Source organism: Hermetia illucens, chromosome 1, assembly GCF_905115235.1.
Source record: "Hermetia illucens chromosome 1, iHerIll2.2.curated.20191125, whole genome shotgun sequence".
NCBI classification, from domain to species: domain Eukaryota; kingdom Metazoa; phylum Arthropoda; class Insecta; order Diptera; family Stratiomyidae; genus Hermetia; species Hermetia illucens.
This window is the reverse complement of record NC_051849.1, coordinates 204,174,295-204,418,293: the sequence shown is the minus strand read 5'-3', so window position 1 is coordinate 204,418,293 and position 243,999 is coordinate 204,174,295. Positions and strand designations below refer to the sequence as shown.

Here is a 243,999-nt window from a genome sequence, read left to right as displayed (position 1 = left end):
ATTCATATTGGGCAGGCATAACTAAATTTATGTGATTAACTTGTCAACCACATTGCCTACGCGACAAAATCACTTCCTCCAAAAAAAATCCCATTATACTTCGCTCAGGCAAAATGGTGGATGTGCTTTAAAGCAACAATTCCTGCTTTCTAACTTTACCACATGCGGAATTGTTGCTAGGTGTACACTCGTCCTGGGCCGACACGAGGGTCTACTAAGCCGGGAAAGTAATTAATCGAATATATCATAAAGTTAGCAGCCTTCAGCTGTGGGGCTTTTATGCCACTTTCATTTCCACGAATTCATAAGGGATAATCTCGACAGAGTTGATTTTCGTCGATTATCCCTTTAGTCCTTGTAGGTCTGTTGTAGCATTTTCATTTTATTGAGGTTGTGATTTCGACAGTGGATTTGGAATAAAAGCTTGTAATGTGAAAGCTAATAAATTGCTTGTGATATGTGAGGTTTCAGTAGTCATCATTGATAAATTCGCTCGTGATGACGGTTGTGCGTCCTGATTCGGAGATATGAAATTTCGACGGTCGAGGGTGCGGAAGATGCTTCCCAGCAACGGAATTTAGCTTCATAGGATGTTTTCTGAAATGTGCTTTCAATGGGGCTCTTGTGACTACATATGCATCCCTACTACATTGCGATTCATTAAATAGAAAGGGAAGAGGACTTTTTTCTAGAAAAAAGGACGCAGAGAGCTGAAATGATGATTCTTTTTTCCATTTTTACACACAAGGTCCCATAAATTAGTATTCCCCGCCTTGACCCTGCAACAAATCGGAAACCGAAAACGGAATGTTCCCTAAGTTCGAATAACATTATTAACTCATTTAAAACTTCGAAAGAGTTTTTGAAATCAGCGTATCAGGAAAAACTTTCAATTAGTCGAAAAAAAGTGTAACGAGAAAGTGAAAAGTCTGGTCCATCTATCCTTCCTCACCACATATCTCACTATGGCTTCATTCTAATTGCAAAAGTAGCTCAGAGAGAAAACTCATTAAAAGTTCTTTTGCTTGCTTTGGGGAAAATGAGGGAAAACGCTCTCGGATATGGCACGAATTAGGTTGTTATTTACTATTGCTTTCAGGACTCCTTCGGTTGTTTGCAAATCGCTCGCAATCGCTTCCCTTGCAGATGGGGTATATTGTTCGTATAGAGTAGCTAGGAAGGACTATAAGTGTTGGGGCTTGTTCTCTTTTTACTTTCAGTTAACCACTTCCCTGCACTTGATAGTGCAACGTTGCATGAATTCCTCGGCCCAGTTTTCTTTCAAGTAAACACTGTTTTCAGCTCCAATGAACTGGGCACGAAGGCAGGATATAATATAAATCCAATGAAAAGACAAATGCGGGAGAGAGCTTTGAAATCCTGATAGGCATACATCCCTTCATGGTTTCTTCGAAGTTCAGTAAAGTCAACTTGAGATATATTAAATTGAAGTTGCACTGCATCGTAAAAGAACTATTGTGCCACCTTGATGATTATAGTGACTAGAGCATATCCGTCAATCCGATAACCGACAGCAATGGTTGGGAAGTTTCCTACTTCGAAGTGCCTTGCACCTGGTATTAAATATTCTCTCAGATGCATGCACCTATTTTGTCCATTGTCCCGGAATGTGTAGGGAAGTTTCATCGTTTGCGAGCGTTGGGGTTCGTTTCCTTCCATTACCACCCTGGACCGTTCCATTCCTAATAAGTTCATTTCAGTAAGTTCGCCCAGGCCATGACCATAAACCCAATTCCATAGTGGCCTACCTCATAGCCTCATAACTCAAATGGTACGGAACCCAGAGTTTCCAGACGCTACCATGCGGGTCAAAGTTATTCAATTTATTAAGGCATTCCCAAATCACTAGAGAGTTCACCTGGTTTTACCAAGCTGCCTTAATAGCCTGATTATCGTTCAGAATCATTGCTTTCAAGACTAAAGCAGGCATACCCACTTGTGGCCTACATTTCTGCTTGAAAAGTACTTGACTGCTTACTCATTCTTTTGAACTAGATTTTCCTCAGTTTAATATCTATCCCACCTGTATCGCCTGCTGGCTTCAACCCGTCAGTGTACTAGATAATCAGTTACTGATTAATCGAGGGGAGGGGCATTTTTTGGGAGTAGGGTAGGTAAATGGGTTTATCAACAACTACCAATTAAACGCCGGTCGAGTTCAATCTTCATCACAATAACATAATGCGCAATACGACTCCAGTTGCCAGCGCTCCTCAGCATCTTGTCTGGAGGGAGCTCTGCATAAATCTGCTAACTAAAACCGTCCCAACTTTCACAGAGTGTTCAGCGCCATTCGCCACTCAATTACAGAATACACAATCAGGAGGTCGCGCCTTCGCAATTATGTGCAGGTAAAACTGAAACTCCATGTCCGCTTAAAAGTTGAGTCAGGAATTAACCAATCTCACCATGCGTAAGGTTCACCCACAGATCTAAATTGTCAATAGGCCGCGCAGTCCATCTGCCTCTTGGCTCATTTTGCCAAGAGAGTAGCCACTCGTTAAGGGTGCATTAGCGTTCTTCATGGCCAATCACCTCTCTTAAGTGTTCGCCCTTATGGCGGCAGATAGCTTCACAACGAGGGATCACTCCTGCGATCAGCATCACGGCCGGCTCTAAGACAGAGCAATAAGCGGACGTCACTCGCAAAGGTCTCCATCTTTGCACTTAAGCAAGGCGTTTACGATGCACCTCCTTATCAAGGACATAAGCCCAAAGCTCTGCGCCAAAACTAGACCGACTACGTTTCTCCCTTAAGCAGACATCTCCAAGTAAATACAGGGCCCCCAACATTCACCGTTAGCTGACTCAACGCCGAGACTCCAGCTGCAGCCCTGTCCGCTGCTGCTTTGATTTGCTCATCTTCGAGTCGAGTATTAAACCAAGGTATTTAATATCTGGTTTTTACTCTATAGTCAACTCGCCAATAGATATGGAACGCAAGGCCGGGAATCTCTTTCTGGTCACTTCGGTTTTTTTCCAGCGCAAGGCAGAAACTATGAGCAGTCATCCAACCGTTTACCCGTCCCATCAATGATGCCACTGATTTAGCGCTAAATGTCAGGCAATGTCACTCTGTGTGCTACTCGCTTAAATTTTCACCTTCTCCCCTCCTACTCACTAAACGGGCATTGCTTATAATATCAGAACTCCGATCAAGCCCTCACATTCGGCAATAAGCTCCGCCTCGACACTCACTGTCTTGAAGTCACAAATCGAGCAACAAAATGTTTGTGATTTATATCTCGTTCCTCCTCTGATTTTGTCTCCATCCAACCCTCCTTAATTCTCTTCAAAAAACTCGTGAGAAAATCCTCGTGCATTTCTCCGTGATCTGATCACCTCCCTCCCCTAATTATGATTATCTTGCAGTTGAAAAGGTGCAACGTAAACTCACTCGTTCCCCTTTCCTGCTCCGCTTTCTGAACCTCCTCTTTACACAACAGCCTAGAACCTATATGGATTTGTGTACATTTTCCAAACGTTCCATGGGTCTAATAGACTGCTCCGGCTTCAAGCACATCACTTGCCCTCCTGCGTCTTAAAATACTAGCAGCGCAAGTATTTCCAACGTACCCTCCGAAGAACTCGAAATCTATTTCCATTCTCCGATTTCTAGACTTTGTCACATTCCGTCATAGTGAAAAGTCTGCTTTGCACCTGTTCAACAGTGCGTCTAGCAACAAGTGCCGAAACTTCGTCTGCATAACTGACCGAGGCGCGATTCTTCGGGCATATCGATTCTCGGCAGACTATCATAGGAAGCGTTCCAGAGGTTCGGCCCTGGGATGGATCCCTGTGCTGTTCCCGATGCGATTTCCATCCTCCTCTAGCCCTCTATCGTCTCATAGAGCAGGGGGCGGTTCTTCTGATAATCCCTCAATATCCTTAAGAAATAGTTTGACACGTGGAATGAGTTTTCTAATGTGCCTAGCATATATGTCCATCTTGCAGAATTGAAGGAATCTCTTTCATCGATCGTTATGGGGAGCACTATCCGTCGAAATCGGTGGTCTTATGCCTCGGCTCGATGAACCGGATCTACGACCTCGATAACAGCATCCCCGTGGATCTCCCTGTTCTGAACCCAAACTTCCTTGTAGATTAGTCCCCGGTAGCGCAAATCACTTCTACGAATCTACCCCTGATGAGCTTTTTAAGCACTTTCCAGGCCGCGTTAAGCATACATAGCGGTCGGTATGCAGATACCAGTTCCCGGTATCCTTTTCCCTTGCTGATCAGCGCGAGTCTTGGTATCTTTCATCAGTTTGTACACTTCCGCCGGGATACCATCAAGATTTGGCGCCACCGAATGTAGAATGCTTTTCATGGTGAGAATCGCTTCTTCAGCTCTCTCATTGTAAAAAGCGGGTAACCCTCGAAGCTTTCCAAGCTATCGACATCAACCCATACGAAATGTCTGGTGAATAATGCCCGTACAAAGCGGTCCATCTGGTCGGTATTTAGTATGCAGACCTTCCTCAGAGTCCCAATTTTCGGCGGGACAAGCTTATAGCCAAATTCCCACGGGTACTCATTCATCTCGTTGACCAGGCTCTGCTAGCTCCGAGCTTTACTTTTATTTGTCGCACTGCGAGTCTCCTTTTTGCCGATGTATACTGTGCCTTTATAGTGCATTACTCGTCGGCGTGTAAACGTTGTGCAAAACGACGGAGCTAATGATATTTTCTCCGTAGATCGACAATTTCCGCTGTCTACCAGTAAATAGAAGGCTTGTTACGGCTGAGAACCCCCCGGGGCATGGGAACCTAACACGCTATCGTTATCAGATGCATCACTGAGTTTACGATAATTGCAGTTGCAACCCCACTACCCAACGAAGCGCCCCCTGTCTGTTCCAAGAACTTCGACGAACTTCCCGATGTCCAGCCTCGCGACATTCCATAAGCAGTGGGACGGCCGGGTTGTTGCACGCTATCAATTAGCGTCAGCCACTTTGAATGCGATGTACTGGTGACCACTTGCCGAGAAGTTTTTCAGGATACGCCACGCGTCCACCGATGATGTCAGAGATTCTGACGCAAAAGCCATGTCATGGGTGCTTCCTTCGCCGCGTTGACTCTGAAACATTGGCATAGATCCGGTGTTTAAAACTGTGAGCCTGGTTCTTGCTGGCATTTCCAGAATCCGTTTCCCTCTGGAGTGTAGCTTAGCCCCATTCAAAGGCCCTGACATTAAAATCACCGCCTGTCAGAATTTGCTCCTCCGTGACCAGAAACGGCGTCCTCCAGAGCTTCAAGCCGACGCCACCGTCTCATTCGGCATCAGGTAAACGCTAAACGCTGATATCCCTAAACACCGAATCCAAACAAATCCATTCTCTCGGCCCTGGACAAGAACCCGAAGTCGAACGTCGCAGATGACGGTGCCCGATAAGTCGAGATGTTCCGGTATTGTTAGTTGATTAGCACTAGATCAGTTTTTACCTTCGCGGCGAACTGTACTAGCAGGTAGTGAGCGATTGCAGTCCGGTGCATGTTAATTTGAAGAATGCGGATCATGCCATTCGCGCCCTAGACCTTTATAGTTCGGCCCATTTACAGAGGTGTTACCTATCTGAGCATTGCTTACCTCTGGGCATTCACATTTTATGGCCTCCTCTACTTCGGTATTTTCTGTGAGGATCTCTAGAAAGCACATTGGCTCTAAGCTAGAGGCAAGAGCCTTCTCCCCCAATAACCCCTTGACCGCTTCGCAGAACGTACTCTGCTCCGTTGTCTTCGGGTTTCATCCTGTAGCAGATTTCACTAAGGATTTCCGTAAATGTCTTGCCTATCGTCGGCTTAATGAGCAGACCCGACTGTCTAATCCTTCTTTGTTTCCTGTTTGTAGCCTACTTGTCTTTGCACAGAGAGGTTTCTGGGAGCATAGTCAGTTGTTTCCTTTTATACTTATTTGCCTTCGTTTTTCGGGCCTTGGAAGCTACTTCGATAAACTTTCCTTCAGACAAGTCATCCTTTTCCGCTTTTCCTCCAAGTCGCTTTGCATTGGGCCATCTGTGGTCCGTTTGGCGCAAGCAGTGTTCCCAGTGGGAAGTGCCGCCGTTTGTGCTTTCCAAGCATCTTCGGCTACTCTCTCCGTTCGCCTGTAGAAGGAGATGTAGTTCAGTAGTTTTCCAATTGCATTAGCCCGTTTATGCCTGTGAGGGCGTTCCTCTGGAGGAACGTTGCCGACCGCATACGCTTCATCACTGCCGCGCATTTCCTGATGAGCCTTTCCTCTTCGGTTCTAGCTACGACGGTCAACTATACTTCTACTCCATCCGTGTCCGAATCCACCTGCAAAGAACTAGCGATTCTGATTGGTTTTTTTTCGGAACAGGGGCACCACTGGGTATTTGAGTTGCCGTCCCCGCACCGTCAATCGCGCCACTTGGAAAGGCTTCCGCTTTATTTGGGTGTTCCGGTGTTACATCGGCTACTTCAGCCCTCGCTGCCTCTTTCATTAATCGTTGCGGTGAACGCATTTTTGTGCTGTGCCCAAACGCAGTCAGCTCTCTATTCTTCTTTGCAATTTCGTTTATTTTTTTAGTTTGTTTGATTATATTTATTCTCCATTGAATGTTCACCAGCGCATCGTATGCAAGGGAGCGGGCCACAATAGTCAGGAACGGGTGTACCGTGAGGGACATAGCCCCTACCCCAGTTCCTTGAGTCCTGACCTACGCTTAGCTGATCCCGGAACTCACTGACGAATCAGCGCTCGCACTGAGCAACGCGGTCTACTAACACCGGCTCAATGCACACTATCTGACCAGGATTCCGAAAGGGCTGGCTCCTGATACACGCAGCGAGAGGCAGGAATCAAAATGGTAGATACAGATACGCTAAAATTCATCGGATATACCGTAGCTCTCTGGAAGCCCTATTCATTTCATACTGAACAGACGATTCTGGCTGATGCCAATTACATGGAATAGCCAACAATTGTCTACTTTTTACCATGAAAAAGCTGGAAAGGGGAGTTCGCTCTATGACAGCGCCGGAATTGGATTGTATCCCGCAACAGGATACCTTCAATTTCGTAAATAGATAGATATTCCTTGCAAACTAGAAAACTCATTCTACATGTTGGCGTATGGATTTTGAGTGTTTATCTGCAAGACCGCGAATGCTCTATTGGACGCTAGAGAGGTATGGAAGGATGGAGATCACGTCGTGAGTAGCACAGCACAGGGTCGCATCTCTAAAACAATTTCCACGATATTCGCACTTGGTCGGCTGCGTAGACGATGCTGTGGCCCTTGATGAATAGGCGTTATTAAGACTTGCTTTATCGATGCAACGTGTAAGCGGACCGTGATATTGACTAAAAAGAGAATCCTGACGCTCGATCCTGCGGCGATCAGTCTTACCTGCACAAGATTGCGAAGGAGTGGAAAATGACACTGATCACATATTTTTATCTTATGGTGTTTGGAATGGGATTTATTACTAACTTCATGCAGACATAGAGAAACTCTTTCTGGAGAACATTGTCAGAGAACTGCTTGAGATCATTAACAAATGGAGCCATGTTGTTGTGCATATTACGCTCAGGTTTTTCTTGTCGCAAGAAAAGATTTTGGATCGGTGAAAAGACCGGATGGCACATGGTCCTTGAGCTGCAAATTCCCAAATATTTCACCTCTGTTTCCCGTTCAACTTCCATGCCATCTAGTCTAATGACTCTTAGGTGATCAAGCTTGTGCTTCCCAGCGAATGGCACTACGGTGGCCTTAGTTGGATTGATGTGCAGCCTGAATCCAATCCTTCATATTTGCCCCTACAAATTAAAACAATGTCGTCAGCGTAACCCAGAACTTTAATTCCGGTCTTTGTTACCTTTCCGAGGACTTCACCAATTACTTTACTCCATGTTAGCGGCGGTAGCACCCTACTCGGTGGACAACCTTGAGCAGCGTCCATGCAAATAGGATTTGGACCTGCCAGCAATTCTACTTGCCTGGTCTCCCCTACCTTGACGTTGCTCACATCTGGATAATCCCTTTCTATCGTTTACTCCACCTCTACGGTTTTCATGAAGCAATCGAGATTGCTTATTTCAATGATTGGGCCGCATTGGGGGAATGGGAAACCATTGTTTTCGTACCTAGAATGGCTAGGAGTGTCTCACAGAACGTACTCTTCTTATCCGTTTTCATCCCAAGTTCGATAAGTGTACCGCCGGTTCGAGTCCGTCGAATAAATTTAAAGTCTACCCCTGCGTCTTTTGGTTTGACATTGTAAGAGACTCCCCGAAGAACTTTGACAAAAATCTTCCTCCGTTCGGCTTGTTAAAAATGGGTTCTGACCATGGTTCTGTTTTCTTTGCGCTGCAGTATAGTCATTGTCATCGCTATCCAACCTAAGTTGTTGTTGCTGGATTTCCCACTTTTCCAACGCTGTTTGGTTACCACCTTGCGGAACTTCTTTTTTTAGTATCCATGGAGATGTTTCGCGGGACAATGTCTACATTTTCCCTAAGATGGGATCTACTTTCTCTCTCACTGGGTCATGGACCTTGATCAAGCGGCTTTGGTTTTGAAAAGAGAGGCAAGTAAAGTTGGACTGAAGATAAACACCAACCAAATCAAGGTCCTCAGTCTGACGGGCCAACTCACTCTCGCTCTAATGCAGAGAGCGAGAGCCCACCACTCCCACGTATTGTGATCGGAAGATGGAAGTGGCAGTGTGTAGGTCACATTTTCAGGAAAAGCGAGAATTGCATTGCGGGCTATGCCATGCAGCGGAATCCAGTCTCCCAAGATGGTGGGCAAGTGGGTCGCCCCACGAGTACTTGGCGTCTCTGTGAACTACTCCATAACTATTATGGCCAATGGCAAACGTAGTCCAGTCCACTCAACTGGGTAGTATGAACTAAACCACAATGGGTTTCATTGGTCTATCCTAAAGTACGTTTTCGAAATGCGAAGGTCAAATGAAAGCAAATTCTTGAATCCTCTCATTTTAGAATACTCTTTCCTTGCAAAGTAATTATCGGTTGCTAACTATTAGAGGGGGTCCTGCTAAAGTTTCCACCAGCCCTACAATAAACGCAAGTGCCAATCCCGGTGGCATTCCTGTACAATACCAACATTTGCTCCTTCAGCTGATGTGTTATGTTTGAGATTCAATTTTAAGAAACCACATGGTATGCGGCATCCCTGAAAATTGAACTTAATGTTTCCCTTACCTCCCCATTAGTACGACAGAGAACTATTATCAATTCATGAGTACAAATCGCTGCCTCCACAACCGTAAACACACAAATGATGAAGCTTATTAAAATCTGCACAAAACATACCAGATATGCTCAGTTAATAACTACACACTCCACAGCACTAGAAAACATGAAGACTGCATTTGAGCATCCACTAAGCAGGTGATGCTGAAGTGGGAGCACCACCTACCCCCACCCTCAAGAGAGTGAGCGACACTTGAATGCATCCCCAGAACAACAATGAAAATGCCTGCATTCATGTACAGCAAAATGCAATTATGACTTACAAACAAGTTGTCGAGAAACTAAAGGGACTTCCCTGATCCTCAAACACCCGGCTGATGTGCAGAACAAGCTAGTTTTTCTCAGGGCATGGCAAAGGATGGGGGGCTGAAGTCAGCTCCCGCCAAGCGCTCTACAGAAACACTTACCCGGGTAACAAATATCACTTGAAGCTTCGAGGATTATTGTTTGCTCCTTTAAAGAGAGACACTGTGCTTTTATTATTCATCCAGGTAAGGCAAAATAAGGAGTGAATGGTTTTCAACACAACCACCCTCTTAGTCTCCATTGTCTCGAAAGTCATTCTTAACTTTTCAGGAAACAACTGAACAATTAAACAGTTTATTCCATTTCGTTGTTTCAAGTGATTCTTCGTCTAATGGGAATGTTTTAATTGGATGACATTTGGGACGAATTGAAATTGTGAAGGCATTATAATCCTTTCACCTCAGAATAAAGGATATTTTGTTGGAAAAGCGGAAGGAAGAAATTTGTATTTCGATTAATTGAATGAACTGTTTTTAATTGAATACAATTTAGAAGGGAAGATTCTGACTGAAGCCGCGCCCTTAATTTGTATGTTCTAAGGTCATCGAAAACATGCAGTATCATTCGGGCAGCGGAGGGAGGAGTTGGGGGGTGGTTAGGTAGGTATAAATTGCCAGTTCACCGGTAAAAAATACAAGTACAACATCGTAAACCCAAGCACACCGCTAGTCTTTTACTCTGCCTTTAGGAAAACCCACAATAAAATTCCCCTTAAACCTCGGTTTCCTTGTGGCGTAGTCCGTTGGGAATGACCTCCTCCTTCGAGATACCTCCTTCAGGATATTACCAAGGCCGTAGGGCCTGATAGTGTTTGTTGTGGAACGGCCGCATAACCGTCCTCGTTACCTCATAAAGGGCGGTCTCTCTCGAGTTGACTTTGGGGTAGTGTAAGATTTGAAGGAGAGTGACCTGGATATCCAGTACGCGCTCTAAGGTCTTTATTATGAAAGAGATGCCAATGATTAGTTGAAAGTCCTTCGCGGGTTCATAATCGCGCCTGCCCATTTTCGATATGAAGACCACGTTTAAACTAATTGAAGCATGCGGAAAATGTTTGACCTAAATACAGTCCCAAAAAATCGCAACAAGCAGGGGGAATCCATTCTCTACCTTATATGAAGCATGACTGATATCACTCCGTCTGAGCCCGGACAATCATGTGCGAACAAGCTGTTTATAGTTCACCTGATTTTATCTCTAGTGACTACCGATTGAATATTATGAAACGACTTTGGTATTATAACTTCCAAGCGGGTTTCAAACTCACAGTCCTCCTCGCTGCCAAGGAAGTGCATCCATCCTAGCCATTCTAGGGTCTCTGTAGAAGATTTCATTCAAGAGCTAGCCGACTTTTTAAAAAAAGAGCTTCGCAGAATCGAGGATACTTCCGATGTCCTAACAATATTCCAGTCAGGACCATTCCCTCATAGTCATAATGGCCGAATTGTACTTCTTCAACCAGCACTTGCATACCTCCCATTATTTACACCTGTAACAGATGATGAAGACGTCCCTGGTCAAAGAAAGAGAGATTAAACTAGCCTTCTTTCCCCCACGGTGGTCATGTGTCATGCCCTTTTAGTGTATTTTGCCGGGCATTAAACACTGAAAGTAATCTTAAATCCTTCCCCTGTCGTACGATATTTACATCGAGACCAACGGCAAGTTTGTTTCTGACAACCTGATCACACTTCCTGCAGTCGGTCATCCTGTTAAACTGTTGAAATAATAGAAAACGTATAAAGAAAAATTCAGACACACATTCTCTAAACTGGAAGTCCCATTGTCAGTTCATCATCATTAACGGCGAAAAAACCACTGTCCGGTCTGTGCCTAACTTAATAAGCAAATTGAGATACCCTGGTTTTTCGCCGAGGTCCACCAATTCGATATCTCTAAAGGCTGTCTGGCGTCCTGACCTACGCCATCCATCTGAGGCAGGTTCTGCCTCGTCTTCTTTTTATACCATAGATTTTGCCCTTATAGACTTTTCGGGCTGAATCGTCCTCATCCATACAGATTAAGTGACACGTCGACCGTAACCTGTTGAGCCGAATTTTATCCACAACCAGACGGTCGTGGTATCACTCATAGATTCCCCATTGTCAGTTAGTGGGGTGATATCAAAGACCCACCCATCACAGTTTCCTGAGTTAAAGAAGTGGAAGGCTGGTGTAGTGCCCCTGTTTAACAGCGATAGGTTTGTGTTAATAATAATGTCGAACAGTGATTAACCTCTTTTGTTGTTTTCCGAACTGCCCCAAAGTGTGTGCCTCACATTACCATTGCAACCTATCTACAGATGGGCTTTCCTAAATGTGATTGGAAATGCGAGATATTATGTTCCCTCCAGCAATGCTGGTCGATAGTGACCCAGATAGGCCATTCTCCGCTCTCGTCTATTTTGCTTTGGAGTCCGTTGACGATTCAGCTTCATCTGATCCAACTCTCCCATACTAGGGCAATTAGGACAATGTCTTCCGCCTAAAAGAAGATCAACCAAAGCACATTCCGATTGCTGCAGCTTTATCTGTGCTACTGGCATCATAATCTGATTGCGAACGGTGATCAACAGTCCCCGTCACATAACTTGTCGGCGGGGTTGACTGGTTCCAAGCCATCGAGAAAAGGCTGACCGTTTGTCTAGTGCTTTTCCTTCTAAATTATCGTCTAGTCTAACATGGGGTCGTGATGGTTTGAAGGCGCCGGAATAAGACGAACTTGTCTTTATCCACGTGGATCTGTACTAATCAGATGCGGACAACAATTTCTTCGAATCTCTTCGTATGGGATAATATTAAGGTTCACGTCATCCTTCAGGCGACGCATCAACTATGGAAATTCTTGGAGAACTAGTGGTGACATGCTATTATATGATACCCATAAATTACCTACCAGAAGAAATGTAGCCCTCCTGTTTGACATTGCATTCCAGGAAAAGGTCGATGACCAGCTAGGACAGACTGGCTTCAACGCCTGCACGACTTAGCCGCGTCGGCCAAAACGAGTCTTGACTGCCAGCTGCAAAGTTCTGTTAGGGATACCATCCAAACCTGGGGTCTTGTTGCCACCGATCCTACCACATATTTCTCGCAGCTCCTCCCCAGTTGCTAGAGGTATCACGCACTCGTTAAGCTAAACTACCGTTTGCCTTCAGCTGTTTTCGTGGTGTACAAAAACAAAGTAAAAAAATCTTTTCCAGAAGGAACGGGCAGGACACTTGAGGATTTCTTCGCAGCAGGTCCTAGGGTTTATATCGGCACTGTCAGGTAACTGCTTGTAGCAGTTCCTTTTACTCCTTCCAATAGTTTTTTTCAAGCAGCCATGCAGTTGTCGGAATGTTTTCTTCTTACCGTCGCTACGGGAATTTTCGCTTAGCATCTGGTAAAGCCTCCTTACCCGAAAATCTGCGGTTTGCAAGCTTGCAATTTCGTCATTCCACCAGTATTTAGGTTCCCCATTGGGGAACAGTCGTCTTCTAAGCATAGTAGCATCACATCCTTCCATCACTCATTGGGTCATCTGGATGACTTTTCCCTCACCGTCTAGGGACATGTCAAGCTTGGGTATCGCGGAAAACATGTCTCCCTCAAAACTCTAACCGTCCTCCCGGCAAAATCATGCGCCATTCTGCGACAGCCCTTTTTCGAGCTTGATTTGTCCTTGATTTCCACGAAAATTGCTTGGTGGTCATTGTCAGTATAGTCCACACTCACTTGTCAAACAACATTTCTGGCTAAAGCGGCGCTCACGAATGCCAGGTCTACTATAAACACTAGACTTCATATGAGAACCACGTGTATCTCTGCGAATTCTTAAAGCAGAACACTTCTTAACATATTCGTTGTCCAGCAATCCCACTCAAAATTCCACGCATTAATGTCCCTGATATGACTTTCGCCAACATTCTCTCGCGTCCAGAACTAGAGCGCTCAATATCTGCACATACTCGGCTAGTGTAGGACTGGATAGACCAAGACAGCTATATATATGTATTCCTTTCACTTTTGTTATAACGAATCCTTCCTTTGGATGCACCAGTATTTCTTGCAAGGCTTGTTTTTTCGCTTGACCCGTTTGGTCTTTGACCCAAATTCCACCACTTTGATTTCGATATGGGTCATTAATTATAGTCACATCGATGTTTTTCTCGCAAATGGTTTACGAGAGTAGGTCCTGCGTCAGCTAGCAGTAGTTAACGTTGATTTGTATTAAATCCAACTGCGATTTGCGTTGATGGAGCCCCAGTATTCCGGGCTCCTGCTACTGACTACAAATTGTCGAAGGACCACAATCTCCTTTTCTTTGTACAGTAAGCAATTTGGGTCAGTTTCACAGTCCTTGCTGATATGGTCTTTCACTCCGCATGTCTTACACTGCTTCTACTTGTCAGTTGAATTGGTATATGCCTCACAATGTGATTTTTGAGGCATCTAAAGTATCGCTTGAGTACCACCTGCTCGCTAAGAGGACAGATAACTCAACTCAACCTCCCTGCTGCCACCAATTTGGGTGCTGCCTCCACTGGTAAGCAGATGATGGCGGTTTCTGCTTTACTGAAAGATTTCCTCAGCGTTTCCTCAGACTCGTGTGTGTTTAATAAGGTCGAATTGCTTTTCCGAGACCTCTTCCATCGTGGCAATATAACCTACATCCTTGCAAACTGTAGTGCAGACTGTGATGTAGTGCTTGCCCTTATGCCTTAACGACTTGACGATTTGGCTCATGAATTTGTGCACAGTTACACCCTTGTATTTTTTGAACTGCAATATAAAGTTTTCCTTCTGGGACGGTCTATTATTATTAATCTGTTAAAGGAAAGTCACACCACGCCTTAAAGAACTGTTGTGCCCGTTTTACTGGTTATAGTGTACCTATAGATCATAGTATCTCAAGCAAGCCTAAAACCGTCAGGAACTTTAGTATGTTCCCTACTTCCAGATCTTTCGACTTTGTATCTGGTATTAAGTATTTTCCCAGATGCCTCGATTTACTTTGCACAAGTGCCGGACACTGTCCCAGGACGTGTATAGAGGTTTCGTCCTCCTCCTCACAAAACCTGCAGGCAGTGTCCGTAGATATTCCTAGCTTCTCTAGGTGATAGGTCAGCCGACAATGACCAGTGAGAATTCCCACTATGATTCAGAGGTTTTTTTTGGTGAGGTTTAAGCCATCCTTTGTGCGCATCGGTTCGTATCCCCCAATAAGCACCCTGGACTGCTCCATTCCTGGTAGGTCATCCCAGTACAGTTCCCTCAACCGTTCCTCTTCATTCCTTAATATTATAGCCATGCAACCGTTTCCGATTCCACAGAAGCGTTCTGGCCCGGGTAAAGGCGTCCTTTTCCCTTCTTGGCTAGTTTGTCCGCTGCCTTCCAACGCAGCATGGCCTGGAACCCAGAGTACCCGGATCTTGCTGGACGAGCCAGTTATTCAGTCTCTCAAGGCATTCCCATACCAGTTTAGAGTTCACCTGGTTGGACCTAAGTGCCTTGATCGCTGATTGGCTATCGGTGAGAATAGCAATGTTCTGTCCCCTGTAGTTCCTTTGGAGATTAAAGGAGGCACATCTGTCTATGGCATATATTTCCGCCTGAAATATGCTAGTGTATCTGCCCACTGGCTCTAAGTACATTTTCCTGGTGACTAATGACACCGGCACCCACTCCCTCTGCTGTCAGGGATCCGTGAGTGTACATTTAGTAGTAGTATTCGGTGGTAGTTTAGGCCTTATGTCCCAGCCACGCTCTCCCAGTTTGCCCTGTTACTCCAACGTGTTTGAAATTTATTATCGAAGTCAAACCTCCTTGTCAGGTTATCCCTTGGTATCAGTAATTCGGGATACCGTCTAGAAACAATATCATTCTTCCGTCGCCATCCTGAATATTGCCCTCCTTGCCTGCAGCTGTATGTGCAGATGGATAGGGGTTAATCCCAGAAGGACCTCCAGGGATGCCGTTGGGCATGTCCTCATTGCCCCATTGATACTCACGCAAGCCAGCCTTTGGAGCTTATGTAATTCCCTGGCTTGTGTGCTAAGTTCGGTTCTTTCTGCCCAGATTACTGCTCCATAGGTAATAATTGGCCTTACTATTGTAGTATATATTCAAAGTAGTATCTTCGGACTGCAACCCCATTTTTTTCCTGCTATGGATCTATAAGTCATCAGAGCCCTCGTGGCTTTCCCACAAGTGTTTTCGACATGTGTTTTCCAGAGTAATTATTGGTCTAGAGTAATTCCCAAATATTTGACTTTGTTTTTTCGTTTTACCTCCATATCAAGTTACCTTATGGCTCCCAGGTGATCAAGCTTACGCCTCCTAGTGAATGGTACTATGGTGGTTTTGGCTGGGTTGATCCGCAGTCCCACCTTCCTCCACCAGGCATTAGTAACCCTTAGTTCGGTTTGGATTCTATCACATAGGATATCTTCATATTTGCCCCTACAGATTAAAACAATGTCTTCCGCGTAACCCTAGACTTGTATTCCAGTATTTGTTAGCACTTCCAGGAGTTCGTCCACTACCATACTCCATATAAGCGGCGATAGTGCCCCGCCCTGTGGACAACCTTGAGTACTGTTCGTGACAATAGAATTTGTACTTGTCGGTACTTCTATTTGCCTGCTTTCTAGCATTTTGCCCATCCAGAATGCCGGGGGGTTTCCCACTTCCTTGCGGCTCAGGGATCTTGTATCTTTAGGTAACTCTGTAAAACGCGCACAGTGCAATTTCTTTTGTTTCTATGGCATCCCGTAATACCTCTGTCAGCTGATACAGAGCAGTTTCAGTGGGACGGTCTAACTGAATGGGTGAGTTCAGATTCTGCCTCCACTCTCCTGAGAATAGAAGAATCTGTCACACTGCTCCGCGATTCGACATCCTCCTTGTAAGGTCTTGTCAAAATTCCGGCTACGTTAGTTCTGCTGGCAAACTTTGGCTGTCTCCTCATCTACTTCACTTTCTTGAGAGTTGAGAACTTGTTTCTGTTGGGGGTTTGTTGGTTTGTGCACTTCTTTGCCCAACATGTTCACTTCTCTTTCATCCCGGACTTTGCCGTACGCCAAATACGGCCTCTTATCATGCCTCTTATGTTTTGATGTATATTCCGGTGTTCCTTGATAAAATCGAAGACTTCCATGGTTTGTTACCCAGTACGGTAAAGACAACTCCAAATTGGTCGCTGCATCTTAAGTAATCCGGAAAGTTAAGCATCATAACTTCCTCCTGTTTGTAATCTCTATACTGTTGCACTCTCACCACTAGGGGTAGAACTTCCAATCAGGTGGGGATCTACGAAGGTGGTTCGACGGAACCACTTCTACTCCCCTCGTGTGTAGCATTTGACGGCACCATGGTTTCCACAACTGAAGCACTGCGGTCGCTGGATATTATTATCAACGATACTGAGTTTTCGAAGCCCTCCACCGTAACTTTGTTTCTCCTCTTCTTTCTGGATATCCTTTCCATAGCTATATCCCGACTGTTCATACGTAAGTATGCCCATAGACCCACAGAAAGGACCGGGAAGGGTATCATTAACAAACTTCCGCATGATAGCACATCAGATTGATGATTCCAGGTTTTTTTAAAGGAAAGATCCCAATCCTTTTGATTGAAGAAATAAATATTTCAAAAGCTCCCCCTTCTCCTCTCTTCACAGGGTAAACTAATTTTTTTCCAACTCTTCCTAAACGTAATGTTTTCATCTCAATTTCTAAAGAATCCATTGCTCAGACAAATCACTCAAAATGTACCACAACCCAAAGTCCTTCAATCTTCCTTTCCCGGAAAAATAATTTGTAAAAGGTAAAATCTCCATTAAATACGACAAGTCAACACAACAGGTGGACACATGGGGAATAAATCAGTGACGAGCGAAAAACAGGAAACCAACCAAAAACCTCACCAACATCTGTCCACGTTCTAAAAAGGTTAGTCCTTCCGCGTGAATCGAAGGCAATCCAAATTAATTTCGACACGTACAATTTACTTAAGCAATTCAGCACCGCCACCAATTAAATCTGAAGCGGGTCGTCCTGCAAAGAGAAAGGCAAACCTCTAGAAAATGGCATACTTAATAAGCAGAAATATATGTATAGCCTCCTATAGGAAAAGTTCACACCGGGAAGACATCATTTCATTTGATCCTGCGAAACCTTGTAGCTATGCCTTGCACGATTTCCCTGGAAATCTAATGGCTTTAGTTTAAGGTAAATGTACTTGAAAATTGATGGAAAAATGAACGCAAGAAGTTCCGTAGTTGAAGTGCTAATGAACTTTCAAGGGAAAGTTTAGGAGATGGTATCCTTGGGCTGATGCTCTCTTTTCTCCTGAAGTAAAAGGAACTATGAATATGTGATACTGTGGCCCCAGTTTGTGCTCGCGTATACATAAGTACCCACACGCACGTGTACAGTGATGAAAAATGTTGAGATCCGATAGACAGCCGTAAAGGTGAGTTTTCCAGGAACTTTTCCGAGTGATATGAATACTAAGTAAGGGAAAATTTATATATGCAACAAATTATAAAAGAAAATCGCACGTGTTTGTTTCCTGTTTCCAAACAGGATATACAATTTTCCGGCTTATGTTTCTTTTTCTACTTTTGAAGGAAGGAAAAGGGCTCTCTTTCGTGCCCCTGCACAGTGTTGAGTATACTCCTTCTAAGGGCCCGGATTTGCTTGGTATTAAACTTTAAAACGAAGCAGATCCTAATAGGAGTATCACTTTCGCTGACAGCTTTATTTTTCAGCAAATTTCTTTTCCCCCAGTTACAATTTCACTTTCCAATCATGGGGTGATATCGACACTAACTTGGATGAAGTTTCTAAAGTTTGCAGAAATACATCCCTCGATAAAGCCATTTAAAAAAAGGATATTACAAGAAAGTGAGAAGTAACTGAAGATTTGAAAGTTTGTCGTTCCTGAAATCGTTACTTAAATGTAACTGTTCGAATTTAAACAAGTTGGATACTTGGCACTTCAGGTAAGAAAGGTTCTGTTGATTTTTTATGTAAGAATATTTGGATACACGATAGTGTTTCGGGGCCTAAATTCTATGTGGGTGGACAACTATAACTTTTCTTCAGATTTTTTGGTTGGCTGATTTCAAACCTCTTTCGGACCCCTACATGCCTCCCCTTTGCAATTAGTGTCAAAGCTAATACTGCTTTGAAAACTACTGATCAAGGCCTTCCATTTGATATCCCACATGGGTATATTTGGTGAAACAAATTTTGCACCCCTCTTTTAGAGGGTGCTCTGGGTCCGCCGAGATATCGTGACAATTGGGGCAGTCAGATGTGCTATATAGTTCAAACCTATGAAGACGATCATTAGTTTAGTTTAGTTTACTGCTCCAAGCACTCAACCGATTGTTAGGCCCATTGTACTATCCCCGCAGGCTTTACCGAATCTGAGAACATTCTACAGACGCAAATAGTACAGATTCTTCATTGAAGGAAACCAAGGTGTCTCTGTCTACGATTTAAGGAGGCCGGGCGGCTGCATAAAAATGCAGGGCCGTCTCCTTCTCCTCCTTACATTGGCTGCACATAGCCGAAACCAGTGTCCCGTTAAAAGCCCTACTAGGGTTTTCACGTCCCACTTTTTAAGGGACAACAAAAAGTCTGCTCTGGTGACCCCAGGATTTTCGCCTGCCGGCAAGAGTTCAAATTTCTACACTCGGCTGCGTAAATCTTTGCAATTTCACCATTCAAAGTAGATTTGACAGTGGATGGCCGGATTCCAAAAGCTGGTTCTGACCTCACCATTGTGGATTCAGAGCCTCGGCGAGGCAATCTGTTAGCCTCCGTATTACCAACGATTTTTGAGTGCCCCGGCATCCACATCACGCCGATAGGAAGAAAAGTTCGCAATCTATCGGCTGTCCCTCCCGTTTTGCTGCCTAGCAGCATCCAGATGGAGGTGTTGAGGTTATTCTGGCCACTAAAGCTGTTTGCTGTTCGCCTCAGCAGGTGGCCCCAATAATAGCCTGGGGTTAGGAATGCTGACGGGACGGGCCTGCTTCGGCTCGTCCATTGAGGACTGGGTCTCAATTAGATTGTTCCCACCTAAGCAAGTGGAGAATTTGAGTCTAGACTCAGGTTCTCTATCGATGAGCTTAGGATTGCCCCTTCACTCGGGGTTGGATAATCACAATCCAGATTTTAATTGTAGTTAGTGCGATCATAATTTATTTGATCATGGGTTCTTTGCGTCAGGAATCAATCTGTAGGTCTATTGACCCTTTACCACTTGTTGTTACTGTTGTTGCAACTTGTGTAACAATTGTTCACTTTTGGCGTTTTTCACGTGCCGATCAGAGGAAGAACCGAATCCGTCATAGGTGCGCATCATCTCGTCGGTGAAAATGTCAATCTTCCTTCTTTCCGTCTTTGGTTACAGCCTTGCAAAGCCTGGTTGCTCTGTAATCTGTTCGATCTCTTCACAAAATTCCCTGAAGCTGTTCCATTTTGCGGGGGATATCTAGCGAAGTAAGACCTTGCCAATGACAATGCCAAAGGGTTGAAGACAACAAAGCCCTGGCAAGGAGCAACTACCCTTCATGCAGTTTGGAGTAAAAATAGTTGAGGTGTCCGGCTTTAGGAAGGATATACACAACTCTAATAAGTCGCAGGAGAGGAAAAAAGCACCCAAACAAAAGCTGAAACCAGCCGTCCAAACAGTATCAAAGGCGACCCAGGTCGTAGTGACTAAAAAGATTGGTGGTGGCGAAAAAATCCTGAGTGGCCGAAGACGACTAACTAGGGTGAGCTATCCCGGTCTGCCAGCAAATGAATCTCCATTCAAACACCGAAAGGGCACGTGAACTTGACACGTGAGGGATTGAAGTGCTCAAGGGACTCTGAAACATTCCCGAGCGTGGCTAGCACAAAGGCAAGTATGGGCGGAGCGCTTCGATAGAGCTTCCATTTTTAGGTTTTTGGGATAGCTTTCCCCTCTTGGTCGCCTCCGCCAGTAAGAATGGTCTTTTGGAAACCATCAATCTTTTTAGTCATTATAAATTAACTCCGCAGCGGGAAACTGAACCCCGGTTTCCCGCATGACAAACGAGGATACTGATCAGTATGGTACCGTAGATAGGATAGGAAACTCTCCTCTACAAGGTAGGAAGAAAAATTGGGGCTTCGGAGCACTTGCTTCTGAGGAAAAAGGCATGAGTGAAATTTGGTTGATCCTCTCGCCAAAAGCTTCTGCTGCACCCACTCCCGGCAAGTGACGCTTTGAACCCGAAAATTTAACCATATGACGCACGGTCAGGTAGTCTTCCTGGTTCTCAAATTTTTGAACTAACTCACGAATTGTAGATATGTGAATGTGAAAATTGCCCGCACAATTTCCGGTCTCAAACTGCATCGCAGGGTCTCAACCAGTGCAGCCTCCCTGGGGGTTGCTGAAGTCTCGACAGGAGACGTTGAATATCTCGATAAAAATCCCGTTTATTTTGGATCCGGCTTCGTATCCGCTTCCAGAGATCGATCCGGAAATTGATGCCCGGGAACGTCCGGCAAATACACCGAGCGTCTGGGTTGGTTTGTCAGTACTCCCAGTACAGGTCCGCCGCCTTGCCTGCCAGGAGTATGTACGTGTACTTTAGGATTAATGAAAAGTTCCCTTGTAGTGTCGAATGGGTCAATAATACGACTCTAAAAAGGAACTTGTCTATTGGCAAGGACCCCTCTGACCCTTCATACCATAAACCTCAGAAGTTTAAAATATTTTACATTTTATTAGAGGACAGAGTCAACATGCCACGAGCACAAACCGTCGAACTGGCTGGGAGTATCAAGGGGGGCAACGTTGACGAAAGTGACACAGGAGCTGGGAATCGATCCATCATCAAGGGGAAAACCCCTAAAGCAGATAAGCACTATTCCTCGTCCGACACCTCTTTGAGGAACAAGGTTAACCTAGATATCAATTTGGCTTTCAGAGACGACCCCTAACGTGGGTTGCCGTGTTTAAAGACCATCGTTGGGTGTCCTTTGTCGGAGCATAAAAGTAAAAGGGAGCGGAAGGAAGATGGTAAATCGGCAGGGCCCAGCGTGGAAAAAGGTGTACTAGTAGTTTCGAAAAACCGCTAAAAGTACGACGTGAAAAAAGTTTGAGCCTTTAGTGCGATCATGACCGTCAACTAAAGTGAAACCTAAGAGAAGCGAAAATGGTGAATGGACCAAGGTCGTTTATAAGGTCTCCAGCAAGGGCAATCTGTCATACGCGGAGATGCTAAAAAAGAGTCAGGGTCTCATGTTTGTGTTAAAAAAATGCAGCAAGGCAAAACTGGTCGCTTTCGTAACCAAATTAAGAACTCACTTGGGGAGAATGTCACAATATCGGCCCAAAAAATTAAAATCTACATACAGTGCAAGGACCTCAACGAAATAACATCCAGAGGAGAAATTTTCACTGCCTTGAAAGAACAGTTTAAGGTAGAGAAACTGAACTTATTGGAAAATTCTTTGTGAGTCGGAAGAAAGACCCGCTCAAACAGTCACAATGCGATTCTACAAGTGGCGGTAGCGCAAAAGCCATCAGTGGCAGGAATAATTCGAATCTGATGGGTTGTCCGCCGTCTAAGGGAGCAGATTTAAAAAGGTGCTTTAATAAATGCCTTATGTTTCATTACTCCGCTAAAGCCCTGAGGCAAGCGCCATGAGTTAATCGGCCAGTGATTGTGTGTGGGCAAAAATAACCAAGAGAACGAGTACAACTGCTACGCCTCACCTAGTCTCGCATTGTCTGAGTTCAAGGCATATTGGACAACCCCTTTCGCGACAGAAAGGAACGAAGTCCGAAGGTGAATGCCGGTGACTTTAATACGTGGATCCTGGGATGGGGAAGCAAAAAGAATAACGTAAAGGGCCGAAATGTATTAGAGCCTTTTGTGCAGTTAGATATTGTTTTGGCCAACGAAAGCAATGTAAGTACCTTTCGGAAAGGAGAATCTTGTTGGCCCTGCACTGAAGCATTGTATGTCCCGGCACGGCAGGTAACGCGAACTGTGTGAGCAACCACACGACGCGGAAACTGCATACCCGAAGCCAACAAGGACATCAGGCTGGCCTACAAAACACAGCCTGGGCAAACCTTTATGGAAGTGAGGCTATACCAACCAACTACGGCCGGCGTCCGCAAGGAAGAAACTCTCCATGTGAAACAAAGCATCGCCAAGGCATGTGACGCGTCCATGCCTAAGAGACGCTCATTCTCCATTCAAAGACCCAATCGGACCCAACCCCGTTGGTTGTGGTCGTGACGAATTTCGAAAATGCTGAGTTGAACTCATACAAAGCAGTCAGTGCTATTAAGGCCTGGTTAAAGACCGCTGGATTAACATGGACTAAGAATCATTTAGGACCGTCTCAATGATGCGGCGTTCGTCATCTCATGTTGCAATTGATATCTTGGTAGACGAGATGGCGAGCATATATAAGGTCAATTTCTCCTCTGTTGAAAAAAGCCGGAAGGGACGGTTCTGTAAGTTGGTGATGACAATGATGGGATCAATCAAAAAGGGTCGCTTTCATCGCGGAGTGGCTAGAAAGAAACCATAGGCGGATTAATTATAATTTTACTCATTTTCTCACCGACCATGGAAGATATTGTCAGCATTGGACACCTCACTTGATTGTCCGTGCTGAGATGGAATTCCGTAGGATTCAGACCATATATTCTCCCAATGTCGGAGGTTCGTTTTATTTTATATGATAAAGTATAGGAGCTTATTCCTTTTACCGAAGCTGCTATTCAAGGTGTTATGCTAATTGTGCCCTTATACCTTCATTCATGGCATCCTTTTCTACTTTTACATATAACCAATCGCCCATCAGGCATGGTATCTATTCATTCTTTCGAAACCGTGCTCACATCACTGGAACTGTACTCCAATGTTCAACGCAAGTTCCTCCCATAAATATTTCTCCAGTCAATTCGGTAAAACATCCCCGCAGAGACAGAAAGGTTAATCGAAACTTTCATACCGAAACGCAATTTTCCCTTATGAAGTATGTCCTGTTCGTTGTTGTGAAAAGTTTATGACAAAAAGGACGAAAAAATCTGAAATATACACAACAAAGCTTAGAAAAAAAGGACCATTTATCGGAGTGTATGTAATCTTTACGGTATGTGAATATAAATCAATCATATGATTAGGAAATAAATTTTTTTGGTGGCTTGTTGGCCTACAACTAGCTTGGCAGGAAAAAGGACCAAGAAAGGCAAACAGCTTTGTAATGGACATTTATGTGTTTGCGATTTATTGGAGCTTGTTATCAAAATGGCTCCGTCGATGGGTCATATGTTACGAAAGTGAAATATTGCGAGACACATCCGCAAACATGATTGATTTTAGATGGGGAATTCCGGAGAATGTGCTCCACAGTGTAGTTTTTTATATGATACATGAATAAACTAGCTGGAAACCATCAGCTGGGATCTTAGATATAAAGGACATTGTAATTCTCTTGTGTATCAGAGGAACGAATACTTTTTATGTCCCAAACATGTCATTCCCTGTGGCTTCACTAAGGTTTCTTTTACGAGTGTTCCATATATACTTAACTTGCACGTATATATATACGAGCACCACCAAACAAATTATCTTTCCTTCAGCCTTTAGCTCCGTATATAGAAACGGTCGATACAATCTTTGTGGAGGTTTTGTAAAAAAAAGCCTTATTTAAGTCAGTTTATCATCTGTCAAGCTTGCTATATCAAAAAGTGCAAATCTTCGAAAGATATGAGCACATACGTTCCTCCTTTTATCTACCTTTTCTCCCACCTATTGACTGTATATGGAACCGCTCCTTTTTAGCCTCTTTTCGGTCCTTCAACCTACACTGAATCCGCACTATCAATCATGCACTCTAAAACTTCCATGACGTCGTGGTTTATAATCAATGGTGTCATTGGACTGGTAGCGAGTTCAGGAAGACGACAAGCCACTTCTCAATGTGCACCAGCCCGGCGCTCCCGCTGTGCGTGGAATGTCGCTAGGGCAAACATCGGAAGAAGCCAACCTGGAGGACACTTCGGGGGTAGTGGCACCATAGCTAAAACTGTCGTAAATTCAGTTATGAACCGGAAGGACAGCTTGCGGATCCTTCACGCTCAAGAGGGCACACAGCCACGACCAATCTCCAATGTGTTGGTGGACGGCGGAAATTTCAGAGCTGAGGAGGAAGAGTCATAGGCTCCACCGTTGGCACAATATTTAAACGACCAAGTAGAGATATACGCTACGATGACTGAAAACAGATCAGCTAAAAGTCAACACCATAGCCTGATAGACAAAAGGAAAGCTCACGGTAAGCAGGACCTAGTCGTCAAGATTAATCCATGAAGGCTGGATTATAAATTGGTCACTCGAAAAATCGGCGCTATGCGGAAACCATTTTCAAATAGATGCACCGTATTATGTCCTAAACATCCCTCACAAGAGAGTGACGACAGTCAGGAAGACCCAGAGAATTGTCGACTTTTCTCCATGAAAGTATTCTGAGAGGCGGTCCTCTCTATGAAAAACAAAAAGGTGCCTTGACCAGGTGATATTCGAGCATCGGTATAAAAGCTGCTCCAGCATCCCATCGACTCGATCTACTATTCGACGCATGCAACGACTGCCAAGAGAGGGCCATCTTTCTTGCCCGCAAAAAAGCGACGATGTTTATGCTGATTAGCAAAAGGAAGCTGCCATCTAGATGTTGACCATTTTGTATGCTTGACACCGCCGGGAGAGTGCTCAGAAAGCTCATAAGAAATATCCTTGATGCCGGGGACTTATCTCCATGAGATTCTTATTTTAGAGCAAAGAGAACCATTGTGGATGCTCTCATGAAGATCATGGATTCGCTTCACCAAGCTGAGGCATATAGCCGCCCATCTCGACAAGTAGTGCTTTTCACAACGCTTGATACATCAAGACATACTGAAAGAAATGGATGGAAAGACATGCTGAGTACACTAAGACAAGGAATCCGACACTGCCTCCCATATCGATCGGCGAGTTAATTACAAAGTTAAAACCAATGGCTAAAATACCTTAGATTCACGCTCAACTCAACGATGACCATTTTCGACCAAAGCAAACCAGCAGCAGACAACCCTATACCCGGAATTTCCTTCCTCCTTCCTTGCTAAGAAACGTGAAATTATCTGGAAGCGCTAGGAGGACCCTGAAGGAGAATTGAGACAAGAGGCAGATGGGCTGCGCAGCTCAACAGCAGCTTGGATCCGTGGCGGAATCAAAAGCGTGATGTGATTGATTATTCTTTAACACAGCTTGGTTTTCAAGCTTACCAGCACTGTGTATCCTGCAATGGGGATGTGGGCGACGACAATCACATTTTTTTTTTCTTGTCTTAAGCTGGAAGTCGCCTCCAACTTTATGTAAACCTAGAAGAACTCTCTCCAAGCAACACTCTCAGAGAGATGCGGAAAAACGCAGGCAGATGGAATTCTGTTGCGCAATACTTTCGGGTTCTTCTTGTTCCGAAGCAGACGAGCTTAATATAAGTTGATCGGTGTGGGGACCAGCTGACAGGGGGTTCCTGAAACTAACGATCGCCTTCCCCTCTCCTCTGAGAAACTTTGATTTCAGCGAAATAACATGTCAAAAAGTCCTAGACTAATTCTCTGAAGATAGCAAGATTTTTAGCTGGTAGCCCAAAGATGTACCGTTGCGGGATATCAACCCTCTGTGCATAAATACACTCACTTACACCACTCACAAGAAATCCCGGAAACACTCCCTGGGTCCACCATCATTCCGTGCAAAGGCGATCTTCCTATTTGATGGTTTTCAACAAATGCATCCTAATAACTGGTTATACCAATCGTCGCCAGATCTCCTTATTAGGTTCCACTTGGCCCAGTTGAATGTGTTTTCACATCAAGGGTAATCAGAACGCAATACTTAGTAGTACTACCCTTTCCATGCAGTGTATTACTAAGCCAGCAACCCGTTTGGGTTTGGCTGTACAGAAATCAAGATCTATGTCTGATAAGCCTTCCACACTCTCTTACAGATTATTTGCACCCACATTTTCCCCATAGTGTCTAATTGACATATAAGTCTGCACGAGGTGCATCCGGTACAATGCTAACCAACTCTAGGCAACAACACCAGCCCTTGGCGTTTCCATATCTTAGGCAAGATCAGTCTATTAAGCATTTCTCAAGCTGCTTCACAACTAGATTTGGCCTTGACTTAGCTACTAGCACCCCTTATATGCCGGCAACGCTCCGTTCTTTATTATCTACCAGGCAACTGCAAATCTTCAGCACTTCTATCGTTGCTACTCCAGGTATTCCTTCCACATTTAAATCTCTCCGGAAACGGCTACTGGACTACAATGTGGAAGACATAAATCTTGAATAATTCATAGGACGGGAAAGAAACATATAATTAGCGGAACTTTGCAGCTCTTCTCGTTGGATTTATATCCACCGTTTGAAGCAATCTTTTCACTCAGCTCTATAACTAACTCGAGGCTTCTTCGAGCTTCCATGGAAATATGCTTCTTCGTCTTCTAATCAGCCCTATCCACTGCTGTTTAGTCCGCTCGTCTGGTTAGATAATACAGCGACCGAAGATCTGCCAGCCCTTCTGCTGGGAAAGAATCACGTCTCGGCATTGATGTCCTCAAGATACTCTTTGTGACATGGAAAGCTTATTGTAAAGGTTCCTTCGTCAATCACTCCTCCACAAATGTTTGCTCACCATTCGCTTTTACAGACAGACAGATGGCGTGTTCATCTTTCTCTTACGCGCATGCTCCCAATCACTTGGTACATTCTGGGTGAAAGATGATTATTTGGTGATTACTGTGAGAGTAGTATTCACTAGCTTATCTCCAGCAAATGAAGGACTAGCGAAAGTCGGATCCGAACCCATCCGGACCCCCCTTGTACTATTTGTTAATCTTGTAATCGTTAGCCCTATGAAATTAGATAGATCTGATCACCGTTAGTCTCTTGAATTCATCGGTCAGATTCCCCATTCTGTGTCCGACAATTAAAGTTACCAGCATTGGCTTTGATCTTCGCCTTTTCACATTTGAATCCTGCCTATCAAACAGTCCGGGGATTCCGGCAATGTGAGGCTTGGAAAAGCATTGCAACTACTTGCTACTTGCATGTAATTAAACATTTGTGAAATGCGTGGACACCGCATGTACACAAAGCCGCCCTCCCTTTCAGGCTGACTATCCAAACATTATTACCAGGGCTTCTAGGGACTCGTCCATTCTGACCACTTGCACTGTGAATCGCAGGTGGTCTGCGAGGACAGCTCTGAAGCAGTCCTTCGCTTCAATAAACCTTCGAATTAAAGCAGAAAATCGTTCAACCCTTCAAACTCAAAGCCTATTTCTGTCTAGGGATTGAGGAGTTCTAAGTCCGCATCCACTTGATGTCCGACCGGACCAAATGGAGAGTAACTTACTCCCACTCTTTATGGTGCACGGACTCCTCTCTTTGAGTTTAGCACCCAAAGTTCAAAAATCAAAAGAGGGACGAAGACGGCTACAATTTCGTACCAGGGCAGAAGCAACTCATCAGACGCTGCCTTACTTCTGCCATAAGAGCTGGGTGACCAAAGCGGCTGGCAGGTACTATAATTATAACTGTGAAGCTCCGGGGAAAAGTAAGGCGAGGTACAAGATCTGGTTATTAGCGACTTGGGGACGGGTCAGCCCCTTATAACACACGTCAACCAAAGTGCATGTACAATCGCCGGCTTCTGGATTCAAAGCCAAGGTAAAATTGAAAACAAATACGTTGAGAAAAATGGAGCGGTCATTTGACAAGTAATTTCTCCAATAGTCCATAATGTGAGATCCTAATCAGACTCGGCCACCTGTATCTTTCGTGGGATACACCCTCAAAACCTGGTGCTGGACCACAGCCTCTTTAAAGGGAGCTTCTAGATCAAGGGAGAACGTATTTAACTGACAATCCCTTACGTTGGGAAATTACCAAACCAGCGGAAGACTGGACTTATATATGCAGATTCCCCAAGTTGACTGGTGAGTATTACTGCGCGTTGACTTATGCGCAGGACCAGATCAGGCCAACTCTCTCTTGAATATCCTGAAAATTCAAAGCGCTGTATAAGAGCTGTTTTGAAAACAGTCGGCCTGGTTGAAAAAAACATGTTAACCCATTTCTGAAGGTCGGAATTGGCATGACCCGGATCGGACCGGGCTTATCTACAATTTAAGCAAGAACATGCAAACATATTAGGTAAATGTCACCTAGAAGATTTTTTTGTTTAGGATGCTGGGAGTCCTGAGTCGGAATCCACTTGGAAAGCAACTTACTTCCTCTCTTGTGTTCCACAGTCTCCTCCTTTTGGGTTAAACACCCAAGTTCAAAAAGAAAAGAAAAAGTCTTGACTGACAGTTTCGTCTAGAGCAAAGGCAGCTCATCAGACGCTGCCTCACCTCTGCCCTGGGAGCAGCGTAATCGAAAGTGGCAACAGGTGGCAAACGCTCTATGTATATATAATCGCAAACAAGACATAAGTGGGAATTATATTGAAGTGAAATCCATCCTAGGTTCAAACTTGCACCAAGCCGAAGTGATTTTTTTTTTGTTTAGGATGCTGGAAGTCCTGAGCCCGCATTCAATTGACGACGGACCGGACCATTTGGAAAACAACTTTCTTTTTTTCTTGTGGTCCACGGACTCCTCGTTTTGAGTTAAACACCCAACTGAGTAGAATTACAACCACGTCACATGCACAATAAGTTATTTGGGAAAATTCACAATTCACATGACTCAAGAAAGGATTATTTGACGTCACAACTCTTCTGGAGCTAGCCATTCTGGAGAGCCGAAATCAACCCAAAACGCTATATCGGGCGCTAGCATTGTGTCTTCATATGAGGACTTCTACACGGCAATCTGCGCTTCAAAAGTCATACTAAATATTTGGCCCTTATATCCGGTAGTCGTTAATTGTGACTTCTTCATTTTCTTTAAGCTTTGTCCTATTCACAAGCTGGGTCGGCTTGCTGTGATCGGTTGTCTCCATCTGGATGTAGTCAGGAGGCCTTCAAATCACCATCTAAAGTATCAAGTCATCGTTGTTTCGACCAGCCTTTTGGTCGCTTACCGTCGATTTCGATGTCCAGACCAATTTTGACTGGTGAAGTCTCTTTAGCGCCAAGTGCATGACCATACCACGATTACCAAGTTTTAACACCCGCTCATCTCACCATCCACATATCAACTATCCATATAGTCCAGAGGTAATTTCGGTATAAGTTTATCAGAAGAGTAAGGGAAATTGCAGGTAAGGGAATTCGACCTATAGTGTACCATCTCCAGGAAAGTAAATCTGACGGCGGACTCGAATCTTGTTCGGGAAGACGAGGAGATGTTCTTAATGATCTGCTATTGATGAGCCCAGAATGAGCAAATTAGCCAAATTAAACATTTGGCGTGGCTGATCCTGTCAGCGGTTTGCACGAGAGGAGCTCTTACTGACCTGAGTTACCGAGGCGCGGTTTGGGGAAAGAACTAAAAGCCATGAAGCATCAACAAGACAAAATAGAATTTATTGCTTTTTTCATCACATCATTTGCAGTCAGAGCGATCAACCGCAATTTTTCATGTTCTCGTCAGATATGAGTACAAAGACCCTTGAAGCACATCCTTCAGGAGGTTTGCTTTCAAAGGTGGTAGGCCACGCATCCAACATGGACTTTCCTAAAGTCGAAGAGCCTATGTGCTGCCTATGTTGATAGTCACAATCACCGTCTGTGTGCTTGCACACGCTTTCCTGAGGCTGACAATAATTGTAAATCCTGCACTATTATAGAAGTAATCTTGCCTAATTCATGGTGCTGGATAGATAGATTGATACTCTTGCACCCGCACACAAATTAATTTTGTACTTGGCTGAGAAAATCTTTCCTCTTTCCAGTTCAAGCATCAGACCCCTTTTAAAGTTCCTCTGAATCCTGCTGACATTTGGCTGAGGACTTCTTCAGTTTTACTCTTTCCACTGAAAGCATGAGATCCCCTTTATGGTTCGTCTGAATCCTGCTGACATTTTTTCCCTAAGTGTTCAAGTTCGGAGTCAACCTTCACCTTTCGTAGTTTACCTTTTTATACCCGTACCAGAATTATTAATTGAATTCGGTTGGATCACTATTTTGGCATTTTTTTCAAGGCCTTTTTCGCTTAACCTTAATCCAGTCGTCTCAATCTTTTCAATTGGACATTGGCTCCCTTCTAGCGCTAGCATTTTGAAGATTGTTTCTTTTAAGTTAATGAGATTTTAGTTTCATCGCTCCAGTTGCCAAAAGACTTTTTGTTTTTTGGGCACCTGTTGGTTGCGTGGGTATTCCCTTTACCAATTGTCTTACCGCCCTAGATATTGCAGAAAATCTTATAATCGCTGAGCCTCTCATTTGACTCCTATATTTGAGCACGATTAGTGTCATTCTCGCTTGTGACGACTATTGTTCTTCGCGATTTTATTATGACTATTCGACGGAGCGACGTACTAGACTTAAACACCTCGTTTTCTGAGCCCCTTGCAACATTAGATGTCACAGTAACCAAACTGTCCACCACCGAAAGTGATGTCTGTGCTTCCACCTAACTATGACATTCATCTTTTTCGGAAATTGAGTGGATTTCCACGCATACAAAAAATAGTGTCGTTTTAGGTTCAGTTTAAGGGAGACCCCCGTGCACACAAACAGGGGTACATAACTTTCTTCAAAGAATATAGCCATATGGGGTGTCAGATGAAAGGTCTCGATTAGTAGTTCTCCAAAGAGGACTTAATTCTGAAATATATTTAACTAACTCAATCCTTTTTTCTTCTTTTTAGATACCCGCCGATGATAACTAGCCATGGTAAAGGTTGTACCGAGGCTGTGGTTTTGGTACAATTCCATAGCCTGGATAAGGACATCACATTGCAGACTTTTACTGATCACCATCTTAGCGATCAGCTTCGGAGTTCAGGATGTCTACGGAATCGCATGGTCGACGAAGAACTATGTCAAACTTTCAGACGGGAATTTGGTTCCAAAGGTATTTTTGTTGTTCTTGAACTACATAGTTATAAGATCTAGCGCATAGGTTTAAAGTTGTATTCCTAAATGTAGGTTAGCTAATTAGTAATAGTAATTTCCCCAATATAACAAAAAAAATAGATGAAATTGAAGTTTTAAATTGGCAGTTATACTAATGTGCATATAGCATCTCCGTTACTCTCACTTTTGTGCTTTATTCAGATTAACTCCTTTCTTATGGAAAAGTCGTCATTTTACAATTTTCACTTAGTTTAAACTATTTTCAGCGGTACCCTCGCTCTCATAAAATTAAAGATTTACCATTTAATACTGACATAAAGTTATATCATCAAAGTGTTGCTGTTTAATTGCGGTTGAATATTGGAGAGAACATCCTAACCTAAGCCCGAGGTTTATGGAAATCATGCTTAACTCTCCTGTGTTTACCCATATTTGAACTTCGCCGTGAATATTCCAATCTGTTTACTTCATTTGTATCCACTCTCGTGCTCTAATTAAATTTTAATTTGGCTGTAGGCCCAACTGAAATTTATACAATACATAAAAAATTTATGAAAATTGCTGTGGGAGATATCGCAAATATAATACAAATCAATCTCTTTACTTGCTGCCAATATAAATTTTTTAATTTTTTTTCTACTGATTGGAAAAAAAATATATTTTGGAAGTCTTCGGGTCAATCCATTCAAAATGGATTAGGATAATTACAAAAGGCGCCGAAATGTAAAGGAAACAATAAAAGGGTGAAGGAAAGTAGCTGATGCTTTGGTGCCAGGAAGAATCTCTGGACTGGAAAAAGCTACTCAACCGCTGCAAATCAATGGTCAATTTAAACTTGAAGAATTAACCTTCCAATTGATTGAAAGCTTGTTTAATTAAAAATTAGCAGAAATAGCGCGTGTGGACTTTTAGAATTAATTCCATGAAAAACAAAATTGGAAGTGCAAATGAATAGTAATTACTTTCTTACGGCAAGCTGCTCTGTTAGTATCTACCATCGTTTATCTCACACCAAAGTGAATCCAAAACATTAATGACTTTGAAACTTGGAAAATTCATTCATTTTAATTAAATTAAATATTATACGATTCCGTAGCCTACACAATGACGAAATCTATGAGCGGTACCATGACCGTCCGGTTGTGGATAAAATCCGGCTCAATAGGTTACGGTGGGCGGGTCACTTAATTCGTATGGATGAAGATGATCCCACCCGGAAAGTCTATAAGGGCAATATCTATGGTAGGAAAAGAAGACGAGGCAGACCCTGCCTAAGATGGAGCGATGGCGTGGGCCAGGACGCCAGACAGCTTTTAGGGATATCGAATTGGTGGACCTCGGCGCAAAACCGGGATGTCTGGAGTTCCTTATTAAGGCAGGCCTAGACCGGATACCGGTTGTTGCGCCGTTGATGATGATGATGAAATATTATACAGTAACTAGCTGAATCAGGGAGACCTTGATCTGCCCTAGTATATTTGTAAAAACAGCCGATTTTCTTCAGGTAATGGAGGAAGTAAACCAATCTGAAGATACACTTGCCTTTTGACTTTGAATGTGGATGTTAAATGACCAGATGTTATTTTACAACATGCATTGTACCTCCCAATATGCTGTCAAAACGCTCAGTCTGTGGTGATTTTGCCAGTGGAATAACACAGACCAGCCATTTCTTAATGAATCTTGAAAGCACTACAAGATGAGCACAATATAGCCACTAGATCAGTGAGGAAATTTCGATGCATTTTCAAATCGTAGTCTTCATTGTAATTGAATGCTATTTTATTGGGATCGATTCTCAATCTGGCCTTACTCTTCAGCAGCAGCTCTGAAAGTAGACGCTTACGAACGTATGTGTAATTCGTACACCTTTTTTGAAATGTTTCGGCACCTCTTAAAGTCGAACCTCAAGCTCGCAAGTTAGTAAATCGTGCATCCCGCTTTTCTGTTAAGCAGAAGCTCTGATCTCATAATTTATCCGGGATGGGTCTTATTCTTCTCATGTTTCAGAAGCTCCTGAAGTAGAGGCTCTGATTCGTTCTGTTTCCAGTCCCGAGTCTCATTCTTTCAGCAGTAGTTCTACTGGCTGCTTAATCAATCATCATGACAACCACAGTCACTGTTTCTCATGACGACCGGTTAAAATATATATAAGTTATTCCATTAGAAACAGATAGACAATGGGCCACCTACAAGGGGGCGGTACCATCAGGAGCGAACTCAAACTAGAAACGGTGGTGGAAAACCTCAACACAGTCGTCATTGTCCCATATTAGGCCAGCTGTCTGGCTAAGACAGTTAAGTCATCAAAGGATGTACCACGGTGGAACAGGAACCTGCCCAGAAGGAGAACAGAGGTACGAATACTTTTCAACCGGACAAAACAAACCGGGGACTGATAGAGATACAAAAATGCACTGACTGCGTATAGCAACGCGATGAAGGAAGCAAAACGGAACAGCTTCAGGGAATTTTGTGAAGGGATCGAACAGATCACAGGAGCAACCAAACTTTGCAAGGCTATAGCCAAAGGCGGGGCAATATAGAGGATATTATTTCCCGTATTGCCAGTATTCCCGATGCGTACTTTTAAGCGGAGGCTCCACCAAAAGATGAGCGTGTCGCCGGCAAAATGTAATAGTTCTGTGCCACTCTCTGGGATTGGAGCGTCACCTGTGAGAATGTTAGAAACTGTAGGTCCTCAAATGGATGCCTGCGGTACTCCAGAACTGACCGAAAGAGATTGAAAATGTATTAAATTTATTAAAAGTCTGATCACCAGGAGAGGGAATTCAAGGTTAATTAATAGTTCCGTTAACCCACATGAAATCAAAGGCCTTTCCAAGATCTAACGCACACACTACTGCGGGTTATTTGTTGACGTTAAGTCTGCGGCTGCGTGAAGGCAGCTTAGAGCATGTTAAGTCTCATGCTTGGCTCGGAACCCAAACTGGTGGTTCGGTATAATGCTTTTCTAATCGTAGTGTTGGACTAACGCCACTGTCCATGCTTTCTCAAAAAGGTTGCCCAAGTTGGAAAGGAGAGAGACGGGCCTGAAGTTTTGTTGTTCGTGAGAGCCGCCTTTTTTCTTAATAGCAATTATCTTCGCTACTTTCCAAGTCGTAATTCTGTTTCCATTTTTATGGAAGCTGCGTTTGAGATATCTACGCCAAATCTGCCTGACTTTCAGATGTGTTAATATTTGGTATGGCAGTTTATTAAACTGAATATCATCGACTTTGAGGAACTTTGTGTTTCTTCGTGTAGCAGAGTTGATGGCATCACTAGCCAAGATAATGGCTTCATCCGCCCCTTTTGTCCGTTAGATTATGCGAGACTGTTATTTTTTTAGGTTTAGCTGTGGTGCTAATTCTGCCCTGAGCTTATCCCAGAGCGTGTGGGCGAAGGTTCTTGTTCTTCTTCGTTGGGTACTCGCTTCTGCAGTTGAGATGAGAAGGAAAGTTTAAGCTCAACTGCAAAGTGATCGGACATTCCTGGTAAAATTTTGCACGTTAACACCTGTAATGTGAGTGTTGCTTCTGCGGACATTATGAAATAGTCAAGTATGAATTGACTTTCAGGTCTTGTAGGTGTGTCGAGTAAGATCTTCTCAAGCTGGTTTAATGGGTTTTGGTTGTGGATCCATTTTTCGATGGTAACCCCATTTCGACTTTTTGCCAAATCGCCCCAGGAAGTGTGCCTCGGGTTGAAGTCGCCACCAAAAATTAGGTAACCCCATTTCGACTTTTTGCCAAATTGCCCCAGGAAGTGTGCCTCGGGTTGAAGTTGCCACCAAAAATTAGGTACTTTAATTCTGACTGGAAATCGCTTCTGGCAACCATGCCCTTGTATGCCAGGCATTCGCGGTAGTTGGCGGGATGTCTGGTTTGGTCGCAATTGCAGCAATTTTGTGTGGCTGCCGCGGGTCTTGGGCATTCCCCTCACACATGGCCTTTTGTGCACCTTACGCACCTGTGCACGATGGAGCAATTGACGACGATGTGCCCGAAGTTTTGGCGGTTGTAGCACTGCACTGCCTGAATAGGATTGATTTTCTCAAACGAAATTTTTTGGTGCTGTATATACTTCACCTTAAATGGGCTCTTGAGAAAGCTCGAAGGTAGCCATGAACAGCCCCGATTGTGGATGCATTAGGTTGTGGTTATGGAGAAGCTTGTCGGAACGCGTGATAAGGTTGGATACGGTTTTGGCGTTCAAGTGCAGATACTTTTCATTGTGGTCTCGGATTATGTCAACCGGGTCTGTCTGTCAGTGGAGACCGCAGGTTATCAAGGACTGGTGGGGTGCTTATTGTGACATGTAGCCCCTTTTCTTTAATAAGATTGAAAATCGTCGCATGATCTTCGTTGCTCTGCTGAAAGATGAGGGTCCTATCGGCCCTTGTATTCTTTAGGGTTGTTTTCAACCCTTTTTCTTTCAAAATTCGCAAGAACTGGGGTACATTGATTTTGCACCCAGTGCTGGGCGGAATTTCATCTTTTTGGGCGAGTAGTTGGGGAGGGGGTACCTGTGGATTTGCCGGAGGGGCACTTACTCTACTAACACTGAACTTATCTTTTATTATTCTCTTCTTCCGCTCACGAAGTTGAATTCGTCGCCTTCTTTTTCTTCGATGAGCACTTCGAGAGATACCAAGCGCCAGCCTGCTGGCAATCCAGTTGCCGTATCTGGTGGTGCACGCAAATCTGAAATTGTAAAGGAAATTGTTTCTTTAATTGCTCCTTTTTTTAGTTACTTTGTTGGACGTATCCAACTATTATTGGCGGCACTGTACAGGAAAAATACTTCCTTGGAGAAGCTGATCCTGATGTGTGTCCATTCATACTGCAAGCGGGCAGGCGTGGTGATGAGTCCGCGAAAAGCTTTCGATAAATCAACCTCAAGTGTTTCGTGTTAGAGACCCTAGAGTGTCTCCTTGATATCCACTTAAAAACAACTATGGACAGGTCGCCCCTTTTCAAACCCCAGTACGCTAACATTAAAAGTAAATCCACATGCGCTTTTCTAAACAAAGAATTTAGCACTAGTGGAGTGATCGCCACACTATAAGCGGCCTTATTAGATACAGATTGAGCATTCAACAACATCAGTACAATTAAGAAAGCTCTTACTAGAAGATAAGTGGATTCGTGTCTTTTGCAGTGGATAGTATCTACTCTAAAAACCAGTATAAACCACTCCGATCTGGGAGAGCAGAGCTGTAAATAAAGTGGCGCCATCTCCCCGGGGCTGTGGTGGTAGAGATGGATAAAATTTTACAGGTACTAGTAGTGAGAGAGAGTAGTGAGGCCGCCAGTGATGTGCCCTGGGTTAACAGCGCGATTGTAGAGGCGCATAGTAGGTAGGTATGCTTTTAAGTTGCAAAGGAACCAATGCTATTTATCACCAGGTAAAGGTCTTCTAATCTACTTTCTAATCATCAACACAAATATCATCGCAACTCTCTCCGAATAGTAAATCCTTTCCAGCTTGTTAACTTCCTAGTCTTACTCATCTCAACCTTTTTCATTTTCGACAGGAGAACAACTTCCACTATTGAACTTATTTCATCCCAGAGAAAAAAATTATTTCATCCTTTTCGGTAGAACTTGATGATACTCCGATACTTGATATATGCGACACCTTCCTTAACCACATTTCAAATTGTCCATTCCCAGTAACAACTCCATTCGGGCTTCATTCTTCACAGATTCTCCGGCATAAAACGAAACCCTAGTTAATCGACTGATCGCCCGAAAGTCACTATCCTTCCTTCAAACAGCCACTCGAGCACACGTGAAACTCGAATTGTGCAGTTTTCGGACTCACCGCCGGCCGAGCTGGCATTTTGTTTTTTATTTAACTTCACATGCACTTTTCGGTAAATTCACGTCATGTTCCTCCAGCCTAGCGCATCATGTATGATATACGTGATGACTTGTACATAACATGAAGGGACCGAGACGTCCAAAGTGAAACCCCTTCCCTATATTCTCTAGTTTAGCAGACCCAGAGACATGCGAGTGCGTATCAACTGCTGTTATCCAGGCTATCCTCTACATATGTGCTCATTGCATTCTACATTGCCTGTGCCAACCCGCTTAAGCAAAAGCCATGTAATTGAACACTTGCGTCAAAATGCACATAGCACTGCCATTCATAAATATTACTCGGAGTTACATAAAGTTTTAGGATTATGCAGGCCAGTACGGCCATTATTATTAAAGGAATTAATTATTTCTAAAATATCGGGGAACTTTCAGATCTTAAAAAGAAATTTTCATCTTCAAACAATTGCCAGGCTCCAAATCCTTGACAAGAGTCGAATACTTTAGAAAAAGTTTAGTCTTTTTCTCGGTAGAAGGCACTAACTCAGTGGGGTGGTCAATGAATTAAAATTTATATTGTTAATTGTAAAGTACACTTGAATTCTACCCCCACCTACCCTTGACTGTTTTTCGACCCTTCTTTTGTGAATTTTGCTCAAAAATATTTATTAGGGTATCCATTCTGCGTTCAACTGGAAAAAGGCAATCCTATCACCTTCCTGCAAACAAAAGAAAACACTTAGAAACTTCTTAAGGACATTACAAACGCTACAAATGCCTGGAGGGCTAAGATTACACAAATATATTGCTAAGCGAACCGAAATATGCATTATAGTGGGGTGAAATTTGTGATAATGCGGAACTTTTCAAACCCGAACCATATAGCAATCAAACGAACTTAATTTTTCACAATTAGCTCACATAAAATTAGGACACAATTGAAACAGATAAAAGGACCCAGGAGGTTTGATGAGTATACCATATTTAACGACGCATTATGAAACTCTAAAGGAGAGATGTAGACTTTTCATAAACCTTTGGGAACATGTGTGTCACATCACTAGATCGATAGTGGCCACGCATAGCATTCACCATGTCACTATGCACCTTCCAGGTGTAATTTGATGAAACAAAATTGCCCAGAGGAAAAGCGTTAAATTTTCAACACAAAACTATTTTTAAAGCACATTTTTTACTCACAAACAATTCCATAAACACGAGTCGGACAAATTGAATCGTCTCATCACACCACGAGTATCTACATACGTTAGAGTATCGAAATCCAGCTCCAATTTCAACAGACATCCCTGCCTGTGTAATTGCATCCATTATTTAGTGCTGGAAAATTTCACCCTCTAATGGAATAAAACTTGAATGATTCTACCCTTTCATGTAATACTCGCACCCCCACAAACGTTTAGACGAGACATGAGAGTTACCTCACTTTCTGCTACATGAAGGGGCCGAAAAGATATTTTTAGCCCACCTGTAGCATGCGATGGGATCTACTTGGCAGGGAGAGTATATTGCACATAATACTACACATATAGTGAACGTGACGTGATTTGTGAACCCCCTTTAGAATTTGAATAGAAGCGGGGTTTTTGCAAGTACCATGTTAATTCTTGAGGGTTTATAACTTGAAAATAAATATCATGGCATAAGCGAAGTTAAGAGAGTGTTGTGTAACCCTCATTTTCGAGCACTTGCCAAGGGACTATTAGACGGATCAAAAGTGAATTTCTTCCATTAAGTCGCAGGTATTAGCACTTATGTAAGTTTTTCCTTTCAGAAAGGTAAAATGAGATGGTATTTCACCCTCTCCTTTCAAAAGGCTTTAAAGTTTTGAGGATGGTATTTGGTATCCTTAGCTTTCTGTAGTTGTTGCCCGAACTCCATTGCATTTGTGTTTTATCTGTTGAGTTGAATTCCCTTCTCAGTTATCTGTTAAGTGAATCCAGTGAAAATTTCATTGTTTTTCGTATATATTTTTTTCTTTTTATAGCAACTTTTCTTTTCTCCAACCAATTCTAATTTCACCATGAAAATAACGCAGAGCCCTAAAAGCAAATAATCCGGGCCCGAGGTGAAAACTTCTTATAAAAACTAGGCCTAGGATGAAAATTCTGCGGGGTGACTATTATGTTCTTTTTGTCGACTTTCTTGGAGGAGACTTCAAACCCCTGAGAAGAATCCAGGTCCGGGTTGATTTCCCTCTTTCTACCTCCTCTCGCCAAGCCTGTGATAAGGCAAACCAAACCAAACGAAATGTTGATTATTTTAAACCTTTTCCAATAATAAGAGTGGCAATTTGAGTCGACAAAGCCAAGTCAACTTATTAATCTCTGGTTTGGATAAATCCTTTATATTTTTGCTTCTCCCCGCAATATAATTTCCAGGCTGGACCATGGAGTACTCATTTTCTGCCCAACTACAGAGTGCTCAGAAGCAAATTTCTTCTCTTCCCCCTTTGGTTACTTTGTAGTTAGTACAAACCAATTTTGAAATTCAAATCTACGCACAGAATGTAAGACTCCCGCAACAGTACGGACCACCAACTAAACACCTTCTTGTCATCAGAGAACTAGCCTGGAATTATTTGACACATTACTTCGGGCTAGCCTCCCACTCTCCTGGCTTTGGGATCGTTCCAGTCAGGGAATGCTTTTCACCAACGGGAGAGGAGGGGAGGAAGGCGGTTGCTAGTTTAGGGAACCCCTTCCCCAGCCGGTTGAGTTCAATCTTCTTCAGAATTAGGAGAGCCCGAACATAATGCGCAACACGACTCCAGCTGCCAGAGCTCTTGAGCAGGTTTGTTTAGCTTCATCCGGCACTCCATTGCAGAACACACTATCAGGAGATAGCGCCTTCCCAACCCTGTGCAGGTAATACTGAAAACCTCCACGCCCGCTTAGAAGATGGATAAGGAAGTAATCAATCTTACCATGCGCTCGGTTCAGTCACGGGTCTAAATTGTCGATGAGCTGCGCAGTCCATCTGCCCCTTGGCTCATTTTGCCAAGAGAGTTTCCGCTCGGTAAATATGCGTTGACTTACTCCACAGGCAACCACCTCTCTTCACTTTTCGCCCTTACAGCAGTAGTTAGTTTTATGCTACTTGGCAAGGAGCGCAACGGGGATCACTTCCGCGATTACCATCACCACCGGTTCTGAGACGGTGTGATGAGCAGACGCCACTCGCAAAGGTCCCCGTCTCTGCACTTGCGCAAGGCACTTACGACGCACCTCCTTGTCAAGGTCACCAGCCCGTACCTCCGCGGCATAGACCAGAACCGGCTGCGTTGCTCCCATAAGAAGACGTCTTCTAGTAGATAGAGGGCCCCCAACATTCGCCATAAGCCGACTCAATGCCGAGGCTCCAGCTGCACCCCTCCGCTGCTGCTTTGACTTGCTCGAAGAAGCTCATCTTTGAATTGAGCATTGAACCAAGATTTTTAACCGCTGGTTTTGGCTCTATAGTCAACTCACCAATCGATATGGAACGTAGGGTCGGGATTGTCTTTCTGATCAAGATGACTACTTCCGTTTTTCCACCGTAAAGCTGAAACCATAACATGGTTCATCCATCCATCCATCTTACGGAATTGAAGGCATTTCTGTCATCAAGCATTATGACAAGCACTATCCGTCGAGATCGGCGGCTGTATGTCTCAGCTCGATGAACCGCATCTACGAGCACCATAATAGTATCTACTGTAGATCTCCCTGTTCTAGACCCAAACTGCTTTGGGGATGAGTCCTCAGAAACGCGGACCGCTTCAGTGAGTCTACTGCTGATGAGCTTCTAGAGCACTTTTCCGGCGTGTCAAGCATACACACCGATCGGTATGCAGACGGGAGCTCCGGGTCTCCTTTACCATTACTGATCAGCACGAGTCTGGCTACCTTTCAGCGACAAGGAAAAATGCCCTCCTGGCGCTTGGCGGAACACGAGTTTGTAAACTTCCGCCGGGATGCCATCAGGACCTGGCGCCTCCTTGTTTTTAATAGTGAGAACTGATTCTTCGAGCGCTCTCATTGTGAAAAGAGGACAATCTTCGACGCTTTCCGGGCTATTGACATCAACCCGTACAGGAAATCTGGGGAAAAATGTCAGTGCAATGCCGTCCATCTGGTCGATATTTAGTATGCAGGGCTTCCGCAAAGCTCCGACTTCGCAAGTAACAAGCATATAGCCAAGTCCCCACGGGTCCTCATGCACCTTGTTGGCCAGGTTCTGCCAGCCGCGAGCTTTACTTTTATTTATCGCGCTGCGGATTCTTCTTTTTGCTGATCTATAATGTGCCTTTATGGCGCATGTCTCCTTGTTAGTGTGTAAACGTTGTGGCAAACGGCGGAGCTTATGGCACTCCCTCCGTAGGTCGGCAATTTCTGCCGTCCACCAGTACATAAAAGGCTTGTCGCGGCTGGGCATGGAAGCCTCAGATGCCGTCATTATCAGGTTCATCAATGAATTTACGATGGTGTCAGCTGCGACGCTATCACCCTCCAGAGCACCCTCGGCTGTGCCTGCTCCAAGAGCTTCCACTAACTTGCCGATGTTTACCCTCGCTATATTCCATAGGCAGGGGGAGCTTCGCGTCGGTGCTCGCCGACAACCACTTCCAAAGCGGTCACTTGCCGTCCACTGATGATCCCAGAGATTCCGACGCAAAAGTGATGTCAGGAATGCTTCCTTCACAGCCTGAACCCCTAAACGATGGTGTGGATCCGGTGTTTAAAACTACGAGCCCGGTTCTCGCCGCCATTTCCAAAACCCGTCTTCTCTGGAGACCGGCCGAAAAGCCGCCAAAAGTCCATCATCGTCTCATTCAACGTCAGGTAAACGCTAAAAAACTTTATCCGTAAACAGCGAATGCAGACAAACCCATTCCCTCAGCATTGGCCAAAAAAAAAAACCACATCCCCAACCAAGATGACAGCTGCGCCCGATGAGTCGACATGCCATGAAGCCAGGTCCCTGTTTCGGTATTGGGTGCTGATTAGCACTAGATCAGCATATACCTCCACAGCGAACTGTCCTAACAACTGGACTCCGATGGATATTAATTTGTAAAATAAGGATCATGCCGTTCGCGCCATAGCCCTTTTCAGTTCTGCCCTAAAAATTGGACACCGTTCCGAGCCTGCAGTGTGTGCGATGCTCTCACTAAATGCGCCACGATCCCTGTAGAGAACGCAACTTTCGCTTTCCTTGCAGGTCTTCGCTTGGTGACCTATCTGCCTGCTTCTCCGGCATGTTGTCCTGCTTTCCAATTTCTTGCAAGTTGTTGACGTGTGTTCATAGTTCAGACACCTGTAGCATCCAATTTTGATTTTCCCGCAGCTAAGGAGTTTTCCATATGGAAGACACCTCTGCTCCGTTATCTTCGTGTTTCATCCTGTAGCAGATTTCACTAAGGACTTCTGCAAATGTCTTGCCTTTCATCGGTTTATTGAGCAGAGCCGACGGTCTAGCCGTTCTCCGTTTTCTCGTCTTTTCTAGCTTTTGGACAGACGGGTCTCTGGATGCGTGGTCAATTTTTCCGTCTATCCTTCTTTGCACTTTTTTTTGTGCCCTGCAAACTACTTTTGATGGTCTCTTTCAGGCACGTTGTCCTCTTTCCGCTTTTTCCCCAGCTTGCTTTGCAGTGAGCTATCTGTGATCCGTTTGGCGGAAACAGCGTTCTCAGCGAGGAGTGCGACTGTTTCGGATTTCCAATCGTCTTCCGCTGCTCTCTACATTTGCTTGTAGAAGGAGATGCGATCCAATAGTTCCTCCAGTTCCATAAATCCGTTTTTGACGTTCCTCTGGAGAAAAGTTGCCGATCACATACGCTTCACCACTGCCGCGTATTTTCTAATGAGCCTTTCCTCTTTGGCTCTAGCTAGAACGGTCGACTACATTTCCATTCAGTTCCTTTCAGAATCCACCTGCTCAGGACTAGGGGTTCTGGCTGGGCTTTTTTCAGAACAAGGGCACTACATGGTATTGGAGTTGCCATCCCCGCAGCGTCAGTCGCGCCACTTGGTAAGACTCCCTCTTTATTCGCTCGTCCCGGTGTCACATCGGGTATGTCAGCTCTCGCTGCCTCTTTCGCTTCTTTCAATAGGAGGTACAGGTTATTTATACTGATTTCCATAAAGCCTTTGATACCGTTGACCATAATATTCTCCTCTCCAAAATCTCATTACTCGACTTCCCTCCCTCAATCATCTCCTGGCTTTTCTCTTATCTCTCATACCGTTCCTGCAAAGTTCATTTTCATGGATACTCATCTCGTTCCTTCTCTCCTTCCTCTGACGTTCCGCAAGGCTATATTTGGCCCCCTACTCTTCCTGTTTTTTATCAATGACCTTACCTTCATCCTCATCTGCCCGTGTTTGCTTTATTTGCCTCTGTTTCGTCACCGCTGGACTGTGTTCTCTTGATCCCTTGATAATTTAGTCCGTTTGTGTTCGGCCAGCGAGCTAGCACTGAATGTCAGCAAATGCCGCTGGATGTGCTATTCGCTCAAACCCTCCCCAACATCCTTTTCCTATTCTCTTAGTGGACATCCCCTTTCACTACTGACCTCCTTCCAAGACCTGGGTGTAATATTCGACGGTAAGTTTCGTTTCAGTTTCCACTTCGCTGACATCATCAATAGGGCTTCCAAAATGTCTGGTTTTGTCTTATGTTCCTCCTCGGACTTTACCTCAATTCAGTCCTCTTTAACACTATTCAATTCCCTTGTCAGAAACATCCTTGAATATTGCTATGTAGTGTGGTCACCTTTCCGCATCGTGACTACCGCGAAGTTGTGCAACCCAAATGCACCCGGACCCTATAAATATATTATAAAAAGAACCTTCCAGGGGTTGACTATCGGTCACGACTCCGCACTCTCAATCTCCCCTCCCTGCAGCAACGCCGTATCTTCCTTGATATGTGTATCCTTTTCAAACTCTGCAATTGCTTGATGAACTGTTCTGCCAACTCGGATATCACTTTCCGCACTCTTTGTTGCAATAAGGTATGTCAAATGTTGCTGTTCTTCTGGCGTTGTTGAGCCATGGAAGTCGAGCAAATATACACGTTCTCCGCTCTCGCTTGCCCCAGTTTGACTACGACTAGGTCTTTGGAACTCAGATCCAGTACAGACTTATTCTGGCAAGGCAGGAGACTCTAGACCCCTCCCGATCACCGTCTCTTGTGCTATGGCCTTTTGATGTGACAGTCACCCACGATCCCGGGCTACTATATTAGTACTACATCGACGTCTTCCTCCAGGAAAAAGACCACCAGATTAGCAGAGGTGCACTTAGAGTGCTCCAGATTTATCTGCGCTACCCTTAGCATGATTTTCTTGCATAGGAGATTCATCAATCCCCGTCAGACCGTCGTTCATCATCGCCCTGAATAGCTCGTTGTCGGCCGCGGCTCCATCAAGGCTGTCGTCACATTTTTACATTTGCATTCCTGCCTCCAAACCGTACTTTGTCATCTGCCTTTTCCAATACTTCAAAGCACTGGGGTTCCTCTTATTTGATAAGCACCCAGTTGTCAATGAAAATTCTGGGATTTTGAAAGCGCAGGTATTGGACGAGCTTGTCTTTATCCATGAAAACTTTTGGTTACCAGATGCGAGCGACCGGTCTCTTAGGGCTGTCGTCGTATGAGATGACTTTGAGCTTTACGCTCTCCCAGGTGTCAGTGATTTTACTTGAGCAGACTACGTTCGAATCTGACATGAAAATCGCCATCATAAGCGAACCGTATAAACACCATTACGGTGGCATATGGGTCACAGATTCGACTGGTGGAGCGGCGAAAAGGGCTCGCGGTCGACAGGCCATACAATGTTCTGCAAGTCAGGCAGCCAGTGGCTTTGTGTGGGCGAAAATAAGTGGTGTATATGTATACAGCTGCTACGCCCCACCAAGTTTGACACTGTCTGAATTCGAGCAAATGCTTGATAATCTTGTTCTCGACGCGAGGGGACGAAGTCCAAAGGTGATTGCTGGCGATTTCAATGCTTGGGCCCAAGAGTGGGGTAGTAGGCAATCAAATGCTAGAGGACGCAGTTTATTAGAAGCTTTTGCGCAGATGAACGTAGTTTTGCCTAACGAAGGTTCTGTAAACACCTCAGGCACGGTTATAGACCTGACCTTTGTCAGCCCTGCGCTGACGCGAGGTATGTCCTGATGCGTCTGTGTACGATACACCCACAGCGATCACCAGGCAATCTTCTTTGAGACATGTGTCGAGCGTCAGGCCAAAGAGCTATCATGTCCAAAACCAAAAAAGATTTCAGGCTGTTCTGCAAAATATTTGGATGAGCAGACCTTCATAGAGGTGTGGTTAGATCAACCTGATGAACAAGGCACCTCTACGGAAAGAGCCGTCCATCTGGCTCAATGCATCGCCAAAGCATGTGACACGTCCATGCCTAGAAGGTGTTCATTCCCCAGTAGAAGACCAAACTACTGGTGGAATGATGAACTGACCGCCCTTCGATCAGCCTGACACCGAGCCAGAAGAGCGGCTCAGAGGGCGGTAGGTAGAGTCGATCAGGCGCAAAAAGAGCGCGCCTATAAGGCAGCCCGCAAAAACCTCAAGCTCGCCATCCAACGAAGCAAGAGCGAGTGCTTTAAGGAGCTCTGCTCAGAAGCGGACATAAACCCGTGGGGGGGGGCGTTGGTGCCTACAGAATCGTGATGGGACGATACATCTCCGTGGATCACGTGTCCCACCTTCTTGCTAAAAATCATCCAGGGGTTATTCCCCCAGCAAGAGGAGAGCACCGACACATTCCAACCACCTCTGATTATGACGGCAATTCCGCCAGTCACCAGAGAGGAGCTGTTGGATATCTGCGGTATAATAGGAGACAATAAAATGCCGGCCTGGACGGAGTACCGACTAAGGCCCTTAAGCTTGCCGTGAAATCCAGACCGGACATGTTCGCTGAGTTGTTCGAAGCGTGCATGTCCGAGGGGATATTTCCAGCGGCATGGAAGCGGCAGAAGTTGGTACTTCTGCCTAAGCCTGGTAAAACTCCAGGTAAACCATCCTCATACCGACCCATATGTCTCCTGGACACGGTGGGGAAAATGTTAGAGCGGGTAATCTATAATAGATTACTCCCGGTTATTGGTAGCCAAGGCGGCCTTTCAGATCGACAGTATGGGTTCCGTAAAGCCAGATCAACCATTGATGCCATCAAATTGTTTACTGGCTTGGCCGAAGATGCAATTCACGGAAAGGGTAGTACCAGCAAATATTGCATGGTAGTAACCCTGGATGTGAAAAATGCATTCAATTCGGCCAACTGGAATCTAATACGCAAATCTTTAGCGAAGGTTGGTATTCCCGCCTATCTCGCTGCTATCGTCGATAGTTATTTAACTGAAAGGAGGCTCTGGCATGATACTGATGACGGACCCCAGGAGTACGTTGTTTCCGCGGGTGTCCCGCAGGGCTCCGTATTGGGCCCACTGCTGTGGAACATCATGTACAACGATGTACTTAATCTTCCCCTTACGGGGGAAGCCACAGTGGTGGGTTACGCTGACGACATAGCGCTGGTTGTTGTCGCAAAGCATCTCGAAGATGCTGAGTTATACTCAAGTCAGGCAATCGGTGCTGTTAAAAGTTGGCTAAAGGGCTTTGGGCTGACACTTGCGGATGAAAAAACGGCGGCGGTCCTCATCACTAAGCGTCGGAAGAGAAATTATGCCTGTATTAGGATCGGGAATCATATCATCACTTCCAAGTCGACCATCAAATACTTGGGGGTGGTGATAGACAGGAAGCTTAGCTTAGCACCACACATGTGGTGTATGTTTGCGACAAATCATCAACTGCAAGTATGGCCCTGGCAAGGATGCTGCCGAACGTGGGAGGGCCACGACATACCTCTAGGTTGCTTATAGCCAGGGTGGTGGCCCCGATCATGCTCTATGCAACCCCAGTTTGGAGGGAGGCGTTGCGGATGTCAGGGAACGCTACCAAACTAATTTCAGTCTACAGGAGGACAGCCCTGAGGGTATGCTCTGCCTTCAAGACTGTCTCAGATAATGCAGCATTCTCACCTCTGGAATGATGCCGATTGACATCTTGGCAGATGAGATGCCGAACATATACAATGCAAAGCCAACCTCTTCCTCATCGCGGACGAAGAAAACTGAAAGGGGGAGATCCATAAATAGATGGTAAGAACGATGGAAATGCTCGGCAAAGGGTCGGTGGACTCAGAGGCTCATTCCTGCCATCAAGCAGTGGTTGGAGAGACGACACAGTGAGATTAATTATAATCTCACCCAGTTTCTCACGGGACATGGAGGATATCTCCACTACCTTCACAAGTTTAAATTGGAGACCTCACCTGACTGTCCAAACTGTGATGGAGTCCCAGAGGACCCAGAGCATGTATTCTTCCACTGTCCGAGATTTGTGGAAGAAAGGAGGAACCTAGAGGAGACTCTAGGAGAGGGGCTGGTACCAGAAAATCTGGTGCCGAAAATGCAGCCAACTGCATGATCGCATCTATCCAAAATAAACTGCAAAAAGCAGAGGAAAGGAGAAAAAACGCGGTCACGTGCGCCGCGTATAGAAGATAGGTGACAAAACTAGAGTGAGCTGACTCCGCCCCGAGATGTAATACCTTATGGTGGTTCCGCGGGGCAGGGAGGGAGTCGGGGGTGGTTTTAGTAGGTAAAAATCCCACACGCTGGTATGTCCAGACCAGTGTCTTTTGAAGATTTCCACCTCCTCAAAAAAAAAAAAGGTGTCAGTGATTTTAACTTCTTGCGAACCGAGAAAGTCCGTGGAGAATTGATCCTCGCACAGTGAAACCTGGAAAACACGGATCACCTGGGAGGAGTCAAAACAGAAGATGAAGCAATTTGCTGTACATATATATATATATAGAGTTATATAGAGTCAGGGGAATTGCCAAGAAACGTATCAGAAAAGTCAACGATCGATTTCTTTAATAACTGCCTTAAAAATGTTTCGATAACCAAATCATCTAATGAGGAACTGTACAAGATACGAACTTGTGTTTCGAAAGGTATCTTTCCTAAGACCGAACTCCTTTTTCCATACCGTACCTAAATATTCCAGAGTAAGTGGTGGTAAGACATCTGGTTTATAACTTCAAACTTTTACTAGCAACAGTCGTGGCAGAGCTTTCCAATATTTCACCTATCTCATCCTTTCTATAAACTTGGGCTTCTTAGTTTGAATATTGAATAGGGTTCAATTGTAATTAATGTCATATTTCAGGTTCAACAATTTCTGAGTGTCATTTCACTGATATATTGTCTTCTGACATATTGTGATCCTGGCTTACATTACTTTCAAACTTCATCAAATTTATTCTGCACTCCAATCTATTAATATAAACTAATTAATTTCCTTGAAACCATACCGACATCATCTCATAGAATTCCTGAAATGGTAAAGTCGATGTAAATTCAAGTCCCATCATCCTGAAAAACCCAATCTTCCTCTGGAGAAAATTCAAAACAAGGATACGGCGACAGAGACAACAAAAATTTCATTTCGTCATTAAAATTTGAAGACTTCAGAAACTTACTCTGTCAATTTTGAGGATATCCTCTTGAAAACTTTGTCCGTGAACTTAGTCAAGATATTGTGACGTCTATCGTCGTCGTGGAGTCCTTTTTCTGCATATAAGAAACGAAGGAATGGTTTAAGTGTGATTCCCTTTTACTGCGTTGTTTTGATTTGATTACTCATCAGCTTAAAGATGTATTTTCATCACTTCAGTGACATTCTACGTAATTTTGTTTTATTCTACTATTCTGTTGACACGTCTTTAAGGAATTGTTCGGGATAGACTTAAGCTGCTGTCTACTTTGTCATTGCAAGGATTCCATCGTTAAAAGTGCCTGTCTCACTAACAAAAGTCCAAGGAATGAGATTCCACGTCAACTGCAAGAGATGAATAGTTGGAATTGTAAAAGATACTTTCGCATCATTTCAAAAAGGGTTTTCGAGGATTCACAGAATATATTGCTCTGTTTACTTGGCAAATGCTCAAGATCTTTACAGATTCTAAGGAACCATCTTCAACTTCAGTACTCTCAACATTTGCGTATCTTAACTTACGTTTGTCTACATAAATACGTGTGCAATATAGAAAGGATGCTGATTTAAAATCATTTAGTTCGCTGAAGAATTGTTTCAACCCTCAGGGGTCCTTGCAATTTGCATTGTTAGAGAAAGTGTTGACGAGGACGAAAGATCTAGAAAAAGTTTGGTAGCTCATCCTCGTTTTAGACTCTTCCCAAACCCCCCCCCCCCCTTTTTGCCAATCTATATAGTAAGCACCAGAAATAAAACTTGACAATTTTAAATCCAGAAACCTGGGGCCCATTTTCATGTTGTTACTTCACCTTGCCCAGTCTTCGCTTCCATTTTTCCACCCTCTACCGAACCTACCCTCCAACTAACAAAGAGCAAACACCCCTCTCGCTCATTTATTGCTTTTTTCACGACTCCTAGGTGGAATGCAATGAAACCAAAACAAAATGAAAGAAAATGTCTGTTGGCAAATGAAAAATCGATAGCAGATGAGCAAGGTAATGTCTGTCTGGAGATACAGAGGATTGAGAGAAATGTAGAAATATTTTCGGGACATTAACTTCTAGTAAGGAAAATAAATATCCTTTGGACAACATTAGAATTGGAATACTTTTCTCAGAACTTTCTCTGAATTAAATCATGCACGGTCTTATCGGTATATTTAGTTTTTATTGACCAAACAGAAAACCCAAGAAAACAGGCTCATATTCTGTCTGCATCCATGGACTTTGTCTTTCAGCTTTGATATGCACACATTATTCTAATAAAAGAAAATAAATAAATCATCGTAATAACGAAAAGACTAAATGACGTCTGGCTCGACTGAATACTTAGCGTTGTCTGGTCTAGAGGGTGACTTGCCAATTTTTATGTTCCTCAGTTGCCTTTTACTGCAAGCAAAAAACACCGTAGATAAATTCTTCATTTCTAGCTGACGAAGATAAGATAAATATTTCATCCTATTCTCTAAGAACTAAACAAAACAAAGCAAGCGAGCTACATAGATTATTAAGACAAAGGGGCCACAGAGGTCAATCGGGGGACTTTTATTGGCAAACTTTTTATATGATAACCTCAACCTCCCTAGGATGGCAAATAGAGTAAAATATGCGAATGAGATAGCAGCTATCGTTTTCGGGAAATATAGGGAAGATGCAGAGTAAACATTTAGAGAAGCTGTTCTACAGTAGTTAGAAGCAGGAACGTAAGTTGCCACTAGTGGACTATAAAACACAGGGCCGTAATCTCCATCACTGGTGAAAGGAAAAGGATATGATCAACAAATGTACCCCTCTCATAATACGTCGTCAGACTACCAACTAAACACCTCCCAATCGTCAGAAAGCTACCCTGGAACCGTTTGTCACATTACTTCGAGCTAACTCCCGAAATCTCCTGCTTTGCAGAGCCTTCAAATCAGGAAATTCCTTTCACCAACGAGAGAGAAGGAAGAAAATTGTTAGTTCAAGGAACTCGCTGCCATTCGGCGATCTCGATTTTCTTTGCAATGAGAAGAACCCGAACATAATTGGCAACACAGCTTCACCAGTCAGCGCTCCTCAGCATCTCCTCGACAATGTTGTCTGGAGAGAGATCTCCTATTTTTAAATAGAGCTGTTGAAGAATCCCATTCCACCTTCCACCAAAGAAAGGTGCAATGAGCATCGTCCACAACTTGCAACCACATAATCCGGAGATTTTGTTATTCCAATCCTCCTCCAATTCAGGTAAGACTGGAAACCTCCATGTCCACTTTGGAACTGGGTGAGGAAATAGTGAGTGTCAGCCATGATTCAGCCACGCACCTAAGTTGTTAATGAGCCGCGCAGTCCATCTCAGTATAGTTTGATTTTGCCAAGAGCAACTCATCTAGGATGTGTTCCTGTTCTTCCCGAGCAACCAGCTTCCTTGGCTTCTCTCTCTTGCACTTGTATATAGCTGTACATTCCTTAGCAAGAAGGGCAACGGGGATCACTCCGAGATTACCTTCACGCCAGTTCAGAGACAGAGTGGTATGCAGATGCCACCCGCAAAGCTTCCCATCTCTGTACTTGCGCAGGACGCTTACAGCATGCCTCCTTGCCAAAAGCGCACCATAGAGCAGAACAGATTGTGTTGAAATCATCATTAGACGTCGCCAGTTAGATGTAGGATCTCCAGTATTTGCCATTAGTCTATTTAATGCCGAAACTCCAGCTGCAGTCTTGTTCGCTGCTGCTTTGATTTACTCAAAAAAGCTCATCTTTGAGTCAAGAGTCAGTCCAAAGTAGTTGACCTTTGCTTTTAGTTAGGATGACTACTTCTATTTTCTCCAGTGCAAGGTTGAAACCGTGAGCATCCATTTGTTAACCTTTCGTATCCATATGCCAAGTTTGTTTTGCGCCTGTTCGACAGTGCGTCCTGCAACAAGCGCCGCGACATCACCTTCATAACTTCTGGCATATCGAGTTTAAGTAGACTATCATAGGAAGCGTTCCAGAGGTCTGGCCATAGGATGGATCCCTGCACTTCTCCTGACGTGACCTCCATCCTCCTCCGACCCTCTAGCGTTTCGTAGAGCAGCGGCTCCTCAGATAGTGCTTCAATATCAGTAAAGGATAGTTCGGTACGTGGAAAGTATTGTCTAGTCAGCCGAGACAGTCGATCTAATGGAATTAAAAGGGTTTCTTACGTCAAGCGTTACGAGGAGTACCTCGTCGTGCCTCCCTTCCACGAACGGCATCGACAACTTGCGTAACAGCGTCAATCTCGGATTTCGTTGCTCCAAAACCAGACTGCCATTGGGATAAATCTACGGCAGCTTTTCAAGCACTTTCTCAGCAGTGTCAAGCATACAATGTGGGCGGTATGAAAACATCAACTCTTTCTGTTTCTGTCTCTTCTCTTTCTGTCTTTCCCTTTGCTGATCAACGCCATCCCCGCCACGTTCCAACGAAAAGGAAAATGCCCTTTTTCAGCCAAGCGTTGAAAGTGCCCAGCAGTACTTCTGGACGATGTTGGAACACTAACTTGTATACCTCTGCTGGGATACCATCGAGTCCTAGCGCCATCTTGTTTTTCATAGAGAGGGTTACTTGTTCCAACTTTTTTATAGAGAAAGGCGGGCAGTCCTAGGCGCGAAGAGCTTGCGGGGTGCGCAGAGAATAGTGTCCCTACAATGCGATTTGTCTGCTCGGCCTTAAGTGAACTGGATTTCCGCTGAGCTCTGATTTTTCGGATTACCAGTTTGTAACCGAGCCTCCGCAAGTCCCCATTCACATTGTACCTCCTAGGGGTACTAGCACTGAGGAAGGAGGCACATGGTCTCCGAAACGATCGTATGCGGGAGAAAATAAAAATATTTACAGGATAAGGAAAAAAAACCTAGTTCTCGTTTCTCAACTTATATACCAACTGTAAAAAAAAAAAAACATGGACACTAATTTCAACTGAAAAACTTTACAACTAAACACAGGAGCCAGGGAAAGCCGTCCCCTCGGCCTTGTGCAAGAACCCTAAGGTGGGTGTCAGGGTGCCATGAAATTCGGTCCATGCTTCGGCACTGCTCACTGACGAGCAGCTTTGGTCTCCGCAGGGGCCGGTGACCGGTTGCACTTCAGTGCATATTGGTTTGTAGGATGCGAATCATGTTGACCGCATTCAAGCTTCCAGTTCCAGTTCTGCTCTGAAGACTGAACACCGCGCCATGCCCTCAAGGTGCGCAACATTCTCATCAGACGCGCCACGGTCCCTTCATAAGACGGAATTCTAATTTTCGTTGAAGGTGCTCTCTTTATTGCCTATCTGACCGCAATTGCGGCCCTTCTCTCAAGTCCCCAACATGCTGTCCATAATCCAAACATCTGTAACATTTGGTTGAGTCGGCTGGGATTCGTGACCTACACACACCTAACCAATTCTAATTTTTCCCCTGTTTACCCCTGGTCACCGCCGAACATTCTCATTTGATGGCCTCTTCTGCCTCGTTCCTTTCTGTGGGATAGTCAAGGTCTCGGATATCCTGGGAAAACCTAGGTTCTAGGCTACAAACTAAAGCTTTCTGTTCCAGAAGCCACTTGACTGCTTCCCAGAATGTACCTTTATTTATTGTTCCCGGCCCTAATTCGTCAAGGACTCCCCACCCTTCGTTTTTCGACTGAAAGGCACTTCTGCTCCGCTATGGAAGGTGTGAAAGGGCTTAGTTGACCCAGGGAATGCACTTACTTCCTTTCGAACGTGCTTGCTGGCCTTGCACTTCTGGCATGCAATGCATTGTCTGGCCTAAGAGTCCTTGTTCATGCATGGCCAGAAGTATTTATCAGTGACTACCCAGTTCGTCACCCTGATCGTGTATTGCGCGAAATACTTTCTTGCGAAAATCGGCTGGAATCAATGGCCTGGTTCCCTTATCTGAGGTCTCGCAGTAAATAAGAGGTTGGGCTGAAAACAGTAAACTCCTTGAATTTGTATTTGGAGTTTACCTTCAGGCTCTGAAGCTCTACGTCGTCTTTTTCGACCTCGGCAATTGCCGTATAATCGACCGCGGCGGGGACTGTGACCTCCGAGATTTTACACAAAGCGCCTGCAACAACAATGTCTTTTTTAGACATAGGTTGGATATCAGAAGTAAACTAGCTGATATAACTCAAGTGCCGAAGTTGACGAGGGGACGATTTGTCGGGCTTTTGCCTAAACGCAAAAGGAAGGGTCTTGTGTGAACACGGTAAATGGCCTGCCCTCAAGGGAGAAAACGAAGTATCTTATGACGGGGTATGCGACGAGTAGATCACGATCGTATACGCTGTCGTTGCCTTGAGCTGGGTTGAGCTGTTTTGAAAAGAAGCTTGATTCACCCGTTGATGAACGATGGCGTCTACCGCTGTATCTGAGGCATCGACGAACACAGCTAGGTGTGCATCTGGCTCAGAAAATGCCAGTAGTGTTGCATCAACAAGTTGTTGTTTGACCGACTCAAGCGCATTAACGGCATCAACAAACCACGCAACCTCGCGGGAGTCTTTAGTTTTGGTCCCAGACAAGTAGGCGTTCAGGATCGCTTGGTGATTAGCGGCCTTGGCCAAGAGACGACGATAGAAGTTTAACATACCCAAGAACGTTTGCAGATCCTCAACAGGTTGGATACCGTCAGAGGCTATCAACTGGCCGAGAAATTTTACCTGCCTCTAGAGGAAGCTGCATTTTTCAAAGTTTAGTATAAGTCCGGCATCAAGAAGACGTTGAAAAGTGCACTCGAGATGTTCTAAGTGCTCAGATTCTGAAGAGGCAGCGACCAAAACATTATCCACATTATCATCATCGAACAAAATTTCAGATTTCGTAAGACAGAGCGGATGAACCTCTGGAAAGTGTCCACAGCGTTGCAAAAGCCGAAAGTCATCCTAGTGAACTGGAAGAGTTCCCGAAAGGAGTGCAGATAGCCGTTTCTGGAATGTCTTCGGGAGCGTCAGAGATTTTGTGGTACGCTTTGGCTAGATCCAAAGTCGTAAAAACACGCCAGTTTGTAAGCGATTGAGTAAAATCATGGGTGAGTAGAATGGGATATCGGTCTGGAACTGTCTGAGCATTAAGATGCCTATAATCTCCACATGGCCGCCATTCGCCGATTGGCTTAGGGACCATGTGAAATTGAGAGGACCAACAGCTATTGGAAGACCTGCATATACCTTGTTACATTAAATCATCTGTTTTTTTACAAAGAGCTTCTGGAGTGACAGTAGACGCACTTTTGACAAGATTGGAGAGCCGGTAGTGTTGATGTGGCGCTGAACATCGTGCTTAACCTGCTGGGAGAAACTACTTTCTGAAGAGTGCGCGAATGCAGTGGTCGGAAACGTCCTCGAAAATTGTCTTTTTGGTAGGTAGAAATATTCCCTGACGTCTGTAATGAGGGTCTGCACCTAATATGGAGGTGCTGACATCCGGCAGAATGAAACGGCAGCAAAACGTTCGCGCAGTCCGAGAGTCACGTCCATCTGCCTGTAACCATAGATGCAGATGGGCGAAGAGTTCGCAGCCGCCACTCGTAGATTTTGCGGCATTAGGGTGTTTGGACGGAGTACAGGGAGAACGGACACCTCAGCGCCCGTGTCGACCAGGAAGCAACGTCTCTTAAGGGGTCGAAGATTGTAAGATGACGTGGTAGTGCGCTTCGAGTAGCCATCATCGAGGAAAACAGCAATCTTAGTTTTCTGTTACGTTAAACGTTCATCCTGTGATACATTTAGTCGCTGAAGTTCCGTAATTGCGATGGTACCAGCAAATCGTCGAGGTCGATAAAGGTCCCGGCGTGTGTCAACCCGAAAGCAGACCTCGACCATGGTTGCAATCAAGATCTACCTCCCGAACGCAAAGTACCAACTGTCGCTACGAGCTTTATTACCGCATCGACCAGTACTGTCGCCATCGACTTAAGCTCGTCCACTTCCCGAGGAGTGTCTCGGGAAACTTTCGCGACCACGGGGCGTGCGTACACCTTGTGTACTTTGTCGGCTGTAGCGAAGGGCACTTCCAGCGACCCAGAGTCCGTGCAGGCAAAGATGGCGCGGGTGCCCTCCCGGAGTCGTTGCAGCCAAGATCGACTTTAGCAGCTCAGAGCCGACCTTATCCCCACCCAGTTGCTTCATTTCTCAGAGCAACTAGTTGGGGATACGGTCGCCAAGCGTCAGGACATTCAGCAAGTGATTCAGGTTTACTTTCTCATCTTCTGAAAGGCGCCGAATTAACTGCTCCTTCAGGCGGACGTTTGAGCACTCTTCAAGTACGTCAGTAACAAGCTCAATGGTCTCCTCGTCGAGGACGATGGGGGCGGAGTTGAAACTTGTGGCATCCGCCAAGACGTCCACGTACGCTATTTTTCAAAGTGGCTCTCGCCGCACCTTCGGTCTAGTCGAGCGTGTTTGTCATGTTGACATGGTTCGCCTCAGTCTCCTATCAGGCCGTCAGCTCTTTCCACGGCCATTCAATGCGGCGGCAGAGGCGAATTCGCGTGGACGTTCAGGTTCACGCCTCCAATGTACCGCCGCACTCCCACATGGGAATGAAGATAGGATTTCGAGGTAAGGCTTTGGTGTGCCTTCAGAGGGTCTCCCAGGTTTTGTGATATATCGTGGGTACCAATCCATGTTTTCTCCCTGATTCAAACCCGCGCTTAGTATACATTTTTGACCTTAATTAGTTTTTCTCTGTCAAGTCTCCCAAAGACTCTATTTGCCTCAAATTTAACCTAAACATGAACATGAACAAGAAAGAATTCCTAATTCCTTTTCAAAACTGACAGACAACCATTTGTCAGTGGCTAATTCCAAGAAATGGAAATCAATATATTCAACCCTCATACTCACGAGCCACTCAGATGAGGCATTCACGATCAATGGGTTCTTCATTAAAATTGCTAAAGATGAATGAATAAAATTCCCGATTTACGTATACTCAAAATAACAACCTTCAACCCCATCATTGAAAAGCAGCCCACAGCGAAGTTCCCTAGTTATGCTGCTTGAAAGCTTCCAAGTGGCTACCCCTTTGTTCTTTACAGCGTAGCACATTAAAGTCATTCTTCCGTAATAATTTGCAATATAAATTTTATAGAAATTTTACCACTATTTTTACATTCCACCACTTCCTTTTGAATATATTCCAGGAATCAATCGAACGCTCGTTACTCACCGTACACGACATAGCCACCGAAAATTTAGGAAGTTTATGCGTCTCAAAATCATATCGTCCCCTTGAGATTCCCATAAATCCTGAAAGATATGAAAATGCCAGAGAAAAGGTCGAATTGGCAGCTCTAATTCTCCAAGACGTCGGGGTTAATCGACATGGAGGTAAGTACCGCTATATCTCTTCTTCTATACTAAATACAGGGCTTATAACCCCTTAATATGCTCGTTTGTGCGAAAATTCAAAATAAGGACTAACGTCGTAAATATTTTATGAAAATTACGAGGTTCAAGCGAAGCGATCTAAGGTTCAAGTAAAAATTGTTTGCCTCCTTGTGGTCCTCGAAATGGCAATAAGGCGCCACTGGTGTGATGGAACTAGGGTAGTGGTAATGTGGTGTGGATGTTATGTGGAGGATATCCTTAAAGACAAATTCTTGTACGCCTACGCCTGCGAGCTAATAATCCTTATAGAAAATTTATTGACTTATGGTTTTCGAAGGAGATTGAACGAGAAAGGTCCCAAAGCAATGAATCTAAGGACCTTTTTGGCTCTGCTAGATTATCCTTGAAATATATGAACTATTTCGTTGCCTGGATACTCAGCGCAATGTGTTTTAGAAAAAACTCATGTTGGCACAGATTTTGTTCTTTGATTTAAACATAGGAACGACAACTTCCGTTCCGGGAGCAAAATTTTTATCTTGAAGTTTCCAAGGATATTAATTAAAAAAGTTTGTTACAAAGGAACCAGTATACACCATAGAAAAGAATAGATGAATCAACTTTGCTAGCAAAACGGCGAGTCAACACGGAACGCCCCAAAAACTCCTTGCTAAACAATATCACAAAACATGTCCATACAATCTTCCTTCCATTCTCCTGTTCCGCTGATAGTCCTTAACACATAAAATTCATTCATCAAAATTCTGCTTTCCATGATACCTACGTATATGGATATTTCGGGCTGTCGTCATCATCATCACTCCAAGTACATATTTTCAGGATTTCTTGAGATAACGATGGCCTTTAGGTCGTCCCTAATGTAAAACTTGAGAGGTTCTCGGAATAGGAAATGCTGTAAGGACCAACGGAACGTTGCCTAAAGAATTCACCATTGAATTGAAGGAGACCAGTTTCAAGGGTGACATTGGCAATTCGTTTCAAATGACACGATGGTAGGCAGCGGAATGGAAACGGGAGGTTTTTGGGCTCAGTTGATATTTTGGACTTAAATTTCAGGACATCTTCAGGAAATTAGATTATATGGGAAGGACTGCTACGTGTTCAATACTTTATAAATGGTGTGGGTTGATTAGAATAATTTAGGATAATGTACTTTGTGTTGGCTTTTGGTATAAAATCAATTGGAGCGAATTAAAGAAATAGAATCCGATTATATAGGTATCTTAGGCTTCACCAGATAATTGAATTTAGAAAGCGGCGCGAACCTTTATTGAACGGTAGGCCTGCGATTATATTTATAAGCAATAATTTTCAGCAATCTTAACGTCCCTTTACATATGGAGTTTCCACGTCCCACTTCTTAAGGGACAACAGTGCCGCTCTAGTGACCCGGGTTACTTCACAAAGCCTTTCGCCTGCCGGCAAAAGGTCAAATTTGTCCACTCGACTACGTGAATCCTTGCAATTTCACCTTTCAGAGTAGATTGGCAACGGATGGGCGGATTCCAGAAGCTATTTCTAGCTCCACCATTGTAAATCCAGACTTTCAGCGAGCCAACCTTGCAGGTTTCTCAGTACCAACGATATTTGGGGTCACCTGACACCCTCATCAGGAATTTTTTGTTTAGTCGCCAAATTTCAACAGAAAGTGGTGGCAACTCCTTACTCTACACCCTAAGGCCAATCCGTCTTCCTTGATTAGCTAGCCATCATGTCTATCTGCGTCAGAAATTGCCGCGTTTTCTATTTTGACCGTGAGTTCATGAGTGCCGTCTCCTTGGATTTGCCTTAATGGCATGTTACCTATAGTAAAGTGGCGACTTAATAGTCTATGTACCCCTTATGAACCGAACTGCTAGTCTTTTCAGTCCTTTTAGCAGAAAGGAAATTAGAGCGATCGGTCAGGAACTCTCTGCGTAGGTGCGCTTCCTTGGTTTGAGAATAAACATCACCTTCACATCACGCTGCCTTTTGTGTCGAAAAATTGGAATCGTCCGAGGACCGCTGCTACTTCAGTTTGCCCTTAGCCGCAAGTACCCCGGATGCTCCCTTCTCTTGAACTTTAGGACATCCCGTGGGTTGTGATTTGCCCAGAGACGACTGGCCGAAGGGAGTTTTCCCGAAGATGGTTTGCCCGAAGACGGTTCGCCCGAAGACGGTTTGTTTGAAGTCGGTTTGCAAGGCTGTTTGGTATCCGAGAACAGATGCTTACCCGTGGTCAAGACTCACCCGGTGGCGTCAAATGGAGCCCGAGGTTAGAAGAGCTGACAGATGGGGACTGCTTCGGCTTACCCGTTAAAGACAATTGGATTGGTTCTAACTTGAGAAAGTGGAGAATCTGAAGCTAGTCTCAGGTTCTTCATCGATGAACTCAGGGTCGCCTCGTCACTCGGGGTTGGATTCTAACGATCGAGATTTAGTTTGTTTTTTTTTGTTGATTTTTTATAATTGGCTGCCATGGCCTCAGTTTTACGGGGGAAAGTAAATCGATCCCGGCGGAGCCTCCTTTTGAGGAGACAATTCTAGTTGAAACCGGGGGCCAGGTATCCATCGTTAATGGCTACAACTTAACCTCTGTGACCATTCAGCCATCGGCATAGTAATCACACCTGGGCTGAGGGTTTGAATACCACTTAGCTTCAGGTGTACCTTTGGTTCCCTTGCTGAGCTCACTCACCACGTCTAAGGAGCTAGGCTTAGTTGATGCGCTATGCTCATTCAGAGGTAAAGAGCAACGATACTAAGCCTAGCGTAGTTGAAGCTTGTACTAAGATGGTACTTGAAGATCTTTCCAAACCATACCACCTTCCTACTAGACGCAGAGCCTGTCGCACCAGCTCTGAGTTGGCAATTCGTCCATACAAAGTCCCATAGTGGAAGTGATGTAACTCTCTTCGTGAATTTTCCTGTTTAGGTATAGAGGAGCCTGTGCTTAAGCACAGTTTTGTTTTTGGCAGGTGTTTCTATACTGTGCTTCCTGACGACTGATCCCATTATCCCGAAGGTAGTATTATCGAGGGCCCTGCTATATCCACTGGGCAACGATAGCCAGATATTCAATTTTTGAGCCTAAATACTGGTAAAATCGTTGCTAAGAAAGCCTACTGGTAGACTCTATCTAGACTAGGCCATTTGTACGATTCAGAGAGAGAGAGAGAACTTATTGCATGTCAGACCTTTTTAGGAAGTTTTCAGTTGTCTTTCCTTAGGCTATTATGTAGAACTATTTCATCCAACTGGATCACGCGATACATTCTTGTTCCGGAATTTGAAAAATGAATCTCTCTATGGATTTATTTTAGTGGGTCTTTTCGTTGCCATGAAGGAATCAGTCTTACCTTTAGCTAGAATCCTCTGAAAGCGTATTCCTTGCGGAACTGTCTTCCTTTTCTCACAGAAATTCCTCCACGAATCCCTCTTGACTGTACAAATCCTTCTGTTTTACTTAGTGGTGTTTTGTTATATTTTTCACATATCCCTGCCCTATTAAAAACTAAACGTGTCTTCGGTCTGCAGGGATATGATTCCTCTCTCCTCTCCCCCCCCCCCCCCCCCACTTCCGACTTCAAAATCTTCTGAGACTTTACCTCAGTGCAACAAGTGACATTTTGCACTATCATATGTCGCTCTGATAATATGTTAGCTATTAGTTGCTGCGGAGTGACCCACTCTTGATACATGCCCTGTTCACATTATCGGAAGCTTTTTGGAAATCGATGAAGATTACGTCGAGCGAAGACCTAAATGGTTCTCTCCATAGGATAAAGAGCGGTATCGCGACCCCTAGGGGATTTATCAGAGTAAAAGAGTCCACGCATACGCATTCTATTCTCCACACAGCACTATATTTGCCGAGTTTGCGCAGGTGCAGAGCGCTCTGGTTTTGAATGCGAAAGGACGTGTGCCAAAAATTGTTACAAGTGACGAGTGGGATCCTAAATAGGGCAGCCGAACAAAAAATGTGGGAGGTGCTGCTCTGTTCGAAGCATTTGCGGAGCTAGACGTGATTCTCTCAAATGTTAAGACCCCATACACTTTGAGAAGAAGGTGCCTGACAGACGTAAGCTCTATTTAAGTCAGAAGAGTTGTTTTTCAAGTTCATGATAACTATACTCACGGTGACTACCAAAAATTCTGCATACAAACAGAATGTTGGTTGGATCTTCTAGACGGCAGGCAAGAGCTTTTGACAGAACACGTTTCCCGCGATACTCCAACTAGAAATATTCTATGCATCACCCAGATGACCAACTGGTTAATGAAAATATGCGACGCTACTTTGTCTAAAAGGCAACTCCTTCCCAACAACCGCCCCAAAAACTGGAAAAAGAAATTTCAACCTTGGCAGCCAGATATTTTTGGGCAAAGACGCTTTATCAGACGCTTATAGGAAAACCCTGTAAAGGCGATCGGCAGAGGGCACATAGGTAATTGCCTTTTGAACAAGTAAAAGGACCTCGAAGTTCAACTGCTCCTGGTTCATCGCTTCCAGATAATCGCAACATTCAAAGTTTGTTTAAACATCCCTGTCACCCTGGTATTGATAATAGAATCGAGTATAGTTCTGATTTTAGCGGTATCACTGGAAAAAGGTTTGTACGGAATTTAGACAACCATTTCTTACAACAACAGCTAGCCTAAAAGGGCAATGGAAGGTACCTAAGTTAAAGATTCGTGAACTGAAATACAAGTCAAGCGAGAGGAGCTCGGATGCCCAAATCAGTGCTTCCTATTAACATTTTGTGGTGCGAACTTCCTACGGGAAGGGGGGGGGGGGGTGGAGAGGACTGGATCACGCAGATCCGCTGGGAGGCCTGCTTCGCGAAACTGCCTCATCGCTTGATCTCTGCCTAATCTCTCCCCATTCGACAACGCCTTCTGTGTAAAAACTGCCGTTCCCTTTTACGTGGTTTCGATGTATTCGCATTATAAATTCAACTTAGCTACAGGAGCTGCTTATGGTCAACGAAAACTTGTTATACAAGCGGTTAATTTCTTGCCACGCTAAATCAAAGTGCTTCCACTTTGTATGGTACAGAACTAGGAATCCTTATTCTTCCTTGCCTTCAATAGCGTAACACGAACTTTTACCGCGATTAACCGCACGATATAGCCGTCTCATGATTTTGTGCGACTCTCAATCACCGCAGTATACCCATCCTCGGATACACCGCTGAACTCGACTAATTCGATAGTGTCCACATCCTTGCTACACCCGTTCCTCCTTATTATGCGGATTTGATTGAGATACTGTAAAGCAGAAAATATTTACGTCTGCCCTTCTGTCGACTCCGAAGTCTCATCATCCCAATAGAACCCTACCTGCCACAACCGCTGAATATCCATTCGCAGCTTCATAACAATTGGAAGCATTTATCCGATGGGATCGTACAGGGAATCATCATCAACGGCGCAACAACCTGTATCCGGTCTAGGCCTGCCTTAATAAGAAACTCCAGACATCTCGGTTTTGCGCCTAGGTCCACCAATTCGATATCCCTAAAAGCTGTCTGGCGACCTGACCTACGCCATCGCTCCATCTTAGGCAGGGTCTGCCTCGTCTTCTTTTTCTACCATAGATATTGCCCTTATAGACTTTCCGGGTGGGATCATCCTCATCCATACAGATTAAGTGACCCGCCCACCGTAACCTATTGAGCCGGATTTTATCCACAACCGGACGGTCATGGTATCGCTCATAGATTTCGTCATTGTGTAGACTACGGAATCGTCCATCCTCATGTAGGGGACCAAAAATTCGTCGGAGGATTCTTCTCTCGAACGCGGTCAAGAGTTCTCAATTTTTCTTGCTAAGAACCCAAGTTTCCGAGGAATACATGAGGACTGGCAAGATCATAGTCTTGTACAGTAAGAGCTTTGACCCTATGGTGAGACGTTTTGAGCGGAACAGTCTTTGTAAGCTGAAATAGGCTCTGTTGGCTGACAACAACCGTGCGCGGATTTCATCATCGTAGTTGTTATCGGTTGTGATTTTCGACCCTAGATAGGAGAAATTATCAACGGTCTCGAAGTTGTATTCTCCTATCCTTATTCTTCTTCATGTTTGACCAGTGCGGTTTGATGTTATTGGTTGATTCGTCTTCGGTGCTGACTTTGCCACCATATATTTTGTCTTGCCTTCATTGATGTGCAGTCCAAGATCTCGCGCCGCCTGTTCGATCTGGATGAAGGCAGTTTGTACGTCTCACAGGGTCTCTACAGGGAATCAGCTATACTTAATGCCTTCCTCTTAGTTAGTCCTGTACGACCTTGACCTTATGCTATATTGAAAATAGTCTTTACAAGGATTGTAAGACAACCTGAGAATTTTTAAGCCAATCGCAGCCTTCTACAAATCTACATTTGATGCATAGACATCAACACGCCGTAACTCCAGTATTTCCTTCCGGCTAACGGCCCATTTATTCAAGCGGAATTCTCCCAGCTCCAAAATCGTTGTTACCTTCCTAATTATTGTTTTAGCAGCTCCCAGGGTCGTTGCTCCATACTATAAACTGTCCATTTAGAAAGCGTTCTTGATCACCCATTTAGTCAACTCATCGGGGGCGTTCTCCTCGGCTACCTAATGAAGTGTTTTTATTGCCTGTTAAGGTGCATAATCCATTCCGTAAGTGGCAGTTTTAAGAAAATACTCCGTAATTGCCTCCCCAGGATCTCTTTTCCATAGAATCCTCAGCTTGATTTGATCAAGCAAAACAGACAGACATAATTTCGGCGTGACTATTCTACGATCGATGATGTAAGCATGGTCATGAATCTGGCCAGAGGCCAACTGCTCCTGGATTTTCTGGCACATCATGAGAGCCCGTGTATCACAGGAATCGGTAGTCGAGTGCAAGGAACCTGCACTCGACTATCATGTATAATTGGGTACTTGTGAAAAGGCTTCGATTGAATATTTAGTAATTCTCCTTCAACTTTAAACAAAAACTCATAATTTTGAAGTTCGGGGAGTCCTAAGTCCGCATCCACTTGTTGTCAGACATGCCTGACAAGAAGCAGCGTCTAATGAGTTGCCTCTGCCCTGGTACGAAACCGTAGTCGTCTTCGTCCCTCTTTCAATTTTGAATTTTGGGTGTTAACCCAAAAAGAGGAATCCGTGGACCATAAAGAATGGGAGCAAGTTGCTCTCCATTTGGTCCTGTCCGGCATCAAGTGGATGTCAAAAAAATTGTTGTTGTTGTGTGACCAAGCTTTGGTCCGAACTGCGGGCGGATTCAGGAGTTATAAATGAGAGCGTATAGCATTTGCGAGCCGCTCGATCAGGCTGCTCCCAGGACAGAGGTGAGACAGTGTCTGATGAGTTGCCCTGCCCTGGTACGAAACCCTCTTTAAAAAACTCTTAATTGAACGATCTCTTAGGGTTAAACCCGTAATGATTATAGGGATCAACTATAGAATATAATGAATCATGAGGACACTAGAAAACAAAAAGGTTAAGCATGAAACAAAGAGCACCAATCCGAAAAATTCCTTCGATTTCAATTGGCATTATTGATCCCAAGGAATTGAAAAACCTCATTTGACAACTTTCGCATATATATTTCTTCCTAATCCTTATTTATAACGCCAATAAAAATGCTCATTACGTCTTAACACTTTATCTATAACTTTTCATCTTATTTTGCCAATAAAATCGATTTTATTAATCTGACGCTAGAAGCATTCCCAAGCAGTAAAAGGACTCAAATAGGATCTAAAAAGGAGAAAAGGCGGAGAATTCGACTTTTATTCGCAAAGAAATTAATAATACCGAAAGAAACATTCCAAATAAAAACAAACGATTCAATGGCATAGTCTCGTCCTTGGGGCTTTTCTGATACAATAATACAAAATTGTCATGGGTGACTTCTCTCCTTTCATATCCAAGACAAAATACAATATGTCGTCATCGAACTTGGATATATCTCATAATATCGATCCATGAGTACCAAGAAGAAAAGCAAATAAATCAACATTTATGGAGTAAACATGAACAACGCGTACCCGTTTCCCATATGTTTCCGCAGGATCTTCAAAAGGAAAATGAATAAGTGAATAAGTGATATCCATAGACCGAAAATCCCCCAACTTCGAAAAGTCCTGGTGAATCTCCAAGGGGTATCTTCGGATAGATAGGGGTGCATAGCTCTAATGGTTTTTAAAGTTTAAGGACACTTTCCAGAAAATCGCCATTTGTAAAAAAAGACGTCCTTTCTCTCTGACTTTCCCGTAAAAACTTGAAGAAAGAAAAGATTTCGGCGGGATGCCAAGTTGGACACTTTTTGAAAACAAATAAATCATCAGAAAATCGATATTAAGTATTTCATTAGCACAGATTTGAAAAAGGACCATCGAAACCAGCCGCAATTCTGGAACTAGGACGGTGTCCTAATTTCCCAAAAAGTTAGCAAGGGGTATGCATATCCATCCATACATATTCATACGAAAATTTCACTTTTAGAAGTTGTCAGTCAATCCAAACATTTCCATGTACCAACCCCAAATTTACATATTTCCTGCAAACAGATTAAAATTTATTGATTATGTGTCTGCACGTATCTACATAACTTATGGAAATACGCCTCAGATGCCTACCTCTTCAATCTAACGAATGAGAATTTTCCACGAAAAAAAGGAAAATTTCTCCTGTTCACATATCAAAACATTTCTATTTTGATTTCTTCTCCCAAGTTGGTTATGTCGGATGGAAAATATGGTAAGAACCCCCTTCGGGAGCCTGAGGTTAGATAGATCAACTTTGGAATTCAAATTCGCAGGATATGTAGGAGGAAAAAATTCCAAAAATATATGTGCATAAGATAACCAGTTGTTCTTAGTTCAAGATGAAAGATTGGAGAGTAGAAAACTGATGGTGATGGTCTTTAAAAGGGGCACTGAGCCTTTTCGTAAGAAGTAAGAGTGGAATCCTTCAAGTTTCTCTGAAGCTAAATTTATACGTATCTACATGTACGTATACGTGCAATACGCAGCGTAGGTATAAATAAAGATACATATTCCTAGATAACATACAATTGGTAGGGACGCATAAAGACTCAATACGTATGGCAAATAAGGGGGAGCGACAGAAATTGAAATTTTAGTGTGGTTCATAAAATAAGTTAAAAGGATCGGAAATTAAGTACTTTTTGTGGTGTGGGGTTTCTACCACAAGAAAAGGTAATCCACAAACCCTAAACGATTGGGGGTTGAGGACTATATGACCAAAATAAATCGATATTTGCGGTTCGAATCAAAGAGAAATGAACGGGGTAAGTTTCAGGGGTGAAGATTTGAGTTCTAGGACTGCAACAACTGCTCCTACAGCTCCATTTTCCCATAAATTACACCATAAACCGCCATGTGGGCATCACGTTTCTCTTACGCTGCGATGGCCAGGAACGCCTCGCGCCCAGTCCCCACGTTTGACCTCGACTTCGAGATCCACTCCCTCTTCAACACCTCCACCACCCAACTAGCCTCCCAACTCACCTCATTCCTCCCGACATACAACTCCCTTTCCTCGCCGATGGAGAAGAGACTCGCTCTCCTCTCCTTCCTCTGCCAAGTGTCCCCCAGTAATGTCCACTACAGTGGTATTACTGAACATAAATTCGGTGGTCAGTCGACAAAAACGTCACGATCTAACTAATTTCTTGTCCGTCCACAAACCTAACCTACTCCTCCTCACTGAATCCAAACTGTACCCAAGGCATAAGCTGCACATCCCCAACTATACCACCTTCCGCTCCGACCGTGTTGACCGCCCAGGCGGAGGCACAGCCATACTAGTGGCAAATCCCCTAGACGCTCAACGGGTCTACATCCCAAACACTATTGCCCATCCATGGAGCTAACCGTTGTCTCCATCGCCACACCTTCCTCCATCACATTCCTAGGTAGCCTCTACTGCCCCGACCAAACCCTCAATCCCGCTGACATCTCCAACCTTACACAACACCTCAAAGCCCTCCCAGTCAGCCGAAATAAGCGTTTCTCCCTTGTACTGGGGGGCGACCTAAATGCCAAACATAACACCTGGTATAACACCACTATAAATGCCAATGGCAATAGGTTAGCCAACTGGTACTCACAACACTCCCACCCTCTACAGCTCACCCTCCTCCCCACCAACCAACCCACCTACCACAGGCAAAATACCCACTCCTTCATCGACCTCTTCCTGGTAAGCAACCACCTTCTCGTACACCCCAGCACGCCTACCTCCCCCAAGACCTCCCCACCATCCCCGGCTTGAGCGACCATGACGGAGTGGTTCTCCACTTCAATATCACCGACCGCCTCCCCAAATCCCAGCCGAAATTCCTTCCCAACTACACTGCCACTAACTGGCAACGCCTCAACTACAACCTAGCTCTCGACCATCCGCCTCCCGTCCAATCCGTCTCCTACCGAAATCGATTCAGCCGTGGAAAAGCTCACGGAATCCACACAAAAGGCTTGCAACGAAACCATCCCTCTCAGACCACTAAATTACCAGGGCCTAATCACCCTGCCACCACACATCCTAGACCTCATCAAACAAAAATCAACCCTACGACGCCAACTCCACAGACACAGGTACGCTCCTCAATTTAACTTCCTCAAGTCACAAATCCACTCCCTCACACAACGCATCCAATCCCAGATCCAGACGCTATACGCTGATCACTACGCGGTAAAGCATGCGAACATCTCGCTTAATCAGCAAACATGCAATAAACTCCGGGGTACCTGCCCCCGACTAGCCAAACCCCGCTCAGCCAGCGTCCTCCCACACAACACCTCACCCAAAGCCCACGCCGACCTGATTGCTAACAGCTTTCTAGCCGCTCACCACACCACCCAACATTTGTCCGATCCACCCACAGAAGCACGGTGCGCCAACACATACACAACCTCACTACCACGCCAGCCATCCACACCCAATTCCCGATCCCACCATCCGGACCTACAACACCCTACTGCTTACCAATACAAGCCGTCACACCCCAACCAGTTGAATCCATCATCCTCTCCCGAGATAATAAAAAATCTACCGGACCCGACCACATCCCCATCATCATCCTCAAAAAATGCGCCAAAACCCTAAGCCCCTTTCTCGCCCAACTCTTCAATCAATGCCTCCTCTCTGCACACTTTCCCACCCCATGGAAAAGAGCCCACTTCGTCCCAATCCTAAAACCTCCTCGATATCCAGAAAGCCTTCGACGCGGTCTGGCACGAAGGCCTCACCTACAAACTCTCCCACACTTTCAAATTCCACCCACAATTATGCAAACTCATCCTTAACTACCTGTCTGATCGCCAATCCTTAGTCCGTATCTACGATACCCTGTCCGACCCTTACAGTCCACCCGCAGGCGTCCCCCAAGGCTCAGTTCTGTCAGCAACCCTCTTCTCCCTATACACCGCCGATATCCCACTCCAGCACCCTACCAACTCCCCCCAAGCAGTCAAAACCATCCAATACGCTGACGACTTGATCCTCTACACCTCTTCCCGGAGAATACAATCCGCCCAAAACCGCATCAATACCTCAATCCAAACCCTCAACAAATTTCTCCAATCCTGGAAACTCCTACTCAACCCCTGCAAATGTGAAGCCATCGTCTTCCGCGGTAGAGCCACCTTTACCCGCAAGATGCTGGCCGACACCCGCAACCTCACTATCAAGATCGGACCTTCCACCATTCCCTCCGTCCAATCCACTAAATACCTGGGAATAACCCTCAATACCCGCCTATCACCCATACCCCAGGTAAATTCCATCATTTCAAAGACCCTAACAGGACTAAAAACCCTATGGCCCATCCTTAAGAAAGACTTCGCCATCCTCCCCAAAGTGAAACTCTACTGCTATAAGCAGCTAATCCGTCCCTTAATTACATATGGATTCGTCGCATGGTGTGACGTCTCCTCAGCTCAAATGGAGCACCTTCGGGTACGCGAAAGGAGGTTCTTCCGCCTCTCCCTTTCCCAGTTCAATATCCACTCCAACCAAGCTATCTACGACGAGGTAAAGTGCTCCCGCATAGACCAGATCCTCCTTACCTCACTAACCAAATTCTTCATCAAATGTCAAGACCATGAAAACAACCTCATCCAGTTTTACTCCCACATATGCAGCCATAACACTAACCCCACATACCGCCACCATCCCCTCCCTTCAGACCCCCTAACCCTTTCCTCCCAAAACAGCAGTTATCGCGGCGGGAAGATGATCATATTCAACCGCCCATACAATCGACATCGCCCTGGCCTCGTCTACTCCACCGCCCAATAACACCACCTTCCCCTATATGTATCCTTCCTCCATCCATTCATGCAACACAATTATCCACCGAACAAACAACAATATAAGAGGGGTTTTTCCTGACTTTCCCCTCTATAGCATTAGCCATAAGATAAATTAATACCACCGTAAATTAAGTCTAGTATTAAGCAAAATGTTAATTTCTAGGTAAAGTTAAGCTGTTAGAGATAAGTCTAGTATTAATTTTAGTCATAAACTATCTGTAACAAAATCAAACAAAATAAATTGAATGTGTTAAGAAAAAAAGGCATCACGTCTCAAAGCAATATGTCTCAACCTAGCTCCTCATGATTTTCCGAGTAGTGTGAATTCTTCCTCCATTGTTCTACGCTAGGTACTTCTTGGAAATCCATTCCTTACTATCCTGGGATAGTGGGTTGAAGTCCATGGCGCAACTCTGATAATAGATGTTATCAACGCTTCCGCATTTAGCAATCCCGACCAACGAAATCTTTCTCGAAAACAACAGGAAAGAGGTAAATCGATGACTTGCCTACCATTTATCGAGCAAGCTTTGGGATTCTCCCTTGAGGTGTCTCTGGACGACTTTCGCTATTAACTTTAGTTAATATGAGCGAAATGGCAAATCTGTAGAGATTGTAGGAGTTCTAAAGAACATTTCCGCAGGAATACTATCAAGGTCGTCGACTTTAATAGGTTTGGTCGCATCCATAACAGACAATTTCGTTTCTGTTTGGAGGAACATTTTTATTCACATGTCACCCTGGCCTGTCAAATGTCCTCTACTGTTCTGCGCCAAGTGCCCTTGGGGCGACCCACACGTCGATCATCTTGGGAAGTGGATACCACTGCATGGCATAGGCAACAATATAATTGTCGTCCCTCCTTAATGTGTGACCTATCCACTGTCACTTATGTCTTCCTATTACGTGGCATACAAATGGCAGGCCAGTGCGCCGATCAAGCTCTTCGTTTGTAATAGTGTCAGGACAGGGTACTCCGATGATACGACGCAGAAAGGTGTTCATGAAAGCTTGGAGACTTTAGGTAACAGTGGAGTACACTTTCCATGTGCGACTCGCTTATGAAAACACAGAAGGAGCATTTACACAGAACAGTCTCAACTTTAGGTTGGTATAGAGATAACTGCATTTTCAGGTTTTAGACAGGACAGCGAAACCAGGTCAAGTGCTGTTAATGCGTCGGGCAACATCCATGCTGAATTTCACGGGATTTCGCTCGGCATCGCAGTTCGAGCAGCAGTCAGTAGAGGTTTTAACCCCTTCCGCTCATCGATCCGCTTCCACGATTCACAAACGCAGTCAGCCAAATCTTATGATTGTAGCCGGCGACCTGTGTTGCACCCGAGAAAAGGGCATTCTAGATGGAAGTCCAATGCTCATTGATATTTACAGGCAGGTTGCTCAGCACATCTATTAGCCGACCAGCGAGATAGATGTCCCACTGTTGAACGACAGGTGGGTCATACAAGCGGTCGATGTTGATCTTAGGGGATCGCACCTCCTCCAACCCTGCGAGAAGTGGCGGCGTAGCACGCATGCGGGGCCGACGTCAGTGCCTCTCTTGTAACGCACATCCAGAAAACAACACCTAAATCTACTGCTTATCGCGAAGCAGTCGATCTGATTGTTCGTACGGTGTCGGTCAGTCGAAACCCGACTGATCTGACAGGCTCTGTGCTCGAACAATGTGGTAGCATGAGGAAGTAGCGGAAGTTCCAGAAATTTACGAACATCCCACCACCACATTGGCATTCAGATTACCTATCACGATCACAATGTAAACTTTAGGAAGCCTGCCCTGAACTGCGTTTAAGTGTTCATGGAAGGCATCCTTCTCCACTATATCGGAAGTATCCGTTGGTGCAAAGCATTGTCCAATTGTGATGGTCCTTTACCTGAACCGGAATCTTGTAGTTAGAAGTTTGCTAGAAACTGGACTCGCGGTAGCCATCGGAAGCAAACCGAAACCGGATTCGCGTCTTCTACCACTTGTTTTTCCAGATTCTCCCGACTCCCAACATCTTATTTAACTTAAGTCCATAATGCCCAACTTATATCATTGAAATTCTAATTCGGGTTAGAAAAACGAACATTCTAAAGGCTCCGCTACTATTGTCGAGGAGATAACACATTCCAGAAACCAATCATAGTCCAATGTTGATAGCGAAAGGTTTCAACGTTTACAGGTTGCTAGCCCACAAGTTTCTATCACCTTTAGTTGCTTTTCACGACAAGCAAGGAAGACTTTGAGTATATTCTTAAGCCCCAACTCACGAGGCCCTAAACTCCTTACACATCTCAGCAGTCAGCCAGGATGTAACGTCCTTTTGGAACGTACCCGAAAATTCACCTGCACAGGAAACAAAAGCATTTTTGATGGTCGGCCTGCACTCATGGATACTGGAGGGCAGATTTTTTAGAATTTGTGTCTTCTGCACATTAAGATAGTTTTTCGACCAGCGACCATCAGATTCGGCAGTTAAGGTACCATTGAAAACCAACTTATGGGAGCGTGCATTGGTGTAGATGTCAACAACGGTCCGACACCGGATTCTCGTCTGTTACCACGTCGCAAAGTGCAAAAGCTTAGTAAAGCAAAAAGGAGCTGACTACTCTACAAAGTATCATCATCTTACTTCATTTATTCCCAAAATTTCCACCTTATATCGCCGGAATTCTCACTAAAGTTGAAGCCAATCGTTTGAGGACCCTCAATACCATTGTCGAAGAACGTGCATGAACTCCACAAGCCAACCATGCCCTCTTTTCGATAGTCAAAGATCGTGACCACGAAATCAGTCCCTGCAGGCTGCTAACCTATCAGTTATGATCCAATCAACCATCTTTTTCAGGTTTTCTTCAAAAAACCTTATTAAAATCGGTTCAATGTCTGTCTGGCTGTCAACCCGTCTGTCTTTTTTTCATGGATGGATGTGAAAATCTTAGAAAGCCATTTGTGCAACACATTGCAGCAGGCTGTAGGATTGCCACCCATTTTCTCAACACGCCCCCCCCCCCCTCCATCCACTTTCTCCTTCTTCCTTCCCCGTGGAAGACCGTGTTTTAAGCGACCAAGCCTTCCATTGTTCGTGACCTCCTTATCCACTTCGCTTTTATAAGTTTCAGCTGAATACTTTTAATTGCAATGTTCACCATTTCCCGCCAGTTTCCCTCCGACTTCAGCATTTCCCTGACAATATTCTGCCCGCTTATGCTGATTTTCGTTGAGTCTTCCAGGCTCCTTCTCTCGTGGACAGTATAATACCACCATATTCATGACAAAAGGGAGAAATATTCAACCTGAATTGGTTCAGATGCTTTCTGTAAGCACCATGCCCTCACAGGAATTGGGTCAGGTAGTAGATAATCTCGCCGTGTCATCGTCGAATCTACTCCTCAATATGAGTAATCAAAGTGTGCGTCCAGTAACCCTGCTGCGAGCCATCCCACTGTTGCTGCAACTTTTCCAGCGATTGTCGCCTTACCGCCTTTCGGTATTCTGTATACTTTTCAGTTGGATTCATTCTCCTTTTGCCATACATACAACATGCCTCACCTGCCAAGATATCAATCGGAATCATTCCCGCAATAACACACGCTGCTTCGCCTGAAATTGTTCTGAAGACGCTGCACACCCTTAGCACCACTAAGCGGTAAGTCATTTTTACTCTCCTCTGATTACTCTCATATGTAAGTACTTCCTCCCAAACTGGTGCTACGTTCAATAGTGTAGAGCCAACCACTCCTGGCCACAAGTGATCAGCAACTGTATCTTGGGCCACCAATGTTAGGCATGATCCGCGCCAGCGGTACGCAGGTATTTGCCGCTTTCTTACAGGCATAGTTCAGTTGTCCCTTAAAATTGATTTTGGAATCAATCATCACCCCCAGGTTGATAGCCAGCTTTGAAGTGCTGATGTGGCCACCAACACGCTCTACAAGGTCAAGTTGAACCATTCCCAGCCACGCTTTTATGGCGCTAAAGGTTCGTTAGCATACATTTCAGCGTCTTCGGGTTGTTTCGCGTCGACAACCATGGCTAGATCATCTGCGAAACTGATTATCGTAGCCTTTTTGGCGCAGGGAAGACGTTCCACAGGAAAGGACTTAATACTGAGTACTATGGTACTTTTGTTGTGACGGTGTATTGCTTAAGTCCCTAATCGGTATCGTACCCAAGTGTTCTTTCCCGGAGGTAACTTTCGAGGATCTTAGTCAAATAGCTAGAGAAAACAGTTGTAGTCAATGAGCTTTTCATCAATTCCTAGCAAAACTATTTTTTGCCTCTTCCAACGTGTAAGACTTCTTCAACCATGAATGCTTTGAATACCTTGATAATCCAGTCGGGTCTGGTCTTAACAGCGAGTTTGAGAGCTCTATAGTGAACAGCATCCAGACCGAAAGCTTTATTACCGCCGATTCTCCGGCAAATCCCTGAAAGTTCCTCCTCATTCATCGAGGCATGGTGTACACGTCCAATGCTTGTTTATGCTCCCTCCCCTTTATCCGGCGTGAAGAGCGGCATCACAATATCGAAGAGAAAATGCGAGCAGGTCAGTTGGGTTGCTCGTCATCTCATCTCATCTCACCACCTTATACGCTGTTCCCTAGGGTTTTTGGCCTACCTCTGCGCAAAGTTTCTTGAAGCAGTCTCGCTTGCTTGTCTATATGGCCTGCTTATGCCTACCTGAAAGGTTCGCTTTCTCGCCGTTGCCGTTTCTCGTCGAAGTCTTGTCTTCCTCTTGATCGTTGACAGATTTTTCAAGCTCGAAGACATACAGTTCGCAACTCCACGATCTTTTCATTCCACCAATAGTTTGACTACCTATTTACGAGGACTCGCCACCTCCGCCGGAACGCACATCGCCACATGGTCTATATTCGTCTGGAGGAAAATTGCCTGGTGATCGTTATGAGTATAACGTTCACTGACAAACCATGCCGTTGTTAGATCGACAGATAAGCCCAACCCTGTCCCAAGAAAGGTGGATATGTTTCCCATATTTACAAGCACTAAGTCTTGCTCTGCGAAAGCCTTGAGCAAGATACTGCCCTTGGTGTCCATATTTCGACTGCCCCAATCCCCAATCCACGCATTGAAATCAGCGGGATGATTTTCGAGTTTCGATTTAGCGCATTTCCCCGATGTCTGCTAGCGTCTAACTTGGTGGAGCATAGCAACTCTATTTGTAGATGCCAGCTATTTTTGCCCTGACGAGTACCACTTCTGAAAACTCCATCACTTCTTGCCAGTTACACTAGTAACCCCACCAAAACTCTTATTGTTCCGATAAGGCTCGCAGATTATGGCAGTTTCGGTTCCCTTCTCTTATATGGTCTGTGAGAGCAGGTCTTGAGCTGCCACGAAGTAGTTGCATCCAAGGCTCTCCTAAACCCTGGGCATCTGCTGTTGTCTGCAGCGTGCGCCAGTCAATAACCTTTTCCCCTTTGCAAACTATATATTCAGGGTCAGCCTTGCGTTCCCTGAACATATGACCTGCCCCCGAACATTTTCTGCACCTTTTGGACCTGTCACAGTCACCCGTGCATTTCACCGCTATGTGGCCAAATTTAAGGCATTTAAAGCAGCGCTTGATGGTCATCTACTCCCTGATTCGGCATACGGCATTCTGATACAACTTATTTTTACTTTTCTGGCTTACTTACTGTACTGGTTTTTGGCCCATACTTATGCATCTTTTCCTAAGGACTTCTCCACCTTGAAGAGGAAATTTTCAGCCGTTCTGCCCGGTGACTTCTTAATCCATCAGCTCCGGATCGTATTTGACCTCCCTCAGGATATCGGCATAATACATATCATCTTTTTTTATTTCCTTCTAGCTAACCTTAGTGCTTGCTTCCTTGATTCTTCTTTGGGGCTTTATCTCCCTTGGGGCGATTAGAGGCGGCGACGCTGTCTCCACGATTTTGGTCCCTTTGTTGGCCTGCTCCGGTGTCGGTGAAAGGCCTTTTCGCGCCCTGCGAGGATCCAAAAGAAGCGTTTTCTCCCCCTCTACTCCTCCTGTCAAGCTCATCGCCCTTTGGATTTTGAGGGGGCGTAACTCTAACTGGGTGACGCTTGATTTCTTTGAGGTATTTTTTCCGCCCTTGACCCTATTGTACAGTGTACGAATGGCTCTGGCCACGTTTTTGATGGTCTGGTGCACATTGTGTTTGTCCTTGTCTTTGGTAACTCCGTCCGTATTGTGACACTGCTCCTCTGCTTGGTTTTTCCCACTGTGCACTTCCGTATTATTTATCTTTTGAGGGCTTGCCTGATTTCCTTCCTCCACCAACGTTGACTTCGGGAAGGATTGCAGGATTGTCAAGCTTCTCCTAAATGAAGCAAGCACTACTTCTTGCGATATCTCCCGACCAAGTATAGTCACCCCACTGGGAACTGATGAATGACCATTCTGTGAGGAATCTTTCGGTGTTTTTGGAACGGGAGTTTTCGGGGGTGGGTACTCCTTTTAAATGCCTCTTTCTTCAGGCTATTTGTAGTATTCGATGCAAGCGTTGGTCAAGGCAATCCACTACTGAAGCACTGCAGTCGAGGAATATCAACGAGGGCGAGAAAGCCTACTTGGTCAATCCCCAAAGTCGCCATTTGAGTTCCCAGCCCCTGCATTGTACATTTTTCTCTCGTTTCTTCCTTTTTATTGGTTTCTTGTTCAGGGTGTCCTTCCCAAAGCCATTTTTGTCAACGGGTGAAGATTTTTCTCCCAATTACTCAATCTACGCATAAACATGCCCATGCACGCATGTCTCCAAATACCTACAAGTGTTCATACACATCCGCCGAATATTTCCTTATCGGCCCGAAGGGACGTGTCTGGAGACCTGGCAACTCAGCACTGTCTGTCAGTCTGTCACAGGCACTTTTCCCAGAAACTCTGTACCGATTGACTCGAAATTCGGTGAGAAGGTGGGAACTGGGAACGCCCATACAAACTGGAAGTTACATCTTTCTACGTTGAGTTTAAGGGAGGGCATCATGCACGCACAAGGGGGGGGGGGGGGGGGGGGGGTTGAACAATTTTTGTTCACCAAATATAGTCATGTTGGATATCAAATGAAAGATCTCGATCAATACTTTTCGAAGTCAGTTTTAGTTTTGCCATTTTCTGGAAGGGCGGGGAATGCGGGGGGTCGAAAGTGATGATTTCTTTAATGGAACCATTCTTCTACCCAACCGGAAAATCTGAGAAAGATTGATGAAGTTGGCTCTATACGGTGTCCTGGCCTCAAAATATCGCGAATGTTAGCTTATGTCAAATCAGTTCAGTTTTATCCATCATCACGAATGTCTGTTTGATGGTAAAGCTCATTTTAGTGGGCTGCATAGACTCGCGTAAGGTTTCCGTGGCTTCACGTTTGCCAGTTTTTAAACTAGCCAATTGGCTAACATGTCCTTCCGTTGCTACTACTGAGAACATCTTCCATAGGAAGTGAGTGTGTTGATTCTTCGTTGAAGAAAGCCATGCCAAGCATACCTTCATCTGAAGAGGCCGGGCAACTGCATATGAAGTGCATAGCTGTCTCACCGTTTTCCCCTAATTGGTTACATGTAGCCATAGTCTTGGCGGCATCGGTAGTTACATAAGTAAGCTACCCCTTTTGCTCTGTTTCAAGGGCCAGACCAGGGCACTTCTCTCATTGATTCATTGGTGGTTTAATTTGAAAGACAACAATCATCATGTCATGAGGTCCTAGGGTGCGTTTTCGTTTTCCAGAAGGCTCAACGACCGCATCCCGTATTGCCGCCTTTCCGAACTTGTTCGTTAACTAGGCGGCTCTGTGCACATTTGTATCGGGTTGTATCACTCAAAAAGTTTAGGAGTGGAGTACATTCTTGGGGAGTAGATCCCAGGCTGGTTGGCAATTGTACCCTTAACTACTAACTATAGGAATTTCATTTGATGCTTGCTGCTACCAAAGTCGTTATCGTTATCGCCATCCTTTGTTTAGTCACAAGGGGGACATTTGCCTCCATCAGTTCTTGGAAATATGGACTTTTTAGACAATCAGGGGGAAACTCAGATCTATCGTGGGCACAGCGCAATTTTCGGCCAAGTGTCAAAATCCAGGGGGGCGGGCGAAAAGGTGTTACTTGAAAGATTGGCCAGGACATCGGGAGGTCTAGTCTCAGGAAGTTGTCCCCGATCAACTTGTTAGGAGGAAACTGCTCCACTGGGCTTTCAATTGCTTCTTCCGCTATTAGGGAAACTACTGATTGGAACCTTTCCATTTGCGAAATGACGTGTGAGTATGTCAGTATCAATATTCTATGAATCCGCCCCAGGCTGAAAACAGCCGAAATTAGTTTCAATGTTAGAGCGATCATAACATGTTCAAAAATTTAATTATGTTAATTTTTTGGCACATTTCCACAATTATAGCTAAAAACTGACACTTTCCCATCATGGGAATTAAGCCTTCATCACCGCCGGCTAGAATATCATGTTATTAAAGCAATTACCCTAACAAGCATGAAAATTTAATCAATAGCAACAGCTAATATCTAGTCTCCATACGGTAATAAGCCCCCATTAAACCAGACGAGACATATATGAGATGAGCAGAGGTGTGAGCCCGTGAATACATGTCATTTACGACCCTTTCTCCTGTCATATAGCAATTATCCTGCGATTTTAGGTGATGCTTTGAAGTAACTCCCAAATTTGTTGCAAACCTATCTGGATATATCACATACACTGAAATTAGAATCGTTCAAATATTCAAGCAATTTCGCAGGATATGCCCATTCCATTCCAATCTGGTCTATGAAATTGTATAATTCGCGGCGCGTGTGGAGATAAAAGGGATCAAAATCCATAATTTGGACTTATTGATAGTGCATACGAGTAATTTCATAATTTTCCTCTCTGAATATTATTTTCAATATTTGCTCGGATATTTACACAATCATAATTGAAGGTTTAATCAATTTTATAGGGACCTTTTTATTAAATATCTATAAATAAACCGGAGCATAATGAGTTTAGCGCGATATCATAAAAGGCTCCATATTCCGGTGGTATATGAAAGCGCAGCCATTTTCCTTATTGATTTTCTATTCAATTTCCACATTATAGGCCTCGAACAGGGCAAAGACCATCGAACACGCTCCACACCACCAATTATTATCAGAACCTTTCGACCACAAATTTGTTCAATGACAACAAGTGCCCGAGGTGTCGACATTCAGGTGAACGAGGCTCCAAATTTTCCTCATTCAATTTTCAGGATTTCTGGGTAGAATGAATGAATGGGCGAACGCCGTTTCGGTGTCACGTAAATGGAGGAGGACCTTTGTTGTAGGAATATTTGACGAGCAAGGAAGGCACGGAACTTAGTGAAGGCTTTGTTGCTTGTCAGCCATTAAACCTTTCATTTCGGTGGAATTGAAGCAAGAAAAAGATAAATTTGTACGAAAGCGTGGACTTTACTTTGAAATTTACCATGTGTTTGAAGTTCTAATAATAAATAGGATATAATGAAGGAGTAGCTGTTGATTGATGCCTTAATCGGATATACATATTAAATACTATTCGTGTGTTTTTGATATGTATCGATTCTGATGGCAATTTTATTTATAGTTCAAACTGTAATTACTTCAGTTTTTACTATACGGAAGCAATCAAATGGAATATCAATGATACATCGTAAAATTTTCCCTCATTTTCCATCCTTTTTTGAAGTTTCTCGTTAAATAAAATTGTATTAGCTTTAGCTCACTCTCAGTCTCTGTATCTCCTTTGATGAGTAGAGGCAAAGATATTCGCACCCACTTGAGAACCTCAACCTTCACTGATACGGACACATCCTACAGTCACTATGCGGCATTCAATCTGTGTGTCCATTGAGAGCATCACTCCATAGTTGCAGGCCTTTTGTAACTCCTCCCTCGCCACTCTTCAGCATTCTGTTCCTATCGGGGATGTGTTCATTTCCTTCTTGAATCTTTTTTCTCCGACGGACCTCATTTGCCGAGAAATCCGTCGGGACCATCCGTGGTCCTGAAGATGCTGCAATCCCTTAGCGTCACTCAGAGGAAAACCAAATTCACCTTGCCTTAATTATAATTTATAGTTAGTGTTTTCTTACAGACTTTTTTTGGAGCAGGGTAAGGCGTTTACCCTCAGTGTATTGGACATTCGCAACGGTGCGTCGTCGTCCTCCTCCCCATAATCAGAGCGGCATTACTTCGACCTAGTCCTCTCGCTCTTCCGGCTTAAGAGCACTTCGTGTCGCGGAATTCCTTTCACTAACGGGAGAGTAGAGGAATAAGGAATCTACAAGTTCAAGGAACCCCTTACCATCCAGTTCTTGCATCGGCCGAGCCCAATTTTCTTTTCAACAAGAAGATCCCAGATATAATACGCAATACAAGCTTGCCTGGGTTTGCAGAAAGTTCCCTACGAAACCCATGCCGGGTCACAAAAAAAAAGGTTTGTCCAGCGTCGTCCGCCACTCCATTGTAGAACACACAATCAGGAGATCGCACCTTCTCAATCTTCTACAGGTAAAAGTGAAAAGCTCCTCCTCCTCCACAGATTTAAATTATCGATGAGCCACATAGTCCATCTGCCTCTAGCCTCATTTTCCCAAGAAAATTGCCACTTGGTTAGTATGCATTACCGTTCTCCGCGGGCATTCATCTCTCTACGTTCCTTAGCAAGGACGGCAGCTCACTTACTCACTCTCGCAGCTGCCATCGCATCCGGTTTTGAGACAGTGCGATAAGCAGACGCCACTCGCAAAGCTTCCCTTTTCTGCACTTGGGCAAGGGGCTTACAATACACCTTCTTTCCAAGAGTATCAGCCCATATCTCCTAGCCATAGGTTGGTTTCATAAGAGGACGCCTCAAATTCGCCATTAGCCAAGTCGATGTCAAGACTCCAGCTGCAGCCTTGGCCAATGCTGCTTTGATTTGCCCTAATAAGCTCTCCTTCGAGTCATGCATTAAACTAAGGTATGTAACCGCTACTTTATAGTTAATTCGCCGATTGATATGGGACGCGTGGTCGGGATTCGCATCTCTGCTCCAGATAACTACTTCAGTTTTTCCAGCGTAAGACTGAAACCAGGAAGCCAAGTTCAACAGTGCATTCGCCTGCATAACTGACATTGCGCGACTCTTTTGCCATGCCGAGTCTTAACAAGCTGTGGTAGGAAGCATTCCAGAGATCCGGTCCTAGGATGGATCTCTGTGCTACTCCCGAAGTGATCTCCATCCTCCTCTGACCCTCTAGCATCAAGCAGTATGGCTTGGCACCTGGAATGAATTTTTTTTATGGGCCTAGCATATCTGTCCACACTACGAAATTAAAGGAATTTTTGATATCAAGCGTTATAAGGACCACTATCCATCGAAATCGGCAGCTGTGTTCTTCGACTCGATAAACAGCATAAGCAGCAAAAAATAATTTATAAAATTCAGCCGGGACACCATCAGGGTCTGCTGCCTTCTTATTTTTCATGGTGAGAATTGCCTCTTCTAGCTCTTTCAAAAGAGGGGTCGTCGACCCCTTTGGCGATGTCGCAATCAATCAGTACTGGGTTTCCTCCCAGATTTCCGCATACAAAAGCGGACAAAAATAAGCCGCATCTGTATCTCGGTCTACCAATATAAGACATTATCTGTGCTAGTGATGATTGCTAAGTCTCACGAGCGTAATTCAAATGTCTCATGGGATTTTTCTTAACAAATTAATTAGCAACCGTCTTAGAAAAGATAGTATGACCACTTTCTGCTACTGAGCCTACAATTTTTGCCAAGGTTGCTGGTCAGTTTTTTATCCAACTTGGTTCTGCTCAACTTTCTCAAACCAAACTTTATAGAGATGATAGTTCCGCTTTGACATTTTTAGGTTATTTGCCGTTAACAACCATAAACAAGTCATACACAAAACCGACTACAGTAAATCTCTTTGCACCTAAGAAGACCCATTACTGAACCCTCTGTTACTCCTGCCGTGACAGTTAACTCCTTTCCTTTGCTTTTGCAAAAGTAATTTCCTATTAACTTAGTCAAACGGTTAGAAATATTGGATTTAGCAAAACTCTTTATTCAACCTCAGTCAGCCAAATTGCATACATTTTTGACAACCTGGATTTTCCGAAGGACATCCCGTGTCTAGTTAGCTTCGCGGCGAAAGCCAAATTGTCGCTTCCATACATAGCTTCTATATTCTTTCCACTGTCTTTTTTATGAAGCCGATCGAGATTGTTTATTAGACTTCAGCAGCAAAATCAGCCTCTGCCTCTGTCTCTTCTACTGAGCGGAGGAAGCTTCTTCCGCCACGCAAGCCTCTAACACGCTGATACACCAACATTGCCATCTAATAAAAATCTATTATTTCTATCACTTTTTCCATGGCCATGACTGCGTTTTAGTATTCCAACACTACGAAATCCTAGAACAGTCGGTCAGACTGCACCATCCGCCTTCATCACCATCACCAATGGCGCAACAACCGGTATCCGGTCTTGGTCTGCCTTGATAAGGAACTCCAGATACCCCGGTTTTGCGCAGAGGTCCACCAATTCGATATCCCTAAAATTTGTCTGGCGTCCTGACCTACGCCATCGCTCCATCTCAGGCAGAGTCTGCCTCGTCTTCTTTTTCTACGGTAGGCCCTTATAGACTTTCCGAGCTGGATCATCCTCATCCATACGGGTTAATTAACCCGCCCACCGCAACCAGGATTTTATCCACAACCAGATAGTCATGGTATCACTCAAAGATTACTGACGATTCTTCTCTCGAACGTGGCCAAGAGTTCGCAATTTTTTTTGTTAAGAACCCAGGTCTCCGAGGAATATATAAGGACTTGAAAAATCATAGTCTTGTACAGTAAGAGCTTTGACCCTGTGGTAAGACGTGTCGAGCGAAACAGTTTTTGTAAGCTGAAATAGGCTCTGCTGGCTGCCAATAATCGTGTGCGGATTTCATCGTCATAGCTGTTATCAGTTGTGATTTTCGAGCCTAGATAGGAGAAATTTTCAAAGGTCTAAAGTTGTAGTCTCCTATCTTTATTCTTCCCATTTGACCAGTGCGGTTTGATGTGGTTGGTTGGCTGGTTTTTGGTGCTGACGTTGCCACCATGTACTTCGTCTTGCCTCCATTAATGTTCAGCCCAAGATCTCGCCCCAATCGTTGCCTGCTCGATCTGAATGAAGGTAGACTGTAGGTCTCGGGTTGTTCTTCCCCTGATGTCAGTATCGTCAACGTAGACCAGTAGTTGGGTGGACTTGAACCTGGTGCCTCTCTCATTTACATCTGCATCGCAAATCACTTTCTCGAGGACGCATGAAGGGGCTTCCCTGTTTCTTAGACCGTTGTCGATGGGTATATCGAATTCTCTCACGGCCGTGTATAGTTTTATCCTGACTTTGCTATCGTAGGCGGCTTTAAAGCCGATGAAAGGATGGTGCAACGGATGTCCATATTCCAACAGTTTTTCCATCGCTTCCCGCTGAGAAATAATCTGATATGTTGATGATTTGCCTGGAGTGAAGCGTCTTTGATATAGGCTGATGATATTCTGAGAGTATGGACCTATCCGGCCTAGCAAGATAGAGGAGAATATCTTATAGATGGTACTCAGCAACATATACCTCTATAATTGCTGCACTGCGCGATATCTCTCTTTTTATATATGGGACAGATAATGCCTCTTTGCCAATCGTTATGCATTGATTCACCGTTGTGGCCGTATCAATGATAACGTTCTTCAGGTGATTGTGAAGATCATTTGTTGATGCTTCATTTCCAGGATCTCTGTTGACTGCGGTTTTTGCGGCATCCATTTCCCTCTTATAGGTGTTGCGAAGGGCTGTGTTGTGGATGGCTTCAGTGTTAGCTCTTACCTGATTGTCAGAGGAGAATCTTGGTGGCGTTGTTATTCGAGATCGGAGCACCATGCCGACGAGATGGTGATCCTAGCCTATATTGGCACCCCTATATGTTCTGACATTCATCAAGGCTGAGAGGTGGTGGCGTTCGATCAACACGTAGTCAATTTGGTTGCAAGTGGTCCATCTAGAGAGGCCCACGTTTGTTTGTGGACAACTTTCCGCGCAAAACTAGGTACTTCCAATAACCACTTCTTGCAATACTGCTAACTGAATAATCCGCAGTCTGTTATCATTGATATCCCTATGTAATCTATTGGAGCCAACGTATCGCCTGAATATGGGCCCCGTCCCTACTTGACTGTTGAAATCCTCAAGTATGATTTTGATATCATACTTGGGGTAGGCTCTGAGGTCTCAACTGCCTCGTAGAAAGTACCCTTCTCCGACACTGCAGCCTCCTCTGTAGGGGCGTGAACGTTTATGAGGTTTATATTTCTAAATTTGTCTAGCAAGCGCAGAGTGCATAGCCTTTCGCTTATATTTTCAAAGCCGATAAAAGCAGGTTTCATTTTTTGGCTGACTAAGAAATCTACTCCGAGCACATGGTTTATTGGATGGCCACTATAATCTATGGTGTAGTGGCTCTTCTCCAAGAAAGCGGTCCCTGTCCAGTGCATTTCCTGCAACGCTATTACATCAGCCTTACATTGGGACAGAGTATCGGCTAGCTACTGGCAGTTCCATCTCTCTACAGGGAGCGCACGTTCCATGTGAAAATGCGTAAATTGTTATTCCTTTGTCGTTGCCGGATTCGTCGTTTTAAAATCCATCCTATCCGTGGCTCCTTCCATGGCTTGGTAACTTCAGTTTTCCATGTAGGGTTGTCAGCCATACCCAACTCCCAACCTGGTGGACCAGTTGGTACAATTTGTCCCGTTTTTAAGTGCCGGAGACTCGCCTTCATCCTACTCTGTCTACAGTTTTTCATTAAGAAAGAGCTCCCAGCGGTCACCACGTGGAGCTGGAGATAGGGTTTGGTAGTAGTGCTGTTTGGTTTGGTTCAGCAGGCGTATCCCAGGTTTTATGCTCCATCGTAAGTACCAATTCACGTTTTGCCCTGGGACCTATACTACCCTTTGGCCGTCTCTCTACAATCGCCTAGTATAAATACTAGGCGACTTTTCATCCCTTTCGATTGCTGTACCGACTTTCATATTTTTCGCTTAAAAAATCGAGCGCATTCTGGTATTGGCTCTTGAGAAGGACTCCAGCGAGTCTCTCTCTCTCTTTTCCTGGCAACCACTTCACCCTGGTAAGCCCAGCCACTAGGGCCCTGAAACTGGAGGTACGCAATGCATTCAGAGTCCGCATAAGAGAAACCAAGCCCCTTATTAGCCACGCAGCCTTCGATGTATGTTGTTCCACCTTAGTTTGGGGTCCTATTGGTACTTTTTCCAGTGGAGAAGGAAGATCACCGAGCCCTGCGAAACCTTAACCCGTCCGAAGATATTTCCAGTGCCCAACGTAAGAAGCATGTGTGAGAACCTGTCGAAGTATGCAATCTTAGCCTCAAGCACAGTTGCAACAGGCCCTCAAAATGCTACCAAAATAGACAAACAATGCTCTATGCATCTGACTGTCCCCTTCTTCAAATCCGGGACCATTTTGACAATGGCCTTGAAGGTCGACGGTAAGGCAGGTAATTCTGATAATGATACCAACATATCAGTTAAAAACTCTCCCCTGAAAGCACACTACAAAGAATTACCTGTTTATGACGTGACCGAAAATCCTTGACGTCTTACCACCTGCTAAGAAAACTCTAACTCCAGCTGATAAATTGCCTTTTTACTTTTCCACTTCATCAGTGAAAAGTTCAACAAAATTGCATCCATTTCCTTCGGAAATAACAATAAATTTTCAAAAACTTTTCCCGAATTCAAATTTGCAATAAAACTTCAAGACAAATGGTTTGCTATTTCTAAACGCTTGAAATTTTAGAAGTGTCAGCACCAAGCTGCCATAAATTCTCCTCAAACTGAAATTTCGAAAATATTTATTCAGACCGGTGACGTCCAAATATCCTATATTTGTTGCACAGGTTCCCTTCATTCCGCTGGAATATATACATTACAAGTTTCACCTTTCAAAAATTTATGTGGCGAAATATTGAGGAATGGATGGTGAAACGTTTGGAAGGAAAATTTGTATTGGACTCAAACAGGTCTCAATATGCTCCCAATGTTTTGTATTCTGTTGGGTACGTTTTAGATTCTGTCTGCCCCAATAAGAACATATGTACGTACAATATTCAAATTTCATTCAGGATCGCGAAGGACTTCAGATACCGGAGATGAAAACAATTTTGGAATTTACACGGAATCCCCACAGGACGGTTAGCCACTATTGCTACTGTACACCTTCCACGGTGCTGTATTTGCGAAATCAATTTGAATTGGAGGAAATCCAATTCCTTAAGATTGGGGTAGCTAAGTAATGATATTTTCCAAGGAACTGTCATAGGAGAAAATGTAGGGAACAGTAGGGCTTTCCGAGAGAGTCGAAATCTGCATTAACTTTTGCGGCCCAAAAAATAAAGGACGAACTGAATTTTCCAGCATTTATGGGGCATAAATTTGCATATGTTTTAAAGTAGGAAAGAAACAAATTACGATTTTAACTTTTGATTGGATCTTTTAACTCATTTTAAGTTGAATTAATCGCCAAATCGACCGTATTCAAACTTTTCATTGCGAAAAAAATGGACCCAAACTTTTTCAAGTTCGATTATTACGCATAGTAACATTATATAATCCAAGAGACACTCAATGAAATAGGCTATCTCGATATGCTTTATTATCCTTCTAGTGTTCTTCGCGTACTTCGTTTAAACTCAGAACTCATCCAATATCCATGTGAAAAGTTTTCCACTTCAAGTACGCACAAGTCACCCTCATGAACTCCGAGTTCATGTCGTTTTGATTAAATTACTTATTTCTTTCCGGAATATAAGGACGAATGCCATCATCGCTTTTATGCTTACACGTTGCTTGCCAGCACTTACAGTGCTCATGCTCGTACATCCTTACACCACCATCTAATCCTCATAGAAGCACATATATGCACATATATCCATCCAGGCCATCCATACCATTTGGCTCTGAAAAGATTTTTCTCAACAATAAATGACTTTGGATATTGCTAAAAGTGAAAATTTAAGCATAAAAGATTATGGGCCCTGCGTCTTTAAAATCTTCAGTTGTTTATTGTGATTGCTTTTACGGGCACCCTCTTAAAAGTTTTTAAGACGATGCCAAGGATTACAAGTGAATTTTGAGAAAAAGGCATCCAAGTTTAAATCACAGTTGAAATGTTTATTGTTTGACAGGATGCTTTTAGATGGCTGAAGAAATATCAGGACATTTCGCTTAGAGTGCAGGATAATTGTTGGTTATGTATTTAATAAATTCTGCAAGTGAAATTCCACCGTAAAGACATCCGGACCTCCTTCATTCGGTTCCAGAGAAAGCCTTCAACACTCCGCTAAGGATTTATTAAGTTTGCTGCAAAGGTTTGCATTAGCATATTTCTCCAGAAGGATCTCTTTACAATGTCACAAATATCACAGCTTTTGCCTGTCCTGTGAATCCTACGCATGGAACCATCAGTCGGTGATAGTGAGGGTGCTGATATAATGCTCTTCCAAATCAATTATTTAAGGTACCTAATTGACAAAACTGGATTAACTCAAACGGATCAATCAATCTTCTCCTTCCTTGAATGTCCCTTTTAAGTCCACCTACTCAAGATATCGAAAGAAGAATATAACCCGAAGAGAATTGAGATAATGAAGGTATCGCATATATTACTAATCCTCGTATTGATTGTCAACTGAGATTCTAATGGGCCATTTCAGCCTCTGATGTTAGGTGGGTCTGGGTCTGAAGGAAACTAATTGATATTCAGAAAATCCCTTTGTTAAGAATTTTACTTACCTCTGATAGCAAAGTGTTGATAATTTAGGAGGATTGTAGTCACTATAGAAGGACTAAGCCTGTAAAAGGTCGACAGACCATCCCCTAGAACTACTCTTTATGGGTCCAAAATGATTTTTCACTCCACCATTTAATATCATACAATTTGGTGCGACTGTCATCGCCATTCACTGTAGACCTGGGGTGTTGCCAAGGTTTCGCTACGTCAATACTGCCAAACCAAACGGCAAATTTATATGACAAGCCAGCAAAAGCGGATCCAGCGCTGTTAATGGGTTTGACAACATCCAATTCGAAGCCACCATCGGAGGAAACCACGCTTCCTAGATAACACAAATTCATGAACTCCTTCGATGCTCTGCCCATTGGTGCAAATAGGGAGAGTGCGATAACCAATCAGACTGAGAACCTTGGTTTTGTTGGACTGAATATGAGCAATTTAACTCTATTTGCCTCTCTTTCGAATTCCTGAGCCACTTAATCAAGGTCCATGGCCCGGTGAGAGAGCAAAGAGATGTCATCACCATAGTCGAGGCATTTGAAGAAAGATGTCATAGTCCAATGAACCTCTCCACATCCTCCGCACAAGGAAGCATAAATAATGTCACCGATAACAAGAAAACATAATACAGGTGACAGGATACATCCCTGGCGGACTCCGCTTTAGACCTGAAAATCATCTGAAAGTTTACCTCGGTACAGCAAGTGACAGTATGTGGCTGCATATGTCGCTCTGATAATAACTATTAGTTTTTGCGTAATGCCCTCCTCCAACGTAGACCACGCCAGGTACCCTTCTTGTTCACACCATCGAACATTTTCTCGAAATCGATAAAAAGCAGGTAAAGAGAAAATCTCGACTGCCGGCACTATTCCAAAATGATCCGTAGGGTATTGATGTGGTCAATGCAGGAAGAGCGCAAACCAGCCTGTTCTTCCTCTCGATCAAGCTTCTTTGATGCATTCCAGGAGTATTTTATCTAATATTTTTGCGACGACGAGAAGCTCGCAGATGTTCCTCCAAATTGTCACACTCAAAAACTATGCTCTTCCTTGGAATCTTAAGGATCATCCCCTTCTCCACTCTCTCGGAAAGGACATGGATTCACGAGATTTCAATATGAGTCAAAGCACCAGATCTACAGTACAGGTGCAACAATAAATAACTCTACGGGAAGACCATCTAGCCCAGCGATTTTACTCCGGTGGAGTGCATAAATGGACAAAATAACTTCTCTTCTATTTAGAGGAACAGCGTGTATTCACATTCAACGTTGACCAGCCACTTCATTCACAAGAAGAGGAACCTCATCGGATGCGATACGATTTAAACTCGTAGTGAAGTGTTCTTCCCACCCCTCAAGCTCTTCGTCATCCTGGATGAGTGAGTCGACCGTTGACGTCCTTCACAGGACCATCGGAAGATTTACGACCATATACAAGCTCTTTCGTGATGCGGTATACATTTCTGAAATCATTGCGTTTTGCAGTGTCTTCCGCTCCCCTAACCAGCGAAATATAAAATTCTCTCCAGTCAAGACGATTTCGGAGTTCGGTACCAGTCGAGCGAGTGCAATGCTGACCAAATTGCCTCCTACAAGGTACGGTCATAATTTAAAGTGCCGTAGCTGCCTTGAGTGAAGTGCTCTAACACACTTCAAGGCCCTGATTCAATTGGATTGTTGCAAGAAACTCTCCCGCTGTCGAGCGACAACTGGATCATACAAGCGCTTGAGGTTGAACTTACAGGATCCGCAACCCTGCGAGAATCGGCAGACGCAATACGGAAGCAAACGTAAACGACCATCAGATGATGATCCCTTTCGCAGCTGTGTAAGCGCCTCTCTTGTTCTCCACGTCCAGAAACAACTCCTAAATCTATTGCTAATCGTAAAGTGGTCGATCTGGCTGCTCATACGGTGTCGGTTAGTTGAAACCCAACTGGACTTATGGCAGGCTCTGGACTCGAACAATGTGCTGCGAATGGCGAGACGGTGCAAGTTGCAAAAATTCACCAATCTCAGACAATTGCCGTTGCAGTCGACCCTGTTTTTCCATCACATGCCCAGACAAAGTATTATCAGAATTCATCTTGGCATTCAGATCAAACATCGTAATCACAATGTCACTTTTAGGAGGCCTCCTCTGAACTGCGTGTAGTTGTTCTTTGAAAATATCCTCCTCCATTATATTGGAAGTCCTCGTTGGTGCATGTGACTATAAAATTGTGATCCTCGTTAACCTGGACCGAAATCTTGCAGTCAGAAGACTGTCAGAAATCGGCTTCCAGCTCAAGAAGGCATGTAGTGCCCATCAAAAGCAACCCAACACGGAGTTCACGTCTGCTACTACTTGGCTTTACCGAGAACAAAAACACACATGGCCATACGTGTGAGTGCTCTTCAGAGTCCCACCACCTTACGTCGCTTAGTCCAAGAATGTCCGGCTTATATCGGAATTTCCGCTAGATTTGAAGAAAGCGAGCATTTTGAGGACCCCCTATGCCGAGGGGTCGTACCCACATTCCAGAAACCAACATAGTCCACTTTCGGTAGCCCAAGATCTTCAGCGTGAGGTCATTCCCTATTCGATTTGTTAGTGACTTTTCAGTACCAATTAAATATCAAAAGTTGCTAGCCCGCAAATTTCTATCCCTATCAGTCGCCCCTTACCACAATCAGGGAAGATTTTGAAAGTATTCATAAACCCGAACTCACGGGGCATGGCCCCAACGACAGGGCGTACTTTCAGCTCCCATGACAGGATTCCAGCACTGCAGAGAGTTTGTTTCTCCAGATCCATTGAAACTTTGCTTTCTACGCTTTCTGCTTTCCTTTTCCTTGCCTACTTTATCAGCTCGTTCCGTATTTCTACTATTTCGGGGACAACTGCAAACTAGATATCCTTCCTCGTGAGCTACCCCCAATTATGCTAACGCGAAAAAGTGCTGAATGAACGCTATCAATCGTCAAAGAGAGTGCAGCACTGCCTTCAACTGCTTCAAGATCACGTTACCATTCTGGAGAAAAATAACCAGCTTCGCTATCATGAGAAATCACAAAACGAAGCTAATATCGCATTCCATGCAATCTTTGACTTATGTTTGTTCATGGGTGTCCGATAAGCCGGGAAGGGTCATGATATAAAGCCTATGGCCGACCACCGTGGAATCACATTTGACCCGTGCTATCTGAAAGAGACCTCTCTAATTCAAAGCAAAAGTAGGCCGATATCGCAAAAACCCTAGCCACTCTCCTGCGCACTCATCGTTTGGTGTGAAGCACTGTCTAAATTCACCATCATCAACGGCGCAACAACCGATATCCAGTCTAAACCTGCCCTAATAAGGAATTCCAGACATCCCGGTTCTGCGCCGAGGTAAACCAATCAAACAGTTGCAAGCTTAAATACTGATCAGTATAGTAGCAAATTCTCCCTTGTCATGCTTCACACTACGCTGAACTTTTCGGGATTCCATTCGGTATTCGAGTGGACTCAGCAGTGAATGGGTACCTGAGTCCAATCAGGGTAATAACCACTACGAGTGCAATGGTGGCCACATTGCCTTCTTCAGGGTACTGCAGTCCTGCAATGTACCATAACGACCTTTAATGAAATGCTTTCGAACACACTTCAAGGTCCTGAACCATTTGAGTTATCATACCAACGATTATTATTTTTATTGCCGGAATTCTAGCACCTTACCCCCGCCATCATTCATTGTGGAGTATATAGTCTTCAACTTCTTCCGCTCACCAATCCGCTTCAACGATTCCATAATCAACCAGATCTTATGACGCCCCTTCGGGACGTTCCCAACGACCTATGTAGCACCCAAGGAAAGAGCATTTTTGAAAGCAGCCCAATGCTCATCGATATTCTCGGGTGGGTTACTCAGTAGATCTATCGTCCCATCAGCAAGGTAGTTCTCCCACTGTTGAGAGACATCTGGGTCATACAAGTGGTCGATTTTGAACTTTGAGGCTCGCAGCTTCCCAACCCTGCGAGAAGTGGCAAACGCAACACATAAGCGAACGTTAGCGACTATCAGATGATGATCCCTTTCGAAACCATGTCAACATCGCTCTTGTTACACACATCGAGGAGATTTTTTTCCTTCGATTAGTAATAAGGACCGCGTCCGTATTATCTTCCGTACCGGCAGGTCGTCTGCAAAACCTTGGACACGCGAACGCCGAGCACTCCGTTATTTATTATATTGCACAGCAGGGGCCCCAGTACAGAGTCTTGGAAGGCACCTGCTGCCACAACATATTCCTTCGGCCTAGCGTCCGTCTCCTAACAAAGAAGTGTCTCCGAGAGGTAACTCACATTTATCCGAGCTAAGTAACCAGGCACCCCCAGTTTAGCCAGGGCGTCCTTAATCCAACCCCAGTTGGCCGAATTAAAGGCATTCCTGACATCCAGCATCACCACCGCGGAGAACTTACCAGCGCCACTGCCTCCCGAGCCAGGTCCACGTCCATTGCTATTACATCGACAGTGGCCCCTACTATGCTGAACCCATACCGCCACTTCGATAGACTATTCGCTAGCTTGCCGAAGAGAAGCTGCCTTTCGTATATCACCCTCACCAACGTCTTCCCCATAGTGTCTAAAAGTCAGATAGGGCGATATGGAGAGGGTGCGTCAAGTGGTTTTTGGAGCCTCGGTAGTAGTAGTATTATAGTTCCACTGAGCGGGAAACATTCCTTCCACCATGTACGATTTAAATGTGCTTATGAACCATGCGGGCAAATATTAGCAGTCAACTTCAGGGCTTTGTTTGGAATCCCATCCAATCGCATCTAATCCCGAAGCCTTATTATCCCCAACTCGTAGTTCCTCCTCGATCACCCTGGGGATTATAAAGAAGTCTTGTTGAACCGTTGGCTCTGGTTCACTTTCTTCCTGTTGGGGGAAAAGGATGGCGATTATTTTGAACAAAAGTGACGGGCACGTCACTTGGAGTGATTTTTGTCCAGGAATCTTGTCCATTAGAACCTTGTAAGCAACGCCCCACGGGCTCATATTTGCCTTAAGGCAAAACTGCTTGTAGCAATTCCGCTTACTTTCCCGTATATCCTTTTATGTTCAAGCTTCTCTTGTCCTTTGACAAAGCTTCCGTGCTTCCAGACACGATGCTCTCAACAACGCAATTTCTTGGCTCCGCCAGTAGTTTGATTTCCTACTGTGGTCTAATTTGCGTCGCAGCATTGTAGAGTCGGATGCTTCAGTTACCCACTGACATAGCTGGCTCACTTTTTCCAATGCCGTTCCGTTCGACCAATGACCTCCTTCTAAAGCCGTTAGTAAAGTTTCTTCCACGAAACCTCCAGTGGACCTCCCAGCTATTATGATTTTTGCAATTCCGTTACTCAAACAAATATTGCCTCCTCATCCTCCGATGTCCAGGAAGACGGTGTGATGGTCACTTTAGGTGTAGTGTTCACTCACCCACCAGACCATCCCCTTCGCCAATGAAGCACTGAGGTAAATCAGATCGACAATTGAGCCTAGCCCTCTTCCTCGGAAGGTGCCACGAATCCATCATTAGCTTGTACGGTGTTCACCTCCGCTAAGGTTTCAAGCAAACGCGTGTCCATATCGTCGCGTTTCCCCCCACCACCTGCAACGTGGCTCTTTCTTCGTCCTTGTTTGTTCCCTTAGCGCAACACAAATATCTTCTCGTGATGTGACCTTGTCTTGGTCTTTGCATTCGATTATTATCTGCTGCGTTTGAGCTTTTACTTCAACTTGCTCACGTAGCACCTTTTCCACCTGGGGGCGAAAACTATCTGCTACCTTGTCGCTGGACTTGTTTAGCTCCGGCATCAGATCCCCTTCTCCGTACGTCTGACCTGGCTCACACTGCCGCTCAGGTCTATCAATTCCGGAACGGTTTTGACTTTCCGTGTAAAACATATCTCCTTTCTTGGAAATAATGACTATTTCCGTACAAATCTCTTTTTTCTCCTTGTGCCGCTTTTTGCCGCCCACCTTTGTCCATTGTCAAAGTTAAAACCGTTGTCGAAACACTACCCGGGACTCTCGTCGGCGCAGTCGAAAACGGTGAAGAAACTTTTCTCCTTTTGGCCACATACTGGGCACCAAGGGGTTCACTTATTCCGTCTCTGGTCCATTTGACAGCATTCTCACCCACCTTGTGTTGAGGAAGCGTCACCTGGGTCTTCCGCGTGACTTTGCACATGACACTGCCCCCAGTGAAACAAATGCCGTTTCAATGTTATGCCTTCGATGCTCGTCGTTTACAGGATCGGTAATTATGTCAAACTAGGGAATATTCAAGTTCTTTTCCGAGTCCAACCACAAATCTCGATTGCCTAGGGGCAATGTTGCAATGTTGCAGTGGTGACCTCTCAAGTTTTGAGCTTTTACGAAAAAGATCCGGTGTAGATCTCATTTTCACTTTACTATCATAAAATCTGTTGTACAATTAGATACCAAAATAGCCCAGTAATATCCCACTACTGAGGCACTGCAGACGCTGGATATAGACGGCAGAAAGCCCGCTAGCCCACTCCCAAAAACCGCCGGTACTGGGTTTGTGAAGCCCTGTACCGCAAATGAACTTCCCTTCAAGTCCTCCATGTTTGATTTTATTTCTGGGTGTCCTTTCCATTGCCAATTTTTATCCACGAGTAAGCATTTGCTTTACACCTACCCTACCTCCACCCCCACATTCCCACCTACCCACATCTCCTGATGCGTGCATGTGCATGCCCATTAGGCATCCACCGAACGTTCGCTTATCTGCATGGAGGGACATGCCTGTTAGGGGATTTGACAACTCTACACAGGTCTCTGGGTATCCTGTCATAATTTTAGGTACCACCCCACATTCTGCCGCCTGTCTGGTGGGCAAAATACCTTCGCTGACATAGATGCTAGCCTAGTATAGAATTACGCGCTATTTTAAAGGCCTTATTTAGCATACCGTCCAAAGGTAATCATAATCGAGGGAATAACCTCTGGGCAGAAGACTACGGTATGTTATCTTCCGAAATGAACTGCCTGTTAGTAGTACCATCAGCACTCTGAAGGGACTCATCGAAGGCTTTACACCTAGCTCTGATTAAAGCTTCTGAAAACATTCCCTCTTCATTCTGCTTGTTAGGAATTTAGGGAGTCCTAAGCGCGCCATCCACACAGCGGAGCGGACCAATTGGGGAGCTTCGGCCGGTTTAGACCTGAATTCTATTAGGCGGTTTTTGTGCTGTGTCACCGTGCTTATGAATTTATATAAGGAAGCAAACAACATCTTGTCACTTCGGTCACGATGCTCTCAGGGCAGAGTTAAGGGAGTGTTTGATGAATTCGTATTCCCTCTTATTTTCTTGGATTTCCAGCTAAAAGCTTCTGCAACTTGTCTTATTTACTGTCCTGTGTGCCGCTCACTAGGTTAGCAGATTTTTTGCTGGGGATATGCTTGGTATGATGCACATTATCCTTCTGGGTTTTATGCTTACGGGTCCCCGTGACTGTATTTTCCACCATAGTTCAAAAGCGGTTGTATAGTTGTTAATGTAAAGCCCTCGGAATTGTGCCAGGCCATCGTACATACCAGTATAGCACTGATCAAGGCGATATACATAATTGAATCCGTTTTCGGATGGGTATTGAAATCAGTGGCGTGGCCACCTAAAAAAAATCTTTCGGAGGAGCAAAAAGAACTACTTTAAACAGCTTTTGACCATGCTGACATAAACCCTTTGTTTGAGGCCTACAGGGTGGTAATGAAAAGGCTGCGAGGATCACCCCAAGCGACCTGTCTGCGCCTCCTGAAACAGATTGTTACGACTCTGCTCCCTCACCACGAAAATAAGGAAAATGGTTGTCCAGCTAGGGGCAGAGGACATAATACCTCCAGTAACTGTGGAGGAGCTACGAGAAATATGTGGTAGGATCGTTGAAAACAACGCCCCAGGTTTGAATGATATATCCAACCGAACTTTGAAACTGGCAGTGAAGACTAGAGCCGAGCTTTTCGCTAACACCTTCGAGGCGTGCGTAAAAGAAAGAATATCCCCCTGTCCAGTGGAAAAATCAAAAGTTAACGTTCCTTCGGAAACCGAACAAGCCGCCTGGAAATCCAGCATCGTATCGTCCTATCTGCTTGCTGCACACAATAGGCAAGATGATGGAGAGAGTCATCAACAACAGACTCCTACCTTTCGTCGAAGCCAACAATGATTTGTCGGAACGCCAGTTTGGTTTCCGCCGTGCCCACTTTACGGTGGACCTAATTAACATGGTAGTAAACCTGGCAAAAAGCGCACTGATTTCTGGCGGCTGCTGTGCCGTGTTGCCGCTGGATGTCAAAAACCCATTCAACTCGGCCAACTGGAACAGAATTAAATGAGCGTTGGCTGACATAGGCGTCCCCGGATATTAAGCGAATTGGGTGGAAACTAGCTCTCAGAGAGGACTGTCTGGTATGGGACGGATGAGGGCCCCAAAGAGTACATTGGCACAGCCGAAGTACCACAGGGATCGGTACTTGGTCGCCTGTTGTCGAATATAATGTATAATGGGTGCTTGCTTTTCCCGTCCCAGAGGGAACTACGGTGGCCGGTTTAACTTAGGACCTAGCTGTGGTTATTACAGCATAACACCCAGAAGACGTGGAGGTTTCCGCGACAGAAACAGTAATAGCGGTAAAGTCCTGACTAAAAAGAGTCGGGCAGACCTTGTCGAACGCAAAAACGGAAGCAGTGTTAATACCGAACCGCAGGAAAAGTAACACTGTGAAAGTAGAAGTGGATATATGGTCGTATCAAAGCCGGTTTTTAAATACCTGGAGGTGATAATTGACAGTGCTTCAATGCACTTGCAAACATTTTGTTGAATATTGGTAGAACGAAACACTGTCCGAGGTTGCTTCTAGCCGGAGTGGTGCATTCCATCCTGCTCTATTCGTCACCTGTGTGCTTGCAAACTCTCATAGACAGAAGCAGGTGAACTCCGTTCACTGGCTGATGGCTTTCAATGCTTTTAGAACTACATCAGATGAGATTGTATTTGTGGTGGCAGGTATGATCCCTACCAGCATTCTGGCTAAAGAAATAAGTGTACTGTACCATGCAAGAACTATGGAAGGGCACACAGAGCGCAGAAATTCGGCAAAGTTAGAGTCGCATGATCTCCGGCAACGTAGATGGGACGAGGCTGCCAAGGGTCGGTGAACGCGCAGGCTCATTCCCAAGATTATGGTGCGCCTTAACTACCACATTACCCAGTTCCTCACGGGACATGGTAGTTGCTACAGGTAATATCTGCACCGGAGATGCTGTGGTTAAGGAGAGTTAGCTTACGATTTGCTCCGCAATCGTGAAAGTACAGGAGGAGTTGCTGAAGGAGGGAAGCCGAAAGGAGAAAAAGGACGAGTGCCTAAGGGCAAATCTACCCCGCAAAGTAATACCTAAATGGTGGTCCCGTGGGACTGGAGAGACCGGAAGTGGTTGTTAGAGGGTACGAATCCCACTCACGCTTGTTGCATCGCCAACAAGCAAGTCTATCATTAATTTAATACTAACTCGAACTCCTTAGGATTCTCTCACTACTACTATTGTCTTTCCAGATTCGTAATGGGCCTGCATGAGGAAATCCTAAGCCTAGACTAATTTGGGTTGACTTGAATTCATTTTCTTATGCGTTTCTCAATTCGGGACACTCGGTACTTCTGGACACTCGGAACTTCTGGCAATACGTTTGTTATCCAGTCTACCGTTCCATTCGCACAAGGTGTTTTCGGAGTCCTTCTTGATCTTCTCACCAAAATATCCTTCATTCCCAGACTTTCTGCATCAAACAGAATGAACAATCTCCCTGAATTTTACCTTTAAATCTAACCGGGGCCGTGAGAGATGTCAGGACGGCAAATATATTCTGAATGAGTCGCTCGGACAAACAAGGCGAGTGTTCCAATTGATTCCGTTTGGGCTTAGACACGCCAGAAATCTGCTGCCTACTCCCAAAGCGGGCTAGCACTGTAGTTTTCAGCCCCTGCGCCGGGTGTTCGCGGTGAAGTCGCGGTGAGGAAGGCGAGGCGGAGACCCTATCGGCGGAACCAAAACCAAGTGGCCGAGGAACACCTTCATAGTGATGGCATCGGGAGACGCTGTATCACATTGGTTTGTCGGCCTTGATGCAGTATGCGAATGCTCCAAAGGCCTAATTAGGGCGATCAGACCCGAGTCTGCACGGGGACTCATCCGAAGTGGCACCATGGGAACCGGGATAGCCCCTGAATTTACATAATTCAGGAGAATTCCTGTTGTATATGCGTTCAGCTTTGTAGTTGTGGTTAGTTCCCTAGTGGGAACTTCATGGGGATTGTGGTTACGTTCAAGCGAGCAGAGACCTTCGGACCTCGACGTGGTGTTGCGTTTCAACACATAAGCCATACCCCTTATTTCGGTAGAGATTTAGATAGGTCTTGCATCCCCCAGTGTGAATGCTAAACCATGCACTTGGACTCTGATTGTGGTGATAAAATCAATCCATGTCTTAAGAAGACCATGGGATTAAGTCGCCGAAACAGGTACCCAGGTAAAACCATAGAGACGAGCCCTGCACCGTAACCTTCGTTTCACTTTGCTCCTGGCCTTTGGTTTTTATGTCCTGAGTGCCTTTCTCATGGGAATTTCAGTTCATAAATCGAAGATGCACCTACATCAATTTATCCTGGCTGTTAGAAAGGCACAATCGAGCGTCGTTGAGAGATGCAACCTGAAAGATGGTATTACACGAGGGAGTGATTTCTTCAAATTTTTCCCTCTGGCCTACTTTCCTAAACTCGATGGCACTTCGACAGAAATGCTTATAGGTTGCCGCACTCAATAAATTGATTGAAATAATTGCAGACTTCTTTATTAACGGATTGTCCCTTCATTAACTAAAGGCTGCAACTAGCACTTAATTGCAGGAGCAGTATTATCAAACCCCCTCCTTGGTCAGTAGGTAGAAGGGAGTAGTACATGTCCGTAATTTAAAATTAGAATAGATAAGTAATAGACAAAACCTGAGATGGTTCTTTCCTGTCCAAAAAGGTTGCTCCTAACTTCGAATAGACTTCCCGGAGTATTTGGGGAGACATCATACGTATAATAAGAATGGGATTCAAATATGATTGATGAGCCAATCGAACCCGGGGTCTTCAAGAAACTAATATGCTCAAGAGTGAGCGGAGCGTATAGACGGGAAAGTCCGGAAATATTAATAAAGTTATTCTTGAATATAAATTACCTTACCTAGGCGTCCTTGTCTATTAAATATATCGAGTAGCATATGTTGCCTTGAAATTTTGATCTTGAATAAAGTCGAATTTATAACGTTATCAGCTTATTTAGTCAGGTGGGCAGCTACCTTTCTAGGATTTGCTTCTTGTTCCGAGAGAATTTCTGTTCAGTCCATATGCCAAGGCATGTCCTGGACATACTTCATCGCATATTATTTTAGCTACGCAACCCAACTCTCTCCGAGTCCATATGCCTCTACGAAATTATTCACATCTATTTTAGTAGGACGTTATCCGTTCATCCGCGTAATATCCAGCCGCGTCCTTTCATCCTTCTTTCTAGTATTATTTATAGCGTGCACTCAGAATATACAGAGACATAGCACACGAAAGGACTTTAACTCGAACGGAAGCAATCTGCCTTCATTACCCTTATCATGTATGCATGGATCCGAGCAGAAGGTACAAAAACTCCCCGGAGACTGTTCCGATGTAGCAACAAGCTTAAAAATAGCATGGCAACATCCAATGATTTCACTTTGATCCTTTCTGACAAACCGTTAAGGCACCAGCCAGAGATGGTCGGGAAATGTATTGTACGCAATACGAAATAACCTGAAGTTCTACATCTACCAACCGGGGTTCGACGTCGTCCTTTATATTTTTTTCGTTTTCCAAACGTAAACGCAAATTGACATCTGATGGTGAGGACAAATGTTGAAAGGAAAGTGTTGAAAGATTTAATCCAGATTATAGCAGCTGAACAAATTGGAGCAAATAGCATTTTGGATAAGCTCTCGAGGGTAGTGTCCGTAGCTCTCCTTGATAAAAAATTGAATACTCTGTGGGGAAAGTGAAAATATTTCTGGTACCGGAGACGGCATCGAACAGGAAAAGGAAGTCATATTTATTCTCAAGAAGTGGAAATCTATAACTACGCGTATCTTCCAGGAAGCTGCATTTATTCCCATGATTTACTCAGAAAGTTGGAAAGTTCAGGACATTGGGCCATAGTTTAACTGTACAACTAAACCTATCTTTCATCCAAAACGAGCTCTCATCTCCAAACGGACCTTCAAAGGACCTATTGTGCCGACGATAATTGACTGACTTCAGCTTAATTCAATGATTTAATTCACTTCTAACTCGATTTGGTTCAACAAATCTGTACACTTTGATCCCCCGTGAATAAGGGATATTCTACCCTTACCCAGGATCTGAAACACAGCTGCTGGTTTGGCTATTTTCGGTATTCTAATTTAATTGATAACTGAACAAACAATATAAACAATCATCTGAGTGGGTGATATTTAGGAAGGAAAATCCTGTCTGGATTGCAGCTCAATCGGTTGAATAAATGGTCCGGATAGCTAAATTTCTAAAGCAGGATTTACATTTGATTTGCATAGGACAGGATTCCAGCTATTCATGGGTTATTATCCCGAATCTTCGTGGATAATATTCTTAATGAGGTTTAATTTCGCAAGAAGTGGGAGGGTTGAATATCCTGTGGGAAACAGAAGGGGAAGGAGGAATACTCGGCAGAAAGAAACTTCAGCTACTAAGGAGTGACTACAGGCTAAATCCTACCTGTCGGAAAATACCACGAAAAGGATCCTGATGTGAAGGTTCCCGGTGAATACATGGGAAGGCGTTGTGAAAGAAAGCGACACTCGTTCAGGATTAGCACATGCTCCTTGCTCCATCACCAGGAATAGCAACGTGCAGAGAAACTGGATACAAGGAACCAGAACCTTGGGTGGGGGTGAAAATCTTAAAAACATGCCCGTATCCCCGCGGGACCTCCGTGAAATAGTACTTCGCGAGGAGGGCTCTGGTTCCTTTATCGCACTCCAATTTGCCGCGAACCTCATCATCTCCTCCACGAAAATATAGGGTCCGATAACTGAATTGAGGGCTGCGGAGGAGGAGGAACTGCGTTAGATAGTAATATAATTCTCCATGCTTGCGCTCGACCCATTTCTCAATACACCGGATCAGCGTCTGGGTCCAGCGGCCTTTTTTGGAATTATCCCACCGTTGCTGCCATCTCCTGTATAACTCCTTCCTAGTGGTTTTTAGGAAGCCCGCAGTCAATTCCACCGGATTGACCCTCCTCTCCGATAGAGATAATGTGCCTCATTCGCTAGAAAATCCAAGGATATCACCCCCGCGATGACCCACACTGCCTTACCTGATACCGTCCTATACGCATTGCACACCCTTAGCGCGATTGGCCGGTATGCCGAACTTACCCTTCTCTGGTTCACAATGTTATCTAGTGCTTACGCGCAGACATAAGCCCTACCGTGGCTCGCATAGTCCAGGTGCCCCTTGAAGCTCAACTTGGCATCGATCATTACCCCCAAGTATCCAATGATCGATTTTGAATTGACCTCGTGACTACCAACCCAGATTTTGAGAGTGTAATTTTTCCTGCGATTGGCAATAAGGACCGCCTTCGTCCTATCTTCCGCCAGGTCCAATTTCAGCATTTGGAACCATGTTTTGACAGAATGAATGGTTTTACTTGCATACAGTTCCACGTCCTGGTGGTGTTTCGCAACTACTACCAATGCCAGATTGTTTGCAAAACCAATCAATGCTGCCTCCCTTGACACGCGAAGGCCGAGCACTCCATCATACATGATGTTTCACAGCAGGGACCCCAGAACGGAAGCTTGGGGAATACCTGCTGTCACAATATATTCCTTTGGCCTATGGCCCGTTTCGTACCAAGGAAATCTCTCCGAGGGGTAACTCTCGATTATCCAAGCTAAGTAACCAGGGACACTGAGTTTAGCCAGGGTGCCCTTAATCAAACCACAGTTGGCTGAGTTAAAGGCATTCCTGACATCCAGCCTCCCGGGCCACGTCCACGGCCGCTGGAATGGCACCAACCGTAGCCCGCGCTCTATGAAACTCATACTGCTGCTCCGATAGACCACCAGATAGCTCGACAAAAGGAAGCAACCTGTACATCACTCTCTCCAACATCTTCCCCATAGGGTCTAAAATATAGATAGGGCGATATGAAGAGGGTTCGCCAGGTGGTTTTCGAGGCTTCGGTAGCAAAACCAACCTCTGCGCCTTACACTAAGCGGAAAACACTCCTTCCACCATGCATGATTCAAATGTACTTCAGGGCTTTATTCGGAATCCTATCCAATTCAGGAGCCTAATCGCCCCCTTTCGTCCTCAGATCCCCCGTAATTCCTCTACGGTCACTCTGGGGATTGAGAACACGTCCTGTTGAACCATTGGATGAGGTCCACTTTCTCCTTGTTGTGGGAAAAAGATTGGGATTATTTTGAACAAGAGTCGCCGGCACGTCACTTAGGGTGGCTTTTTCCACGAATCTTGTTTATTGCAACCATGTAAGCAGCGCGACACGGGTTCGTATTTTCCTCAAGCCTCAACTGCTTGTAACAGTTCTGCTTACTTTCCCGTATAGCCTGCTTAAGGTTATTTCAAGATCGCGGTATTCCTTCTCCGAAAGCCGATGTTCTGACTTCCCTCTGGTCCCCGCTGTCAACATGCTCTCAACAGCGCGATTTCTTGGTTCTACCAGTAGTTTGGTTTCCTACTGTGATGGACCTTGCGTCGCTGCATTATAGAGTGGCATGCCTCAGTTATCCGTTGACATAACTGGCTCACTTTTTACAGCGCCGTTCACTTCCTCCTAAAGTCGCCAGGAATTCCTCTTCCTCAAAAGCTCCAGTAGACCACCCAGCTATACTGATTGTTGCCCTGGTGTTGTTCACTCGACTATCGCTCCCCCGATCCTGATGTCGATGTCCTGATGATCACTGTGGGTGTAGTGCTCACTCACCCGCCAGACCATCCCTCTCACTAACGAGATACTGAGTTAAATCAGATTGACGATTGAACCTAGCCCTCTGGCCCGGAGAGTGGGCACGCATCCAGCATTGGCTAGTACGATGTCCAGCTCTGTGAAGTTTCCAAGTAGGATTTGGCTCCTGGTGCTCATCACTCGACTTCCCCAGTCTAAAGCCCACACGTTGAAATCACCGGCAATGATTTTGGGGCTGTAGTCTCTAGCATTCAACATCAAACTGTCTAGCATCCCCTCATGTTGCACAGATATTGACTCCGTTGATTTTCGCCCGTACAAATCCAGCTCCCGGGAATGCCATTGTTTCTTGAATGGCTTCAGGTCCACATCTTTCATCCACATAACAACACATAACATAATTTCGGTTCGCAATGGTTGAGGCTGATTTGAATCAACCTCATTTAGGCTTATGATTCAACTCCCTTCTATATGCCGGGCATCTGCACCCCTGCAACGAGACGGTCGTTTACTCCCTTTTTCCCTTTGCACAACGTGCATCGTGGTTCTCCATAGCGGTCTTTGATAAAGTGGCATCATCACGACCCAACCGATTCTTAACTTGCTTGCCGTAATTAATTTAATGCCTGATTCCACCGGAAAGCTAATAACAGTTGTCTCCGTATGCCTTCTTCATCCTTTTTAATGGCACTTTCTCTCTTCTGTTTCTCTAAGGTTGAATTGTTTCCTTAGCCCAGCACAGATATGCTCTTGTGATGTGATCTCGTCCAGGTCTCTTTTGCTATCTGTTGTTTTCAAGCTTTCAAGTCTTCTTGCTCCCCTAGTACCTTTCCCACCTGACCGCGAAAACTATTCACTGTCTTTTCGCTAGGTTTCTTCAGTTCTAGCATCAGATCTCCGTTTTGCGTACGCCTGATACGGCTTACAGTGACACCTAGGTCTATCAGTTCCCGATCGGGTTTGACTTTCCGAATGAAATCGGCGTAGGATATATCTCCTTTCTTGGAAATAATGGTTATTTCCAGGTGAATTTTTTTTCTGTGCCGCTTTTTGGTGTTCACCTTTGTCCATTCGTCGGGTTTACGAGGTGTGCGCTCTTCCTCTTTGTCATCATTATCGAAGAACTTCCGGGAACTTTCGCCGGCTCAGCTTCCTTTTGCGATGAGGCTTTTTTCTTCTTGGTCACTTGTTATTCACTTATTCCATCCCCACTCCGTTTGCCCGCGTTCTCACCTACCTTATGTTGAGGTGGCGTCTCCCACGCCCCTTTTGCACATGACGCGCTTGGGCGTTTTTCTCTTCCACGGCCTTAATATAGGACAATTTAATGCAACGTATCAGAGCCCTGATATTTTGGTGGGTATTCCCACCTTAATGAACGCACTGAGTTGTGCTTGTATATGCCTTTACGCCCCTTAGGAAAAAAATAACGGGGATCACTTTGGTGATCATCATCACGGCCGGTTTGGAGACAGTGTGGTATGCGGACGCCACCCGTAAAACTCACCGTCTCTGTGGTAGCGCAAGATGCTTACGATACGCTTGCTTGCCAAGACCATTAGCTGCTAGAGCCACGTAGAACAGGGCGGACTGCGTTGTATTCATCAGGAGATGAATACAACGAACCCCACCCCCCCCCCCCGATGTTATTTAACTTAACTTTTCCTTTTTTCGCTTTTTCTATCTTTAGGCACGTCTCACAGCTGTTGACTTTGTTAGGGTTGACAGCCAAACAGGGACCCTATTTTCATCGAATTAGCACACCCTCGTCAATCTGGTCCAACATTAGCTTTCCGCTGATTTAGTGGTGGGCAAATCATCTTTGCGGCCTTTTCATTACCACCCTACAAGTCCTAGCTTAGGGGGCATTGATATCCTGGTACAACTGTTTGCATCAGCTCTTTCTGCCTTTTTGAATGACCTCTTGATGACGGCAGTTGTCTGTGCTTCTCCTCTCGACCATCGCAACCGAATTTCGCCTAAACTTCTGGTAAAACCTCCTCTTTCGGAAATATATGGCTCGCCAAGTTGCTATTTTGTTGTGCCACCAATAGTTGACCTACCTATTGAAGAATAAAAGTTTTTGGGGCATACTAACATTGAATGCTGCCGTCATCCACTGGGCGATTTGACTGACTTTTTCTATAGCCGGACCATTCAGGAACATGTCGAGCATGAACGCCACGCAGTTCGTGTCAGCCTCAAAAACTTTTGTGGCACTGGTTGAAGTTGATTCGTATCAACCAAATTTACGATTTGCATTAGGGGCTCTTCAATATTCTGGGCAGGTAGCTGCCTGCAATGTGCCAATGGTCCACACTCTCCTTTCCTTTATACAGTTCGCAATTGGGGTCAGCTCCATAGTTCTTGCTGCTATGTGCCTCCATACCGCATCCACTGCATTGCCTTGACCTCTTATCCGCACTGATATGTGTATCCTTACGGAAGCCACCGTTTCAGTAACGCCTGTTTCCTAAAACGACCTGGACCTGGACCTTGGCGTAATCTAGCACAAATCATTCATTCATGACCCTTATTTTCTAATGAATATGGCTATCTTCCTTGATAAATCTAAAGGGCTGTTACCCAGTACGATACTCGATTTTATGTCGCTCGCGTAATTAGGCATTTCATGCTTTCCGAAGCCCTCGACTACACTCCCACCACTGAGGGTAGCACTTCTAATATCAAGGACTTTTGCACGTAAAGGCGGCGATCTACGAAGAATAGAACTTCTTTTGAATCGATACTCTATGGAAGCAGTTCTGTTTCTCATCCCCTCGCTGCGTTCGATGCACGGTAGCTTTGTCTCCCCTCTTTTTTTCCATATTCCGTTTCGTAAGTCCCGCCTAACGCCTCACCAGAAATCCTTTTATACATAAACGAAGTTGGGATATTCCTTTTTTTTTTTTGGGAGTAGGGTAGGTGAATGGGTTTACGCGCAGAGTATTGGACTCCCGCAACAGCACGCTAACGGACTACCAACTAAACACCTCCCTGTCATCAGAGAACTAGCCTGGAACCGTTTGACACATTACTTCGAGCTAGCCCTCCCGCTCTCCCGGCTTTGGACGCCTTCAAGTCAGGGAATCCCTTTCACCAACGGGAGGGGAGGGGAGGAAGGGAGTTGTTGTTAGTTCAGGGAACCCCTTACCGGTCGAGTTCAATCTTCTTCGTAGTAAGAAGAGCCCGAACATAATGCGCAATACGATTCCAGTTGCCAGCGCTCTTCAGCATCTCTCTGACAATGTTGTCTGGAAAGAGCTCCCATGTGTCTGCATAAAGCTGCTGGCGGAGGCCGTCCCACCTCTCGCAAGAGAAAAAGGTGTGTTCAGCATCATCCGCCACTCTATTGCAGAACACACAATCAGGAGATCGCGCCTTCTCAACCCTGTGCAGGTAAGACTGAAAACCTCCATGCCCACTTAGAAGTTGGGTAAGGAAATAATCAATCTCACCGTGCTTTCTGTTCAACCATGGGTCTAATTTGTCGATGAGCCGCGCAGTCCACTTGCCCTTTGGCTCATTTTGCCAAGAAAGTTGCCACTCGCTAAGGGTGCGTTGACGTTCCTCACGGGCAACCACTTCTCTTAAGTTTTCGCCTTTTCGGCGATAGATAGCTTTGCGCTCCTTGGCAAAGAGGGCAACGGGGATCATTCCTGCAATCACCATCACAGCCGGTTCGGAGGCGGTGCGAATAGCAGACGCCACTCGCAAAGCTCCCCGCCTCTGCACTTGAGCGAAGCGTTTACGATGCACCTTCTTGTCAAGGGCATCAGCCCATACCTCCGTACCATAGAGAAGGACGGACTGCGTTGCTCCCATGAGGAAACGTCTCCTAATTGATATAGGGCCGCCGACATTCGCCATTAGCCGACTCAAGGCCGCGACTCCTGCTGCAGCCCTGTCCGCATGGATCGCTTCAGCGAGTCTACCCCTGATGAGCTTCTCGAGCACTTTTCCGGCCGTGTCAAGCATACACAGCGGTCGGTATGCAGACGGGCGCTCCAGGTCTCCTTTACCCTTACTGATCAACGCGAGTCTGGCCACTTTCCAGCGACAAGGAAAAATGCCCTCCTTCAAGCACGCGTTGAACACTTCGAGCAGCAATTCAGGCCATTGGCGGAACACCAGTTTGTAAATTTCCGCCGGGATGCCATCAAGACCTGCCGCCTTCCTGTTTTTCATAGTGAGAACCGCTTCTTCGAGTTCTCCCATTGTGACGACGCTTTCCGCGCTATTTACATCAACCCGTACAGGGTATCTGGGGAACAATGCCCACACAATGCGGTCTATCTAGTCGATGCTCAATATGCAGGGCTTCCGCAGAGCCCCGATTTTCCGAGTGACACGCTTATAGCCAAGTCCCCACGGGTCATCATTCACCTCATTAACAAGGTTTTGCCAGCCGCGAGCTTTGCTTTTATTTATAGCGTTTCGGAGTCTCCTTTTTGCTGATATATATTATGCCTTTATGGCACATGCCTCCTCGTTGACGTACAAACGTTGTACCAAACGGCGGAGCTTATGACACTCCTTCCGTAGGTCGGCAATTTCTGCCGTCCACCAGTACATACAAGGCTTGTCGCACCTGGGGCCACTCAGAGGCATGGAAGCCTCACACGCCGTCGTTATCAGATTCATCACTGAATTTACGACGGTGTCAGCTGCGACACCATCACCCCCGGAGTGCCCCCCAGCGCGGCCTTACCTGCTCCAAGAACTTCGACGAACCTTCCAATGTTCACCCTCGCGACATTCCACACGCAGGGGAACGTCGTGTTAGTGCTCGCCGGCAAGTAGCGTCAAACACTTCGAACGCAATGTACTGATGATCACTTGCCGAGAAGTCTTCTAGGACTCGCCACCCGTCCACCGATGATGCCAGAGATTCCGACGCAAAAGTGATGTCAGGAATGCTTCCTTCACAACCTGGGCGCCGAAACGTTGGCGTGGATCCGGTGTTTAAAATTACGAGGCCGGTTCTCGCCGCCATTTCCAGAATCCGTTTCCCTCTGGAGTCTGATTGAAGCATGCCCCATTCAAGAGCCCTGGCATTAAAATCACCGCCAACCAGGATTCGTTCCTCCGTGCTCGAAACGGCGTCCTCCAGAGCATCAAGCCGGCGCTGAAAGTCCGGAATCGACTCATTCGGCGTCAGGTAAACTCTAAAAAACGTTATCCCTAAACACCGGATCCAGACAAATCCGTCCCCCCGACCTTCGGCAAGAACACGAAGTCGAACGTCGTCCCGAACCCAGATGGCAGCGGTGCCTGATAAGTCGAGATATCATGAGGACCGGTCCTTGTTTCGGTATTGCTCGCTAATCAGCACTAGATCAGCATTTACTTCCGCAGCGAACTGTGCTAGCAACTGGTAAGCGGTTGCGCTCCGGTGCATATTAATTTGCAAAATGCGGATCATGGCGTTCGCACCCTAGCCCTCTCCAATTCCGCCCTGAAGATCGGACACCGTCCCGAGCCCGCAGTATGTGCCACGCTTTCGCCAGACGCGCCACGATCCCTGCAGAGAACACAACTCTCGCTTTCCTTGCAAGTCTTCGCTTGATGACCCGCTTGGCCGCATCTCTGGCATGCTGTCCTCCTGTCCGGACCCTTGCAAGCTGCTGACGTGTGTCCATAGTCCAGACACCTGTAGCACTTGGTGGGGACTATCCGCATTCGTACCCTGCATATTACCCATCCGATTTTGATTCTCCCGCTGTTAAGGAGTTTCCTCGCATATTGCTCGGGGACTTCCACCACGGCGAGTTTTTGGCCTCGAGCATTTACAGAAGTAATACCTACCCGGGCATTGGTCACCTCTGGACATTCACGCTTTAGCGCCTCCTCTACTTCGGCCTTTTCTGTGAGGCAGTCAAGATCCCGTATTTCTAGAGAGCACATGGGTTCTAGGCTGGAAACAAGAGCCTTCTCCCCCAATAGCCCCTTGACCGCTTCGCAGAACGTGCTCTTGTTGGTCGTCTTTGGGCCCAGTTCGACGAGAACTCCACCAGTTCTCGTTTTCCGTATCGAGGACACCTCTGCTCCGTTCTCCTCGGGTTTCATCCTGTAGCGGATTTCACTAAGGACTTCCGCAGGGGGCTATCTGCGGTCCGTTTGACGCAAGCAGCATTCTCAGCGGGGAGTGCGACTGTTTCTGCTCTACAATCGTCTTCCACTGCTCTCCACGTTCGTCTATAAAAGGAAATGCGATCCAGTAGTTCCTCCAGTTCCATCAACCCGTTTGACGCCTTTGCTAACGTTCCTCTGAAGGAACGTTGCCAACCACATACGTTTCACGACTGCTGCGCACTTTCTGATGAGCCTTTCCTCTTCGACTCTAGCGAGGACGGTCATTTGCAATTCCACTCGATTTGTGTCCAAATCCATCTGCTCAGGACTAACGTTTCTCACTGAGCTTACTTCCAGAACAGCGACACTGCAAGGTAATGGAGTTGCCATCTCCGCACGGTCAGTCGCGCCACTTGATGAGGCTTCCTCTTTATTTGGGCGCCCCGGTGTCTCATCGGGTATGTCAGCCCTCGTTGCCTCTTTCAATGATCGCTGCGGCGAACCACGCATTTTTGTGCTCAGCCCAAATGCACTGAGCTCTTCCTCCTTGTCGTTTTTTTATAAGTTTTTGAATATTCTCCATGAAAAAGTAGCCAGCGCATCGAGTGCAAGGGAGCGGGCCGCAATAGTCAAGAACGGGTATACCCTCGGGGACACAGCCCCTACCCCAGTTCCCTGGGGCCTGACCTACGCTTAACTGATCCCGGAATTCACGGACGGATCAGCGCTCGGGGCAACGCGGTCTACTAACACCGGTTCAATGCACACTTCCCGACCAGGATCCCGAAGGGGCTGGCTCCTGATACACGTCGCAACTACCACCTTGGCAGAGCTACGCTCACATCACCCCGTCGACGCCGACAGAAAGTTGTCGACGGCTCCGGAGACTCCCAGTGTGTCCCGACGTGTACCGGTCATTCGCGGTTCGCTCTTCACCGAGAAACTTTCTCGAGGCTACTACCTAGGACGCAGGTATGCTACCAGCTAGGGGACAGAACTACTTACTCGGGCACCTTGGGGACGTCACACCCCGTATCGTAAGCGACCCCCCTGAGGGGATATTCCTTTTGGCAAGGACGTGCAGTACAATGGACCAACAACGTCTGGGTATTCAGAAGCTATTCCACTGCCCAAACCATACATACGCATACACGTATTGGAAACAAAAAGAAATTGCTAATACTGCCGACCAGGATTAAAAAAAGTCTATATTGTTAGCTTCCACTATGAAATCTCCAACTTCCATCCCCATGTCGCCCTTGCAAATGACGAATATTATTCATTTATTCAAAAACTCATCCATTAACACCCATCATTCCACTTATCCTTCTTCATTTCGGCACAAATGAATTTTGCAACCCTAAATAAAAAATTAAAAAGAAAGAAAACGGATGGATGCAAGAATTTCCAAGGACATTCTTTCCAAAACAATTTGAAACCATTTTCAAAAAATTTCAAAATATTCTAGGAGGGTCACATGTCGACACAAAAGAGCCAGAGACTCTGAAGGACATTGAAAGTCGTTTCAGCATCATCGCCAATTTTCGATGTCCTTGACGTTGTTATTGCTGCGTCGGCAATTTTCGGCACTAAATGCTTTCTACCAACATAAAAAAATCAACTTAATTTTTCTGCTGGAAATTTATACATATTTACGAAAAATACGCATCACATGAATTTTATTGCGATGATAATTGAATTCTGGATGCCGTTTGTTGTTCTGAATTGAAGGCGGCAGCTTTCTAGACGTCTTAGTTAGTTTACGATGCCATAATGTGAAATATGGCAATTAAAGAGCATTAAATGGAAGAATTTGGAATATATGGGATCGTATTTCAAACAACTGAGTTATAGGGGTCTATTATTTTTGAATATGAAAGGTTTAGGTGAGTTTTTTAGAGGATGGCTAAAAAATGAATATTGGTACGAATTAGGCAACCATTGAAAAGGCTAGAGCTCACAAAGTTCAGTTGCAAGAAAGCTACATACTCGTCGGCCGGCGCATTGCTTGAGTTTGTATGGTAGAAAAAAAGCACTGCACATGTGACGTTCTTCAATCACTTGCACGTGGAAAACTTCACTCCGTTACTCTGCTCATCAGCACACACGCCAGTTAGCTACGTAGTACTTAACCCGCGTATATGCAGCGACATTCCGTTTGGCTTACCCAATTAGCTCCTCCTATACATAGTCCTCTTGCCCAGTTCCTGCGGGCTAATGTGAGCGAAATCGAATTGATAATCAATAAATCGGACATCGGGAAAATTAAGAATAAGGAGCAGCCCTTTCTATTGAAGAATTTCCCCTGATGAAAGTTATCTCACATCCATAGACTCTCAACTTCCATAGACTGTAATATGTAAAGGAATGGTAAGGATTTCATAGGCACACTAGGGCTGAAAATGTACTGAATGAGCGTGCAGTATTTTGGTTCAACTTTCAAGTGAACAAGGTATCAAGGACTCGACCCGCCTTCACGAACTGACTAGCAAAAGAGCTGACAACCGACGCTTGCTTCACTAGAACTCCACTTAGTTTTTTCAGTTTGTCCAGCTAGGAATTATTTCAACTTGCTGGAATTCTGATTGTCTGTGTTTCAGCGGATTGGAAATGGAGGTACATACGGGTTCACTATGCTAACCTTCTGATGCTGTAGTCCCTAAATTCAAAAACTTGCCGGTTTTCCTAGGCATCCTAAGTTGTCTTTTCCTCGGCGAAGTTTGTATTTCCCAGTTGACAGCGCCCTTCCTTTGTAGCCTAAGAATCATCATCACTCTGGTCGTTCGTCTCCAGGGCAGATGATAGCTGCAGTGGCCGCGGTATCCATTTTCCACTTAAAAGTGGACTTCATTGTGGGTTGCTTTAATATTGACCTTCCACTGATCTTCAGAGAGGATGTTACTTATGTTGCTCATGCTCAAAGCATCATACCAACGATATGGTAATCTGTGCCTATATTGCTCCCTCCACCAAGCTGAACAAGTTATTCATCAAGGCTGAGAGATGGGAGCATCCGTGGTCAACTTTTTTGAAGGCCGCCTAATCGGGAACAAGCCGCGTTTGCTTGCGATCACGTTCCACGCAAAGCAGGTACTTCCCTTACTTGACTCTGCGTTTTCTTCTGTAGGGGTTTGGACATTTGTGAGGCTGATGTTTTGAAACTGTCGACTTAGTTTTCTCCCTAGGACCTGCCGTATACTACCTTAAATTAGTTAAAGTAGAAGTATATACAGTGTAGGATTTCCGATCCGATTTTATGGCAAGGAATTTATCCTTGCCATCCAGAGACCAATATTGCAGTGCATCTGAAAAGGTTAGAATTTGAAATTATAGCCCTGTAACCGTAGTACAACTTTGGCAATTAGTGTATTGCTATCAAACTCGGTTTGAATGTCGGTATCAGATTAGTCAGAAGTAAAAAGGACAATGCCCGGGCAAGTATTCTCACCACAACTTAACGAAACTAGGAGTCTTGCAAGGGTAGCGATATCATCGCTTCTAGCAATTTTCGCGAATGGGACTTTGAAATGGCAAAATGGCGTGGAGCCGTAAAACTCCGGACCTGAGTGGCGCGATTGAAAGGGAGGCTCCACGACGGATCAACACCCTCGGTCAATATTTCCCCTGGCTCAGATGAATGATGATGCGCGGCCTTCGAAGTTCCCTCCCTATCTTAGCATCCTCAGACTAGTTTATTGGGAGATGCCCTTATTTGTTTATTGTTCAGGATCCGATGCGGACTCAGGCATCAACATGAATGTACAATTACACCTGAGGGATCGAAATACTGAAGAGACCCCCCATATTCCCGAGACTGGCTAGCACAGAATCGTCCAAGAACGTGTCGATGGAGCTTCAATATTTGCGGGCCGACCTTCACGGTCAATTTTGCCATCTTTTTAGGTTTTTGTGTCCGGATAGCTGAATGATCAGTGCACAAGGCTGTTGTACGGAAGGTCGCGGTTAAAATCCTGGCGATCAGTCAGAACTTGCCGGTCCCATATATGCTACCAGCAGAACCATCAAGTACTGCTTGCGGCTCATATCGGTAAACCGGACATGTTTCCGTGATCATCCCATGCTTGTATGCAAGGTTTTGATGGATAACCTTGCAAACAGCATTATGCCTGGTGATGTATTGCACCGGTGCCATAACAGTACAACCAGAAATGAGATGGTCCAACGTCTCTAACGCCGAACCAGACATGCTGCACTGCTCGTTCTCCACCCGTTCTTTCACGATGAGCTTTTTATATACTCGGGTGGCGACCACCAAAGTCTCACCAAAGAGCTACCCAGCACAAAGCCATCTGTTCGACAAATGGCTGCTAAAGACAATTCACGTGTTTACCGCGCATTACCTTCGACTTCTATTCATCGATCCGCTCTTGGTCCGACTTCACCCCACTCAGAGGATTGAAGGATGGATCCTTCATGTTAATTGAAGTTAGTCCACAGTCTGCCTTGCAAACAGCCGCATGCAAGTGACTCGCCTAATGCATAAGGTAGTGAAGGGATAGCGAATATATTCAATTATTTTGTTCTTCCCCGAGAGATGCGATTTCAATACCAGCTTTACACGTTGCAAGAATGCGGACAGCAGAGCATCCTTCAGATCACCAATTCCAACCATGGGTTCCTTGCAGAATTCCTAGGTACTTGTAGAAGTCTGTTTCGGTCATAGCTTCGATCTGGAGGTCTGGCATGCGGATTGTGATGCGGCTTGGATTCAACACTTGTCTAATCCAAACTCCATCCGAATATCACGGCTGAACATGTCTGCTATTTGCAACAGACTTCTAAGATGGTCGTCAGTACCAGCATACAACTTGATGTCATCTAAGTACATCAAGTGTGTCAGTTCGTACTTAGCACATAGGCCATACTTTATTGCAAAACCATGCCCTCTAGCATTATTCAGTACCAATGAAAGGGGATTCAGTGCCATGCAAAGCCAAAGGAGACTCAGTGAATACTCCTGGAAGATGCCCTCCGTATATGGATAGCATATTAGCACCCCCAGATGTACGCATTGATAAGGTAGTATGCCACCCTTCCATGACTGTTGCCAAAAACTTATTAGTTACGGATCAATGCGATACAAATGTAGGACATCGATTAGCCAAGTATGCGAAACGCTATCGGAATCCACTCAGCATGCTGGGCAGATAACCCCCAAAGTGATCTGAAAAAGCTCCGCTGGTTCCTTGCGTACGTTGCATTGTGGATACATCTGGAATGACTTTCGCAACACCGTCGTAACCGACTGCATACGACAAACAGTTTCTGCTTTAGTGTGTCCAGAATTTCAACTACGGATATTTCTCTGGGGATCGCATATTTCCTGCAAGCTTAGCAATGTCCTTCCTTAGTGAGCCACGCCGTCGTTCCAGATGAATTTGCCAGCATGGATCTCCTCAGCCACTCAAACCAATAACTTAAAAGCGAATCTTCTGATCGTGCAATTTGATAGCCGCAATTCTATCATAATTCACAAGTGATTGTAGTTGCAGCAGCGACATATTAACACACAGCCGAGATGCAATTGATATAGAATTCTCGAAATTGCTGGAGATGCATAGAGCCCGGAATACCTGCTATAAAGGGATCTGAAGGGATCCATTACCGAAAATTTTATACACGCCCTTTGAAATTCATCCCGAACCTCAACGAAAACCTCAGCTGGACGGTGGAGAAGAGTGCTTCGGCGAGTACTAAAACTGTTACCTGCAGAGCGACGAGGTATTGTTGATGACGCCGTCTCTGCCCCATCGACTCTTGGTCACCATTTTCCACGAAGATATCAAGTCGAACACCTTTCCTGATAATGGCGGGGCTGGCGTCGCGGTACTGGTCTGCGGCTCGCTGCACAGTCACTTGAGCGAATTACGGGAAACGCTCGATGAATCTCTGGTGCAACAAGGGGCGGTAAGATGTTTTAACCGCCCCGCCGTTATTTCGTAGTAGGAGCGGATGATGAAGTGGTTCATTTCTTCAGTCCACTTCATCTGCGGCCCACGCGAGTATGTGAAAGTGGTCGCCACAAATTGTGGCGAAACAGCTACAGCAGGGAGAGCAATGCTCCTGGTTGTCGTGGCGCCTAGACGTCCAACCGACCACGACTAGCGGTTTCGATGCTGTGCTATCCATTACGAGAGGCCGACGCTGTCACCAGGTCAAACGACTCCCGCCGGTTATCCGTACCGGATCTTAAAATTTTTCCTCATTTTGGTAGAGCATTTTTTCTCTAAATGCCAGGTGTAGTGGTAGCTTCCTCAATGAGTTATCTGTAAGATTGAAAAGTTCCTGCACTTTCCTCACCTACCCCCTGGGACGCTGCAGTGGTGTACAGCCGTTCAGACTGAAGCTAGCTATCCCTCCTCCTTTTACAACAGGACTTGGGAGCGGCTCCGGCGGAGTTATTTTATTATTTCCTATTTATTCTGCATTAATTTTGGGGAAAACGTCCTGAATAAGATTTTGTGTTCTAGTGTTATCAAGTTTTCGCTACGCGGTTTTACGGTTTAACTGCAGTTGTCGGCAACTCGTGCTGGCCATTTTTGAAAAAAAGTTCTTAACGAAGTTCACTTAGTTTCCCGGTACGAACCGTAAATCATCGTTGACCAAGAACCTTGAGATTCCCAATATAGTATTAAACCAAGAGTGACAGCGAAATTCTTTAGTCAGTCAAAATGATCCGGTTGCATTCAAACGAATTATCCGTCTTTAATTGGTTTCAAACTTGACTGGAACGACCCGCTTAGAAATCCTTCTCTCTGTAACCTGTGCTATAAGATGGATAAGCGATGTTTCCATGCAGTTGGGAAGGAAGGCAAACTGACCAGAAGAACAGATTGCATACGAGGTAACTTACCAAAGAGCTTTAGGAGTGGAAAGTGTACTGACTCAGACAACAAAGAGGGAAACATGCTACAATGATGGAAGCACCTCTTCCTACAGCACGTCATTAAAGTCTCATTAATTCGATGACCAAAGCAAGCGGTATCCGCTAACACAAGTCTTCTATATTTTTTTTTAAAAACTTGGTGCCAGTCTAAAGCGAAGAGTCCGTGGACCGGAAATAGAGAGGAAAAAGTTTCTTCCCAATTGGTCCGGTCCGTCATTAAGTGGATTGTAGACTCAAGATTATATATAAAACAAGTCCGGAAGCCGGAATCTAGTATCCTTACGATCTTACGATGGCCGACAAGTGAATCGCTCCAGACAAACAGGATCGAAAAAAATAGATAGGAGTGTAAGCTTCTCAGAAAGTTCTGAAGGGAACTCAAACACATTTCAGCCAAACGACATGTTTGAAGGTTTGAAATAATAATAAGGAACGATTGAAATAATCATTAAGACCAAAGACCTCCAAATTCCTAGGCTCAGTTTAGGTACAGGGAGAACCTTATTTTTAGAGAGAGAATAATTGTATTTGGTTTCAGAATATGGACTATCACGGGTGAGTAGGTTCCAAGCTTTTGTCACGTGTTGCTTCTTAACAAGAATGGTATGGATTTCACAAGGATGTTGTCAAATTTGTTGGTATAGCAACGGCCGTGTTCTCCTAATCAAGGAGCTTCAACTTCTTTTGCAGTGGCTTCTTTTGGCGTTGATTTAAAGCGTTCGCACGTTTGTACTGTCTAGGCTGCATAGGTCTGTTTCCATATATCAGCAGGTCCCCTCGATTTTAGGAAGATTTTAAGCAGACCGACCAACAGCAGCCGCGTTTCTAGTCTTAGTTTATTTTGGGAGTTACTATACTTACCATTCTAGCAGACTGAAAGAACTACTGAACGCAAAATTTCCATTGAAATGGGAAGTATACCTTCCACAGTATTGTGGTTGGTGAACTTAAATTTAGTGATGTAACCAAAGTCGGCACTTTGGTCCCAATTTGTTTTTAAGTTGGGTGTTGGGGTAGTCTGCGACATTTTACTTCTTCAATAGGGTTTATCCAAAGCTTCCATATTATTGTTTCGGATATTTTTAGTGTAATAGTGTAGGAGGCGGATAATATGGCTTAAGGCGGAAGGTCAACTCCGCCATATTCAACAGAACATAAAAAAATCCAGGAAATGTTCATTCCTTTAACAACTGCAAACCATTCGGGTTACGCTGCTCCTAGAGCAGATATGAGGCGGCGTGCTAGGCCCAAAATGGATGCATAATTATGATCTCTCAGCTATCAACATCATCACGAAGACCGATATCCGGGCTGGGCCTCTCTTTATAGGGAGCTCTAGACATGTCAGTTTTGCGATATTTCCCTAAAAGCTGTGTGACACCCTGGCCCACGTCATCGCTCTATGTGAAGCTACTTTTCGAAGTGGAACATCCTCACCCAAACGTCTACTGCAACCTATTAGGCCGGATTTTATCTACAACCAGGCGGTCGTAGCATCGCGCATAATTTTCATCGTTCTTGAGACTACGGAATTGTCCATCCTTATGTGGGGCCCAAAAATTCTTCTTTCGAATGCGGCGAAACAGGTTTTGTAATTTGAAGTAAGTTTCGTTGACAGCCAACAACTGTGCCCAGATTTTATCATCGTATCTATCATCGTCGGCTATTATTTTCGATCCTGGATAGATGAAAATTTCTCAGCCTTTATACAACCCTGTGATTTGGGGCTGAAGACCCAATTCAGTCTTCCCTGCTTGTCGTAAGAGGCGACTAAAAGGGGGTAAACATTTTTCTGGTAACAATCTGCACATTTTTAAACCATATTGCTATGGAAACGTTTACAACGCCTCGGATTTGGACTCACCTCACGCCGAAGCTCTTTAGCTATCGAAAACGGACTACGATTGGTTTTTGGAATTTGCGCACCCTCCTTGAAAACGGTAGTGAGGATGCTCAGAATGTTTGCTTCCTCCAGCGAGAATTCCAGCGATACAAGCTGGATATTGTGGGTCTGAGCGAAATATGATGGTGGTACTCTGGAGAAAACACTCTTTCTTTTGCCACACTAATGGCAATGTGTTTTTGTACTCCAAACCGGCTTTGGAGCTAGCCAGAAAGGCCTACTACGAAGGGCAATACTGCGCCCTGCTGACTTTCGACATCAAGAACGCGTTCAATTCTGCCAGATGAAACCATATAATCGAAGCGTTCATCGCGGCACAAACGCCAAAATATATATTAAATATAATCTTCGATTGTTCCCGACAGCGGAAGCTACTTTATGATACGGACGAAGGGTCGAAGATGTATGTAATAACCGCAGGAATTCCGCAGGGGTTTGTTCTGGGCCCTTTGCTATGGAACTTAATGTATAATGGCGTTTTGCGGCTTCCAGTAGCTAAGCAAGCTGTTGTCATCGGATTCGCGGATGACGTTGGAGTGGTCATAACATCCAAACGCCTCGAGGAAGTGCAGATATATGCAAACGAGACTATAAAGACGATCAAGTCTTGGTTTAAAGACCACGGGTTGGAGCTTGCCGAACGCAAGAAGGAATTTGTGCTCCTTATAAAGCAGCAGAGACAGAAAACTGTTGAAATTTGCATCTGGGCGCATGTTGTTAGCCCTCAGCCATCGCTCAAATACCTGGGGGTAATACTCGACTCCAAACTGAGCTTTCAACCCCTCTTGAAGGTTACTGGGCAGAAAGCGCTCAACATTGGCAAGGGTGCTTCCAAACGTAGGCGGTCCGAAACACAGTCGACGATTACTCCTATCGCGAGTCGTCAGCTCTGTACTTTTATACGCAGTGCCAGTGTGGGCATCGACATTAAAAATCGTAGAAAATCGCAGACAGCTTCAAGCTGCATATCGAACATGTTGCACCTAGCGAACAACATCTTTTGAGGCGGCATGAGTGATTGCGGGGATGATCCCGATGGATATTCTAACCGATGAGCAAATCGTCTGTACGAGAATCAGGAAGCGAACCTAAACAAGCGAAGTGCGGGTATGCGGTCATGGGCTGCATGGCAAACAACATGGGCCCAGGCGGAGAATGGCAGGCGAACACACAGGCTTATCCTAGACATAAGTATGTGGACTATGCGGAACCACGGTGAGACGAGTTACAATCTGACTGAGTTCTTAACCGGACAAGGTGGATACAGGAATTACCTCTATAGTTTCGGTCTAGATGAATCGCCTGATTGTCCTAGGTATGAAGGTGCAACCAAAAATGCAGAACATGTCTTCTACGCCCGCCCAGGCAAAAGCCTGAAACAGAGCTAAATACCCTTTTAACGGTGGAAAATCTGATAAGATACATCATCATCAACGATATCCCCATTTTGATATCTTACTTGGGACAGGCTTCGAGGGTCCGCTCAACTGCCTCGAAGAAGGTATCCCTCTCCGACTCTGCAGTTTGTCGTGAACGTTTATGAGGCTTATATTTCTAAAAAATTTGCCTCGCAAACGCAGAGTGCATAGCCTTTCGCTTATATTTTCAAAGTCGATAATAGCAGATTACACTTTTTGGCTGACTAAGAAACCTACTAATATATGGTGTAGCGGCTTTTCTCCGGGAAACCGGTCCATCGCATCTCTTGAAACGCTGTTACATCAGCCTTATATTGGGACAGGGTATCGACTAGCTGCTCGGTCTATACAGGGCGCGCACGTTCCATGAGAAAATGCGCAAATCGTTATTCCTTTGTCGTTGCCGGGTTCGTCCTTGTATTATCCGTCCAGTCCCAGGCTCCCATTGTGGCTTCGTAACAAATTGTTTTCCGTGTAGGATTGTCACCTCTACCAATTCCCCAACTTGGTTGGACCAGTTGGTACAATTTGTCCCGTTTTCAGGTGTGGGAGCCTCGCCTTTATCCTTCTCCGTGTGCAGTTTTTCATAAAGAAAGAACTCCCAGCGATCGCCACGTGGAGGTGGAGATAGGGTTTGGTAGTAGAGCTGTTGGTGTTGGTTCGGCAGGCGTTTCCCAGGTTTTATGCTCCATCGTGGGTACCAATCCACGTTTCTCCCTGGGGCCTATACTACCCTTTGACCGCCGGTAAGGTACATGGTGCAATTAAATGCTGCATGGAACGCGGTAGTTGCAATGGTGAAACGGAAAACTAAAAGCCGCGGAAGCGCAGCGGATGCATAGTTGCAAAGCTACTGCAATTAACGCCATGCAAAGCGGTTGCAGCTTGTTTATAATGAACAGCTACGAACCCCCGAAACAATACCTGAACGGTGGTCCCGCGGGGAGATTTTGGAGAAAATATGGGAGGTTGTAGTCTGTAAGAGTCCGGCATCCGTGTTCTAGATTTCAGATGCGTATCCATGATGGATTTCCCTCAACTAAAAAAAGGACAGACGGACAAACAGAGACGCAGACATTGAACCGATTTTAATAAGGTAAAAAAAAATGTGTAAACTTGAAAGGTTTTTCCCGTCCAACATCCTGGAAAAAACCTCAGCCTTAGCTGTGTTGGAATTCTGCCATAAAGTGAATACCTTGACTGCCAAATCAGCATTCCCTCGGAAATATGATTCCTGAAAACATTATTGGGAAGCTCTCTGAGAACAAATAGCAATTTTACTCAAATTGAACCAATATCAATACAAACACCGTTTACCACATTTAAGTCATTGGCAAAACACAAATAACGAGTAAAAGCGGAAAAACAAACATTTAAACACATCAAAAAAGCAGCGAAAAATCAGAATACATAACATAACCACTGGAAACATCATATCCAAATCTATTTAGCCCTCGAGAGTATTTTTCCTTGGTCTGATTTGGCTCCTTTGCCTGACTTTCACTTTTCTCCAGCAAACATGTTCATTCACCCTCCATATTTTCCTCCATGATTCCAAGTTGTGTTTATGACCTCAAGGGATTTTCCTTTTCGCATTGCTCTTTAACTGGAAATGAAAATGTTCTTCGTGTAAGCATCACCACTGGTCGATAAACAGTGAAAATGAGGGAAGCAGTGTTATCTTTTAAGAGTTCCAGGGAAAAAAATAAGAACCATTGGGTGCAATTTCCATTTCATAGTTGTCGGAAAAATACAAGTCAAGAACGCCATATTTCCATGAAAAGAATGGCTGGTCGTCTTTTATTTCTACTGTTTTTATGGGAATTGTTCACTTGAGGCGTTCTAGATCCTTTGCATAAAAGATAAAGTATCTGTGCTCATATAAATTGTAGCAATTGTACCGCTATTGTGTTCGGTAACCTTTTACCTACACTGAAAATCTGCTTCTTGAAGGAAAACTGTTCGTAAGTTGACAACAATAATATTTGCATTACATCAACACTTTATCTTTAAGGTGGAAAATTCTGCTTCAGACAAGTAAGACAATGACGGAAATTTCTAAGAATGCGATGAAACGTTTTCAATATTTCTTTCTCAACGCTCCGAGTTCAACTTTTTCCTTTGAAGCCCTGTTACTCAGCAATTTTCCTAAGCAGAGCCATATCACACAGATCTCGACTGAGGCATTTTTTCTGGAAATGAAAGGAAAAAGTTTATTATAAAGACTTTCTCTTCGCCTGAGACACTGGCAAAGTACCTAAATGTCAGAAAAATTTAAACAAACAAAAAGGGCCAGTAAAAATGACAAAACGAATTATTGTAGAAAATCCTTGTCCCGCCATTTGCCTCTTACCCCCTGAAACAGAACGAAAAGCATTTTCTATCTCCGGAACCCTGAAACGATTTACAATGTCCACATTTAAACTGCGATAGCGTCGGAAAACGTATCTGACCAACACTTAATTTTCCTTTCTGTGGCTCTAAATCAATTCCCCGCTCTTGAGCGTTAAACATCCTTCTCGCAAACTAACGCTAATGTATCGAACAAAAGCTGTGAAAGGTCATGGATCTCATTTTCTTTGTAATTTAAAATTTTTTGTCCTCCTCCTTGGTTCGCGGTTCAAGGATTTTCATTCGCGCGTTTTTCTTCGTGTCCTGTACTGTCCCTTGCTTTCTTTCACGCTGAAAACTTAGTCGAGAGGAAAATTAAATGCTTCCCTGAAAATTGTTCGTGGTATTAAAGTTGCGATTTGATGTGATGTTGTACAACACTCAAGGATTCAATGAGACAAATTGGAATTACTTCCAAGTATTCTGTTGAGTATTCGGGAATATTTGAAAATATCCTGTAGAATTGTACGGAGTTTGTTGAAAAAAAAAATGTTCTACGGATTGTAAAAAGTGAGCATTATATTTAAGGTGAGAACGAAGAAGATTTCAAAGGGTCTGACAGGGATCGGGATAAGATGAGAAGGGATGTAATCACATCAGGGCATTCATACGAAACAAAATATTCCCTCCCTTCGAGTTGTGACAGTGACGTTGCGACAGAGGAAATGTCTTTGCTCAAATACATACTCGTATGTCAATAAACTTACTCATGCCAAAAACACGCACTCCTGTTAAATAAAAGGTAAACTGTTCTGTGCAAAATCCTTACCAACCGTTTAAGGGATGCGGTATTCCAACAGTCCCCCAGGTCGTAATATTTTGGGGTAGGTAGGTATCGGTGGCAATTAGTACTGTAGTGCACCGTTTTGACGCCACATACTCGTAAGACCATGACTGCTATGATAAGACCAAGGAAGCAGAGTTCAGTCGGCTCAGTTTTTCAGAGCCAGCCCCTAGCATTTAGGAAGGAAAGTAGCTCTGTCACCGTGAAGCTAGAGATTTCTCAGAGGTCCTCAAAGAATGTTTCACCTAGTGTCCGCAATCTGGCTCGGGCTAGAGACTGTCAAGAGCCTGTCAGTGCGCTCATTACTCTCAACCTTGAGAGTGCTACCCAGACTGTTCGTCGCGTTTCTGCACGGATGTGACGGCATAATACAAAGCCCTAATGGCCGCTTGGCTGACGATCAGAATGGCTAGGTTACGCCTGGGGCTTGGATCATGCCACAGCCATCGGCAAGCTTCCACTGTCACCAGTACTTCTGCCTGAAATACGCTGGCAAAATCTGAAGGACCGTCCGACTTAGGTATGTTGCAACATGAAAGCAGTTAGGACCTCGTCTCGCCCAGGTGTTATTTGGATGAGAACCGCGCCTATGTCGTCTTTGCTGGCGTCGCAATGAATAGCGAACGGTTTGGTTAAATCTGTGCAACACCGGAAGTAAGCGCCGACTTCAGTTGGTGTAATACTTAGAACCTATCATAGATCCATTTGAATTGACGACCCTTATATAGCATATTGGTCAAAGGAAGTCGCGGATGAACCTACGGTGCCAGTCCCAGGCACCCAATAAACGACGCAATTGTTTCAACGATTTCGGTAGCGGAAATTTCACAAAAGCCTTTATTTTGTCTGGGTCAGTCTGAACTACTACATCTCCGATGATATGCCCTAAGTATTTCACTACCTTCCGTGCGAAATGGCTTTTCCCCACAGTGATAGTCAAACTCGCGCTCTTTAAATGAGCAGCAACCTGTTGAAGGATGAGCATGTTGTTCTCGAACGTCTCGTCTCACTAATTATCCAGATGAACGAACATTTGATTCCTCAGATGGGCGGGAATCACCTTGTCCATTACTCACACAATGTTTGTGGAGCATTGAGAAATCCAAAAGCATTGGTCGGAACTGGTATCCGGGGTCTATTTGAGATGATGAAGGTGACCTTATCACTTAACACCTCATCGTGAGGTATTTGTAAGAAGGCGTCCTAAAGGTCCAATACCGGAAATATACTGAGCCTTAGGCAATCGACTCAAGATCCCACGAGTGAACGGCAAGGAATAAACATTCTTTTCCGTGCAGAGAGTCAGTTTACGGGCATCTGAGGTATCCCCTCACCTTGCCTGGTTTAACGACAACCGCCACTGGAGGAGTTCAAGCGTTTTGTGGCTTATGGACGATACTAGTTTCCAGTAGCCGATCTATCTCCACGTACAAAAGCTTCGCCACAACTGGCGATACCGGACAGTGACGCTATTTGATCTATTTGGCATCTCCAACATCAATGTGATATAATACCAACGATTTACGTCGCAGTCCTTGTTTCGTGAAAGGGGGAAACATGGATATCGCAGCTTGCAGCCGAAGCTCCTGCACGGGCGATAGAACATGCTGCTGGTCACGGGTGTCATCAACAGTCTCCAAAGCTCCCAAACCATCAAACCCTCAAGTCAGGTGCTGAATTAAAAGTGCGAACAAAATCAACTCCGAAATACAGGTTTTAACTTAGGCTGGAGATGATCCATAACTCCCAGTCAGCTATAGATCCTCTAAGTATGGCATGCGTCCGACACTCAAGTTACTCGTTCCGCCACTACACTCTATCCCCAGTTGAAACCAAAGGTTAGTTTCAGCGGGAAACCAGACTCATGGTTCCCTCACCTCGGCTGCCGCAAATGAAAGCGGACGCGTCGTGCGCCCGAAGTCGAGTTAAGAAGGCCTCCTTGGTCCTGCTTCCGATGTTGAGGTTATAATAATGTCTGCCACGTTCGAGGACTTCGAAGGTGCACTCATAAAGTGACTACAGTGGCCTCCGAGGAGTGTCCGCCTTAATTTCGACGTGCGTAAAGGATTCGAGATCCCTGGGCACGTCAGCCACGGTTTTCGCGTGATTGGCGGGGGTGATGCTTCAGTTTTGGCATTGCCTCCTTGAGCAGACAAAACAGACCGGTAGGGTTGAGTCCCAACCGGACGTCGGGAACAGGGTTGCTGGGGAGTCTCCGATTCTCCTCGTATACCAGCTCTGCATAACTTGAACAAAATTTTTCGCGATTAGCTGTTTGGAGGCCAAAAGGAACGAGTTGCAGGACCTGCGACCAAGAAGTCTCGTCTTGGGCCATTATAGCGGCATTTAGCGTCCTGTGCCACATTTCGAGCATCCCATTGGACTGCGGGTCCGATTTCGTTGAAAGCCAAGGAGTTTGTCCAACTCTGAGAAAAGGGGCCGGCACACCAAAACAAGATATCCATTCTCAACTCAACATAGGGTTGCACAGTAATGTCATTCAGAGGTTTTACCTGAAACCATCGCGTGAACCTATAGATGATAGTGAAGAAATACCTGAAACCGTATGAGTCTCGCAAAGGACCAATGTTGACGAGGTGAATTGTACTGAAACGCTTGATGCTCCAAGGGAACGCTCCTAACTCTTTCCTCACATGCTTTATTATTTTGCACTTCTGGCATGCGGTAGACTGTCTGCCCAAGAATTAATGTCTGTGTTTATGGGCGGCCAGAAATACTTTGCGGTAACTAGCCGATTCGTTGTCCGAATGCCTGGGTGTGTTGGATCAGGAACGGCGTGAAATACTTCCATTCGGAAATTGGCCGAAATATATGGTCTTAGTCCCTTGTCTGAGGTTTTGCAGTATATACTGGATGTTGGGCCGAAGGTAGAAAACTCCCTAAATGTGTATTTGGAGTTGATCCTCCAGCTCTGAAGAACTGCGTCGTCCTTCTGCGCCTTGGCGATTACTGGAAAATCCTTCAAGAAAATACTGGAAGTACTTAATTGCAAGAAATGCAGCGAGTAACTGGTGATCATAGGTGCTGTAGTTCCGTTGAGCGGGTTTGGTTTATTTTTTGGAGAAGAAGCTCAACGGCTTCCGGATTTGATTCACATTTTGGTGAAAAGCAGCATCTACGGCAATGTCTGACGCATCGATGAATACGGCTAGCAGTGCATTTTGCTGAGGGAATGCCAGAAGTGTAGCATCCACCAGCTGTTGCTTCGTGGTCTTAAAAGTCTGGACATGCTCCCGGCAATTCCTGCACAGAAGAGCAAGCATTGTAGTCTCCGGCCTCCTTGACTTTCGAAATTGGAAATTCCGAGTCACTCAAGATCTCCATAAAGATGGTTCTGAGAGCTGGACAAGCGGAAGGATGGAGTGAAGGATTCGGTCTTCGGGAAGTTCAAAACCTTCCCCTCCATCCCTCTTCCCTATCCAGGAACTCTAGTTCTCCAGCTGGCAGCCAAAGCTGTGCTACGGTGCTTAGATTCAGGTCGTTCTGAGCAGAGTTGTCCTAAGTGGTGTGCTCATCCCTGTCCACAGCGCTTGTTCGCCGTTGAATATTAGCATGGATAGGCAGTCCTCTAGCTGTAGAGTAGGCTGGACATACTCGTGGAAAAGCTCCATCGGAAGTAGGCTGACCAAACCGCTCTAGCAGTTCGTCACACAGCAGATTCCAGGGTGGAGGACCAGCCCTCTGCTGACAACGCCAATACCATTGTACTGCGGATCCTGCTAACAACAAGTGGAGATGCCGACTCAGTTAGTGAAATTACCCACCCAGGGTACCTTCCCTCAAAAATACCTCCCGATTCAGGGAATAGCCTATCAGCATCCAATCAGGGGCTCGCGGGAACCTCAGGCCAGATCCGGATATTATTTTACTTAGGCGGTCGTCCAGGTAATAGCCTCCTCTGTAGAATCTTTTCAAGTCGATAGTTGGGCTTCCACCCGAACTCACAAATGGCAAATGCGATGCTCCAGCTCAAAGAGTAGAGGAATTACGATACAACTGGGGATCTGGCGAGCCCTCATTTGATACTTTCGTCCAAGAGCGAACCGTTCCAGTGGGAACCTAAGTTCCCGAAGCTCCTCCCGTAGCAGCTCAATCTGCTGAACGAGCGCAGAGGATCGCTCTGTGTATAGGCTACGCCCGGTATTTATTTGCCGAGAGGCGATTTTAAGTCAGCGCTTGATGGTAGATCCGCTGAACTCCAGCGGGTTTCAACTCCACCTCCACATCTTCCTCCAACTCTAAGCCGACAGATTCTTCTTTAAAGGTCATATCGACGTAGTAGAAAGTAGCTAGAGTATACTGCTTGTATTGCAGTGACTGCTCAACCATACCAATAAGCGCATGCAGAGTAGTTTCTGTAGATTTACCTTTTAAGTAGGCGTCCTGAAACTTATGAAAAGGTTTTATCTCCAGAATCATCCTTATGTGGATATCCAGGACGCGCTTTAGGATCTACAGCACGAAAGAGATGAGTCTGATTGGTGGAATACCAAACTTCCTTCAGCTGATCCTCCTGAAAGGCATGGAAAACTTTAGAGATCTGGGCTCACTATGCCACGCATTGTCGTCCAAGCCTATCAACAGGTTGATCTTCCCCCTTCATAACTACCCAGTGGTCCAAAGGAATCCTGGGCTTTTGAAGGTGCAGGGATTGGACGAGCTTGTCTTCATCTATACGGATCTTCGGCAACCAGAAGCAAGCCACCGGTCTTGCTGTAGGAGATGGCTTTGGCCTTTACCCAGGCGTCGCTGATTTTTGCGAAGCACAAACCGAGAAAATCCCTGGAGAATTGGTCCCCGCATGCTGCAATGTGAATCCCACTGCGAGGAATCGAACAGCGGCTGGACCCCGCATGTTCGCCTCTGTCGTCCAAGAGATGGTCGATGACCACCTCCGAGAGCTTGCCCTCAGTATTGGTCAACACCTCAAGCACTAATTTACTACTAGCTGAGTTGCCATCTATGCATGTCCTTCGGGAACTGGCTCCTGACCAGAACTTCAATTCTGACTTCCGGGGTCCGACATTCTTGTCAGCCCTTGCTTTAAATGGGGGCCCCGGTGTCGACCTCTCCACACAGTGGATTCCAGGCTGGAAACCACTAGTCCGTCTGCGGCCTCGCTCCAGAAAGCACCGACCGTACTGCCTTCAACGGCGACTATCTTCTGACAGAATGCCAGCAGCTCGTGCTTCGCTTTTTCTGCAATCATCTGGTTTTTGTGCTTTTATTTGAGTCCTTGTCTTGGTTCCACGAGTATTCCGGGAAGAATGTTCACCCTGGGTAGTCTGGTCGGCAGATAAATGTCTTATTTAAAACTGGAAACTCTAACACATGTCCAGCAGGCAAGCAGATCCTTATCAGTTGGATGAGCTTATTCTAAGCCCGGCTCTACACATTCTTGGGCCGTCCAAAGACGGTTTCCAGCAACAGACTCGAGAAGGTCGTATGAGGAGTTGCGCGAATTATATAACCTTAATTTGGCAAAAGCTGACGAGGTCGCCTCAATCCTGGCCTTAAATAATTTATTCGTGCGTCTAAAGCAGAAGACATACTCATTGGATTTCACTACAAAATGCAAACAATATTACGACGGTTTTCATGGAATACAAGCCTATAGGGGACTATGCCATCAGCTTCGGCATACCCTACAATTCGCATTGCTGTAGCTATAGAGAAGGAGGTGAAATTCTCAGCCACTTCCTTTGCGATTCTTCTGTTAGGGCGGTAGTATTCTCGGATAAATGTAGGCAAGTCGTGCAGTTTTCAGGGATATGTCAGTATATTCCTAGCGGAAGTGCTGCCGTACCATACTACTCCTAATACTAGAAACCTGTTGATGGCTGGGCCATAATTCGAGCCCTAAGTTTAACATTCATTCGTTGAGGACTTGTGTACTGTGGCGGGAAGACAACACAGAGGCGACACGCTCAAAGTTACCTTCCGCTGGGTTGGGTTGGTGAAGGCTCAGCACCAAAATCCAATCAGGAGAGCTTTAGGGCCTAGGATACTCACATATAGGATTATAGTCACTTGTACTGGCCTATAGAGGACCATGCCGCCAAACCTGGCGTAGCTAAGTATTATAGTATTGTCGAAATTGCAAAGAAAAGGGAGGGATCCTCAGGTACTTGCTTTGCGTTTATCCACGATAAGGGGAAAAACTCATTTCCGACCTTAAAGATATCTCTGCTTTATGAGTGATGAACTACTATCTTTCGTGGACGCTGCGGGTGGACTGTTAATGCATTGATTGGCTAAACTTTGACTCCCTTTGTCTTTCCACAGTAGTCACGATCCATCGCGCGGCGCGATAATTGGGCTCATCTAAACGACTTGAGCGCTTTGTGGGGCTTGACGAGGATAACATAATATATGTTTGGCTTGGAGGTACGGATAGAAAACCCTCGCTTATGCAAATTGCCGATAAAAGAAACCATGAATCCCACCATGAAAGCATGTGGTCACAAAACCGATTTCCCAATGAAATGTGAACTTTTTAAATAGGGATAAATAAAGTTAAGGGAGTTTTAATGAATCTGGTCACCTATAATCCCTTATTTCCATTTACAATGAATTACTATACTAAGATAAATGAAATTGAATGCTAATCAACTAAGAATCGTTTTATCACCATAGGCTCCCGTGTTATCCCGCCTTCGTAGCCCAAAAGCTAAACAGTCTCCTTCCTAAAACTCCCACAAAAACCTGGCTTAAATTCCTTCTTTTTCCAGTAAACCTTCCATGAATCGTCTATCATAAATCTTTTCACAGCAATTCTAATGCTAATTATCCTTTAATGCTGAAAAACTCACCACACTTCAGAGGAAAAGTGTGGAAGCGTTTGATGATAAATGTTCTTTTAACTACGCAAACATCATTATACGTAAATTGAACTGGAAATCAGCAACGCCTTGTGTTCCTTGAATCCTTGAAATGCTTTCGGCCGCTTTTCTATGTCCAACAAATGTTCTGTGAAGGCTTACCTTCACAAGGGAAGCGGAAATAATTTTGAGCATTTTCATTCCAACCAAAAGCCGGAACACCAAAAAAAGGAGATTAGTGTCCTTTCACTGAAACCACAATATGGAAATGGAAGGAAAATAAAGGATGTGAGTGGAGGAAAATGACCAAGTGAGCAGCGTAATTTTTTTTTTTTTGGCTTTGTGAAAGTAGAGGAACTCGGTTTACACAAAAAGGAAACATAAAACGGCTTTAAGCATCAAAAATCGATCAAAGAAAGGATGTAGTCAGGAAAATTTATTAACAAAGGAATTTTTGTAATTAGGAAATCCTGTTTGTTTCTGCTTGAGTGGGAGGGTAATTTTTGAGGGGACGTAAACGCTCCTTTATCTGTATTGGATTAGTCCTTTTACATGTTTTTGGGTTGCTGTATTAGTTTAAGGATTTTTGGGCTTAGATATTATTGCAGATGAAACGTGCGTTTGGTATGCTCTGTTAAAGGATATAATATAGAAAAATTCTACAGGCCACCTACCCCTGTAGCACATGGACCACATACTTGTGTTTCGCACAAGGTCAAATACCTAATCCAATTTAAGGACCATGATCAAACTTTTCAAATTTCCCCAAAACCATCAAAGGATGAAGTAACGAAACATTACCAAGCAAAAAACTTGAAATTGGAGCTCAAATCAAAATGAAATCCATACCAAGAATGAAACTAAGTAGGAACAGGAGTAGCAAGACATGAATTTTTATTCGTCCGTAGAAGTGACGCCATTGCTTCTACGGGTCGACCTTGCACATAAAATCGATCGTCCAGGATAGCAGTGGTGTCATCTCAGCATTTTTTCAAATTCAAGCACATAATCGTTTTTCCTGTAAAAACAGTTTTCCAATTTTCTATTGTCACCTTAATGGAAAATTTGTTCGAGAGCGAAAAAAATGGGGATAAAGCCAAAAGGAGTGTGGTGAAGTCTAAATTTTTCATAGTGTTTGAAATTGTTAAAACATTAATGAATTTGCCAAAATTTTGAGAAAAAAAAGATTGGATGATGACAATGGCAGATAACAGATGACATCATTGGATATTGAAAATGATTAGCACCTGAACAAAAAAACGTTTTTTTCGTGCAAGGTCTGCAACGCCATTTTCGTTTCCCAGGAATATCGCGAAGAATTCAATAACATCAACCACTAGCTAGCTTTCTTGGCCCACAAATGCCTGCCACTCCCCGCTTGAAATTCAGAGGGAGTAACAACCTCAATTCCATGCTGATCTCTGATTTACCAGAGCCCTGCCCTGTAAGAACATAAATGAGGATACTTCCTCCCCAAACCTTCCTAGATCATAGTGATCAAAAGATAAGTTGACAACATTCGCAACGTTGTTGCGACTTGTCTCCGATCCCCCACTAACTAGTGTACTGGTGTTCAGACAGAGCTCATTCACAAAACATCCGTCCCAAACAATGATGCCCCCATTTGAAACCGTCCAAGTGAGCTTCCTGAGACGCCGGTCCTAAGTGCCTATACCCTGGCACAAAACTAACCTCTGATGAATTCCTTGCAGTACAATCCTATATTGCCGCCACTGCCCTTAAACCTGGAAAGGTTACCATGGCTTCAATCGAAACTATTCCCGGCTTCATATATTTTGCTTTCCTCTATTTTCCAGACCAACTCTTTGATTCGAAGGACCCATCCATCACCAAATTCTTTTACGTGGACCAACTCCGCCTGGCTAGTAAATCGTGGTCCCTAATTTTAAAGGACGACTTAACGCTTGACACACTTCCTGGTTGGACACCTTTTCTAATAATAACGATCACAAACTACACCGCTGGCTCACCACATACACCGCTGTAATATTTTTAAAATTCCCCCACACCGCCACGCTCTACCTACAATGTGAAAACAGCCGCACATACCTCGACCATTTCCTAATAGCTAACAGCATCAACCTAACTCCGAATATAAAACCTGAAATTTTTCCTGGACAAATCACCCATGGATTCATTCACCCACCGCTTTTCACAGCCCCGGATTTTAGGATCGTCTACTGATGGCCCATAAACCGACCCCTGAAAAATAAATTATCGCAGCTCCAACCTCCACAGAACCAAAAAGCTCCCTTTCCCGGACGATATCCTCAAAAACATCCACTACAAGAAAACAATATGGAAGAAACCGTTTAGAAATATATATTTCCCATATTCCAAAAGAAGAGATGTACTATCTGATTTCGATTCCTGAATTCGAGAAGGATACTGTATACCTACTAGCTACCTTTATAACCACCTCTCTAATATCGCGATCTTCATCAAACTGAGTAAGCGGAGAAAGGCGACCGGCTGTCACAAAATCCTTTCCATAATGCTCCAAGAATGATCAGCACCCATCACTCCTATTTAAACATCGTTTACCCATTTACCTTCAAGCTGTAGGTGTGGTGAGACCACACCCATCCCGAATAAAATCAAAAACCTCCGCCTTCCGGATAGCGCCAGGTCTGCCTCTATTCGTTCAATCTCCGCCAACATTTTCGAGACTACGAACAAGTCAATGATCGATGAGCACTGGGATATGGGTCATTTGGTTGCCAGGCTTTCCTAGTCCTGGAAACCAAAATATGGCAATACGAACTCCCTCACTTTTTACTGCAGATATACCGACTTTCACGCTCGACCCAATCAAAATCCTTTATCAAGGGGCATGAAGCGCAGTTGGGCTCATTTGAATTAATTTTTAGACGAGCTCAACCGAAACTTGGAGGCACTGTAAACTCGCGTCACTAAGGCTCTAAGCCGCAGAAACGGCGCCTTCAAATCACTGCACCTCATAGTCCGGCTTAACCAACCCACTCCACCAAAAGTCAAGATTTTCTGCAATTAATACAATATTTTCAACTTCTGGACCGACAATTCCCCTTGCCGGATTGCGAGGTTTTCCATCAAGGAAAAACAGAGCTGTGCCGACATATTCAAAAATGACGATGGAGCGCGAGTAACTTTGGATTAGGGTCTACACAACTTGGCACCCCCGCACTCAGTACGATCCTTCATCCAAACAAAACAGCTCAACATTCATTAACCACTTACCTCCGTAATCCTTTTCTCACCCTTAAAATAAATAGTCGGACACGTAAAAGGCTTATTTGCTCTTTCCGAGTATTCCCCCTTTTAAAGTCCTCCCCCAAAGTTTTGTAACCATTTATCATGAGGTGGGTTTACTCTTCTTCTTTTTCTTCAGCCGTTGTCCCGTTTACAAGCGGGGTCAGATTGTCGTGTCTGTTGTTTCGGCCGGCCTTTTGGTCGCTTACCATCGACTACGATGTTCAGACCAAACTTGACGAATTAATTCTCGTTGACGCGAATTACATGACCATATCGAATGCGGATATCCTCATTTCGGATGTGATCAAAACGTGTCACGCTACTGGTCAAGCGCAACATTTTCGTCTCTATTACCGCAAGACGCCGTTCATTGTCTATTATAATCGGCCAACACTCAGAACCATAGGGAGCGATAGGACGGACGGCATTACGGCAAATTTTGAGATTTGGGACGTTCGTTGATGCGTCGATCACAAAGAACATCGGTTTTGGAACGCTACTTCATCCAGGTTGCATTAATACGTGGCGCAACTTCATAACGCCCCAATCTGGATGCTGATATCCCTCATGCATTTTACTACAATGTTCGCAGCCAATTAGTCGCTCTGTCTTAAGATTGTTCCTGCATAGTTTACACATTGAAATCATAGGATTTTCCGCTTTCACGCAATACCTCTATAAGACCGTCAAAGGCTACTGTTACTTCCGCAGGGCCTACTGTAACATCAAGAAATTACAGATGTAACTTCAATTAATTCATTTCGGTGTGATTGCCAGTGTTTCCTCAATGGGCATGGCGTGCTAACCACGTTCATGACCCACCATTGATGGTTTGCTGGAATGTGCTTCAGCTCTCTCGAGGACTTCCTGAGAAGCTTGCACTTCTCCTCCACTGTTTTGCACCATGCGCTCCTAAGTCAATTCACTCGTTGGCCATCTTAGAAGAGTAGATTCGTATATGGGTAATTAGTCCATACACCGACATTCTTCATTCGACATTGTATCAAGCGAGTGTCCCGACTGTATAATGTAGACAAATATGAACGAAGACTTGGAGTCTACTCTATGTCGATCAAACTTCCGAAGTGTTACTCCTGAATTATTTTAGTTATTATCTTTGTCACACTAGGAAGCATAGAAATACCGGCCAGTCACCAGCGACTTTTTTAAGAACCTTACCGATCATCGTCTTCTCCACTCACTGGGAACTACCTCAGATTACCAAACTGGAATTAGCAGCTTTACAGAAACTGCTGGAACTGCGATGAGTGCTTCTACAGGGAGACCATTAAGCCAAGCGACGGTACTTCGTTTGACTGCATTGATACCAAGGAAAATTTGTTACGGTGACTAGTCATTCCATCTACAAGCGATGGGACTTCACTGCATGTAATGCTAATTTAAATTGGAGTGAAGTGATGCCTCCACCTCCTCAACTACTTATCATCTTCAGTTTTGTCACTGTAGAAAGACAGCTGGATCACGGTCACGGTCAATCGCTAACTGGCAGCTCTCTCTCGCAGCATACAAGCGAAAGAAAAAGATCATCAGATGATGATCCTTTCCAAACCGTTGCCAGCGCCTCTTTTGTTATGTACATCCAGGAGGCAACTCCTCAAACTCCTGCTAATCGCAAAGTGATCGAAGTGCTCGAGCAATATACCACCAATGATGAGACGAGCAAACTGTCAAATCAACAAACCTCCTAGCCCTCACCACATGTCCGAACAAAATGTTGTTTGTACCCACCTTTGCATTCAGATCAACCATCACCATCACTATCAATTACAATGTCACCTTTAGGAAGCCTTTCTTGGACTGCATTCAACTGTCAAAACCCCCTTCTAATGTGAATCGAAAATCTCGGTTGATGCGTAGTACGGTACGCCGTCGGGCTACCAACTAAGTACCTCCCTGTCATCGAGGAAATAGCGAATATCATTATGTTTTCGATTCAGCCACGGATCAATATTTTCAATGAACCACGCAGACCATCTGCTTTTTGACTCACTTTCTCAAGAGAACTGCCATTCAGTAAGCGCACATTGACGTTCTTCACGGGAAAACCTCCTCTCTGTTAGGTCTTCGCCCTTCCGGCTGTGAATGGCTTTATGTTCCTTAGGAAGGAGGGCAGCGGGGATTACTCCCACGATCATCATCACGGCCGGTTCTGAGATGCGAGATATGCAGACGTCACTCGCAACCCCTCCTGTCTCTGCTCATGGGCAAGTCCCTTAAAATGCTTCTGCCTGTCAAGTTCATCGACTCATACCTCCCCGCCATAGAACAGAACAGACTGCATTGCTTCCATAAGAAGACGTCTCTTGGTAGATGTTGAGCCCCCAACATTCGCCATTCGCCGACTCAACACCGAGACTCCAGCTGCAGCCCTGTCCGCTGCTGCTTTGATTTGCATTAAACCACCGTATTTAACCGCTGGTTTTGACTCTGTAGTTAGCTCGCCGATCGATATAAGACGCAGCGTCCAGATTCTCTTTCTGGTCAAGATAGCTGCTCTGGTTTTTCTCAGCACAACGCTGAAACCATGAGCACTCATCCATCCACTTAGTCGTCGCATCGATATACCAAGACTGCTTTGTGCCTATTCAGCAGGTCGTCAGGCACCAAGTGCCGCAACGTCGTCTGCATAACCTACCTACCTAAACTAGGCGCGACTCTTCTGGTATGTCGAGTGTTAGAAGATTATGGTAGCAAGCGTTCCAGATGTCCGGCCCTAAGATGCATGGGCGAGTTTTCTAATAGAGTTACATAACAGTATAACAGCTCTGAACCCGAACTGCCGTGGGGATAAGTCTCCGGCGGCACGAACTGCTTCAGTGAGTCTAGTTATGATGAGCCTTTCGAGCACTTTCCCGGCCGTGTCAAGCATAAAAGGCGATGGGAATGCAGATTGCTGATTAACGCGAGAAACGCCATCTTCCAAAGACTAGGAAAACTGCCCTCCTTCAAGCAAGTGTTGAACCCCCCGATCAGCAAGTCGGGCCTTTGGCGGAACACCAGTTTGTAAACTTCTGCTGAGATACCATCAGGACCTAACGCCTTCTTGTTTTTCATAGCGAGAACTACTTCTTCGAGCTTTCTCATTGTGAAAAAGGCGCAATCCTGGACGCTTTCCTCGCTATTAACAACAACCCGTACGAGAAGGCTGGGGAATAATGCCTGTACAATACGGCCCATCTGGTCCGGACTTAATATGCAAGCTTTCCGCAGGGCTTCGATTTTCCGGGCGATAAATTCATAGCTGCTACCCCATGAGTCCTCATTTACCTCGTTGAATGCCTGCTGCGAATTTTGCTTTTATTTATCACACAGCGGGGTCTGCTTTCTGCTGTTTTTAGGGCACTTACCTCCTCGCGGGCATGTTAACATTGTATCAAATGGCAGGCTTTCTGCATCCACCAGTATTATGGCTGGGGCCCCTCCGGGACATGTGAGCGTTAGAAGCTCTCGTTATCAGGTTCATTAATGAATTTACGACAGTGTCAACCGTGACGCTACCACCCCTGAAGCGCCCTCCAGCATGATTCTTTCTGTTCTAAAAGTTTTGACGAATTTCGCGACATCCGTCTTTGCGACGTTTCACACACAGGGGAAGTGCTGGTTTGGTGCACACCGGCAAATAGCGTCAACCACTTCGAACGCGGTGTACTGATAGTCACTTGCCGAGAAGTCTCTAGAACTCGCCACCAACCCACCGACGGAGCCAGAGATTGCGACGCAAAAGTTATGGCAATTCATCCTTCGCAGCCAAAGGGCCTGAACCTTGTCTTGGACCTAGTGTTATCCAGTTGTCGCCGCCACTTTCATGATCCGGTTTTCTCTGGATTCTGGGTGAGGTTGACTCAAGGAAGCAGGAGGCGTAAGAAGATGCCTGGGTACTCTGCTGTTGAAACTCCAAGCAAGTAATTTATGACTGTCTGAAGTGCATGGAAGAGAAGAGCATCTATATACTATAGCCCGAGTTGGAAAGATTTTGCTGTTTTTCTAAAAAATCTAACCGTTGCCCTTTAAACACCTTCTTCGCCCGAATCTGTCCAAGCTCTCCCTCTGAACCATTGCAGTATGTGTCAGTAGAAAGATGTGCTCCGTTCAGACTATTGCATGCCTGAAGCATTGAGTACCCATGTAGGCAAAAACATCCGTGTAACCAAACAGTATGGACCATCATGAGTTTGGATTTTCACTCTGAAAACAAAAAAAAAATTAATGGCTTCTGAAAGAAAAGGAAGGAGTCCTTTTTAGCACTTCAGTCCCTCACGTGCCATTATATATAATTTCACTTGTCTTTTAACCGGAGCGTGGGGCTACACCAGAACCTGAACAAACAAACATAGGTATATCGGATGAACCGAATGTAAGCCAACACGCGAAGTAAAATTGAAAAATAAAAAAAATGAATGGCTCCACCTCGAGTACCGCAATTGAGACGAAAGCTCCACGACCGATCATATTCTCAATCAGTGCTTCTACTGCCCAGATATCCATGAGACGTGGCCTTTAAGGTTCCTGCCCTGCCACATAAAAAAGTATCCCCCCATATTATGGCCTGAGAAGATGAGAACCTGAAAGGCCGTGTTTCAGGACATCGAAAGCAAGGGAAACATCTGTTGAGGAAGTAATCCATCGTCGATCTGCCCTCTTGATTGCAACCTTCGGGTCCCACGTTTTTTGTCTCCATTCACGCGGTCGAAGCGCTATTTTCTTTTTTTTTAGGTTATCCAATTTTAGCTCGCCTGTTGTCTTCCATTCGGTTCACACGATATTTCTATGCTTGCTCGTTTTTCAGGTTCCGGTGTGGACCCACCCATCGATTTAATGGCACTTCCAACAATGATACACGAGTGACTGGGGTGTTCCAATAGACCCCGCCTCATTTCCGTGCCTGATTAGCAGAGAGGCGTGTAAGTGAGTGCCGACAGAAAACGTCAGTGGGTGCTTGAGTATTTACGGAAGGACCTTCACAGTGAATTTCGACCACTGTTTGGGGTTTTGGAATAGCTCTCCGTCTAGGTCAACGTCGGCACCTTAGGATGAATAGCATTTTCACCACCGACCAAACCATTGATTTATTAGACTTCTCTTGAACTCTTCGAGTCCTTCCTTCAGGATAGGTCAGATATCTGGAGATACATGCGCACTTCCTCAACCACACCGCAGAAACGGTTGATTGATTGTCTGACTGACGCTCAAAGGAATCCTTTCAGATTGGAAACGGTTGAACTTATCATCATAAAGGGTCATTACACTCAGGCAGTGAACAGCATAATTTAGACCAATTTAAGGACTGCTCTCCATCTATGCGTTTTCTGTCCAATTTGCTTGTTGCATATGTAAACAAAGATGATGAACTCACATAAGAAACCTTCAAAATTTCCCACCCCGGTCCTTCAGCATTCGATGGCTCTATTTTCCGTCATGGCCATTCTCCGCAATTGTGATATAATCAAGGACGTCCGCCTCCAGGCGAAAATTGTAATTCGAGGAAAGATTTACCTATCTTATTTACGTTTGTCTTAACCTTGAGAATGCCAGAACAGAGGAACGTGGGCCATTGTCGAATCTCCCCAATGACAACCCCCATCATTGTCATATTCTCAACTAACTGGACAACTTGAATTCTCAGAAGGGGGACCCTTGGATCTGCGAAATTAAATAGGAATTTTATTCCTACTGATTATAAGAGAGCTATCCTTTCCAACATATCCTAAAGTGGAATACAATCATAGATACTTGTGACAGAAAAAGATACGGATTATTTTCTGCTACACATGTTAAAGCCGAAGAAAACTGATAGTTGTAATTCTTATAGTGAATCCGTTCAAACTGGCAATACAGAACGCATGCACACATATGTCTCAATCCGTACTTACCTACATATTACCACATAGAGAGAGATCCTGATTTTCTCATAATTTTCTTTTTATCCTTACAGGCTTGCTGGACGCTCTGGCCAAAGGGCTTCTGTCGGATGAGCATGTCACTGGCGCACGAATGCTTGCTATGAATGTTACAAGTGGAATCCTTGGGACGACAGTGTGGTGGATGAAAAACGAAAAACCCAACTCGAATATTGGCATCGGTGAGCCGATAAGAATCGAAGAGGAAGGACTACAAGTTGGAAAGAAGCCAAGCATAAATTATCCTTGGTAAATTCAAAATGAACACACATTCAGTGATACTACAATCATACGAATATTTATTTGCTTGTTCGTTTCATTTGTCGAGCATAGGGGTACAATCGATATTACGTAATGGCACTTTCAGTCGGTTAAAGCTGCTCCTAAAGTTGTCCACATCCTGCAATTAAGGGGATGAAAATCCGTTCTGCTGAAATCTAAACAAATTCCATGTGCACGCAACAAGGACGTAGTCCAAAATCAAATGCACACCCTAAAATATATTTCCTTGGATCATGTACAAAAAAAAAGGAAACCACAATTACCACCATAAACACTGTAATCCTTTTTTCATCCAGGATTTTTGGTTTTCTATAATTTCTCCCATTACTTTTTCTAGGATAAATAAATCGATCCAAAGTCTTTACAAGAAATAACGTTACAGACTTAGACAAACGCTCCCTTCTTTTTATTAAAGATACAAAGATACATTCATTTCAGGAGGAGCGTGTTGGAGGCTTACGGAAATAGAAAGAACGCAAAGCTCTTGCTTCCGCTTGCCTACCCAATGACCAGCAGAGTGTGTCTGTGGAGGCTTCGAAGAGCTGATGGAAAAGTAACAAGATAAAAACGTGTCCGGAATTCACAAATGCCATTATCAACAGGACTAAGAATATAATGCTAAAACATCAGGCAAACAGGACAAGTAGCGTAATATCCATTTAAAATGATGTTACGAGAGAAAAAGCTCCGCCGATTCCGTATCATTAACTACTTGTTGCGCGAGGGTTTTTATTGGTGGCTGTGGGAATAAGTGATATGAGATAATTCATTTTAATTGGCTACGAATATTTTGGATAAAGCGCCGTTATTCGTTTAATATTTAAAAATTTGTCAACCATATTTATTTATGAAAGGAACAGTAAAAACGTTTGAAAAGGCAAATCCGCTTAAGCTCGAACGACGGAAACAATTCGCTCCAAATTGCCGCTACTGGTACTGGGGACGAACATTACCTCTCACTGTAACGCTTGCTGGGGTACCACGATCTCTGATGCGATTGACCTGCTGCGTCAACACATTTAGCCGATTTAACAGGCAACTCCGCAACGTTACCATTCAATCTGCTACCACAAACTGCTGTTTATTGGGGCAACAACGAAGTCTCGGCTACTGAGACGCTCCTGTCAGCCCCTGCGTATAGCCTGCCAGTGACTGCGGGTAAAAATGCTGGTGTCATACCTAAGCCACACCGTCAAATCCCCCGCCTTTATCTGCCATGGACTTTTCCAGTGAAATTAAAATAGATCTTAGATGCTCGACAATGCTTCCAAACCAAACTGTCCCTAACAACCGCCTGCCATCCAAGGGACACAATCGCTGCTCGTCATTGGCTGCAACGTCGGCGATCGTGCTGCTGTCACAAGACCGAGTACTTGCTTACTAACCCTCTACAAATTCATAACGTCCATTATTAGTTAATGCGCACCTCGAGACCAACAACATTCTGTCCGAGGAACAGAAGAGCTGCTGAATCGGTCCAAAGGGTTTCAAAGAGCAACTCATTGCCGACATTGGACGCGCTCCCTACAATGCCTCATCCCGCCATGCCCGCCACCACCGAACCACAAGCCACACCTGCCATCATCCCAATCTCATGCCGCTCCAGCCCCCTGCTGAAAGTTGCCTTATCACGGAAACAATTATTATTGTCGAGGCTAACTTACTCCATCACTTCCGACAATATTTTGGCTACATCAAAAGCAGACCAACTCAACTCTGTAACCCCTGCCGTATCTAAAGCAGACGGAGGTTGGCTCTTCCGGCCGAGTTGGCGCTTCTTTCAAAGTTGAATATCCCCACGACTTTGGGGATATCATCCAATCTTTCTTTTGGTCCCAAAGGGCCTTCATCAAGCCTTATCAGAGAGCCGAACTTCAAAAAAATGTTCGGCCCGTCCGCCTATCTCTCCTAAACTTAAACAATTTTCCTAATGTAAGTTTTTTTTACCAAAATGAAAGGAGTCTACGAAAAAAAAAGCTGTCAAATTTCTAGTTATTTGACTTAATATTCCGACATTACGTCATCTGTATTACAAAAACTCAGATGGATGAGAGGTTTTCCGATTTCGAGTTGCTTGAAAGTTGCTCTGCCTTTCTGTCGTTCTACGAGTCATCCCGCCAATCGTATCCTCCTTCATCCTATCCTGCTTGAATTTTGCCTGCCTTCCTCACGTTTCCACTACGATAATTATCAGAAGTCCTAACCATTTTGTTCCACTCTTTAATCTTTCATTATCTGTAGCGATTTTAACCTTTCTATGCTCTCCTGAGCTACTACTCCCCGTTTTCCTTCCCCCTCCAATAACTCGTCCCACCCTTCACTATCGTTATCCACTTTCATGAATACCTGTGCCACCCTCCAATTTAACCTTTCCAGAAATCACTTAAATCACATTCTTGATCGTCTTCTCTCTAACCATCCTTGCTTTTCTCAATCCCCTCATGCCCTCTGTTACGTTGTTCTTAACGCTTATCACCCTGCTTTTAAGTTTGAAGCTCTGATCTGCCCCCACTCCTCTATCGTGCGCAAGCCTGCCTGGTTTAGCTTTCGCAAGGCACGTTACGTTCTCACCTCTTCTAAGTCATTGCGCTCTTACCCAGTCTAATTCAACACTGAAGTCCACGGAAAGTTTAATCTGCAACTCACTGCTAGGAAGAAGTTTCTGTCTTCTAGAACTTATGGTGGGTTTATTCTTTTCAAGACTTTGATCTCCTCGATCAAATCTTTAACACAAATCCAGAAATGAATATCTAGCCAGCTTTAAGGACTCACTGGAACACAAAAACCTCAAAACACTCTGAACCCAAATTCGCAATTCTCGCAGTCCCAGCCATTTATCTACTCATTCCATTAAATTCTCTGGCTGCTCTGCTAACTCCCTCCCATCGATTTTGTGATTTACTTTGAAGCTACTTCTCCTCAGTCCAAGTTTCCTCTCCTCCCTCTTCGTCTCTCCCACCAGTAGATGCAGCCTGTCCCGTATCACGTACCATTCCCTACCCACCATTCCCCTCCTTACCTTACCATTGGCAAGCTTGACGTTAATATTGGCGACGATCTTCCTAACCTCTTTTTCCTTAAAAGTGGTCAGTCCATTTGCCTTTACCTCCCCATTATTTTCAACGAAAGCTACAAAGAGAACCATTTTCTTAGCTTATAGCAGAAGGCTCCCATCATTCCCATTATCGAAAGTAGCGATCGCACCATTGCTGAGAATTACCACCCTATTTCGGTGCTCTCCGCTTGCTCCAAAATCTGAGAAAGGTATGTCAAAGACTGGTTGTGTTGTGAAAGGACAACATGGCTTTGTTAAGCATAGGCATTGACTCCAAACCTGATCGCCGTCACCAACTTCGTGGCCAAATATCTTAATTTACGGAAATAAGTGCATGCTGCACAGACTTTGATAAAGCCTTCGACATTGTAAATCACAAAATATTTTTGTCCGAACTTATCTCCCTCAGCGTTTCCATATTACTTGCATTATGGCTTGCCGATATTGCCGTATCTTTTTGGATGGTTGCACATCCCGTTCGTCCTCACCACAAAAAAATTGTCCGACTTTATACTTAGTTCCTCGTCTAATTTTGACTCCATCCAACTCTTCTTAAGTATGTTCAACTCCCTCGTCCGAAGTATCCTCCAGTACTGCTCCATGATCTGGTCACCCTTCCGTAGGGTAGATAAGCAGGTATCAGTGGCCGCTCCGAGGAGCAGAATTAGCGCTTTGGTGCGCCGTTTTGATGCCACAAACTCCTATTATTATTCTGTTAGGGGAAAGTCGCACCGCGTCCTTGAAGAACTATTGTGCGCCTTTTACTGGTTATAGTGTACCTATTGATCATGGTATCTCAAGCAAGCCTATAACCGTCAGAAACTTTAGCATGTTCCTTGCTTCCAGATCTTTCAACTTTGCATCTGGTATTAAGTGTTCTCCCAGATGCCTCGACCTATTTTAAAACAAGTGCCGGACCCTGTCCCAGGACGTGTATAGAGGTTTCATTCACACTCCGCACAAAACCTGCAGGCAGTGTCCGTTGATATCCTTAGCTTCCCTGGGTGATAATTTAGCCAACAATAACCAGTGAGAATTCCCACTATAATTCAGAGTTTCTTTTTGATGAGCTTCAAGTAATCCTTTGTACGCATGGGTTCGTGTCTCTAAATAAGCATCCTGCACTGCCCCATCCCTGATAAGGCCGCCCAATATAGTTCTCTCAACCGTTCCTCTCCATTTCTTAGTGTCATAGCCATGAAACCGTTTCCGATTCCACAATAGTTTTCTGGCCCGTGTAAAGGCGTCCCTGCACCCTTCTTGACTAGTTCGTCCGCTGCCTCGTGGCCTTCCAACACAGCATGGCCTGGAACCCAGAGTATCCAGACCTTGTTGGACGAGTCGAGTGTTTTCAGTCTCTCAAGGCATTCCCATACGAGTTTAGATTTCACCTGGTTGGACCTAATTGCCTTGATCACTGCCTGGCTATCGGTGAGAATCGCAATGTTCTGCCCCTTGTAGTTCCTTTGGAGATTAAAGGAGGCACATCTGTCTATTGGCTCGAAGTACATGGTCCATGGACCAATCAACCACGGTCCTGCTTCCTTTGCTGTGAGGGATTCGTCAGTGTACCAAGTAATCAGTCGCTGGATTAAGCCGTATGTCGCAGCCACGCTCTCCCAGTTTTCCTTGTTATTCCAATGTGTTTCAAACTTCTTATCAAAGTGAAACCTCGTTGTCATGGTATCCCTTAGTATCATTAATTTGGGATACCGGCAAGAAAGAATATCAATCTTCCTTTGATTTAGGCAGCTCCCCGCCTCACTGATACTCCCGGCCATGGTGAATATTGCCCTCCTTGCCTGCATCTATATGTGCAGATGGAGAGGGGTTAATCCCAGCAGGACCTCCAGGGATGCCGTTGGGCATGTCCTCATTGCCCCACTGATACACACGCAAGCCTGTATTTGGAGCTTATGTAATTCCCTGGCTTGTGTGTTGAGTTCGGTTCTTTCTGCTCCGATTACCGCGCCATAGGTAATCATTGGCCTTACTATTGCAGTATATATCCAAAGTAGTATTTTCGGATTGCAACCCCATTTTTTTCCTGCTATGGATCTGCAAGTCATCAGAGCCCTCGTGGCTTTTCGACAAGTGTTTCCGACATGTGTCTTCCAGAGTAATTTTTGGTCTAGCGTAATTCCCAAATATTTGACCTCAGTTTCTCGTTTCACCTCCATATCATGTAATGTTATGGCTCTCAGGTGATCAAGCTTACGCCTCCTAGTGAATGGTACCATGGTGGTTTTGGCTGGGTTGATCCGCCGTCCCACTTTTCTGCACCAGGCACTAGTAACCCTGAGTCCAGTTTGGATTCTATCACATAGGGTAGCTTCATATTTTCCCCTACAGATTAAAACTATGTTCTGCGTAATACTGGACCTGCATTCCAGTATTTGTTAGCACGTCCAGGAGTTCGTCCACTACCATACTCCCCATCAGCGGCGATAGTACCCCGCCCTGTGAACAGCCATGAGTAGTGAATTTGTACCTGTCCATTTGCCGGCTTTCTAGCATTTTGCCCATCCAGAATGCCAGGGTGTTTCCCACTCCGTTGGGGCTCAGTATCTCTGTGTGCAATGTATCCGATCCCCAAGGGAGTGGAAAACACCCTGGCATTCTCAATGGGCAAATGCTAGAAAGCAGGCAAATATAAGTACACACAGGTACAAATTCTATTGGCATGAACACTCCTTCGATATCCAAAAACGCGCACAGTGCCATTTCTTTTGTTTCCATGGCATCCCATAATACATCTGTCAGTTGATACAGAGTAGTTTCAGTTGACCGTCCTGCCCGGTAAGCGTGTTGACAGTGATGTAGGGGATTACGCTTTAGAGCGTTAGTTCTAATATAGTTGTCTATGACCCTCTCCACCGTTTTGAGTACGAACGATGTTAGGTAAATTGGTCTGAAAGATTTAGGGTGAAAAGGATCCTTTTTACCCGCTTTCGGAATAAAGACCACTTTTGCCCGTCTCCATGCCCTTGGTATATATCCCAGTGCTATGCTCCTCCTTACCAACCTCAGAAGAGACTTTATGATGATTCCTATGCCTCTCTGGATTAGTGCTGGGAAAATGTCATCTACTCCAGGTGATTTCAGTGGATTAAAAGTTACCACTGCCCACCTTACCCTAGCTTCTGAGTATACCTCTTTTGCTAGTTTCCAGTTCTCCTTTCTTCCTATTTTATTCATTGTTGGGGTGTCAAGCAGAATGTTCTCGCCTGCCACCGTGGGGTAGGACCCCGGGAAATGAGTTCTGAGAAGCAGAGGTACCCTGTCCTCCTCATTCTCGGTAAATAACCCATCTTCCTTCTTCAAATAGACAGAGGATATTGCCCCGTCTTTGACTACAGCCTTGTAAAGCCTGGTTGCTTCTGTGATCTGTTCGATCCCTTCACAGAATTCCCTGAAGCTGTTCCGTTTTGCTTCCCTGATCGCGTTGCCATACGCAGTTAGTGCATTTTTGTACCTCTGTCAGTCCCTGGTTTGTTTTACCCGGTTGAAGAGTTTTCGTGCCTCTGTTCTCATTCTGGCCAGGTTCCTGTTCCACCATGGTACATCCCTTGATGACTTAACTGTCTTAGCTGGACAGCTGGCCTCATAAGCGTCAATAATGACTGTGTTGAGGTTTTCCACCACTGTTTCTAGTTCCAGTTCGCTCCTGATGTCACGGTCCACGGTTGTTGCTCAAGTACGTTGCGTAGGATTCCCAATCCGTTCTCCTAGGGATTCCTTATTGTTCTTTTTATTTCAGAGTTACTTTCAATGTCGAATCTGATTATCCTGTGATCAGACATAGAGGGTTTGTCCGACATCCTCCAATTCCTGACCATTCCGTTCATTAGAGTATTTCCTAGAGTTATGTCTAATGCCTCCTGTCTAGTGCTGGTCACAAATATTGGAGTGTTCCCTAAGTTGAATATTTCTAACTTATTGCTAAGAATAAATTTAAGAAGGTACTCACCTCTACGATTGGTGTCGCTGCTTCCCCAGACTTCGTGGTGGGCGTTAGCATCGCAGCCGAGGAAAAGTGGTAACGCCCTCTTCTCAAAATACTCCACCAGTTTTGCGACTTGTTTCGGTGCAGCCCGGATTTCATATCCTGATAAGTATCCCGATGCCACGATTGCCTCTCGAGTGCTCCTCCCGACTTCACAAGAGGAGTCCCAAATTACCTCCATGCTTCCTCTTTGCAGGCCGCGAATCTGCCCCCGGTACACCCAGGGCTCGTGAGCCAGCACTATTCCAATGTTCTCCTTGAAACTTACCCTTGCAATTACCGCAAATGCAACTTTCACATGGTGGAAGCTTATTTGGGCTATCTTAGTGCTAGCCATTGGCTCCGTTATTATTTGGAGCTCTTCTCCAATGGCCGAGTATCGCCCTCCTCCTCCTACATGGCGCTTTCCTGCGCGTCGCTGTCCACCCTGAGCCCTAGGAGTCCTAGGTCTAGGTTGGCCTATGGCTTTCGAGACTTCTTCGGAGACCTCGGTATGTTTTTCACCTGGTGTCTCCTCCGAGGTGTCCCTCCTCGGCTTTTCCCTATACATATGCACGGGTATGTTGCCAAATCGGTAGTTGATATGGCAATTCCGACGTTTGATTGCCTCCAGGGATCGGCCATCGACCCCGATCATGAGGAGCTCACCCTTACCCCCCACCTTGCTTCTGAAGACTATAGTCGGGTATGAAGATCTTCATTCTGGGCGATTAGGAGGCCCATAATGTCTTCCGTTTCTATTGTCGCAGCTTTTGGCAGAAAAACTGCCACCATATGAGCTCCTGGTATATCATTCCCAGCACATGTTGACAGTTCCACCTCTTCCCAGCCTGGCAATCGAGGAACTGTGGTCCTAATCCACTCCGCAGTGTCTTCCGTCGCGCAGTCTACCAGTATTAGGCCCGGTCGAAAACGTATCCCAGTGAACACAAGTTTCGAAGTCCATCCTTTGGACATCTGCCTGACGACAAAGTTGTCAATGGTTTCCTGTTGCTCACGAGTGAGTATTTGCTCGGGAAACATTTTCGGCAGTATGGCCAGTCGAATGCCCTTGACCACACTAGCATAGATTATGGCGGGCTTCCTGGGTGCGGCCTTCACCCCTGACCTGCCCCAGTTTTCTTCCCCCTTGGGTTCAGGTTTGGATTTTTTGGGAGCATTCCCTTCATGCGTGCTGATCAATGCTGCTCCCGGCTTTCGCGACTCCATTGGAGATGGCTTCGGTCTGTCCTGAACCTTCTTAAGGCCCTCTTCTGGTTTCAGGTCTTCCTTCAGTTAGCGCAGGTACCATTTAACACCTACGTCACTGAGACCTGTCTCCTTCCTGACTTCTGGTATATTTATCTCAGACGTGCTTTTGCTACTTCTTGGGCAGTGGCGTTCGTTGGTTGTTGTCCACGTAGTATACCAATGTTAACCTTGGATCCATTCCTTGACGTCCCTTCTCTTCTTGGGTGTAATCACCTGGCTCTCAGTAATTCGGAGATGTGCCTCCGCCTAATTAACCAGTTTGTGTTGTCCGGTACGGGGCCCCGCTTTGTTGATTTTCGTTTTCTTTTCTTTGTTGCTTGTACTCATTTGATTCCCACGAGTATGGGGGTTAGGAGGTCCGCCGTGCCATAGCCCCCGTAGCACGGTAAGGTCTAACTTTCTCACTGAGGCGACCAGGTATCAGTGAGGCTCCGTGCGAATACAGTCAGTTACCCCCGACTGCAAACTATCCAATGGGCACCGTTCGCATAACACCCTGGATTGGGGGTGGTGTTTTTCGACTCCCCAGTCTAGATCCGTAGCGTTACATTAATAGTAGGGTCACCTCGTACAGGGTGTGGCTACCACCACTCATTAATGGTCTTGGTAGACGAGAAGCTTGGCCCTGAAAAGCCACGCACCGCCCCAGAGAAGAGACAGCTCATCCTCAGAAAGAGATAGGTTGGCCTCAGGGAGCTATGTTCCGCGTCAGTCTATCCTGCAGTGCACTGCTTGACCCCGATTAGGCCTATACTTCTAAGTTATACGAGTGCCTCCATATTTAATTTCCAGTAAAAATGGTTTTCAAGAAATTTTAAACATTTTCCCCGGTTTAATTTAAACACGTTACTTTTCTTTCTCTTCTACCACGAATAAAACCACAAAGACGCCATGGAAAAGTCTGTTACTCAACTTCAGAACATTTTATCAACCATCTGAAAAAAACAGCTGTGCTCGGAGGAAAGACCGGCCTTAAACAATGTTGTGAATGAAGTTTTTCTCCAAAAAGTCCCGAAACTTTTTGATCATTCCAGGTATTTCGATCCATTTGAAACTGCTTTTCACGGCTAAGACCATTTTTTTTTAAAACCAGCCGACAATATGTTTTAAGGTACAATAGCACAGTGGATCCCATTAGAATCGAAAAAGCACGTAGAAAGGATAACAATCCTGCACAATAAATGAAACACCATCAACTCTCTTTCCGCTTGTTTGTTGCTTCCTTGCTGCTTTTTCATCATGTGGAAAGAGACTTTTGAGAAGAGTCAATATTTTGTAAATACCAAGTGGATCCTGCACTCCACTCCCACTAACCCAGCAGCTGAAAGTTCCTTTCAATGCTTGTACCAACTGCGAGTACGGTGACTTGGTACTCCTTTTGTTCTTTCCTTGGAAGCAAGAAGCTTAGTGATGGGAAAAGTTACGAGGCACGGTATCAAGGAATTCAATTCCAGCCTAAAGTTCCCAATATTTGCCTTCTGCAGACTCATAACCAAGCAAACTTTAATGTCTATTACAAACTTAAACGACTTTACATTCTAAGGACCTGCTCTGCAATTCCGCACAAACACCGTCTCCTTGTACCCCACCCCCCCTCCACCTCTTATCTTTCGACAAAGTGAATTACATTCAATCTTCATTTGTTCCTAACTTGATTATTATATTCTGCGAAATGAAATTCCTCACACCTACCTATAACCTCGGAAAACTGTTAGTGAGGTGAAAGCTCCAATTTTCGCTCGAGTCGATGTTGTAAATCTTATTTTTCGAATTTCTCGCGAAACCTCTGCTTCAACCCCTAAATGAGTTTTCGTGTAATTTTCGGCGAATGAAGCGTATTTTCCAGGTTGAAGGAGAATTGTTAATACCTTGTGAATCCTGCATTAGTTGCGATGCCATTTCCATCGATAATTAGCATCCATAAGAGCAGTTTTCCTTAATATGGAAGGCGTAAAAGCTAATGGAAAATTTCTGACTAATGTAATGTTGTCTGGTGATTGATGGTGAATCATTAGTGTTAGATTCGCTATTAATGGGCTGGTATTAATTAGACGAGACACCGTGAAGGCTACAAGTGGAAGCACAGGATTACGGTAGGAGTGGATTATATTGGCCCACGAAATACTTAATGTGGAGCATAAAATCGAATGAATATAGAAGACCACACAATTCCGCAGCCTATAAATACACGGAATGGGAATTTGATACTCTGGAAGGACATGTCCCCATAAATTCAAACCGTATTCCATTTACATTTTATCGGCCCTCCTGTTTTCCTCGAACTTTGTGGAGATTAATTCTGATTCGACCGTTATTTAAATCAAATCCCATATATTACAATCCTGCGGTAGCTACCAAAAATTAATCAAATTCATGTGTTCCCTATGCAGGTTCGAGGACGAAATCTCATCTCCAGGACTTCGTTCCCCAAAATTCGCACCGAGTCCTCCAAATATTTCGTTCAAAGGATGGTGGACGTATCCGTACTATTCATGTACGCAACGGAAGTGGATTTTATCGTACAGCATAGCCGTGCCACCAGCAGGACGACATAGTCTACGAGGCTTCCTCAGTATCGACATAGACATAACAAGGCTCAAAGTAAATCAATGCGACTATCCGACATCGGTGACATCGGAAGCGTATGAAATACTTCGATTTCCTAAATCCGATGCTGAAACGGATACCGCACATGAAATCGAAGCATTTCGTGGATCACATAAGTGTCATCGAACAACAATGAAGGTAGGATATATGTCACCGAATATTGTCCTTATTGAGAGATGAAATCCTTTGTTTAGCCCATTCAGTTTGGTTCTATTATTTTTAAAACTAGAATTGATGCCAATACAAGGATTATGCCAAATTTATACTGAAAGCTTCCTGATCTAGTTTTCAAATAAACAACATTTCCAGGACCTTTGTTTCAGGGTTGGTCCCAACCCCATTCTAGATTAATCTTCCTTCTTACAGCTTTTCACAGCAGAACTATCTACAAACGTATAAAAACTTCTTATCAAAACAATTCGAAACAGATAACAAAACCAACTGGAAAAAGTTTACTTTTCATCCCCCTCCCCTCACCCCTTCCTTTTTCAATTCCCTCAATATGCAAAACGGTGGATAATCACAAAAAACTTTCCTCCCCAACAGTGCGATTATCGATTGGATGTTGTGAACTGGGCAACGGCTGCAACAACAAAGGGTCTAACAAACGCTAATGGCTGGGTACGTGGAGCATATAAATGTTTTTGTAAAAGAGGATACTATTCCGGACGACATCCGAAAGGATTTAATGGAACTATCATGGAAGTTGCATACCAGGAATATCGAGACAATATTAGCACGTACTATCTGGATGTGTTTCAATGCTATCCATGTGCACCAGGGTGTGGACAGTGCCTCGGTCCTGAGCCTTGTCTTGCTGAATACAACTGGCCGTTTAGGTAGGATTAACTAAACATTTTATGTTCCTCGTTTGTGACTCTTCTGTGCAGTTAGCAATCGTGGATTATCTAGGTTTATGGAGTTTGCAGCGCGTGGAGTATCTGTCGATGTGTGATATGACTTGATGCCTTTCAATTAACTCCGTGTTGTTTCCGTGCTATTTACGCCCGGTTTTTGCTTACTCCTCAGGATATCGTTGCTGATCATTTCGGTGTCCTGTGCGGTGTCAACAATAATGCTGGCTGGATATATGTTCCGGCATCGAAAAGTGAAAGTTTTTAAAGTGGCGAGTCCCATTTTTCTTTTAATTACGCTCATTGGCTGTGCTATTATGTATTTAGAGGTAAGTATTGAATATGCTTCAGTAATAAGTTGAAAGATATTAGCGAAGATAGTTCTCACCATCACCATCAAATCTGACTTTAATACGATCTTTAAAACGCTGGCATTTCGAGGTACCCTTTCAGACAAAGCTCATCAACTCTAACGAGTAGTTTGGTCCATCCCCCTCCTTTAAGAAGGAAGTACACTGTAGAGGGTCAGAATAATCGATTTTTTGTTGGTCCTAAGAAAATTTTCATTTCCTCCCGAACAAAACGCGGGCACTCCGACCGCTAAATTCAAATAAATTCCCGCCGCTACGGTCATTTATTTGCAAGCACGCGCCACCTGCTTTCATCTTTCTGCTTTTCAGCTGAACCGCTGCGGATTGACTGGCGCGCTCTCCCTTCCCTTGAGTAGGGGAGCGAAGGACGGGAACTTTCCTGGATTGTAGGGGTTCTACTTCTTTTATAAAACAAAACTTACCAAACTAGATATTTGTGTTATCTATTAAATGGCTGCTGTTATTGTTTATTGACAACTGTTTGATTAGGTTGTTTACCTTTGAAAAGTACCTTCGTTTTGGCAAATTTTTATTATTTTATGGGGCGCAGCCTGAATTTTAATTTCCTGTACGGAAGGGCTACCGTACAACAGATGCCACCGCTAGAGCTCTCCACAGCGGGTGATCACTGACCTCGCTAGACCACGTCACCATGCTCGGAAACCGAGTAGATTGGAGTAGAAGCGGGACTCGCCCAGTTTTTCGTTAGCCGCGAGCGAGCACGGAGCTCACGCATCATAAAAACGTTTTTGAATTGATTTTAAAGAGAAAGTTTTTGGAGATTGAATTGATTTTAGGAAGGGAAGTCAACGAACATTGGTGACTCCGAATCCTTTCCGCAGGCGGCTGAAGCTAACAAGGAACTCTAAACAAAGAAATCAACCAGTACCTCCAGGAGATTCTGGACAATCCGGAAGACCATTACGAGTGCTGCAACCGGCATAAGAAAAATTTTTACTTGAAATCTTTGCAGCCCGCATCCGCGACTCATCGCTTGTCGAAGTAGTAGTTTTCGAAAAATGTGTACGGACTAAAAAGACACGGCAGACCAATCAGACCCGCAGATAATAGCACTGGCTGGGAGTGTTTCCCCATTCTGGCAACGGAACCCGGATTTATGGTTCGTCCGCATGGACGCACAATTTCGAATGTAGGGAATTACGGCAGACGCGACCCGGTTTAACCGCGCAGTGGTGGGCTTAGATGAGGAGCCCATCGTCCTCGTCTCCGACATAGCCAAAGATGCCTCATAGATTTAACTCAAGAGCGAAATGATCAAACGCCTGTCAGTAAGTGAGTCAACAAAACGGGATCACTTGCTGGCAGGCTTAACGCTGGGTGATGGAACCCCCAGCCAATTGCTTCGCGAAATGCGGCAATTAGGCGAGAGCAACATCGACGACGACTTGCTAAAATCACTCTGGCTGCAGCGTCTTCCAGAAGGCACCCAGGCGATCGTCCCTTGCGTTACAGGCTCTTTGGAGGCTGCCACCCCTGACAAAATGCACGAGATGCACCCGCGTCCTACATTATCTGCCATAGAACAGCCAACGGAGGAATTGACTTCATTAAAACCTGAAATGACTGTTCTAGTTGCGAGCATGGCCGAAATGAAAGCGACGGGGAACGCTAAACGTTCGTCACGAACTTGCTCAAGGTCCACCACGCGGAAAGGGCAATCAGGTAACCGGTCATCTGGACAACATACGCACCCAGGCATATGTTGGTACCATCATAGATTCGGGCATAAAGCTACAAGATGTACCCTACCGTGTAACTTTGCGACTTCCACAAAAAACTAGGTTCGCTGAGGGTCCTGGATCACCACGTCATCTCACGATCTAAGACCCTCTCAACAGGCGCAACTAACTCATGAACCAGCGCGGAGGTTTCGATTCCTCCCGTGCCCCGGCACCACAAAAAATATGAAACTCGCTGCAGCGAACCCCTCATCTACAGATACAGGCAAGTGGACGTGAGTTTGGGCCTGCATAGAACGTTTTCGTAGCGACCAAGACATTACCGATGCTTGAAAGTTCACCCAGATTACTACAGAGTGTAGTCTCTCAAAACCAGTGAAGCACGATGTTTTGCACCATATCAAAACCAGGGGTTCCCCTATCTTCTCAAAGGTGCGTTCCCTACCACCCCAGAAGTTGGCTATAGCACGGAAGGAATTCGAGTAACTAATGCAACAGGGTATCTGCAGACCTTCAGACAGCTGTTGGTCATCACCTAAACGCCCAGAGCATTCCATACCCAATACCACTTATCGAAAACTTTGCGCACCATCTCGCAAATTGCCGCATCTTTTCAGCCTTAGACTTAGCCAAAGTTTAGAAAAGTCTGCAATCACGCGATTCAGGAAGGCGAACAGCGTTCGAAAAGTGTTGTTCGCAACTCAGAAAATATGTATCTCCCAAGCACTGTTTCAGATGTCTTAAATTCGGCCACATAGTGGTGATATCCTGCAATGACATCAACATCATCATCAACGGTGCAACAAATGGTCTTCGGTTTAGGCCTGCCTTAATAAGGAACCCCAGACATTCTGGTTTTGCGCCGAGGTCCACCAATTCGATATCCCTAAAAGCTGTCTGGCGTCCTGGCCTACGCCATCTCTCCATCTCGGGCAGGGTGTACCTCGTCTACTTTGCATATCTGAATTGTTCCTGATTTGCCTGGAGTGAAGCCTCCTTGTTATGGGCTAATGATGTTCTGGGCGTATGAGACTATCCGATCTAGTGAGATAGCGGAGAATAACATATAAACGGTACTCAGCAACATGACTCCTCTATAATTGTTGCACTGTGTGATACCTTGCTTTTAATTGGTCGCCTCCATATTTAACCAATTCGGCTGCAATCCCATCGGCTCCTAGCGACTTATGATTTTCAAGCCGAGAAATTGCAAGGACTCTTTCTTCTATACTTGGTCGTGGTAGTACATGTCCGCCGTCTTCAGTTGGCGAGAACTCCAACTTGACGATGCTCTGATTGTTGAGCAGTTCAAAATACTCAACCCATCTCTCCAATATGCCAATTCTGTCGGAAATCAGATTTCCCTATTTGCCTCGGCAGGATGAGCATCGAGGTGTGAAAGGGTTCATCCTGCTGACTTGTTGGTGTGGTGTCATGTACTTTTCGAGTTCACAGGCCTATTGGTTCTCCCAGGCTTCCTCTTTCCGTCTGTAAAGTCGCTTCTCGCTCGACGAAGTTCGTGATAGGTCTCTGCGTATGCTCCCGTTCTTTAAGAATGCAACATTACATGGTATGCATCAGAGGGGATTGTAGGTGGTGCCGTAATTCGACTCTTCTTCATGAAACCGGTCTCTGTCCAACGCATCTCCTGCAACGATATTACATCAGCCCTATATTGGGACAGGGTATTGGCTAGCTGCTTAGTATCTCTGTACAGGGAGCGCACGTTCTATGAGAATATGCGCAAATCTTTATTCCGTTTTTGTTGCCGGATTCGTCTTCGTGGTATCAGTCCAATCCGAGGCTGCTGTTGGCTTCGTAACAAGTCCTTCTGCATGAAATGTTGTCAGCCCTACCCAACTTTCAATTGTGGGTACCAACCCACGTTTCGCCCTGGGACCTATGCTGCCCTTTGCCAACTGACGTCCTTCACAGGACCCACCGAAATGTTAACAACTATATCGACCACTACTTTGAACTTCTTGGGATTTCGCTCGATATCGAAGTTCGAGAGTGTCACGCCCGCCATCATTGGCAGCGGTCAATAGTCTTCAACTCCTTGCGTACATCGATCCGCTTCCAAGATACCGCAGTCAGCCAAATCTTATGACGGAATTTCGGGACGTTGAACTTAGGGAGTCGCAGCTGCCAACCCTGCAAAATCTGGCGAACACAATACGCAAGTGAACGCTCTGTGCTCTAACAATATGTCATCAATGAAAAGGCGATGGAAGTTGCAGAAATCCACCAATCTCCCACCATTATTGTTATGGTCGCCAAGATCCTACTTGTCCATCACACGTCTGGGCAAAGTATTGTCAGAACCCACCTTGGCATTCATATTACCCATCACGATCTCAATGTCATCTTTAGGAAGCTTCCTTTGAACTGTGTGTAATTGCTCTTAGAAGACATCTTTCTCCACTATATCGGAAGTCTCCTTTGATGGGTAGCGTTGTCCAATTGGCATACCCTTTAGCAGGAAACGGAATCTTGCAGTTAGAAGGATGTCAGAAGCCGGCTCGCAGATCAAAAGAGCGCTCCTTGCGGTACCAAACCGATACCGGATTCGCGCTTGCTACCGTTTGGCTTTCCAGAGTACAAATGCATATTACCATAAGACGGAAAGAAGTACTCCCCAGAGTCCCACCATTTTACTTCGCTTAGGCCCAAAATGTCTAGGTTATATTGCTGGAATTCCGGCTCAAGTTGGAGACAGCGAGTATTCTGATAACCCTCCTTGTCGAAAAGCGTACACATTCCGGAAACCAATTATAGTAAGTTTTCGATAGCCAAAGGTGGTTGTGGTGAGGTCAGCCCCTATCGGAGGAAAATTTCAGGCTGGTCTGCAAAAGCTTTGGATGAGCAGACCTTCACCCTGATGCGGAAAGATCCGTCCATGTGGGCCAAAGGATCAGAAAAGCAAATGAAGCAATGGCGAACTGACCAGCCTTCGATCAGCCTGCCACCGAGCTAGAAGATCGGCTCAGAGGACGGTAGGTAGAGTCGATCAGGGGTAAAAGGACTGGAAGTGGCGGAATGGAAGACGAGCTGCAGGAGATCTGCGGTAGAATAGGAGACAATAAAACGCCAGGCCTGGACAGAGTACCATATAAGGCCCTTGAGCTAGCCGTGAAATCCAGACCGGACATGTTCGCTGAGTAGTTCGAAGCGTGCATGTCCAAGGGGATATTTCCAGTGGCATGGAAGTGGCAGAAGTTGGTATTACTGCCTAAGACTGGTAAACTTCCAGGCGAGCCAACCTTCTAGAGACCTATTGGTGTTTTGGACACTGTGGGAAAAATGTTAGAGCGGGTAGTCTAAAATAGATTACTTCCGGTTCTTGAGAGCCAAGGCGGCTTTCAGATCGGTAGTATGGGTTTCGTAAAGTCAGATCGACCATTGATCCCATCAAATTGGTTATTGGCTTGGTCGAAGATGCAATTCACGGGAAGGATAGTACCAGTAAATATTGCATGGTAGTGGACGTGAAAAATGCAAAGAATTTGGCTAATTGAAATTGAATACGGAAATCTCTAGCGAAGATTGTTATTCCCGCCTATCTCGCTGCTTTCGTAAATAAGCATTTAGCTGAGAGCGGACACCAGGAGTACGTTGTTTCCGCAGGCGTATCGCAAGAACATCATGTCCAACGATGTACTTAATCTTGCCCTTCCGGAGGAAACCACGGTGGTAGGTTACGCTGACAATATAGCGCTGGTTGTTATCGCAAAGCTTCTCGAAGATGCTGAGTTATACTCAGGCGTGGCAATCAGTGATGTTAAAAGTTGGCTAGAAAGCTCTAGTCTAGCACTTGCGGGGAAAAAAACGGAAGCGATCTGCATCAGTAAGCACCGGAAGAGAAATTACGATTGGGTTAGAATCGAGAATCATATCATCACTTCTAAGCCGATAGTCAAATACTAGGGAGTGGTAATAGACAGAAAGCTCAGTTATAGGCAGCACGTGCAGTATGTTTGCGACAGATCTGCCACTGCAAGTATGGCCCTGGCAAGGATGATGCCGAACGTGGTAGGACCACGTTATGCCTCTACGTTGTTTATAGCCAGGATGGTGACCTCAATCATGCTCTATGCGAACCCATTTTGGAGGGAGGCATTGCGGATGTCAGTTAACACTAACAAACTGAGTGCAGCTTACAGAAGGACAACCCTGAAGGTATGCTTTGCGTTCAGGACTGTCTCAGATGATGCACCATTCGTCATCTCGGGAATGATACCGATGTACAGCTTCACAGACGAAATGTCGAACATATACAATGCGAAGCCTTATCTCCTTATCAGAGACGAACAACGCTGATAGCCAAAGATCCATAAATAGATGGCAAGAGCAGTAGGAACGTTCGAGAAAGAGTCGGTAGACTCTAGGAGTGGTTGGAGAGACGACACGGTGAGATTAATTATAATCTCACTCAGTTTCTCACGAAGCACGGAGGCTACCGCCAATATTTGCACCAGTTTAAACTGGAGACCCCACCCGACAGTCCAAATTGCGATGGAGTCCCAGAGGACCCAGAGCATTTATTTTTCCACTGACCGACATTTGTGGAATAAAGGAGGAATCTAGAAGAGACTCTACGAGAGGTGCTGGTATCAGAAAATCTGGTGCCGAAGCAAATGGTAGCACGACAAGAGGACTCAACTCCATGATTGCATATATCCAGAACAAAGAGCGAAAGGCAGAATAGAGGAGAAAAGCGCGGTCACGTACGCCGTCTATAGAATAAAGGTGACCAAGCTAGAGTGAACTGACTCCGCCTCGTGATGTAATACCTTATTGTGTTTTTGTGGGGCAGGGAGAGGGTCACAGATAGCGAAATAGCGTCTTTTAAAGATATCAACCTCCTCAAAAAAAGAGGAGGAGGAGACAACCTCACATTTGACATACTGCCAGCTTCCTCCGGCTGTCTTCTTGGGGCGTCGTTACTTCGGGAAGTCCTATTTATCCTGTAATTCCTAAAGGAAATATTAATAATGGAGACGAAGATGTTGCGTTGGACTACTGGCGTGACAAGTTTCGGTCACATCCGAAAAGAGGATATCCACGATCGATATGGGGTTGCACCGAACGTGGAAAACTTGCGAGAGAGACGTCTTCGATGGTATGGTCACGTAATGCGCGCTAACGAAAACTCACTTGCCAAGATTGGTCTGAACATGGAAGTCGATGGTAAGCGACCAAAAAGCTGGCCGAAACAAGGGTAGTTTGATAAGTTGGATGAAAATTTGAAAGCCTCGCCATTGGATGCAGATCAGGCTTTTGCTAGAACCAAGTGGTGAAACCGATCACAGCGGGCCGACCCTGCTTTTGAACGGGGCCAAGGTTGAAAAAAAGCAGAAAAAGAAGATTATTGAGGCTTGAAAAGTTGATGGTATACGTTCCCTGCATGTTAAATTAAAACTTAATTATCAAAATTAAATTCCTTGATAACCTCCTCATCATAAATATAAATTGTTAATTAACCGAATGTGCGATCCATACATTTATTAAATCAAGTTAATTAATGTAGTTCTGAATAATTACTTGGCAACCTATTAGGCAATATAACTCCAATCAGCGTTTCCTACAATAGAATCAATTATGCACCACAATATATGTATTCAAATGACTTCATCAAACATTATTACGTACTTCCCTATAAATCTGAATTTCCTGTTTCTGAGCTTTCACGTCATATTAAATTCTAATTAATATGTATGTTGGGCTGAATTATAGGTGCATATTCCTGAAATGTATGTTCTCAATACGAAACCAAGAAACCACATTTGCTTCTAGAATCTACAGATACAATTCGCATATTCCTAATAGACAGAACATTGTATCTTTAGTATGTGGACTGCATTCCTAGCATCTCCAAGAAGCAAATATTCAAAGATAATTATCCTAACATTGAAATATATATAGTCTCCTTCCGGTTGCCTACAAAACCACCATGACAAAGATACATAGATACATATGAGCAAAGGACACTGTTCAACCCTAAATACCACAAAACACATTGCTCGCCTCGAACATTGGTCAGTCAATTGAAGTCCATAATTTACGTTTTATTCGAGGAAAATAGCTTACCAGGGACGAACCCTTTTGGGAAATTGTATGAAAAGCAAGTGAGATAACCAAAACCTCAGTAATAATTTCATCTTTTAACTATACTTTCCAGATGGCTTGCATTTTTCCTGTACTGGACACGTACTTTTGTATAGCAACAAAATGGAGTCGCCATATGGGATTTTGTATTACGTACACTTCGTTGCTCATGAAAACTTGGAGGTAAGTTTATCTTTCGTGCAGGATGCGTTTGAAATAAACTTCCTGAATTTATGCTTTTGTGGATTTCAAACGAAAAATATCCAGATTCCTTTGTAGCAATGTGGAGGAGAAAGTTATCTTAAATAATTGGGAAATAAGTGAAAATGGATTTGAATACGAATCAAGAGAAACGAAAACTTTGTTTATTTTTGAGTCAATTCAGGGAGAGGAAATATTATTAAACTTGTAGATATAGTCCTTACAACGAACGTCCTTTTTACCCCATTTTTGCAGCATCGACTATATTCAGTTCAATCTGCTACAAAGCGACGCCTATTTCAAGCATTTCCAACCCCATTAAGATTATTTATCAAAAAGTACCGAATAAATCCTAATCACTTACCCCAGTGAGTTGAAATCCTTTCCACATGGTGTTCCTTGAACACAAAGTATATACATCCTCCATAAAACTGTTATTTCCCGGCTATTGAACTTGGAAAAGTTTTTACCTCCAAGTGCTTCCGGCCATCCGAAGGAGCTGCTACATTGTTGGCTCTTCTACTGTTTTTCACCCCCTCCTGGATTTAATGAAAGCTTTAATCTAATTTTCTTCTCTTGCATGTTCGTACTTTCTCCCGGAACGCTTCCACTTTTCCCGGATACGGCACAGAGTATCACTAACATATCGTGTAAAATCTGCGCATAAAGTTAAGCTTACGGATAAACAACTTCTGCAATGGATGGTTCCAATTTTGTTGGTGATGCTAATATATTTGGGGACGTGGACTATTTCAGCTACACCATATGCGGAAAATGTGAGTAGAATTGTTCTAGTGTAATTTTTTATGAGTGTTTGTTTGAAGGTAGCAGCAGTAAGTATACACGGAAGCATAAAATAGTACGAAAAGGATAATTACAATGAATTATTGTTATTATTAGAGAACTCGGCGCGACATGATATCCTTCCGCTCAGGCATGTAGAAGATGGCAGCTAGTAAGACAGTGCGATGGTCGAGTTGGTGGAGTACTAGTTTCTTGATCTCTTTGCCCTGAGTTCGAATCCTGCTCCCTCACGGATGTTTCTGCGCAGAGGACAGTTGTCTTCTATCCTAGACTTATCACCCGCATATCAGAAAGTTCCTGGCCCAGGATGCGTATTGTTCTATCACCTCGAATTTAGGGCCGGAGAGCGAAGGCTGAAGCGGATCCTATGCCCCGTGAATAACAGGGAGTCTATCTGGATTGCTCTACGGAGATGGACCTATTGCCATGAAACTGGGTAAAGATGTGGAGATTATAAATTTCCTTACATGCAAAGAGTGCCATGATGATATGATATATGAGAAAGTGGGGTACCAACTGAAGAGACGCAGCCGTAAAGTGTAGCAGATCTCATTCTCAGAACCTACTCTACCGAGAAATCTAAAAAAAAAGCACGATAATACACTCATAAGGAATCTGAGCCAAACTAGCTCCAATCAAGTTTCAGTATCTTTAAAAAATTTATCAAAAACAAGCCGACGAACTCAAACTCGAGAATAATACAAAGCATAATAATGGAAAGTTTGATGTAAATCCTAGTTTTACTAACAAAGTTCTCAACTTCATGTGAAACCACTGCCCCTAGGACATTATACACGAGGCGGGATTTTTGTCGACTAAAACCCTCCAAATTTTAATCCAGGCGTAATCTCCTAAGAAGCATTGTAATAAAAACTAGTTCCAATTTTTTCTCTACGAGTGCATACCAGAACTCTCCAACCAAGCTTTATCAACACAAACTGCTTCATATGAGTATAATTCGGCATCTTCTGGACGCTTGACAACTACAGCCGTCACATCTAAGGTCGCTAACCACTTAGCTTCTGCAGCTAGCTTGAGGTCTTTCATGGTTATATGCACGCTAATTGCCTGCTCTGTGGCTCCCCCATAGAGTAAGAGTATTGACTCGTGATTTCTGTGAATGCAGCCCTTGCTGATGCGCTAGGATATTGAACGCGTCAGTATAGGGCTTTCAAAAGTCAGGTGAACAATCGAGGCAGACCCTTCTTTTCAAAAGATGTTTATATATAGTAACTTTCGTTGGCCAGAACTATACCGAACTGCATGAAAGCTTATAATGAATACTACCCCACCTGAGGGTCCAAGCAGAGAAGTTACTAGCAATCCCTAAGGTTTTCAAGCATTTCTTCAAATTCAAGCAGTATTAGACCTGGTAGGGTGTAACAGCTGCAGAAATATATCGATCGAAACTGGGTCCCATTTATTACCGCACGTAGAACTCACTCATAATGGAGATTTCTTTGTAGACTTATGCCACCAGTTTCGTCTATGCTGGATTTTTTTCTCGCGAACATAGGATACTCTCTCTGAGTACCTGTTGACAGAAGTAGTGTAGGCACCATCCTCTTCAAATCCACCCAATTACTAGTCTACGCTAACGATATTGATATTATAGGAAGAACAGCCCGAGATGTACAGTCTACCTTCATCGGCATCGAACAGGTGCCGCGAGATCTCGGGCTGTACATTAATGAAGGTAAAACGAAGTAAATGGTGCAACGTCAGCGCCAAAAACCAACAACGAGGAACATCGTATCGCTCTAATAATAATAATCGTTGGCGCAACAATCCATGTTGGAGCATGGCCTTAAAGTGTGTTAGAGCACTTCATTCATGGTCAAGCAAAAAGATAGGAGACTACAACTTTAAGACCGTTCAAAATTTCTAATATCTATGGTCGAGAATCACAACCGATAACAGCTATGACGATGAAATCCGCTCAGGGATGTTGGCTGCCAACAGTGCCTACTTCAGCTTACAAAAACTTTTTCGCTTGCGACGTCTCGCTATAGGGTCAAAGCTTTTACTGTACAAAACAAGGATCTTTCCAGTCTTTATGTATTACTCGGAGACTTGGGTTCTTATCAAGAAAAATTATGAACTCTTGGCCGCGTTCGAGAAAACAATCCTCCAAAATATATAACGACGAAATCCATGAGCGACATGACGGTTGTGGATAAAATCCGGCTCAACAGGTTCACCTACCGCAACCTAATCCGTATGGATGAGAATGAACCAACCCGGAAAATCTATAAGGGCAATATCTATGGTAGAAGAAAAAGACGAGGTAGACCCTGCCTGAGATGGAGCGAACGTGTAGGTCAGGACGCTAGACAGCTTTTAGGGATATCGAATTGGTGGACTTCGGCGCAAAACCCTAGTGTCGGAAGTTCCTTATTAAGACAGGCCTAGACCGGATGCCAGTTGTTGCGCCGGTGATGATGATTCACAAAAACCTAGCTTCCCCAGATAATATTTTGGTCGGCAGTGACCAGTGAGAATTCCCACTAGGATGGGGAGGTTCTTTTTGATGAGGTATAAACGGTACTTTGTCCACTTGAGTTCGTATACTCCAATAAGCAGCTTGGACTGCTCCATTCCGGACAAGCTCGCGCAGTATGGTTTTCTCAGCCATTCTTGTTCATTTTATAATGGCATAGCCATGAAACCGTTTTCGATTCCACAGAAGAGTTCTGGCCCGTGTAAAGGCGTCTTAACTCCCTTCTTAGCCAGTTCGTTCGCTACCTGATTGCCTACCAACCTAACATGGCCTGGAACCCAGAGTATCCAGTCCTTATTGTATGAGCCGAGCGTATTCAATCTCTCAAGGCATTCCAATACCAGTTTAGAGTTCACGTGATTGGACCTAAGCACATTGATCGCCATTCGGCTGTCAGTCAGAAAATTAATGGTCCGTGCCCAGTAATTCCTTTGATTAAAGGAGGCAATTCTGTCTATGGCCTATACTTTTCGCCTGAAATATGCTAGTGTGCTTACCCACTGCCTCCATGTACATCTTTTTTTTACCAATGACCATGTGAGGGATCCGTCAGTGGACCAAATAATAATTGGAAGTAAGTGAACCAAGTATTCAGTTGGTGGTTTAAGCAGTATGTCACAGCTACACTCACAAAGTTTTCCTTGTTACTCCAACGTGTTTCAAACTTCTTATCAAAGTGAAACCTCGTTGTCATGTGATCCACTGGTATCAATAATATGGGATACCGCTTAGAAAGAATATAAAGCCCCTTTCAATTTAAGCAGTTAATCGTCTCACTGATAGTCCCGGTCATCCTGGCAATTGCCCTCCTTGTCTGCATTTGTTTGTGCAGATTGAGAGGGCTTAATCCCAGGAATGCCAGGACATGCCCTCATTGCCCTACTTATACACACAGAGAGCATTCTTTGGAGTTTGCGTAACTCTGTGGCTGTGTGCTGATTTCAATTCTTTCTGTCCAGATTACTGGTCCATAGATGATCATTGGCCTTACTATTGAAGTTTATATCCAAAGTAGTATCTTCGGGGTACAACCTCATTTTTTTCCCACTACAGATCTGCAAGTCATCGAAGCTCTCATAGCTTTCCGGCATGCGTCTTCCAGTAAAACTTGGATAGCCACAGCTTCCCCGGTCAGGATCTCTAAATGACATACATATTTTAAATTACGTTTATAAATGATGCAAGCTCTTCGTTTTTTGCAAGAGGAGCCCCAAATTACTTGCATGTGTTCTCTTTGGAAGTTACCCTTTCAATTACCGCAGGTGGAGCTTTAGCATGGTGGAAATTTATCTGGGCTATATTACTGCGGGCCATTGGCACCGTTATTGTTTGGAGCTCTTTTCCACTGCGGGAGTATTACTCTTCTCCTCCGTGATTCCTTCGTGGACCTCGGTAGTTTCTTTCCCCGGCTTTCCCTTGTGTACGTATAGAGGTATGTTGTCAAACCTATAGGTGATATAGCAACTCCTGCTTTTGATTGACTCCAGAGATGGGTCATCCACCCTTTCCTGTGTGTCTTTGCAGTTTTATTTGAATTCACTAAAAGTCCGTGACTGAGGGAGCAACTGTCAACCAAATCAACTACGCGTTGTGTATTTCTACACACCGTTCCGAAATCCGGACCAACAAGTAGCATAGCCACACCGTCTGCATAAGCTTGGGGCGTCTATTGGAAAATTTTGCAGTTCGCTAAGTAGTGAGTCAATCATACATCCTTGGGCAGCGTTACGTCACTTCCATTGCTAGGCAGCGATCTATACCTACTTCAGAATACTGCTGTATTTCCGTTAGCATAGCATATATCCACTTAATTAGAGTTCCATCAACACCATGCTCTCTGGTGGCATTACAGAACTTTTGGAAAGGGGGATATTCAAACGTCCCTTCAATAGCTAGGAGCACCCCCATCGCGCGCTCATCTTTCAGAATTGCTTCCTCTATCTTTGAAACCAAAGAGTTTAGAGCAAACTCACATTACTTTCCAAGCTGGTAATTATGTTGGTTTTCATTTTGTGGGTGCCACCTTAGTGCCTTCTCACAAAGGTGATGCTCAACCACTAAGTTAAGCTGATTTATCTGAAGTTCTTTGGATTTGAGTCATCTTTCCCAGGTTTAGGTATAAAGACTTCTGCCAAGAGGTGGGCACGTAACCCAAAGCAAGACGTTCTCGAAAAATATTTCTTAGAAGTTGCTCTAAGTGTTCCATACCATCCTTCAGCATTGCTGGATAGATGCCATCCATGCCAGGTGCTTTGAAGTGGTCAAAAGATCCTGTAGCAGCTTTCGACTTTTCATTGGTAAGAACCGCCTCTCTCTCTCTCTCTCTCTCTCTCTCTACCATTCCGGTTACCTGTTCTCCCGAGTGATGTACTATCGGAAGAGTCAGTACAGAGTACAGACTCAACTTTGAAGTTCATGAAAATTCCATCGGGTTTTCTAAGAGAGTCTAATTTGACTAAGTAATCCTCTTGAAGGACTGCATAGGCTGGAAATCCGACTTTCTGCTTTTAGTTCGCCACAGTATATACAAAATGAGTGCCACTTCAAACGTTTTGCAGACCTTTTATATTCGCTGTGGAAATTTAACCAGTCTTTATTCTTTTTGCTTTAACAAGCACGATTCAGAAGTCTTCTGGTTGATATTCCAGTTTTCGGTTCCCCGATGGAAACGTTTTACAGTTTTGACCTCGGCAAATAGGACAAATTTCTGCAAAGCAGTATGCGTTTCAAAGTTTCCACTTGATCTTGTATCACCAAAGGAGTCCTTAGTCGTCTAGGGAGCTTTACTTTGCCCATTCCAGTTTCCTAAGATTCCGCTTTATTTGCACCATACCTTGGCGGTCACCAGACAAGCTGAAATAATAAAATGAAACAGATTCTCTCTCCTCTAGTATAACGCTTCACAACCTATAAAGAGTTCAAGGCCACTTGATTTTCCTTACACTGCCAGATCCCTTAGTACTTATGTTGGCGGAACACATAAAGAGGCATAGGGTAAGTAATCAGAGGTAACTACGCCATCAACTTGGCAAGTTGATAAGTTGACCGCAACTAAGGCAGAACTGTCTCAGCATAGTAACCTCTAGCAATGTTGATATCAGGACGTGAGTCAGGTTCTCTTTCTTCTGCTTTTCCTGATGGAGGTGGAAGAGAAGGTTCTGACATGCAAGCCTGTAGTCCACTCTCCTGAAGCTTCCTTCTACCAAGCCTTCCCCTCCCGTTTTTTGGAAGAATAAGGCAACAGTGTCACCGGCAGGCTGGCCGTAGTCAACTTTCCAGTTCCTCTCATTAAGAAAGTTGCTGTACTATTTTTCTAGCTGGCCGGGGCGTAGATAATAGGCGCAGGCTTGCCACTGAAGTGGAGAGCCTGTCTTTCACAGATTTCTTCGTGGGGGGAACATGAATCTGACGAGGACTTCAAAATCTTTACCTCGGCTTGATTCCTCAAAGTCGTGAGTATTTTCGAAGTTTGTAACTCCCTCTCACTTGGAAGGTTAGAATCCATTGCTTCCATCTCCATGTCTTTTGGACACGCTTAGCCTAGTAGTACAAGCTCCTCCACCACAGCAAGGTGATGCCCGAGGGGAGCAGAAGGAAATTACTGGAATGTAAAGATGCCTAATATATTTCCATCAACGCTTTCCACGACGCAATCTTTGAACTCTTCCAAACTTCCAATAGAGCAAGTTAAAATTATAAACACAACAGAAGATTCCAAAATTTCAAAAATAATTCGTACATTTTATGCGAAAACTTTTCGTTGAAAATAAAACTGTGATAACTGTCACTACACCCATTAACAGATAAAATATTTATATTTAAATTTCCGCTCGATTAACTAGATCCTAATTTGGCATGTATCCCTAGAAACGTACCCTAACCCTTCAGGAATTGCAAACTTTCCAGGGTGCATATTTAAGTACCCTAAGTTCCAAAGAAACTTAAAGTATTAATCCACCTTAAGTTATCCACATTCCTCTCCCGACGTAGCACTTTTCCGTTTAAGAATTCTCTCCGTCTTTTAGCACCGAATTACAGTACTCAAACTATTCTCAAGTATATTTACTCCCGAATTCCTTTTATTCTTACGGACGTCTTTCTGAATTACTTATCAACTTAACTTGGGCATTCTTCTTTTAACGGATTTCGAGCTCTTTTCCAAAGAAGTTGCTCAACAAGTTCGCAGAACAGTTTCTTTTCGTTGGTCCTACTTAATTAAATTATAGCAAGTCATGTAAATGCTTAAGTATGTACGTAGTGTAGTAGCAACAACCTGAATACATTTAATGAGACAAACGCTTTCAAATATATTAATCTCGGCAGGAACTTCGACACTGACTGGATTACGATTCTAAGTAGCATCTGCCAAGGCTCCCTTCGTTATTAATTCAGGTCCTTTTCAGTTTCTTCAAACTAATTCAATGATAAATATTCGCACACATCATAGCGAGCACGTCTTCGTCATGCTCCAAGCCAAATATTTACTTTGAAATTAGGTGGGAATTAGGTCACTGGAAATTCAAAGAAGTCGGAAACCGGAAGCTCCAAGATTCAGGTATAGAAGGTTTTGTAATTTCCTTATGGGAATCTCTAAGGGTGCACAACTGTTCTACTTTGAAATGTTATTGGCAATATATGGTATCTTAGCGTGCAGTAGCACACACATTTTTGTTAATTATAATAGAATTTGTACCAAACTTTCTATTATTTTGACCTACATATATTCGGACGTTTACTTTTGCAGAATTTTGTAATCTCTTACCATTCCTTTTTGCGCCCAAATGCGAGTTCATGGAGAGACAGACTTATAAGTAATTGGACGGGGAATTAGACGAAACCTTAAAAATGACCCCATAAAATGTAGAAACAGAGAACGAATATCAAAGTCTGAAATTCGCTCTCAGATGACCCGCATTTCAGTCATTATTACCAAAAATTTAAAGTAGTTTCAAAGTAGTTCGCAGAATATTTTCAGAATGTTCAGAGACAATTCGAATTTCGCTTTTTGGAGAAGTCCTCCCCCGAGCTGTGGCGAAATATCCAAGTAGAATATATACATATGTATGGCTGAGAAAGAGCAGTTATCACAATCTTTAGTTAATTAATTACTTAAATAAAATGTAGCAAAGTGCTATCCAGGTTGTAGTGGGCCCAATGAAATGAGACTCCATTAACTAAAATTTCCTCCAGTACAACGGGAAAAAAATGAAACCCAGAAGAAGTCGGAAAACTGCAGGGGGGGCGGGAGGGGAGATGAAAAACGTCAGAGAGATTAAATCTAGAAATTGGCAAACCAACATGAAAAACACGATAAACGAGCACAATGGCAAGAAAATGCAATCACTGCACCTAGTCAGGACTTGAATTACACGAAAATAATTGAATAGGGTTCAATAATAAAAATTGAAAATTTTATATCGTTATTGACGGTGAGATGGGTAAGTTGGTCGAGCGTCCATCTATCACTATTGTGCTCCGAACTCCAAAAGGTAATGGAAAGCTATTAGAACCGTATGTTGTGGTCCGCGTGTCACGGGGTTTCCCCCACACCGTACCGTCAGAGACTCGATCCCCTCGTATTTGATTTCTTTAAGAAAAGCCGCACTTGGAAGTAGAGCAGTCCCCATGTCCTCATCCATGAATGGTCTCAACTCATCCTGCAGAGCATTCTTCTGTTTTCTACTTAACACCTTGACTGGTTTGAGGTGTCCGGTTTGCGCAGATTCGACCACTGAAACTGACATCAAGTCAGTTCCATTCACATCTCTAGCTTCCCTTTTTTCCGCCTGCTCCATAAAAAGTATAGGGGAAATTACTAGCAGGTAAGATTCACTTTGTAACGTTTCACCAGTGGGGACCCCCATACGGGGGTTCCATCACTGTATGCACTATCCTCCGCGCGCAGCACCAAAGATGTTGTAATTTGCTCTATGGTGTATGTATGAGTCGAAAACTATCATTGTTCTCCGCTCTCAAAGTGGAGTGGATGCTCTACAATTTCCTTATATGATTGGATTTCAATCTATCTAGGAAAAAATGCAGCATCACATAATGACTTCTCCCGGGCACTTTCAGACTTTGTTGGCTCGAATACCAAGCTGAAACCCTCCACGTTTGTAAATTTGTCCTTTCTTGCATTCATGAACTTTACCCTCCAATGTCCAGAGTCCATTTCCGGGTTCTGTTCACCTGACATGCAGATGATGTCCTCTGCCTTCCTTCAAGTGCTCGGTAACCATCACTCTGTAACATCTGAATGTTCTGTCCTGCGCAGGACACTCAACTCAAAGCCGGGATTAACTTCAAGAGCCACTTTAAGTCAGCCTCATCAGTGCACTCCAAATGGAGGACTCATCACGAAAACTTTGATTGTTAAATCTTGCCTTCGTTCCAGGCTCCAGCATTTTTTTCCATAGGCATTCCCTCTGACAATTTGCCATCCATGGAGGAAACTTCTAGAGCAGCAGTCTGGACTAAGGCTGCTGCTTGCGCGTACGTCTTCTTCTTTCCCGCCTTCGTGTCCGTATTCCTGTGGGAGGGACAAGCTTGATTAAGATCACTCTCGCTGATTTGATCACCTCCCGACATACCGGTCCTATTCCCCTTGGCATGCGTGAATGTAGGCCCTCATGGGGAAAGCATTGTCCCCCGCAGATGTGTTGGTTTTGCGCTTCTTGCGCGCATTACCGCTAACAGAAGAGTATGGTGCATCCAGTGTAGATCTTACCGGAGTTTCCAGTTTATCCCTGGTTTCCGCCGAAAATTCCACTTCCTTGCATCCAATTTCTGTGGGCATTACCGCACCTAGTGGTACGGCCACGTCCATGTTCTCATTCGCAAGGTACTTCATCTTCCTCTACAGTGCCTTCTTCTGCCGCCGGCTTGGGACCTTTCCAGATTCACGGTGCCCGGGGCAATTAGGTCCATTTCCACCTACCAGTGCTAAGCCAGTAGCGTCCACGTCACCACTTCCCTTTCTTCCGTTCCTCCCGGTAAGGGGAAAGAGGAGGTTCTGACAGGCAGGATTCAGCCTGTAGTCCCCTCTGCTTAGTGGTCGAAGTTCCCTTCTGTCGACTCTTCCTTTTCCGTTTACGGGCAGATTTTGGCTGTAGTACCCCGGACAGGCCAATTCCTCCCAAGCTGAGAGTTTCCGTACTTTCCTTTCTGGCTAATTTCGATGTAGGTACATGCCTTCTACAGATTTATCAATAGAAGGGCATGAATGTGGTGAAGCCTCCAAAATCCACGCCCCAGCCGCGAAATGATTGCTCACGGTCGAAGTCTGTGACTTCTTACCACTTGCTTCCATATTCATATTTGAACACGCTTAGTGTAGTAGTTAACTACTACTGGCTTCCACACCACAACAAGACGGTATCCGAGGAGGAGCAGGAAGTCAGCAAAAGCAAAAGAACGAAAAGGAGTGTCCCCCACTTTGAAAAACGGAGTTAAAATTCCGGTAGGTGGGAGGACAGTAGCCAAAACGCTAGTGCCAACAAGAAGACCGTTTTGTAATCAAAAACGCGATGGTTGGACAAAAATTGAGCCAAAAAGGCTCAAAAGGAAAGGAAGACAATGAGGACCCGCTTCGAAGTAGTCATTATTCCTAGCACTGGTATTATGTCCTACTCAGGCATACTAAGAAAGATGAAAGGTTACTGAGATCTAAAAGGTTTATCGGAAAATGTCAGCCGGTTATGGAGGAACGAAGAGGGTATCATGCTGGAGTAAAAAGAACCGACAAGAGCAAGGAGAAAGATTTTCGCAGCCAACTCAAAAATTTACTTGATGAAAGTGCTATCGTACGTGGTTTAAAGGATGAAACCGCTATAAAGTCTAAGGACTTAGCTGAGATCACTTCTAAGGGAGCAACTTGCGATGCAGAGCTGCACAGCCCTGCACGAAACGGTCTTTAAGGGAGCTGGACTGATGCCAATCGACATTTTGGTCGAAGTTATGACGCGTATGTATAATAGGCTCCATAGTCCCTCTGATCAAGGAAGAGACGAGCTTAGAGGAGATGGTGGAAAGAACAGCTGCCCCAGGAAGTCTGATGGGAAAACTGCTCAAGTGCCAGACGAACTGAAATGCACCTAAATACATGGTAGGGCGGATTCACTACAGGTTGAGAAAGGCAGAGGAGTTGGGAAAGGAGGCGCTGCGAATGCAATCAGTTTTCGTAGAGTGAGGCTAAAACCATGCTCGCACCGCGATATATCACTTTGGTATGGTTCCGCGAGAAATGGTTTTACGGGGTAAAAAATCCCACTCAATGGACCGCATGCACCAGTGTCTCTTCAAAATGTCCCCCTCCAGAGAAAAGAAGAAAAGAGAGAGGCAGTGAGCCGTTTTAGGTAAAGTTTTGTTTTCCACAAATTTGTGGCATTTGCTGATGAGCTGCCAAGCAATGGGTGGTTACAGAGTAGAAACATATATCACGAACGCAACTTCTATCAGATATTCGTAGCAGATGGCTTCTGCGAAAGGATCAAGGAAAAAAATCCATGGAATGATGCAGAAATAGAGTTCAAAGAAACTTGCTTCACGGTATGATTATTCTGCCCCCCTGTTTTTACCATTTTTCAAATTGTTTGTAATCCATTGTGGAAAATTAAAGCATATTAAAGTCGATCGACTCTCTGTCTTTTATTCCGGAGATAAAAATCTTCAAAAGGGGTTTTCTGCTCGCTCTTCGACCGTTATTATAGCAGCGCCTTCTTCTAATTCCATCAGCCTAGGTTGCATGCACCCTATCATGTAATAGAGTACTTCCAATTTTCATGGCCCGCAAGCATGCCCCAAGCTGGATTTTGCGTCTCCTACAGAGTGTTCCTTCTACTGGTGAATCTAGAATGATGAATGCCTTCTCTACATCTACACTTTAATATTGACAACTGGCCTGTAGGTATTCTCTTCCAATCTTAATTACCACTTTTGCTACTCAGCATTTCCTTCATTTATGGGTTCTTCTTGAACCGACGATCGAGGGAACTGATTCCATAGGAGATGCCCATCATCTCATTGATTAAAACTTTGGCCGACAGCATTGCAGCAACGGGAATTTTATTTCATTTCTGTTATAATCTCAGTCAATTCGTTGCGGAACAGCACAAAACGTAAGCCAGAACCCCCACATTGAATGTATTTTACTCTCAGAAAGCTAGAGCAAGAGTCTATGAAGATACTCGCCACGTCCATTGGGAGGACAATACCTGAGCAATCTTCAGAAGAAGATCGGACCATATAACTTTTTACGTGCTTGCATAGGGTTATCTGAAACCTCATTTTTTTCCTGTTTACCCTGTTTGGGCGATAGCTCTTAGGACTGGATGAATCCTTCCCTCTTTTTAAGATTGGGAACACTCGGGCTCTCTTCCATTGTCCTGGAAAGAAGGAATTGGTCAATAAATTATTGAGGACCTGAGGACCACGTTGGGAATACCATCCATACCGGATGACCTCTTATTGTTTACCATTTGAAACATAGAAGTTAACTCCACACATGAGACAAAGCCTTCAAACAGCTTATCACTTGGTATGAGATTAGACTGCAACACAGAGCTGAACCGGAGAACTGTAGTGTCATTCAGGCTATATTTGAAATTAGGGACATCTCGCTCTACAATTTCCGAAATTCGCGTTGGTTCTAAATCATTTTTGAGCCATGCACCAATTCTAAGTGCCCCCATATAAGTTTGAGTTTCAGAATGATCACGATGTAATTGCCTTGTGCATCAGCAGTTACACTATTCGTATCTATACCAGAGTCAATAAGGTGTTGTATTTCGCTACCACCGACTTTGATTCTCGGCACAGTTACTCGTGACTTCCTCCGGAATAAGATAGTTATCTTTGTATATGGAATCTGAATCGCTTCGTAAATAGAATTTACTCTCACAAAATGGCCAAAGACTGACGCTCCAAAGTAGTTGACGCAGGACGGTAGAGGAGGAGCGTAGGCATCTCGGGAAGTCCTGGATGGAGCTGAAGCGCATTTCACCGAACCGCGGACGATGGCACGTAGGGGCAGTTGAAGCGATAAACGGCTGAACCAAGAAAACTACATACAAACGATTCATCTCTCGGCGCATTGCTTAGGTTTGTATGGTGGAAGAAATGCAACGCGCATATTCAACGCTCTTCAATCACTTGTGTGTGAAAAATTCCGCCACCTCTTTCATGGTGTTGGCGTGGTGTATGTGATACATGGGATAGGAAAACATACACAAAAAAAAACCATCTAGGCGTCATCGACGCACGCGCCAAGTAACTACCTCGTATCTAACCCGCGTATAGGCAATGAGACCGATACACTGTAGTCTGGGAAAGATTCTATTTCGCATGGCCGAAGGTCACAGCTACGTCAGATCAGCATGGCGACCAAAAGACTGTGTTATAAGCAAATTCATGTAAAATTTTCATCAACACCTGATTCCTTTTTATTTTACCTCCTTTACCAAATTTTTCATTAAAATTTTAACATCTTCGTTCAGTTTCAATCGTTATTCTTACATCGTTACATTCTATCTAATTTAATTGTTTGAAAAACTTTTAATCTAATTTCAGATTCGTGATGCAAATAATTTGAAATTCAAGCAGTGCTCATATAACTGGTGGGACCACAGTCTGGCTATTGGAGAAGTTTTTTTTCTTGCCTGGGGGATCCGAGTTTGTTACAACGTGCGAAATGCAGAGTCGTTATATAATGAGGCCCGACTGATATCCTACGCAATTTATAATATAGCTACAGTCAATATTACAGCAGTTGCCTTCCAGTAAGTATTATGGATCAAATATATAGAATTAATTATTAGTACAAGACTTAATTCCTCCTCCTCCTTCTTTTTTAATCGGCGAAGTAATCGACCTTGATTTTCTTTTGATTTTACTTATATGAGTGTCGTCTCTATTCAATTAAACCAATCCCATAAACAAATTTTTGAATCTCCACTCATATGTGTACATATGTACTTATATTTCTGAAGATGAATTCGAAAAGTTGGAATCCATTCATTTCATAAATGGATGCATCTTTTTGGTAGTCAAACTTAGCATCGTTTGTGGATGGATGGCCCACACCACTTTCATATTTTGAAATAGATTTTGATTTGATATGTCCTTTGAATAAAAGCTTCATCCCTATGTCAATAATAGCATATTCGACAACCTGCTGCCTTTTCGTGATTGTCAATTAAAAAAGCAAAAGGCCAGCAATAAACGGACCCCACAGTGAAAATTCGTCCATACGTGCTGAAAAGCAATATTTGCAAATGAGTACCCAAACATAATCAACACGATAATTAACATTTTTATTGAATTTTCGCCACACGCTAGCGAAAACCTCCCTCAACCTCATGCATACCCTTTGTTGTAAACAGACATATGTAGAGACAATGTTGTGCCACCATATCTGAGTCATTAAACCACAGCGAATTACCCTTCCACAATGGGGTATTTTAATCAAAGGCAAAGATTTATGGATTCGCTTCTACGGATTTCAGAGTCGTCTATCTCTTGCGTAATAAAATAAGAACACAACAACCCAGCATAGAGAGCCTCATGGAAGGAGAATACGGAAAAATTAGTATGCACCCCTTTTCAGTATAGACAGGTTCGAAATAATTAAAATTTGCCGTAATCGTGGAATAGAAGACACGGTTTTGAAGGGTTAAGGGTAATGTTTCGCTGTTAGCTATTTTGGAATACTATGTAAGCCTTAAAAACAGAATACCGTATGGGTTCATCGCGGTTACTAAGTAACACAAAATTTAAAGGGGTTGAAAATAATTTTCACAAAACTGTTGTCTTAGGAACAAGTTTTCCGATGTTTGCGGTGAATAAATTAAAATGTTTGATCTTCTAATAAAGTGAATATGTGAATGCTCACGCATACATCCTAGTTCCTTTCTTTAATCCAATCTATTTCACCAAACTCACAGAGTGTCATACTATAATTGAAGGAAACATACTGCATGGCTGCCAAATGTCAGGTAGCTTTAAAAGGATATGTATTCACAACATTGACACGAATATCTATAAAGTTGACGAACTGCATAGTCCCAAAATCACGAAAGATATTTCACGATAATTTGAGGTCAATTTTAGTTCTTTATCCAATAAGGCACAGGAATCAACAAATGGCCACTTATTTTAAGGATATACATGATTACCTCTCACCATCGCTCGCTGTTACCTGAAATGCCCTTCAGTTCCCCCTACGACTTCTCGAGACGCTCACACTCCTCCTCAACTGTTCTGGTCCATCTTGGAAGAGTGGATACTACTGCATGGAATAGTCCATATTGGAATCGTCGCCCCTCCTCATTGTGTGACCTATCTACTGCCACTTTCGTCATCCTATCACAACGCATACGAGTGCCAGGTCTGTACGCCGATAGTTTCAGGCCAGCGTACTCCAACGAAATAACGCAGACAGGTATTGACGAAAGCTTGGAGCTTTTGAGAACCTCCCATTTCCCACGTAAAACGTGTGCCCCTATTTGGATCCTTAACGATCATCTCCTTCTTCCAGTAATTGCAGTAATTGAAGGGGTTGCCATAAATAGCGGGGAGACCGTCAAATCCAGCGGCTTTACTCCATTTGAATACATTAATAGTGAAATGATTTCTCTTCTGCTTGGAGCAGCAGTCCGTATCCATAAGTTACGGTGACTAGCCATTTCATTCACAAAAGGAGGAACTTCACCGGATGTGATACGGTTAAGAACCGTGGTGGCTTCTCTTGTTGCACACATCCGGAAGACAAATCCCACATCTACTGCTGATCGCGAAGTAGTCGATATAACTTGCCGTACGGTGTCGGCCAGGCCCAACCAACCTTATGGCAGGCTCTGTGCCTGAATAATGCGCCACCAATGATAAGGTGGCGGAAGTCTCAGGAATTCATAAATCTCCCACCATTATCGTTATGGTCGCCAACACAGTGTTTCTGCATTACATATCTGAGCAAGTTATTGTCAAAGTCCTCCTTGTCATTCAAATGACCCATCACGATCACAATGTCCTGGGCTGCGTCTAACTGCAGGTAGAAAGCATAATTTGCTTGTATATCTGAAGTCTCCGCTGGGCATGGGAGTGAATCCGATAGTTTATTGCAGTACATTGAGACAGTTGAGCACATCTTCAACTTGTTAGATGATTGCGCAGATATCATCCACATACTTTCTCTAGTACCTCGGCATAAGACCGGCGAAGGTAACTTCATTTCCAGGTTTACCACGTAGATTAACTTGGAGAAAGGATTTCCCATCGGGCTCCTTTTGGCTGTCTCCCTAAAAATGAAATAGTTTTCTTCTAAGCAGATTCATGTATAATTTGTAGCCCATTGTGGATCATTTTGTTATTGATATAGACAATCCTCTTCTAGACCGGTCGCGCATTTGACTGGGACACTCAGAAAAAGAGTCTTAATGTCAAAGGAGGCGAATTCTTCACCTTCATCGTGTTTCCCAACCAACTGAAGATCCTGGGAGAAATCTCTTGATTTCTTGACCAATCTGCTTTCCATATTATGGAATTTTATCATTACTCATTTGGCTAATTGATGTGGAGGAAGCCTTTTCGGCGAAACGATCAATTCCCCCATATCTCTTTGCTTGGTTTATAATTCCTCGGGAGCCCTTTGATCCTAGAAACTACTGGGTCAAAAACTTTCAACCTTTTATTCCCTTAAATCGGGTGGTATTCTTTGATAACTCTGCCCATCTGTTTTATAAGTTTTGGTAGATAATCAGTCCTGAGGCTTCACTCTGAGTTCCAATATTATCTTCCTCTCACGTAGGTCTTTGTTTACCACATCGAGAACTCTATGTTGATGTTCTCAGGAACTGGCCTCCGCTTTTATGCGAGATTCACATTGTTGTAAGCAAATGGGTCAAATACGTTTCAAGGTTCGAATCTGGGTCCTGTTTCGGAATCCTATTTAACTTTTTGTTAACTGTTACCAGCAGCTATTTCAACAATGGAGGACTGTCTTTATGCATTCTCTCTTTGCGTTGCCAAGTGACTTTCCGTATTGATTTATCTTAAATACAGCGCGGTAGAAGGATTTACTTTGGAAACTTATCATCATCATCAACGGCGGAACCAGGGGTATCCGGTCTAGGCCTACCTTAATAAGAATCTCCGGACACCCCGGTTCTGCGCCGAGGCCTTCCAATTCGAGATCCCTAAAAGCTGTCTGGCGTCGTGACTTGACTGCCATCGCTCCATCTCAGGCAGCGTCTGTCTCGTCCTCTTTTTCTACCATAGATATTGCCCTTATAGACTTCCCGAGCTGGATCATCTTCATCGATACGGATTAAGTGACATGTACATCGTTGTACATGATTGATGCACAGCAGTGGGCCCAGTACGGAGGACTGTGGGACACTCACAGTGAAAACGTACCCCTGGGGATCGTCAATAGTGTCATATCAAAGCCAGAGCCAGAGATTCCCGTATTAGGTTCCAATTGGCCGAATTAAATGCATTTCTCACATCCAGGGTCACCACCACACAATATTTGATAGTACTGCAGTTTCCAGGGATTGTATCTTCGGCCAAGCCAGTAACCATTTTGATGGCATCAATGCTTGATCTGGCTGGGTGGTCAGTTCAGTATTCCACCAGTAGTTTGGTCTTCTACTGGGGAATGAGCACTTCCTAGGCATAGACGCGTCACCCGCTTTGGCGATGCATTGGATCACATGGACAGCTCTTTCCGTAGAGGCGCCTGCTTTATAAGGTTAGTCTAACCTCACCTCTATGAAGGCTGGCCATCCAGAGCCTTAGCAGACATCTTTCTCGGTTTGGGGCATGATGATCTTCTGTCCGCTGACTCCACCCACAGCCCAAAGAAGATTACCTGGTGATATCTGTGGGTGTAGTAGACATACCAGGAGATTCTACGTGCCAGTCCAGGACTGACAACAGTTAAGTCTACGATTGAGGTAGACCCCCCTTTCTGAAAGGTGTTTACATAACCTTCGTTGGCCAGAATTATATCCAACTTTGCAAAAGCATCTAATAGACTGCGGCCCCTTGCATTTGTCTCTTTGCTACCTTACTTACGGGCCCAAGCATTGAAGTCACCAGCAATCACCCTTAGACTACGACCCCTTGCGTCGAGAACAAGACTGTCAAGCATTTCCTCGAATTCGGACAGTGTCAGACTTGGTGGGGCGTAACAGCAGTACACATATAGCCCGTTAATTCCCGCCTAGACAAAGCCGCTATATGTCTCACTCTCAGTATATTGTACGGCCTGTCCACCGCATGCCCATATCGCCGCTCCACTAGTCGAATCTGTAACCCATATGCCACCATGACGGTTTCTATAGGGTTCCCTAATGATGGCAATTTCCACTCGGATTCGTAGGTGGTCTGCACGAGTAAATCTTGAGCGACCCTGCAATGATTGAGGTTTATTTGAATAAATGTCATTTTCTCATTGAAGTCAGCGCCTTCCTAAATTCCGCGCATTTAGCTCTTCCGGCAATGTGCCGGTAATCCCGTCTCTCACTTTCTTCGCACAATAAGCATTTCGGGTTCCTATTGCACGCTTTGGCAATATGGCTTTATCCCCACACTTTCTGTATCGATCGGACCGATCAATGCTGCTGGTGAATGCTTTCACGAAATGACCAAACGCGAGGCACTTGAAGCACCTCTTTAGAGAAATCTGCTCTCACAGACGGCAAACAACCCATCCGATTCGAACCTTCCCGGCTGCCAATAACTTCTGCGCTGCGTCCGCTGGTAATTGGAATGTAGCCGTTTCACAGGTTTTTCGAAAACTCACAATGGACTCCTTGGCAAGTTCCTCCAACTTAAACTGTTGCAACAAGGCAGTGCAAATTTCTTCTTTGGATGTCACTTCATCGAGATCCCTGCACTGTATATAGACCTCATGTTTTTGGGTCCGTACTGTAACATTCTCCCCAAGTGAGTTCTTAACTTGAATTTGGAAGCCAACAATTTTTTCCAAGCTGGTTTTTTCAGCTCAAACATGAGGTCACCCTTCTAGATCCTTCGAATCTTGCTGACATTTCCGCGAAGATCTTTTAGGTCGGAGTAAACTTTGACCTTTTCCGGTATCTCCTCGTAGGATAAACTTCCATTGCTGGAGATCACAATTGCTACTGGGGGAATTCGCACTTTCGCCTTTTTTTTCGCCTTTTTAAATAACAACTTTGGTCCATCCATCGTTTGAATTCCTCTTGGATTTTGCCGATTCGATTGCCAGAGCTTGCACTTGGGGGAACTGCTTTCTCTCTTCAGTGCTTTTAGTTGCATTTTTCGAAACTATTTGTATGGCCTTTTTCCTCTTAGGCGCCTGCTGATTTCCCAGAGGATCCACATCTTTTCCCGAACTCTCTTCTTTGGTGGCAGGTTGATTGATTAGATCGCTCTCAACAGTGTCACAGTGACTTTCCTCTGGGCTCCCGGGAATAGGAACATAGAGGGAAATGAATGTGTTAGCGGATTGGTCAGGCGAGACTCTGCTCTTGGCAGCCCTTCGGTGGATGCAGTCGGTGTCTTGCTGGCGACTGTCAAGGGTGGAACCTACACGCACTAGTTAGCAGCTGTGGGCCTTAGATGTCGAAAGCTTACTACCTGTGCCAAGTCAAGGAGGATTAGGCCCGCTTATAATATAGCCCGATCACGAGAGCTCCTTTGCCAGATGCGTGCAAATGCATTCAAGATTACGGCGGTCTGCACGGGTCACTGGTCCAAAGGGTACCATACGCCAGGCTTCGCAAACCCTACCCTCAACCACTTTCTCTGCAATTGCCCAGATCTAGCTAGAGTCAGGCTACGGGCACTGGATAAACCATTCTTTGGCGACCTCAGAAAGATTTCTAGTTGCTACGGGCTGGCTCTAAAGATCCGAGCCGGCTGGACTCTGCCTTACTGCTCTCATAACAGCAGTCACGGTTTGTGCATCTAAACCGCGCACTACAGCGCTACTCGGAGCGCCACTGATATCTACCTAACTACCAGGTAATTATCGATATCCTGCGCTCAGGAAATAGAATAGATTTAGTTGCATCTTCCATCTGAAATCTCAGATACCTTGCACGCAAACATAGAATGAATTTACACTCGTAATTTTATCATTAATTCAGCTTTTTCGATCCCATACCTTTTTTGAAACTATCTAATTGTTGAAACTGAATAGCATAAATCGAACATAAAAGAATTTTTTCTAAATAATGTTAAAAATAGGGAACTTTTCTAGTATCAGATACTTTATAGGTAACCCTTTTCAAACAGGACTACAATATATGAAATTGAACTAGACTTCTACAATATCCTTGAAAACTTCTTTCGTCCTGTCTACTTTATTTCCAAATAACTCCAACAATTTTCATGGTAACTTCAGGAATATTGCAATTCAAGAACCATCAAAGATGTTCACATAGAAAAGATAACAAAGTTTTTTCAATTATATCAACAAAGTTGTGAAGAAGAAGTGTTAACAATAAATGGAATTATAGTCCTTGTAGTAAGAAGTTTTCATACTATTTTACTGTAGTTGAAACTGCTTTCAAGAATGTTATATTCAAGGAGGACCTGTATCAAAATTTGTTATTTGCCATTGTTGTGAGGAATTTCCTCATTCAGAGGTAGAGGAAAATAGGGTTAGAAGATGTTAGGCTCAATTCTGTATTCTCTTTTGTAGAGTCTTTACTACGAAAAGTTGAACGAGGAAATTGTCAAGTTTTTATTGTTGTTTCCTCTGTACTTAGATGTGAATTAAAAGATGTTTTTCTTTGTATTTGAGTTTGAGTTGTTTGATGGAGACGTGGATTTTACCCTTCATTTAAAAGGAAAATGAATAAATTTCACGATCAATGGATTACAAAGTGGACCTCATTCTTTCCTGTTTTTCACTCACGTCAACCTCAAAGTTTTTCTCTTAGAAACTCCTTCCAAACTTTCTATCTAAAACACGTTTCACTCACAACTCATTCTGTTCAGTAAAATAGTTTTGAACTATGCCGTTGTACTTTTCTTGGAAAATGTTCTACAAATGAACTCTAAGAAGACATCAGAACTTTCCAGAATATCCTTGTTCGGTGCTAGTGAGTTCTCTGAACTGATGTATCATATTATCTACTTTTCATGTAGGATAACAAAAGAAGGAAGAAGAAATCGGCAGCGTGTTGAAGTAAACTCGTATTTAAGAGTAGTTACTGACAACTACCATTATCCTAATGGACCGTAAATTGGAGAACACCACGTATGCACATATTTTCTGAGCCCTTCAATGAAGGGTTTCTTTACAGATGGACTTTTAGTATGAATTGAAAAAAAGTGGGAAAATGTTGTACATATAAAGGTTATTCATGGCTTCTTAGATAGCATCTTTCTTGAAAAGCACAATAAAATAGGACGCCGATTTTCCTTACTGTGTGGAGATGCCATATCTCCCATCAGGCGCGTCCTTTCGTGCGGATGATGGAATGTTGGGCGAATGTGTCATGGGCATACACATGCACGCGTCCGGAGATGTGGGTGTACGGGTTTGCTTATGCGATAGGTTGGAAGTAAACGCCCACCCGTGGATAAAAATTGGCTAAGGGATACCCAGAAATGAAACCAAACATGGAGGAAAAGAAGGAGAATAAAGTTACGGTGCAGGGCTTCCGAAACCCAGTACCAGCGGTTTTTGGGAGTGGGCAATCAGGCCGTCCATATCCAACGACCGCAGTGCCTTAGTAGTGAGAACCTTGGCTACTGTGGCGTCTAATGTTATAAGCGTACCGGAGGGATTGGAACTGGCTCCATGGACGGACCCGTTCAGAAGGAGCTCGATTCTTCGCAGATCCTCTTCCATACGAGCACAAGTCGCAGCGATCGCTACCCCAGTGGGAAGCGCGTAGCGGGAGTTTTCGATGAGGAAGAATCCTTGACGCCGAATCACCCGAGCGATGCTTTAGGCAACGATCAGTCTAGAGCTGCGTTTACTGCCCTCAAAAAAGATCATGGAGCTATGTGAATTCATAAAGGAGCGCAGAAACATTCACCAGAATATAAGGGCCGTTTGGCACACCGCAAGGCCCAGGAAGAATGAGGGGGAAAGCCGTCGATTGAAAAAGTGAACCAGGCGATTCAAGTAACGACTGTTCAAAATACAAAAGGGAGAAGCCTGGGGAAGGGGCTGCGCGAAAAGCTGAACGACTAAAAGGCCAGCAAACCCTGAGAACTACTACTATAAGAACTACTGAAGCTGCTTGTGACACTATTGCAACGTCGACCTCGAGAAAGTGACCGGACCTTCAAAGGCAGATGCGGAAGCTTGGAGAAAAGTGGAACGACGGAAAAGAAATGATCGGAGGAAGATAAGACCGGAGGTGATTATCCTTTCCAAACGAGGCGAAAGGTCATACGCCGACATTCTCAGGAGAGTGAAAGCAGACTTCGAATTCACCAACTTGGGAGACAATGTCAGCCTCAATAGACGGTCCTAGAAGGGACCAGTTACATTGTGAAGCCATGCAGCAGTCCAAATGACTGGTCGAAGCAATGCAGGAGATGCGGAGTGGAAGGCCATATCAGCAAGGACTGCGAAGCTAACCCAAATTGCCTACTGTACAAATGAAAGGAGGGTGTGGATCATCGGAACATCGTAGGCAGCAGCGGGTGCCCGTAATTCAGGAGAGCCTTTAACACAAATCGCAGCTGAGGTTGATACAAATCAACCTCAACCACTGCGAGGTGGTGTAAGATCTACTCTGGCAAACCATCCTCGAGAAAAACATCGATGTGGCCATAATAAGTGAGCCATATCAAAACCACGGTAGTAGCATTTGGGTCAAAGGCCAAACGAGCCAGCAACGCTATGGGCTTGTATAAAACGAGCCTTCGAGGAAATAATGGAGCACTCGGAAGAGGTCTTCAGAAGAGCGAAACTAAAGGGCATCCACATCTACAGCTGCTATGTTCCAACCAGCACTACACTCCCCGGGTATGAGCAGATGCTTGCCGCTCTGGTTTTGGATGCAAGAGGACGTTGGCCGACCATAATAACAGGCGATTTTAATCCGTGGACTCTTGAATGGGGCAGCCAAACAAATAATGGGAGGGGACGTGTTCTCCTCGAAGCGTTCACGGAGCTAAACGTGGTCCTGGCGAATGTTGGGGCCTCGTACACTTTCCGGGGAAGGGACCTGGGGTTTATTGTGGACCTGACATACGTGAGTGCCACTTTAGCTAATAAAGTCGCTTGGCATGTCAGTGAGGACTATACTCACAGCGACCACCTGGCAATCTTCTTAGAAATCAAGAGTGGATTGACCTCGAAAAAGAGTTCTCGCAGAATGCTGGGTGGTACCCTCGGCTGAACAGCGAAAACTTTCTAGGTCGACATGTTTTCTGTGGCGCTCAAACCCGACATATCCCTGAATGGTACGGCTAGAGAAAAAGCCAACCAAATCACTCCATGGGTGAAGGAAGCATGCGATGCTATGCCCAGAAGACGATTCCTCCCCAATAGGCAACCCAACTACTGATGGAACAATGAAATCGCACGCTTACGAACCGCATGTTTCCGGGCAAGGAGGCTTTGCCAAATGCTCAAGGGGAAACCGGGTTGCGACGGTCGAGAAGAGGCACACAGGCAATCGCGTGGCAGTCTAAAAGAATCCATTAGGAGGAGCAAAACGAAGTGCTCCAAACAGCTGTGCGACCATATCGACATAATCCCTCGGGCGAGGCCTACAAAGCTGTAATGAAAAGGTTGTTTGGATCACTCTAGGTGACCTGTCCACGCCTCATGAAACAGATTGTCACCACTCTGTTCCCTCACCACGAAAATAGGGGAGGGTAAATGGTTGTCCAGCTTAACGAGGGCGAAATACCTCCAGTTACTGTCAAGGTGCTGTGGAAATATGTGGCAGGATCGGTGAAAACAAGGTATCCCCAATCGAGCTTTGAAACTGGCAGTGAAGACTAGGCCCGACCTTTTCGCCAACACCTTCGTGGCGTGCCTAAAAGAAGGAATATTCCCTGTCCAGTGGAAAAAGCAAAAGTTGGTTTTGCTTCCGAAACCTATCGAGCCACGTGGAAACCCAGCATCGTATCATGTTATCTCCCTGCTAAATACAATGGGCAAGATAATGGAGAGAGACATCTACAGCAGAATTCTACCCATCATCGAAGCTAGCAATGGTTTGTCGGAACGCCAGTTTGGTTTCCAACCTGCCCGCTATACGGTGCACGCAATTAGCATGATAGTAAACCAGACAAAAGGTGCACTGATTTCTGGCGGCTGCTGTGCCGAGTTGGCGCTGGATGTCAAAAACGGATTTGACTCGGCCAACTGGAATAGAATTAAAGGGGAGTTGACTGACATAGGTGTCCCCAGATACTTAGCGAATTTGGTGTTAAACTACATCTCAGAGAGGACTCTGATACGGGACGGGTGAGAGCCACAAACAGTACATTGTCACAGCCGGAGAACCACAGGGATCGGCACTTGGTCTCCTGTGGTATCATGTATAATGGGGTGCTTGCTCCTGTCGTCCCAGAGGCGACTACGATTGTCGGCTTTACTGATGACCTAGCTGTGCGGTCTTAATAGTCAACCGCAGGAAAAATAACACCGTGAAAGTGAAGGTCGGACATACGGTCGTATCAAAGCCGGCTATTCAGGGAACATTTAGAATAAAGAATGCCAAAAGGCAGCCAGTGCCACCACGGCACTTGCAAAAATGTTTCCAAACATTGGTGAGCCGAAACACTGCTGAAGATTGGTGCTAGCTGGAGTGCGCGCCCCATCCTGCTCTATTCGTCACCCGTGTGGGCAGAGGCGCTTGCAAGCTCTCAGAGACGGAAGCAGGTGAACTCAGTTTACCGGCTGATGGTTTGCTGTGCTTTTAGAATTACATCAGATGAGTGTGCTGTACCATGCAAGACGTATAGAAGGGTACTCAGAGCATAGAAATGCGGCAAGGTCAAGGTCGCATGATTTCTGGCAACGCAAATGGGACGAGTCTACGAAAGGTCGGTGGACGCGACAGGCTCATTCCCAACATTAGAGTGTCGCTTGATCAGAAACACGGATATACCAACTACCACATTACCCAGTTCCTCACGGGGCACGCTGTATCTGTACCGTTTTGGGGTAAACGAATCTCCCATTTGTCCCAGATGCGATTACATACCGGAGGATCCGGAGCATGTGATGTTTCACTGGGCAAGATTTGCAATGGAGAGGAGCTTAAATCAAGTGCTAGGCAGGAGCGTGACCCCAGAGAGCTTTGTTGCGGAGATGCTGAAGTCCGAGGGGAGGTGGCATGCAGTTTGCTCCACAATCATGCAAATGCAGGAGCAGTTGCTGAAGGAACAAAAGAAGGAGGAACGCCGCAAATAAAAGAAGGACAAGTAACTAAGGGCAAACCTACCCAGCGAGGTAATATCTAAATGGTGGTCCTGTGGGGCTGGGGCTGGAGGGACCGGGGGTGGTTTTTAGTGGGTGCCAATTCGAATCCCACAGGCGCCCGCTGTAACTCCGGCATTTTGGAGACGGTGCTGGGGCAGACCTGTCATTTTGAGATTTTCCACATCCGTGTACTAACAAAGAAACAAACAGATAGTATCTTTCTTGAAAAGCACAATAAAACAGGACGCCATAGCAAAAAGATTTTCCTTACTGTGAAATGTAACATAAATCTAGTGAAGGCTGTGGGTCGTTAAACCTTTGTTATAAAATGTTCTCTCCTTTGATTCTGGGAAGTGAGCACAATACGAATAGGTCCTTTCATTTGTAAGATTCCTTTTTGCGTCGTAACAGCTTTTATCAATCTTCAGACTGACCTCCATACATATATTCGAGCCATTGTCTTTAGGGCCAATATCTTCGAAATGACTGGTGTGTTCATAGCATTTTAATAGTAGCTACGGAAACACAAAGTCATTGTGTTTGAGGTTGGATGATGCCGAAAGTAAAGAGCTTTATGTTGATTAGCAAGATAATTGGTTGAATTACAATCTACCGTAATTGTTCTGGTTAATTGAGAAACACCAGCATCCCATTTTATGGCCGATAATTAATTTTAGTATAGCAAGTCACCAAAGGGGCCTCAACAAGCTGCTAATGGTTTACATTACAGGCTAATTGTTAGATTTAATAATTGGAAAGTGAAAACTGAGGGTTCTGTGAACTATATGCTTAGTGAGTTAATTAGTTTTCGATGAAGATCTGAAAGTAGCATGAATAAAAGATATATTGTGGCATATTTTTGAAAAGCAAAAAGTACGGGTATATATTTTCATCGACTTCTTTATGTTACTGAAAGTTTTGTACAACACCTTTCCTTACCCGTACAGGTCATTACCAATATTGGTTCGGTTGGGTGAACCCTTATTATTATTATTATTCGGTTATGGTAAAGTCGCACTGCGTCCTGCGTATCTTAAGCAACCCTATAAACTTTGGGAATTTTAGTACATTCCCTACTTCCAAATCTTTCAACTTCGCATCTGGTATTAAATGTTCTCCCAGATGCCTCGACCTACTTTGCACAAGCGCTCGACACTGCCCCAGAACGTGTATAGAGGTTTCGACAAAATCCGCACATAATCTGCAGGTGGAGCCCGTAGATATCCCTAGCTTTCTTAGATGATAGTTTAGTCGCCAGTGAGCAGTGAGAATTGCCACCAAGAAGTGAGGTTTAAACCATGGTGCACTTGGGTTCTAATTCCCCAATGAGCACCCTGGACTGCTCCTGGCAGGCCGGCCCAGTATGGTTTCCTCAGCCGTTCCTTTTCATTTTTTAATGTCAGAGCGATGAATCCGTTTCCGATTCCACAGGAAGATTCTGACCCGTGTAAAGACATTCCTTCCCCTTTCTTAGCCAGTTTGTCCGCTATCTCATTGCCTTCCAATCCAACATGTTCTGAAAGCCTGCGTATCCAAACTTTATTGACCAAGCCGAGCGTATTCAGTCTCTTAAGGCAATCCCATACCAGTTTAGACTTCACCTGGTTGGATCTAAATCGCCGCTTGGCTGTCGGTGAGAATAGCAATGTTCTGTTCCCGTAAGCACCCTGGCACCCGCTCCCTCTGCTGTGAGAGATCCGTCACTGTACCAAGTAGTCAACCGCTGGTTTGAGCGGTTTGTCACAACCACGCTCTGCCAGTTTGTTTTATTACTCCAACGTGTTTCAAACTTCTCATAGAAGTGAAACCTCGTTGTCATATTATCCCTTGAAATCAATAAGTCGGAGTACAGCCCAGAAAGAATATCAATCTTCCTTCGATGTAGGCAGGTCCCCGCCTCACTGATATTTCCGGTCATCTTGCAGCTTGCCCTCCTGCATCTGTAAGTGCAGATGGAGAGGGGTTTATCCCCAGGGCAGTCTTTGAAGTTTGTGTCACTTCGTGACATTTGTGATGAGTTCAGTTCTTTCTGTCCAGATAAAGGCCCCATAGGTAATCATTGGCCTCACTATTGCAGTGCATATCCAAAGTAGAATCTTCGGGGTGCACCTCCATTTTCTCCAGCTATGGACCTGCAAGTCATTAGAATCTTTGTATATCCTTAACCAGCACTATTCCAATGTTCTCCTTGAAACTTGCGCTTGCAGTTAACGCGGGTACAGCTCTCGCATGATGGAGGTTTATCTGAGCTACCTTAATGCTGGCCAATGACTCCGCTTTCTCTACTGTCGCGGTACCATCTTTCTCCTCCGACATTGCGCTTCCCTGTAAGACGCTGATCATCCTGAGCCCAAAAAGATCTAGGTCTAGGTCGCCCAGCTTCTGCTCGTCACTGGGCCCTGACTGATCCAGTCCTTTCCGCCTCTACGGCTTCGGCGCTTCTTTCGTATACCTCGGTAAATTTTAACCCGATGTCGCCTCCGAATTGTCTTTCCTCGGATTTTTCCTGGGCACGTTCACAAGTATGTTGCCAAACCCATAATTGATATGGCAACTCCAACGTTTGATTGTCTCCAGGGATCGGTCATCCCCCCCGATCGTGAGGAGTCTACCCTTGCCACTCACCTTTCTTCTGTGAACTCTCCATAATCGTGTATGGAGATCCTCATCCAAAATGATAAAGAGGTTCATAATACCTTCCTTCTCTATCGTTGAGGCTTTCGGGAGAAAAACGGTCCCCATATGTACTCCTCGTTTATCATCGCCAGCACATGTCGACAGTTCTGCTCCTTCCGAGCCCCCTTCCGGCAATTTAGATACTACAGCCGCCTCTGCAGTGTATTCCGTCGCGCCGTCCACCAGTATATGACCTGGTCGAAAACTCATCGACACACAAGCTTTGCAATCCTTTCCTTAGACATCTGTCTGACAACAATCAATAGTTTCCTGCTCCTTAGAAGGGAGTGTTTGCTTGGGAAACACTTTTAGCAATATGGCCTGTCGAATGCCTTTGACCGTACCAGCATAACTGATGATGGGCTTCCTGATCCCTGCCTTCAACACTGACTTACCCTGGTTTCACCCCTGTTGGGTTCCGGTTTGCGTTTTTTGGGAGCATTCCCCTCATGCGGGCCAATCGTCCGCTTTCTTGGCTCCGATAAGAGGGTTATGTCTGTCCTGAGCATTCTTAAGGGCCTGTTCCTAGTTCTCAGTATTTCCAAGATGTATCTCCGCCTGATCAACCAGTTTGTGTGCTGCATGGGATCCCGCTTGTTTGGTTTTATTTTTTTTGTGTTTATGCTTTTGCTCATTTAATTCCCACTAGTATGGGGTTAGGAGGTTCGTCGTGCCATATCATCCCATGACACGGTAAGGTCAAACTTACTCCCTGAGGCGACTAGATATCAGTGAGGTTCTGCTTGAATCCAGCTGGGTACCGCCGACTGCAAACTATCCAATGGACACAGTTCGCATGATACCCTTGATTGGGGAAGGTGTTTTTCGATGCCTAGTTTAGATCAGCAGCGTTTTGTTAATATAGTTGGGTCACCCCGTTCAGAGAGTGACTGTAACTACTCACTAAGGGCCTTGACCGCTGGAAAGCCACACCTCACCCTAGAAGAGAGACAGCTCACACTCAGAGAGAGATAGGTTGGCCCCAGGGAGCTATATTTCGCGTCAGTCTACCCTGTAGTGAATTCCTTGACGCCGGTGAATCTTTAGAACGAGATACAACCCAATACTGCCGATGATATATTTGCAAGGTAAAAGATTATTCCAGGTAGATAAACGTCGATGTTCACTATCCACAAAGCCTTATTCAAATTTAATTGACCCTTGAACCTGCGAAAAATGAATCATTATACCTGGCTGTTCAACACATGACCCAGTACCAAGCCCTATCTTACCCCCGCCGTGACAATATACTCCTTAGGGCCATCATCCGTCCCGTACCAGAGAGTCCGGAGAACACCTATATCAGCCATCGCCCCTTTAATTGTGTGCCAGTTGGCCGAGTTGAATGCGTTTTTAACATCCATTGTCAACACGGCACTCAGCTGCAGAAACCAATGCGCCGTTACCAGATTCACGACCATGCTTATTACATCCGCCGTAGAGCGGGCACATCGGAAACCATAGTGGCTTGCCGACATGGAGGCTGTTGTTGATGACAATTTCCATCATCTTTCCTAATGTACCCAGCAGGCAAATTGGGCGATATAATTTTGGATCACTGGGTGGCGCTTGAGTCTTGGAGGTAACACCAAGTTTTGTTTTTTCTACTGAGCAGGGAATATTGTTTTAGACATGCCACGAAGGTGTTAGTGAAATTGTCCGGGCTAGTCTTCACTGCCAGCTTCAAAGCTCTGTAGCTACTCCGCAGTTCCTGGAAGTATTAGACCTTCGTTGAGCTAAACAACCACTTGCCTTTCGCTGTTTTCGTGATGAGGAAACAGAGTGGTAACAATCTCTTTCAGGAGACGCGGGTAGGTCGCCTGGGGGAGATTTTTACAGCCTTTTAAACACCGCCCTGTATGCCCAACCCTAAGAGTTTATATCGGCATGGTCACACAGCTATTTGTAGCAGGACTTCCTGCTCCTCCAAATGGCTTCTTTTGAGAGTCCACACATTTGCCGGCGCTTGCTCTCGACGGTCGCTATCGTACTTTCGCCTGAGCCTCTGACAAAGCCTATTTGCCCGGAAACATGCGGCTCGCGAACTTGCTGCTTCGTTATTCCACCGGTAGTTTGGTTCCCTACTGGGAGCAAACGCCTTTTGGACATAATAGCATCCCAAGCTTCCGTCATCCATCGGCTGATTTGGGAGACTTTTTTCAGTTGCACTATGCAGAGATATGTCGAGCTTGAAGGCTACGGAAAACATATATCTCTCAGAAGATTTCGCCGTCCAGCCGAGCAAATCACCCGACATCCTGCGAGATATCTTTTTAGGCCATGATTTGCATGCGCATTGCCTGGTAATCACTATGAGTATTGTCCTCATTGACTGGCCAGCGATGCTCATGTATGTCATGTCCAAGATCTGGGTCCATTTGACTATTCAGTAATTTCCTCACTAAAGGAGAAAATTCTGGAAGAAAGTGTGCAACCAAAGAGTTTATGTAATGCTGTTGCTGGCATAATGGGTAACTGTATGCAGTTTCAACGTTATTAGTCATTTAATATGAATTGATTACGATGAGCACCTAAGAAAGCTCCTTGCGTAAGCGAGTACTAATTAACAACCAATCGACTCATGGCGAGCAGTTTTTGGCAGCAGTTCAATTAAGCAATTTGGAGAGTTCAGAACCTTGTTTTGCTTTTGGTAACGAAATTTCAAAAAGTTTAATAACATGCATATTTATGCCAGATTGTCGCCAGAAGAATTTAATTTCTGAACTTTTTGTCGAATTCACAAGATTTCTAGAAAGTCTATATTCAAATTCATGTGATTTATATGTCGAATTTGCAAATGCTGTTGTCAGGCGTACAAAATCAATGAGAATTGTGCTCTAATGGAAGCTAAGAAAAAAGTGAAAAATTCCGCCATAAATGGACCTTGAAAAGTAATAGATCACAAAGTTCGCTTCATGGGATAATAATTGTGGACGACTCAATCCACACTTTCATACTAACTATCACTTCTCGATCACGAGGGATTTAATTATTTGCAGGGTTTTTTGTTGATGGTAGTTTGATAAGCTTTTTTGGTTGGTCTTCCGTAACGATACGCCGTTGAACTACCAACTAAACACATCACTGCCATCAAAGTACTAACCTAGAACCATTTCACACATTACTTTAGATTAACGTCCCGCTCTAGCAGCTTAGAGTGCCCTCAACCCAGGGAATTCCTTTCATCAACACGAAGGGAAAGGAGTAAGGCAGTTGTTTGTTCAAGGAACCCCTTGCCATCCAGTTCCTCCACCGGTCGAGTTCCATCTTCTTCGCAAAAAAGAACTCGAATGTAATACGTAACACGCCTCCATCTGCCAGCTCTCTTCAGCATCTCTCTGACAACGTTATCTGAAGGGAACTCCCCTGTATCTGCATAAAATTGCTGACAAAACCAACCCCATCTGTCACAAAAAGAAAAAGTTGTGTTCGAGGTCGAGGTCGCCAAATCTTGTGCTAGTAAAACTGACAACCTCCATGCCCACTAAAAAGTTAGGCAGAGTCAGGCAGACTATCGTAAGAAGCATTCCAGAGGTTTGGCCCTAGGATAGACCCCTGTGCTCCTCTGGCTTTCAAGCGTCTCATAGAGCAAGGAACAACTTTGCAGATAATCCCTCAATACCCAAGAGTTTTCTAGTGCCTCTAGCATATCAAGCGTTATGAAGAACACTATCTGCCAAGATCGTAGGCTGTGGGCCACGACTCAATGAAGTGCATCCGCGACCTTCACATCATGCATGAGGGTATGCAGACGGTCGCTCACAGTCTCCTTTTCCTTTGCTGATTATCGCGAGACTCAACACCGTCTAGCGACAAGGAAAAATATCCTTGTTCAGGAGAGCGTTGAACGCCTCGAGCACCAAGTCTGGCCAGTTTGTAAACTTCCACCGGGATACCATCAAGACCTGGCGCCTTGTTAGTTTCCACGGCAAGAACTGCGTCTTCGAGCTCTTTGATGGTGAAAAGTTGGCAGCCCAGTCTACGCCTTCGCCCCACTTTTGACATTAACTCGTATGGGATATCTGAAGAATAATGCGGTCCATCTGGTTGGTACTTAGTATGCAAGGCTTCCGCAGAGCCTCGATTTTTCAGGTGGCAAGTACATAGCCAAATTCCCACCGTTCCCCTTTTATTTCGTTAACTAGGTACTGCCAGCCTCTAGCTTTGCTTTTATTTATCGCACTACAAAGTCTGCTTTGCTTTGTTTGCTTTTGCCTTGTGGCGCACGCTTCATCGCAGGCGTGAAAACGTTGTGCCAAACAACGGAACTTATGTCACTCCTTCCATAGTTCGGCAGTTTCCGCCGCTCATCAGTCCCTCCAGAGCATGAAAACTTCACAGATTGTCATTATCAGAATCGGCAATGAACTAACAACAATGTTAGCTGCAACTCTACCACCCCCGAAATGCCCTTTAGAGCGACTTTGCTTGTTCTAAGAGCTTCAACGGATCTCCCGATATTGACCTCTGCAAGGTTCCGAGCGCACATCGCAAAATGGGGCCCTCCACTTTGAACGCGAGGTACTTTTGGTGGCTTGCAGAGAAATTTTCTAGAACTCGCCGCCCGCCAACCGACGATACCAGAAATTGCGACGTAAAAGTTTTGTCAGAAATGCTTCCTTCGCAGCCCGGTCGCCGGAAAGTTGCCATGCATTCAGTGTTCAAAACAACTAGCCCGGTTCTCGCCGCCATTTCCAGGATCCGTTTCCCTCTAAAGTCTAATTGAGACACATCCTATTCAAGGGCCATATTATTAAAGTCAGCTCTTACCAGAATTGACCGTCTCCGAAACAGAGTCCCCAATGACATGGAGCCTGCGTCGAAAGCTCGGGATCGGGTTATCAATGCTGAACTCTTGTTAGTTGCATTCAAATCTAATTCAACGAGTTATCTCCGGGTGCTTCCACTAAGTTCAGATCCGAATCCATCTACTCAGGTCTAGCGACTTTATCTGGGCATTTTTCAAAACCAGGAATACTGCAGAGTACTGAAGTTGCCGTCCCCTTACAGGCAGCCGAGTCACTTTGCAAGGTTTCCTGTTTACTGGGGCGTCCGGGTGTTACATCGGGTGTGCCTCTTTCGCGGAGTGCTGCATTTTCGCGCTGCGCCGAAAGGCAGTCAACTCTTCCTCTTTCCAGGACCAGACCAGACCAGACTAATAGGAGCAATAACCGCCGTCTTCCACAAAAAAAAATCCTTAAGAATCCTGACAATTTCTCAAGATTTAAAATTTTATTTGAGATTATAAAGAAACAACTGTAACCACTTATCAGAATTTACCACTTAACATCTAAAAATTACTAAGGAACACCCTCAGTCATAACCCTTCTCGAGCAGTACTTGGACTTGCTAAGGAAATTTCCTAATCGCCTAAGATAGGCGTGATCACATGCCGAATCCAGCTTTCCCTGCTGTCTAAGGAGTAGGAGTAACTCGATCTAAACCAAGAATGCCAAGAATTACGCTTGATATAGATAGAAAAATTCCTCAACGGACAACCTTTGAACGTTCATACATCTCCCTCGTAATATGATAGTGATTGCACAACCAATAGATATAATATAGCTCCTCCTCGATATAGTTAGCACGATCTCTACCAAATATACCAATAAGTTCGACCGTATCAAAAAGCGTAGCTGCTGCTGCTCTTAGCGCCTGAAAATATCTTTTAGAAAATTTTAAAATTCAAGATATTTTAAAGAGTCTATACCACTCTATATTCATCGAATTTTTCGAGGAGAGGATGTCCGGCATCTTCAAGATGATCAAGGATTTCAATGAAATCGTGATACTCACGAAAGACATCCTCTCGAATCATTTCATAGTCTGGTCTGGGTAACTTGCTTGGACTATTTGACCAGATAAATTAGAATTTTAGGCAAACACACTTGAAGTATTTTCAACCAATGTATCTTACTCGATCCTTTTTGTTTCACGAACTTCTTTGAAGAGATAATCCATAACTTCTTCAAAGTCCTCCTGTTTAGCATGTATATTACGTTTGACTTTTGCCAGAAACATTTTACTTTATGAATTTGGTGGAATTAAAAAGTATCTTTTTGAAAAAACTTCTAAAAAATCTTCTTTCTTATGAAAGTTCTAAAATGAATTGATTTTGAACTGAAATACTTCATTTTCCATGGGCTCCTTTAATTACATTTTAAGCCCAGCAAAGTGAAATAACTATTGTCGTTGTTTTGCGAATGAATATTATACGCAGTTCAATTAGTCTTATTTCGGTCAATTGTCAGTATGCTGCGGAGTTCCCACCTCCCATAATTGGTATGCCACGGAGTTATTAATAATATTGTCAACTGACGTCGCACTGCATCCTAAAGGAACTATTGTGCGCCCTTACTGGTTATGGTAGACCTATAAACTATAGTATGTCATTTAAGCCCATAACCGACAGGAACTTTATTATGTTCCCTGCCTCTAAGTGCTTCAACCTGGCATCTGATTTTAAGTATTCTCTAACGAGCCTGAACCTACATTGCACTAGTACCGGAGACTGCCCCATAACATGAGTGGAGGTTTCATCAATCTCCTCACAGAATCTACAGGCAGTGTTCGTAGATATCCTCAGCTTCTTCAGGCCTGCGGTGACCAGTGATTATTCCCACTATTATCCAGAAGTTATTCTTGGTGAGATTTAAACAATCTTTCGAGCGCTTGGGGTCGCAAATGGTAAGAAGTAACCGACTTCGAATCCACCCGCGACCACGAGCAATCATGTCGCGGCCGAGGCGCGGATTTTGTAGGCCTCACCGTATGTATGTGGTGAGGCCTCCAAAATCCAAAGATAAAAGCTTGCATTTGGTGCCTACGGCGACACTAGCCAGAGAGGAAAGTACGGTAACTCTCAACTTGGGAAAAACTAGAAATCCGACTACGGCCGGCCCGTCCGCAGTACTACAGCCCAAATCTACCCGCGAACGGAAGAGGGAGGCTCGGCAGAAGGGAAATTCGGCCACTAAGGAGGGAGGAATACAGGCTGAATCCTGTCTGTCAGAACCTTCTCCTTCACCCTTACCGGTATGTGGAAGTGGATCTAAGCGGCCCAGACACCGTGAACCTGGAAAGGCCCCAAACCGGCGGAAGAATAGAGCACTACGAAAGAAGATGAAGCACCTTGGGAATGAGGACGTGGACGTAACTGTACCACTAGGCGCGGTAATGTCCAGAAAAATCGAACGCAAGAAAGCGGAATCTTCGCCGGAAGGTGGGGATAAAATGGTAACCTCGGTGAGATCCACACTGGATTCACCAGGCTCTTCTGTCAGCGGTAATGCCCGCAAGAAGCGCAAGACCAACACATCAGTTGCAGTCAGCGCTTTATTTTGCTTCGCACCAGGGCTTACATCCACGCGTCCCGCGGGGATTAGGACCGGTGTACCGAGAGGTGATCAAATCAGCGAGGGAGATCTCAATGGAGGTAGTCCCTCCCATAGGCATACTGACAGGAAGGCGGGAAAGAAAATGGCGTATGCGCGAGCTGCAGCCTCAGTTCTAACTGCTTCCGTGGGAGTTTCCTCCAAGGATGGTAAATTATTAGAGGTAGAATTTGCCATCTTCCGCGAATGCCTGTCGAAAAAATTATTGGAGGCTGGAACGAAGCCAAAATTTAACAGTCAAGGTTTTCGCAATGAGCTACTCCATTTGGAGTGCACTGACGAGGCCACCTTTAAGTGGCTTCAGCAGGCAATCCCAGCTTTTAGTTTTCCCACAATGGAGCTGCGAGCGGAGGATAGTGCATACAGTGGCGGATCCCCAGTATGGAGGTTCGCACTAGGGGGAGAGATTTCAGAGTGAATCCCACCTGATAGTAACTTATCCAACACTTTCCATGGAACAGGCGGAAGAAAGGGAAGCCAAAGACGTGATCGGAACTGACTTGATGCCAGTTCGAGTGATCGAAAATATGGAAACCGGACACCGCAAACAAGTCAAACTGCTAAGTGGAAAACAGACGAATGCTGCAGATGAATGGATGAGATGAGATTTCTCATGGATGGGGACATGGGAACTGCTGTACCTCGAAGAGAGAAATCAAACACGAGGGGATCGAATCTCTGGCGGTACGGCGTGGAGGAATGTCGAAAAACATAAAGATTAGTCAAATCAACCTGCAGAATGTCAAAGCCTCCTCCTATCTTTCGGTAGCGAGGCTGACGAAGCTGCAGGACTGCCTCCACATTTTTCTGGTGCGAGAGCCGTGGGTTCGATTTAACAGAATCTGTGGCATTGCATCTCTATATAGGGGCTAGGATCTTCTACGAAGATAGATCCATAAGACCGAGAGCTTGCGTCCTAATGTCACGACAGTTAGAGGCAACCATGCTGAGACAGTTCTGATCACAAGACTTAGTTACGGTCATCGTATAATATCAGATGGCGAGAGGAAAAACATCATATTTGCCTCCGCTTATTTACCCTGTGATTCTTTGTATCCTCCACTGATGCAAGAACTTTGGGATCTGGTAGCATATCCAGAATCAAGTGGTCTCGAACTCTTAATGCGTTGCCATGCGAATGCTCAACATATTTGCAGGAGCAGTAGCAAATGCAATCCAAGAATAGATAAGGTATTTCATTTCATAACTTCAGTTGGTCTGATGACTGCAAACGTAGGTTGCGCCCCTACGTTCATGGGACCTAGAAGAAACAAAATTATTGACCTAACAATCTGTACCTCAAAAGTGTTAGAGTTGATTACACAGTGGTGAGTGATTGACGAGGTCTCACTGTCACATCACCGATAGCGGAAATTCAGTCTGACTATTGCGGGCGAACAGTCTGCAGTACAAAGACGAAACCTAGGAAAACGGATTCATCATCATTATCAACGGCGCAACAACCGGTATCCGGTCGGGGCCCGCCTTCATAAGGAACTTCAGACATCCCGGTTTTGCGCCGAGGTACACCAATTCGATATCCCTAACAGCTATCTGGCGCCCTAACCTACGCCATCGCTCCATCTTAGGCAGGGTCCGCCTCGTCTTCTTTTTCTACCATAGATATTGCCCTTATAGACTTTCTGGGTGGAATCATCCTCATCCATACGGATTAAGTGACCCGCCCACCGTAATCTATTGAGCCGCATCCACAACCGGACGGTCATGATATCGCTTATAGATTTCGTCGTTATGTATGATAGATTACGGAAGCGTCCATCCTCATGCAGGGGGCCAAAATTTCTTCGGAGGATTCTTCTGTCGAACGCGGCCAAGAGTTCGCAATTCTTCTTGCTAAGAACCCAAGTCTCCGAGGAATACATGAGGACTGGCAAAATCATTGTCTTGCACAGTAAGAGCTTTGGCCCTATGGTGAGACGTTTCGAGCGTAACAGTTTGTGTAAGCTGAAATAGACTCTGTTGGCTGACAACAACCGTGCTCGGATTTTATCATCGCAGCTGTTATCGGTTGTGATTTTCGACCCTAGATAGGAGAAATTATCAACGGTCTCAAAGTTGTATTTTCCTATCCTTATTCTTGATGTTGTTGGATGGTTGGTTTTCGGTGCTGACATTGCCACCATATACTTTGTCCTGCCTTCACTGATGTGAAGCGCCAATCACCGCCTGCTCGATCTGGATGAAGGCAGTTTGTACGTCTCGGATGGTTCTTCCCATGATGTCGATATCGTCACCGTAGGCCAGTAGTTGGGTGGACTTAAAGAGGATCGTACCCCCCGCATTTACCTTACCTCATTTTCTCGAGGGCAGGTTAAGAAGGACGCATGATAGAGCATCCCCTTGTCGTAGACCATTGTTGATGTTGAATGGTCTTGAGAGTGATCCTGCTGCTTTTATCTGGCCTCGCACATTGGTCAGGGTCAGCCTAGTCAGTATTATTAATTTCGTCGGGATACCGAATTCTCTCAAGGCCGTGTACAGTTTTACCCTGGCTATGCTATAATAGGCGGCTTTAAAGTCGATGAATAGATGGTGCAACTGTTGTCCATATTCCAACAGTTTTTCCATCGCTTGCGGCAGAGATTTGCCTGGAGTGAAGCCTCTTTGGTATGGGCCAATGATGTTCTGGCTGTATGGGGCTATCCGGCTTAGCAAGATAGCGAAGAATATCTTATAGATGGTACTCAGCAATGTGATACCTCTATAATTGCTGCACTGTGTGTTATCAAATGCTCCTTCCATGTCCAAAAACGGACACAGTGCTACTCCCTTTGTGTTCATGAGATCCCGTACTACATCCGCCAACTGATGCAGGACGAATTTGGGTGGATCGTCCTGCCCGGCAAGCGTGCTGACCTGGATATAGCGAATTTCACATTAGAGCGTTAGTTCTAATATCGTTTTCTATGAACTCCTCCACCGTTGACCGATGTTAGGCAGATTGGTCTGAAAGATTTAGGGTGAAAAGGATCCCTTTTCCTGCTTTCGAAATAAAGGTCATTCTTGCTTGTCTCCATGCCCTTGGTATTCATCCTAAGGATATGCTATAACTTACCGATCTCAGGAGAGATCCTTAAACTATTTCTAGACCTCTCTGGAGTAGCGCTCGGAAAATACCATTTACTCCGGATGATTTTTATGCTTTAAAGTTCCCCACTGGCCATTTTTCTCTAGCTTCCGAGGATACTTCCGTCGCTATTCTCCGATTCACTTGTTTCCCATTTCTGTCCATTATTTGGGTGTCTGAAGACTGCGATTGTCATTCGCCGTGGGGTAGGACCTTGGCAAATGAGTTCTGAGAAGCAGATGTACCCTGTCCCCCTCATTTTCGATAAATGTTCTATCCCCTTTCTTCAGACAGACAGAAGATATTACCCTGTCTTTGGCTATAGCTTTATATAGCCGGGATACTTCTGTGATTTGTTCTATGACTTCAGAGAATTCCCTGAAGCTGGTTCATTTTGCTTGTCTGATGGCGTTGCTATACGTCTTTAGTGCTCTTTTGCACTTCTGCTAGTCCCAAGTGCGTTTCGCTCAACCTGCTTTCTCATTCTGGATAGGTTGCTGTCCTATCAGGGTACGTCCCTTGATGATTTGGCTGACAAACAGCTGGCCTCATATGCGTTAATGATGACTCTGTTGAGGCCCTCAATTCCCTAACAAACCGCTCATTAGAGTGGTCCCTAGAACGTGCAGCACTCTTGCTTGGTGTTCATCACAAACTTCGCTTGGCTAACGACTAACTACAGCGGGTCCGGGTGTTGTTTTCTGAGAATTATAATGATACCATGACTGCCTCTCGAGTTCTTCCCACAACTTCCAGTGGGACTTGGTCTCTGAAAGACAAATGTATTTTAAGTTTCTTTTAAGAATGATGCAAGCTCTTGGTTTTTCGTAATATTGAATATTGTATGTTATCCTTGGATGTTGCTCTTGCAACTACTGTAGATGCAGCTCTGGCATGGCGGACGTTTACCTGACCTATTTCAGTGCTGTTCATCGACTGATTGGAGCTCTTCTCCCTGTTGGAGTATAGTCCTCCACCCCCGACATGGCATTTTCTTGGGTTTTGCTATCTGGCTTAAGCCCTAGAAGGCCTGGGTTTTCTTCTCCTTTTCTGTGGGCAACAGGTTCACCTTCTTGCTTAGTAATGCATTTTCGGCATCTAAGGCTTCCGCGATTGATTGACGAAAGGCTTCATTACTGGGGAGTAACGTATCAACCCCAGAGAGAGATAGGGTGACTCCCAGAAGGCTGTATACCGTATCAGTCCATCCTGCAATCCCCTGCTCGACCTCCGGAGCACGAGTTAGTAGCTTAACTATTTTCACTTAATGGGTTAGAGGTTTCAATAGACTTTGGTTTTAGTAGCAATATTGGGAGCTTGCATCCTCTCGTAAATTGCTTCTTCAGTAAGTAGATTCTCCTTTTGACCCCAACAAGATGGCAATCTGGTGGATCATCCTTATTTATACCCACTGTAAAAAGAAACCAACACTTAGCGAGCTACCTTGGTGGGGTGCGTCAATTACACATTTTTTAGCAAACCATAATTTATAGTGAATACTTGTATCACTTTTTCCAGCAACTGCTATGCCGGGGACCCACTAAAGCCTGTGTTAACTTTCTGCTAGAGAATATATGGACCAATATTCAGAAGATAGTCATCTATTTGTTTTCCCAATACCGAAAATTCAACAAATGATTAACTAGTGATCAAGTAGGTCGTAATTTCGCACTGGCGAAGGAGAAGATGTGAGTTAAACTGAAATGAGCTGACAAATAATTGTAATGCATTGTAATATGTTGTCCTGGAACTTGACTCCACCTGGCTAATTAAAAGTAGGAACGTGGGGTTTGGTTTCGAATTTCGGTGTAGGCCGCCAGAGAAAGCACTTTTTTAAACGATGGTAGTTCGGAAACGTCCTTCAGCGTCAGCAGCGCACCTTCCCACATATCGTTGACGGAGAATTAGAACTATTTGAGCCACTAGATCGTGCTTTCGCCTGCAAGATTTATCCATAACATTTTACAGTATACAACTATCGACTCAAAGCGTAGTATATTCCTTCGCGACGATGCAGCTAGGAGAAGTTTCCTCCTAAGCTGGTCGTACTGTTCTGTATCACAACCGGATGGATTGATGTCGTCATACCAGATCCATCCATCGGCTTAGCTATTGCTAACCTCCTTGCCCTCTTTGCAATAATTTGAACCAAAGAGTTTATATCCTCAGAAGACCGCTGCCGCTTTGGTTTCCCCTTAGCCATAGATGCCCCAAACGATTAAGGACTAGGACTAGGTACCAATAAGCTTGGCTCCCACTTGAACAAGTGGAGAATCTTAGTCTGGACTCAGGTTCTCCATCGATGAGCTCAGAGTTTCCCCTTCGTTCAAGGTTGGATCGTTATGACCGAATTGCTGTTGTTTTTTTTCCTACTTTAGGTTTTTAATTTTTTCATAATTGGCTGCCATGCCTTTGTTTTGCCGAGGAAAATAAGACGATCTCGGCAGAGCGTATTAACTGGGAGTCGCCTGGTACCCAGAGGAGTTCACCCTTCATGGCCACATCTCAACTCCTGTGACCATTCAACCCTCGGCACGGCAGTCACACCTTAGCTTGGAGTTTTGATTACCGCTTAGCTTTAGGTGTAATCTCTGGTTTCGCGGAGGATCCTCCAAACTGAGCTCCCTCACCATGACCAGGTAAGTAATCGTCGAGGGAGACGGGGGAGCCGTATGTAGTCGGGTTCCCAATTTTTCTCATCATGAGAGTTCTTGCACTTTTCTTTCCGGCTAACCCCTTCCCATTTAAATGGAGGGCATGCCTTCCATGAGGGAGCAGGAATCTGGTAAGGCCTCGAAAATCCACGATCTTATTGCTCCCTGTCTGTAGGGTCTTACCACTTGTGGAGTCTATCTTCTCCTATTCCTGTTTAGGTAATCTTAGTATAGCACTAAATTTTTGCAGGCAACCTCACTATGACAAAGTAGTATCCGAAAGGAGGAAGAATTCCTTAGTTATCCTTCTAATATTCAAAAGATACCCTGTAAGTAAGACTCTTCAATTCTTATCGGCAAAATTATAGGTTTTTAACTAGTATTTACCCCTCCCTTTTCTCTGGAGCATTACACATAATATATACTTTCCATAATTTGTCTTGTCAAACATTTGTTACAAAACGATGCAATTGGGTGTATAGTCAGTTAGGTCAGCTCATTTAAGGATTATTCCTCCAAAGTGCATGACATATCCCAACAAAATTTCTATTCCAAACAAGCTGATTGCCAAGCATATTTCATTCTTTAATAATCCTGTATCTATCGCAATTTTTACTTCTCATTTTATGGTCATAAAGTTTCATTAAATTCCCATAAAAGCCCACATGTGTCCTCAACAGATCCTACCCACATGCAAGCTACTTTATTCCACCATAATTTTCCTCCTTAACCCCGTTTTTCGTCCTACTTTCTTTTGTACTGTTTGAGATATACTAGGGGTATCCCATAGTCTATCGATTCCTTGCCATATATAAAGTAAAATGCTAACTCGCCATTATTTCAGCTTATTCATATTTCCACAAGCTGGTCCGGACATTAAGTACTTTCTCGGATTCGTCCGTACCCAGCTTTCGACAACTGTGACAATTGCCTTAGTGTTTGGGCCCAAAGTTCTACGTGTTCTACGTGGCCAAGGCGATCAATGGGACAATAAAGCACGTGTCCGTAGCATAACGGCATCGTTTTCCCTAAACGGTGTAGGTTTAGTACCCGAAGATTCCCCCGATTTATATCAGGAGAATGAGGAGTTGAAGGTAAGTGAGAGTCAAATGTATTTATGGTTAAAATACTGCTTGTTGTACAAGGACCCATTCAAACTCAAGTGGATGACAATCGAGGCGAAGGAGATGGAGTCAAGTTTGGTAGGAACCTGTTTGAAAAAATCAGCAGGTAAAACCTTACACCTATCAATTACTCCATTCAAGAATCACTCAAGTCAAGGATATTCAAGGAGTCATGAATTCGTCCGCAGGTTCAGATTCTCATTTGAAAAGATTTCAGTTTAATTCCATATATCGCAGGGACATATTATTGGTAGTGAAAGGATGCAGACGCTGCTCTCTAGCAAACAATCCTTAAACTGGAAGTCCTCGTAAAATATCTTATTTAGAGTGATTGAGTCTTGGGGACTATAAAGTCCTGAAGAAGTGAAATTCAATTTATCGGTCCGATATCATCGTAGAACCTCGGATATATCTTTATAATAATTTAATGCTCTTACCCTAATATATCAAATTAATTTATTAAACCATTTCTACCCCATGCCTACCATCACGAAGGAGGAGATCCAGAAATTAGCCCATCAGATTGAATTCATGAAAACGGTTCATATGCAAATGAATAATAGACATCTAAAGCCGAAACCTGGAGGGTATTTCACAATCACATCGACATCTTTTCAGAGTCCTTTTGGTAAGAGCGTGAGCGCCCAAACACAAACTTCCAACAAACCGTCTCAGCCGAATAGTTGTATAAGTGACGATGGACACAGTGGATCGAATAGTTTAGGAACCAATTCCATTGGGTAAGCTCGATAAGAAGTTTATATTGAGTTATTACGTTATGAATACAACTTGATAACAGCAATTGGGGAGGATTGAACACATGAGAATCCCTGAATTGATTGATAAGATTTGCAAATTGAATTTGAAGTAGATTTCGGGTGTCTCGATGAGATCGCCTTAGGGAACTCTTCAGAATTTGATTGATGTTAGTTTAACTTCGAAAGCTATCAAAGAAACATGATTATAGATGAAGATTAATCATCTCATTTCCATAGGTGTGCCCCTAAAACTCCGGTTGACCTTTCAGAAAAATGATCAGAAAATTGTTCAATGCACTATAAAAGATGAATTTCCCCAAATATATGCTAACGATTGATAAGTCTATTTTAATTAAAAAAAAATTGAGAAAAGTTCAGCTCTAAACCGGACCCCGTGAGCGAAAAGCCGCGTAACGTGAACCAAGTGTTGAGGTGCTACAACAAATCCCACTCCGGGGGCAAAATTAAGCAGAGGACGAGAAAACAGCCGCCCGCTACCGAGGGTGAATTGATGCTTGTGAAGGGAAGCAAGCGAAGGAAGAATAACACCAGTCCCCTCCCTAAGGATGCCCTCTTCTAGCGAGAGGACACAACTACGCCGGAGTTTGCTGCGTCCATGGACTCTGAGTCCGATTCTTCGCAAGGCTCCCAAAAAACCGTGAAGGAACTTTGATCTACGTTGAAGAGATCCAGGAATCTGTCTAACTCAAGAAAAAGAATAAACGCCTCTTGAGGAAATTAACTGAGGCCCTTGAGAAAAACAAGTCCTAGTAGCGGTTAATCCTGTGACTTCAAGCTACAATTGCCTCTTTGGAGGCAACGTTCAAGCGTACCTTCGAAGAAGCTGCCTCCCGGCTTCCATTCCACAAGAGGAACCTGAGATGACAGATTTATCTGCCAAAAATAAAGTTCCGATTCAACCCCCAAAGCCAGTCACTATCATCAAAGCTACACCCGTTCTTTCTACTTCCAAGACACCATCCGTACATCCATCAACAACAGTGCCAACATCGTCGAAAGATTCCTCCACTCGTGGTTATTGAGCCTCTCAATAACTTCAATTGGATTAAAGACAGTATTTCCCGTGCCCTCCCTAACAATTACCTGATTAAAAAATTAGGTAATTCTCATCAAATCCCAACAAAGACGTCTAAGGACTACTCTATGACTAAGAAAATCCTGGTGGAGAACAAGAACAAATTCTTCACCTACACTCTCCACTCCGAAAAAATTACAGGCCTCATTCCCAGAGGCCTTGACGATTCATTCTCACCTACTGAGATTACTGAAGAACTGAAGACACAAGGAGTGATCAACGTCAAACCTTTCGTCACAACTTGGGCGAAGGCCATGAACGTCCAGCTAGATCTATGGCTGGTCACCTTTGACTTATCGTTCTCGAAACAAAGATTTCTGGCATCAGGACTATGCAGCACACCTTGGTGCGATTCGAGACAATTAAACAGGTGTTGCAGCGTAAAAACTGCCAAATAGTGGGTCACGCAGCAACAAACTGTCACCTTTCTTACCGCTGCATGAAGTGTGACCACTTTCATGGTCCAGGCGAATCCTCCAAAACACCTGAGCAAGCGCCAAAGTGCGTGAACTGCAAGGCAACTACCACCTTGCAAACTACCGTAGCTGCACGATGTTCATACGAGTTGTGGCGAGGAGAAATACTCGAAAACTAGCAACACCCTCCAGTCCTAGTTCAACTCCCAGAACAACCACGAATCCCGCTTTCGCACGCCCATCTGTGTCCTTCACAGATGCCGTGCGGTGTAAAAACCCGTCTTCTTCATCATCTCAACGCACAAATCGCCCGAACATCTCCAACCCCGATTTCCTTAAGTTTGCCAGGAAATCGCAGGAACTGCTGAAAATGTTCAATGGTTGGTATCCTAATCCTAAATTGAGTTGAACCTCAACTTATTCATCGGCCGTACCCGCGGGCACGAACTCGAGCTATTTCTTAGCGGGCATGTGTGTGAAACCAGGCTGCACTATCAACATAGGCACATTTTCCCAACTGACCGTCCTCAGCCCAATCCTCAAGGCCGAAACACCTGTGGTGGAACCGCCATTCTTATTTCTGACTAATTCCTTGCCAAACAATTTTTCCCTCTACCCAATAGCTTCAAATCTATTAACGTTACTCGTATTTACTTAGAAACCCAATCGTCCTTGGTATCAATTTTTCGCACTACAGCCCTGCCCTTCCCTCATTTAATAAAAGTAATTACCATTCCTACCTCGACCACTTCCTAATCAGCAGGAATCTAACCCTAACGCAATCCCAGTACTTATCCCTTCCTAGAAACAGGCCCTGAAATCAGTGACTACGATGCCCTGGTCTTAGATATTTCACTCTGCGACGCGACATCCGGCCCTCTCCAACCTTAGTCCCTCACTTTCAGAAGGCGAACTGGAAACTCATTAACTGAACACTCAAATCCAAATTTGTACCTCTCCTCTTCACTTCCAATGGAACAGTTTCCAAGGATACTATAGATTGGACAGTTCGTCAATGCACTGAACTAATTCAGCAAGTATGTGACGAAGTGGTACCATCTCGTTCCCCCTCTTCCTCCTGATTTCTCTGCTCGAGGATATCAAATACAATCATACCCTAATGCGGAGGCTATTTGGAAATAGATACTCTCCGCAATCCGCTCCTCTCCGTGACGAAATCCTTTAATTTGACAGGTCAATCCACGATAAAATTTTAACTCTTTATACTAATTACCTCCACAAATGCCTCTCCAGCATAAAACTGAATTCTGATACCTCCAAGGAACCCAGGAACTTGCCCTCGTCTAGGCAAATCGACCCAACTCTTGGGTACAGTACCTGTAGTTCTTTAATTTCCCGAGCCTGTAGCTCATAGTTCACTTTCTTCTCCACGTATTTCTGTTTGATGTTGCTGTTATGGGAGATAGCAACATCAATTACATACGCGGAGCGACCCGTCTTGTTAACTAACAGTACGTCAGGCTTGTTATGTTGAGTATGGCGATCATTCAGAATTTGCCGGTCCCAATACATGTTGTAACCAAAGCTATCAAGTACTGCTTGCGGCCCATATCGGTAAATCACACATGTTCCCACGATCAACCCATGTTTGTATGCAAGGCTTTGGTGAATCACCTTACATACGTCATTATGTCTGTCGTGTAATGCACCGGTACCATTACAGTGTAGTCAGAAATGAGATGGCTCAACGTCTCCGCCGAACCACTGGTAGTTCTTCACCTGCTCTTTCATTATGAGCTTTATAAGCTCGGGTGGAGAGAACGCCATCATAGTCTCTGATCGTTACCCTATGCGACTCATTCAGGATATCGTTTCGGAACTGGCTGGCTGACGCGTATTTTCAAAAATGGAGTTTCTCCGTGATCTTTACCAAATTCTCATCGTAGACGCTGACGTTTCAGAAATAGCAGTTATCGCGCTATGTCCGCATCGGCACAGATATTTACACCTCATTTCACAATTTTTAACGATTATAGTCAGTACATCGGACGAGGTGAAAATCGTTGTTGACATGTTGTCTTGCCCACTCGACAATTCGGCGGCTCATTCCAAAATCTATAAGGAAGGTAATGTTTGACACATTCCATAATCTTTCTTATCCAGGAGGACCCTGCATTTTTGGGAGCGCTGCCAAGCATTCGTATGGCACGACGTTCGACAAGATGTAGGTCTTTGGGCCCGCATATGCGTAGGCTGCCAAAAATCCAAAACGGGAAGACATTCAAAAACCCATTCATACCCTGCATCAAATAGCGCAATTAAAGGATGACATCGTTTCTTGAAGGCTACCATCATGGGTTACGAAAAAAAACCCTTGCTAGCTTGAAGTTTTGCCTATGCAATTATTCGGGTGTCTCACCAGCGTAAAAGAGGATTTAAAGGCTTGCTCCGCTGATATGTTGTTTGCTACCCCCTAAGGTTACGAGTAGAGTGGTTTATGGATGACAACAATGACAGCGATTTATGAGTTTTCCTCAACAAATGCGTTTGTCCACAAAGATCTCAAGTCGTTCCCGCAAGCTTCACCACGCTATTAAACGAATTTCCATCACCGTAGACTGCTACGGAGTGGATCTCAATGACCGAAAAGTCAACATTTCTACACAAAGACTAACAATTGATCCTGATAATCTGTTACAGCATCCAGGACACCCTCAAGATCCTCTATTCCCGGCCAAACAACCTCATGATCTTAAAAATATCCCACTTAACATTCGACCAAAGCCGACGCAACTTGAAGACGATCGTCAATCAAATGCCCCGCTAACTGGTTTCCAACCGATACGTGCATCCTAACCTGTTAAGAAATACTTCACTTTCGATCAAAGCGAGGAACTGAAATGTTCAAAGGACCCGCCACATTCCCGAGCCCGGCTAGCATAGAGACAAGCAAACGCGTGTCGGCGAAACACTTCGATAGAGTTTCAGCATTTAGAGGCGAACCCTCATGGTCTATTTCGTCAACTTTTTAGGTTATGGGAGAGGTCTCCTCTCTTGATCGTCTGTGGCCACTCAGAATGGTCGTTTCAGCATCGGTCCATCTCCTTACGCCATTTCAACCGGGACATCCAGTCATAATACAAATCCCTTTACCGCCAGTTGGATTTGAGCCGCGGCCTGCCGTTTAGATTTGTGGGTCAGGCGGTGAGTTCTAAAATGCTCAGAAAACGTTGAGAATCCTCTGGTGTGACTGCGGTGTTCATAAGTGAAAACGTCACTAACCTAATGGAATGCTCCAAAAATAAGTTTCTAATTGTCGCTTCAACCATCCAATTAATCCAATTAATTCAATATCTTGTGACCGAGGGATCTGATAGTGGTTAAGACGCGCTTTTGCAGTTGAGAGAACAAAGAAAGTTACAGTTCAAAAGCAAAATGTTCAGGTACGCGTAGTGATCTGTTACAGTATTTCAACTAAAAACATCGTTTGGGTCCGTGAGACAACAAGAAGTAGTCGAAGATTGACTGGCTGCTCGATCTTATCGGAGTATCTACCAAAACTATCTCAACATTGGTGACCAAAAAATGGTCGTTTACATTTACATCAAATCTGCTTTTAAGGTGAGCCTCCGAAATACAGTAGAAGTATCGGCACAGGCACGGAGAGCGTATACGATCAGGAACTCGAAGTTAAATGTTACAATACAAAACTCCATAAGTTTATGATGTGGTTGCTCGTTTATAGGTGTGGTAACAAGATCTCCAAACAATCCTCAGAAGCATCCGGTTGAACCGTTGCTTCAGGAAAAGACTTCCTAATATGACACACCTGGGACAGTTTGGGTACCGTTTGCTTGACTGACAATTTTTCAGTTGTCTTCGGAATTTTTGTATTCCCGCCTGGTTACCATTTCTGTATGAGACACCCGCAAAAGTCCTGTTTCACCGCAGTTACAGCAATGCCGTCGTAGTTCTTGAGCATTCTCCATAGGCACTCTTTTGCACGTAACGCATCTAGACACTATCGAGTGATTTTGGACGATATTCTCGAAGCTTTAGCAGCTGTGATACTGCACTTGCTCCACTGGCGTCACCTTTTTGTGAGTAATCTTTCGATAACAAATGTACTTGCTCTCGAAACCTTTTAGGAGCGCTCAAACTTGCCTATAAAAAGATCAGATTGAAATTGATGGGGATGGGATTCTCTCTGTAGGGCGCCTTATTTTCCTGGTCATAAAATTTGAAACTGAACGAACTTTCAGAATTGGGTGCTCTGAAGTGAGTTCCCTCACTGTTTCTTCGAAAAAAACACGAATATTTATGGACTGAGTCCTAAGGGTTCCTTGTATTGCTTTGTCCTCCCCTTATGAAGCCCCCTCCTTCTTTGCAAAAAATTCAGACAGCCAGTTTTCGCAAGCCTCTTTTGAGGGCAATTTAGTAGCACCAAGAGCGTTTTGCATGGACCGGAAGAGATGGTAATCACTTGGTGCAAGATTCGGACTATACGGTGGGTGCGATAGGCCATCCCATCCGAGCTCCCGTAGCTTCTGGCGGGTCATCAAAGATGTGTGAGGCCGAGCGTTGTCCTGGTGGAAGAGAACAACATTCCTATTGGCCAATCCTGGCCACTTCTAGTCAATCGCCTGCTTGAAACGGTCGAGTTGCTCACAGTAGAGGACCGAATTGAGGATCTGGCCATAGCTGAGCAGTTCATAGTGGATGACTCCCTTCCAATCCAACAAAACACACAGCAAAACCTTCCTGGCCGTCAATCCGGGATTGGCGATGGTTTGAGCCGGCTCGCCGCTCTTCGACCACGATCTTTTTTCGCTTGAGATTTTCGTACGTGATGCACTTTTCATCACCAGTCACCATCCGCTTCAAAAATGGGTCGAATTCGTTCCGTTTCAGTAGTGAATCGCAGGCGTTGATTCGGTCCAAGAGATTTTTTTCCGTCAACTCGTGTGGCACCCAAACATCCAGCCTTTTTGGAATCAAATCTTCCGCAAACGATTCCAAACGGTTTTATGGTCTATACCCAGTTCCTGGCCAATCGAGCCAGTGCTCACATGCCGGTCTACTTGGATGATTTCGACGATTTTGTCGGTTTCTACGACGACTGGCTTACCAGTACGGGGTGTACCTTCGACATCAACTGCACCAGAACGAAATCGATCGAACCAACGGTGTTCTGTGCGAATCGTTACAGTATCGGACCCATAAACTTCACAAATTTGTTTGGCCGCTTTGGTTGCATTTTTACCTCTGAGGTAGTAAAAATGTAAAATATGACGAATTTCTTCCTTGGTGAACTCTACCTTTGACGCGCTATAAGTTGAGACTGAAACGTACGATCATAAAACTGTCAATGAGAGACACCTGTAGTCCAGATTGTCATTTCAAATCGCGATATAGTATGATCCGATGGGATACATAACACAAGATATGTTTAAGTGTAGCCATCTAATGACAAAATACGACATTACTTTTCTCCAACCTAATATGCCGTAATTGGAGGAATTGTCTCCTTTTTGGGCTTTGAGCAGAATGATTGATTCGTTGTGCAGAGGGCCGCTTTTCGCCGTACTCATTACCTGCCCGCGATGTCCACAAAAAGTGTGGCAAAAATAAAACTCTCTGGCCCTAAAGCTATGTGTCAACAGCTCCTGGGTAAGCAGAAGTTAGCTGCAGTCCACTTCTTTTTTTAAAGTGTGAAAAAACGGCATCTGCTTACAACGGCAGCTAGAGGCATAGTGAAGACATACTTAGTTAAATGTATCTATTAAAGCGCATTGAAAAATTTCCAGGTCTCTATTCAGAAAGGCTATAGTCAGAGCCTAATGAAATCTATAACTTCCTCACTAACATTCTATCTTTCATCCAATCTAGATACCCTGCTACAAGTATACCAATACAACAACAAAACAACGGAACAGAAAAAGTCTGACATGGTCAACGAAGTGGTAAGGATTGCTCATTAGTTTCAAATTTAGGAATGCATCTTGCAATGTCACAAATTAACTTCACCGAGGCATCATCGACAATATCATCACTGGACACATTGAACAACAATAATTTTGATGATGACATCTCATCGACGACAACAGCAGCCAGTAAAACATTGGATGTGAGATCGCCAATTATAGTTTGAAAAGTCAAATTAGAAAATGTAAAAAAAAAACCGCGAAAAATATAAAAACCGACCATAATCAATTATACAAGAGAAAGTGTATCTTTTGGTAAGTCAATGTATCATCATCATCATTATCCACGATTATCAAATCTCAGTGTGATCAATATTCGTTAATCTATGATTTCCATCAACAGTTATTTATCTTTTATTTTACTCGTGTGCAGTACGTACGTGTAAGGTATTCCAAAACTATGTAAATCAAAAGATATAAACAATAAATCGTTATAAAATAATACAAAAAATATTAAAAGTAAATTATAAATTATGTAAAAAAAAAAAGATACAAAATTTTGCAAAATGACCAGGAAATAATTTTTAAAGGAAACTCGTGTAAGTCAAGCTAATGAAATTTTCATTTTAAATTAAGCTTTATAAAAATGAAAACGGAAAAGAATATATCATCATGCGATGCTGTTCTTTGTTATAGACTTAAAGCTGTTCAAAAGGCAATGTATCAAAGTGTAATTATACCCACTCAAGATTGCTCTCGAGTGGAATAATCTTCTAAGGAAAATTATGGAAAGTGAAGTGAATTCATTATGACGGCGTCCATGGTTATCTTCGTAAAATTGCATTGCTAAGATTGTGAAACTAGAAAAAGCCAATATCCTTTGTGAGTTTTAATTTTATAAAAGATACATCTTGTTTTAGAAATTAAGCATTAATGACCCAACACCTGATCCCTTTTCTGTTACCCTCATAGACAGTTTTGAAGCAAAACCAGGGAAATTTTCCATTTACGCGCTCCCATTTATCTTTTTATTATTCCTGGCTATAACTCCCTCTTTGCCTCTATGCAAAAATCTAAGTATCTACAATCATTAAAAAGGATTAAATTTTAAAGTTTCCTCAACTTTTAATACCACCCAATCCCTGCAGATTTTCGTCGTCAGTTTGTACATGTATTTCCTGATATATGCAGACTTCAATTGTTTTCCACGAACCATTCTTTCCAGGCCTGTATTTTCATAATGGTTTGTGGCTACCTTGTACAAACGGAGCTTGTATGTACTCTCGTTAAAACATGGAGCGTTATCTGCTACCACGTTCGCCTTCTTATGCCATTCCCTTTCCGGAAACCAAAGGAATGTTCCTCTTTTTCTTCAGCCTTAATCCCTTTCAGAAGCGGAGCTGACTCATCTTAATCGTTTATACCATTTTACTCGGTCATATTCCAAATCTAGATGGAGTCGAGACGCTCTCAGATCACAATCTAACGTATCGAGCCAACGTTACTTCGGTCAACCTTTTGGTCGTTTCCCATCAATTCCGATGTTCAATCTTGGCAAGTGGTGTCAGCTCAAGCATCAGCTTTCACCGATGTTTTGTGTCCCTCAGTAGCGCTGCACTAAACGACTCCAGGAAACCGGTCCCTGTCCAGCGCATCTCTTGCAACGCTGTTACATCAACCTTATATTGGGACAGGATATCAACTAGCTGCTCAGTTTTGTACAAGGAACCCACGTTCCAGGAGAAAATACGCAAATCGTTATCCCGTTGTCGTTGCCGGGTTTGTCGTTGTGTCATCAATCTAGTCCGAGGTTCCTTAAGTAGCTGCGTAACTTCGGTTTTCCGTGTAGGGTTGTCAGCCCTACCTAACCCCAAACCTGGAGGACCAGTCGGTACAAATTGTTTCGTTTTTAGGCCCGAGAGGGTCGCCTTCATCGTCCTCCGTTTGTAGTTTTTCATTAAGAAAGAACTCCCAGCGATCACTACGGGGAGGTAGAAATAGGGTTTGGTAGTAGAGCTGTTGGTGTTGGTTCAGCAGGCGTTTCCCGGGTTTTACGCTCCATCATGGATACCAATCCAAGTTTCGCCTAGGAACCTATACTACCCTTTCGCCAACTTGGTAATGGGAAGATGCTAGGCAATCTGATGATGCTTGGTAATGCGGTGAGGCGATGATGTTTTGTGATGCGTTAATGATAGGTGTTGTTGTAATGTTTGGATCCCGCCCGGTGATGGTAATGAAATATCATCCTTTAAGGTGAATTTGATGATGATTACGATGCAAGTACTTCCTATAGCCACCGTGTCCCGTAAGGAACTGTGTCAAGTGGTAATTCAATTCTCCGTGCTTTCGGTTGACCCATTTCTCGATGCACGGGATCAATGTATGGGTCCACCTGCCCTTGTCGGAGTTATCCCATCGTTGTTGCCACTTGCCACACAACTCTCTCCTGATGGCTTTTCGGGAATCCGCATTCACCTCGGCTGGATTTGCCTTCCGTTTTTCGTAGAGCCAGTATGCCTCGCTCGCTAGAAGATCTATAGGGATCATTCCTTCGATAACACACACTGCCTCCGTCGACGCCGTCCTAAATGCGCTACACACCCAATTGGCCGGTATGCCGAACATATCTTCCTCCGGTTGACAACGTGGTTCAATGCTCCCGCCCTGACAGAGGCCGCGTATAGCAGGATCGACCTCACCACTCCCGCGATGAGTAGCCTGCGACTATACTTCGGCCCTCCCACGTTAGGCATCATCCTTGCAAGGGATGAGCTGGCATTTGCTGCCTTCTCTCGCGCATAATCCAAGTGTCCCTTGAAACTCAGCTTGGCATCGATCATCACCCCCAGGTATTTGACAACCAATTTTGAGACGACCTCACGATTACCAACCCGGATGGTAACCGTGTTGTTCTTCCTACGGTTGGTAATGAGGACCGCCTCCGTCTTTTCGTCCGCCAGATCCAGCTTGGCCATTCGTAACCATGACTTGATAGTATGAATGGCTTCATTTGCATAAAGCTTCACGTCCTCGGGATGCTTTGCAATTGCAACGACCGCCAAGTCGTCCGCAAAACCTATCAGCGTTGACTCCTCCGGCACGCGAAAGCCAAGCACTCCGTCGTACATTATGTTCCACAGCAGCGGTCCCAATACAGAACCTTGAGGCACACCTGCTGTCACAATGTACTCCTTCGGCCCGTCGTCCGTCTCGTACCAGAGAAGTCTGTCCGAAAAGTAACCCTCGATGAGCCGAACCAAGTAGCTAGGAACACCCAGTTTGGCCAAAGCGCCCTTAATCCAGCCCCAGTTGGCTGAGTTAAAAGCATTTTTGACGTCCAGCGTCACCAGAGCACAGCATTTGCCCATGGCCATTGCATTTCGAGCCAGTTCCACGACCTTTGCTACTGCATCGACCGTAGAACGGGCTTGCCGAAACCCATATTGCCGCTCTGAAAGACCACCCGCAAGCTCGATGAACGGGAGCAGCCTGTTGTATATCACTCTCTCCAACATCTTCCCAATGGTGTCTAAGAGACAAATAGGGCGATATGAAGAGGGCACGCCGGGTGGTTTTCGAGGCTTCGGTAGCAAGACCAGCTTCTGCCTCTTCCACTGGGCGGGAAACACTCCTTCCGCCATGCACGATTCGAATGTGCTTGCGAACCACCTCTGGCCTTGACCGCCACCTTCAGAGCCCTGTTCGGAATTCCGTCCAATCCCGGAGCCTCGCTGTCCCCAATATGTCTGTAGATTTCCCAAAGTTCCTCTTCGGTAACATCAGGGATCGAGAAGACGTCCTGCTGAGCTGCCAGTTGGGGTTCTCTTTCGTCCTGCTCCTGCTGCGGGAAAAGAGTTGCAATTATTTGCAACAAGAGCCGTGGGCATGCCACCTGAGGTGATTTTCTTCTTCATTACAACTTGGTAGGCTGTACCCCACGGATTCGTATTAGCCTCCATGCAGAGCTTCTGGTAGCATTCCCGCTTGCTTCTCCGAATGGCCTTCTTAAGGTTGCTTCGCATATCCCTGTATTCCTCCTCACGGTCCTGGTGCTCCGGCCTTCCCCTTGTCCTGTGGGAAAGTCTCCTCGCTCGGAGACAAGAGGATCTCAAGGCAGCGATCTCCGTGTTCCACCAGTAGTTTGGCCTCTTGCCGTGGTGCAAACGTCGTCGTGGCATCGTAGCGTCGCATGCTTCGGTTACACGCTGAGACAGCTGTGTGACCCTTTCCACCGCTGTTCCATCCGGATCATGGGCTCCCTCCAATGCGGTCACGAATGTCTCCTCGTCGAAAGCTCCGATAGACCAGCCAACCGCCTTAGCCTTTCTACCTCCAGAGCGTCGTTGACTGCTTCCCCGGTTCCGAATGTGGAGGAAGATGGGCTGGTGGTCACTGTGGGTGTAGTGCTCACTCACTTGCCAAGCCATCCCCTTCACCAGTGAAGTGCCAACAAATGTCAAGTCAACGATCGAATCCGACCCTCTTCCTCGAAAGGTGGGCACGCATCCAACGTTGGCCAGCACGATGTCCAGCTCCGCAAATGACTCCAACAGAATTTGACCTCTGGTGTTCGTCGATCGGCTTCCCCACTCCAGGGCCCACGCATTGAAATCGCCCGCAATGATTTTAGGGCTGCGGTCTCTAGCATCCAACACCAGACTGTCTAACATCTCCTCATATTGTGCTAAGGTTGCACTAGGAGGAGCGTAGCAGCTGTAAATATGGACACCGTTGACCTTCGTCCTTATAAAACCGGCTGCCGGGGGGCCATGACTTCCTGAATGGCCTGTCTTCCGCACGTCCAGATTGCGGCGTTGCCAGACGCATCCACCGCCCAAGTCGCACCGCCGTAATTTCTGTACGGCTCGCAAATAACCGCGACATCGACATTCGACTCTCGAATGGTTTGCGAGAGCAGGTCCTGAGCTGCCTCACAGTGATTGAGATCGATTTGTATCAATCTCATTTGTCTGTGCGGTTCAGCTCCGTCCTATATACCGGACATCTGCTGCTTCCCGCAATATGCCGGCCGTCCACGCCCTCTTTCCCACTACATAACATACACCGTGGATCTCCGGTGCAATCTTTAATGAGGTGGCCCTCTTCCTCACACTTCCTGCAACTCCTCGACCTATCATGCTGGCTAGTGCATGCCGCCGCAAAATGGCCGAAATCTAGGCATCTGCAGCATCTCTTTAGAGAGATTTGCTCCCTGAGCCTGCACACGACCCAACCTACTCTTACCTTGCCCGCGGTAATTAACTTAATAACTGATTCCGCCGGCAAACTAATAATAGCGGTCTGTGTGCCACCATATGCCTTCTTCATCCTTTTTATGGCACTCTGGTCTATATCGCCAAGGTTGAACTGCTGCTTTAGCGCAGCACAGATGTCCTCCCGTGAGCTGACTTCATCTAGGTCCTTGCATTCAACCACTATCTCCTGTTTCCGAGCTCTTACCTCAGCTTCCTCTCCAAGTACACTTTCCAAATTCCCGCGGAACTTATCGGCCGACTTGTCGGCGGATTTACTTAGCTCCAGCATCAGATCCCCTCTCTGTGTTCGCCTGATACGGCTCACACTATCCCCCAAATCCATAAGTTCCGGGTCTGACTTCACCTTTCGGAGGATGTCGGCATAGGACATATTTCCCTTCTTGGAAATAATTATTATTTCCGGGCGGAACTTCTTTTTGTCCTTTTGCCTCTTGTTGCTCACCTTAGTCCATTGTTCGGGACTTGGTTTTTTCCACTTTTGTAGGTGTTGTGGCTGCAATCGTGAGATTACCGTCTTTCGCGGGTACTCTCGCCGGCTCCGCCTTCTTTGGTGAAGAGGCTTTTTTCTTCTTCGGGACTTGCTGTCCAAGAGGCTCGCTAGTACCGTCTCTAGCCCGCTTTCCTGTCTTCCCGCCTGCTTTATCACGGGGAGGCGTCACCTGCGTTTCCCTTGTGACCTTGCCAACTGACGCTTGGAAATTCTTTTCTTCGAGTGCCATGATATAAGACAATTTAATGCCTCTTATCAAGGCTCGAATATTTTGGTGGATATTCCGCCTCTCCTTGATGAACTCGCAGAGTTCATTTATTCGTTCCCCGAGTGTAACGAACGCCATTCCGGTATGTTCCCGTTTGCTTTCGCGCCTTGCGCCACAAGGAATGATCTCGATTAAGGGACTATTCGTATTTCTTTCAGAGTCCCGCGACGAATCTCGAATACCAAAAAGAACCATTGTTCTCGGTGGTGATCCCCCAAGCTTCGAACTCCTCCTAAAAGGATCCGGTGTGGACCTAATTTCCACTCCACCATTATCTCTTGTAGCATTAGATGCCACAGTAGCCAAGTTTCCCACTACTGAGGCACTGCGGTCGTTGGATATCGACGGCCGGGAGCCCGCTTGCTCACTCCCAAAAACCGCCGGCACTGGGTCTCCGAAGCCCTGCCCCCCGAGCATTCCCTTATCCGCACGAAGGGACGCGCCTGATGGGAGATTTGGCAACTCCGCACAGGTCCTTTGAGGTGATATCACTTTTGTAATATTGCATACATCAGCTAGCCATCTCTAAGTTAGTGGGATCCTTCGGAGCTGTAAATATGACCTCATTAGATTTGATGTTACTACTCGCAATGGTAATTGCATACTACTATATTTATGAGTACTACACAGCTACTAAGTTGTGTTAATCACTTTTGCAGATAAACCTTGCTCTCTGGATAAAAGTCCAGAAAACACCACATACAACAAAATTTTATTAACGACCCTTTCCCTCTGATTTACACACATTCCGGGGTAGTAACCATATTCACATCACTCCTAAAATAAAAGTTTTTTTATGCTTCTCTCGTACATCATCCTTAACAGCTCATATTCTCGACATGACCGTAAAATAAACTACAAATTTGCATAACCAACAGCGAAATCCTTGTATCTATAGTCCAGTACCACACTCTCTTCATCCGTTCCCTACATAAAATGCAAATATCTCCCCGTCTAGCAGCAAATATACTTTCAAGTGCAGTCAATTTAGGGAAGTGATTGTCTGCGGGTTGCTATGAGAATTTCACAAAATAACCCACTTAAGTCCTTACAAGTTCCTCCACCCCATTCAGAATTTATTCAAGTTTCCGTACAATTTTGCGAACATGGATTTCAATCATAAAGAATGCACTTTCGCGTATCATAAGAACTGTTTGTAAAAAGATTAAATATTTCTAATGTAAATTTGTTGATATACATATGTATGTAAAAATATGAACTGGAAAAATTTCGCTTATCTGTGGGTTCGCTTTCACCCAAGGTCGTATCTTCACCGAATTTAATTATGGATTAACTACGGATGAATTTGATAATAAATAGCAAAGTTCATACTTTGTGTTTTTCCTGTACTACCCTAAAATATTGCTGAAACTTTGACGAACTGGCACGAATAAGCGAATAATGTATAATAAAATTAAAAATTAAAAACATTAACAATATGATCGTTGTGATTTGTGTCGTTGTGGATTCTTTGGGAGTTTTTACTGCTGTTATAGAATAGATAACTCTAGAAATTAATAACAAACTGACGGACAGTTATCAAATATAAATATTGCAAAACTGAAAACGTATTCTGAAGTACAATAATTGATCAAAATATTCAACAATAAAAATCAGATCAGTGGCTGTACCATAAATTGTCATTTAAAATACATTCAATCAGATGTATCTTTCGATATCACGAGAAATCAATCTGATACTAATCGAGCAATTCTTTCCATCTTCGGTGGATTTGTAAACTATTTTTTTGAGGGGAATCATAATACGCAATGTTGGGAAATGCAATTTATTTCAAATATTGCTCCGTAAACTTGGGATGATAAAAAAGATATTATATTTATATTGCAATATACTCTATACGCACGGTTTCTTTGTATTGTTAGTTATGTAAGCTTACAAACGCATAGAAAGGAATAATACTGAATTATCACTTTTTTTAAAAAATATCAAAAATGCCGAATGATAATTTATAGTTGAACACGAAGCTTGTATACATATTGCACTTAGTTGTTCATTGTTTTATTGGTAATTACAGTCAGCATTTATGCCCAGTCTAGCTTAGCAAACAAAATTAAATTATAAAATCTTTATTTGCTAAAAATATTTTTCTGTAACCATCGGATCGTAGTCGTACAACAAGAAAATGTTGGTTAATAAGCTGAAGAACTCCACAATAATATTGTACAAAATCCACTTTGAAGTTTATCTGACCCTATTGAATTCAAAAAACTAATTTATCTACCCAAATATTTTTTATATATATAAAACATTTGTTTATTGTTTGATATGGTACAAGCACTAAAGTAATAATTTAAGAATATTAAATGATAAACATATATAAATAAACATGGATACATGATATTTGTAAATAACTATATATAACTATAACTAAGGCTTTTTGGCCTTAATTTAAAGATATACTAAATATCTCAACATTAATCCCTTGACCTTTGCGAGAGTTAGGTTCCGGAAGAACATAGCAAACATTTAGTCCACCGTCCTGAATCCTTCCCCATTTTTGATTATAATTTTTTTTAAATTTTTTATAGTTAAAAGTGGAAATTGATTAGAATTCCTACGGGGCAGAATGTTTCATAGTCCAAAAAAAGCAAGCAAAATTACAGCCATGCCGACTTACATCTCCGTTGAGAATTGTCACCTCCATGCCTTCTATGATATCATTTACTGCATTTCAACCATTTTTTAAAGATTCAATCATTTGCGGAATGGTCACCTCTGCTCGTAAGGGTCTCCTCGAAAATAGTTCAAACTCTTCCTTCTGGCTGGCAAGCTTAAGAACCTTCATACATACTTACTTAGCCATTCAAATAAAAAATAATGAACAAGTCGGGAAACCGGAAGCTGGGCGCTTCAGGTACGAAAGGTTTTGTGTATTTCTTAGTACGTAGCACGTAATAAATGCATATATTATGTGAGAATATTCACTTTCGGATGATATTGACATTCATAGTCTTGAATTTGCAAGGAAGCGACAACTTTGACGTATTATAACTTTGTTAGTAATAGTGCTATTTCAACCAAACTTGGTGAGATCATGCTCTATGATATAGACTATATTATTGCGAAATTTCATGGTGCTAACGTGAACTTAAGGGGGGTTTTGCAGCCAATTACTAAAATTATGGTAATATACTATTATTAACTTTATTTGTACAGATATCAGTATGGAAGGTATTTCGGAGCCCAGGCACCATATAGTGGCAGCCTTCTGATTTTTTTCAGATTTTTCCGTTTGGTAGTTTCTGAGAATGGCCCCCTTAAAGGAATGATCACTTTCAACCCCCCGCACTCCCCACCTTTCCAACAAATGTCAAAACTAAGACCGGCTTCGAAAAGTACTAACCGAGACCTTTAATTTGATACCCCACATGACTATATTTGATGCAAAAAAAATTTACACCCCCCTTTTGCATGTATGGGGACCCCTCCTTAAATTCGACGTAAAAGGATGTAACTCACTGTATGCGTGAGCGTTCACAGTTCCCATCTTTCTACCAAATTTGGTGTTAATCGCTATAACCATTTCCGAGAAAAATGCGTGTGACGGACAGACAGACAGACAGACAGACAGACAGACAGACGGACAGACAGACAGACAGACAGACAGACAGACGGTAAACCGATTTTAATAAGGTTTTGTGTTTACACAAAACCTTAAAAAGTGGGAACCGTCATATGCAAAATTATGTATGAAAACACCAACTTATGCCTCCGAATCCTTGACACATCCTGATTATCTACATTTTCCTCTCCCACTATCGCCGCTTCTCGGGATTAAGGTCACAGCGCACCTTTCAATCATACAATCTTCAAATCTTCTCAGCCAAGATATCAAGGGACATCATCCCAGCAAATTGGAATTCTACCCACTTCGTCTGAAGTTCCTCGAATTCCCATGTAATTCGTAATATCGTCCGATGATACATTGTCCCTCCTGGTTTCCTCTAGTATGCCTTAATTTTGAAGCCTTCGCCTATAGCGGTGGTCACTGTAACAAAATTGGTGTAGACATTCTGGCTACCAGAAGCATCCTCGGTGGTTTGAGTCTTCCAATGTTGGGAATTGCATCAGGAAACGCTTGAACAACTCCAGGATAACAATAAAGTATTTAATGTACAGCTTAAACGCAACTACACGTTGCTCCGCAGCAAACCTTCAAGCTTTATTCAATTTACGTCTCCCAGTCTCCCTCCCAGACTCGTGCTCACATGATACAGGTCGTTCATTGATTAGCCTGACACATGCCGAAAGAACATCCTCAATATGTTTATGTACTCCTGAAACCGATGTCGTTAGCATTACCATCAAATGCAGTTTGTTGCCGAAATTTGATCAGTACATTGCATATCGGGGTATATACAGAATATTGATCCATTAGACACTCTGCAGGCTACCAAATTTTTAACTGATCGTACGTCAGCCTCATAGAGAAACCTTCTAGCTGCTGAAATACATCGTAAGTTCCGACCTAAACCAGGCCGAAGTGAATTTTTTGTTGAGGATACTGGGAGTTCTGGTTCCGCAACCACTTAATGACGGACTAGACCACTTGGGAAGCAACTTACTTCCGCTTTTGTGCTCCACGAACTCCTCTTTTTTGGGTTTACCACCCAAGTTTATCAAAAAAAGCGACTGACGGTTTCGTCCAGGGAAAGGCGTCTAGTCCGTCATCAAGTGGATGCGGACTCAGGGCTGCCAGCATCCTCAACAAGACATCCAGATATATTAAAGATTTGATAATACGCTGGCGCTACGTAGAGTTGGAAGCATTCCTAATATCGGAGCTGATGATACCACTGTATTTTTTCGTACCACCCTGTCACTACCCCTGTACTCTGATAACAGTGCAAACCGTTGATTTTTCCATTGGGTCGGGAACACATCCTCTTCTAAGCAGATATTGTAATTGGACATATACTATCCAGGTATTAGTTCTGGCATTCTTTCAGTTTAGTAAGCACTTCTCTCTCTTCGCATTGCTTCAGACCAATTCTGCTTGTCTCTCTCTGCTAAATCCAGAATCGTTTGGCCAAGCTTCATAGCCCGGTGAGAGAGCGTTGCGATGGTGTTTGAGGAAAGATGTCATCGTCCATTGTACTCCTCCACGTTCTTCGAGCAAAACAGCATGAAGAACGTCACCGCTGACAAGGTGCAACCCTAGTGGACTTTGTTTTGGACCTCAAACTGCTCAATAAAGCCTTCGAGATGTTCATTGAAGCCTACCAGAATTATTTTAGCTATTATATTTACAACGGCAGGGAGCACGTAGATATCTCTCCAATTGTCATACTCAATATGGGTCGGGTACCCTTCCTTGGATTGTTCACGACCATCCCCTTCTTCCTCTCTCTAGGAAGGGTCTCGGATTCCCAACATTTCTGTGCTAGTGGGAGTAGTAGATCTGCAGTAACTACAGGTGTAGCGATAAACAAATCTGTCGAGAGACAAACACACCAGCTTCACTCCATTTGAAGGCATTGATGGCCGAAGTGATTTATTTTCTGCTTGGAGGAACAGTCTCATTCGTGGGGGGGGGGAGGGGATATACTTCTGAAATTATTGAATCCTGGAGCATCTTCCACTTCCCTGACCAGTGCATTAACAAATTGTGAGCCTCGCCTAGCCAATCCGTTAGCCCACTCATTCCCCTTTAAGTTCCTACGCCAGCAAACCCAAAGGAGGATAACCTTGAGCGTGCCGCCCAGACGATTCAGCGCGTCTCGGGACTGTCCCATCAGCCTAGAGGATGTCGTCGCTCAGTACAAGGCCTTGATGGTCGCTTGGCTATCGGTCAGAATGGCTTGGGAATCTCGCTCCAGCCATTGACAGGCTTCCAATATCGCCAGGACTTCCGCTTGGAATGCACCGCGGAAACCATACGATTTGGATACACTGTGTGTATTCAAGAAAGCCTACACACCAACTCCACGAACCTTCTCTGATCCATCAGTAAAGAATACACGCCGCTGGTCTTCCACTTTGCACTGGTTGAAAAGTCCACAGCAAAGTTTCTCGTGAAGTTCAGCTTGCGTATGGCATAGTCTGGGGAATGCTCAAATCCGAGGTACTTCGTCTAGGATGCTACTGTGGCCTAGGACTTCGCTGCTCAGCAGCTGGACTCACGTAACTTGACGGCACTGCACGCTGCAACGTATTTAATATGAAGGTCTAAGGGAAGGAGATGTAGAAGTACATTAAGAGCATCTGCCAGGCAGGACTGCAGAGCCCCAATAGCAGCTGTATTGCATTTTTTGCTCAAAGCCTGCCACCATAAAATAGAGCCGTACATTAGGATCGGACGCACTACAGCGGTGTATATCCAGAGAACCATCCTCGGCCGGAGACTCGATTTCTTTGCAAAGGTTCTCTTGCAGGCATAGAAAGCTGTACAGGCCTTCTTAATCCTCAGTTCTATGTTCAATCTCCAATTTAGCTTTGGATCCTGGATTACAGCCATATACTTTACATTGGAGGAAAGAACCAATCTTTGTTCATTCAGCCGTGGTAGGTGGAATTCAGGTATCCTTGTCTTGGTGGTGAACAGCCTCAGTTCGGCTTTGGTTGGATTTATGCCGAGTCCACATCTTGCGGTCCACAGGAACACCCCTTGCAACGGTTCTTCCATTATGCTGGTCATAATGGACGCAAACATCCCTGATGCTAATATCACCAATCAATCGTCGGCATACGCCATCATCTTCACCCCGCTGCTGTTCAATATTCGTGAAATTTCGTCCATTACTATTAACCAGAGCCCTGGAGAGATGTTCACAGCTCTGGGCAAATGGTTGCCTCCCAAATCCGACTGGATTATCCTGGTGCTCAGCATGGAAATAATCCAATGCATATGATAACCCTCCAATCCAATACTGGTCAAGGCCTCCTTGATAGCGTAGGCACTAACGTTGTTGAAAACTCCCTCTATATCCAAGAAGGCAGCTAGGGTTTACTGCTTGTACTGCAGTGACCGCTAAACTGCGTCGATTACCTCGTGGAAAGCGATTTCTGTGGATTTTCCTTTCAGATAGGCATGTTGAGACCTAGAGAAAAGCGTTCTCTCCATAATAGTCCTCAAGTATAGATCCAGGACGCGCTCTAGGGTCTTCAGTACGAAAGAGGTCAGGCTGATTGGTCGAAAATCCTTCGGAGACTCATAACCGCGTCTGCCCGCTTTCTGTATGACAGTCACTCGTGCACGTCTCCAGGACTGTGGTACGTATCCTAAAGAGATACAGCTCCGGGAAATCTGAACAAGCCACCGCACAACCCTTTCCTGCTGCTTCTGTAGTATGACTGGCATTATGCCATCTGGGCTTGGAGATTTATACCAGGAGAAGCTGATTATAGCCCACCCAATCTCGTCCTCGGTAATCACCGATTTGATAGCCTCGCACGCCGGGGTGGCAGCAAACCCTCCAAGCAAGGCTCTGACTCACAGTAGTCCTCGCAGGCGGGAAAGTGCGCTTGTACCTGCAGCTCCAAGGTTTCACTCGAAAATTCCGGTCAGGAGCTTTCCAACCTTTTAAGAAAGGATGGGCTTTTATGTTCCTTCGCCAGAATATTACTAAGCCTCGTGGATTCACTGGTCCTTCAATGTTCCGACAATAGTCCAACAAAAACCGCCTCTTGGCGGTCTTGATGGCCCACTTGTACTTCTTCAGGCAGTTCTTGTATAATAATAATAATCGTTGGCGCAACAATTCATATTGAATCAGGGCCTTGCAGTTTGTTAGAGCTCTTCACTCAAGACCGTAACGATACACTACAGCAATGTGGTCAGCATTGCGCTCGCCCGAGATTATTACCCTGATTTGACTCAAGTACTCATTCACAGCTGAGTCGACTGGTATCCGACGTCAAATTACGATACAAATCCCACTGCCACTAGTGAGATTTGAACCGTCCTTGTATGGCTGCCAATATTTATGCCTTTAGCAGATGTTGAAGATTTCCCTGGTTAGCTTCCTGAGGCTGGAGAGATCTTCATTCCATCATGGTGGCAGTGTCTTTTTGCTGTACTTAGTAGGGCACGGAACTTTAAAGGCGGTATCGAATGCCTCTTTCAGAGCTCCAACCTTTGACTCCAATTCGTCTGTCGTGCCAATCTTACCATTTTGCGTACCGGAGAGTTTGTTCTTAATTACTTGACCAAACTTTCTCTAGTCGATCCTTCTGGCGTCTCTAAAGGGTTTGGAAACCTCTGCGGCGAGATCGAGACTGAAAAGTATCCAACTGTCATCTGAGAAGCATCTCTGGTCGGATACTCTCCAGTTCTCCACTCTAAAAATCCCATTATCGGCTATTACGGAGATTCCAAAGACCTCGTCCCCACCTTAACAGTTCTCCAAGCTGGGGAAATGGAAGGGTGGTGTACTGCCGCTGTTGCACACCGATAGGTTTGAAGTGATAAGAAAATCAAAGAATGACTCACCTCTTTCGTTGATTTCCAAAGCGTATGCCTTTCATTAGCGTCGCAGCCTATCAACAGGTTGCCTTCTTTGTTGCTATGGTGTTCGTCAGATGTTGTACTTCTTCCGGTGGAGCTAATCGGTTGTGAGCCATGTAAACGAGAAAGTCCCTAGAGAATTGGTCCTCGCAAGCTATAACGTGAAATCCACGGACCACTTGCGATAAATCAAAGCGTGTGTTTGCCTTCGGCGTTTAGGAAATGCTCAGTGAGCATCTCCGAAAGCCAGTGCCCTCTTTATATGAGGGACGTTAGAGAGGCGGGAATTCATTGTCATTCCGAGGTATGTCACTTCTTTCACAGTAGGAATAGGATCGTGGTGGATTTTGAGTGACAAAATTCTGATGTCACTTCACATTTTCGGCGCAATTCTCATATTACCATGGAAGACGATGATCTCGCATTTATCGGGATTTAAGGAAAGTTTCCAACGGGTAAAATAATGGTAAAGCTCGTCGAAATAAGAATTTAGACGAACTTCACCGTGGCAAATGTCTTTGACGCCGTGTAAAGGATTAGGTCACCCGCATATTGAAGGATTCAGATAGGACACGGCTGTAGAGTTGGTTCGTGGATGTTAGCGGTGAGCATGGACAAAAGTGCTGCAGAAAGGAGTAAACCTTGAGGAATGCCGGCGTATAGGACAAGGAAAGGTGCTGTTGGATATTGGCTATAGATTTCCACCCATCTAGAAGGCTAGATGAACCAATGATTGTCACTCCTTTGGGCGGTTGCAACTTCAAAATTCCGTCACACGTTATTATCCACAGGAGAGGACCGAGGGCTGATACTTGTGGAACCGCGCAAGTTCTTTCATGCGTTTTAAGTCCATCCTTCGAATCGTAACACAATATCCTCTCCCGGAGAAATTCCATGACTGTGCACCAAGTATTTATTAGCACCCAATTTGGCTAAAGCCGCAGTTATTTTGCTTCATTTTGCCGTGTTGAAGGCATTCTTTACGTCAAGAGTAACCACCGCGCAAGATTTATTGGACTCCATTGCTTTTCCCGCAATTTTCGTCACCGTACTTATCCCATTGACAGTAGATCTTGCCTTTCGGAATCCGAACTGCCTGTCTGAGAGACCACCCTCCTTTTCCGTGATTGGTATAAACCTATTGAAAATGAGCCGTTCGAAAAGTTTGCCGATGCCGTTTAGCAGACATATAGGCCTTTAAGACAAAGGATCACCACCCAAAGGATTATTTGGCTTCGAGATTACCACAAGCTTCTGTTTCCTCCACACTTCCGGGAAAATTCCATCTATGAGGCACGTCGTAAATGTTTCAGCGAACCAGCTTGGAATTATTTCGACAACCACTGTCAATGATTTATTTGGAATGCCGTCTAAACCTGGGGCTTTATTTTCGTCAATCTTCTTCGTGGCTTCCAGGACTTCTTCAGTGGTTACCTCGGGAATTTCATCGGGATCTATTTGGACAGTGGGTATGGTCGATTTACTTGAAACTTGTGGGAAGAGAGTGCTAATGATATCCCGCAGCAAATCAGATACCCTTGATTGATGCCATAACTGCCTTGTATGCACCTCCCAATGGGTCGAAGTCCGCTCTCTTGCATAACCTCAGCTGCCTGTTTGTCTGTCCGTTGCACGCATTTTTCTCGGAGACGACTATAGCGATCAACACCGAATTTGATGGAAAGGTGGAAACTGTGAACGGGAGGTCCCCATACATACAAAGGGAGTGTTCATTTGTTTTCATCATATATAGCCATGTGGGGTATCAAATGAAAGGTCTCGGTTAGTACTCTCCGACGCGGCGGGGCCTAGTTTTGGCAATAGCTGAGGAGGTGGAGAGTGCGGCGGTCGAAAGTGATCATTTCTTTAACGGGCCCGTTCTAAGAAACTATCCACCCTAAAAATCTGAAAAAAAATCATGAGGCTGCCATATATTGTAAAAAGCTATGGTTCACTGTCATAAGTTAATCATTAAGCACCATTAACCATTACTGGAAAAACAATCATTATCAGTTTGGATTATTTTTTAATCGGAATTAACACTTCAATCATTAATCACTCTTTAACCTTTCTGGAATTCGAATTCTTCAGCAGTACTTATTCACTCAATAGGAAAATTATTCTTTGAAGTTTCAATTTCTAACTTGAACTATTATTCTCACTATAAAATTCTGTCTGATCTTTATCACATCCATATACATTAAAAACTCATCTATTTAACGTCTCCATGATGCAACTTAACCATTTCACAAGGTTTTATCTTAAAGTAGCTAGAGACTGAATGGAACTGATTCCATCTAATATGCAATTATTCGATACAAAATAAGCGAAGGTTGAGGGACTACTGTATATCCTAATGAAAACAGCTTTTGAAATCCCACCCGTTTAGTATTCCATATGATTGCTATTGCGCAAACTGTAATATATCTCATTATATGGATGGACATCTATATCTAATTCATATACTGAATGAATATATTTTATATATTTACTATACAATCAATGGAATATCCGCACAAATCTGTTAATTTTCAACAAGATATTTTATTATTCAAGCTAAAAATCAAATGAGAATGTATAAAAACTAGTACACTTCCATAAAGTCTACATGAATCAGAATTTTGTTACTTTTGATTTATATACATATATTGAATTGTCATTAAATTACAAATTGTCATTGAATTATAAATTTACAATTATTTAATTCATATCTTTTATATTTTATTTTATTTTTAAATTTTGATATCATATTACTCAAAATTCAAATACAATATAATCAAAAATTCCATTTTATATTTAAATAGATAAATGGATTTTACTTTCCTCATTCGTCTCACTTGCGGACAATAAAACATAAACATTTTGAAGAGTACCTCAAGAAAAATTAGAAACCAAAAATAAAAGCGGTTTTTTTTTTCATCTTTATTAAGAATGAGTTCGTATAAAGAAATAAAGTCAAATTTTTATGTAGATATTAACTTATCGTATGTAAGTAGCGGTATATGTATATTAATTTATCCAATTTTAAGTATATTTGCAGGGAATATTCCTATAGGCAAAAGTATAATTGTTGGAGAATAGGACTAACCAGGTTTGTTTATAAAAAATCATCATTTGTTTATGATTCACGTGATAATTTCCATCATCTTATCAAGTTTCCCAGAAAAGATGATTATAATTGTATTAAATTACATTTAATCTCTTTCATACTTTTTATAATGAACAATCTGGTTATTGAGTAAACATAGTCTGATAAAATTAGATGGATTTTAGAAAGAACCCGTTGAGAAAATTTAAGAATGTCACAATTAGAATAAACACGAAAAAAAAAATATACATTGCCGTTTATATACAATTTAATCACATATAATAAAATTAAGCTAATTAAAGTGTTATACTGAAATACTAGTTAGACTATAATTTACGTTGATTAGAAATATTAGGAGATCTTATCAAAATGTATTTTCGTTGAATATTTAAAGGAACAAAAAAGCAACTAGAATAGGACAATGTATATTTGTTAAAGCCGTAAAGAAACTGGTCAGTAAAAAGATAAAGTAACATTTCTAAAATATCGAGTAGTCGTTCACTGAGACAAAATCACCATCGATATAAATTCTCAATAGTTGTAAACTGAATTATATTCATGGTGCCGAAATTCTGTAAAAATGGACATTGTATTCAATTGTCTCAGGGGAACATCGCTAAATTTTTATTTTAAATGAGAACAATAAATATACATACATAACTACATCTTAAAGTACTTAAGCGTATTAAATATGGAGCAGATTAAGATCAAGATTGTTTTTAAAGAAAAAATAAGATTTAAGTTCTAAGATTGAATATCAATTGGGTAGAGTTAGCTGCAAATTAACCTTCCAAAGTGCATAATGATAATATCTGCAAAATGTTAAATATCTGCTATGCTACTCATGCCTCTGTATTCAAACATGTGGAAGGAATGATACAAAAAGAGTTTTATGAATGTGATAGAGAGAATTTTAAATTGTTGGCCCAAGATTGGCTCTGTTTGCTTTTAAGAAGTTTTAATTTATATTTTATCCGTAGTGAATTAAAAATATAATTTCACTTTGTAAGTGGATATTGATTTCACATTATATACAAACATATACATGCAATGTGACATATAACTGGCAAGATGAATAATTAATTGAAATATTTTATCCCAAAATAAAAAAAAAGGAAAAGAATTCGGGCTGTTTTCGTTGAATTCTCCAGTAGCTTGTCAGCTCCATCTCTGTACAGGGAGCACACGTTCCACGAGAAAATACGATTGTCAGCCCTACCCAACCCCCAACCTGGAGTTGGTACAATTTGCCCCGTTTTTAGAAGTGGAAGACTCGCCTTCATCCTTCTCCGTCTGCAACTCTTCGTTAAGAAAAAGCTCCCAGCGGTCACCACGTGGAGATAGAGATAGGGTTTGATAGTAGAGCTGTTGGTGTTGGTTCAGCACGCGTTTCCCAGGTTGTATGCTCCATTGTAGGTACCAATCCATATTTCGCCCTGGGACCTATGCTACCCTTTGACCACCATTTATTAGTTTCAGATCAATGCGATGTGGATGCAGTACATCGATCATCCAGGCATGCGGTTCGCTGTCAAGAGCCTTGGCATAACCGATATAGCAGCTAAAGAGATTTCTTTGGCCTCTAGTTGCTTATGTTACAACTACCGAGTCGATAATGATATTGCTCTTTGTAACCCCTTGACCGAACACGGCAGACCTTCTGCTCTTCGGACAGAATGTTGTCGGTCTCCAGGATTGACCCTTCCACTAATAATGTACGTTAGAAATTTGTAGTGGGATGGTAAGCAAGTTATCGGTCTTGCATCTGCGGGGTCCTGCACCGTGTCCTTTTTAGAGATAAAGTGGGCAATCCCCGCAGTGTAGAAGGGTGGAAATTCCTCCGGCCGACTAACTTCCTGATTTATACTTTGTGCCAACCGACCATGTATACTAGTGAACTTTTTGTATCAGAAGTTCTACACCCAAACTAGACCTGGGCCCCTGCAGTTTTTCGAGCTGTTTAAAGCTTGTCGAACTTCCTCTTCCGTAACATCCACAAAATTCATGCCGGGCGTAGTGGCTTGGCGGGTGCCTTCGGCAGTGATCCACTCAGCATGCTGGGTGGGTAACTTCCAAAGTCCACCCCAGTATTCTTTCGCTTCCGTCACCAAAAACTGCACTGTCTGGATGCTCTGCTGGGATCGTTGAGAGATCTGAAAAATATCCGCTGGTTGCTCGCCTGTGTTATATTCTGGATATGTCTGGAGTGAGTTTCCGCATACCGTCGTAACCGACTGCATATGATAGAAAGTCTCTGTTTTAGTGTGTCCAGAATTTCAGCTAGACGTGTCTCGCGAAAGCCAATCTTCTGACCGTGCAATCTGACAGCCGTAACTGCACCACAACACACAAGTGATTGTAGTTTCAACAGCGACCTATCAGCACATAGTCGAGATGCAATCTAATCATTGATTTGAGATAGAATTCTCGGAGTTGCTGGAGATGCATAGAGCCTGGGAATACCTGGTCTATGCAAAGGATCCATTTCCGAGAATTCTATAAACGCTCTTTGGAATTCGTCCCGAACCTCAGCAGAAACCTTAGCTGGACGGTGGAGAAGAGTACTTCGGCGAGTACTGAAACTGTTACCTGCAATGCGACGTCGTGTTGTTGATGTCGTCGCCTCTACCCCCATGGCTCCTTGATGTTGGCCGGGATTGTGTCGCTGCGAGTAATGGTAATGGTTGGTGGTAGGTCAATGGGAGAATCCGTCAAGAACTCCCCGCAACATCGAGCACGTATGCAGAATGGTGTACTTCTGCATGGTTTGAACCAGACTGGGTGAGAGTCCCCGGACATCAAGGGAAGCCCTGAGAGCTTGCGGCTCATATCCGTAAACCGGACATATGCCCGTAATCGGCCCATGCTTGTATGGAAGGTTTTGATGAATCACCTTACATACAGCATTATGTCTAATAATGCATTGCACCGGTGCCATAACAGTGCAACCAGAAATGAGATGGTCTAACGTCTCTAACGCCGAAACATCTGGGGTAGAAGAAACGATCCGTCGTGGATCTCTTTCCCCTCGATCGCGGCACTTGAGTCCGGAGATTTACGGCCCCATGCTCGCGGTCAAACCGTGTTTTTTTTTATTTTCATTTTTCAGGTTTTAGCGACCCTTTTGGTTTAACTCATTAGGCTTACGCGAATCCCTATATTTGAGCGATCCGGTGTGGACTGGTATAGACCCGTAAATTTTGAGAATAACTCGTCAGGGATTGAAGCGCGCCTGGCTAGTACAGGTCGACAAGCGTTTCGATGGATCTTCAGTATTTGCGGGCAGGCTTTCACGGTCAACTTAGACAATTTCTTTTAGGTTTTGGGATAGCTCTTCCCTCTAGCTCGCCACTTATGATGGTCGTCTGCTCATCTCAAACCGGATTAGTCATTACAATGAGATGACCCAAATACGCGGTCAGTCAGTCGAAGCCGTATCTCCCGAGGATTTTCGAGCAAGACGAAAGAAGAAAGTTTTGGAATAGCCTGAATAAAGGAGACGTGTAGAGGGTGCATTGGCCGAGGGAGCAAACTCGGAAAAGAAGTAAGAGCAAAGAAGACCGCAGAATTGTTGGGGGGTAGTTGACAGTGTGATCAGCAAAGTTGGTAGAAGAAGGGAAAATTGGATGTAGTTACGGGAGTGGTGAGTGTGCGACCAAAACGGTTTTAAGTTACCACGAGAAAAAGCGGCCTCGACGCTCAATAATTACCTCTTGTGCACTATTTTAATCATCAACATTACAATATAGCGCAAAACCTTAAAATGGGCAAGACCAGCATCATTCGTTGAAGTCCGAAACTTCTTCCGCAATGCATGTTTCACACGCATGTTATCAAAGATCTCCATGGTGAGCCAAGTTGGGTAAGAATGTTCGCAAGTAGGAGAATAACGAAAATAACAGGGAGATAAAATCATACAGAATATTATTAAAGGTGCCAATAGTTTGATCACACGTCAAGTTTGATAATATATGATCCCAGTTGATTGACCCTAAAGCTGGGTTAACACCGTTAAAGTTGGTTTTCCGGCAGTTGAATTAAATAGAATTATGCGCAGTTTTGAGGCCTGATCGGGGGAACTCTACATCCAATAGAAGTGGGGGTGGTGAGTGTCAATTCGGCAAAGGGTGATGGGTGAGGAAATAGAGAGAAATGGTGCTCGGGGAGGTTGGAATGGTAATAAAATTCAGGGCCGAATTAGTGTTCATAAAGGAAGAAAGTAGAATTGAAGAGTGGAAGAGGTTTTTGAAAGAAATAAGAGGACGAAATTGAATATTATAAAAAAGCACTAAATGCCATTAGTTTAGTTCGGTGGAAAAGTAGTTTCATGCACTCAGACCTTATAATAGGCTCATTGTACTATTCTTCGTTAAAGATAACCTTACCGAAGTATATTCTTCCGGGGTCTGAAGAGACAGGGCCATCTCCAGCCCTTTATCACATTGGCTCCATAGAATCAAAACCATCTCCCCAATTTTTCTATGTAAGCGTTTAAGGGGCAGTGTCTTACCATTGTTTTCATGTCCTACTTCCTCAGGGACAATAAAAATGACCCAAACTCTATCATAAGGTTTTCGCCTGATGACAGGAATTAAAATTTCACCATTCGTCACCATGAACCCTTGCAACTGCGCCTTCCAGAGCAGGCTTGACAGTGAATGCCAAATAATGACGCTGGTCTCACCGTTGCGAAGCCGAACCCTTGGCGAGTCAGTCCGCCAGCCTCCTTTTTACCACCGATGTTTTAGTACTCTGCACCCACATATGGGAAATTTCGTTTAATCAGCTAAGTTCCAGCAGCAACTTATGATAACTTCACACCAACTGCCTCAATATGGTATTCAGTACTGAAAGGGCTACACGATGTTGGAACAGATTCAAACAACCTTTCCACTCTTGTCACGAACATTTTTATGCTACCAGTAAAATGGCATATATTTCCTCTTAGAATATGGTTATCGGAGAGGTCGGGCCAGCTCCATAGTCGAGTTCTCTGAATAGCCTAAAGGATAATGCCTCTTTGACAGCCGCCAGGCGTCGACTCGCTGTTCCACACCTTGAGCACAAGTTGATGAACCACTAGGTGTAATTGGTCACCTCCATATTTAACCAATTCGACTGTAATTCCATCGGCTCCTGGCGACTTATGACTTTAAAGCCGATGAATTGCACGGACTATTTCCTCTATGCTTGGTAGTGGCAGTATTTGGCCGTCGTCTTCAATTGGTGGGGCCTCCAACTCGCCGTTATTCTGGTTGTTCAGTAGTTCATCAAAGTACTCAACCCATCGCTCCAATATGCCCATTCGGTCGGAAATCAGATGTCTTCAATGTTGACTCTCACCTGATTGTCAGAGGAGATTCTGGGTGGTGGTGTTATTCGAGCTCGGAGCACCATGTCAACGAGATAGTTATCCGAGTCTATATTGGCCCCCTATATGTTCTGACATTCATCAAGGCTGAGAGATGGCGGCGTTCAGTCAGTATGTGGTCAATTTGGTTGAAAGTGGTCCCGTCTGGAGAGGCCCACATATGTTTATAGACCGATTTCCGCGCAAACCAGATACTTCCAACAACCGTTTCGTGCGATACTGCTAACTGAATAATCCACAGTCCGTTATCACTGGTAAGCTATGGAAGCCAACGTATCGCCTGAATACTGGCTCCGTCCCTACTTGACTATTGAAATGTCCAAGTATGATTTTGATATCATACTTGGAGCAGGCTTCGTTCCGCTCAACTGCCTCGTTGAAGGTATCCTTCTCCGACTCTACAGTCTCCTCTCTAGGGGTGTGTACGTTTATGAGGCTCATATTTCTAAATTTGCATCGCAAAAGCAGAGTGCATAGCCTTTGGCTTATATTTTCAAAGCCAATAAGAGCAGGTGTCATTTTTTGGCTGACTAAGAAACCTACTTCGAGCACATGGTTTACTGGATGGCCACTATAATATATGGTGTAGCGGCTCTTCTCCAGGAAACCGGTCCCTGTCCAATGCATGTCTTGCAGCGCTGATACATTAGCCTTATATTGGGGCAGGGTATCGGCTAGTGTAGCGACATGGTAATGACATGACAGCACCAACATGGCAACGCCTTTCAACAGCTGATATGCTCAACAAAGTAACGTCACTATATGGATCGGCAAGGATATAAATTCGACGCCATCCGACCCTTTTACGCACTCTTTCTCTCGACCTTCTCGGTGTTTGTTGAATAAATGGGTAGAACCTTAAAAACATACTTTTTCATGTTTCTACATTGGTGACCCCGACGACTAGAGTTAAAATAAAAAGTGCAGTGATCTTAAATTTCTATACGTTTAATCGACACCAAGCGCGAGTTTCAAAATGGCCACCGAATCCAAATCGCCAGAGACGCCGAAAACATCCCTTCAGAGTGATTTCCGGCCGCCGTTAGCTAATCAACCAGCAGGCGTATTCGTGGAAGCGGCACGCATACAAAAATTTCCGTCATTTTATCGACCCGACCCGGCATTTTGGTTTGAGCAGGTAGAGGCTGCGTTCCACACTAATCACATCACGTCGGACGAAACAAGATTTAAGTACGTGATACAATTTGCCGAGCCGGAAATCCTTCCGCATGTGATCTCGATAGCACGCAATCCTCCGGCAACAAATAAGTACGAAGCCGTGAAGGAGAGGATATTGGCAGCATTTGCAGAGTCCGCCGAATCCAAGCTGCGACGACTTTTCCAAGGGAAGAATTTGGAAGGAAAGAGACCATCGCATTACCTGCAGGACTTGCGAAACACTGGCGGGGAGCAGGTAACTGACGCCATGCTAAGATCGTTGCTACTTGAGCAATTGCCCGAAAATATTCGAATGGTGTTAGCGATTTCTAACGAAGCAGACGTCGATAAATTGGCGAAAATGGCGGATTTAATGATCGAGATACAACAACTGCCTTGCATTTCCACCGTTCAGAAGGCATCCACGGAAAATGATGTTTTGGAGCAAATATTGAGCCCAATTGACCGACTGGAAATCACGACACGCAACCGGTCCCGATCCAAACAACGGAGCACCAGAAGGCAAAGATCAGGTTCACGGAATCGAGGGTTTTGCTTCTTTCATCAACGGTTTGGGAAACAAGTGCGTAATTGCTGACCGCCATGTAAGTGGCAAAATAATTCCGCGACTTCGGAAAACTAAATTCGTCGTCCCGAATTTCGGCGGTCGAGGACGACCCCTCTCACAGTAAACCCAGCCGATTATTAGTACTCGATCGGAAAAGCGACATGCATTTACTGGTGGATACCGGTGCTGATATTTCAGTTTTGCCTAAAGACAAAAATCAGCACACGCCAATGCAATTTCAGCTTTATGCCGCCAACAATACGCCGATCAAAACATATGGACATCGCATCATAACGCTCGACCTCGGCTTACGACGACCGTTTACATGGAGGTTCGTTTTAGCGGATGTTCGACAACCAATAATCGGTGTCGATTTGCTGCACCATTATGGCTTATTAGTGGACCTACGCAGGAGGAAGATAATCGACGAAAAGACCAACTTATTCCGCATCGCAAAGCTCACCGGCACCATAACTTGTGGTATGACAACACTGAAGTCTAGCGAAAGTTATCATGACATTCTGAGAGATTTTGTCGACATCACAATTCCATCTGACCGAGCGAAAGTGATGGCTCATGATATCTACCACCATATCCTGACTAAAGGACCGCCTGTTTTTGACCGACCCAGACGATTAACGCCCGAAAAACTGCGCGAAGCAAAGGCCGAATTTGGCTACATGCTACAACAGGGAGTTTGCCAACCATCGAGTAGCCCATGGGCGAGCCCGTTACACTTGGTACGGAAGAAAAACGGACAATGGAGACCATGTGGAGATTATCGGCGTTTGAACGCTATCACCGTCCCAGATAAGTACCCCATCGCTCACATTAGTGACTTTGCGCACAAACTGAGTGGATGCAAGGTATTTTCCACGATTGATCTGACGAGAGCAGGCACCCGAGGACATTCCCAAAACAGCTACCATTACTCCTTTTGGGCTTTTGAGTTCCGAGTAATGACGTTCGGTGTACGTAATGCCGCACAAACTTTCTATCGGTACATTGATCATGCACTCCGCGGATTGGACTTTTGCTATGCATACATCGATGACAGTCTTATCGCTTCTAAATCGAACGAGGAGCATCGGAAGCACTTATTGACGATATTTAATCGACTCCGTGAATACGGATTATCCATCAATGTCGATAAATGCAGCTTTGGAACATCTTCTGCCGAATATTTAAGATATTTGGTGAGCGAAAATGGCATCAAGCCCCTTCCAGGACGAGTGGAAACCATTTTGAATTTCGGAAAACCGTCAACAATTACCGATTTGCGACGATTTCTAGGAGCTGTTAATTTCTATAGAAAATCGTTGCAGAATGCAGCCGAAATTCAAGCACCTCTTCACGAGTATCTCATTGGTGCAAGGAAACGGGATAAACGCAAAATCGAATGGAATCCACGAGCAGATGTCTCATTTGAAAAGTGCAAACAGCAAATTGCCAACGCTGCGTTACTACGACATCCCATTGAGAATGCACCGTTGGCCATCAAATCAGACGCATCGGACACGGCTATGGGAGCAGTTCTCGAACAGTGGAACAACGATGTTTGGGAACCGCTCGGGTTCTTTTCGAAGAAGTTCTCCGATACACAACGTAGGTACAGCACTTACGATCGAAAACTCCAAGCAATCTACAGTGCAGTCAAGTTTTTTCGCTACATGGTCGAAGATCGTCCGTTATTAATCAAAACCGATCATAAGCCGATAACGTTTGCCTTCCAACAGAAAGCCGATAAAGCTAGTCCACGGCAATTAAGGCAACTAGACTATATCGGCCAATTCTCGACCAATATCATATACGTCACTGGCGAGGAAAACGTTACAGCAGATGCCTGTCAACTTCCCAAATACGGCCGCATATCCCAATACTTCTCACGAGGAGAATATTTGAGATTACTCACCGACTATCTCATCCAAGCGGACGCGTCACGAAGAAGCTGATTTGCCGAAAATATGTCTGGCCTAGAATGTTCAAGGACATTCTTGAGTGGGCACGAACATGTCTAGCGTGTCAACGAAGTAAGATTGGACGACATGCAAAACCATCGCATGGCCAAATCGATATGCCGGACACGAGATTCAGTCACGTACATATCGATATTGTCGGACCGCTAACGCAATCACAAGGTCACTCGTATGTATTGACTATGATCGATAGATTTACGAGATGGCCTGAAGCGGTTCCGATACGATCAATTACGGCAGATGTTATCGCAGACGCAGTCTACACCAACTGGATTTCACGATTTGGAGCACCTACTATATTAACATTGGACCAACGATCCCAGTTCGAATCCTTGATCTTCCAGCCGCTGACGCACTTAGTGGGTTGCAAAAAGATTCGAACCACTACATACCATCCTGCTTCGACGATTCGCATTCCTGGAGAGTTCTTTCTTGACGAGGAAATGCCTCCCGATCCGAAATTTTTCGTTGAGAAATTTCATCACCATATGACGCAAGTTCGTGTAACGCCAATCTCTCGACATGATAGAAGGAAGGTGTTCGTCCACAAGGATCTTTCTACATGCTCACACGTGTTCGTGCGGATTGATCGAGTGAAGAAGCCGCTAGAGCATCCGTACGAAGGACCATATAAGGTGTTAGAAAGACTTTCCGACAACGTTTTTAAAATCGAAATTCAGGGCAAAGCAACAAATATCAGCGTCGAGTGACTAAAACCTGCCTATTTCGAAGTAACATCTGATCCAACGGAATCAGCCCAACGACCAATAAGTTTGGCTCCCAAAACGTATGTAGGACCAAGAGCGAAACCAGCGAGTGAGAGGCGAGTAATATTCGATACGTAGTTTTCCAGCCGTTAACCGTCAAAACTACTCAGGAGGGAGCAGTGTAGCGACATGGTAATGACTTGACAGCACCAACATGGCAACGCCTTTCAACAGCTGATATGCTCAACAAAGTAACGTCACTATATGGATCGGCAAGGATATAAATTCGACGCCATCCGACTCTTTTACGCACTCTTTCTCTCGACCTTCTCGGTGTTTGTTGAATAAATGGGTAGAACCTTAAAAACATACTTTTTCATGTTTCTACACTAGCTGCTTGGCAGCTCCATCTCTGTACAGGGAGCACACGTTCCATGAGAAGAGGTGCAAAACATTATTCTGTTGTTGTTGTCTTTCTACAGTTCTTGTTTTCAGTTTGTCTAGAATTCTATCATACTAGAAGAATTTCTGACCCTTGACTCCTCATAGCATTCACCGCTGATAACATGGCTAAAAATACTCGTCTATTATACTCTGCTGAAATATTTGACGGGAAATTTGGCGCAACACCATCACATCCCCTATGGTAGGGTGAAGCCTACTTTTTTCCTTACCTAACCTCCAAACCTCTTTTCCAGATTTGCAGATCAACAATAACGAATATTTTCATCTCGTGACTCAAAATTCTCTAATCAGATACAACTTCAAAAGATTACTCTCCTGTGGAGTATTCACATTCTTCTATTTACAAATATACACCGAAAGCCTGGGTCAACTAGGATCACTCAAATAAGAGATAAACAAGTAAACCCAAAATAAAACCATTCGTTATTCGTTTAAAGAATTACGCTGAATTGATACAGTGGTCCCTACCCTGTACGATTGTGCATGGCATTTAACCGAGGAGTCTAGCCACTCATCTCAGTTCAAGTTTACTTTGTAATCGAGTAGTTTGTCCAAACACATCGGATCGTGACAAGTGCGCTTCTAAAATCACTGCGAATAGATTCGAATCTAGAATCTTTCCACCTAACGAGATAATGGCTTCCCTGCTGTTTACGCGAGTGTTGGTCTTGCTTGCTTCAGCAAGTCTAATATTAGCACATCGTCACCGCCAAAACGATAATGACCCGGGTCAACCCCTTTTCTTGACTCCTTCAATAAAATCAGGGAAAATCCAAGAGGCTCGCCGGGCAGCCCAGGTTCCTGCCAGACTTTTTGCAAATATACGAAGTTACTCGGGGTACTTGACTCTTAACGAACAGTACAACTCCAATATGTTCTTCTGGTATTGGCCTGCTAAAACCAACCCAGAAACAGCACCGATTATCTTGTGGTTGGAAGGTGGTCTCGGGACTTCTTCTAGATATATTCGCGTTGTTCATGGAAAATGGACCAGTAGAGATGACTGACAATGGAAACGTTCAGAGGAGAGCATATTCATGGAATAACGACTTCAATATAGTCTACGTTGACAATCCTGTTGGGTCAGGATATAGTTTCACCGAAAATGACGCTGGTTATGCCCAAAATTATGATGATGTTAACCGAGACTTATATGAAGCTCTGAGACAGTTGTATAAACTCTTCCCTCAGTTTGAAAACTTGCCACTTTATATAGCTGGTAGTTCGTATGCGGGCAGATTCGTTATAAGCTTGGGTTACAAAATCCATAAGACCCAAGAGGAAGCAACAAAAGCCGGCACTAGACCCCCGGTGAACATCAAACTCGGTGGACTGGCTATGGGAAATGCCTTCATTGATCCTATCACCCAAATTGACTATGGAGACAACCTCTTCGGATTAGGACTGATCGACGAAGATGGACTTGCAAACTTCAAAAAACTGGAAGCTGAAATACGCGCATGCATCGAAAGGAACGATCATGCTTGCGTAACTAGAGTATCTGAAAGACTTTGGACAAACCCGTTGAGCAGTACTGACGGAACTATCATTGAAGATCTTACTGGGTACAGGTTCTTGTTCAAATTCGTGGTAACAGAGCTAGACACGGCTTTATCCTATGCTTGGTTGAACTTCGTCCAACAACCTAGCACTCGGAGGGCCATCCACGTTGGTAATGGTAGCTTTCTTCTTATCATACTAAAGCCGACACCTTAGTGGACAAAACATTAAAGAGTAGCTTCAGCCAATCAGTTGCCCCCTGGCTTGCGGAACTTCTGAATCATTATCGAGTTTGCGTCTATAAGGGTCAAATGGATCTCCTAATTCCATATTGGCCAACTGTAAGATACCTTCGTAAGTTACAGTTTAACGGAGCACAGGAGTATAAAGCTGCACCAAGGCAAGTATGGAGGGTTGACCGAGATGTAGCCGGGTACGTTAAGGAAGGAGGAAATTTAGTGGAAGTTTTTGTGAGAAATGCTGGACATTTTGCGACCGCCGACCAACCAAAGTGGACACTGGATATGATAAATAGATTCATCGCTGGTGAAAAGTTTGGAAATTAAGGACCAGTTCTGCAAATCATAGAACATCTGACCGAAAATTGCCATTAATTTTTAGAAATATTTAATCTTTATTAAAAATGTGATTTAAAACAAAAGCAGAAAGTCAATATTTAGTATTTTTGCAAATAAGTTTTCAGTTTTAATCCAGATAGTGTATAAAAGATCAAAAAGGCTACAAACGAAAAATCCTGTTTCTAGACAAGTCACTAGTTCAAACTGCGTCGAGGACGACCTCTATATCAAGAAGTATGTAGGAAAAAATCTGGGCGCAATTGACAAGGGACCCTATTGCATTAACGTCAACTCACAAAAAAGCGGATGGAGCGGTTCTCCTCCCCAACAACTAAACCGTCGTCCATTGTTGAGCTTCAGCTCTGGCTGTCGGCTAGAAAATCCTCATTTTTGTCGAGACTTTTATCCACTTTGAAAGCACTTACGCATTACTCCAGGATGGCTCTCATTATTGGGAATCCGAAAGCACTTCTTCGGTGGCACAGGTGACGGTAACACTTTCGCATGTTTTGGCCCTTCTTATCTAGTATTTTGTAATTCCATTGTCTATGATCACAAACAGACAAAGCATCTACAACACCTTCGTATATCTAAACCTACTGTGCGGGCTCATCTTTCCACCAGTCGCCGCTGCATTGGGACTTCTACCATGCCATATGTTTTTCATATTTTAGGATATTGTTGTTTGGAGACCTCGTGGATTTTAGCCCGTCCAGAAAGACGTTTCGTTCAGCTACATTGCCCTACTAGACTCTATCCCCGTCAAAACCTGACCGCGTTCCCTCTTCTTTGTCCTTCACACATCCCGACCCGGGCATCATGCAAATTTTCCTTGATTTCGACGAGACCCTCCGGCGACACATTTTCCACCATATCTCGTACTCCTGACATTGTAGCGTAGAAAGTCTTGCATTTCCTGAATCTGGCTCGCCTCCGATTCGAATAAGGCATCTCCTTTGAGAATCTGACGATTTTGCAGTTTTGGCCATTTTTCCGACCCGGGTATCGTGCAAATTTTCAAATTTCCTCAAATTTCGACCAGGCCTTCCCTCGGTACATTTTCCACCATATCTCCCGTTCCTGACCTCGTAGCGTAGAAAGTCTGGCGTTTTCTGAATTTGGGTCGCCTCCCACTCCGAACACGTCTTCCATCCAACCTACCCGATGTCTCACATTTCCGGACATCATCCCCAATGTCTGCCACTATAATTGCGAGGTCGCAGGACTTTTATCCATAGGACACAGTCGTGCCTCATATTCAAGGATAATTGCCGCGGTAAGAGATCCTTGAGGCAACTGGGCCTACGTCAGTGTCATGGAGAAATTTCATACCCACAAATAATCTTTGATGATTGGTTATACGTTATACGGGGGTAAATTCAACTGATATACGAATCTTACAATATGCTGGCATTGGGCAGAGTTTTAATTCGCGTTGAGGGAGATAATAGCACAGTGTTTCCTCGTATTGCCTGTAATCGCTTCCTCTGTCAGACCGACCACTACGTTGATCCACTGTTGATCAGAAAGTCGCACTATGGCTTTCCCACACTGTCCAAAGGTGAATGGGACAGTACAACGGTTCTGAACCAGTTCATCACTCTTTGGTACCAGTGACACACGTTTTGGTTCCTTCTAACTCGATAACTTATCCTACTCCAAGCAGGCAAAGTGGAAATGGTCCATTCCTTCAGAGCTACATTAAATACTCTATCCAACCTGTAGGCTTTATTGGCTTTTAGCCAGCAATGGTAAGTTCATCTTCTATCATGGATAGAATACTCGCTTGGCGATACTCACTTACGATTGAAATAGTACACCCACAACACAGCTGAATCGTCACCTTCTTGGGTAGGAGAACTGAACATTACCTTCTTCAGCGCGTACTTTTCGATAGGCTTCTCTCCACGCCTTGATGTAGGCTTCTTCATATTGTCTCTTAAACGAATTCCGTACACTCTCACACATCGCCTTTTCCAACTCCAAATTTTGTATGTTTCTCTTTCCGGTCAATATTCAGTCCATAGTTGCCTCATTTAGTCATCCACCCGAGTTTTGAGTGCCTACAGGCATTATTTTGCGTTTGAGGTTTTTTGTAGGTAGGGTAAGTAAATGCTACTCACATAGTGTTTGACTCCCGCAACTTTACGTCGTCGGGCTACCAACCATACAAATCCTCGAAGTCAGAAAAGTAGTCCGGAACTGTTTGACAAATTACTTCGGGCTAGCAATCCCGATGTTCCACCTTAGGGAGACTTCAAGTCAAAGAATTCCTTTCACGAACCGGAGGATAAATGAGGAAGCGGATTTTTAGTTCAAGGAATCCCTTGCAATTTGAAATCTCTACCGGTCAAGCTAAAGTTTCTTTGCAAGCAGAAGAATCCGAATATAATGCGTAACACAGTTCCGTCTACCCCCGCACCACAACATCCCTACGACAATGTCGTCCGAAAAGAACTCCACTATATCCGAATAAAGTTATTAATGAATCCACTCCACTTTCCACAAAAAAGGTGTAATTTGGATCAAACACAACCCCATTACAGAACACACAATAAGGGGATCATACCCCCAAATTTGTGCAGGTACCTCCTTACCCACTTAGCTTGTTCATGAAATAGTCATTCTCATGACGCTATCGATTCAGACATAAGTTGCCGAGAAGCCACGCAATCCAATCTACCTCTGGACTCATTTGCAAAGAGGGCTGCTACTCATTGAGTATGTGCTGATGTTCTTCACGCCCAATCCACCATCGTTGACTCTTCTCCTTTGTACTTATACATGGCCTTATGCTCCTTTGCAAGAAGGGCAAGACAAGAAAACAGTGTCATATTCAGACACTACCGGCAAAGTCCCTGTCTCTGCGCTTGCGCAAGACGCGTGCGATGCACCTCCTAGCCAAAGGAACCAACCCACATCTCCGCGCCATGGAGCAGGGCGAAGCACGTCACGCTCCTAAGAAGACACCTCCTGCAAGAGGTAGGACCCCGAACGATTGCCATTAACCAACTAAAGGCTGAAATTCAAACTACAACCTACCTTCTGGTGCTGCTTTGATTCGCCCGGAAAAACATATCTTAGAGTCGAGTGTTAATTCAAGGTAACCATTGATTTTGATTCTATTATAAACCGTACCATGGGCAGGAAACACAGGTCCAAGATTCAAGATGACTAGCTCGGTTTTTCCAAGCGCAAGGCTGAAACCATAAAAAAGAAGCCGAGGCAAACCCTGTCTAAAATTGAACGATGGCGTAGGCTAGGATGCCAGGCAGCTGTCAGGAATATCGATTTGGTTGACCGCGTTATTAAGGCAGGTCAATTATTTGCTTGCCCATCGCATCAATCTGCAAACTGTGCTATGCGCCTCTTGAACAATGCGTCCGGCAAGAAGTTCCACTATCTCATATGCATAACCGACCTGGCGCAACTTTTCTAACACCTATCATAAATAGCATTCCGAAGTGTCAGCCCTTGGCGAAATTCCTGTACTACCCCCGAGTGGTCTCCATCCTCTTCTGGCTCTCTGGCATTTCATAGAGCAGGAAGCGGTCTGTCAGGTAATCTGCAGGATCAACTTCTGAATAATTCTGAGCATGAAAGTATAGCAGCCATTGGTGAAGGTTACGGTTTCACACGTTTTGGCCTTTCTCCTCTGGTATTTTGTGATTCCATTGTCTATGATCACCAAGGGGCCAATTTTCCGACCCGGGTATCGTGCAAATTTTCAATTTTCCTCCATTTCGACCGGACTATCCGGCGCCACATTTTCCACCATATTTCCCCGTTCTAACCTCGTAGCGGGGAAAGTCTTGCATTTCCTGAATATGGGTCGCCTCCGGTTCGAACAAGGCATCTTCCTTGAGAACCCGACGATTTTGCATTTTTGGCCATTTTTCCGACCCGGGTATCGTGCAAATTTTCAATTTTCCTCCATTTCGACCAGGCCTTCCCTCGGCACATTTTCCACCATACCTCGCCGTTCTGACCTCGTAGCGTGGAAAGTCTTGCATTTCCTGAATATGGGTCGCCTCCGGTTCGAACAAGGCATCTTCCTTGAGAACCCGACGATTTTGCATTTTTGGCCACTTTTCCCACCCGGGTATCGTGCAAATTTTCAATTTTCCTCCATTTCGACCAGGGCCTCCGGCGCCACATTTTCCACCATATTTCCCCGTTCTAACCTCGTAGCGTAGAAAGTGTTGCATTTCCTGAATGTGGGTCGCCTCCCGGTTCGAACAAGGACTCCTCCTTCAGAATCCGACGATTTTGAATTTTCGCCCATCTTTCCGTCGTCCAAATTTTCAATTTTCCTCATTTTCGACCAGGCCTTCCCTCGGCACATTTTCCACCATATCTTGCGTTCCTGACTCCGTAGCGTAGAAAGTGTTGCATTTCCGGAATCTGGGTCGCCTCCCGCTTCGAACAAGGCATCTCCCTTGAGAATCCGACGATTTTGCATTTTTGGCCATTTTTTCGACACCGGGTATCGTGCAAATTTTCAATTTTCCTCGATTTCGACCAGGCCTTCCTTCGGCACATTTTCCACCATATCTCGCCGTTCTGACCTCTAGCGTAGAAAGTCTTTCATTTCCTGAATGTGGGTCGCCTCCCGGTTCGAACAAAGCATCTCCCTTGAGAATCAGGTTCGAACAAGGCATCTTCCTTAAGAATTCGACGATTTTGCATTTTTGGCGATTTTTCTGACCC

General features: G+C 44.4%; 3 protein-coding genes across 3 annotated transcripts; 2 read left to right on the top strand and 1 right to left on the bottom strand.

The window, feature by feature from the left end:
• The first annotated feature begins 31,469 nt into the window (after positions 1-31,469).
• On the top strand, positions 31,470-209,732 carry LOC119647247 (probable G-protein coupled receptor CG31760). The gene is made up of 12 exons (XM_038048125.1): positions 31,470-31,652; positions 57,218-57,404; positions 138,190-138,403; positions 149,139-149,493; positions 149,902-150,194; positions 150,385-150,538; positions 158,462-158,571; positions 159,221-159,365; positions 172,460-172,668; positions 200,940-201,189; positions 201,715-201,959; positions 209,340-209,732. The coding sequence occupies exons 1-12, from the start codon at positions 31,470-31,472 to the stop codon at positions 209,395-209,397; spliced, it is 2,403 nt and encodes an 800-aa protein (XP_037904053.1). The 3' UTR covers positions 209,398-209,732.
• LOC119659321 lies at positions 192,157-193,084 on the bottom strand. Its single transcript, XM_038067349.1, has 4 exons — positions 192,877-193,084; positions 192,670-192,808; positions 192,459-192,614; positions 192,157-192,397 (listed from the first exon to the last, which is right to left on the bottom strand). The coding sequence occupies exons 1-4, from the start codon at positions 192,978-192,980 to the stop codon at positions 192,260-192,262; spliced, it is 537 nt and encodes a 178-aa protein (XP_037923277.1). The 5' UTR covers positions 192,981-193,084; the 3' UTR covers positions 192,157-192,259.
• A 28,478-nt stretch (positions 209,733-238,210) lies between the features above and the next one.
• On the top strand, positions 238,211-238,927 carry LOC119647242 (vitellogenic carboxypeptidase-like). Its single transcript, XM_038048112.1, has one exon. It carries the CDS (start codon positions 238,211-238,213, stop codon positions 238,925-238,927), a length of 717 nt encoding a protein of 238 aa, XP_037904040.1.
• Positions 238,928-243,999: the final 5,072 nt, after the last annotated feature.

Excerpts from the sequence above, each read along its gene's own strand:
- LOC119647242 (XM_038048112.1), top strand. The coding sequence starts at position 238,211 with ATGACTGACAATGGAAACGTTCAGAGGAGAGCATATTCATGGAATAAC.
- LOC119647247 (XM_038048125.1), top strand. The coding sequence starts at position 31,470 with ATGGTAAAGGTTGTACCGAGGCTGTGGTTTTGGTACAATTCCATAGCC. Across the intron at positions 150,195-150,384 it reads GAATACAACTGGCCGTTTAG|GATATCGTTGCTGATCATTT; the intron begins GTAGGATTAACT and ends CTTACTCCTCAG. Across the intron at positions 172,669-200,939 it reads ATTACAGCAGTTGCCTTCCA|CTTATTCATATTTCCACAAG; the intron begins GTAAGTATTATG and ends CCATTATTTCAG.
- LOC119659321 (XM_038067349.1), bottom strand. The coding sequence starts at position 192,980 with ATGTTTCTGGCAAAAGTCAAACGTAATATACATGCTAAACAGGAGGAC. Across the intron at positions 192,615-192,669 it reads AATTCGATGAATATAGAGTG|GCGCTAAGAGCAGCAGCAGC; the intron begins GTATAGACTCTT and ends AGATATTTTCAG. Across the intron at positions 192,398-192,458 it reads AGATGTATGAACGTTCAAAG|ATCGAGTTACTCCTACTCCT; the intron begins GTTGTCCGTTGA and ends TTCTTGGTTTAG.